The sequence below is a fragment of the Gorilla gorilla genome, chromosome 2 (assembly GCF_029281585.2).
Source record: "Gorilla gorilla gorilla isolate KB3781 chromosome 2, NHGRI_mGorGor1-v2.1_pri, whole genome shotgun sequence".
NCBI lineage: Eukaryota > Metazoa > Chordata > Mammalia > Primates > Hominidae > Gorilla > Gorilla gorilla.
The window spans coordinates 25,472,766-25,761,123 of record NC_086017.1 but is presented as its reverse complement, the minus strand read 5'-3'; the positions used below and the strand labels follow the sequence as shown (position 1 = coordinate 25,761,123).

The 288,358-nt window shown below is 38.5% G+C and overlaps 1 protein-coding gene and 1 pseudogene across 13 annotated transcripts; one reads left to right on the top strand and one right to left on the bottom strand.

Annotated features, from left to right (window-relative positions):
* Positions 1-53,065: 53,065 nt before the first annotated feature.
* Positions 53,066-56,479, bottom strand: LOC101138294 (inosine-5'-monophosphate dehydrogenase 1-like; annotated as a pseudogene).
* A 17,720-nt stretch (positions 56,480-74,199) lies between these two features.
* Positions 74,200-269,210, top strand: ANKRD28 (ankyrin repeat domain 28). 13 transcript variants are annotated; one of them, XR_008677968.2, is made up of 30 exons: positions 74,492-74,622; positions 123,110-123,179; positions 142,422-142,505; positions 171,483-171,561; positions 186,204-186,274; positions 199,036-199,236; positions 200,771-200,858; positions 211,746-211,888; positions 215,126-215,338; positions 221,609-221,687; positions 222,611-222,725; positions 224,030-224,112; positions 224,984-225,047; positions 226,524-226,592; positions 228,201-228,341; positions 240,018-240,129; positions 241,050-241,076; positions 241,452-241,526; positions 246,049-246,250; positions 249,964-250,051; positions 250,154-250,271; positions 250,828-251,047; positions 256,701-256,788; positions 256,880-256,963; positions 257,911-258,056; positions 258,703-258,785; positions 259,209-259,291; positions 260,271-260,362; positions 265,704-266,150; positions 267,974-269,210. XR_008677968.2 is itself a non-coding variant. In XM_019023464.4 (29 exons), the coding sequence occupies exons 2-29, from the start codon at positions 123,162-123,164 to the stop codon at positions 265,988-265,990; spliced, it is 3,153 nt and encodes a 1,050-aa protein (XP_018879009.1). In that variant the 5' UTR covers positions 74,200-74,622; positions 123,110-123,161; the 3' UTR covers positions 265,991-267,671. The 13 variants fall into 13 exon arrangements, 10 of the variants coding, with proteins under 10 accessions (XP_018879009.1, XP_004033742.1, XP_055237073.1 ...); XM_019023464.4 differs by lacking the exon at positions 267,974-269,210 and having other exon boundaries at positions 74,200-74,622; positions 265,704-267,671; XR_008677970.2 differs by lacking the exon at positions 123,110-123,179 and having other exon boundaries at positions 74,480-74,622.
* The last annotated feature ends 19,148 nt before the right edge of the window (positions 269,211-288,358 follow it).

Genomic DNA, 288,358 nt, shown 5'->3' with positions numbered 1-288,358 from the left:
CCAATACTTGTTGTAACAGAGAATTTCTTTACAATTACTTAAACTTATGATAAAAATTTTTAGATGTCAGCATAAAAACTGTGAGCAGTGCATAGCTATTTCAGATTTCCTTTAGAAGTCCACGAGCAAAACATAAACGTTTGAAGACCTCAGGTCTGAAAGCTTTTTCTCTGTCTTTCAAGACACATCAGGGCACAGAGTCATCTGGTCAGTGATGAAGCCCTCTGTTACCTCTCAGCAGGCAGAGCTAACCCCCTGTGACCTCATGCCCCCAACTCTGCTGGAGACCTGACTCCAATCTCACACCATCATCCTGCAGGGTAATTAGCTCTGCCTTTTCTTTTTGTCATCTCTAGCACCTCCTTATCCCTGCCATAAAGGGCAAACTCAATGAATGCTGGAGGAAAGATAAAGGATGGATAAATGGATGAACGCATAGGTATCTGCATGCTGCACAGAGAGACTCCAGACTTTGTAGCCAGCTATTCCAAGTTATTCTGAGCAAAAACACTCTGAGGGTTAAACAACAAGCTCTTCAAGACTCTTACTCCAAGGTTTCTCTCTATATAACTACATTTCACCAGATTATCACTGCCTGATGTTCATATCATACAGTACAGGGTATACCTGTGATATAGTTTGGATATTTGTCCCCACCAAAATCTCATGTTGGACTGTAATCCCAGTGCTGAAGTTGGGGCCTGGTGGGAGGTGTCTGGGTCATGGGGGCAGATCCCTCATGGCTTAGTGCTGTCCTGGGATCATGAGTGAGTTCTCATGAGACCTTGTTGTAAAGTATGGCATCTCCCCTCCCTGCCACTCTCTCTCTTGCTCCTGCCTTTACCATGTGAAGTGCCTGTTCCCGCTTCACCTTCTGCCATGAGTAAAAGCTCCCTGAGGCCTTCCCAGAAGCCGAGCAGATGCCAGTGCCAAGCTTATTATACAGCCTGAGAACCATGAGCCAATTAAACTTTTTTTTTGAGGGGGCAGGTAGGGGGAAGACAGAGTCTCGCTCTGTCACCCAGGCTGGAATGCGGTGGTGTGATCTCGGCTCACTGCAACCTCTGCCTCCCAGGTTCAAGTGATTCTCCTGCCTCAGCATCCCAAGTAGCTAGGATTACAGCATGCTCCACTATGCCCAGCTAATTTTTGTATTTTTAGTAGAGACAGGGTTTCACCATGTTGGCCAGGCTAGTCTCAAACTCCTGGCCTCAAGCGATCCACCCGCCTCAGCCTCCCAAAGTGCTGGGATTACAGGCCTGAGCCACTGCACCCAGCCATAAACCTTGTTTCTTTATAAATTACCTAGCCCAAGTATTTATTTATAGTAACACAAGAATGGCCTAATACAACCTGGCTATGAAGAGTCAATGTCACAGCAGAACATTTCCCTCAGCCTTCAGAAGGGCATCTTCTATTTGGTTATCTTGATTTTATAGATCAGAATTTTATTTGCTTTTTAAATAATTGATTCTACCCTTATTATATGTTATTTATGTATTTGATTTCCTTTTTTGTTTTTGTTTTTGGTAGAGGAAAGCAGAAGGAATGAGAAAGGGTTATAGAGAAGATAAAAGTGAATATTTGGCTGGTATCTTCAAAAGATATTGCTTCTTTGGGTTATTACCTATATAGCCATTCATTCTAGTCATCTTCTCATCTCTTATCTCCATTTTTCTTCCTCATTTCATACTTACAACAGTGTATAAAGTGTATAAAATGTATAAAGTATTAACAATAACAATATGAACCCCCCAGATATAAGCAAGAACGATAATGATATCAGTTCTTTTGAAATCCCCTCTATGCCCCTCCTCTGTGCCATTCTCCTGCCTTCTCTTCTCCCAAAAGTAATTTTGTTTTATCATCCCATTACTTTTGCCACACATCTTAAACAATAAATGGTTCCATTTTACCTGTTTTTACACTTTATATAAATGTTACATTGTATATATTTTCTGTAAGGATTTTTTCACCTGGCATTTTGTTTGAAAGACTCATTCATATTGATACACATAGCTGAAGTTCATTCACTTTCAGTGAAGCAAGGTATTCATTGAATAAGTATAGCAAAAATAATCCATTCTCCTATCAATAGCCTTCTAAATTGTTTCTTATTGTTTTGTTACTACAAAAAAAAAGTTATTATGAACATTTTTGCCCATGGCTCATGTTACACATGGGCAAGAGTTGGTCTAAGGGGTCTGTGTGTGTGCATGCATGCATTTGTGCATGTACACACACATCCCTAGGAATTGCTGGCTCATGGAACATTTTATGCCTATACTCAACTTGATTACACAATACCAAATTACTTTCAAAAGTGGTTGAAATAATTTATACTCCCACCAACAGTGTATAAGAGTTTCTGTTATTCCACAGCTTCACCAACATTTTTTTTTTTTTAATATCTTATCAGCTTGGTGTGTGGCTCACGATTGTAATCCCAACACTTTGGGAGGTCAAGGCCAATGGATTACCTGAAGTCAGGGATTCGAGACCAGCCTGGCCAATATGGTGAAAACCCGTCTCTACTAAAAACACAAAAATTAGCTGGGTGTGGTGGCACACACCTGTAATCTCAGCTACTCAGGAGGCTGAAACAGGAGAATCGCTTGAACCCAGGAGATGGAGGTTGCAGTGAGCTGAGATCGCACCACTGCACTCCAGCCTGGGTGACAGAGTGAGACTCCATCTCAAGAAAGGAAAAAAAAATTATCAATTTTAGGGATATAAAGTAGTCTCTCATTCTGGTTTAATATGCATTGTCCTAATTATAAATGAGCTTCAGCATATTTGCCTTTTGTTTATTGGACATCCTTGGTTCTCTTCTGTGCAATGCCCTTTGTGTATTTTTTCTACTGACTTTTTCTTATTGACTTTTAATATATTTATTGTATATGATACATGCACGTGTTATAAAATGTATCTATGTATCATGTATAAAAAAATATATATAAGCCAGGTGCGGTGGCTCACGCCTGTAATTCCAACACTTTGGGAGGCAGAGGTGGGTGGAGCACCTGAGGTCAGGAGTTCGAGACCAGCCTGGCCAACATAGTGAAACCCAGCCTCTACTAAAAATACAAAAAAAATTAGCTGGGCAAGGTGGTGTGTGCCTGTAATCCCAGCTACTTGGGAGGCTGAGACAGGAGAATCGCTTGAACCCAGGAGGTGGAGGATGCAGTGAGCCAAGATCTCGCCACTGCACTCCAGCCTGGGTGACAGAGTGAGACTTTATCTCAAAAAAAAGAAAAAAATATATATATATAATAAAATATAATTTTTTTCTGGGTAAAATTCCTTTGTTATATGTTTTGCATATTTCTTCTCCCAGATCATAGCCTGACTTTCACATTCTTTCTGCCAGCTTTCAATAAGCACAAGTTCTTGATTTTAATAGAGCTAAATTTGACAATACTTTCCTTCATGTTTTGCACTTTTTGTTCTTTGTTTAGGAAATTATTTCCTACACTGACGTCAGACACATATTCTCTTATATTTTCTTCTAAAATTCTGAAGTTTTGTTTTTCACACTCAGGTTATTTGATTTACCTAGAATTGATTATTGGTAAGGTGTAAGATAGGACCAATTTTTTTCATATGGACATCTGATTTTCTTAACATCAATTATTTAATGGGCCCTCTTTTTCCACCAATCTACAATGCCAGATCTATTGCATATAAAGTTCCCATTTCATGTATGGGGCTGCTTCTGGGAATCTATTCTGCTCCACTGGTTTAATTTTTTTTCATCCCTCTTTCCTACAGTTTCTTTCCAGGTGTGCTTCAATCAATGTATGGAAGTCATACCTTTATTCCTATGTTGGCCTAGAGTTTTTAGGGATATCTGATAACTCTTTATATACTTCATACAATTGAAGTAAAGTAATCAAACAGGATATATAAAGTGCTCAGTAAAGTGCCCGGCACAGCCTCAATAAACTGTAATTATCATTATCATGACACCTTATAGTGTTCATAATTTACTTGCTTTAACATTACAGAGGCCAGATTCCTCAAAATAAATTATTTGAGCATCTTCAGGAAGGAGCCAGCCATGTAGCATAAATTGCCTGCTTTATTCAGCAAAACTAATTAAAAGAAAAGAGGAGTTAGGTCATAAAAAATGTGTGTGCATTATCGGGAAGAATATGAAATGGCCAGGAAGAGTAGAGGTTTCTATGTTCACATGGTATTTGCTTGAAAGGAGAAGTATTCTCTCACTTGTTTATCTTGCTTATTTTTATGAGGAAGGAGGAGCAATGACTTAGAATTGACAGGAGACTGATTTTTATAAAATGCTTCTAGACTCCATGGCAAATATGAAAAGGGAAAATGAGCAAATTGTACTCCCAAGTGCTACAAGTTAGTGTGTACTGAAAGGGAGACCTGCCTGAATTTCAATTAAGGTGAAGAATGTTTTACATGTACCAGACACATTTTAAAGCATTTTAGGTGCATCATGTCAATTCATCTTTGTCAACAAATATCTTTAATTTACAGATGAAGAAAATAAAACATAGAGTTACACAACCAGTAAGTGGGAGTCTGCCAGACTCCAAGCCCACACGCTTAAGTTTATATTATACTGGAAGCTTATATGATAGCACAGATAATTGGTCTTATCATAGAATAACTAATTTCTACTATCTAATTTCAAGAACACTTATTGAATGGCCACAATGTAAGCACCTCACTACTCATTGTGACCCCAAATTAAATCGGAGTCAGTTCCTGCCCTTGAGTTGTGCACAGTCTTAAAATGTGCCTGAGAGTTATCCACTGCTCCACCTCTGCGGGTCACTCTAGTCCAAGGCACCATCATTCCTCACTCACAACTCTACAGAGCAGAGTTTCAGAGTAAAATCCTATCCTCTCACTATGGCCTGCAAAGCCCCACAAGATCTAGTCCCTGTCTCCAACTTTCCTTTCTGCTCTGTTACGCTCCTCCTCCCTCCACACAGACCACTTCTCCAGTCCTCAGGACTCCGGGCTGCCTTCTTCCTGGGAAGCTTATCCCACGCTTCCCATCCTTTGGATATCAGCTTAAATGTTACCTCCTCAGGGGAGGCTTTTCCAACCACTTATTTCAGTTGGGTCCACTTACCCAACCCACTTTCCCAAGTCAGCACATCCTGGGTTTCCTTACAACACTGTCAACATTTTATATATTAATACATTTTTTATTTTCTGTCTTCCTCAATGGAAGGTAAACTCCTTGAGGACAAAAACATGTTTAGCTAATCACACTATTTTATGTCCCACTTAACCTCTGTGCCTGCATACAGTGGGTGGTGAATAAATATTTGTTGAATGAATGAATCAATCAATCAAGTGAGGGAAAAAGTCAACAAACAATTACAACACAGGTGTCAACCATAATGGTTACCATTTCTCAAATGCCCCCAATGAGCCATGCAATGTATCACACATTTAAAATGTTCATTTATTTATTTATTTAAGACAGAGTCTCACTCCATCACTCAGGCTTGAGTGCAGAGGCATGACCTCGGCTCACTGCAACCTCTGCCTCTCAGGTTCAAGCGATTCTTGTGCCTCAGCCTCCCCAGTAGGTGGAATTACAAGCACATACCACCACGCCCAGCTAATTTTTGTATCTTTAGTAGAGATGGGGTTTTGCCATGTTGGCCAGGCTGGTCTTGAACTCCTGACCTTAAATGATCCATCCACCCCGGCCTCCCAAAGTGTTGGGATTACAGGTGTGAGCCACTGTGCCTGGCTGAAATTTTCATTTATTGAGTTCCTATAATGATCCAAAAGCTTCACTAGACCTTAGAAGTATCATCTTTTGTTTCCACAAGAACTCTGCAAAGTAAATACCATCATACTCATTATTACAGATGAGAGCTCTGAGGCCCAGAGAAGTAACATGATTTATAAAGGCTACTTCACCAGAAAGTGGCAAAGCCAAGATGCAAACAGAGCAGTCTTACTACAAAGACCACATTTTTGCCCTATATCACATTGTCTCTCTAAAATTTGGTAACTTACAAAATACATTGGCTAAGATCAAATCCTTGCATCTCCATCATGCTATTCTAACCAACGAATAAAGAATCAGCTGTAACCAAGAGATATTCAAAGTGTTCTAGAACACCCTATACGCACTTAATGAAATATAATCACGTGTTAGTGTGTTTAAGTATATGAAGCATTTAGTGTTGTGCCAAATACAAGACAAGTGGCTACTACATTCAACAGGTGGTTACTATAACTGAGAGATACATGCTCAAGGTGGTCAATGGCAAGGACTTTGGAGCCAGGCTAAATCTGAATTTGAATTCTGGTCTCTCCAACTTACTAGTTATATGACCTTGGGTAAATTGCCTCACATCTTCAAGCCTCAATTTCTTTATAAGTTTGCTGTAAAAATTAAATGCATTTTAAATGCATTCAATTAATTAAACTCATACATGATAAACACCAATAATCAATAATTTTCATTGCTGTTAGCTGTTGAAGTATCATAGAAGGCATGCTTAACTCCCCTTGGCGCAGCTGCCTACTGTGCTACCTGATGTTAGTACCTCTGTATTTCAGGGTTCACACAAAACATTGTGGCCAATGACATCAATGGCATGACGTCATTGAACTCAAACAACCACACCTTCCACTAGAGAGAGCTCCAAGGGACAGTTATTCAAGTCAGCACTGGAGAACACCACCAACTTTTTATTCTCTTGAAGCCTTGTCTCTTATTTATCTAAGATCCATGCAGACATAGTTCAGTACAAGTCCTCTTGTTTAGCAAAGTGGAGAAATGTAGTTTGTCAGAAGAATTTTTTTTTTTTTTGAGACAGAGTCTCACTCTGTCGCTCAGGCTGGAGTGCGGTGGCGTGATCTCAGCTCACTGCAACCTCCGCCTCCCGGGTTCAAGCAATTTTCCTGCCTCAGCCTTTTGAGTAGCTGGGCTTACAGATGCATGCCACCACACCTGGCTAATTTTTGTATTTTTAGTAAAGACGGAGTTTCACCATGTTGGTCAGGCTGGTCTGGAACACCTGACCTCAGGATCTGCCCCTCTCAGCCTCCCAAAGTGCTGGGATTACAGGAGTGAGCCACTGCGCCCAGCCGTCAACAGACCTTTTAAAACTAAATTCAAAAAAAGTTAATTGGAAAAAATGAGGAAATCGTAAAAAAGAATATGTTTAATATTTTAGTCTGCAGCATTTAACTATACCTTAATTTCCTTTTTTTTTTTTTGAGACAGAGTTTTGCTCTTGTTGCCCAGGCTGGAGTGCAATGGTGTGATCTCAGCTCACCGCAACCTCCACCTCTTGGGTTCAAGCAATTCTCCTGTCGCAGCCTCCCGAGTAGCTGGGATTACAGGCATGTGCCACCATACGTGGCTAATTTTGTATTTTTAGTAGAGACAGGGTTTCTCCATGTTGGTCAGGCTGGTCTCGAACTTCTGACCTCAGGTGATCTCCCCCCTTGGCCTCCCAAAGTGCTGGGATTATAGGCGTAAGCCACCACGCCTGGTCTTAATTGACAATTTTTAAATATAGGGCTAAGGCCTTTTCTTTAAAATTGACCTCATTTCTCTTACATAAAGCCCACCAATAAGGTATCATCTAAAATTTCCAGTTATTGAAATTCTTTAAAGTGGATCAAGAATATAAAGACCCTTGTGAAACAACTTCAGAGCAGAATTCCTCCAGATTTTTACAATTCTTACCACAATCACCATTGTCTCACTTACATATTATTCAATAGCAACTTCATTTTATATATATATTTACTTTTTGAGGCAGGGTCTCGCTCTGTCACCCAGGCTGGAGTGCAGTACCACAATCTCGGCTCACTGCAACCTCCATCTCCTGGGCTCAAGCAGTCCTCCCACCTCAGCCTCCCAAGTAGCTGGGACCACAGGCGCAAGCCACCATGCCCAGCTAATTTTCATATTTTTTTTATAGAGATGGAGTTTTGCCATGTTGCCCAGGCTGGTCTCAAACTCCTGAGCTCAAGTGATCCTCCTGCCTCAGCCTCTCAAAGTGCTAGGATTATAAGCATGAGCCAAGGCACCCAGGCTGCAACTTCATTTAAATCAAAACACTTTTGTCAAGTCTTTTCATAGCATCCAATTTAATTTTCATAAAAGCAAGAACTCATTTTTTGCACCTATTATTTAATTGGTTGGCCTAGTATTTTATTTAGCTGTATAATTATAAAATAGTACAACCGGCATAAGCAGGTTTGGGAACAAACTCAACTGACTCTAGGAAGAAAGCACATAACGTAATCGGTCAGAGCAGAAGTGCTGAGCATAGAAGAGACTGGACTATCAGAAGATTTTAGGGATGTGGATATTCATCAGTATATTTTACAGAGAAAACAGCACATCTGCTAAACTGGCTAGTCTTCTTTCAGAATGTCTTCTTCTTCATTATCAATTCTAGAGTATGGGTTGCAAATTGGTGGTTTCATTTGGACAATGTGGTATATTAAAACTTTTTGAGTCTGTTGCCAACACTCGAAAATTGGCAGATATACTAACACTGTTAGATCCCTTCCACCCTCTTTGACGTATGCTTTCACTAGAAGCATTGGAAGAGGCAGTAAATATTGTCTCCTATAAATTAAACACTATTGTAATAATTCCCCAAGTGGGGGTCAGTTAAAAGGACACATTGCATAAACATTCTTTTTTTCCCCCTTCAAATCATGTCTTGTGTAACTGATTGGATTAAGCTCTCTTAGATATAGTCACAATCCTCTCTTGCCTTCCTGAGACTACACTCACCTCTTTAGCCACCCAATGAACAATCATAAGTCAGGAAGAGTTCCTTTTAGATTATTACAAGCTCATTCTATAGATCGAAGTTTGGGACTTACCTTGCTGCAGCCATCATGTGCTGCTCCCAGGAACTGCTCTAAGGATCAAATGAAACTGTATGTGAAAATACTGTGTAAACTCGAAAAGCCCTGATCTTACAGTGAAGTCAATTTTGTATGTATTTATCACACCATCCCAGTAGATTTTGGGTTCCTTGAGGATATGAATAAAATCACAACTATATATGTATGCTGGTATAAAGCCAGCCTCAGTATTGACCACATAGTGAGGATCCAGGTTACATGGGGATTGATTCTGTATGGATATACACAAATATTCTTTGTTGTCCTTATCTGCCAGGTACAAGCATGCACAGGGCAGAGGATCCCATCAATTCTGACTGTCCCATAGGTCTGGGAGCATTGTGAGTGCCCAAGAAAATAATGAATTTTACAAGATTCTCCACTCCAGAAAGAAACATTCTGGTGGCGGCTTCTGGGAATTATCAGTGATGACAATGGAGATTGACAAGGAGAATGAGCATGTGGTTTTGTCTGGGAGGAGTAACACTTTCACATAAAACCAAAGTGCTTTTTTAATATACATATAAATTTTTATTTGCTCTCTTCCTATTCTATAAAAAGTCTTTTTAAAATAATTGAATATATTTTTTACAGGCAAAGTTTCTGTTTTTTTCAGGAAGGAAAGCAACTTGCCATTACTTACTTATTTTCCCTGGTCACTGGCAATACCTTTATGATATTTTTTTTCATTTCTCCTTCTATCACTTTTCTTTTGTTAAGGGGCAGGGGATAAAAGAAGAAAATAAGGATGTGTCTGTTATAAGATAAAAAGAAGCTTAGTTCTTGAAGTCCCAAAGGAGGCCAGAGCAAGTCTTAGTCTAGGCTCAAATATCCTAAAGCAATGATTCTCAAACTTTAACCTGCATCAGAATCTCCTGGAGGGCTTGTTAAAACACAGGCTGCTGGACTCTGTCTCCATAATTTCTAATTCAGTAGGTCTGGGATGAGGCCCCATGAATTTGCATTTCCACCAAGTTCCCAGCTCATGCCATAGGTCCAAGGATCATACTTCCAGAATCACTGCCTTAAGCTCTAGAATGCTATTTCAGCTACCAAATATGAACACTTACAATATACCACACTCTATGCTGAGTGTACTGAGATGGGTGAGACTCAGTTCATGCCCTTGTGGAGCTCATAGTCTAGGTGGGGAAACAAACATACACACACATGAATATATTTATTTGTTGAGAACAGATAAGTAAACACAGCATCAGTGTTCTTTCTCTGGACCTCAGTTTCCCTCCTCATATCCCAGGCCTCTACTAGTGCCATTCATTCTACTCACTGTTTCAGCAGGAGAGCTGTTCCCAGATTATAGTTGATAAGGAACCTTGAGGGATATGTGGATGGAGAAGCCTGCAGCCATTTTTATTAAAATACCAATGCAGCTAGCTGCCTTTGCGGCCAGGAAAGCACTAAGGAAAGATCCAAGAGGGCATGGATACAAGTCAGCAGCACCTTGATGGGGAAGACTGAGTGGGTTGGCCAGGGATTACTTCCTTACTCCATCTCAAAACCCCCAATCTTTATCTCTTCATGTGTAAATGTCACTCTTTATTTAAGGTTTGGCTTGATGCCCACCATTTCTGTGAAGCTTTTCACAACCTTCTACCCTCCACTGTCCTCAGTGACACCCCAACTCTGAACAGTTATAGCATTTGATTCTTGCCTTGTCTGTGGCACTGCTTCTTCCAGCTTTACCTCTGGCTATGAGTTCCACTTTTTCGCAGAATTCTTCACTGCACATAGCACTGCATCTGACACACCACTCAATACATGTCAAAGAGTTAAAGAGTAAGTAAACAGAGAGTTGATACTACAGAAACTATTCCAACTCCCAAATTCACAATGTGATAGTGGGAAAAAACAAGCAAAAGGGAAGTTGGGATAGAAAGAGATCAGAAATGGCCAGTTCCAGAATTTGTCTGGAGGCTAGATAGAAGTAATTCCAGGTTTGCCAGGGGTTATGATTAGCCAGTGGAAGGTTATAGGAATTCTAGGATCCATTTATCCATCCATTCATTATTTAGTTTTTCCTTTGTTCGCTAGTATGCCAAGTGTGGCTCCCTTGGGCAGTATCTGTTCTCATCCCAAACCTTCCTGAAAACAGAACTCAGCATTTGATGGATCCCTCAAAACAGATCCACAATGTGTTAACAAAATAGCAATTTACTGAAGATTTTCGTGAAGGGAAGGGAAAGGGGATTGACTTCATACACCACAAAGCAAAGACTTCTCAGATTCCTCATTAGTCATCTTGGTTCCCTTCAGAATCCTCTTCTGTCAGCCCTCTCAGCTCTTATCATGTCTTCCCTAATAGCCTCTGAAATCCTGTCTGCTGTCCCAGGTACTTCAGCTCTTTTCAAATTGCGGCAATCCACTCTGCAAAATGGAAGGCTAAGAGTTGGCCCAACTGTTACAGGTAGGCATGAGCCAGGCAGGAGCGGGCTCTCCCCTGATCTACTAGAAATGTCAGGTAATGGTTCGGCCATTATCACATTGCCTCTCTAAAAGTGATAAATTGGCAGCCAGTGCCAGGGAGGGGCCATTTCTTGATGGTTCACACCTGTTAACATTAAAGGGTTAATTAAAGGCAGACCCCAGGGAGAAGAAATTTCCTGTGTATGCACATTAACAGGCACAAATAGCAAAGTATGATTGTCTGGGTACACTCCACAGGAAAAAGGAAGAAAGCCTCAGATGGGCACATGTACAGCCTCCTAAACTCATTGCACATGCTCACTTCCCAAGGGTAAGGAGGGCTCTGCACATGTGAGCAGCCCACCGTGAGGGAAGAATCATGGGAAAGAGGCAAGCCTATAAAAGTCCTAGGACCATGGTTAAACGGGGCACTTGACCTTCTCTCTCTCTTTAACCTTTACATGCCCTCTTAGATCTCTTCCAAGTGAACTTTCCTTTCTTTCCTGTTCTAAGGCCTTTTAAATAAACTTCCACTTTTGCTCTGGAACTTGTCTCAGTCTCTTTTTCCGTCTTACGCCCCTCAGTCGAATTCTTTCTTCTGAGTAGGCAAGAATTGAAGTTGCTGCAGACCCATACGGATTCGCCGCCGGGGTAAATCAGATCTCTCCCACAGGGGTAATACAACCACGATCATCTTTGTTTCTCTGAGCATGTCCCTTTGGGAGCCCCACATTCAGTGTATACAAATGTAGAAACTCTTGTTAGCCAGCTTACAAGCTGCTGTCAATGATCATGTCCTGAGGTGGTCCCTTTCCATAAAGAATTAGAGCTGGCCCCATGTGACAAATAGAATCAGGTAGAAGTAGACTGTGTAACTCTAGAGTTAGATCCAAATGTCCTTGAAACGTCCACTGGGTTCTGTGGGAGCACCTGCTTTTGCAGCTCTGAATTGTGACATGAGACGTCCAACTCACGTGAGGCTATCGTCCTGGAAAGACTACACAAGAAACCTCACAGAGTGGCCCTGAGACTACACGAAGAGAGAGTGAGAGGCCCAACTAGCCCTCGGCTGTGCCAGCCTCAGCCATTTCCATCATCCCAGCTGAGGCCCCAGATGTGGCATGGAGCAGGGACAAATCATCCCTTCAGGTCCAAATTGCAGATTCCTGAGAAATGTCTATGGCATTAAGCCACTAAATTTTGGGATGGTCTGTTACACAACAACAAATTACAAGAATATCCTCCTACTTAACCAGCTTCTGGGGCACTGGGCAAGTCAGGGAGACCCCATCTCTTGAGGCTGCTGACACAGGGTGACCTTGGAAGATCCCACTGCTATCTCATGAGTCCTCGAGGGAGCTCCAGGGCCTTAATGGCCCTCTTCCCCTGCTCCTTCAAGCTCTCTCTTTCAGGCCAACCTTCCTCAAACTTCCATTCCACTCCTGTGGCAAGTCAAGCTCCTTTCTTAGAATCCCCAGTGGATTTCATAGGTCCTAGGATAAAATCCAGGCTCCTCACTGTGGCCTAAAAGGTGATGCATGATTTAGCCCCTACCTAGGTCTCTCACCTCATCTCAGATATTTTACTTCATGTTTCCTCAGGTCATCACACCTCAGCCGTACTGGCTTTCTTCAGTTCCTCTGACAAACCAAACTCCCAATCAGTTCGTCCAGTTTCCTCACTTGAATACTCTCTCTACACTGCCCCCAGGACTGGCTCTTTTATCTCATCTTGTAGGTGTCTCTCCGCTTAAATGACACTCCTGTGGAAAGGTTTTTCTTTTCAGCCCCCATCTAAACGAGCCTATCTCAGTCCTTGTCAGTGGTATAACACTTATGATAACTCAAAAATATTTTTAAAATCTATCAGCTTACTTGCTTTTAGTCAATCAGCTCTGCTAGACTTTAGGCCCTGAGAGGTCAAGGACTGTGTCCATCTTGTTGGTAGCACCAGGAATATACCTCACTGTGGTAGATGCTTAATAAACATTTATTGAATGCTAATGTCAAGAGCTCTTCTTGGATGTGCTTTCATGGAAGCTTTTATATATCCAGCAAACCTTCCTAGCAAGGTCTCCCTTGCTTGTAAAATCCTTTTATTGTCAATAAATCATAAATAAGTGGTATTTCTAGATATTTCTGAGTTTGAGAGAAAATAATTTTCTAGTTCTTATAAAATCATTTTTAAACTTTTTATTATGGATAATTTAAACATGTACCAAAGTAGAGAAAATGTACAATGAACCCACATGAACCCATTACCAGCTTTAACAACTATCAATTCACAGCCAATCTTGTTTCATTTATTCTATCACCTGCTACATGATATTTTTAAACATTTTATTATTTTTAACTGACACACAATAATTATACATATTTATGAGGTACAGTGTGATATTTCAATACACGGGTGGAATCTGTAATGGGCAAATCAGGGTGATTAGCAAATCTATCACCTCAAACATTTATTTGTGTTGGGAACATTCAAAATCCTCTCTTCTAGCTATTCGAAAATACACAAAAAATTGTTAACTATAATCACCCTACAATGCTATAGAACACTAGAACTTACTTCTATCTAGCTGTATCTTTTAGACAACATCTCCCTATCTCTTCTCTTCTCTACTCTTCCCCACCTCTAGTAACCACTATTCTACTCTCCATTCTATGAGATCAACTTTTTAAATTTCCACATCCCCCTATATTTTTAAAGCCAGTTCCAGACATCATATTATCTGTAAAACTTTCAGTGTGTACCTGAATAAACTTGATTATGCTTAAAAGAAATAAAAAATTCCTTCTTAATATTATAACATATCCAGTGCTCAAATTTACAATTGTCTCACAAATGTCATAGTGTAGTTATCTCTTTCCATCTTTCTCTCTTTTTCTTCCTTCCAGTTTGTTTGCATCAGTACCCAAATAAGGCCCACACATTGCTACTGGTGGTTGTAACTTTTAAGTGTCTTTAATCTGTAAGGTCCCCCTTAATCTAGCTCTCTCTCTCGCTCTCTCTCCCTCACACACACACACACACACACACACACACACGCACTTTCTTGTTGCAAATTACTTGGTTTTTTGTTTTTGTTTGTTTGTTTGTTTTTTTGAGACGGAGTCTTGCTCTGTCGCCCAGGCTAGAGTGCAGTGGCGCCATCTCCGCTTACTGCAAGCTCCGCCTCCCGGGTTCAAGCCATTCTCCTGCCTCAGCCTCCAGAGTAGCTGTAGCTGGGACTACAGGCGCCCGCCACCAAGCCCGGCTAATTTTTTTGTATTTTTAGTAGAGATGTGGTTTCACTGTGGTAGCCAGGATTGTCTCGATCTCCTGACCTCCTGATCCGCCCACCTGGGCCTCCCAAAGTGCTGGGATTACAGGTGTGAGCCACCGCGCTAGGTGCAACTTACTTGTTAAAGAAGCTAGATAGTCCTGTAAAGTTTCCTACTGTATTAGTTTGCTTGGGCAGCCATAACAAAACACAGGAGTCTCTCCTTATTCACAAGGGATTGGTTCCAGGACCTCTCTTGAATACAAAAATCTGCAGATGCTCAAGTCCCTTATATAAAATAATGTAGTATTTTCCTATAAGCTACACACATCCACCTGTACACTTTAAATCATCTCTAGATTACTTGGAGTAATCTAGTCTAGTAATCTCTATAGTACATAATACAATTTAAATATTATAAATAGTTGTTATACTGTATTATTTACCATATGACAAGAAAAAAAATCTGTGCAAGCCCAGTACAGATGCAATTTTTTTTTCTTTTTAGAGTCAGGGTCTCGCTCTGTCACCCAGGCTGGAGTGCTGTGACACAATCATAGCTCACTGTAGCCTTCATCCCCTGGGCTCAAGCAATCCTCTGTCCTCAGCCTCCTAACTGGGATTACAGGTGTGTGCCACCACCCCCAGCTAATTAAAAAAAAAATTTTTTTTTTTTTTTTGAGACGGAGTTTTGCTCTGTCACCCAGGCTGGAGTACAGTGGCACGATCTTGGCTCAATGCAACCTCTGCCTCTCAGGTTCAAGTGATTCTCCTGCCTCAGCCTCCCCAGTAGCTGGGATTATAGGCATGCACTACTGCACCCAGCTAATTTTTGTGTTTTTAGTAGAGACGGGATTTTATCATGTTGGCCAGACTGGTCTCAAACTCCTGACCTCAGGTGATCCACCTGCCACAGCCTCCCAAAGTGCTGGGATTACAGGTGTGAGCCCCCACGCCCAGCCTAAAAAATTCTTTTTTACAGAGACTGGGGTCTCACTGTTACCCAGGCTGGTCTCGAACTCCTGGCCTGAAGCAACCCTCCCACCTTGGCCTCCCAACATGCTGGGATTACAGGCATCAGCCACCATGCTTGACCCCCAGATGCAATTTTCTTTTTCAAATATTTTTCAATCTTTTGTTGGTTGAATCCACAGAAACAGAACCCATGGATATGGAGGGCCCACCATACCACCTAATGGGTAGTCTAAACTGCAGATATGTATTTTCCCACAGCTCTGGAGGCTGAAAGTCCAAGATCAAGGTGCCAGCAGGGTTGTTTCTCCTGAGGCCTCTCTTCCTGACTTATAGACAGCCCCTCCTTACTGTGTTCTCACATGGCCTTCTCTTTGTGGGTGCATGGTAGAAGGGGGATTGGTCAGGCAAGGGGGAGGTGGCTGGTGCAAGCTCTGATATCTCTCCCTCTTCTTACAAAGACAATAGTCCTATTGGATTTAGGGCTCCATCCTTATGATGCCATTTAACCTTAATTACCTTCTTAAAAGATGATATGGTTTGGCTCTGTGTCTCCATCCAAATCTCATCTCGAATTGTAATCCCCACATGTTGGGGCAGGGGCCCAGTGGGAAGTAATTGAATCATGGGGACGGACCTCACCCTTGCTGTTCTCCTGATAGTGAGTGAGTTCTCATGAAATCTGGTTGTTTGAAGGTGTGTGGCACATCCCCCTTCACACTCTCACTCTCACTCTCTCTCTCCTGCTCCACTATGGTAAGACGTGCCTGCTTCCCCTTGGCCTTCCACCATGATCGTAAGTTTCCTGGGGCTTCCCAGTCATGCTTCCTGTTAAGCCTACAGAACTGTGAGTCAATCAAACCTCTTTCTTCATAAATTACCCAGTCTTGGTAGTTCTTTATAAAATCGCAGTGTGAAAACAGACCAATACAAAACGCCTATCACCAAACACAGTCACATTTGAGGTTAGGGCTTTAATATATGAATTTTGAGGGATGTAATTCAGTTCATAAAATCTACAGTCTGGATTTGTTGATTGCATCCCCATGGTGTTGTTTAATATGTTCTTATCTCCTCTATATTTTGTTTATCTTGGTAGTGGGAGCTAGTGACTTGATAAAATTAAGACTTAATGTTTTGATAAAATGATTTCATAGTAATACTGTATACCTCCATCTGTAATACTGATTTATATACATAAACCCCAGGCCAGGTGAGGTGGCTCATGCCTGTAATCCCAGCACTTTGGGAAGCTGTGACAGGCGGATCACTTGAACCAGGAGTTCCAGACCAGCCTAGGCAACATAGCAAAACCCCATCTCTACTAAAAATAAAAAAATTAGCTGCACTTGGTGGCACATGCCTGTAATCTAAGCTACTCAGGAGGATGAGGCACAAGAATCACTTGAACTCAGGAGGCGGAGGTTGCAGTGAGCCAAGGTCATGCCACTGCACTCCAGCCTGGGGGACAGAGCAAGAGTCTGTATCAAAACTAAATAAAAAAGTAAAAGGGGGTGGAGCCAAGACAGCCAAATAGGAACAGCTCCAGTCTACAGCTCCCAGCGTGAGCAACTCAGAAGACGGGTGATTTCTGCATTTCCAACTGAGGTACTGGGTTCATCTCACTGGGGAGTGCCAGACAGGGGGTGCAGGACAGTGGGTGCAGCACACCGTGCGTGAGCCAAAGCAGGGTGAGGCACCGCCTCACCCGGGGAGCACAAGGGGTCAGGGAATTCTCTTTCTTAGTCAAAGAAAGGGGTGGCAGACAGCACCTGGAAAATCGGGTCACTCCCACCGTAATACTGTGCTTTTCCAACGGGCTTATCAAACAGCACAACAGGGGATCATATCCCTCACCTGGCTAGGAGGGTCCTACGCCCATGGAGCTTCGCTCATTGCTAGCGCAGAGGTCAGATCAAACTGCAAGGCAGCAGCAAGTCTGGGGGAGGGGCACCCACCATTTCTCAGGCCTGAGTAGGTAAACAAAGTGGCCAGGAAGCTCAAACTGGGTGGAGCCCACGACAGCTCAAGGAGGCCTGCCTGCCTCTGTAGGCTCCACTGCTGGGGGCAGGGCACAGACAAAAGACAGCAATAATCTCTGCAGACTTAAATGTCCCTCTCTGACAGCTTTGAAGAGAGTAGTGGTTCTCCCAGCACGCAGCTTGAGCACCTCTCCTCCTCCAAAGGAACGCAGTTCCTCACCAGCAACGGAACAAAGCTGGATGGAGAATGATTTTGACGAGCTGAGAGAAGAAGGCTTCAGACGATCAAATTACTCTGAGCTACGGGAGGACATTCAAACCAAAGGCAAAGAAGTTGAAAACTTTGAAAAAAATTTAGAAGAATGTATAACTAGAATAACCAATACAGAGAAGTGCTTAAAGGAGCTGATGGAGCTGAAAACCAAGGCTCGAGAACTACGTGAAGAATGCAGAAGCCTCAGGAGCCGATGCGATCAACTGGAAGAAAGGGTATCAGCAATGGAAGATGAAATGAATGAAATGAAGCGAGAAGGGAAGTCTAGAGAAAAAAGAATAAAAAGAAATGAGCAAAGCCTCCAAGAAATATGGGACTATGTGAAAAGACCAAATCTACGTCTGATTGGTGTACCTGAAAGTGATGCGGAGAATGGAACCAAGTTGGAAAACACTCTACAGGATATTATCCAGGAGAACTTCCCCAATCTAGCAAGGCAGGCCAACATTCAGATTCAGGAAATACAGAGAACGCCACAAAGATACTCCTCGAGAAGAGCAACTCCAAGACACATAATTGTCAGATTCACCAAAGTTGAAATGAAGGAAAAAATGTTAAGGGCAGCCAGAGAGAAAGGTCGGGTTACCCTCAAAGGGAAGCCCATCAGACTAACAGCGGATAACAGCGGATTTCTCGGCAGAAACCCTACAAGCCAGAAGAGAGTGGGGGCCAATATTCAACAGTCTTAAAGAAAAGAATTTTCAACCCAGAATTTCATATCCAGCCAAACTAAGCTTCATAAGTGAAGGAGGAATAAAATACTTTACAGACAAGCAAATGCTGAGAGATTTTGTCACCACCAGGCCTGCCCTAAAAGAGCTCCTGAAGGAAGCGCTAAACGTGGAAAGGAACAACCGGTACCAGCCGCTGCAAAATCATGCCAAAATGTAAAGACCATCGAGACTAGGAAGAAATTGCATCAACTAATGAGCAAAATCACCAGCTAACATCATAATGACAGGATCAAATTCACACATAACAATATTAACTTTAAATGTAAATGGACTAAATTCTCCAATTAAAAGACACAGACTGGCAAGTTGGATAAACAGTCAAGACCCATCAGTGTGCTGTATTCAGGAAACCCATCTCACGTGCAGAGACACATATAGGCTCAAAATAAAAGGATGGAGGAAGATCTACCAAGCAAATGGAAAACAAACAAAGGCAGGGGTTGCAATCCTAGTCTCTGATAAAACAGACTTTAAACCAACAAAGATCAAAAGAGACAAAGAAGGCCATTACATAATGGTAAAGGGATCAATTCAACAAGAGGAGCTAACTATCCTAAATATATATGCACCCAAAACAGGAGCACCCAGATTCATAAAGCAAGTCCTGAGTGACCTACAAAGAGACTTCGACTCCCACACAATAATAATGGGAGACTTTAACACCCCACTGTCAACATTAGACAGATCAACGAGACAGAAAGTCAACAAGGATACCCAGGAATTGAACTCAGCTCTGCACCAAGCGGACCTAATAGACATCTACAGAACTCTCCACCCCAAATCAACAGAATATACATTTTTTCAGCACCACACCACACCTATTCCAAAATTGACCACATAGTTGGAAGTAAAGCACTCCTCAGCAAATGTAAAAGAACAGAAATTATAACAAACTATCTCTCAGACCACAATGCAATCAAACTAGAACTCAGGATTAAAAATCTCACTCAAAGCCGCTCAACTACATGGAAACTGAACAACCTGCTCCTGAATGACTACTGGGTACATAACGAAATGAAGGCAGAAATAAAGATGTTCTTTGAAACCAACGAGAACAAAGACACAACATACCAGAATCTCTGGGACGCATTCAAAGCGTGTGTAGAGGGAAATTTATAGCACTAAATGCCCACAAGAGAAAGCAGGAAAGATCCAAAATTGACACCCTAACATCACAATTAAAAGAACTAGAAAAGCAACAGCAAACACATTCAAAAGCTAGCAGAAGGCAAGAAATAACTAAAATCAGAGCAGAACTGAAGGAAATAGAGACACAAAAAACCCTTCAAAAAATCAATGAATCCAGGAGCTGGTTTTTGGAAAGGATCAACAAAATTGATAGACCGCTAGCAAGACTAATAAAGAAAAAAAGAGAGAAGAATCAAATAGACACAATAAAAAATGATAAAGGGGATATCACCACCGATCCCACAGAAATACAAACTACCATCAGAGAATACTACAAACACCTCTATGCAAATAAACTAGAAAATCTAGAAGAAATGGATACATTCCTCGACACATACACTCTCCCAAGACTAAACCAGGAAGAAGTTGAATCTCTGAATAGACCAATAACAGGAGCTGAAATTGTGGCAATAATCAATAGTTTACCAACCAAAAAGAGTCCAGGACCAGATGGATTCACAGCCGAATTCTACCAGAGGTACAAGGAGGAACTGGTACCATTCCTTCTGAAACTATTCCAATCAATAGAAAAAGAGGGAATCCTGCCTAACTCATTTTATGAGGCCAGCATCATTCTGATACCAAAGCCGGGCAGAGACACAACAAAAAAAGAGAATTTTAGACCAATATCCTTGATGAACATTGATGCAAAAATCCTCAATAAAATACTGGCAAACCAAATCCAGCAGCACATCAAAAAGCTTATCCACCATGATCAAGTGGGCTTCATCCCTGGGATGCAAGGCTGGTTCAATATATGCAAATCAATAAATGTAATCCAGCATATAAACAGAGCCAAAGACAAAAACCACATGATTATCTCAATAGATGCAGAAAAAGCCTTTGACAAAATTCAACAACCCTTCATGCTAAAAACTCTCAATAAATTAGGTATTGATGGGACGTATTTCAAAATAATAAGAGCTATCTATGACAAACCCACAGCCAATATCATACTGAATGGGCAAAAACTGGAAGCATTCCCTTTGAAAACTGGCACAAGACAGGGATGCCCTCTCTCACCGCTCCTATTCACCATAGTGTTGGAAGTTCTGGCCAGGGCAATCAGGCAGGAGAAGGAAATAAAGGGTATTCAATTAGGAAAAGAGGAAGTCAAATTGTCCCTGTTTGCAGATGACATGATTGTATATCTAGAAAACCCCATTGTCTCAGCCCAAAATCTCCTTAAGCTGATAAGCAACTTCAGCAAAGTCTCAGGATACAAAATCAATGTACAAAAATCACAAGCATTCTTATACACCAACAACAGACAAACAGAGAGCCAAATCATGAGTGAACTCCCATTCACAATTGCTTCAAAGAGAATAAAATACCTAGGAATCCAACTTACAAGGGATGTGAAGGACCTCTTCAAGGAGATCTACAAACCACTGCTCAAGGAAATAAAAGAGGATACAAACAAATGGAAGAACATTCCATGCTCATGGGTAGGAAGAATCAATATCGTGAAAATGGCCATACTGCCCAAGGTCATTTACAGATTCAATGCCATCCCCATCAAGCTACCAATGACTTTCTTCACAGAATTGGAAAAAACTACTTTAAAGTTCATATGGAACCAAAAAAGAGCCCGCATCGCCAAGTCAATCCTAAGCCAAAAGAACAAAGCTGGAGGCATCACACTACCTGACTTCAAACTATACTACAAGGCTACAGTAACCAAAACAGCATGGTACTGGTACCAAAACAGAGATATAGATCAATGGAACAGAACAGAGCCCTCAGAAATAACGCCGCATACCTACAACTATCTGATCTTTGACAAACCTGAGAAAAACAAGCAATGGGGAAAGGATTCCCTATTTAATAAATGGTGCTGGGAAAACTGGCTAGCCATATGTAGAAAGCTGAAACTGGATCCCTTCCTTACACCTCATACAAAAATCAATTCAAGATGGATTAAAGATTTAAATGTTAGACCTAAAACCATAAAAACCCTAGAAGAAAACCTAGGCATTACCATTCAGGACATAGGCATGGGCAAGGACTTCATGTCTAAAACACCAAAAGCAATGGCAACAAAAGACAAAATTGACAAATGGGATCTAATTAAACTAAAGAGCTTCTGCACAGCAAAAGAAACTACCATCAGAGTGAACAGGCAACCTACAACATGGGAGAAAATTTTCGCAACCTACTCATCTGACAAAGGGCTAATATCCAGAATCTACAATGAACTCAAACAAATTTACAAGAAAAAAACAAACAACCCCATCAAAAAGTGGGCGAAGGACATGAAGAGACACTTCTCAAAAGAAGACATTTATGCAGCCAAAAAACACATGAAAAAATGCTCATCATCACTGGCCATCAGAGAAATGCAAATCAAAACCACTATGAGATATCATCTCACACCAGTTAGAATGGCAATCATTAAAAAGTCAGGAAACAACAGGTGCTGGAGAGGATGTGGAGAAATAGGAACACTTTCACACTGTTGGTGGGACTGTAAACTAGTTCAACCATTGTGGAAGTCAGTGTGGCGATTCCTCGGGGATCTAGAACTAGAAATACCATTTGACCCAGCCATCCCATTACTGGGTATATACCCAAAGGACTATAAATCATGCTGCTACAAAGACACATGCACACGTATGTTTATTGCGGCATTATTCACAATAGCAAAGACTTGGAACCAACCCAAATGTCCAACAATGATAGACTGGATTAAGAAAATGTGGCACATATACACCATGGAATACTATGCAGCCATAAAAAATGATGAGTTCATGTCCTTTGTAGGGACATGGATGAAATTGGAAACCATCATTCTCAGTAAACTATCGCAAGAGCAAAAAACCAAACACCGCATATTCTCACTCATAGGTGGGAATTGAACAACGAGATCACATGGACACAGGAAGGGGAATATCACACTCTGGGGACCGTTGTGGGGTGGGGGAAGGGGGGAGGGATAGCATTGGGAGATATACCTAATGCTAGATGACGAGTTAGTGGGTGCAGCGCACCAGCATGGCACATGTATACATATGTAACTAACCTGCACAATGTGCACATGTACCCTAAAACTTAAAGTATAATAAAAAAAAATTAAAAAAAATAAAAAAATAAATGTAAATGGGCTAAATGCTCCAATTAAAAGGCACAGACTGGCAAATTGGATAAAGAGTCAAGACCCATCATTGTGCTGTATTCAGGAAACCCATCTCATGTGCAGAGACACACATAGGCTCAAAATAAAGGGATGGAGGAAGATCTACCAGGCAAACTGAAAACAAAAAAAGGCAAGGGTTGCAATCCTAGTCTCTGATAAAACAGACTTTAAACCAACAAAGATCAAAAGAGACAAAGAAGGCCATTACATAATGGTAAAGGGATCAATTCAACAAGAAGACTAACTATCCTAAATATATATGCACCCAAAACAGGAGCACCCAGATTCATAAAGCAAGTCCTCAGTGACCTACAAAGTGACTTAGACCTCCACACAATAATAATGGGAGACTTTAACACCCCACTGTCAACATTAGGCAGAGCGACGAGACAGAAAGTTAACAAGGATATCCAGGAATTGAACTCAGCTCTGCACCAAGCGGACCTAATAGACATCTACAGAACTCTCCACCCCTAATCAACAGAATATACATTCTTTTCAGCACCACACCACACCTATTCCAAAATTGACCACATAGTTGGAAGTAAAGCACTCCTCAGCAAATGCAAAAGAACAGAAATTATAACAAACTATCTCTCAGACCACAGTGCAATCAAACTAGAACTCAGGATTAAGAAACTCACTCAAAACCGCTCAACTATATGGAAACTCAACAACCTGCTCCTGAGTGACTACTGGGTACATAACGAAATGAAGGCAGAAATAAAGATGTTCTTTGAAACCAACGAGAACAAAGACACAACATACCAGAATCTCTGGGACACATTCAAAGCCGTGTGTAGAGGGAAATTTATAGCACTAAATGCCCACAAGAGAAAGCAGGAAAGATCTAAAATTGACACCCTAATATCACAATTAAAAGAACTAGAGAAGCAAGAGCAAACACATTCAAAAGCTAGCAGAAGGCAAGAAATAACTAAAATCAGAGCAGAACTGAAGGAAATAGAGACACAAAAAACCCTTCAAAAAAATCAATGAATCCAGGAGCTGGTTTTCTGAAAAGATCAACAAAATTGATAGACCTGTAGCAAGACTAATAAAGAAGAAAAGAGAGAAGAATCAAATAGACGCAATAAAAATGACAAAGGGGATATCACCACCGATCCCACAGAAATACAAACTACCTTCAGAGAATACTATAAACACCTCTATGCAAATAAACTAGAAAATCTAGAAGAAATGGATAAATTCCTCAACACGTACACTCTCCCAAGACTAAACCAGGGAGAAGTTGAATCTCTGAATAGACCAATAACAGGACCTGAAATTGAGGCAATAATTAATAGCTTACCAACCGAAAGAAGTCCAGGACCAGATGGATTCACAGCTGAATTCTACCAGAGGTACAAGGAGGAGCTGGTACCATTCCTTCTGAAATTATTCCAATCAAGAGAAAAAGAGGGAGTCCTCCATAACTCATTTTATGAGGCCAGCATCATCCTGATACCAAAGCCTGGCAGAGACACAACAAAAAAAGAGAATTTTAGACCAATATCCTTGATGAACATTGATGCAAAAATCCTCAATAAAATACTGGCAAACCGAATCCAGCAACACATCAAAAAGCTTATCCACCATGATCAAGTGGGCTTCATCCCTGGGATGCAAGGCTGGTTCAACATACGAAAATCAATAAACGTAATCCAGCATATAAACAGAACCAAAGACAAAAACCACGTGATTATCTCAATAGATGCAGAAAAGTCCTTTGACAAAATTCAACAACCCTTCATGCTAAAAACTCTCAATAAATTAGGTATTGATGGGACGTATCTCAAAATAATAAGAGCTATCTATGACAAACCCACAGCCAATATCATACTGAATGGACAAAAACTGGAAGCATTCCCTTTGAAAACTGGCACAAGACAGGGATGCCCTCTCTCACCGCTCCTATTCAACATAGTGTTGGAAGTTCTGGCCAGGGCAATCAGGCAGGAGAAGGAAATAAAGGGCATTCAATTAGGAAAAGAGGAGGTTAAATTGTCCCTGTTTGCAGATGACATGATTGTATATCTAGAAAATCCCATCGTCTCAGCCCAAAATCTCCTTAAGCTGATAAGCAACTTCAGCAAAGTCTCAGGATACAAAATCGATGTGCAAAAATCACAAGCATTCTTATACACCAATAACAGACAGAGAGCCAAATCATGAGTGAACTCCCATTCACAATTGCTTCAAAGAGAATGAAATACCTAGGAATCCAACTTACAAGGGATGTGAAGGACCTCTTCAAGGAGAACTACAACCACTGCTCAATGTAATAGAAGAGGACACAAACAAATGGAAGAACATTCCATGTTCATGGGTAGGAAGAATCAATATCGTGAAAATGGCCATACTGCCCAAGGTAATTTATAGATTCAATGCCATCCCCATCAAGCTACCAATGACTTTCTTCACAGAATTGGAAAAAACTGCTTTAAAGTTCATATGGAACCAAAAAAGAGCCTGCATTGCCAAGTCAATCCTAAGCCAAAAGAAGAAAGCTGGAGACATCACGCTACCTGACTTCAAACTATACTACAAGGCTACAGTAACCAAAACAGCATGGTTCTGGTACCAAAACAGAGATATAGACCAATGGAACAGAACAGAGCCCTCAGAAATAATGCCGCATATCTACAACTATGGATCTTTGACAAACCTGACAAAAACAAGAAATGGGGAAAGGATTCCCTATTTAATAAATGGTGCTGGGAAAACTGGCTAGCCATATGTAGAAACCTGAAACTGGATCCCTTGTTTACACCTTATACAAAAATTAATTGAAGATGGATTAAAGACTTAAATGTTAGACCTAAAACCATAAAATCCCTAGAAGAAAACCTAGGCAATACCATTCAGGACATAGGCATGGGCAAGGACTTCATGTCTAAAACACCAAAAGCAATGGCAACAAAAGCCAAAATTGACAAATGGGATCCAATTAATCTAAAGAGCTTCTGCACAGCAAAAGAAACCACCATCAGAGTGAACAGGCAACCTACAGAATGGGAGAAAATTTTTGCAACCTACTCATCTGACAAAGGGCTAATATCCAGAATCTACAATGAACTCAAACAAATTTACAAGAAAAAAACAAACAACCCCATCAAAAAGTGGGCGAAGGATATGAACAGACACTTCTCAAAAGAAGACATTTATGCAGCCAAAACACACATGAAAAAATGCTCATCATCACTGGCCATTAGAGAAATGCAAATCAAAACCACAATGAGATACCATCTCACACCAGTTAGAATGGCGATCATTATAATGTCAGGACAACAGGTGCTGGAGAGGATGTGGAGAAATAGGAACACTTTTACACTGTTGGTGGGACTGTAAACTAGTTCAGCCATTGTGGAAGTCGGTGTGGGGATTCCTCAGGGATCTATAACTAGAAATACCGTTTGACCCAGCAATCCCATTACTGGGTATATACCCAGAGGATTATAGATCATGCTGCTATAAAGACACATGCACACATATGTTTATTGCAGCACTATTCACAATAGCAAAGACTTGGAACCAACCCAAATGTCCAACAATGATAGACTGGATTAAGAAAATGTGGCATATATACACCATAGAATACAGCCATAAAAAAGGATGAGTTCATGTCCTTTGTAGGACATGGATGAAGCTGGAAACCATCATGCTCAGCAAACTATCGCAATGACAAAAAACGAAACACCGCATGTTCTCACTCATAGTTGGGAATTGAACAATAAGAACACGTGGACACAGGAAGGGGAACATCACACACAGGGGACTGTTGGGGGGTGGGGGGAGGGATAGCATTAGGAGATATACCTAATGCTAAATGACGAGTTAATGGGTGCAGCACACCATGGCACACGTATACATATGTAACAAACCTGCAAGTTGTGCACATGTACCCTAAAACTTGAAGTATAATAATAACAAAAAAAGAAAAAAAAAGTAAATAAACCCCATTTTTATTTACAGACTTACAGTTTAATTATCCAAAACTAGAACCCAATTCCTCAAAGCAACCGAAATACTAAATATATATTTTTATATAACCCTGTCAAAATTTTCAAAGGTAAAATCATAGGTAACAATAATGATAGCTGATATTTATTGAGCACCATGTGCCAGACACTTTGGGTTTGTTTTTCAGAATAATCTTGTCATTCAGGAATATTATTTCCTAATTTTTCCAATGGAGAAAATAATATTTTAGGAAATTTTCTTAAACTGGTTTTTTTAAAACATCTTCTCAAATATTTAGTCAAACACCAAGTCAATTGAATTCTCTTTTGGAAAAGCTTTAGATATGAATTTGGTGGGACATTAAATCATTAGAGATTCTCCCTGAGAGAGCTAGATCAGGTGGTCAATAAATCTTCACCAATTTAAAGATATCAAGTTTGACCACAGCTGACTGATTCTTGGTGAAACTGAAATGCAAGGTGCAGATGGATATACCAGATATTGATTCATTATATTTCCTGTTATTTGAGTTTCCACCATATGCCTACATTTTTTTCCAGGGGGCCATGATGCCACTGGCACCACAGGCATGCTGGTACAACATCTGCTTCACCACTGCCTCTCTCAGTCTGTAACTTCTGGTCCTCCATCACTCAGGCATGGCTCACACTCAGCTTCCTACTGGAGCAATGCAAGTCTTGAAAACTGGCTTACACATCCAGAAAGTTGACGTGCAAGCAAACCAGGACCCTCCTGTTGGCCAGTCTTCCATTTTCCTTATAGCAAGGAAGCCTCATTAGAAAAAGAACTTTAGGTCAGAAAACCCAGAGCCAAGGAAATAAATTAGGCAAGTTACACTGGATCAGGAATTGTGGCCCCGCAAAGGGAATTACAGTGGGCTGGAGAGAAGGGTGTGCCTAGTACCGCTGGAATGGAAGGAAAGAACCAAGATCCTGTGCTGTACTCTCTGCGTGCCCCCTGCCCTCTTCCATGCCCTCTCTACATGTCTCTGCCCTTTTCTGTGTTCAGGGGGCTGACCTCAGTAGACTGCATCACCCAGGCTTGCTAATCAGTTTGGCTTCTGATTGGACACAGCAATGAGAGGTCCTGGCAGGCACATGGAAGGTAGGAAGAGAGAGAATTCGGGGTATTTCTTCCCTCTCTCTCCCTCTTTGCACCACATCTCTGGCCTTGTCTGTGTCCTTCCTGGGGTTACTTGAGCCCAGGAAGTCAAGCTACAGTTCCTCCATGGCTCTAGCTCACAAAAGCTCTAGTGACACTCTCCCTTCCCTTTGCACTTTCCAAGCTGCTGGTCTTTGGATGCCTCAAATCCCGCTTGTTCCTTTAACTTGGATTATATCTCTATATAAGCAGTTCCTTCATTAAGGAGTTTTCATTTGTACCATCTGGGGTGAACTTGGTTTCATGCTGCGATTGTAGGCACCCAAATGATGCACATGTACTTGAAGAGGCTGGGCAAGGGTGTGTCAGAAGACCTAGTACAAGGAAAACTGGGGTGGGATTATTTGGGAGCTGGCTCTGCACCAAAATATAAGTGCCAGATATTTTCCAATTGTGGTGCTGGCTGAGCCCAACAGATGATTTTAGGAGGTCTTACATATCATCCACCTATTTTAGTAGCCTCTTCCTCCCATATAAGAATAACAAAACCCTCCTTTTATATGAGAATGAAAAGTCCAAGCCTCTTAATGTCCTTGCTGTGGCCAGTGAGGGCACCATTATTCTGGAACAGGACTGGAAAAATTCTCACAAGTGTTTTTGCTTTTGCTATGGCCCCAAACATTGCTGCCTGCCCTTTCTAGTGTAGTAGTTAGAAGTATCAGTGCTAGAACTACAGTGCCTTGGTTCAGACCATGGCTCCATGCCTGGCTAGCCCTGTGACTTTGAATAAGTAGGTAATTCCTCTAGGCCTCAGTGTTTTCATCTATAAAATGGGGATAATAATGAAATTGGGGCAAGAAGTAAATGTCCTGTTACATATAAAGCTCTTAGCACAGTGTATGATGCCAGCAAATACTTTAAAGATGTTATCTCCACTACTTACATAGCCACATGACCCTGGGCAATTTACTTAACTTTCTATGCCTCCATTTCCTTCTCTATAAACTGGAATAATAACACTGACGTCCTGGGTTGCATGAAAATCAAAAGGAAGAAAATGTCAATGAAAGTATTCTAGAAACAATAAAGCATCTTATCAATGCAATATCTTTTTAAAAAATATACAATCATAATTATCTTAATTTAAAAACTAGCCAGGGCCCCAAAGCAATGTCTCAATAAGCCTTAGCACCAATATCCATAATAAGATAGAGGAGAAAATTTAATAATAAGGTCATGAGAAGGTCTTAAAGAACAGACCATTTAAAAAAAAAAAAAGGTCAAGAGAACTACTGAGAAAGGGTATTGGTTTCATTCTGAGGCTAAGTAGTTGCTGGAATGTTATTTCCACCACAATATATTATCCAAATCAACTGATCATTAAGCCAAGTATGAACGACGACTATAAAATACAATGGATCAGATGCACTGAAATAGGTATAGTCACCCCAGAAGAACTCTTTCCAGAGGTCCCCACTCCTACCTTCCAAGCATCCAGAGGGGGCCACTCCACCCTTCAGAGCAGCATACCTCCCTGCCCACAACTGCCCACACCTGCCTTCATTCATGAGTGCAGACAGTCACAGTCCAGGGCCTATTGCCATGACTTTGTTTGGAAGACTAGTCTCTCAAACTAGACTACTTTTGTCTTCTTGCCCTTCATTCTCTCCCTTTTCCTTCCTAATAAAAGCATTGATGTCATGGTCAGGGTTTTAACCTCTTACTACTCCAAGTACGATTTGTGGACCAGCAGTATCAGTATTACCTGGGAGCCTGTCAGAAATGTACAATCTTGGGCCCCACCCTAGACCTGTTGCATCAGAATCTGCATTTTAACATGATCCACGGCTGATTCATATGCTCATTAAAGTTTGAGAAGCACTGTTTTCTTCTTTCTGAAACTCATACTTACCTTGCAAGGTTATTGTGAGGATTAAATGTATTCAAAGTGCCTGGCAAATAGTAGGTGCCAAATACGTTATCATCTTCCTTCAGCCAGCACCTGGCACTGCCCATGCCTCTGCCTGAGCCCTTCGTCCTGGCCTAGGCTCTGAATGCTGACCTTAACTTGCTTTCTCAGACTTGGCCAGTGCCCCAGATTCTGACCTCAGCTTTTCCCTTAGAGTCCCTGGCAGGCTGGCTGTGCCCTGTTGCTATACTTTCCACTACTCTCCACTGACCTACAGCTTCCCCAAGCCCCACCTTTTTTGGCCTGTCCCTTCTTGTGGATACCTAAGACCCCACAGCAGCACTTATTTTAGTCATGTTGCCATTGCTCAAAATGGCCTTGGAACTGCTCCTTGGAATTTGTCTTCACAGCCTCACACAGTGCCCAGCCCAGCATAGGCACTCAACTAAATATTCCTTAGTGGAATGAATGAAGAACAAGGATTTGCTTCATAGTGGGCCATGTTGTTAGGGTTTAGTATCTCCCTTTGGGGATTCTCTTTGCTTTTCCTTATTTTCACTTTTCTTTGGCATCCAAAAAGTGTGATACAGAAGTCTGAGATTTAATGTTTACCTAGGAAAAAAGAGCCAAGGAGAATGCCTGACCTGTTTAGATTCTAGGCCTGAAGCCTCTATGCCAGGGAGCCTTGTGTTCCCACAGGGTCCAGCCCTGCTCACTATGATTCCACACTGAGGCTTGAGAACATATTGCCAGGAAGTAATAAAATGTTCTGGTCCTGGCCTGTTCCTCTATGCTTAGGTCACTGTAGGCCATTGATGTCCTGCCAAAATCTCCTCACTAGCCAATACACACTGTGCTACGACTAAAAGCTTCTACCTGTGACCTTCTTTGGACAACTGCTCTTGAATGAGCTGTCTTACGTAGAAAAGCTTGGTATGCAGCCAATGACTGATGGATATAGGGGCACAAAAGCCTGGTCCCCCTGCCTCAAGGTGGGACAACTCCATAGTACAATTTGCATTTGCACTCCAGCGTCCCCATGGATCAAGTCAAGGCTAGAATTTACCTGGGAACACATCCCTGCTAGGCTCCTTCCCCTGTCTCACCTGCTTCTCTCACTCCCTTAGAGCTTCTTTCCAGAGCATCCCTCAATACATTTGGTGTGCCTGAAATTTGTGTCAGGCTCTATTTCTAATCTGAGACAGTGCTCTTGGGATATATGAATGAGCAGCAGGACAAAATTCCTATTTTCAGGATCCCAAGCACCATGTCAACACCAGCTCAACATGACTTACACGGGGGTCTCCTCTCCACTTTCATCAGCCTACAGGGCACCAGAGCCAAGTCCAAAGGTGAGGGATGAGGATTAGAGCTACACTGTCTAAAATGGTACCCACCAGCCTAAGCAACATAATGAGACCCTGCCTCTTCAAAAAAATGTTTAAAAATTAGACAGGCGCCAGGTGCGGTGGCTCACGCCTATAATCCCAGCACATTGGGAGGCCAAGGCAGGTGGATCACTTGAGGTCAGGAGTTCATGACCAGCCTGGCCAACATGGCAAAACCCCATCTCTACTAAAAATACAAAAATTAGCTAGACATAGTGGTGTACACCTGAATCCCCAACTACTTGGGAGGCTGAGGCAGGAGAATGGTTTCAACCCAGGAGGTGGAGGTTGCAGTGAGCTGACATCATGCCACTGCACTCCAGCCTGGGCAACAGCAAGACACCATCCCAAAAAAACAAAAATTAGCTACACATGGTGGCAAGCACCTGTGCACCTGTAGTCCTAGCTACTTAGGAGGCTAAGGCTGGAGGGTCACTTGAGCCCAGGAAGTCCAGGTTACAATGATCTATGATTGCACCACTGTACTCCAGCCTGAGCTACAGAGCAAGACCCTGTCTCTCTTAAATAAATAAATAAAATTGTACCCACTAGTGACAGGTGGCTGCTGAGCACCTGAAATGTGGCTAGTGCAAATAATTTCATTTAATTATAATTTTTTAAAACTGATACTCAAGTTATTGGAAAACTTTTTTTTTTTTTTGAGACTCGCTTTTTTTTGAGCCTCGCTGTCGCCCAGGCTGGAGTGCAGTGACACGATCTTGGCTCACTGCAACCTCAGCCTCCTGGGTTCAAGTGATTCTCCTGCCTCAGCCTCCCGAGTAGCTGGGATTACAGGCGTGTGCCACCATGGCTGGCTAATTTTTGTAGTTTTTACTAGAGATGGAGTTTCACCATGTTGGTCAGGCTGGTCTCGAACTCCTGACCTCAGGTGATCTGCCTGCCTCAGCCTCCCAAAGTGCTGGGATTACAGGCATGAGCCACTGTGTCTGGCTTGGAAAACTTTTAAACATGTTTGGAACTATGTGGGTGTGTAATCTATTTTTCAATTGTAAATTTTATAAGACCTAATACAGATCAAATATTTCTGGTGAAAATTTAGTGTCTACATTGATATATGCTGTAAGTATATAAAACATACACTGAAATCCAAAGATATAGTATTTTGAAATAATGTAGGCTGGGCACCGTGGCTCATGCCTGTAATCCTAGCACTTTGGGAGGCCAAGGCGGGCAGATCACTTGAGCCCAGGAGTTTCAGAGTAGCCTGGGCAACACAGTGAAACCCTGTCTCCACACACAAAAAAATTAATACAAAAATTAGCTGGGTATGGTGGCATGTGCCTTCAGTCCCAGCTACTTGGGAGACTAAGGTGAAAGGATCACCTCAGCCTGGGGGACTGCAGTGAGCCAAGATCATGCCACAGCACTCCTGGGCAACAGAGCAAGACCCTGTCTCAAAAAAATAAATAAATACTGGCCAGGCACTGTGGTTCACGCCTGTAATCGCAGCACTTTGGGAGGCCAAGGCAGGTGAATCACTTGAGGCCAGGAATTCAAGACCAACCTGGCCAATGTGGCAAAAACCCATCTCCACTAAAAATACAAAAATTAGCCAGGCATGGTGGCACGTGCCTGTAGTCCCAGCTACTTGGGAGGCTGAGGCAGGAGAATTTCTTTAACCTGGGAGGCAGAGGTTGCAGTGAGCCCAGATTGTGCCACTGTACTCCAGCCTGGGTGACAGAGCGAGACTCTGTCTCATAAATAAACACATAAACGATGTAAAAGATATCATTAACATTTTCAATGTTGGTTTCTTATGAAATTATTTTGCTAAATAAAATGTTATTAAAATTAACTTGGCTGGGCGCAGTGGCTCACACCTGTAATTTCAGCACTTTGGGAGGCCAAGGTGGGAGGATCATTCGAGCCCAGGAGTTCAAGACCAGCCTGGGCAACACAGTGAGACTGTGTCTCTACAAAAAATTAACAAATTAGCTGAGTGTGGTGGCACCTGTGCACCCAGCTACTTGAGAGCGTGAGGTGGGAGGATCGCTTGAGCCCAGGAGGTTGAGGCTGCAGTGACCTGTGATTGTGCCACTGCACTCCAGCTTGAGCAACAGAGCAAGATCCTATCTCAGAAAAAGCTAAAATTAAAATAAAAAATTAATTTAATAACTTTAAAAAATTATTTTTAAAAATATGGCTACCAGAAAATTTTAAATTATATATGTGGCTCATATTATATTTCTTTCTTTCTTTCTTTTTTTTTTTTGAGACAAAGTCTCCCTCTGTCACCCAGGCTGGAGTGCAATGGCATGCTCTTTGCTAACTGCAACCTCCGCCTCCCAGGCTCAAGTGATTCTCCTGCTGCAGTCTTCTGAGTAGCTGGGACTACAAGCACACACCACCACGCCTGGTTAAGTTTTTGTATTTTTAGTGGAGATGGGGTTTTACCATGTTGGCCAGGCTGGTCTCAATCTCCTGACCTTAGGTGATCCACCTGCCTCAGCCTCCCAAAGTGCTGGGATTATAGGTGTGAGCCACTGCACCTGGTCATTATTTCCATTGACAACCCTTGTCAAAAACTTCAGCCTGGGATGGGTGCAGTGGCTCACGCCTATCAACCCAGCATTTTGGGAGGCCAAGGCAGGTGGATCACTTGAGCCCAGGAGTTTAAGAACAGCCTGGGCAACATAGTGAAACCCCATCTCTACAAAAAATACAAAAGAATTAGCCAGGTGTGCTGGCGCATGCCTGTAGCCCCAGCTAACTCCAGTGGCTGAGGTGGGAAGATGGGTTAAGTCCAGGAAGTCGAGGCTGCAGTGAGCCATAATCAGGCTATTGCACTCCAGCCTGGGCAACAGAGCCAAAGTCTGTCTCAAAAAAAAAAAAAAAAAAAAGAACCTCAGCCTGAACAGGCAGATATAAAGAAAAAATAAGCTTCCATTTACCTCCAAGTACATGACACATGCCTTCCAGTACCCTCCACGCCAGTGAGCTGTTGAGGGCCTTTAAGATTCCCTAGCCACTAAGTCATTAAGGACTAACACTTTATCTAAATTTAGATGAGTCTTTATCTACATTTAACTTTTTAGCTATTTCTCTTCAGTTAGTGGTTAGACTGAATAAACAAAAGCAATGTCTTTGCAGCATTGTCAAATGTGATAGACTATTATGTTGGTAGCCCCCAATCACTCATGCCTCCCTATATAGTCATACCCTTGTAATCTATTCCCCATGAAGCTGAGCTGGTCATGTGACCTACTTCAGCCAATTGAAGTGATGCTGAGTCAGATGCTTAAGAAGGCCTGGCAGCTTCTGCTTTTGTGTTAAGCCAGCAACCATGTAAGAATTTGGAATTAATATTCCTAGCCATCAGCCCCCACTGAGTTCTCTCAATAGCCGCACCAAACTGCCAGGCATATGATTGAGGCCGTCTTAGAAGTGGATCCTTCAGCCTCAGTCAAGCTACCGCATCTGACACCGCATGGAGCAAAGATGAGCCTCCCCCGCTGAGTCCTGCCTAAGTTACAGAATCACAAACGGGAAATAAAATAGCTGTTACTTGAGCCACTAAATTTTGGTGTAGTTGGATACATGGCAGTAGATTAACTGAAACATTAAGGGTTCTGAGGGCAAATTTCTATATACGTTTCTGAAGACTTTTGCCTATCCTTTTAAAACCTAATGGACTGCCGGGCACGGTGGCTCATGCCTGTAATCCCAGCAGTTTGGGAGGCTGAGGTAGGCAGATCACTTGAGGCCGGAGTTCGAGACTAACCTGGCCAACATGACGAAACCCTGTCTCTACTAAAAATACAAAAATTAGCCAGGTGTGGTCGTGCACACCTGTAATTCCAGCTACTTGGGAGGCTGAGGCAGAAGACCTGCTTGAACCTGGGAGGCAAGGTTGCAGTGAAATGAAATCGTGCCACTGCACTCCAACCTGGGTGGCAGAGCAAGACTTTGTCTCAAAAAACAAAACAAAACAAAACCTAAAAACCTAATGGACTAATTGACTCATGCTCTTGAATTTACATCATCTTTGATAAGCTTCTTTTTAGCATATTAGGTAGCCCATTTATATAAATACAGTATTTGAAATTATTTCTGTGTCCTCAGAACAGATCCAGTTTTATACCAACCACTTCTATTTACCATATCCTCAATCTTGCGGGAACAAGATTGAGACTGGTTGCACTGTGTCCTTGCCTTGTTCACTCTTTCTCTGCTTCCACAAGCCACCCTGAATGATAATTGAGTGTCACACCTCTTTGGAGTTATAAAAGCTGTGTGCCCTGAAGAGGACTCTCCAGGGAGTCGACAAGAAAGTACCTGCCTCACCTACCACTCTCTTCTGAAGAAAATGTCCCCAAGGTGTTCTTTCAGCAAAACGCTCCTGTGGCTCCTGCCATGTGATTTGAATGACCCCACATGGATATCCTGACTCCACTTTGATAGGAACGGGGGTCAATGGCTGAGCTAAAGACAACTAAGTGGAAATGGGTCAACTGCCTTTGAGGTGGCCTGGAGTAAAGCTCTACCCGTTAGAGGATTTTTGTTGTGCATGGTGGCATCAGGCAAATCAAATTATACTTTGGAAAGGATAAATGCCAGAACCACAAGGGCAGGTAGGGCACTGGAGCCCAAACTGAATGTGACCAATGAGGGACTTGGAAACGCTGGGCACCAGAAATGGTGAGATGTCTCAGGTGTCCACGTATCTTCCCAGGAAATCTCTATGCTTCAGGTTGGGTTCTTTGAAATAGGCACTGAAATGAGGAGTAATGTGCAAAGCAATAATTAAAGAAGTGTTCCCAGAAGCTGGGTTGGAAGTGGGGGAAAGAAGACAGGGAAGGGAGAAAACCAAGTATGGTGTGATTTCAGGCAGTCCAACAGAGAGAGGCTGGGGTGGTTTCCACCAGATATGGCTAGAAGGGAGTATAAGTTACACACCAGAGGTAGTCCCAACTCTAGGTAAGGGAGGTCATACAGCAGTTACTGTAACTATAGTAGTTACCTATAGTAGGTAAAACAGTTCCAGTAACCCAAGGAGAGTTCTCATAAGAAGAGTTACAGGTACAGACCTGTAACTCTTGAAGGCAAAAAAGCACACTGCAGCTGGGGAGGAGTAACCAGAAACTGTAAAGAGATTTGAGAATTCTCAAAGTGCATCAACATTATCCACTGTGCTCCATCACGGAAGGACACTTGAGTGTGTCTCTTCCCTGCAGCCTGAAATGTGTGTCTGGGTCAGCATGTTCTAGTCCTTCTTCAATTTATTTAAGTTTTCAGACTGTTCACAGAGTTTCCTCTTGTGGCCCTATAAGTTCAGGAGAACCCAGGTGGGAAGGGATCCATTCCTTCTACCCAGCTGTAAATGGAGACATTCTACCTTCCTTTGTTTACATATTGTGCTTCCATGTGTGCTTTTGCTTAAAAACAGGTCTCCACAACTAAAGAAAGCCTTGAAAACTACCGTGATTGACCATGGAAAATGGACATAATAGTTTTTTATTGCTGCATAACAAATTACCAAAAACTTAGAGGCTCAAAACAATACTCATTATCTCACAGTTTCCATAGTTCAGAAGTCCAGATTCAGCTTAGCTGTGCCCTCTGCTCTGGGTCTCAAAAGGCTGCAATCCAGATGTTGGTCAAGGCTGTGGGCTCATCAGAGGCTAGACTGGGGAAAGAACTTCCAAGCTTCTTCATGTCATTGGCAGAATTCATCTCCTTGTGGTTGTAGGACTGAGGCCCTGTTTTGTTGCTGGATGTCAGTTGGGGGCCACTCTCAGCAAATATAGGCCACCTGCAGTTCCTTGCCATTGGCCCCCTCCATAGGCCCTCTCATGATGTGGCAGCTTACTTCTTCAAGGCAGCAATGTAAAGAGTCTTTCTAATGCATGCTAGCTACAGAGAGTTATATATCAATACAATAATGTAACGATGAGAATGACTTTCCATCACTTTCCCACCACATTTTATATTGGTTAGAAGCAAGTTCTTGGTCCCACCCACACTAAGAGGAAGGGATTATAGAGTCATGAAAATGAAACCACACTAGGGTCTAGTCTGTCTACCACAATGATTATGGAGGGAGGACTTTTAACAGGAGACATCGTGGCCTCCGAATTCTTTCATTCATACCATGCTGGTCTTAAGCAAGCAAGGTCTTTCCTGTGCCTACACTGAACCCTTTTGATCTATTGCCTTGCTTTCTGACTTGTCACGTTGTGTGAATTTTGACACCTTCTCATTTGTCTCCTAACCACTGGTTCAGGCTGGGCTCTCTCTGGCTAATTATGTAATTTTGCCCTACCTCAGCATTCTTATAGCTGTTGCCTATGGTCCCAAACTGATAACTTTTGTTTCAGTTAATTTCCTGCCTCAGTTTTCCTATATCTGTGTTTGATCATAATTTTCATTTATTTGAAATCAATTTAAATAGCCATATGTAGCAAGTGACTACCACAGCAGACAGTATAAATCAAGGCCTTTCCAGTTTAAAAATAAGCAAACGGAGCTTCTAGATTGCACAGCTAGTTAATAACACAACTGCAACTGAAAGCTTTGTCTCTTCTCTTTTTCATTTTCCATTCTGTTAATTCAAATTGAAGAAATCTGCATAAGTGATTTTCCCAGATATTTCAAATTTGCCACTTTGTTTGTTTGTTTGTTTGTTTATTTATTTATTTATTTATTTATTTATTTATTTATTGAGATGGAGTCTAGCTCTGTCGCCCAGGCTGGAGTGCAGTGGCGTGATCTTGGCTCACTGTAACCTCCACCTCCTGGGTTCAAGCAATTCTCTTGTCTCAGCCTCCCGAGCAGTTGGGATTACAGGCGCCTGCACCACACCCAGCTAATTTTTTTGCATTTTTAGGAGAGACGGGGTTTCATTGTGTTGGCCAGGCTTGTCTCGAACTCCTGACCTCATGATCTGCCCGCCTCGGCCTCTCAAAGTGCTGGGATTACAAGTGTGAGCCATCGCGTCTGGACAAATTTGCCACTTTAAATGTCCATACCTGGCTAGATGCAGTAGCTCATGCCTGTAATCCCAACACTTTAGGAGACAAAGGCAGGAAGACCACTTGAGGCCTGCAGTTTGAGACCAGCCTGGGCAACATAGTGAGACCCCATCCATAAACAATTTTTAAAAATAGCTAGGCATGGAGGTGCACATCTGTAGTCCCAACTACTCAGGAGGTGGAGGTGGGAGGATTGCCTGAGCCCAGGAAGTAGAGGCTGCACTGAGCTATGATCGTGCCACTGTACTCCAGCCTGGGTGACAGAGCAAGGCCATATCTCTAAAATAAAAAGTAAAAATAAGTAAATAAATAAATAATAAATGCCCATACTTAATCATTAAAGAATGTAAAGTTTTCTAAAAGATATTACACACTTCTCTACCTTAGAAAAAAGCCACGTGGGCATCACTGTAGACTTCTCTTAACGGCACAAGGTTGCAATTGTGAACTTTGTCATTCTGGGTTACAATAATGATGCCCTTAAAACAGGACCTGGTGGGCTCATGGGGCAATCTTCCCCATACTGGCATCTCTACAGCTGGCATGTGATTTGGCTGCTGCTTCTCTCTCACATCTTGATGTGGTAGCTTCTGACACCATCCCTGGTCCCTTCACTACCTCAGCAATGAAACAAATACAGGAATTTGACCCATCATTGGCCTTTGCTTCACCCACTATTTCAAACCATTAGGCCTAAAGGATTCGGTGTTCACAATGAGTCAGGTACACAGAGTTTTGTGCAAATTTTTCCATAATGCACAGGCTTTTTTCTTATAGGTTTATAATGATGCAAGTCTCATAAAAGCTGATTGCTGGATACATGGTATGGTATCTTATGTTACTTTGTGCCACTCTTTGTGATGTCCAGGGTACCAGGGCAGGGTAGGATTGTGTGCAAAATATTTTCAGAAATGAGACCGCAATTAGGTATGAATTATTTTAAATTAGTTTTCTGAGCTGTTTCTCCTTAGTATAGTCGCAGGTCATGAAATATGAACAGTCTCATGAGTCTTTTAAAAATATTCAAAAACCAAAGTGAATTTTAAGAGCACTAAAAAATAAGATAAAATAAAATACATTCACTTCAGTAACTCTCATAAACAGAGGCCAGACTCACAGTGACTATATCTATCCAAAACATATCTGAGTGCATGGGAGCCAGAAAAGGGCTCAAAACAAGGGGAGATAGTTGTCACAAAGCCCATGCATTAGAGCCCATCACCTGTAACCAAGCGAAAGGAAACATTGATGGCTTTAAGCCTATGTCTCATGCTCCATGCCTGGAGCTGAAACTGAGGGTGAGTGAAAAGGGTGGTGAAGAAGGAAATCCAGGTTCTGCTACCAAATCCTGAACCACCAAAAGCCAGTAAATGAAATGTACTCTGTTCGCCACCTCTGGAGAAAATATAACCCATTTTAGAAAAATTTCCCTTACACAACTAAAATGTTCAGGGTTTTGGCATTTACAAGGTAGCTTTCAGTTATCTGGAAAAATTATTTATGTAAAATCACCACTGCCAGACAGGTGTTTCTGTATTTTTACTCACCCTTCTGGAACAGCTTGAGGATTTGCTCCAGGAAAGCACTCATTTTGCCTGTACGCTGCTTTAGAAAATAACTTCACTAAACACGTTCGTCGTTCCATTAGTTATTTATAGTTGAGTTTTGATTATCCACTAGGCAGGTTCCTGGCTCAGTTTTCAGCCCTCTGTTTGCCTTTCTCACCTCCCACTGACACACACTTGCTGCAGCTTGTAGCAACTTAGAATTTCCCCTGAGTCACAGCTCCCCTTCCCCCAGTTCCAGCACAGCTGCTCCCCCATCCCCACCAAAAGATGTCTACAAACCAAAACAACATTTACCTTTCGCTCCCCCAACCTTTCCCAAGAATGGTATAAGGTTGCCAGAAAGAACTCGGCAGTGGAATAAATAAGGCCACCACTGGGTATCAGGCAGAGAGCCCCAGAGCTCAGGTGTTCCTGCAGCCTGAATGCTGGGGAGGGGTCACTAGCCAGGGCAGGACAGGGATATTCAATAGCTTCCCATCTCTTTTCACAGTGTGGCATCATTTTGTTGTTTGAAGTGTTATGTATTCCTAGACATGTGACACACCTTCCAGTCCTCAAGTTCCAGATGAGCACAAAAACACATTCCTGGCCAAGCACGGTGGCTCATGCCTGTAATCCCAGCACTTTGGGAGGCCGAGGCTGGCAGATTTCCCGAGGTCAGGAGTTCGAGACCAGCCTGACCAACATGGTGAAACCCCAACTCTACTAAAAATTCAAAAATTAGCCAGGCATGGTGGCCCACGCCTGTAATCCCAGCTACTCAGGAGGCTGAGTCAGGAGAATGGCTTGAACCTAGGAAGCGGAGGCTGCAGTGAGCCAAGATCACGCCACTGCACTCCAGCCTGGGTGAAAGAGCAAGATTCCATCTCAAAAAAAAATACAATACAATAAATAAATAAAACATTTCTAACTCCCATCAGAATTTTTTCCCCAACTTTTCTGCACTTTGAACATCAGTGAAAGTGGCACTAGCACTTTTTTGTGCTGTGGGATTTCTTCTAGGTCTCCTAATTCCACAGATATGGCAGTTTCTATGCTAGCTTATAGTGGTACTCAGCCTTGGAATTCTGATGCCTGCGCCTCAGCTCAGAGATTGTTTTTCTAGTCTGAGATGAAGCCTGAGCACTGGAATTGTGAAATGCCCCCTAAGTCATTGTAACATGTAGCCAATGTTGAGAACCACTGGCTTGGAGCCTCACTTCGTTAATAATGACTGTAAGTATGACTCTTAACTTGGACAGCTGTGGCTCCACTGATTTAGAATAAATGTTTAAATAGGAAGGGGAGGAAATGTGCATACACATAGACCAATTCAGAAGTTATTGTGCATTGCCAAGGTCAACATTTCATTCACTCCTTCACTTAACAAATATTTATTGAGGGTTGCTGCTAGGATGGGAGAATGCAAAAATGCATAATGAATTTACTGCCCTCAAGGACATACATTCCCTGGAAGAGCATTCAGACATGTTCTCTAGACTCCTACAGTCCCCCACAGGCACGGTCAACTCTAGCCCTTCCTTCTTCCTCATTCATCCCTAGTTAGTATCTCATAATTCCCCTACATTTGCATATAATTTGACTGAACATGCATAATCCTGATGCCTGTAGTCTCTGGTTGCTCTATAGAGTGCAACTTCTTGAATTATGACAGTTATCTCTGTTAATAAAGTTCACATTTTTCCTGCAGAGTTATAAATATATATGCAGCTTGCATATTCAAGAAAGCATGTGGGAGGAAATGCTGAGCTGTGGGGCCCTTCTAGAACAGAAGCCACTCCCTGGCACCTGCACATACATAACTATCCTGATACCCTCCAAAAAGGCTTGTCCTTGTGGCTTTCTTATACAAAGGATTTAGTCTAAGCAGTCCTGGTGAGAAAATCAGATATTAGCACCTTTGACATCTGCATTCTTTTTTTGGGCCCCCAAATGGACTCACAGTCATCAGCTTTCCTTTTCCCAGGGAAAAACTGGTCCTGCAGTCTCTGAGGAAACTGAAATGGAATTAACTAGGATGTAAAGTGGCAGCCAAATGAGATGAGGAAGATCAGCAGCAGAGAGAAGGGATGTCTGATCGTGTAAACTTGAGTCACGCAAATAAATTCATTAAATCTAGGATCTGCTGGGGTGCTGGCAAGGCATATATAAAAGCAGCAGACCAATAAATCTGTTCTGTTATCTGAAGAAGAGCTAATAGAGGAATTTTCTAAAAGAAGCCTTTTTACAGAATACAATAATACCATAAATTATCAATCAGCTGACTTTAGTTTTACAGTTTAGCCTGAAACCTGAACAACTTGTAGGAGTTTGTACCTTGTGGGTAATAATAGGTATGCATGGTCAATGTAATACAGCATATTTCTTTCTTTCTTTTTTTTTTTTTTTTTTTGAGATGGATTCTTGCTCCATCGCCAGGTGGAGTACAATGGCACAATCTTGGCTCACTGCAACCTCTACCTCCCGGATTCAAGCAATTCTCCTGCCTCAGCCTCCCGAGTAGCTGGGATTACAGGCACATGCCACCACACCCAGCTAATTTTTGTAATTTTAGTAGAGACGGGGTTTCACCATGTTGGCCAGGATGGTCCCGATCTATTGATCTCATGATCCACTCGCCTTGGCCTCCCAAAGTGCTAGGATTACAGGGGTGAGCCACCACGCCCAGCCATATACAGCATATTTCTTTAAACTATATAGCTAGCTACTTTGGTAACATATATATTTATTTACAAATAAAATTATGATTATATTGTTATATAGTATGTAGTAGGCTCTGCTGCTTGTTTAACCAACAGCTTTTTCTTTGTTTTCCTTACTAGTCAAGCCCTGAATTGGGTGGGTTTCAACCCTTCCCCGTGTGACACAAGTGAGAGTGCCACACTCTACCTTCAGGATCAAAGGTAAATTGTGATGGGCCTAAGGTAATCCCAGTGGCCTGTTCCCCTTGCTGGGGCTGGTTTAGAGGTGAGTATGCTGAATTTTTCTGCTGCCAGCAAAGTACTACCACCAGGCATCCTAGAATCACCATTTCTGTCTCGTTCCAGGTTATTTCTCATGAGAACAGAGGCAAGATTTGGAAAGAGAAGGACATTATTCCTCTGGATATGGTTATAGCTGTATAGCAGGGCAAATGAGAAATTTCTAGTAGTTTCCTGGCACAAACTTCAGGAAATATTAATATGCACCTAGGTGTTCCAGGCTAAGATCTTTGAGGGTCAGCAACTCTGACATTCAAGAATAGAGCTTTTGAACCTTATCCTCATATTCTACTCTCTGAGCAGTAGTGTATGTCATTAATTCTATATAAAGAATTAGGGGCCCTTTTACATCCAGAATGCATAGAGTCATTTTAGTTTTTCGTCCTGAACTCTGACTGCTACAGTGGCCACGTGGAGTGGAAATTGGCTGGAGGGCTTTGTCTTGGTCCATTTTGCATTGATATAAAGGAATACTCCAGCCCGAGTAAGAAAAAAAGGTTTATTTGGCTCATGATTCTGACAGCTGAAAAGTTCAAGATTGGGCATCTGCATCTGTTGAGGACCTCAAGCTCCTTCCACTCATAGTAGAAGGCAAAGGGGAACCAGTGTGTGTAGAGATCACAAGGCAAGACACTAAGCAAAACTGATGTGTGTTGAGGGGCGTGCCAAGCTCTTTGTTTTAGAGATGGGGTCTGTGTTGACCAGGATGGAGTGCAGTGGCTATTCACAGGTGCGATCATAGTGCACTATAGCCTCCAACTCCTGGGCTCAAATGATCTTCTTGCCTCAGCCTTCTGAGTAGTTCGGACTACAGGTACACCACAACACCCAGCTAACAACCAGCTCTCATGGGAACTAAGAGAGTGAGAACTCACTCACCCTTAAAGGAGAGCATGATTCTATTCATGAGAGATCTGCTCCCATGACTCAAGCACCTCCCATTAGGCCCCACCTCCAACACTGGGGGTCAATTTTCAACATGAGGTTTGGAGTGGACAAATATCAAAACCATAGCAGGCTTCTCCTTACTCCTGAAGAGACTCTGGAAAAAAGACAGTCCCTAACACCATTGGGATGTAATACCTGGTACAGCTGTCATGATGAGCTGCCAGCCTGAAATTGAGCCAATATGCAAGTAGATGGCAGGGCCAAGAGAAATGACCAGCAAGAGGAGCTGGTGTCCTAAGGTACCTGCACCCAATGGCCTTCTAATTGGTACAGACTCATGACTCAAGGGAGCAAATGTTTAAGAGAGGTTGACATTAGCTGCCATGTTTTCCAAGGATGAGACATAATATGGTCATTCACACCTGTCCTCTCTCTCCAGACAAATGAATACCCAGATAATCTCTGTCTCAAATGTGTCATACACCACCGAATAGCTATGTGAGTTACTGGTATGCATTGACAGGTGTGTCTACAATATTATTGTACCTTTTATCATTTTCCAAACTCCCATTATACTTTAAAATACACTTACAATGCTAAAACATAAGTATGATTCCATCATTTTGAATTTCTTGTTTTACCCATAACCAGGCAGTCCTCACTTTGCATGATAGTGCAGAGTCATACAGATGACCATGCAAGCAGACACTGTGCAAAGCGATTTTAATAATCATAGGAAAAATTATAACTGGTCCAAAAAATTCTGGCCCAAACATTAAAAATTCTCTTACTTTCAGTTGTAATTGTATAGGGATATTTCTAAAATAGCAAAACTAACATTTATTTAATAGATTATGATTTAAAACATTAGAAACATTGATAATTAAAGTGCTTTGTTTGTAAAAATCTTGTCAAGAGTAGTTTGAATAGTGCCTACCTTCAGAGCATCTTTTCTATGCCTTGGCAAATTGTCATATCCTTTCTATATTTGTACTAGCGTCCAACATTTTATCCTTTGCACTTTCAATAACATCCTTGAAGTATCCTTGAGAGTTCCTTTAATGTGATGCTTTTGCCAGTGTTACTTCCTCTTGGACATCATCTTTTTTGTCACAACCACTAATACATGTTGATAAATTTGCCTTCTAATGCACACTTAAAAGTTTCTTGAATGGCAGCGGTGTCAATAGCATGTCCACTATAGAAACACATACACCATACACACACACACACACACACACACACACACACACAGCAGAGAGAGTGTGAGAAAGTGAAAGAGTAAGAGAGAGAAAGAGAGAGAGAGCAAGAGAGAGAAAGAAGAGAGCATGTATGAGTGCACAGGAACTTGCACTTTGGAGTCAGATCTGGGATAAAATATTGGCATTTAGAATTTCATATCCAATCAACATTCATTGTGTCCCTACTATAAAATGGTTGCTGGTCTTAAAAAGTAAAACAGTAACACAGTCATTGTTCTCCAACAGTAAATAATCTAGTGAGCTCACTACGTAATTCCCTCTAAATGTCTTTTTTAGAGACATTTTCCACACAATGGTGGGACAGGCACAGTCATTAGTAAAATAAAGAAAACCTCTATCCACCTAGGATGATGAATAAATAATAGAATGTATGCAAAATGCTCAGCAAAGTACTGGGCTCATATTAAGTGTTCCCTAAGCAATAACTGGTGGAAGTTTCTAGTTGTCCACTGACCATCCATTATTCCCTTCCTTCTCACTAACTTACTGTCATATTGGAGTTCTCAATATGCCTAGGTGAAGATTATACTTTCTAGGTTCTTTTGCAGCCATTTGTGGGCATTTGACTTAATTCTAGCCAATGAGATAAATTCTAGTCAATTCTCAATGGGAATTATTAAGAGGGACTTCTGGAAAGAATCCTGTATTCGTTTCTTATTGCTGTTGTAATGAATTGCCAAATTTATTGGCTTACTAAAACACAAACTTATTATTTTACAATTCTGGTGGTCAGAAGTTGTCTTAGCCCATTTGGGCTACTATAACAAAATACTTTAGTCTGGGAAACTTATAAACAACGGAAATTCATTGCTCATAGTTCTGGAGGCTAAGAAGTCCAAGATCAAGGCACCAGGTGATTCAGTATTTGGTGAGGCTCCATTCTTCATCAATAGTATCTTTTCACTGTGTTCTCACATGGTAGAAGGGGTGAGCAAGCTCCCTTGACTTCTAAGGGCACTAATCCCATTCATGAGGGCTAAGTCCTCATGACCTAATCACCTCCAAAAGTCCCCACCTCCTATTACTATCACATTGGGGATTAAGTTTCAACATACGAATTTTAGAGAAACACAAACATTCAGACTATAGCATTCCACCCCTTCCTCCCCACCCGATTCATGTTCTCTCAAATACAAAATACATTTTTTCATCCCAATAGCCCCAAAAGTTGTAAGTCATTCCAGCATCAACTCATAAGTCTAAAGTCCAGAGTCTCATCCAAATATGTAAACCAGAAATGAGTGAGACGCAAGGTACAGTTTATCCTGAGGCAAATTCCCCTCCAGCTGTGAGTCTGTGAAACCAAACAAGTTATGTGCTTCCAAAATACAATGGTGGGACAGGCACAGGATAGACATTCCCATTCTAAAAGGGAGAAATAGGGAGGAAGAAAGGGGTAACTGGTCCCAAGTTAGTCCAAAATCCAACATGGCAAATAATAAATCTTAAGGCTTGAAAAATACTCTTCTTTGACTTGATGTCTCACCTTCTAGAGACATGGGAGTGGGAGTTGGATCCCCAAGGCTCCAAGTGGCCCTGTTCTCATGTATTTCCTGCTCAAGTGACAGACAGCTCTCATGGATTGGAGTCTGATGTATGCGGCTCTTCCAGGCTGGAGATGCACATTGGTGGCTCCAATTTCAAGAAGGATAGCCTTGAAATTGTTCTGCCCTCAAGGACCTGGTATTCTGGGCTTATGATGGGTAGGGCAGCCCCAAAGATCGCTGAAATGTTTTCAGGATCAGTCATCATTGTCTTGATGAATATCATCTGTCTTCCTTCTATCCATACCAATCTCCTTATCAAATGTTTGTTTGGCTACACCCTTGGTGTTTTCTCCTGAATACATTTTCTCATTTTTTTATAGAAAGAGAATTTTCCAAATCTTTAATTTTCACTTCCTTTTTGATAGCAAATTCCATCTTAAAATTTTTTCTCTCTTCTTGCATTTACTATAAGCAGTCAAGAGGAAGTTTGTCAAGTCTGTAGGAAGTTCTACTTCCTACAAAACACCAGGACACATACAATTCAGCCAAGTTATTTGTCACTTCATAATTAAGGATTGCCTTTCCTGAAGTTTCCAATTATATATTCCTCATTTCTGTCTGAGCCCTCACCAGAATGACCTTTATCAGCCATATTTCTACCAACAGTCTGATCATGAGCACTTAGGTAACCTCTGAGAAAACTGAGGCTTCCTCTACAGCTCTCCTCATCTTCAGAGCCCCCACAAGAATCACCTTTTCAGTTTATTCATGGCTATATAGGCTTTCTCTAGCATGCTCTTCAAAACTCTTCCAGCCTCTACCTATTGCCCAGTTCCAAAGCCACTCCACATTTGTAGGTATTTGCTATAGCAACACCTCACTCCTGGTACCAAAATCAGTATTAGTCAGGGTTCTGCAGAGAAACAAAGCCAATAGGATGATGAATGGATGGATGGATGGATGGGTGGATGGATGGATGGACAGATAGGTAGATAGGACAGATTTATTATGGGAATTGGCTCATGTGATTATGGAGATTGAGATGATAAATAGATAGATAGATAGATAGATAGATAGATAGATAGATAGATAGATAGATAGATAGAAAATTTATTATGGGAATTGGCTCATGTGATTATGGAGGTTGAGATGATAGATAGGTAGGTAGCTAGCTAGCTAGCTAGATATAGGAGAAAAGATTATGGGAATTGGCCCATGTGATTATGGAGGTTGAGATGATAGGTAGTTAGGTAGATAGACAGATAGATAGATACATAGATAGATAGATAGATAGATAGATAGATAGATATAGGAGAAGCGATTTATTATGGGAATTGGCTCATGTGATTATGGAGGTTGAGATGTCCCATAATATGTCATCTGCAAGCTGGATACCCAGGGAAACTGGTGGTATAGTTCAATCCAAGTCAGAAGGCCTGAGAACCAGGGAAGCCAATGGTATAACTCTCAGTTTCAGGCAGAACACTTGAGAAACTGAGGAACCATTGGTACAATTCCTGGAGTCTGAAGGCCAGGGAATCTGGAGTTCTGATATCCAAGGGCAGGAGAAGATGAGTGTACCAGCTCCAGAAAAGAGAGTGAATTCACCCTTCGTCTGTCTTTTTGTTCGATTTGAGTCCTCAACAGATTGGATAGTGTCCACTCAAATTGGGTGAGGGCAGATCTTCCTTAATTAGTCTATTGATTCCAATGCTAATCTTTTCCAGAACTACCCTCACAGACATATATAGAAATAATGCTTTGCCAACTAACTGGGTATCCCTTAACCCAGTCAAGTTGGCAAAGTTGACACCTACAGTTAACCAACAGAGAAGTCTAAAATATCAGGGCTATATTCCTTCTGTAACTTTAGGGAGAATTTGTTTTCTTGTCTTTTCAGCTTCTAAAGGTTGCCTGCATTACTCGGCTGCAGCCCCACATCACTCCAACTTCTGCTTCTGTCTTTACATCTTCTCTGACTCTTTCATGCCCCTCTCTGATAAGGGCCTTTATGATTATATTGGACCTACCCAAATAATGCAGGATAATCTCCCCATCTCAGGATCTCTAACTTAATCAAACCTGCAAAGTCCCTTTTGTCACTGATATGGTTTGGCTCTGTGTCCCCACCCAAATCTCATCTTAAATCATACTCCCATAATTCTCCAGGGTGGGAGATAATTGAATCATGGGGGTGGTTCCCCCATACTGTTCTCGTGGTAGTGAATAAGTCTCATGAGGACCGATGGTTTTATAAGGGGTTTCCGCTTTTGTGTCTTTCTAATTCTCTCTTGCCGCCACCATGTCAGAAGTGCCTTTCACCTTCTACAATGATTGTGAGGCCTCCCCAGCCACATGGAACTGTGAGTCCATTAAACCTTTTTCTTCCCAGCCTTGGGTATGTCTTTATCGGCAGTGTGAAAAAGGACTAATAAGTCACATAAGGTAACATATTTATAGGTTCTGGGAATTAGAATGGACATATTTGGGGTAGCCATTATTCAGCCTACCACAACTTCTTAGGACAGAACTGGATAAATCCTCTTGTCCTTCCTCTTTCTTCCTTCCCAGAGCGAATGTACTTCCGCAGCCACATTTGCCCATAAGGTGACGTACAAATGGAAGGTTGGCCATTCTACATACTTTAAAATGACAAAATGATAGAAGGGATCTGTGTTCTCAATGGTTTGAGAGTCACCATTCAAGTCTGGGTTTACCTTCCTCTGGAGTTACTTACATGTAAGAAAAATAAACTATCTTGTTTAAGCTACTGTTTGGGGGGCAATTTCTATTATTTGCAGCCAAAATAATCCTAACTGATACAGGAATTATTATTACTATTATTGTGGTAAATTCCATACTCCTGTTGAGTTCAAAATCACAGATCGTAATAGAATTTAAACAGACCTGTGTAGAAACCTGTTTAGAGCTTGCTTCTGGAAAACCCAAAAAACATGTTATAGGAATTTTCCCATCCTATTGAGTCTAGACTTCCTAAAATGCCATTTTTCTTCCTCAGGTTCCCAAACTTTCCTCAGGTACACAAACCTTCTGGATTGGTTTTAGAACCTATCTACTCTTCTGGGAAGTAGCAAGAAGGGAATAAGGACAGGGATTCACCAGAGGAAAGCCAGCTGGATGTTGAGAAAAGCAGTTTGTTAGGTCACTGTCATCCACACCAGCACATCAATAGGGTCTCACAGGTCAACTGGCAGTAGCTTTCTAGAGCACTGTGTTAAAAAGTATTTTGAGGCTATGTCTAGGCTCAACACAAAAGAGCAACAGAAATTGATTTTCCATGTCTACTGTAGTTAAGGGAGAAGAGAGTGAGCATGTGTGCTCTGCACAGACTATTCCTGGACTAGAGTCCTGCTCTCAGTTGTCAGGGTCAGATATTCAAGTTTGCCAGCATATCAAAAGGTATTTGATCTCTCAGGGATAAAATCTATCAACCAAATTAATAAGACACTGGCTTATAAATCAGAAGGTCAGTTTATTTATCTGAATTAGAAATAAAACTATAAATGTGCACCTGTTATTAAGTGGAAATCTGCATGGTGTAGGGAAGAAATGCAGTCTCTGGAGTCAAACAGACCTAGTTTTGTATCATGACTGCATCCCTCAATAGCTACATAGCTTCTTAGAGCAGAGATGATAAGGGCATTGATGCTATGTCTGAGATCTGTAGAAAAAAAGGCCTGATTATGGATAACCCATTTACCATGTGATTATTACACATTGCATGCCAGTACCAAAGCATCTCATATACTCCATAAATATATACACCTTCTATATACTCACAAAATTAAAAAAATAAAAATAAAAAATGTTCTGATTAACTATGTCTGACCTAGTGAAGGTAGGAGAAGTGGGAGTGGCTATTGTTGGTATGTATTAGTATATGTTCTAGTTTTTACCAATCAATTCATGCTCCCGTGATGGAAAGTCTAATTTCTAGGATTGAAAAACTGCTTTGTGAACATGGATATAAAAGATGTTTGCTGTATAATTTTTATGGCTCATATTACTGAGTTATCTTCACAATATAAATACAAATGACACAGAAATAAGAAATGATGATTTGTGGTTCTGAACACCCACTGCCCTGCTCAGACCTGGAGGAAAAATGGTCAGTTTTTTTCTCCTACCCACCCTCCATTTTATATGTGCCTTACAGATCAGTGTGAAAAGAAATATAATACAGGTCACGAATGTGAGCTACATAGGTTACATTTTCTAGTAGCCACATTTTAAAAAGTTAAAAGAAATAGACACAAGTTTTTGCAAAAATTGTATCATACAGATTTTTTTTTTTTTTTTGAGATGGAGTCTGGTTCTGTCTCCCAGGCTGGAGTGCAGTAGGGCGATCTCGGCTCACTGCAACCTCCACCTCCCCGATTCAAGGGACTCTCCTGTCTCAGCCTCCTGAGTAGCTGGGACTACAGTCACGCACCATGCCTGGATAATTTCTGCATTTTGAGTAGGAACGGTTTCACCTTCTTAGCCAGGCTGGTCTCAAAACTCCTGACCTCAGGTGATCTGCCCACCTTGGCCTCCCAAAGTGCTAGGATTACAGGCATGAGCCACTATGCCCGCCACCACGCCTGGCCTCATACAGCTTTATTATCCATTATCCCTAATCTAGGTATTCTCACTCTCAGAGAATAACTTTTATACTTAGCTATTGGCCTTGGGTTTCTTTGGTTAAGGATTGGTATCTCTGAGAAGGATACTGGAGACCTGGTCCCCATAAGTCTCTAGTCTGCACTTGCTCCTGAGTGGCAGACAGCAGCTATCCAGTTTAGTGTTTGTGGTTCTCTCTGTGAAGCACTGGTTTCTCCACAACTACTGTTCTGCCAGGCCTCCAGCCAAGCTAAACTTTTTTTTTTTTTAACCTTAGATGCTCTCAAAATTTCCTCTGTAATCAGCCTTTTTTTTTTTTAAACTTGGCTAAAGGACAGGCTTCTTTCTCCTTCTTTAAACTAAATTTATGGAACAATTACTAGTTTTCTCTAAACCAGTGATTCTCTAACACGAGCAAGTATTAACATTACCTGAAAGGCTTATTAAAACATAGGTCACTGGTTCAGCTCCACAGTTGCAGACTCAGTAGGTCTGGAGTGGAGCTCGAGCAGTTGCATTAGCCAGTTTCCTGGGAATGGTGATGCTGCTGATCCAGGGATCACACTTTGAGAACCACTGATATAGGTCATTCATTTTGGTTCAGAGAAGAGATAACAGGTATTTGAAAATGAAAGAAGTTTGTAACCTAAAAAGCATCAGATTACATCTTCCCTCCAAAATAAGCTATACCCAGTCTGCTGGTATTCTTTCCCCAGAACCAGCATCTTAACAGGCTCTAACACCCCCTTTCAAGATTTCTCCTCCCATCTCCTGCTAGGGGAAGAGCAACCAGGCCCTTTCTATGTCCTTTCAAAGACCTCAATTATAGCCCTGTTATTCCATGGTACTGTAAGCATCTGGGCTTGCATGTTGACAGTTGTGTGCTGCAGGGCTGCAGACTCCTGTTAGCTTGCAGCACCATTTCCTAATACCAGCAGCTCTAAAAGTAGTCACTCAAAAAACAAGTCTTAAGGCTGGGCATGGTGTCTCACGCCTATAATTCTAGCACTTTGGAGGCCAAAACAGAAGGATGGTTTGAGCCTAGGAGTTTGAGACCAGGCTGGGTAAGATAGTGAGACCCTGTCTCTACAAAAACATAATAAAATTAGCTGGACATGGTGGCACATGTCTGTAGTCCTAGCTACTTGGAAGGCTGAGGTGTAAGGACTGCTTGAGCCAAGAAGCTGGAAGGTCAAGGCTGCAGTGAGCTGTGACTGTACCACTGCACTCCAACCTGGGTGACAGAGTGAGACCCTGTCTCAAAAAAAAAAAAAAAAGAACATGTTAATTGAGTGAATGAATGATGATACATGTTTGGAAGAGGAGAAAGACTATTCATGGTAATTAAAACTGTAAAACTTTTACTAAGACAAAAGTGACACTGGAAATTATTTTTTTTTAAAAGCCCAAAACAAAGCAAAATAACGAAAACGCTTCGTCTTCTGAAAATTCATTATAACTTCAAAATCACTGACATGATGTCAATCACAGACAGTTCTAAATACTCATCGTGGTTTTACAGATATAACTTCCATTTTATATAGATGGGGTTTACTTGGAGTAATAGATGTACGTATGATATTATGAAGAAAATGAATTCAGTGCCCTTAAAATGCTGGGTCTCAGAGGCTTTCCTTTTTACTTTAACTTTTCGTTTTGAAAAATTTCAAATACACTTGGCCCTCTGTATCCATGGATTCTGCTTTTGTGTAGATTCAACCATGAATGGAAAATATTTGATCCTAATACAAAGAAATAACAAATGTTTGAGGTGATGGATATGCTAATTATCCTGATTTGATCATTACACATTGTATACATGTATCAAGATATCACACTGTATCCCATAAATATGTATGATTCTTATGTGTCAATTAAAATAATAAAAACAAAAAAAGAAATGGAAACTTTTTAAAATATTCAAAAAACAATAAAAATAATATAACAAAAACAATACAAATTAAAAAACAATGCAGTATAACAACTACTTATATAGCATTTACATTGTATAAGGTATTATAAGTAATCTAGAGATAACTGAGTATACCAGAGGATGTGCATAGGTTAAATAATACTAGTTTATATAAGAGACTTGAGCATCCACAAATTATGGTATCAGCAGGGGGTCCTGGAACCAATCCCCCACGGACACCAAGGGATGACTCTATATACAAAAGTAAAGAAGACAATAGAATGAACTTTAATGAACCAATCATCCAGATTCATTAATTACCAACTCATGGCCAATCCTGTTTTATCTGTAACTTCACTAATTCATCTAATTATTTTTTAGCAATTCCTAGTGTGATATCATTTCATCCATTAAAAACTTCACTGTGTGTCTAATATATAAAGCTTCTTTTAAAAATATAACCATACTATCATTATCATACCTAAATAATAATTCCTTAATAGCATTGTATATCTAACCAGTGTTTAAATTTCCCTGTCTCAAACTTTTTCAGTTTATTTATTCAAATTGGAAAACAAATTGGTTCATAAATTGCAATTGGTTAGAATGCCCCTTAAGTTCCTCTTTTTAATCACAAGGTTCCCATTCCATCCCTTTTTGTTTTCTTTAAATTTTACTTGTAGGAGAAACTAGGTTATTTGTGCTATAGTTTCCCACAGTCTAGAGTTCTAGAGTTTTTGTTTTTTGTTTGTTTGTTTGTTTTTGTTTTTGGTAGAGGCGTTGAGACCTGCTTGATTTATTCCAATTATTTAATACACAATGACACAACTGTGATCCCAAAGTATGCAAAGTTAAAGCCTTCAACAGCGGCTGAGGAGAAGGCAGGAATGGTACACCTGGGGATGGTGGTGAGTCAGGAATGACAGGCAGGTGGCCATGACCAGGGCAGCCTCCTCCCCAGGGCCAGGGACAGGGGAGCTGCCTGAGGAGCAGGACCCAAGGGTAGCCCAGGGCCAGGGAAGGGGGCAGAGACCACTCCTTGGTCTAGGTCAGGAGCTAAGAAGTGCCACATGGCTGAGGGGGCAGCGGCCCGGGAAGGGCCAGAGGCAGGGCCAGGAGAGCACCATTTCTTGGGGGGCTGGGGGCAGGGAGGTGCTCTACAGGAGAAGCCAGGAGGGGCTGCCTGCCCCCGGGGTGGGGGCCGGGCTGGAGCAGGCTGCAGCAAGAAAGACCTGAGGCAGGCACCTGAGACCCCGGCTGGCTGGGCTCAGGGGGCTCCCAGGGCAGCCTGGCCCAGGGAAAAGTCCTGACTGCAGGGGATGCTGAGCGAGGGGCTGCAGACCCCTCAGGACCTCCCCTCCTCTCTCGCTGGAAAGGAGCTGGGGAACCTGTAGTGCAAATCTGTGGACCACTCAGTTATGGAGGGAGGCGGTGCCCGAAGGTGGACACTGGGGTGCACCCCCTCCACCACCTCGACCTCCACCGCTGTCCTTAGTACAGCCGCTTCTCCTAAGAATGCAGGCCATGGACGCCACCCTTGATCTGGGCCAATATGGTCCACTTCTCAAACTTGAGCTCTCCTGAGTACATCATGGACCAAAGGGCAGACAGGCTGTGGGCCCTGCTATCCTGGCAGCCTTGCTGGATGTCCGCTATGAGGTAGGACACGAAGTTCTGAATGGACCCTTTGTCTTGGATGGAGTTTGAGACACCCTGCGCGATCTTCACCTTATCCCCCTCGCTGAAGTATCGTTTCTGGCTGCTGCTGCTCTTCCCCATGGCATCCAGCAAGCCCATGCCATGGTACTTCTTGAGCCGCACCCCATCTGAGAAGAAGTACTCGCTGGGGGCCTCCATGGTGGCAGCCAACAGGGAGCCCAACATCACTGTGGAGGCTCCAAGGGCCAGGGCCTTGACCATGTGCTCCACGATCTGGATGCCACCATTGGCTATGATGGGCACACCAAAGTGCCGGGCATACTCGGCCACCTTGTACACAGCAGTGCCCTGGGGCCGACCGCAGGCCATCACTTCCTGGGTGATGCAGATGGAGCCGCAGCCCATGCCCACAAGCAGCCCGTCCACACCAGCGTCAGGTTCTTGGCCTGGGCTGCTGTCACCATGTTCCCCCCAGTCACCTGGAGGTGGGGGTACTTTTGTTTGATGTAATGCACCATGGTGATCTGATGTGCTGAGTTCCCTGGGACGAGTCCAAGACTATACGTTGACACCCACCTGGAAGAGCAGGTCCAGGCAGTATTTGTCATCCTCACGGGTGCCCACAGCTGCCCTGCACAGCAGCTGCTTGTGGGAATCCTTGGAGGCCAGAGAGTAGTCTCGGTTCTTCCTCAGGTCGGAGTGGGTGATGATGGCCACCAGTTAATCGCGATCATTGACGATAGGCAGCTTCCCTTTCTCGCTACACTTAGGATCTCTTTTGCCTCTTTCAACGTCACACCTGCTGGAGCCACCACCAGCTCAATCCTTGGCGTCATCACCTCACTGAGGAGGGTGGTGTTGTCCTTCTCAGCAAGAAAGTCAGTGTCTCGGGAGGTGACGATGCCCACCAGCTTGGTGCCCGTCTAGTGATGGGGATGCCAGAGAAGCCATGCTGCATCTTGGCCTCCAGCACATCACCCACAGTGTGCGAGGGGCTCAGCACCACGGGGTCCGTGATGAAGCCCTGTTCAAACTTCTTGATCTTCTGTACCTCCTTGGCCTGGAACTCTGCGGTACAGTTGTGGTGAATGAAACCAATACCTCCCATCAGAGCCATCGCGATGGCCATGTCAGCCTCTGTCACAGTGTCCATAGGGGAGGAGATCAGCGGCGTCTTCAGCGTGACCTTCCGGGTCAGGGCTGAGGTCAGGTCCACCTCATCAGCTATGAAGTCTATGAATCCTGGAAGAATCAGGAAGTCGTTGTGGGTGAGGCCGTCAGCGCCGGCGAAGAGCTGGGGCACAGTGAGCCCATCCTTGGGCACGTAGCCGGTGCTGCCGCTGATCAGGTAGTCAGCCATGCTGCTGCCAGACCCCGAGACCCGACAAAAACACCCACGCGGCCGCCCGCTGCTGCTGCTGCTGCTGATGCTGCACCGCGGCCACGCTGCTGCCGCGGGCTGGGCAGGCCAGGGGCGGGGGCAGTCTAGAGTTTTAAGATTATATTTCTGTGTTATCATTTACCCCATCCACTCCCTCCCCTTAAGGTAATACCTTCTTTTAAAGCTTTTTGTGTGTGTGTGTGTGTTTTTTGAGACAGAGTCTCGCGGTCACCCAGTCTGGAGTGCAATGGTACAATCTCAGCTCACTGCAACTTCCACCTCCCGCGTTCAAGCGATTCTCCTTACCTCAGCCTGCCAAGTAGCTAGGATTACAGGCGCCCGCCACCACGCCTGGCTAATTTTTGTATTTTTAGTGGAGATGGGGTTTCACCATGTTGGCCAGGCTGGTCTCAAACTCCTGACCTCAGGTGATCCATCCGCCTCAGCCTCCCAAAGTGCTGGGATTACAGGTGTGGGTCACCACGCCCAGCCTAAAGTTTTTATATTTTATCTTTTCTTTAAAAAATAAGTTACACGGCCAGGTAAGGTAGCTCACGTCTGTAATCACAGCACTTTGGGAGGCCGAGGCGGGCGGGTCACGCTATCAGGAAATCCAGACCATCCTGGCCAACATGGTGAAACCCCGTCTCTATTAAAAATACAAAAAATTAGCCAGGAGTGGTGGTGCGTGCCTGTAGTCCCAACTACTCAGGAGGCTGAGGCAGGGGAATCGCTTGAACCCAGAAGGTGGAGATTGCAATGAGCCGAGATCGCACCACTGCACTCCAGCCTGGTGACAGAGCCAGATTCAGTCTCAAAAAAAAAAAAAAAAAAAAAAAGTTAAACAATGGCGTATCATACCATACATAATTTTCTGTGCCTGCTTTTTTTCATTCAACTTTATACCTTGGTGATTACTCTACGGCAGTTTACAGAGGTGTTCCTCATTCCTTTTCTATAGCTGCATATTACTTCATCATGTAGATGTTACATAACATATTCAACGAGTCCCCTGCTGATATACATTTGAATTGTTTGAAGTTTGTTGCCATTTTAGGTAGTGTTGCAATGAATAGCCAATATGTCTCTTTGTGCTTTTGCCAGAGTATCTTTGGGATAGAATCCTAGAAGGAAGACTGCTGGGACAAAATATAATTGCATCATAATTTTGCTACAAATTGCAGAAGCGCTTCTTTTAAATACAATGTATTTCTGGAAGTTTTATCATAAAAGAAATCCTGAAACAGATCCTATTTCAGTTATCTACTGCTATATAACAAATCACCCCCAAAAGTATGGCTTAAAACAAGTCACCCCCAAAAGTATTATTTGTCATGATTGTGCAACTAAGGTGGGACTCCTCAAGAATGGCTTGTCTGTGCTTCATGGGGTGGCTGCTTCGTGACTCCTGAGGAAGCTGGGATAGTTTGGCTAGAGCTAGAGAATACAAGATGGCTTTATTCACATGTTTTGCACCTCACTTGCAGTGGCTGGAATAGTTGGGTGCTAGCTAGGCTTCTCTCTCTCCATGTGGTCTTACATCATCCAGAAGGCCAAGCTTCTTAAACATGGTGCCCAGATCTCAAGACAGCAAAACTGGAAGTTGGAAGGCCTCTTAAGGTCCAGGCCCCAAAGTTAGATTAACATCACTTCTACTGAAATCTATTAGCCAAAGCTAGTCACATGGCCATCTATATTCAAGTGGGGAGGAAACAGACTCCATCTCTTGTTGGGAAGAGCAATGTACATATACAAAGATGAAAGAAATTGTTGATGGTCATCTTTGCAGACAATCTACCACAGATCCCAACTACATATATGCATTATACAGACCATAAATATATGTCCTATTCTTACCTACTTGAGCATCAGCAGAACCTGTGGGAAGATTCCATAAAGGTGATATGAAGTGAAACACTTCTGCATATGGTGGTGTTAAAAGGGGACCAAAAGTGGAGGTTATGTCTACCAAGGAAAAGGGTAAAAGTCTTGCTTTTAGGCAGGGCACTTAATCATCTATCTAGACAACCATAAACAGCTTTTATATTCCTTCATTCTATTTGTGTTTATTCAAGAATACTGTTTCAGACTGAAAGAGTACAGTGATGAACGTAACAGACAAAATCCTAGCTCTTGTGGTATTTACATTCCAAATGGGGAAATACAGAACATGATAAGGGATAGAAAGACATGTAAGAATATCCTGTCCTTGAGGAAATTATAATGTTGTTGAAAGTGGGGGTGATAGGCAATCATTGCCTAGTTAGAGATAACAAGAAGACAAATACAAACTTTGTATAAATAGAGATAAACAAACACATATTAGAGCATCTGCTCTGCATAAGTAGCTACACCACCAGAAGGAAAGTCTGCAAAGGTCCAGAAAGTAATGAGGAAGAAGAGTTAGGAGAAGGAGGGATCACTGTGGCCTGGGAGAGTCAGGGAAGACTTAGGATGAGAGAGAGGCATAGTGGAACCAGAATCTTTCTTTGTGTATCTGATGACATACTGCCAAGTCCCAGGGGCTGCTGTGTGATTAGAGCTTCCCACCAGGATAGCTTCCTTCTAAGATGGCCTCCCACTACTTGCTGAGAGAGGAAGACAAAGTGGGTTTTTAAAACTGGCTGATTTACCTGGTAAATAATGTACTTCTAGTCTATAGAATACTGTATTTTTCAAAGGCAAAAATGTTCAAGGCTTAGTCCTTGCTGCTCATATCAACATGCTCTCCCTTGATGAGCTCACTCAGTCTTGTAGCTTTACATAGCATCTAAATGCCAATGACTCACAGGAGGATAATATCTTCAGTTCTGACATCCTGCCATACTCATATATCAACCATTTTATCTACATATCCATTTGGAGATCTAACAGGCACTGTAAGCTTCACATGGACAAAACCAACTGCTTGATTTTCCCTAGAAAAACTCTGCTCCTCTCCCAGTTTCCCTGTTAGTGGCACTACTACCACCACATTACTCAGATCAAAGCAATGGAGTCTTTCTTGTTTTTTCTCTCACTCCATATCCAATCAATCAGCTGTCGAACAACAGTTGAAGAACAACAGCTGAACGATCCTGTTTGTTCTATCTTTTGAATGTATCTCTCAAACTCCTAGCCTCAAGTTATCCTCCCACCTGGGCCTCCCAAAGCACCACCACACACAGCCTACTAGAATATATCTCAAACTCAATTACTGCTCAATACTTCTTCCCCTGCACCAGCCCATCATCAACACTCATCTCCTAACTGATCTCTTGCTTCTTCTCATGCTATTCTCACTCTATTCCCTACAAAACTGTCTGGGTAAACTTTTTAAGATAAAAATAAGGTCATTTAAAATCCCTGACTAAAATTCTTTAGAGAAAAAAGGAAATAAAATTAGAGGAAGAAAACATGACCAGAAAAGAAAGAAAGGAAAAAAAAACCTATAGTGGCTTATCACAGTAATTAAATTAAAATTCATACTTCTACCCTTACAACTTTCCAGCCACACTGACCTTCCGTATGTTTCTTAAACATGCTGAATTTGTTGCTTCCTTGGGAATTTTACATTGCTCTTCCCCAGATCTTTGGCTGAAAACTCCTTATTTTCTACTTCTCAGCTCTCAGGGCACCTTACAGATACCTTTTCTGACTGTCCTACCTAAAGAAGTCCACAACCAAAACTCACTAACCAAGGCACAGTGGATACATTCATAAATATAACAGACAAGGTCCTAACTCTTGTGGTACTTATTTTCTAAATGGGGGGAATGCAAAACATGGTAAGAGACATCTTGTTACTCTGTTTTATATTCTTCATAATGTTGATCATGCTCTGAAAAAATATCTTATTTATTCATTTTCTTGTTTATGTCTATCTTTGCCATTCAGTATATATTAACAAAAGGAGATAGGACGCATACCTTAGCTCTCTTGCTCTCCACAAAGCCACTAGTCCTTACAGTAGTACCCAGCATATAGTTGGGTCTCAAAGCATCACTGAATATGCTTGTACATATTCAAAAATATAGGAGTAACATCACAGCTATAAAGGAAAAATTCATTATAGTGGAAAAACTGTTAATGAACCCCTTTACCCAAATAATATCCTTCCCAACCTTGACATCTAATCCAACCCCAAAATTTTCTGATATCAAGGGTTAGTGGACCCACTCCTTATATTGGCTACCAGGGAAATGTATGTCAACCTAATTACATCAGAGCAACACACATTTCCTGGAGGGCAACACACTTCTTTGCTTCCTGTAAAAATGTATTCAAAGTTGTGTTAAACAACATTGTTACAGTTACAGATTCTTGTCGTATTTTCTTTGTTTCTTTGACATAAGCAATCATGACCTAGCTAGAACCAAATAGAGATAACGGAAAGACAAAAATTTAGGAAAGTGGACAAAAACAAATACAGATTAGGCCATCTGCTCTGCATTATATGATCTAACACAAACAACAATGAACCTGACTTTACATTCTAATGCTGGACAAATTATGTAGTCCTTTGTGGTTCATGTTCTTCTGTCTGTAAAATCTGGACAGTCTTGCTTATTTATTCTCCCCAATTTCCGTGTGAAATAGCTATTATTTTATTTCATAGAATTATGAAATGTTATGCCCTGCAGAAGCTTGAGAATCATCTCATCTGTATCCAAATGTGGAAACTGAGGCCTAATGAGGTTAATTGATTTACCCAGGCTCACAGCTAATTACTGACAAAGCTGGAACTCATAATAGAAATCGGATTTTCTGACCCTTAGGCAAGTGGTATTTCTGCCTCACCATACTGCAATGTTTGCCTTACTGTTTCGTTTTTGATGGAGGAGTATATTATCTTCCAATTAGCATGTAATCCTTGAGGATGTGGTAAGTTGTTCTTCCCACAGTAATTAGTTGGCCATATGTAAATAAATATTTATTAAATAAAGGAACAGTTTGCCATCAGTCCGTGGCACCTGCCACCCCTCTATGTTGCAGTCATCTACTGACCTTTCAGTCATTTCCTCTCATTCATTCAAAATTTTAGCATATAGGTCCCTGTCTCTCCACTGTGACTTGTTATTCTTGGTGACTTCAACAAGCACTAAATGATACTTCTGACACCCTGGTCATTCAGTTTCTTGACTCCTCACCTCTCATGATCTTTTTCTTTACCCCACCTTAGCTACCCACTCCCATGCTCATGTACTATTACTCTAAAACCTTGATTTTAGGCATTCCATTATTTGACTACCTCCTTCTATCTTCCTAGTTCACTTATTCTAATACACTCTAACTCTTCTTTAATCCTATCAGGAACTCTGATCCTTTGGCCTCATCAATTTTTCATGGGGTTTCCTTTCCTCACTGTCCTTTTTATCCAGCCTAGATTCCATGGTCCATGACTGTATTCATACTAATTAAGGGTTTGTCAGTGTACAACCCCTAAGGCCCTTACCACATTCTTTCTCCATCATACTGTCCTAAAAAAAAACCTCCAATCTTGGTTAAAGCCATCTCTCTGTGTGATCTTTCCCTGCACTTAAGCATGAAATGAACCTGGATAAAACAATCGCAATTGTGTTGACTGGTTAAATTTATGATCACACACTATAGGAGTGTCTTCAGCAGTACCCAATAATTCTACATTTCCTTGGCCAACCCTCTCCTTCTCTTCTAGGCAGCTTTATCTCTCTTTAAACCATACACTCTTGATGCCCACTCCTAAATTTTACCTGATACCTTCATCTATTGATTTGCTAGGGAAAAAAATAAAAGTAAGCAAAAAAGAGGTACTAGAATCTTTTCCAATAATCTATCTTCCCCACCCCTCACCCTCTACCATTTAAAATGGATGAGGTGTCCAAGCTCTTACTAAAGGCTAAACTCTGTTGAGAGACAATTCTCTAAGAGTCTCTTAAATTTCCTTGTTCCAGACTATGTAATCAAGGATTGAATGTTTCATAGCCTTGGAAGATAGAGACAGTGTCTCCCTCTGGAACAAACAGCAAGAATGTTTACTGCTCAATATAATAAAAACAATGTCTCTGGAGCAAAGGGCACACACCTTTATTGCCCAATATAAAAGATTCAGGTTCCCTAAGTTCAGAGTTCCTCACTTGTAATGCAACTCAATGCATATGCAGGTGTCATCTGGCCCTCTTCACATTGATCTGGGGAATTGGGGTATAGGGAACTGGTGGTGTGAGAAATCAAAGCCTTTGTCTTTGACCCAGGAGTTTCCCATTTGCTGAGCCTCCATGAAATAGTGGCAGGCTAACTTGTTAGCTTACAAATACAGTAAAATCTCAGACCCTTCAGAGTTCCTGACATACTTTACTTCTGAACTATATCTCATTCCCTCCTGCCTTCTCAAGGACTTTGTGCCTGCAGGTATCTACTCTCTCTTGCATCACCAACTTTCCCCCCTTTTACCTTTCAATTACTCCTCAGTCTATACATATAATATCTCCCATCTTAAAAGACAAAAACAACTTCCCTTAGGCTTTTCATCTCTCTCCCTACTACTCCAAATCACTGCTGTCCTTAATTTTAACAAAACCCCTTGGAAGAGTTGTCTGTATTCATTTTTTCCACTTCTTCACTTCTTATAATGAGTTCTGTTCCAAGTCATTCCAATTAGATTTTTATTTATGCTATTTTCCCAAAATCCTTCCTAAGGTTGTCAACAAACTCCACATGGCCTAATCCAATGGTCAATTCTCATTTTCTTTTATAGGAATTAGCAGCACTCAACCAGTTGACCACTCTGTCTCTACTGAAATACATTCTCTCTTGGTTTCTGGTTTCTCTTATCCCAGTCTCCTTTGCTGGCTCTTCTTACTCTATTGAGAAGATCACGTGGAGTTTTTTTGGTGCTTTATTCCTCCTTCGTTCTTGATTTTGGTAATTAGTAATGTTTCTCTTGTTTCCTTGGTCAGTCTAGTTAAGGGTTTGTCAATTTTGTTGATCTTTTGAAATAAAAAACTTTTAGGGATTTAAATTTTTTATCTATTGCTTTTCTACTCTAATATTTATTATTTTATTCCTTCTGCTTGTCTTGGGCTTAGCTTGCTCTTTGTTTTCTAGTTTCTTAAGGTGGAAGCTTACATTTTTTATTTGTCTTTTATTATTTCCTGATATAGGAATCGAAGTTATATTTATTTCTAAGTACTATTTTAGATATATCCCATAGATTTTGATGTTGTGTTTTTGTTTTCATTCAGTAAAACTTAATTTCCCTTGTGATTTCTTCAACTCATGGGTTATTTAGAAGTGTGTTGTTTAATTTCCAAATATTTGATGTTTTCTCAGGTTTCTTTCTCTTATAGAGCTCTAAATTCCATTGTGGTCAGAGCACATGCTTTGTACAATTACAATCTTTTTAAAAATTTTATTGAGACTTGTTTTGGGCTCTATTACATAGTCTATCCTGGAGAATGTTACATGTGCACTTGAAAAGAATGAGTACTCTGAAGTCATTCAGTGGAGTGTTTTATAAATATCAGTTAATGATAGTGTTGTTAAAGTCTTCATTTTATCAATTATTGAAAGTGGGGTACCGAAATCTTTTAAAAACACTTCTTATTGTGTATATTTAAAGCATATGATTTGTGAAATACATATAGATAGTAAAATGGTTCCTATAGTGAAGTAAATTAACATATCCATCATCTCACATCGTGTGTGGCACTCACATTTTGTGTGGCAAGAGCAGCTACAGTCTACTCATTTAGCAAACATCTCCAAAGCAATACACAATTATCAACTATAGTCCTCATTTTGTACATTAGATCTCTAGACTTATTCATCCTACATTGTATCATTTGAACTACATCTTCCATTTTCTCTACTTCCCACCTTCCTCCTAATAACCACTGTTTAGTCTGTATCTCTGTATACTTGAATTTTTTTAAAGATTCTGTATATTAATGAGATCAGGCAATATTTTTCTTTCTGTGTCTGGTTTATTTCTCTTAGCATAATATCTTCCTATCTTCCAGGTTCATCCATACTGTGGCAAACAGCAGGATCCCTCCTTTATTTTATTTTATTTATTTATTTATTTTAAGACAGTCTCGCTGTGTCACCCAGGCTGGAGTACAGTGGCATGACCTTGACTCACTACAACCTCTGCCTCTCAGGTTCAAGCGATTCTCCTGCCTCGGCCTCCCAAGTAGTTGGGTCTACAGATGCCCAGCACCACGCCTGGCTAATTTTTTTTTTTATTTTTAGTAGAGACAGGAGTTTCACTATGTTGGCTGGGCTGGTCTTGAACTCCTGACCTTGTGATCTGCCCAGCTCAGCCGCCCAAAGTGCTGAGATTACAGGCATGAGCCACTGCGTCCGGCCAGGATTCCTCCTTTTTTAAGGCTGAATAATATTCCACTGTGTAAGTATATGTAACACATTTTCTTTATTCATTCATCCATTGACAGACACTTAGGTTGTTTCCAAATCTTGGCTGTTGTGAATAATGCCACAAAGAACATGGGAATGCAGATATCTTTGTGGGGATTTCATTTGAGTATACACCCAGAAAGGGGATTTCTGGGTCATATGGTACTTCTATTTGTGTTTATGAACTTCTATACTGTTTTCCATAATGGCTGCACCAATCTACATTCCCACCAAAAGTGTACAAGGGTTCCCTTTTCTCCACACTCTTGCCAACACTTATCTCTTGTCTTTTTGATAACAGCTGTTCTAATTGACGTGAGGTGGTAACTCGTAGTAGCTTTGATTTGATTTCCCTGATTAGTGGTATTGAACATCTTTTCATATACCTGTTAGCCATGTTTGTCATCTTTGGAGAAACAGGTCCTTTGCCCATTTTTATATCAGCTTATATGTTTTCTTGCTATTGAATTGTGTAAGTTCTTTATAAAGTTTAGATATTAGCCCCTTGGCAGAGATATGGTTTGTACATTTTTTTTTCCATCTGTAGGTTGCCTTTTCATTTTGTTAGTGGTTTCCTTTGCTGTACAGAAGCATTTTAGCTTGATATAGCTCCATGTATTTATTTTTGCTTTTGTACCCCAAGCTTTTGGTGTGATGTCCAAAAAATTATTGCCAAGGCCATGTCAAGAAGCTTTTTCCTTATGTTTTCTTCTAGGATTTTTATGGTTTCAGGTCTTATGTTCAGATCATTTACCCATTTTAAGCTGATTTTTGTGCATGGTACAAGGGTCCAATTTCATTTTTTTGCATGTGAAAATCCAGTTTCCCCAGCACCATTTATTGAAGAGATCATCCCTTCCCCATTATGTCCTCTTGGTGCCCTTGTTGAAAATTAGTTAATCATGTATGTTTGGATTTGTTTCTGGACTATTCTGTTCTACTGGTCTATGTATCTATCTTTATGCCAGTACTATACTATTTTCATTACTATAGCTTTGTAATATAATTTTAAATCAGGAAGTGTGATGCCTCCAGCTTTTTCTCTTTTTCTTTTAGGATTTTTTTCTATTTTAGGATTGTTTTCTATTTCTATAAACAAATATATTTGTTTTATATATATTTCTATAAAACAAATTTTAGGATTGTTTTCTATTTCTATGAAGAATGCCATCAGGATTTTGATAGAGATTGCATTAAATATGTATATTGCTTTGAATAGTATGAACATTTTAACAATATTCATTCTTCTGATTCACATGCATAAGATATCTTTCCTTTTATTTGTGTCTTCTTCAGTTTCTTTCATGCTGTTTTATAGTTTTCGGTGTATAAGTCTTTCACCTCTTTGGTTAAATTTATTCCTAAGTACTTTTTAATGATATTATAAATGACATTTTTAAAATGAAATCTCTACTACTGTTGAATTTGCTTCATCCATTTATTTTGGAGGTCAGTTCTTATATAACATTTATTATTCTAGATGTATTGACCCCTTATCAAAATGTCTCCGGTAATATTTCTTAAGTTTAGTTTACTATTTTGATATTAATGTAGCCACTCCAGATCTCTTATGGTTACTGTTTGCATAATGTATCTTTTCCATCTTTCACTTTCAACCTACTTATGTCCTTGAATCTCAGGTGTATATCTTGTTTTATTCAGTCTGATAATATCTGCCTTTTAGTGGAGATGTCTAGTTCATTCATAACCAATGCACTTATTGATAAAGTTAGAATTTCTTTTACCATTCTGAGTTATTTTCATTGTGTCATGTCTTTTTTTATTCCAATGTGGCAATATAATTATTAAAATTTAAGTTTATATAAAATGCCAACATATTTGGAGACTAATGATTTCTCACTAAACATGCAAAATACAGATAAATAAAGAAATGACTAATACTTCTGTCATTCAAACATAATTTCATTTAATACTATGGTATACTGTCTTCTGGTCTTTAGTTTTTTTCTATTCGTAGATGTTTGCTTATTTCTGTTTATTTTTTACAGAGTTTATATTATACTATGTATACAACTGTTGCATATTTTTCTTATGTAGTCTATTATTTATATTTTTCATCTACTTCAACCACAGAAAGGATGTCAGCAGCAGAGAGATACTTGTAGTAGTTAAGCAGAGATCCTCTTGAAAAAGCTTTTGAATAAATGAAATGGTTCTGAATGGCCCTATTTTTAAAATAACTGTACTTGGATGTCAGAGGGTTGGGCTGAAATAAAAGGTATCTGAGAAGCATTTGCTGCATCAGGAATCTCGGTGTTAATACACTTGATGTTAGCCTCTATTTATGAAACAAAACGAAGAAAGGTCATGTTTGGTAAAATTCACCTCTAAAATGGCTGGACTTCGTGTCTTGGGGGAGTGGTGTGAACTATTGATTATATATGTGTGTGTGCATATATTCTCACATAATATCAAGCTTATTGATTTTATGGCATTCAACCCTTTTGTCTGTTTCTCTCACGGCTCACTGCAACCTCCACCTCCTGGGTTCAAATTATTCTTCTTCCTCAGCCTCCAGCTGGGATCACAGGCATGTGCCACTACACCCAGCTAATTTTTACACTTTTAGTAGAGATGGGGTTTTGCCATGTCAGTCAGGCTGGTCTTGAACTCCTGACCTCAAGTGATCTGCTAGCCTTGGCTTCCCAAAGTGCTAGGATTACAGGCATAAGCCACCGCGTCTGGTCTGTTTTTAAAGGGGCATTTGCCAATTACTCTATGTAGTTTCAGCAAATTTTGCTTAATGTGGTTAAATGCACACAAGTTCATGACTACATGGTGGCTGTTTATCTTTTTGGTGGACAGTTCCTTTTATGATGACTACACATTACTTGTTAATTCCTATCAATCCTTCTTTCCTTAAATTCTTATGCCTGATATGTTATTAGATGAATATTTTGATTAATATTTTCTTGGTATACAGTTCTTTTTAAATCCTTTCCCTAAACTTTTGCAATATGTTTTAACCATATATCTTGCAAATAGCTGGTTTTTAAAAAAACTCAGTCTGAATGTGTTTGTTGTTTTTTTATAGACAGATCAAATCCATTTATATTTATTGTGATTAACAATATCCTTGGACTTCTTTGTACAATCTCATTTGAGTTTCCTATTTATCATACCGTTAATTTGCCTCTCTTTATCTCTTTTGCCTACTATTTCATTAACTAAGTTTTCTCTAGGCCATTTTTTTTCTCTATAGGTTTGGAAGTTCCACATACTAGTTCTCTTATTTTGGTGAATACCTTTAAATGTTTAACATGTGTATCAGTAATGGATTGTGTTATAGTCATGGTTGCCATAATCTTTTAAATAACCTTTCTATATTTGGGATACTTTTCTGATTACAGGTCCTACCTACCCAGGATAGAATTGAGAACTCAAATCTCCTGCCTCTCTTGCGGTTAGAATGCAGGCCTGTGACATAGGCTCTACTTACTAGGTGTACCCATGGAAATGTAAGGAGTGTGAGGATACAAGCTCTGCAGACAGCTACTACTCTTCTGGCTACAAGACCAAGTTCCAGACACAGAATTGACACTGATCCTGGGAGCAGGAGCAAATGAAGAAAAGTCGAGCTCCTGATATTTGGAGCTTGATGGGAACAGCACGCCAGTTAGTTCTGGCATGGTTTCAGGCATTTTTCTAGAAGTTTAGCCCAGGATTGCTTTTCCAGCTCTCTCAATAATTTTGTTATAAATTTTAAAAATTCCTGCATGGATTCTGTTGTTTACAACAAAGAACTTTAACCAGTATAACTTGTCAAAGTCTAAGGTGAAGGAATATTTCATTGCCTTTGAATAAAATAACTCCAGAATATTTTAGCTCAGAACTCCCTCCTACCATCATCTACCATATTTTAATAGATATTTTAATTTCACCTGGTTTTAAAATTCTAAAATACTAGCACTTAAAAACATACTACTGATTCATATTAACCAAGATACTTGCTAATTTGTTTATTTTTTTCTTCAGGTTTCAGCTTTTTTCTTGTTGGAGTATATTTCCTAGGACTTCTTTCAATGAGTATGTGTGCATCCTAAATTTTGAAAATGTGTTTATTTTGTCCTTTCTCTTGAAAGATGGTTTAGCTAGGTATAGAATTCTAGTTTCTCAGTTTTGGTCTCTTAATACTTTGAAAATATTTTCCATCATCTTCTGTCACAACTGTTGGTGATAAATCTGCTGACAGGATGATAGTCATTTCTCTTAGGGTAATTTGACTTTTCTCAGTGGTAACTTTTAACATAATTTTGTTATGTTTGGTATTCTTTAATTTCACTACTATGTACAGGTCTCAATTTCTAAAATTTATTCTGCTTGAGACAATGTACTCCTTTGATCTGACAACTCACATTTTTCAAGTCTGAAAATTTCTCAGACATCATCTCTGGAGATCACCTCTCCTTCCTTCTCTCCTCCTGAAACTCTTTTAAATATATGTTGGACCTTCTACTTCCAGCCTCTGGGTCTCTGAACTTACCTTTGCTGACTTTTCTTTTTCTTTCTTTCTTTCTTTCTTTTTTTTGAGAGGCAGTCTTGCTCTGTCATCCTGGCTGGAATGCACTGGCATAATCAGAGCTCACTGCTCAGCCTTGAAGTTCTGGGCTCAAGGGATCCTCCCACTTCAGCCTCCCAAGCAGCTAGGATTATGGATATATGCCACCATGCCCAGGTAACTTTTATTCTTAGTAGAGATGAGGTCTTGCTACGCTGCTCAGGCTGTTCTTGAACTCCTCACTTTAAGCAGTCCTCCTTCCTTGGCCTCCCAAAGTGCTGGGATTACAGGTGTGAGCCACTGTGCTTCGCCCTTTTGCTGCTTTGTTAGTCTGTTATATGCATTTTCATAAGATAGGGATTATCTGGCTAAAAAGCCTTAAATATTTATCTATTTCCTACCACACAAGCTGCTCTTCTGGCTTTCAAGGTCCTTATGCATCCAGGCTCTGCCATTGATTAGTTGGGTAACTTTGGGAACACACAATTTCTTTGGGCTCCAGTTCCCAACATAAAAAGGTTAATAAAAAATTTAAATGAAGCAAGCATATAAGGTGCTGTGCAAGTGCCCAACAGTAAAAATAGTAGTAGAACAGTAAATAAAACGTGGTGTGGCTGCCTAGCTCACAGCAAATACCCTGGCGGTCACATCTGTATAACATCTTTCCTTCTATCATTTTGGACATGAATTCTGAATGGACACTGTCATCAGCCCCAAGACCTTGCAGTAGTGATTGGCTGAGGCATGAGCACATGAGTCTAGTCCAGCCAATTAGTCATTACTTCAGATGTCTCAGGAATATTGACTCTTTTCTTTTTATCACTGCAGAGTACTTAAAATGTGTCAGTGGAGCTACTGGCTGTAGTAATAGAGAAAAAGAAAGAGACGTGGAAAACAAGAGAGAAAAATTGATTACTGGCAACAATTAAGTTCCTGGCCCCATTGGCTTCGATGATACGGTTTTTTTGGTGTTAAGAATTTCCCTAATATGTAAATATTTCATTATAAGCAGGAATAGCCTTATAATGAAGATTTTAAAAATATTAGAATGTGAATATGCACCTTATTTTTGCTCAATTGCATAGTTTTTTTTTTGTTTTTTTTTTTTTTTTGAGACAGAGTCTCACTGTGTCACACAGGCTGGAGTGCAGTGGCACGATCTCAGCTCACTGCAGCCTCTGCCTCCCAGGTTCAAGCAATTCTCGTGCCTCAGCCTCCTGAGTAGCTGGGATTACAGGCATGCGCCACCACACCCAGCTCATTTTTGTATTTTTAGTAGAGACAGGGTTTCGCCATGTTGGCCAGGCTGGTCTCAAACTCCTGGCCTCAAGTTATCTGCCCACCTTGGCCTCCGCTGGAATCACAGACATGAGCTACTGCACCTGGCCGTATAGACTTTTTTTTCCTATTTTTTTCAGCAGCTATGAAAATGTACAAGGCATCTTCAAAAAGTTCATGGAAAATGCATATTATGAAAAAATATGCATGGATTTTAATTTTTCCTTTTTTTTTTCTTTTTGAGACAGAGTCTTGCTCCATTGCCCAGGCTGGAGTGCAGTGATGCCATCTTGGCTCACTGCAACTTCTGCCTCCCAGACTTAAGTGATTCTTGTGCCTCAGCCACCCAAATTATTGGTATTACAGGCACGCACCACCACATCTGGCTAATTTTTGTATTTTTAGTAGAAACAGGCTTTGGCCACATTGGCCAGGCTGGTCTCAAATTCCTGGGCTCAAGTGATCCACCTGTCTTGGCCTCCCGAAGTGCTGGGATTACAGCCATGAGCCACTGTGTCTCGCTGGATTTCAATTTTTTTTCACCAACATAAACTTATATTAACTTGTTATAATGTATCTGAACAGGATACAGTTTGCAGCACTAAGAAGGATAAGACGTCAGTTTGAAAAGAGCCTGTATCAGAACAACATGAATTCTGTTAAAATTGAGGCAAGAACAAACCTCAAGTTTATGGTGAAGCTTGGGTGGAAGAATGGTGAAATCATTGATGCTTTATGAATAGTTCATGGGGACAATGCCCCCTGCCCCCCAAAATAAGCAGTTTACAAATGGATAACTCATTTGAAGAAGGGACAAGACGATGTCAAACATAAAGCCCACAGTGGCAGACCATCCACATCAATTTGTGAGGAAAATATCTTGTTTGTATCCTAATTGAAGAAGACTGACGATTAACCGCACAAACAAGAGCCAACACCACAGACATCTCAATTGGTTAAGCTTACATAATTCTGACTGAAAAATTAAAGTTGAGCAAACTTTCAACTCAACGGGTGCCCAAACCATTGGGCCCAGATCAGTTTCAGGCAAGAGAAAGGCTGTCAATAGAAATTTTAAACAAGTAGGGTCAAGACCCTAAAACACTCGTACACTTCTTCAAAGAATTCTAACAGATGAAACATGGCCTTACTATTATGATCCTGAAGACAAAGCACAATCAAAGCAATGGCTACCAACAGGTGGAAGGGTCCAGCCAAAGCAAAAGCAGATCAGTCAAGAACAAAGGTCTTGGCAACAGTCTTTTGGGATGTTCAAGAGATTTTGCTTGACTTTCTGGAGGGACAATGAATGATAACATCTGCTTATTATGAAAGTGTTTTTGAGAAAGTTAGTAAAAGCTTTAGCAGGAAAATGCTCAATAAAGCTTCACTAGAGAGTCCTTCTCCAACATAATGCTCCTGCTCATTCCTCTCATCAAACAAGGGCAATTTTGTTAGGATTTTGATGGAAAACCACTAGGCATCCACCTCATACTCCTAATTTGGCTCCTTCTGACTTATTTTTGTTTCCTAATCTTAACAATTCTTTAAAAGGCACGCATTTTTCTTCTGTTATTAACATTACATTATTACTGTAAAAAAGACTGCATTGACATGAATTCCCAGGACCCTCGGTTCTTTAAGGATGAACTAAATGGCTGGTATCATTGCTTATCATCTTGAACTTGACAAATCGTATGTTGAGAAATAAAGTTTATATTTTAATTTTAACCTTTAATTCTATTTCCCACAAACATTTGAAGTACCCTGTAATTGCTGTCATAATAATAATAGTGTAATGGTCCTTCAGAGTTTTCCACAGCCTTTCATATCACTATCTTATCTGATGGTGTGAGATGAGTAGACCAGGAAATGTTAAGCTTAGTTTTTTTATGAATGTTGAAACTGAGACACAGAGAAGTTAAATGGTGTTCATGGTGCAGAAGGGTGAGAACCCAGCTAGGTGTGAAGCATCATCTATAAGGAGAGCTCCATGCCTACTATAATGCAGATGGTACATCATAAAACATTTTCATTAATTACTGTTAATTAGAAAATTTCAAAAGAGTCCTGGAAAGTTTCGTTAGCTTCAATCACAAAATCTATTAAAATGCATATTTAGTCCATAAATTCATACTCTCAAACACTCTTACATTCTCCCAAAAAATCACCTTTGCCATGTTCCTAATCAGGTTCTCATTGTGTTTTTAAATTCTAGAAATTTAACCTAGAGGAGAGATTATTTGGCGGGAAGAGGAGGGCTATATTAATTCCTGGCTCAACATCCATAGTGCTTAACAGGCTTACTTATAAATGAGGGTAAATCCTAACACTCCTAGGCCAAGATAGAACACGATTGGATATGGCACATTGGTAATTATTTACAAAGCTAACTTGTAATCACAAAGTACTGTAGTAATATTATCACAACATCTTTGTTTTGGAGAACTCAAATGCTTTCACGACATTAACTCATTCACCCTCACTGAACTGATAAGGAGGGGTTGGGTGACAAATAGTATCTCTATTTTATCTGCTGGAGTTGAAATAAAGGGTAAAGGAGCTACTGAAGAGAATGCAAAGCAAGAGCAGTTTGATTTCTTTTTTAGCCTCATTATGACGGTTAGATCACAGTTATGAGAATTCCTCCATTTTAAGTAGAAAATATCATGACGAGGGACATAATTTTAGGTAAGAAATTGTTTCAATGGAACCATGGCATGGATATGTCAAAGAATATTGGAAGGGTCGTACTATCAGTTAATCAGGTGTGTTTTTTTATCTTGCACTCTATTTTCATTTTTTTGTGTGTGTGGCTAAAGCTAAGTTTTTTGTTATAAGTGCAGCATTACAATAATCTGATAGTCCTGACGAAGATCTCCACTTCTCTAGACTGCCATTAGGCTCGAATCGATTCTCTAAAGTCCATCCCAAGAGACACAACTGATGTAGTGGGTAGAAAAGACTTTTAAAAACCGACCCTGACGTCACACGTTTGTGTTTTAACCATCTGCACCTTTTATAAACCAGAGGCTGGAGCCGCCCGGGCGGACAGACCCAGGCGCACAACAATCTTCTCCCACACGAGCCTGGAATGGCAACAGTGCGCGGCTGGCTAAGAAAGAAAAGCCGTTTCAGAGCTGCGGGGTGGCGTGGGGGTGTGTGTGGCAGGATGAGGGAGTCATTCCTCTTCTCCTCCATCCAAGGATGCTATTTATTAGAAATCCTGCACATCTTTTTTTGTTTGTTTGTTTAAGAAAATTGATTTCTCTCGAGCGGGAGGCAAAATGCTTCAGATGCGAAAGAAGGGGTGGAGGCAGCAAGCCTGGCTGGGGAGCTTTCAAGGGAAAAACCACACAGCTTAGCTTCGGATTGGGACTACGGGCAGAAAAAGGATTGGGCGTCCACAACCTGTTCGGCTGCGAAGACGACGCCCTTCCGTCCAGAGTGCCAGCATCACCCCCGCCCCTCACCCGGTCTCGGCCTGCAGCCCCCGGGGAGGACAGCAGCGCCCCCCATTCCGTGACCACCTCTCATCCCACTCCTTGGCTCCCCACCCTCCCCAAACCCAGGGGCGCATTCTCACGCTTTCTCCACGTGCAAGTCCGGCTCGCCCATCGCCACTCGCCGCAGCCCCCAGGTGCCCACCCCTTCCAGCCCTTCCGGTCCCTCACCCAGCTCCTTAGTGTTGCCCTGGCTGAGGGAGGCGTCCGCGCTCCACCTCCACGTGCGAGTCCCGGGCCATTCCCCACCTCCCCCCGCCACCTCCGCCCCGGGCCCCGCCTACCACGCCTGAGGCGCGCGCCTGGGAGCCGGGACACCTGGCCGCCCTCCCCCGGCCCGCACCCCTGCCGACTCCCCCGCCCCGCCCGCGCCACGGCCCCGCGCCCACCCTTGCGGCTTCCTCCGCCCGCCCCTCCCGTCGCGGGAGGCGGGGGGGCACCAGCGAGCGCGGCGGCGTGGCCAATGGGCGCTCGGCTTACTCTGGCCTCTCCCCCGTGCGGCCGCCAATCGCGGCGGGCGGTGGTGGTAATATTGTGGAGTTTGGATGCCGCCGCTGCCGCGGGCTGGAACGGCGCGGCCGCGGGGGCTGCCAGGGTATTTCGGGAAGGGGGCGTGAGGAGGCGGCGGCGGCAGCGGCGGGTAGGGCAGGCAGCAGAGGGAAGGAGAAAGAAAGGAAGGAAGAGGGCGGGGAGTCCTCAGAGGAGGAGGCGGGACCGGCCGGGCACCTCACCTCTCGGCGGCGGCGGCGGCGGGCGGCCGGGGAGGCGGCGCCGCCCCCTGCCCGCGGTCTTCTCAGCGCAGTCGGCCGCGGACCCGCTGGTCCCGGGCAGCGGCCAAGGCTACTGGGGCGGGAGCAGTGGGCCGGGCGGCGGCGGCGGCAGCGGCGGAGGAGGAGGAGGCTGGAGTGGGCGCGGAGGCGACCGCCATGGCGTTCCTCAAACTCCGTGACCAGGTAGGTGAGGGGCTGCAGGGCGGGATCGCGCCGTCCGGGAAGGAAGGGAAGCAGGGCGGACCGGCGGTGTGGGCCGCTGGGGCGCCCGCTCGGCGGGGTGGTTGCGAGGGAAACGGGGGTCCTGCCCCGGGGACCTGCGCGAGACGGCGGGCCGGGGTCCGCGGGCGACCCGCCTGTCAGAGCTGCCGGGGCCTGGGTGAAGCCCACGTGCCGATGGGGGTCTAGCCGCTGCAGCAAGAGGGGCGGGTTCCACGCTCACCGCCCTCGCGTCGGGCGAGCTGCCGGGCAGTCGCTTCCTCTTTCCTGCCAGGTGAGGCTCGGGCCTAACAGGTGGCTTCCCCGCTGCCGGGCGGGAGCGGTACTGGCGGCCGTGACCCAGGGTCACGACCTTGTTCTGTTTGCTTGGCTGGGTAGTGCGAGGGACTCCCTCTCCGGGTTAAAGGCAATTGATTCCGCTTAGCGACTAGTTACTCAATGCAAGTTTCCAGACTTGTTTTCTTTTGACATTTTGTGCACCATCTTGTTACTTTTCTTGACTTATGAAGAGCTGGTCAAAGAATACAAGTCAAAATGACTTGTAATTCTCTGGAACTGAAAAACTACTTTGTATCTAGGAACGAAATCGCAACTGTATCTGAATGTTTTGCACACCTAAACATTTGGAAAGATGGGTAATAAGGCTTTTGAAGGATCCGGACGCTGCCAAACATTTTCCCCCTCTTTTAAGGAAAAGGAAAATTAATGTGTGACATTTACACATTAATTTGTCGCAGGACACTTAGTAGTGTTGACAACTTATTTTTGCCATTGTTTTCCTGAACAGAAGATGTTGAACAGATTTGAAGGGAAAATAACTTGGATGTTTTGGGAAACTATTTTGAAAGTGAGCACCCCGTTTGCGAAAACAATGGGGAAGAACCTGAGACTATTTTTTATATTACTTAATAAAGATTGCACCTTAAATTCTGAATCTAATATCAAGAATTCTCATTTCATAAGTGAATTTTATGTTTAGGCTGATCGCAGACCTTGTGTATCATTAGGTATCAGAATGGTCTTGCCTGGTGTTAACATCAGGTCATGATACTTTGAAAAACTACAGTTTAGTCAATACAGTTTATACCTTGTATTTCAAATTATACAACTGTTCTGTCCTATAAGAGAGCCACTAGCCACATGTAGCAATTTAATTGAAATTAAACCAAGTTCCATAGTTTTGCTAGCCACATTTTAAGTGCTCAGTAGACATATGTAGCTATTGGCTATTGTATGGAATAGGACAGACATAGAACATTTATCTCATTTCAGATAGTTCTACTGGACAGCAGTGTTAGAGAATAGCAGGTAAAGCACAGTTATAGCAGGAACCATTTCTGCTAATTCCAGTACAGTCCGTGCATCTTATACTCTTAACAGTGTGAAACTCGAGATCTGGGTTTTCCAGTAACCTTTACCAGTCAAATGGCACTTTGTGCTTCCATTGTTAATGGTTGAAGTAATGACTGATCGATGTTTTCCTTTGTTTCTAGTCCTGCATTTTTGAAAAAGTTGTTTTTGTGATTTAGATTACTATGTGCATTAGAAATTTGGTGAACTTTTAGGAGAGACTCATATTTGATTCACCATTAGGTTTTAACAGAAACAGGATTGTGTTTTTCAGGATTGTGTTAAGCAAAAGTGCAACTGGATTTTATTTTGGAATTGCAATTGTGAGAAAATTGTGATGCCACTCCAGTCTTGTATATCCATTAATATTCAGTGGTAATATTGAGCTTTAAAATGCCACTTGCGGCCAGGCGCGGTGGCTCACGCCTGTAATCCCAACACTTTGAGAGGCCGAGGCGGGCGGATCAGTTGAGGTTAGGAGTTCAAGACCAGCCTGGCCAACATGGTGAAACCCCGTTTCTCTTAAAAATACAAAAATTAGTCTGGTGTGGTGGCACGCACCTGTAATCCCAGCTACTCTGGAGGCTGCGACAGGAGAATCGATTGAACCCGGGAGACAGAGGTTGCAGTGAGCGGAGGTTGCACCACTGCACACCAGCCTGGGCGGCAGAGCGAGACTCCATCCCAAAAATAAATAAATAAATGTCACTTGTAAACCTAATGGCTCGGGGAGAAAGAACATTGAGGTTTACCTCTAAACTACTGAGTAATTGGCTCATCTGGTCTCTCTTGGAAGACTTTGAGAAATAAGTTTGGTTTTGCCTAGTTTAAAGGGAATAGCTGTTTTTAGGGGGCATCTTATATGTTGTTTTATTAGTCATTGGAAATGATGGTAAAAATGAAATAGAAAGCAAATACTCTTAAACTTTCCCATCTACAGGAAAAGCAGGTCAGCTGGATTATTTTGTTTGGAGTAATGGAGAAGATACGGGTAAGGACATACAGACTTCTAAAGCTGGGTGGTACTTGCCATAGCTTTTAGCTCAAAAGCCTTATATACCGTTGACATAGGAAGTAGTAGAATGTACTTTTCTAGGTCTGTTTCCCTGTTCACCTTGTATTTTGTTTTCTTTTGGCTTTGTAAACTACAGTTTAATACATATAAGCTACAAATGCAAAAGGGTTGTTTTTCTTTGTGCATTTAAGCATCAGGAGGGTTCTAGATGGTTTAAACATAAAATCAGTAAGTAAAGCAATTTGTTCTCATAGCCAGTCAATTTGAATAAGATAATTTTCTCTCATTTTGTGCCACCACCTAATTATGGGGGTAAGAAGTTATTACTGCATTGCTTTCTGACTATGAGTAGATGAAAATGATTTTTAATTGTAAACTGAAAATAATTTGTTTTCTGTTTATAGGAATGGACACATTTTTTCCTTGAATTTTCACTTTAGTTTGAATAAATTTGTGACAATTGCAGGGTTTTTTCTAACAGATATCAGTGTTGCGGTTTTTATTCTTGCAGTTGGTATGTTAAAATGTAATCATCCACAATTACATTTTAATTTATCAGCAGTACACCCTAATAAGAAGGGTAGAAGATCATTGTTTAGGGATCACAGACTCACAACCAGTAAGCTAAATGGTAATTGACATTGGGCTTCAGTGTTTAGAAGACAACAGGGAGTAGTGGACATCATGGCAAATAAGAACAACAAGTATGTTAGTGGCTGCCTAGCTTCAAGCCATTGTTGCAGTGCTGGTGTGCCTAGCATTTTTAGAACTTTTTTTTTTTTTTGGAAGCCAGAAATCCAGATTGCTAGACAAAACCTCTCTCTACAGGTATTTGTAAACGTTGGCAAGTCGGTAGCTACCGTTGACAACAATCAATGCTTTGGTTTTAAAAAGGGACTAGTAAGGAACCAGTTTATAACTGCTGGTTTAGATCAGTTTGAAAAAACAAAACTACAAAATAAGATTCCCATTAAATACAGTTTTCTTCTAGATAAAACAGCCAGTGTGGTCAAAACACTTTTTAAAAATTGCGATAAAGCCCACGTACCATAAAGTTCACCCTCTTAAAGGGTACAGTTGAGTGGTTTTTAGTATGTTCACCAAATTGTGCAAACCATTGTCACCATCCAATTCCGAAATATTTTTATCATTTCCAAAAAGAAACCCCATACCCATTAGCTGTTCCTTTCATTTCCCCCTTCTCCCAGCCCTGGCAGCCACTAATCTACTTTCTGTCTCTGAATTTGCCTATTCTGGATATCTCAGATAAATGGAATCATACAATATATGGCCTTTTGTGTCTCATTCACTTAGCATATTTTTAAGGTTCTTCCATGTTGTGCACGAATCTGTTGGTCATAAATTTTTGTATCATGTTCCTAAAAGAAGTTCCTGTACTCAGGTCATCTCACTGCCTTCCGTGGTATGCATATGTGTAATCTGGGATAGTATTTATTTCTGTTTTTGGAATTTGTTTTATGAACTTTGTTTGCAGCAGTACTAAAGGGTTAATAGCTTTTACATTTGGATCATTTTTGTGTAGGGGCCATCTTTGTGTGCTCCCTTATGGGTTAATGGTGAGGACTGATATGTTTACGGTGTTGGGTTTTTTTTTGTTTTGTTTTGTTTTTTTTAAACAGGGTTGGCATATATCAGTGAGAAAGGTGTTGGATGGATGTGAGTAACTTAACCACTATTTTGGATAGTTAATAAGTTCTTATTTGATCAAGTACACACTAAGAGTGGAGCATTGTTTGATCTTTGAGGGGAAAAAAACACACAAAAAATGACGGTTCTTGGGAAATCTTACAATAGGGGATACTGAATGCATGAAATACTTGAAGAAGAACACTGATGCCCAGATATTCAGGTACTCTATGTAGGAGGTGTCTTCCTGTTTGGTTTTTGTTTTTGTTTTTTGAGACGGAGTTTTGCTCTGTCACCAGGCTGGAGTGCAGCGGCACGATCTTGGCGCATTGCAACCTCTGCCTCCCTAGTTCAAGCAATTCTCCTGCCTCAGCCTCACTAGTAGCTGGGACTACAGGCGCCCACCACCACACCCAGCTAATTTTTGTAATTTTAGTAGAGACGGGGTTTCACCATGTTGGCCAGGATAGTCTCAATCTCGTGACCTTGTGATCCACCCACCTTGGCCTCCCAAAGTGCTGGGATACAGGCGTGAGCCACCATACCTGGCGTGTCTTCCTGTTTTGTGCTGGAGATGACAGGGGACACAAGGGTGAAGTAGCTACCATCTCTACCCTTACAGATCTTAGAAGAGGGCAAAAAAAAAAAAAAAAAAACATAGATGTAGGGTAAGTGAGATACATCACATGAAGAGGCTTATAGACGCTGAAGGAAAACATGTGGAGCATATTAATTGAAAATGTAACATACAGTTCAAAAACAAGTTCTGTGTTTCCTCACTTTTTGGATACCTTTTGCAATACAAAATAGAACCTGGTGAGCTCTGTAAGAGGTGCAGATAACATGTTTCAGAATTTAAAAGGATCAGATAATCTGATTGTAAGTGGAGGGAAACCCTCATGGCAGGGGAGGTATTTTAGGTTCACCAGAAGTATATGTGGATGTTGAAAGCAAGCAGTTGTCAATGAAAGCAACAAGAGGGAACTGTGAAGGCAAGCCAGGAAGGATGGTTGGGATAATCAGGAGATAGTCTTGATTGGGGTGTGTAGTTGGAAAAGAGAAGATAAATTAGTTAACAGTGACTACATTAAGTACTTTGAATCCCAGGCTGAGAAGTTTGGACTTCATTGATAAGTGATGGGACGTTTGAGCTGGGCCTCCTTAAAATAGGGCCTGCGAAGGTTTTGGCAAGAATGTGCAGGTATGGATCCTCAGAGGGGTCCATGATCACTGAAAGTTAGATAACCATTACAGGTTTTGGAAGAGTAGATTACAAAAGGCAGACAAACAGGGACACCCAGGACCAGTTAGGTAGCTACTGCTGTAAATCAGAACATACGTAAAATATTTTAGTACAGATTGAGAACATTAAGTACTAGGCAAAAGTTTGAATGAGAGTGAGTATATCTTAAAATATTTCTCATAGCTATATTAATGACCTGTTTGTATCTACAATTGAGAGTGTCTTGGATTCGTATGATAATTGGTAATTTTTTGGATACATAGTTCCAGTAGGGTAAATTCAACATTATGAAAATACAATTAAACATTGATTTTAGGGCCGGGCGCGGTGGCTCATGCCTGTAATCCCAGCACTTTGGGAGACCAAGGCGGGCGGATCATGAGGTCAGGAGATCGAGACCATCCTGGCTAACACGGTGAAACCCCGTCTCTACTAAAAATACAAAAAATTAGCCAGGCGTGGTGGCGGGCGCCTGTAGTCCCAGCTACTTGAGAGGCTGAGGCAGGAGAATGGCATGAACCCAGGAGGCGGAGCTTGCAGTGAGCCAGAATCCTACTACTGCACTCCAGCCTGGGTGGCAGAACGAGACTCCATCTCAAAAACAAAAAAACAAAAAAAGCCAAAAAACATTGATTATGGTAGTTAAAGAGCAGATAACCCAAATAGTTAGATTTTGGATACATTTTTTCAGCATTTTGTCTTATTTCCTTTTTAATTTTCTAGTCTAATGTAAAATTTATATTCAGTGAATGTACTCATTCTGGACTGGGGTGAGATGCCCATGGAAAATACCCTGTACCTGGAGGAAAAAGTTCAGGATTAGGTCTTTTGTTTTGAATAATGTATCCTATGGGCGGTTCACATCATATCAAATCAGTAACAAAGTAATACCTTAAATTTAAAGCCAAAATTAATGAAATTATTAGTTACTTAAAACAGTAATGTTTTAAACTGTTACTGGGATATTGTATACAATGTAAAGTTGAAGTGGTTTAATTTTTCAAATATTTTAGGTTTAATTTCCATTCCCATCCCTCATCCCCAGTTCTTAGTTATGCTATTAAATTATTCATCCACCCTCCTTAAGCGATACTGATTTTAAAAAAAGTTACCAGGATTCTTCTATGTGTATGCTGATTGGCTTACATAGTAGAGTCTGGATAGAATTATTACGCCTATTAGCTTTTGTGAGAAGGCTACTTTTGCCTAGTCAATTTAAGTTGACATTCTTTTTTTTTTTTTTTTTTTTGAGACGGAGTCTCACACTGTCGCCCAGGCTGGAGTGCAGTGGCGCAATTTCGGCTCACTGCAAGCTCCACCTCCCAGGTTCACACCATTCTCCTCTCTCAGCCTCCCAAATAGCTGGGATTACAGGCCACCATGCCTGGCTAATTTTTTGTATTTTTAGTAGAGACGGGGTTTCACCGTGTTAGCCAGGATGGTCTCGATCTCCTGACCTCATGATCTGCCCGCCTCGGCCTCCCAAAGTGCTGGGATTACAGGCGTGAGCCACCATGCCTGGCGTAAGTTGACATTCTTATTGGTAAGGGTTTACTCGTCTAGATTTATCTATTTATAAATTTAAAGGTATGTATTTTCTGTTCCTCAGGATTTAAGGCCAAAGATAATATTAAAACATCTAGCACAAGACAGTTAAAATACTTTAAAAAGGCAATTGAGTAGAGAAATACTTATTTCAGAAACTTAGAATAAGAGTTGTTATAGATGAGAATTACATTTATTTCCTGTTACCAAAAATACTACAGAAATACAGGTTTTATAATAAGGAAGCATAAATTAGTGTAGAGAGGCAGCCTTTTCTCTTGAACAATTTCTGTATTAAAAAGTTTGATCGTTTTTATATTTTAACCAGCATTATTGAGATGTAATTCACACACAAACTTAAATTGTACAATTCAGTGTTTTTTAATATATTCACAAAACTGTGCAAGTACCACCAAAATCCATTTTAGAACATTTTATGACAAAAACCTTTTACCCCTAAACTATCAACCCCCAAACCTCCATTCTTGCCAGCTTCTTGACAACTACTATTCTGTCTCTGTAGACTTTTCCTGTTTCACTTGGTGTGTTTTCAGGGTTCATCCACTTTGTAGCAAGTATTTGTATTTATTTTTAATTGCTGAATAATATTCCATTATATGGATATACCATATTTTCTTTATCCATTCATCACTTCATGGACATTTGTGTTTACATTTTTTGGTTGTTATGCTGATACAAACATTTGTGTACAAGATTTTATGTAGACATAAGTTTTCATTTCTCTGGGGTATAGGAATGGAATCATTGGGTAGTATGGTAACTCTGTATTTAGCCTTTTGAGGAACTGTTCTGTTTTCTAGAGTGGCTGCACCATTTTTCATTCCCAGCAGTGTATGAGCATTCCAGTTTCTCCACATCCTCAATACTACTCGTTATTGTCTGTCTTAAATTATAGCCATCCTAGTGTGTCTGAAGTTGTATCTCTTTTATTTATTTATTTATTTATTTATTTATTTTTTGACACAGAGTCTCACTTTGTCACTCAGGTTGGAGTGCAGTGGCATGATCACGGCTCACTGCAGCTTCAACCTCCTGGGCTCAAGTTATCCTCCTGCCTCAGCCCCCCAAGTAGCTGGGACTACAGGTACATGCCACTATTCGCAGCTAATTTTTTTTTATTTTTGGCAGAGATGGGTTTTTGCCATGTTGCCCAGGCTGGCCTTGAACTTACGAGTTGAAGCCATGTGCAGCCCTCCCCCTCCCCAGCCTACCAAAGTGCTAAGATTACAGGTGTGAGCCACTGCACCCAGTCATGAAGTAGTATCTTACTGCAGTTTTGATGCCTAATGATGTTGAGCATCTTTTCATGTGCATATTGGCCATTTGTGTGTCTTTTTTGGAGAAGTATTTATTTGTGATAAGGATATAGGAAAAAACAAACCCAGTTTCTCTTACTATAATCTGACAACATAGAATGCTTTTGTGAGCAAATGTGTCACATTTCAGTTTTCCCCCACATACCAAAGAAGCAACCAGTTCTTCAGCAAATTCTCCAGTGTACACCAGCTAGATGTCCTCTCATTCAGTTTAGTTCTGACACTGTCTACCTGTAGATATTGTCAGATCCACAAGTGCAGTCCCACAAGACTGCCTCCACTTCAGATGCCAGTTGCAAGCCCCGAGTTGTTTTACTTGGGCTTCTGATGACTGGCTATAAATTGGAGTTCCCATGACCCCCTCCTTGGGTTTGATTAATTTGGTGGAGCAGTTCACAGAACTCAGGGAAAACCTTATTTTTACTTATTTATTCTAAAGGATGTTACAAAAGGATAGAGATGGAAGAAATACATAGGGTGAAGTATGGCAGAAAGAGTAGAAGCTTCCATGCCCTCTCTGGGGATGCCACTGTCCAGGAATCTCCGTGTGTTCAGCCCAGAAGCCTCCTGAACCCAACAGAAGAGAAGACAGAGACAGTAGGTGAGAAGGCCATGTAAAGATGGAGGCAAAGGTTGGAGTCATACAGTTCCAAGCCAGTGAACTCCAGGAGCCCAGATGCTGGAAAAGGCAAGGAAGGACTTCCCCTTAGTCTTCAGAAGGTCACCTTGATTTCGGGCTAGTACTCTCCACAACTGTGAGAGAATACATTTCTGTTTTTTAAGCTACCAAATTTATGGTCATCTGTTATGGTCATTTGTTAGCCCTAGGGAGCTAATATAAGGAAAAGTTTTTAGCTCTTACATTTAGGGCTGTGATCCATATTGAGTTGTTTTTTATATGCTATGAGGTAGGATTTCAACTTCTCTCTCTCTCTCTCTCTCTCTCTCTCTCTCTCTCTCTCTCTATATATATATATATATATATATATTTTTTTTTTTTTATTGCATGTAGATACCCAGTTGTCCCAGTGCCATTTGTTGAAAAAGGTAATCTTTCCCCCATTGAATTGTCTTGGCATCTGTATCATAAATCAGTTGACTCTAAATGTGGGAGTTTATTTCTGGGCTCTCAGTTCTATTCCATTGGTCTATATGTCTGTCCCCATGCCAGTACCATGCTGTCTTGATAACTGTAGGTTTGTAGTGTACAGAGTCAGAGATCGCTTCCAACCCTGCTTTAACCTCTTACTTGGCTCTTCAGCTGAGTCTAGAAACCACATTGACACCAGGCAGATTAACAAGAGAAAAATATACAAATTTAATAAGTTTTCCGTATACATGGTGATCTTCACAAGAGATTGAATTCTGAAGAAGTGACCAAAGCAAGATGCTTTTATACTTTTTAGACAAAGAATGATAAATTTGAGGAAAAATGATAGAACAAAGAAAATCTGGCTGGGGCAGAAAATTTTCTATGGGAGTTAACTAGGAGATATTGGGGAGGGGTGTGAAACAGGTAGAAGATAAGGATTACTTCCTTAAGAATATTTATTCAGGTCCATTGTAGCTTCCAATTCCAAGTCTCTGGAAGTAAGGGTTATTTTTCTCTCCCTGGTATGGTGAGGGTACCCCTCCTACAGGAATCTTTATGTCTTGGCTGCGTGTAGGAAGAGACAGGTTAGCTCACCCTGTCTTTGTAGAAAACTACAATTTCTCTAATGTTTTCAACTCAAAATAATCATTATACCAATCTGACTTATATCTTGGAATGACAGATCCTTCACTCCTTCAGTAGTAAGTTTGAAATTGGGAAGTGCAAGTCTTCCAATTTTGTTTTTGTTTTTTAAGATTTTGGCTTTTATGGGTCACTTGCATTCCCATATTTTAGCATCCATGGGTCAATTTCTGCCAGAAAGACAGTTGTAATTTCGATAGGTATTGCATTGAATCAATAGATCAATTTGGGAAATACTGCCATCTTAATGGTAATAGTCTTTCCATGAACATGGGATGCTTTCCATTTATTAAGGTTCTTTAATCTCATCGTATCTTGTAGTTTCAAGAGTACAAGTTTGGGACTTTGTTAAATTTCTAAGGTTTTCAAATGCTATTGTGTATGGAATTTTCTTATTTTTAGATTGTTTATTGGTAATATATAGAAATACAAGTGATTTTATATATTGCTCTTGAATCCTCCAACTTTGTTGAACTTTCTTATTAGCACTAATACTTTTTTAGTGGCTAGAGATAATTTTCCGTGACTAGAGATAATTTTGCTTTTTTCTCTCCAGTCTGGATGCTTTTTATTTCTTGCTTACTTGCCCAGACTAGAACCTCCAGTACAATGTTCAGTAGAAGTGGTGAGAGTAGACATCTTTGTCTTGTTCATGATCTTTCATCATTAAGTATGATGTAGCTGTTGGTTTTTCATAGATGGTTTTTATTAGGTTGAGGAAGTTCCTTCCTATTTCTAATTTATTGATTGTTAGCTGCTGCTATTTTTTTTTTTTTTTTTTTAAGATAAAGTCTCACTTTGTCACCCAGGCTGTAGTGCAGTGGTGTGATCATGGCTTACTTGCAGCCTAGACCTCCTGGGCTCAAGCAATTCTCCCACCTCAGCCTCCTGAGTAGGTGGGACCACAGGCATGCACCACTATGCCTGGCTAATTTTTTTAATTTTTTTGTAGAGATGGGTCTCACCCTGTTGCCCAGGCTGGTCTTCAGCTTTTGGGCTCAAGTGATCCTCCTACCTTGGCTTCCCAAAGCACTGGGATTACAGGTGTGAGCCACTGCATTCAGCCATTGTTAGCTTCTTAAACATGGATTAAATAGCCCCTGTCTTGCACAAGGTAGCTATTTGGGTATAATGAAAGTTTAGGAAAGAAAAATCCCCTGGTTTTAACCAAGATCACATTATTGTCAGAGTTTCTTCATTCTTAAGACTTCCAAATACTGTTTCTTTCCCAAATTTGTGGTTCTGGTTTTGAGTTTTCACCTAAGTTTGAATCTCTCTAACATCTGCCTATTTGATAATTCCAGTTAGCTACATTTGTGTTGCCCCAAATTCAGCATGACTGTTTGTAAATTTATTTGACTCTGATTTTATTGTGCTTCAAGTGCTATACCAGACTCCAAAGGACACAAGAGTGTGTTTGGAGAACTGTCAAGAAGTAAATATGGTTGCAACACAGAGGACTTGAAGTGAGAAGAAATGACCCTGTTGGAGATAAGGGCCAAATCATGAAGATCCTGTTTGCTGAGTTCTAAGTTGGAACTTTATTCTGAAAGCAATGATGAGCCACTGGAAGAGGCAAAGCAGGGAATCGGTGCAGGATTTTGTTTTGAATCAATTCTGGAAGATAGTATAGAATATAGGTTTGTGTTGAAGGTGAAGCTGGAGGCAGGTGGAACTGGTAGGAAGTGCTATCCATTTGAAAAGTGGTTTTTACCTAAGACACTGGCAAAAGGGATGGATTCCTGAGATACTTAGGATGTAAAATTGATAGGACTTGATAACTGGATAGTAGGGGCTGAAGGAGAAGGATGACTCTTCAGTAACTCCTGGGGATTTGACTAGAGGGCCTAAGTGGATAGAGCATGCTTGAAGAGCTGGTTTGAAGGTGAGGTGAATTCAGTTTTGGATATATTGAGTTCCTTGTAGGACATCTAAATGGAGAAGTGTTGTTACAGTAGGCAGTTAAATGTGAGGCTGGGCTTTTAGGTGATAATTAAAGTGAATGAGGTCACTCAAGGAATGAGAAAAAGCTCATGGCCCAGCAGAGTATCATGGAAAATATGGAATGAATGGAGGAAAGAAAATCTAAGAAGCTACTAGAGTTAGGAAGAAAGCCATAAGAGATTGCTATCACAAGCAATCCCAGTTGCACCCTATATTCTCTTAGGCATGAAGTCTTAATTTTTTCATCACTTTTTAGTTTTTCTTTATTTAGTACATTCTTTTAAATTTTTCATGGAAAAGTTTCTTGTTTGCTCCAAGTTCTTTACTTTCTAAGCCACTGTTTCCTAACTTTGGAGCATACATCAGAGTCACTTGGCAAGCTTAAATACATATTCTTTGGGATCCTATTAGACCTGCTGAATGATGATCTTCTGGGGGTAATGCCCCAGAATCTGTGTCTTAAAACCTCTTGTGGTAAAGACTAGCTTGCTGTTTTCCAAACTTGTTTTCTTTTCTCCCAGGCCCCAGCTAACTTATATTTACTACCCCTTTTGTGTTTGGGGATGGCCATATGATTGAAATCTGGCCATAGGAAATAAAGCAGAAGTGTTGAGTGTTACTTTAGTCCTGGCAAATAGAAACCTCCCTTGAAAGATTGTCTTTCTTTTCCACCTGCTGGCTGGGTGGTGGTTGCCAGAGCAACTTTGGAAATGAGGGGTCAAAGAGAACTGAACTTCTTTCAGCCTGGGTTGTCTCCAACCTCCTCAGGCACACCCAGCTGATCATTAACATAGATTTTTTGACTTTATGTGAGCATGAAATAAAAATAACCTATTCTGTTATGTGATAATTTGGGATTTATCCATTACAGCATCCACTATTATTTTAATCAGTGGAGCTCCTTCGATTGTTATAAAATGGTCAGAATTTAGGAACTGTTGCCCTTGGTTTATACTGTTTGTATTTTTTAACTCGTTTATATTGTAGGTAAGCTTTCAGCTGTTGACTTCCAGACCCTGTATATATTGTGTTTGTGAAAGCAGCCTCAGGGGCTTTACCCTGCAGAGCCACAGGGGCAGAGCTGCCCAAGGCCTTGAGAGCTCACCTCTTGCATCAGTGTGCCCTGGATGTGAGACATGGAGTCAAAGGAGATTATTTTGGAGCTTTAAGATTTAATGACTGCCCTGCTGGGTTTCAGACTTGCATGGGGCCAGTAGCCTCTTTGTTTTGGCCAGTGTCTCCCATTGGAACAGGAACGTTTACCCAATGCCTGTACCTCCATTGTATCTTTCAAGTAACTAACTTGTTTTTTATTTTACAGACTCATAGATGGAAGAGACTTGCCTTGTCTCAGATGAGACTTTGGGCTTGGATTTCTGAGTTAACGCTGGGATGAGTTAAGATTTTGGGAGACTATTGGAAAGGCATGGTTGGTTTTGAAATGTGAAAAGGACATGAGATTTGGGAGTGGCCAGGTGTGGAATGATATGGTTTGGCTCTGTGTCCCCACCCAAATTTCTTCTCAAATTGTAATCTCCACGTGTCAGAGGAGGGGGCTGGTGAGAGGCTATTGGATTGTTGGGGCAGATTTCCCCTTTGCTGTTCTCTTGATAGTGAGCGAGTTTTCACGAGATGCAATGGTTTAAAGTGTGTGGCACATACCCCTACCTCCTGCTCCACCATATTAAGACGTGCTTGCTTCCCCTTCGCCCTCCACTGTGATTCTAAGTTTCTTGAGTCATACTTCTTATTAAGCCTGTGGAACTGTGAGTCAATTAAACCTCTTTTCTTTGTAAATTACCCAGTCTCAGGTAGTTATTTATAGCAGTGTGAGAGTGGACTAATACGTGAAGGTTAACAACAGCTGGCTTTTAAGGGATGTATAAGCAGACTTCAGCATCAGAGTGAGCAGTGGAGTTGAAACCAGATAGAATAGCAAGTGTGGTATTAGTCAAGTAGATCTAATAAGTAGCCTAATCCAAGGCATAGGCAGGTAGTTAGAAACTAGCATGTCTGTAAGAGCCTGAATGATTGAAATAGAGATGTCTGGAATCAAGAAACTTCAACAGATAATGCCAAGGAGCTGTAACCTTTTAGACATTCTCAGGACAAAGAGGGAACCTAGTTGAAGTATTTCTCAATTGAGAAGCTAGTCAAGAGGGATAAATGTAATATGGAATATATATATACACTTTAGAAATGTTCTGGAAGATTGTGTATATGTTATGTAACAGTTAATCCACTCATTTAATAATAGGTGCCTTGCTATTTTGAAGAAATGCATTGTAAGTTATTTTTAAAATAGTGATATGGTTTGGATTTGTGTCCCTGCCTAAATCTCATTTCTAGTTATAATCCCCAATGTTGGAGGTGGGACCTGGTGGGAGGTGATTGGATCATGGGGGATTTCCCCCTTGGTATTGTTCTACATTCTCGTGAGATCTGGTTGTTTAAAAGTGCCTAGCACCCCGCTGTCCCCATTTTGCTCCTGCTCCAGCCATGTAAGATATGCCTGCTTCTCCTTTGCCTTCTGCCATGATTATAAGTTTCCTGAGGCTTCCCCAGAAGCAGAAACCACTATGCTTCCTATACAACCTGCCAAACTGTGAGCCAATTAAACCTCTTTTCTTTATAAATTACCCAGTTTCAGGTATTTTATAGCAGTGTGAGAACTGACTAATACAAATAGAGTCCCTTAATAAAACAAATTCTCATTCAGTTAATCTTTTATTATAAAACTGAATTTCTGTATATCATCTTCACTTAAATTTAAGTGCAGTGACTGTTTAACTATTACAGATTATCAATATGGAGATTATTTTACATGTCTTGGTGTATTATTGGTTTTAGAACCTCCTATGTTTTAACTATTAAAGTATCGCTTTTAATGTCACTAATCAACCTGTTCGTATTTTTGTCTCCTTACTAACAATATTCTGCCTTACAAGCCTTCCAGATCCATTACAAAATCACATGAACCCTTTACCTGCTCACCTTCTTGTTCTGTTACCTCCTTGGAGCCTTAGTTTTGAAATTGAGGTGTTTTGTTTTTTTTTTCTCTGACCACAACTTTTTTCACTGTCAGTTCTCCCACTTCTTTACCTACAGTGAATCTGAACTCTGCTGTATTGGAACCTACTTCATCTAATCTGTTTGGTTCCCTTTCGCCACAAACTGACCTCTTGAGAAGTCTTGACCTTGTGATTTGAGCAATATTATGTATAATAGTGTTTTCTGAAGTATGGGACAGTTTTTACTACCGGTATATTTCTTGAGATTTTGTTTGGGTGACCAGTCTACTTTAATTACTAGATATTGATTGATACTTCTTTGCTCACAGTCCAGAATCAGTCCAGACTGGGTGTTGTAGGCATAATTATCCCATGCCTGCATTATTCTGGGCTATTTGAGGGTCTCCCAGCTCACTTCATATCAACTGTTATGGAGCTTTATTCTTCATTTTGTTCTCTACAGCACCCATCCCCTTTTTCTTCAACTATCACCTACCCTACCCAGCTTTCATTCCTGCATTTCCACCTCAACCTCCCTTCCTTTAGCCCTTTTGGCCCAACTTTTTAAGCCTTAACTCCTAATTTACACCCGCTTTCAGTCTTCTCCTTTTCATCTCCATCTTCTGCCTCTTGCAACTTGCCCATTGCTTTCGTATTGATACCCTTGCTTATTGTAAATTTTTATTTCTACATTTTGATTTCTGCCTTTTTTTTTTCTTATTTTTGGCTCAAACTGGCCTACTGTACTCTTAATTCTATCTTTATCTGAAATTTAGATGTATTGTTTATCTCTTATTTGTATTCATTTTTTTTACCCATTGCTTTTCTTATTGATACCTTTCCTTATTGTAAATTGTTTTATTTCTACGCTTTAATTTCTGCCTCTCTCTCTTTTTTTTTCTTTATTTTTGGCTCAAACTATTCTGCTGTACTCCTAATTCTATCCTTATTTGAAATTGAGGTGTATTGTTTATCTCTTATTTTTCATTTTTTTTGTACTTCTCCTCCTGCCACTACATATTGTTGTATATTGGTGTCCGGATGGACGCTATTAAGATTCTGATGCTCAGATGGGGCAAAACCAGGTGATAAGAGTTTGGATATGTGTTCTTGCCCACATCTCATGTTGACATGTAATCTTTAGTGTTGGGATTGGGGTCTGGTGAGAGGTGATTGGATCATGGGGGCAGATTTCTCATGAATGGCTTAGCACCATCCCCTTGATGATGTGCCTGTGATAGTGAGTTCTCATGAGATCTGGTCATTTAAAAGTGTGTGGCACCTCGCCACTTGATCTCTCTTGCTCCTACTTTCACCATGTGATGTGCCTGCTACCTCTTTGTCTTCCACCATGATTGAAAGCTTCTTGAGGCCTCCCTGGAAGCAGATACCACTATGATTCCTGTATAGCCTGCAAAAGCATGAGCCAGTTAAACCTCTTTTCTTATAAATTACCCAGTCTTGGATATTTCTTTATAGCAAGGCGAGAACAGTCTAATATACCAGATAAGCAACACTCATTACATAATTTAGCCTTAACAAGGCTTGTTTCTGTCCGGGTGTGCTGTATATAACAGTATAACTTTAAAAATCTTGTTTTCTTCGGTATAAAGCAGTAAATCAAAGTTGTTTGAGTTGAATTTCTTTGGTTAGTGAAAACATTCATTCCCATCAGCATATGTCAAGTTTAAATATTAATATATGTAATATTCCAAAAAAACCAAACTTTTATTTATGTTTTAAAAAATTTTTGTTTTTAACTTTTGTGGGTACACAGTAGGTGTATATATTTATGGGTTACAGGAGCTATTTTGATACAGGCATGCAGTGCATATACTAACCACATCTGGGTAAATGGGGTATCCATCACCTCAAGCATTTGTGCTTTGTGTTATAGACAACCCAGTTATGCTCTTTTGTTATTTTAAAATGTTCATTTAAATTATTTTTGACTATAGTCACTCTGATGTGCTGCCAAATGCTAGGTCATATTCATTCTTTCTATTTTTTTCTACCCATTAACTCTCCCCACCCCTCCATCCCCCAACTACCCTTCCCAGCCTCTGAGAAAGGATGGGTCTCAGAGGATGGTCTTCCCAACCATCCTTCTACTGTCTGTCTCCATGAGTTCAATTGTTTTAATTTTTAGCTTCCACAAATAAGTGAGAACATGCAAACTTTGTCTTTTTGTGCCTGGCTTATTTCACTGAACATAATTACCTCCAGTTCCATGTTGTTGCAAATGACAGGCTGTGATTCTTTTTTATAGCTGAATAGTATGTGTGTATGGACCATATATTCTTTGTTAATGGACATTTAAGTTGCTTCCAAATCTTGGTTGTTGTGAATAATAACCAAGGTTTTTATATATAATGTGCATATTATATATCAATTATTATAAAATAATATAAAAATTATAAAATAAAATTATATATAAATTATGTTATATATAAAAATTATACACAATATATAACATTATACATATAAATTGTGCCTATATAATAACATGGGAGTGCAGACATCTCTTCAATATACTGATTTCCTTTCTTTGGGTTATACCAAGCAGATGAATTACTGGATCATATGGTAGTGCTAGTGCTATTTTTAGTTTTTTGAGGAACCTCCAAACTGTTCTCCCTAGTGGTTGTACTAGTTTGCATTCCTACCAACAGTGTACAAGGGTTCCCTTTTCTCCACATCCTCTCCAGCACTTGTTATTGTCTGACTTTTGGATAAAAGCCATTTTAACTGTGGTGAGATGATTGTAGTTTTGATTTGCATTTCTCTGATGCTCAGTGATGCTGAGCCCCTTTTCATATACCTGTTTGCCATTTACATGTTTTCTTCTGAGAAATGCCTATTCAGATATTTTGCCCATTTTTTTTGATTGGGTTTTTAGGTTTTTTTTCTGTACATTTGTTTGAGCTCCTTATATTCTCTGGTTATGAATCCCTTGTCAGAGAAGTAGTTTGCAAATATTTTCTCCCTTTCTATGGGTTGTCTCTTCACTTTGTTGATTATTTCCTTTGCTGTGCAGAAGCTTTTTAACTTGATGTGAAAATATTTTCTCCCATTCTGTGGGTTGTGTCTTCACTTTGTTGATTATTTCCTTTGCTGTGCAGAAGCTTTTTAACTTGATGTGACCCCATTTGTCCATATTTGCTTTGATTGCCTGTGCTTGTGGAGTATTAGCCAAGAAATCTTTGCCCAGTCAGTGTCCTGAAGAGTGTCCCAGATGTTTTCTTTCAGTAGTTTCATAGTTTGAGGTCTTGGATTTAAGTCTTTAATCCATTTTGATTTGATTTTTGCATATGGCAAGAGGTAGGGGTCTTCATTCTTTTTTTCTTTTTTTGAGACACAGTCTTGCTCTGTTGCCTAGGCTGGAGTGCAGTGGCGCGATCTCGGCTTACTGCAACCTCTGCCTCCCAGGTTCAAGCAGTTCTGCCTCAGCCTCCTGAGTAGCTGGGATTACAAGCGTGCACCATCATGCCTGGCTAATTTTTGTATTTGTAGTGGAGATGGTGTTTTGCCATTTTGGCCAGGCTTGTCTCAAACTCCTGACCTCAAGTGATCCACCTACCTCGGCCTCCCAAAGTGCTGGGATTACAGGCGTGAGCCACCACACCTGGCCAGGAGTCTTCATTCTTTTGCATGTAGAGATCCAGTTTTCCTAACACCATTTATTGAAGAGACTACCCTTTCCCTAATGTGTGTTCTTGGCACATTTGTCAAAAATGAGTTCATTGTAGGTATGTGGATTTATCCCTGGGTTCTCTATTGTGTTCCACTGATCTATGTGTCTTTTTATGCTAATACCATGCTGTTTTGGTTAGGATAGTTCAGTTGCATAATTTGAAGTCAGGTAGTGTGATTCCTCCAGTTTGTTCTTTTTGCTTAGGCTAGATTTGGCTATTCTGGGTCTTTTGTGGTTCCATATAAATGTTAGGATTGTTTTTTTTTTTTCTATTTCTGTGAAGAATGTCATTGGTATTTTGTCATTGGCATTGCATTAAATCTATAGATTGCTGTTGGCAGTGTGAACATTTTAATGATATTGATTCTTCCAATCCATGAACATGGAGTATCTTTCCATTTTTTGTGTGTCTTCATCAATTTTTTTGCATCAATGTTTTATAATTTTCATTGTAGAGGTCTTTCATTTCTTTGGTTAATTCCTGGTATTTTATTTGTAGCTGTTATAGATGGAATTACTTTCTTGATTTCTTTTTCAGATTGTTTGCTGTTAGCATATAGAAATGCTACTGAGTATTGTATGTTGATTTTTGTATCTTGCAACTTTACTGAATTTATCAGTTCTAATAGTTTTTTGTGTGTGTGGAGTCTTTAGGATTTTTCAAATATAAGATCATATCATCTGCAAACAAGGATAATTGGACTTCCTTTCCAGTTTGGATGCTCTTTATTTCTTTCTCTTGTCTGATTTCTCTAGGACTTCCAGTACTATGTTGAATAACAGTGGTGACAGTGGGCATCCTAGTTGTGGTCCAGATCTTAGAGGATAGACTTTCCATTTTTCCCCATTCAGAGTGATACTAGCTATGTGTCTGTGGTATATGGCTTTCATTATGTTGAGGTATGTTTCTTCTGTATCTAGTTTTGTGAGAGTTTTTATTATGAAGGGATGTTGAATTTTATCAAATGCGTTTTCAGCATCAGTTGACATGATTATATGGTTTTTGTCCTTCATTTTGTTGATATGATGTATCATATTAATTGATTGCATGTGTTGAACCATCCTTGCATCCCTCAGGGGATAAGTCCCACTTGGTCATGATGAATGATTTTTTTTAGTGTGTTGTTGAATTTGGTTTGCTAGTATTTTGTTGAGGATTTTTTGAGTCAATATTACTCAGTGATCTTGGCCTATCGTTTTCTTTTTTTTTTAATGTGTCTTTGTCTGGTTCATGTGTCATGTTATTATTTACCCTGCAGATGGAAATATGACCCACTCTTCAAGTAGCCCTCTATCTGAGCCACATTGATTCTGAAATGTGATTATAGTTTTCATTGGTTTGGTGTTCCTGTGTGCTAAATCAACATGTCAGAAAATCTTCCCTTTTACCCACTTTAGTTCTCTCCAGCTGTAATTCAGTTGTTTTTTGTTATGTTTTCTACAGCTAAGGTCCTGAACAGCTGATCAGCCTTTTAAGTTGGATTAAAAGAGCTGGTGATTGGTTAGATCAGTGTTTTTTTTTTTTAACAGTTTATTGAGGTATAATTTATATACCATAAAATTCATAAAATGTCTTGAGTGCAATTTGTTTTCAGTAAATTTAAAGAATTTTGCACTCATCATTACAAACCAGTTTTAGAGTATTTTCATTACCCCAAAAAGATACCTTGTACCTACTTTGCAGTTACTCCTAGTCTCACCTCCAGCCCCAGGCCACCATTGAATAATGGTTTTATTTTATAAACTTTTATGGACATTTTATGTAAGTGGAGTCATATGATACGTGATCATTTTTTGTCTGGCTTTTAAAAATTTGGTATAAATGTTGTTGAGGTTCATTCATGTTGTAACGTATTAATTGGTTCTTCATTGCTGAATAGTATTCCATTGTATGGATATATCACATATTGTTTATCCATTCACAAGTTGATGGAAATTTGAATTGTTTCCCATTTTTGGCAACTATGAATAATACTGCTATGAATATTCATGTATGAGTCTGTGTATGGACACGTCTTAACTTCTCTTGTGAAGATTTTTTTTTTTTTTTTTTTTGAGACGGAGTTTCGTTCTTGTTGCCCAGGCTGGAGTGCAGTGGCGTGGTCCCGGCTCACTGCAACCTCTACCTCCTGGGTTCAAGTAGTTCTCCTGCCTCAGCCTCCCAAGTAGCTGGGATTACAGGCATGTGCCACCATGCCCGACTAAGTTTTTTGTATTTTTAGTAGAAATGGGGTTTCACCATGTTGGCCAGGCTGGTCTCAAACTCCTGACCTCAGGTGATCTGCCCGCCTCGGCCTCCCAAAGTGCTGGGATTATAGGTGTGAGCCCACCACGCCTGGCCACAAAGATTCTTGAGTAGAATTGCTGGGTCGTATAATAAGCTTATGTTTAATGTTTTAAGAATAGCCAATTTGTATGATTCCTATTGTATGCTGCTGGATTTGGTTTGCTGATATTTTGTTAGGATTAAAAAAAATCTCTATTCGTGTGATATCTTTGTCTGGCTTTGGTATTAAGGTAATGTTAGCCTCATAGAGGGAATTAGAAAGTGTTTTCTATTGAAGTATCTAGATGAGTTTGTAAAGGATTAATATTATTTCTTTAGTGTTTGGTAAAATTCACCAGTGAAAGAAACTGTGTGGGCCAAGGCTTTTCTTTGTGGGAAGATTTTAATTACTAATTTCTTTAGTTGATAGAGTTCTATTCATATTTTCTATATCTTCTTCAGAGTCAGTAATTTGTGTCTTAGAATTTATTTTTTTCTAAGTTGTTTACATTTGTTTGTATACAGTTATTCATAATATTCCCTTAAAATTCTTTTAATTCCTCTAAGTTCGGTAGTGATACCCTCTCTTTCATTCCTGATTTTGGTAATTAGTATCTTCATTTTTTTTTTTCTGGTTAGCTTAGTTAAAGGTTTGTCAGTTTTCTTGGTCTTTTTAAAAAACCAAATTTTGGTTTTCATTTTCTTCTTTTTCTTTTTTCTGTTTCATTGATTCTTCCTCTAATATTGATCGTTTTTTCCCCTGCTACTTGTGTTGGGTTTGGTTTGCTCCTCTTTTTCTAATTTCTTAAGGTTGAAGCTCACTTGAGAATTTTCTTTTTTAACATCGCTGTGCCCAGCTATAATTTTCCCTCTAAACACTGCATTGTCTGTATCCTATGAGTTTTGATGTGTTTTGTTTACATTTTCATTCTGCTCAGAATGTATTCTAAATTCCTTTGTGATTTTTCTCTCTAGTCCATTGGTTATTTACAGGTGTCTTGTTTAATTTTCAAACATGTTTGGATTTCTGAAATTTCTTTTTATCTTTGATTTCTAATTTACTTATACAGTGATTGAAAAACTTTTTTGTATCAGTTCAGTTCTTTTAAATTTGAGACTTGTTTTATGATCTAGCATGTGATCTGTTTTGGAGATTGTTTTATATGTGCTTGAGAATAAGTTATACTGCTGTTGGGCAGAGTCTTCTATAGATGTCAGTTAGGTCAAATTTATAGTGTTGTTCAGATCTTCATTGCTAATTCCCTGCTTTCTTGTTTATTTATTGTTAGGGTGGAACATAGAAGTCTCTAATCATTATTGTTAAATTGCCTGTTGCCCCTTCATTTCTGTCATTTTTTTGATTTCCCTATTTTGGGACTGTTTTGTTAGCTCCGTATGGTTTTTATGTTTTTTGTTTTTTTTTTTTTTTGAGACGGAGTCTTGCTCTGTTGCCCAGGCTGGAGTGCAGTGGCGCGACCTCGGCTCACTGCAAGCTCTGCCTCCTGGGTTTGGGCCATTCTCCTGCCTCAGCCTCCCAAGTAGCAGGGACTACAGGCGCCCACCACCATGCCCGGCTAATTTTTTGTATTTTTAGTAGAGCCTGGGTTTCACCATGTTAGCCAGGATGGTGTCGATCTCCTGACCTTGTGATCTCCTGACCTTGTGATCTGCCCGCCTCGGCCTGTTATTACAGGTGTGAGCTGGGATTACAGGCGTGAGCCACCACGCCTGGCCTGTTAGCTCCATATGTTTATGTTTATCTTCCTGTTGAATTAATACTATTAATGTTAAAAAAATGTTCCTCTTTGTCTCCAGTAACTTTTTTTGACTTAAAGTCTATTTTGTCAGATACAAATATAACTCCTTCAGCTCTCTTATGGGTATTCTTTGTGTGGTATATGTTTTTCCATCGTTTCAGCCTGCTTGTGTCTTTGAATCTAAAGTGTTAGGTAGACAGCATACAATTAGGTATTGCTTTTTAAATCCAATCCAACAATCTCTCTTTTTAATGGAGTGTTTAATCCTTTTATATTTAATATTACTTTTGAAATGGTTGGATTTGTATCTCAGTTGCTATTTGTTTTCTATACATCTCATGTCTTTTATGTTCCTCTTTTATCACCTTTTCTATTTTCTATTTTTTATTTGATTTTTAAAACTTATATTTTTAGCGTTTGTTCCATCACAGTCTACCTCAGATTAATAATGATTGTTACATACTAATAGTCCTCTGGTATAACTATTTTCTCTCGTCTCTTTTACTGTTGTCATATATATTATGTTAATTTATGTAATAAACCCACCAGTAATGTTTTAATTATTGCTTTGTATAGAGTTTATCTTTTAAAGAAGAAAGAGAAAAACATTTATAGTCTTTTATATTAATGTATATATTTACCACTTTCAGTATTCTTTTTTATTGTGGATTTCAGTCACCATCTAGTGTCATCTCTTTTTTTCAATATAATTCACTCCCTCCCGTTTTTGTGCTTCATTTTCATATGTTTATATGGGATAAACTTGACAATACAGTTTTATAGTTGTTCTATGCAGTTACCTCTTAAGAGAAGAAAAAAGTAGAAGTTATATTTATACAGCGTTTTATACTGTCATTTTTCCTTTACCTGTAATTACCATTACCAGTGCTCTTTATTTCTTCATGTGGATTCATTACTGTCTAGTGTCACTTTTGTCCTGGAGAACTTCCTTTAGTATCTGTCTTTCATCTATATCCCCTGAATAATACATTTTAGAGTTAGCCAGTTTACTCCCATCTTCTCAATTGGGGATCATATTCCTCATGATCTTAAGTGTGGTATTAGTCGACTAAGGATTGCGAAGGGATGGCACAAGATGAGTCTGGGAGAGAAGTTACGTAGACGTCAATTTCTAAGTATCTTACGTTCTAAGCTGTGAGACTTGAACCTTATTCTTATAGCTGTGGGGGCAACCATTGGAAACTTTTATACAGAGTTCTGTCCTCAGATGTGAGGAAAGGACTTTTCAAAGATGGGTTCTAAATGTTTGTTTAGAGATGGCAGCAACAAGCCACAGGCTGTAAGAGGAACGTGAATCTACCTTTTTTTTTTTTTTTTTTTTTTGTTGATTCCTCCTTCTCTGTTGTTTCAGGCAATTAAAAGCTATTTATATCCAAATAGCTATTTTCTTGTAGGCATAAAATATTTGCCTATTTGTGGCAGAATGCGATATAGTTTGTAGAATGGGAACCATGATAGCATTTTGTGAGATTTGCAAAGCCACTATTATAGGATGAACAGATTGCTTACTGTTTGTGTATATGGAATGAGGTGTGTATTGAAAAATTAGATAAAACATCCTCTGGCATCTGACCTTTGTTTTTAATTCTCTCTTTCTTTTTCTTTTTTCTTTTTTTTGATACAGAGTCTTGCTCTTTTGCCCAGGCTGGAGCGCAGTGGTGCGATCTCAGCTCACTGCAACCTCCATCTCCCAAGTTAAAGAGATTCTCATGCCTCAGCCTCCCGAGTAGCTGGAATTACAGGTGTGCGCCAACACACATGGCTAATTTTTGTATTTTTAGTAGAGATAGCATTTTGCCGTGTTGGCCAGGCTGGTCTCGGACTTCTGGCCTCAAGTGATTTGCCCACCCCTGTTTTTAATTCTTAAAGGAAGGTTGGGTATTATCAGCAGTTCTTTTTATTACTTGTGACATAACAGGGAAGTGTTTGATCTTTACTTTTAAAAAATATATTTGGTACCCACAACTTTAGTATTTTTAACCGTAGAAATATCCTGTCTATAAATGTATAAATAGCTTTGTTTTTGCTTCTTAGAAAAAACTGAAGAGCAGAAAATTTTTATATTCCTGGGTTTTGCTACCAGTTTTTCATAGAAGTATGAAACGAAAGGAGAAAAATGCCCCCTTCTCCAGTCTTGCCAGATTCTGTTGTAAACAATCCTTATGATGATGAGCTTTTCAGTGGATTTTTTTTCCCTTTGAATGACTTCTTCAGGAGCTCTTTTTATTCTTATTAATAAAATCATTAAACTCTCCCATGTTCAAGAGCACGTGGAGGCATCACATTATCTGACTTCAAAATATACTGCAAGACTATAGTAACCAACACAACATGGTACTGGCATAAAAATAGATATATATATTACTGGAACAAAATAGGGAACCCAGAAATAAAGCCACATACCTACAACCAGCTAATCGTCAACAAAAATATACACTGGGGAAAGGACACTCGATTCAGTAAATGGGTCTGGGAAAATTGGATAGCTGTATGTAGAAGAATGAAACTGGACCCATGCCTCTCACCATCTACAAAGATTAACTCAAGATGGATTAAAGACCTAAACATAAGACCTGAAACTATAAAAATACTGAAGAAAACCTGAGAAAAATTCTGGACATTGGTCTAGGCAAATAATTTATAACCAAGTCCTCAAAAACAAAAATACACAAATGAGACAATTTTAAAAAAGCTTCCGCACAGTAAAAGAAACAGTGAACAGAGTAAACATACAACCTACAGAAAGGGGAAAAAATATGTGCAAAATATGAAAACTGCATCTGACAAAAGGCTAATATCCAGAATCTACAAGGAACTTAAGGAAAAAACAAACATTAAAAAATGGGCAAATAACACAAACAGACATTTTCCAAAAGAAGACATACAAGTGGCCAAAAAACATGAAAAAATCCTCAACATCATTAGTCATAAAAGAAATACAAATTAATCCACTTATGCCTAGTGTTCCATTATTGGAACACTAAGCATGTGGGAGTTATTTATATTCTACTGCTCAAGGTCATTGCCAAGTTCTGATTTTTCACTCATAATTGCAGCTTCCAGCATAAATGGGTTAAAACCATCTTATATGAGTCAGAATGGTTAGTTACTATTAAAAGGTCAAAAAAACAACAGATGTTGCCAAGGGTGCTGTATTAGGGTTCTCTAGAGGGACAGAACTAATAGGAGATATATATATATATATATATATATATATATATATATATATATATACACATTATATATAAAATATATATAATGTATATATTTTATATATAATATATAGTACATAATATATAGTATATTTTTATATATTATATATATATGAAGGGGAGTTTATTAAGTATTAACTCACATGATCACAAGGTCCCACAATAGGGCATCTGCCAGCTGAGGAGCAAGGAGAGCCAGTCCGAGTCCCAAAACTGAAGAACTTGGAGTCCAATGCTTGAGGGCAGGAAGTATCCAGCACAGGAGAAAGATGTAGTATGGGAGGCTACGCCAGTCTAGTCTTTTCACGTTTTTCTGCCTACTTCATATTCCAGCTGTGCTGACAGCTGATTAGATGGTGCCTACTCAGATTAAGGGTGGATCTGCCTTTCCCAGCCCACTGACTTAAATGTTAATCTCCTTTGGCAGCACCCTCACAGACACACCCTGGATCAATACTTTGCATCCTTCAATCCAATCAAGTTGACACTCAGTTTTAACCATCACAGGTGTGAAGAAAAGGGAATGCTTATACACTATACACTATTGGTGGGAATGTAAGTTAGTAAAATCCTTATGGAAAATAGTATGGAGATTTCTCAAAGAACTAAAAATAGTGATACCATTTGATTCTGCAGTCCCACTACTGTGAATATACCCTAAGGGAAAGAAATCATGTCAAAAAGGTATCTACACTGGTATGTTTATTGCAGCGCTATTCACGGTAGCATATACGTGGAATCAGCCTAAATATCCATCAACAGAAGATTGGATAAAGAAAATATGGTGTATATGTATAAAGAATGAAATCATGTCTTTTGCAGCAAACATGGGTGGAATTGGAGCCCATTATTCTCCGTGAAATAACTTGGAAACATAGTCAAATACTGCATGTTCTCACTTCTAAATGGGAGCTAAACAAGGGTATATGGGACATACCAAGGGGATAACAGATATTAGAAACTACAAAAGGTGGGAGGTGGGCAAGGGTTGAAAAATCACCTGTTGGATACAGTGGTCACTATTTAGGTGATCTCTACACTAAAAGCGCACTTCATCACAATGCAGTAAGTGCATGTAAGAAATCTGCAGTGTATCCACTAAATTTATTTTTAAAATTTAGCGTAATGTTTTCATTGAACTGATGGAAATTAGAATTGAAACTGGGAGGGAATTTACCTAATCTTGAGCTTAAAGATTCCCAAAGAGTAGGGAGAGACACTTTTGCTCAGCACCCCTACACATAAGGAATTTTAAATGTAGGTATATAATTATGTCACAGGCTTTCTAAATAATAAAATGCAAAATAATATTTTCACTTACCACATTTAACTTTGAATGTATTTCTACAGATATTGCTGAGAATGCAGAGAAATTGCTTTCTTTATTCTATTTATTTCCCTGTAGCACTATCTGAAGTGATCTTATTTGTCTGTATGTTTATGAAATGTCTCACTCTACTGGAATGTGAGTTCTTCAAGGGCAAATACGATGTCTTTTATTTACTGCTGTGTCTCCAGCACCTGTAACAATGCTTTGGCATATAGTGGACACTCAATTGCTGGATAAATAATGAATTCTGATTAAGTGTGTCTGAGATAGGACCCTCGCACCTATATTTTTAAAAACTACTGGGGTTATTTTGATGTATACTTCCAAGGTTGAAGAAAACTAGTCTATCTTCCCTCTGTGGTGTGCATAAGATACAGAAAATATATATGTATCCTTATTTAAAGATCATTGTTAGAGGCTTCTCCTTCTCTTGAAATTGGTAATCTGACTGAGTTCCCCAGAAGGAAGAGTTTTTAGTTCACCACTTCTATCCAGATATTTTTTGAAGGTAGAACTCAGAATGCGCAATTGCTTTCCATCGTCAAATAATTAACATTAGGAAAGGCAGGAAGGTAGAGCTAAAAGTGAATTTATTCCCTTTTTTTGTAAAAGATAAGGCAAGGTCAGACTACCTAGGTGAGTTTCCTGAAACAGTGATTTTCAATATTGAGGGGAGAGCGATTTTTCTCCTCAGGGGAATTTGACAGTGTCTGGAGACATTTTTTGTTGTTACCACTGGGAAGGAGGGAAGGATACTATTGGCACCTATTGGACAGAGGCCAGGGATGCTGCTAAACATCCTACTGTGGACAGGACGTTCCTCTATAACAATCATTTGGTGAGAATCCCTGCTCTAAAACAAGCTGCTTGGAGAAGAGGCTGGTAGTTATGTGGAGTTTGGCAGTGCAATTTGGATCTGTGCACATATGCACAATAGTTTTTGGTCTTGGGCAAAACAGTGTCTTGTGTAGAGAAACATGTAGGTGGGGATTGGCTTTTGTTATATATACTCAGGAGTTTGATCTTGACCAACTTGTTTAGTTTGTGGGAGATTGTGCACTCTCAGATTTGATAATTTGCTTAGAAAGACTCACAGAACTCAGCAAAGCAGTTAAATTAATGGTATGGTTTATTACATCAAAAGAATACAGATTAAAACCAACAGTGGGTAAAGGTGCATAGGACAGAGGTCCAGGAGAGTTTCAGGCGTGAACTTCCAGATGTCCTCTCCTAATGGGGTTGTGCAGACAGTGCTTACTTTTCCCAGCAACAATATATGGTGACACACAAGGAGTATTGCCAACCAAGGCCACCCACGTGAGGTTTGCTGTCCAGAGTTTTTATTGAGAAGTCAGTCACATAGGTATGGTTGACCACACCTGTGGCTAATGTTAGTCTCCATCCCCTCCAGAGGTCAAGCTGATACTCCGTGACTTAAAGGTCCCACCAAGAATCATATTGTTAGACTATCTGTCATGGACCAAAGCCCCCAGGTAAACAACGACTCTTTATCAAGCAGGACATTCCAAGGGGTTAGCAGTTACCTCCTAGGAGCTGAGCAAGGGCCAAACCTTTCTTTGGCCAAAATTAATCCATTACTGCAGCAGTCCCCAATGTTTTTGGCACCAGGGACCAGTTTCATGGAAGACAATTTTTCCATGGATGGGGCTGCGGTGGGGGGTGGGATGGTTTTGAGATGAAACTGTTCCACCTCAGATCATCAGGCATTAGTTAGAGTGTTGTAAAAAGCACATAACCTAGATCCCTCAGATGTGCAATTCAAAATAGGATTGGCAGTCCTATGAGAATCTAATGCTGCGCTACTCTGACAGGAATCAGAGTTCAGGTGGTAATGCTTGCTTGCCCACTGCTCACCTCCTGCTATCCAGCCCAGTTTCTGACAGGCCATGAATGGCTAGTAGTCCTCAGTCCAGGGGTTAGGGACCCTGGTCTAAGAGACTTCTCATAGTGTGGTCCATGAACCCCTGGGAGTCCCTAAAGTCAAAACTGTTATCATAATAATAAAATGTTATATGCGTTTTTTACTTTGACATTCGCATTAATGGTACAAAAGTAATAGTACTTAACTGCTGATGTATTAGGAATCAAGTTAGTGGCACCAGACTGTGTTTTTCACTGCCTTGCTTACAGTTAAGGGGAGGGAAAAGCCTATTTCCCTTAAGATTGTTTTTCAAAGTATAAATTACTTACATTACACTTCACCCTGGGGTGTCTGTATGATAAAATGAGTATATGCTGCACAGGAAAAATGCTTATGTGATTGAGTTGCTAGCTGGACTAGACTTTTTTTTTTTTAATAGAATACCTTTTTACTTGAAAAAACAACTAACATTATGGTTATTCAGATTTGGCTCTTTGGCAAACCTTTTATTGAAAATATTCCTTGAAAAGGAACAAAGTGAACTTGTCACTTCAAGGAAAGCCACTGTCAATATTTGTTACAGATGATGAAATTTGAGCTTCCAAGCAAAATTAGAATTTGAGTAAATCTGTATCGGCCACCTTGAGCTTGCTACCTTTACAGAGCTTAAAGATGTTTTCTGGTGGCTTTGGTAGTAATATTAATAAATATGACTTTTGATATTGTATATCATGAAACGTGTCAGTAATTGAAGACCTTCGTAAACCAGTGAACCAGCATTTTCCAAATTACCGATATATGATATTGTAAAATCACACATGGGTAAAAAAGATCCATTCAAAGTGCAGTTAGACCAATGGATTTTAATGTGAAAAAAGTACTAAAAGCTCATTGATATGGCTTCATAATTCACATTATAGTTAACTTCTAAGAGATATCACTTGTCAAGCTTTGATGTAATATCAAAGATTGTCCACAAGTATCTAAAAATATGCTACCATGAGTATAGATTTTCTTTATATACTTGAACCATGATAACTTATTGCAGCAAATTGAATGCAAAAGCAGCTGTGAGATTCCACCTATTTTCTGTTAAGCCAGACATGAACAGTGCTACTTAATTTTTTTTAAAAATAATTATTTTAATAAAGTTATTTATATTGGCATGTAGTAGATATATTAGTAAATAAATTAAAAATAATACTTTTAAGCAATTTGGTAGTTTTGATTTTGAATACAGTAGACATCAGTAGAAATAATCCTCATAAGCTAAACTTTTTGGGCTCTTCAATAATTTAAAAATGTGAAGAGGTCTTAAGACCAAAAATTTTAAAAACAGCCTTCTAATATTGGTCCTGCAGATATCTAAGTTTGTCTGTCTTGCTGGGTATGGTTACTACAGGCTAGGAGATTTAAATTCCTTGGGCTTTGTTGGAAAGTTCTGGCTATATATTTCAGACGTGAATGTACTTTTAATGTATAAAATATATGGCAGAATTTAATATGGTTAAATTTTGACTTCATATGGCTAAAAAAGCATCACTTACAGATCTGATGAATGGAGAATTAGATCTGAAAGAATGACAAAGAATTGCAGGGAATGGTAAATAAGTTATTTTCTAGAGGTCAAAATAGGCGAATGATTTTGGAAAAATTATTACCTTCTGAAAGTCTCAGAGAAACATGAAGTTAGGGCTGGATGCGGTGGCTCATGCCTGTAATCCCAGCACTTTGGGAGGTGGGCAGATCACTTGAGGTCAGGAGTTCAAGACCAGCCTGGCCAACATGGTGAAACCCCATCTCTACTGAAAATACAAAAATTAGCCAGTTGTGGTGGTGAGCGCCTATAATCCCAGCTACTTGGGAGCCTGAGGCAGGATAATCTCTTGAGTCCAGGAGGCGGAGGTTGCAGTGAGCTGAGATAGCACCACTGCACTGCTGCCTGGGTGACGCAGAGTGAGACTCCATCCCAAAAAAAAAAGAGAAAATGCAGTTAACAAACACTTTACACGGAAGAGACTGCATACCTATAAAAAGGGGATATGATAGGAGCATTTTAGTAATCAACACAGTGAGCCAAGATAGCACCACTGCACTGCAGCCGAGGTGATACAGAGTGAGACTTCATCCCCTCCTGCACCCTAAAAAAAGAGAAACATGAAGTTAAACACCTTACATGTAAGAGATTGCATACCCATAAAAAGGTGACATGATAGGAGTATTTTAGTAGTCAGTACACTACAGCTTTATTCTAAATATGTTTTCTGTTTCTCTAAACCATGAAGATAAACTGTGGGCTTGAATGAATTGTTAGTAGGTACTACAGAAGTGATCCTGAAAGTTATTTAGAGTTTAAGAGACTTTCTGCAGATGTTTTCTTATCTATATAAAATTAAGCAGAGTTACCTTGATTTAGAGTCTTGGCCTTGATTACACATTTATAAAGGGTAAGTTTGGTTTGTGCTTTGGTAAGGTTTCAAGAAATATCTGTGAAGTCAGTGAACAAGTGCAGCGTGGTGCAAACCTGTGGAGGATACAGAGGAAATCAGAAAAATCTGTCAGAGATTAGGTTAAAAATGTGAAGGCAATAATCCCCCCTGCACCCCCGCAGATACTAATATTTTTGTTAAGCTGGTGTTATAGAAAGAATTTTTTATATGCAGTACTTTAATCCATGAGAGGCTTATAACTTATAGTCACTTCATGGTGAGTGTTAAGAACTAAAATGTTAAAAAAAAAACATAATTTTTTTAAGCACTAGTGCAAATAATACTTAGCATTGATATTTGTATACTTGAATGTTTTTCACTAAATATGAGGAAGTTCTGTCTTTAAAAGCTTGCCTTGAAAATATTTTTTTCAAATAACCTATGTACTTTTTGAAACATTTAAGTAGATACAGGTATTAGTTTAAGTTTCATGTTTTTTTTTTTTCTTTTACCTTCTGCTTTCCTGGAGATCAAATGATTTCTACCTACATTCCTATTCTATCTAAACAGTGACATTCCCTTTTTAGGGGCATAGGTCTTCATAAATGTTTTTGTTTGTGTGTATATAGAATCCATCAGAATACTATTTAGCTTTAGTCACCAAAAAAATTCTCAGTCTAAAATTAAAAATATTCTAAACTCTTAATTATTCATTTATGTAACAGGAAAATATTTTGCTATAGTTTTTTTTTTTATTGTGGCAAAACATATGTAACATTAAATTGATTTTAACCATCTTTTTTTGAGATGGAGCTTTTCTCTGTTGCCCAGGCTGGAGTGCAGTGGAGTGATCTCGGCTCACTGCAATCTTTGCCTCCCAGGTTCCAGTGATTCTCTTGACTCAGCCTCCTGAGTAGCTGGGATTACAGGTGCATGCCACCACACCCGGCTAATTTTTGTATTTTTAATGGAAATGGGGTTTCACCATGTTGGCCAGGCTAGTCTCAAACTCCTGACCTCAAGTGATCCGCCTACCTCGGCCCCCCAAAGTATTGGGATTACAGGTGTGAACCACCGTGCCTGGCCTATTTTAACTATCTTAAGTATATAGTTTAGTGGCACTAAGCACATTCACTTCGTTGTGCAAACATACCACCATCCATCTCCAGAACTTTATCTTCCACAAATGAAAATCCATACCCATTAAACAATAACTTTCCCTGTCTCCTTTCCCAACCCCTGGCAACCACCATTCAGCCTCATATAAGTGGAGTCATACAATATTTGTTCTTTTGTAACTGGCTCATTTCACTGAGCAAAATGTCGTCGAGGCCCATCCATGTTGTATTATAGCATATATAAGAGTTATTTCCTTTTTAAGGCTGAATGATACTCCACTATATGTATAAACCACATTTTGTTTATCCATTCATTCATTGATGGACACTTGGGTTGCTTCCCAAGTATCTTTTTGGCTACTATGAATAATTCTATGAACATGAGTGTACAAATATCTATTTAAGTCTCTGCTTTCAGTTCTTTGGGGTATATACCTGGAGTGGAGTTGCTGGATCATACAGTAATTCTGTGTTTAATTTTTTGAGGAATCACTATACTGTAATGTATGCATTAATGATTGTACCATTTCACATTCCCACCAGAATCTGTATATACACCAATCTGTATATACCTTGCCAACATCTGTTATATTGTGGATGCTTTAATTTTTTTTAATAATAGCTATTCTCGTGTATGAAGTGGTATTTCATGACTTTGGTTTGCATATCCCTAATGATTTGTGATGTTGAACATCTTTTCATGTTGTTGATTGGCCATTTGTATACCTTTTGATAAATGTCTATTCAAGTCCCTTGTCCATTTAAAAATTTGTTGTTTAATTGTAGGATTTCTTTATATATTCTGGATATTAATCCCTTGTCAGATTTGTAGTTTGCTAATATTTTCTCCTGTTCTCTGCATTGCCTTTTCACTCTGTTGATAGTATCCTTCTCTGCATAAAAGTTTTAAACTTTGACAAAGTCCAATTTAACTTTTTTCTTTTGTTGCCTGTGGTTCTGGTGCCATAGCCAAGGAATCACTGCCAAATCCAATGTCATGAAGCTTTTCCCCTGTGTTTTCTTCTAAGAGTTTTACAGTTTTAGCTCTTACTTTGAGGTCCATTAATTTTAGCCCTTACTTTGATGCATTTTGAGTTAATTTTTGTGAGGTAAGGGATCACATTTATTCTTTTGCATGTGGGGAAATCTAGTTTCCCCAACATTATTTGTTGAAAAGACTGTCTTTTGCCCCCATTGAATGGCCCTGGGACCCTTGTCTAATGTATGTAAGGGATTATTTCTGGGCTCTCTTTCATGCCATTGGTCCTATGTCCATCTTTATGCCAGTTTCACTCATTTGATTGTCATAGCTTTGTAATAAGTTTTGAAATGTGGAAGTATGAGACCTTCAAGTTTGTTCTTCTGTTTCAGAATTGTGGCTATTCAGAGTCCCTTGAAATTTCATATTAATTTTATGTTAGATTTTTCTATTTCTGTAAAAAGCATCGTTGGGATTGTGATAGGAATTGTATTGAATCTGTAGATTGCTTGGGACAGTATTGACCTCTTAAAAATATTAGGTGTTCCAATCCATGAACATGGGATATCTTTCCATTTATTTGCGTCTTTCTTTCAGCAACATTTTGTAGTTTTCATGTACAAATCTTTTGCCTCTGTGGTTAAGTTTATTCCCACATATTTTCTTTTTGATACTGTTGTAAGTGGAATTGTTTCATTTTCTGTTTGGAAATTAAGCATATGGAAATGCAGCTGATTTTTCTATGTTTATTTTTGTATCTGGTAACTTGGCTGAATTTGTTTATTAATTCTGATGCAGGGTCTCTCTCTGTCACCCAGGTTGGAGTGCAGTGGCATGATCATGGCTCATTGCAGCCTTGACCTCCCAGGCTCAGGTGATTCACTTCAACCTTCCCAGTAGCTGGGACTACAGGCACGCACCACCATGCCCAGCTAATCTTTAATTTTTATGTAGAGACAAGGTCTCCCTACATTGCCCAGGTAGTCTTGAACTCCTGGTCTCAAGCAGCCCTCCTGCCTGTGCCTCCCAAAATGCTGTGATTACAGGAGTGAGCCACTGTGCCCGGACTTTTTGTGGAATCTTTAGGATTTTCTACATAGATGATAATGCGGTCTGCAAACAACTAATTTTACTTCTTTCCCAACTTACTTTTTTTTTCTTGCCTATTAGTTTTAATTCATGGAGAAATAAGAGATGCTATTAAATGGTTTTAACTTTAAAATTTGTTTATCCAAAGATTTACTATGGAAAATATATCTTGAAACTTTTTCATGTTACTCTCTGGAAAGCTGTGGGGTTTTTATTTACAAAGTGAAAAAGATGGTCTACGCTGTAATGAATATTTACCTCACGACTTCAGATTTATAACAGGATTTTGTCTTTTGTTTCTTTTCCTTTCTCAGAATCATAGATGCAATTTTCTTGTAGTCCTTGACACTGTGCATGCCTTTTGTGTTTTCATTTGCTTTTAAAGGTAATTGTTAGCATTTAATTGTGGAGTTTTTATTGTTTAAAATATTTGTATAAGATGCCTATAACTGGTATTACAGCTGTATAAAATATGAAGTCATTTTAAAAAGATGATATACTGGAAATAAACTTTCTATCATTTAGCCTGCCTTCCTTACTATTCCCCAGCCCCTAGTAACCACCATTCGCCTCTCTGCTTCTATGCTTTTGACTTTTTTAGATTCCACTAATAAGTGAGATCATGTGATCTTCGACTTTCTGTGCCTGGCTTATTTTGCCAACATAACTCTAGGTTCACCTATGTTGTTGCAGTGACAGGATTTCCTCCTCCTTTAAGGCTGAATAGTATCCCAGGGTGTACATATACCACTTTTTTTTCATTTATTGATGGACACTTAGATTGATTCTATGTTTTGGCTATTTTGAATAATGCTGTAATGAAAGTGTGAGTGCACATATCTCTTTGACATACTGCTTTCATTTCTTTTGGTTATATACCCTGTAGTGGGATTACTGGATCATATGGCAATTTTATTTTTAATTTTTTGAGGAACCTTCATACTGTTTTCCATAATGGCTGTACTAATTTACATTCCTCCCCAACAGTGGGTAGGGGTTCTCTTTTCTCCACATCTTTGCCAGCACTTACCTTTCATCTTTTTGATAGGAGCTGTTCTAACAGGTGTGAGATGATATCTCATGGTTTTAATTTGCCTTTCCCTGGTGATGAGTGAACTTTTTAAAAAATATATACTTGGCCATTTGTGTCTTCATTTGAGAAATGTCTAATATAGGAGATTTTAAAGAAAGGAGAATGACCTACAGGCATACCATACTTGCATAACTGTATGAAGAACTCTGTAGTCCTAATTTGTATGTATATGTAATATTGATCTCTCCCTTGCACTTTCATGGCTTTAGTTCCTGCTGCTGTCATTTCTTATTGGACTAATGCAGTAGTTCTCTGGCCAGTCTACTCTTCTCCAGTTTTGCTGCCATTTCAGTTCATCTTCTACACTCAGACCAATCAGTGATCTTTCTTGAAAAATGGTTTTAATCAAATAGAAATGTTCAGACACACAGGATAAAATAAAATATAAACCTAACTACCTATCACTAGGAATAAACAGCTGTGAATACTTTGCCATATTTGCTTTGTGTCTCTTAAAGAATGAAATATTTACATGTATAACTAGAGCTCTGCTCCCCTTTTTTCCTAGGTAACCACCTTGGAAGTTAGCTTTTATCATCTAGGCTTTTTTCACTTTTACTGTGTTTACATATCCATAAACAGTATAATATTACTGTTATGTTTTCTAAAATTTTAAATTAATGGTATGCTTTATGTATCTGTTTATCACTGCTTTTAAAATTTATCCATGATAATACATTTGTTGTAATTTCTACATATCTGTATCTTTGGGGATACCCCAAAAGCCCTGATTTGACCACTACACAATCTGTGCATGTAACAAAATTGCACTTGTGCCTGATAAATCTATACAAATAAAAATAATAGTTGCTGTATATCTGATACAAATAACCTGCTGTTTATCTATTTTCTTAACATTCTATAGTTAGGTATCTTCTAGTTTTAGTTATTACAAATAGTGTTGTAGAAATTCTAGTACAATGTGTATCTTTTTTGTACAGTTTCTCTGAGATTGATATGTGGAGGTAAAATTGCTGGGTCATAGGATATAGACATGTTCACCTTTATTATGTAATTATTATTTTCTTCAAAGGGGCTGTACTGATTATATTGCCACAAGCAATTGAGTAAGAGTCATTCTTTACTCTCAAACTTGCCGATAATTATTTTAGTTTGACTTTCATTTTGGCATTCTGATGTATATGAGTGATACTTTGTTTTAATTTGCATTTCCCGGATTTCTAAAGAGATAAAATATATTTTTATGTATTTTTGACAAGTTAGATGTTTTTTGTGAATTGCCTATTTTTTCTTTGCTTTGTAGTGGTAAGTATATATCTCTATTATCTATCTATCTGTAGGTAGGCTATGAATCTTTTATTGGTTTTGTTATACCTCTCAATCTGTGGCTAGTCTACTTTGTTTTAGGGGTCACTCATTCAGAACTTTTAAATTATAGTATGATCATTCTTATCAATCTTTTATGGGTTTTTCCCCCTGTTTGTGTTGTGTAAGAAACAAGGTCTTAAAAAATATTCTGTTTCTTCTAAAAATTTGCAATTTTTTTTTCCATTTAGTTTTCTGAATGACCTAGAATTTTATTCTTGTATACGATGTGCAGTTCAACCTTCCTCCCCCACCGCCGCTAATTGGCTCTTTACTCTTTGGTCTTCCATATAAATTTTTAAAACATTTTGAAGTGCCATGAAAACTGTTGAGCATCACTGATATTCCATTGAGATTATGGATTTAATTTGAAAAATTAGCGTTGTACAGTATTGAATCCAGAAAAGGCAGATGTTTCTTAATGCAACAGCTGCTTCCAACCTCATGCCTATCGTCTGCCCATGAATTTACTCCCAGTTGCCATCAGACAAGAATTGCTTTTCTTTCTGTTCATTTAATCTTGGATGCGTGTGCCTCATTGGCAGACACTATCCTTAAATCATTCCGTAAAAAGAGATTCTGGGAAATGTAGTTTAAGATTTCTGCCCTGTGATGCGGAGAGTACTGGTAACGCAAATTTTACAACAGATAAGCCAAGCATATCAAATCTATTCTTGATTTTCTCCCCCTTTTAACACACAAGTTGGCTTATTTGATTGTTTTGTACTACCCCTCACCCCCAATATATCTTGGAGATCTTTTTCAGTGGGATGTGCATTGAAAATTTTGCTAGTGATTGCCAGTTGCACAGAGGCTGTATCAATGTATATTTCTACCAGTCTGTCCTCCTGCATCCTGGTCAACTTTGCATCCTGCCCTCTTTATTAGGAATGCCTTTTACCAATGAGTTTAAACCAACTCCTTGTTCTGTAAAAGTAAGTCGTTTTGACATAAGTGATACCTGATAGCAAGTGTGCACATGCACACACTCAGCACACCAATAGTGTGTTTTATTATTTGTAAATATTTTCCTTGTGTCCATTTTTAGGCCTGGGCCTTCTTAGTCATCAAACTATCAGAGCTAATTTTTTCCTAAGTTTTATTCTTTCTGATGCTAAATAGAATTGCTTTCTTAATTTCTTATTTTTGGATTGTTCATTGCTGGTATATAGAAAAGCAACAGATTTTGTGACTTTATCTTATATTCTGCAACTTTGCTGAATTTGTTCATTAGCTCTGATAGTTTGTTTTTTTTAATTCTTGGCCAAACATAGTAGCTCACACCTATAATCCCAGCACTATGGGAGGCCGAGGCAGGCAGATCGCTGAAGCTCAGGAGTTCAAGACCAGCCTGGGCAACGTGGTGAAACGCCGTCACTATCAAAAATACAAAAAACTAGCCGGCTGTGGTGGCACATGCCTATGGTCCCAGCTACTCAGGAGGCTGAAGTGGGAGGATCGCTTGAGCCCAGGAGGCGGAGGTTGTAGTGAGCTGAGATGGCGCCACTGCACTCCAGCCTGCATGACAGAATGAGACCCCATCTCAAAGAAAACAAAACAAAACATTCTGTAGGATTTTCTATGTATAACATCATATCTGCAAATAGAGATGATTTTTTGGTTTGTTTTATGACTTTCCAATTTGAATGGCTTTTATTTCTTACCTAGTTGATCTAGTTAGAACTTGTAGAACAGTGTTGAATAAAAGTGGTGAAAAGTGGCATCTTTATCTCTCTCCTGATCTTTGAAAGAAAGCATTGAGTTTTTCACCCTTAACTGTGATATTAGCTGTGGGTTTTTAAATAAATGTTCTTTATCATGGTAAAGAAGTTCTCTTCTATGATGTTGAGTGTTTTTTATCATGAAAACATACTGGATTTTATAAATGCTTTTTCTTTGCATCAGTTGAGATTATAATGTTTTTATTCCTTTCATTTTATTAATGTGATATATTAAATATTTTAAAGTGTACAACCACCCTTACATTCCTGGTTTAAGTCCCACTTGGACATGGTCTACAATTCTTTCAATATGCTGCTGAATTTGGTTTGCTAGTATTTTGTTGAAAATTTTTACATAATCATAAGGGATGTTAGTTTATTGTTTCCTCATGATGTCTTTTTCTAGTTTTGGTATGAAGTGTCTAGTTTTGGCCTCAAGAAATGTGAATATCCACTTGTCCTAGCGCTATTTGTTGAAGAGTATTCAAGTGCTCCCTCTTCTTTTATTTTGAGAAGAATTTATGTTGATTCTTTAAATTTTTGGTAGACTTCATCAGCAAAGCCATATAGTCCTAGGCATTTCTTTGTTGGGAGGTTTTAATTCTTGATTCAATCTCTTTATTTGTTATAGCAGGGATCCGCGACTGCCAGGCCACAAATGGTCCACGGCCCATTAGGAACTGGCTGCACAGCAGGAGGTGAGCAGCCTTCAAGGGAGCATTACTGCCTGAGCTCTGCCTCCTGTCAGATCAGTGGCAGCATTAGATTCTCATAGGAAGCCTGTTGTAAACTGTGCATGCAAGGGATCTAGGTTGTGCACTCCTTAGGAGAATCTAATGCCTGATGATTTGAGGTGAAACGATTTCAGCCCAACGCCCCCCGCTCCATGGAAAAATTGTCTTTCACAACACCAGTCCCTGGTGCAAAACAAGGTGGGGGACCACTGTGTTATAGGACTGTTCAGTTTTCTATTTCTTGGGTCAGTTTTGATAGTTTGTATGTTTCTAGGAATTTGTCCATTTTGTATAAATAGGCTAATTTGTTGGCTTACAATTATAACCTTAACAATAGTACTCTTTTATAAGGTCAGTAGTAATGTGCCTACGTTTGTTTTTTATTTTAGTAATGTGGGTCTTCTTTTTGTCAGTCTAGCTAAAAGCTTATCAGTTTTGTTGATGTTTTCAAAGAACTAGCTATTTTCTATTTTAATTATTTTATTCTTTAGCTCCAGAATTTCTATTTAGTTCCTTTCTGTGACTTCTATTTTTTTTAACATCAGTATTCTCTAATTGGTGAGATGACATTCTGGTTCCCTTTAGTTCATTGTCCAGGGTTTTTTTTTTTAGTTCTGTGAGCATATTTAAGGCAGTTGATTTAAAGTCTTTGTCTAGTAAATTCAGTGTCTGGCCTTCCTCTGGAACAATTTCTGTTAATTTCTTTTTCTCTTGTGACCAGGATATAGTTTGATCTTTATTTGCATGCCTCAAATGTTTTTGTTGGAAATTGGATATTTTGAATATTGTAGCTGGAGAGCCAATGTTTCCCCCTCCCTGGGGATTGTTGTTGCTGCTTGTTCTGGTGGTTGTTTAATGAGTCTTTTAAAACTATTTTTGTAAAGTCTGTGTTCTTCATTGTGTTTGTCCACTGAATTCTCTGTTCATTCTCTTGGCAATCGGCTATAATTTGGCAGAGGTTTTCCTAAATGCCTCGATCTCCCCCCAACAACTCCCCAAAAAAGCCCAAACAAAAACAAACTCTCCTAGATTTTAGAAATTGCTTCTGTGTTGGGGTACATAATGCTCAGCCAAGCTTCTTACAGTTCTGTCCTAGTCTTCACTTTTTGCTTGCGCAGAGCTGAAAGATCAGCCAGAGGTGAAAGTTTAGGGTCTTCATGAGTCTTCTCTGAGCATATGGCCAGTCCTGGACACGCATGTGGCCTCTAGGTTTTCTATTATATATGGGAGCTTTCAAAACCTTTATTTTCATATGCATGTCCTTCTCCAGCTTCTTCCTTCCTGGGTCTTTAGATGTTTATTGTTTGCCCCAGTTGTTACCTGTTACACACAGATGAGAGAGAAATGCTTTTCACAGACACCACTGGGAAAGACGCTTCAGTACTAGGAATCTCCAAGCATGGTGGAACAAAGACAAGCCCTTGACCCAATCCTTCAGGGAGCCACTACATAGTTCAAAACATACAACCACAATTTTTTGAGAATAAGGTCCATATTAGTTTATCTGGTACCCACAACAGGCACCAGATGTGGGCTGCTATCATGGATGCTGCCATGTAGGGGGAGTTGGGAGTGGTGTGCAGTAAATTAAAATTCCACAGCGTTTTCCTATGAAAACCTAGCAGCATCTTTCTTCATTATATGTTCCTCTGGTTGTTATAAGGTTTTAATTGAATTCTAGAATTATGAAAATGTTGATTCTGGCTGTTTTGCCACCTATTCATTGCTTTGTGAAGGGATGGAGATTTGGAGTTCTTATTCTGCCATATATTGTGATGTTATTCCCACTTTTTTGAGTGAGCTGAATATAAGTAGATATAATGTTCATTATCTTGAGCCATGAAAAAGCCTAATTTGTTTAATATATTGAGTTTAAAAGTAAGGATTGTCCATCTTTACATTTTCTAAAAAGTTAAGCCTTTCTTCAGATACTTGAATATTCCTGTTAACATAGAGAAAAATACCATTTGTCTGTTGCTAGCTAGTCATTTTATTGAAGTTGTTTTTGCCAGATTTTAAGGAACATAACTGCTGAGTTCCTTTTGCTTTTTGTAGTAAGCTCACCATTCTAAGAAATCATTAATTTGAATCAGTCTTTCTCAAATGAGGGGTGTTATTGTTCTCCGGGGGACATTTGGCAATATCTGGAAATATTTCTGGTCATCACAATTTAAGGGAATGAGTTATGCTACTGGCATCTAGTGGGTAGAGACCAGAGATGCTACTAAACATCCGGCAATGGATAGGAGTGGACCCCATGACAAAGAATTATATGTCCTAACATTGAGAAACCCTGATGTGGATTTACCAGATCTAGATTTCCTTAAATTGGTTCATAATGTATTGCTATAAAGTTTAGTGACTAAATTTGGACCTAACCAGTTTAACTTTTTCAGAATGAAGTGTCAAAAAAGGAAAACAGTATTATCTGTGAATAGGGTAATAGGGAGATGTCAATCTAAAATTGCATTATTTTTTTTGTGATATCGTCATATAATTGAATTTCTTTAATGTTAATAATTTAATTATTAAACTTTGTCATGCAGAAAAGACATTAATGAACCCCTGTGAATTAAGACCAATTACCAATTTTACCATTCCTCAATGTCTTTGGAGTATTTTGAAGCAAAATTAATTTGCATTTCATTTTGTGTGTGTGTCAGATGTCTTGAAGGTTAGTTTGTTAGAATAGATCTAAACAGGATTTAAACATTGCATATGATTAGTTTCCTAAGTCTCTTTCTCTACTAGGTTCCCCTTCCCTTTTAAAAAATGAATGTATTTATTGAAGAACTTGTGTCATTTGTTCTGTAGGATTTCCCACATTCTACTTTAGCTGATTGTATCTTCACAGTGTTGTTTAACATATTCCTCTTTTTTTTTTGGTAAATCAGTAGCTTTAAAGATTTTATTAGATTCCACTGTTGTTTGTTTTTAAGAAAGACTGTCAGGTATAATAAAGCAATTGTCAATATGCATATAGCCACCTATCACTTTATCCTGTATGTCATGTGTATTATAGGTTGATATATATGCATATATATACACACATACAGACATGTAGATAAACGTACGTACATTATTGCACAAGTGGGTGCATAACAAGTTGCTCTATTCCTAGTGATAATACCAGTCTGTACAAATGTTGTCAACTTGATTCATCATGTTTCCTACCAACCCTTTACCTAATGTTTTCATTGGGGTTTAGCAAAAATTATTTTTCTTAAATTATTTCCTTTGTAGTACCATGTGACCAAATTAATATTCTATGTACATTCATTATATCTTGGTCATTTGCTTTTGCCTTTGAGGGAAGGGAATATTTTATTAACTCAGCTTGGTCAGTACAGTGCATTGTATATGATAACCATGCCCTATGATTGGTTCTGAACCTTAGCTCTGAATTAGAATCACTTGTTTGAAATTATAAATTCCCAGGCTCCACCCCTAATGATTTCTGATTGGTTTAACAGCCTTTGTGCTGGAAGAAAACAGACTGGCAGAGTAAAATATATCTGTTTCACACATTTTAGTAATTTATTGAGGAAAGCATTGTTTTTTGTAATTCTTAGTACATTGGTATGCATCTGATTCATCTGTGTAACTTGTAACAGGCAATCATAGTTCATGATTTACAAGGAATACAAACAGTATAATGTAAAAATTGTCTCTTCCATCTCTATTCACATCAATCCCAAGTCATCTGGTTTCCTGTACTGTAGCCAACCAATATTATTTTGTTTATACTTAGAGATTTTATGACTATATAAGCAAGTATCAGTTACCCTCATTTTCCAAATGAATTATCCAGTTGTTTCAGGATGATTTGTTGGAAAGATAATATTTTACTGTCTTGAACTGCCTTTGTACCTTTGTCAGAAATCAGTTGACTATATATGTGTAGCTCTATTTATGGACTCTTCTGTCGCATTCCATTGGATCTATATGTTTATTCTTACTCCAATATCACTATCTTTGCTTTCTTTCTTTCTTTTTTTTTGAGAAAGGGTCTTGCTCTATTGCCCAGTCTGGAGTGCGGTGACATGCTCTCAGCTCACTACAGCTTTGACCTCCCAGGCTCAAGCAATCCTCCCACCTCAGCCTCCCAAGTAGCTGGGACTACATGTGGACGCCATCATGCCTGCTTAATTTTTAATTTTTTTGTAGAGACAGGGTCTTGCCATGTTGCCTAGGCTGGTCTTGAACTCTTGGGCTCAAGCAGTCCTCCCACCTTGTCCTCCCAAAGCACTGGAATTATAGGCATGAGCCAATGTGCCTGGCCTTACTGGAGCACTCTAGTAGTATGAATCCCTCAATTTTATTGATTTTCAAAATTGCTTTGGTTTTTCTAATTTCTTTTCCTTTCCATATGAATTTCACATCAGTTTATTGATTTCTACAAAAAAGCCCACTGAGATTTTGACTGTGATTACTTTTCACCTATAAATTGAATGAGGAAAAATTGAAATTATAAGAATATTGAGACTTCCCAACCATGAGCATGGTACAGTAGTTTCCCATTACCCACTGTTTTGGTTTCTATAGCTTGAAACACCTGCAGTCAATTATGGTCCAAAAATATTAAAGTATCTTGTGAGAGACCACATTCATCTCACTTTCATTTTACAGTGTGTTGTTAAAATTGTTCTATTTTATTATTAGTTGTTGCTAATCTCTTACTTTACCTAATTGATCAGTTAAACTTTATCATAGAGTATGTATGTACAGGCTGAGTATTCCTAGTCTGAAATGCTTGGGACTAGATGTGTTTGTAATTTTGGAATATTTGCATAAATGTAATGAGAGATCTTGGGGATGGGACCCAAGTCTAAACACGAAATTCATTTGTTTCATATACATCTTATACGTGTAACCCAAAGGTAATTTTGTAAACTATTTTAAATTTGTGCATGAAACAAAGTTTCTGTTAAGTACTTATTTGTGGAATTTTCCACTTGTGGCATCATATAAGCACTCAAAAAGTTTCAGAGTTTAGAGCATTTCAAATTTTGAATTGCCAGATTAAGGATGTTCAACCTGTGTCGGACAAAACGTAGTATATATAGGGTTCAGCACTACCTGAGATTTTTGGGCTTCCGTGGAGTGAGGGAGGGGTGGCATATATCCTCTGTGGATAAGTGGGGAGCTCCTGTATCTATTTTCTTTATGTTGTCTCTGATGTCTTTCATCAGTATTTTGTGATTTTCAGCATACAGAATCTGTACGTATTTTGTTGAATTTATACCTTAGTATTTTTGAGTTTTGGGGTATTATTATAAATGGTACTGCTTTTTGTTTTGATTTCCAGTTGTTCATTGGTAGTATGTAGAAACAGCAATGGTAATCTATGACTTTGCTAAACTTATTAATTCTAGGCACTTTTTAATAGATTCCATGGAATTTTCTATAAAGACAATCATGTTGTCTGTGAATACAAGCACTTTTATTTCTTCCCTTCCAAACTATATATCCCTTATTCCTTATACCCTTATGGCAGTGCTCTTTCTTTCAATATGATATTAAGTAAGAGTGATGAAGAGCAGGCATTCTTGCTTGTATCTCATCTTAGGAAGAAATTAGTGGTTTCCTGGTAATTTTATATTTATTTAAATATATAAATCTCAGTATAGCGATCACTTAGCAAAGGAATCTTGGTTAATTTTATTTACTAGGTTGCCCTCCAGTTTTCCTCATAGGATTCATCAACTGGTATATCTTGTGATTCCTAAGGAACTGTATGTCTGTCTGTCTCCCTCTGTCACAGATACACACAACAAACTTTTAGGAGAGCACTTATTGCACTGCTTTGTAGTTTACTTTTTATTTCTCTTTCTCCCTTATTAGAAGGTGAGTACTTAGAGCAATAAGAAATGGTGCCTACCGGTAGCTCTAGGAACTTAATGTTGTGAGCAATTGATATTAGGTTGGACCATATGAAATTGCTGATGTTAGTTTATAACCTATGAAATTTTCTATCTAGTTGGGACAAAAACAAAATAACAAGGAAAAAAAAACCATGGTACTTCTGCTGACAAGATAAAATCATCAGTATGTGAAATGTGTGCATGAGAAATTGTTCATCACTGTTACATGTTAAGGAAAATCGTAGAGGTGGACATACTGATGAAATGAGTGAGACACAGCCTCTACCTTAAACGATGCTCACTCTGTGGAAGACTGGGCCTTTACAGTATTCAGATGTGTGCTTTTGTTTGGGTTTCTTTTGGTTTTGGTTTTGTTTTCTTACAGAGACAGGGTTTTGCTGTGTTGTCCAGGCTGGTCTCCAACTCCTGAGCTGAAGTGATCCTCTCACTTTGGCCTCCCAAAGTGCTGGGATTACAGGCATGAGCCACTGTGCCTACCTCCCTCCTCTTTTTTAATAGAGATGGGTTTTCAGATGTGTTTTAACTCTATGATTAATCTATGCACAACCTATGCACATATTTACTCTCAGTTTGGATTTACTCATTATCCTAGCTTCCTATCTCTCAGTGTCTTGGATTATAAGACACTTTGGCAATAACTTCTATATATAAATTGAGAAGATTGACATACTTTGATAATTTTATATGAAAAGATGCTCTTATACATTTTTCAGTTGTTTCATGTAACTTAAATGTTTGTTAGTTAGCATCTAGTGGGTTAAATAGTGTAGTAAAATAAAGTGCACCAAACACTTTTCCTTTTGAAGCAACTTTATAGAACAGAAAGACTTTAAAGCAGTCATAGTCATAGCAGGAAAAATAAAACTTTCTTACTTGAATATTTCTGTGTAGTGTTTTTTAAATTGTAAATTATAGGTGAAGAGACACTGTAGTATTTTTTATCCTTAGGCTGTTAACTTAAGCTGGTCTTAATAACCCCATATTACAAATCAGGGAAAAGGAAATACATGAGAGATTTTGTGTAAGTTTCATGAAACCCGAAACTATTCTTGTGTTTACTGCTATATTCCGTGCATTTAGCATATAAATAGTTATTAACAAACAATTATTGAGTAAATATTTCTGGAGGTAGGAGGCTAGGCTAGGTGGATTTGGTTAAAGTAAGAAAATTTAATTTTTGTATAATATATGTAAATTTTAGTTAATACAATGAAAATCATTGCAATTACATGTTGCCTGATAAGCATCAAGAGCCACACAGTTTTTGAGGCGGTTTGATTTGGTAAATGCCATAGTAACAGAAGGCGGTTTTCAATCAGTCAGAAATATGCTCGTGATATTGTTTTGAGCTTGACTATTAATATAACAAGATTAAAACATAATTATGAAAACCTGTAAAGCCTCTTCTATTTGAAACCTTTGTTTAAAATACATGACTCAGGGAAGACATTAACTTTGTAAATGGACGTACTGAAGAAATTAATTTTCTTTGGTATTTGCTGCCACCATATGGCAGACTAATTCTATTACCATATCTGTTACATGCTGTAGAACCTAAAATAATGTACCTTTAATATTTTCTGATGAGGTTGATTTGTTCATAAGTAATTTTGACAAGAGAAGAAATAACAGATTCTTATGTTTAGAACTATAGCTGACCTTCCTCCAGCTATCCAAGGATAGTTTATGTCTTCTAACATTTTAGAAGGCATTAATTACTACAATAGTAATTACTATAACAAAGATGATTCTTTGTCATAGCATTGATGACGATTCTTTCAGAACAATAAGAAGTGTGTGGGTGGTGCAATGGCTCACTCATGTAACTCCAGCACTTTGGGAGGCCAAGGCAGGAGGATCGCTTGAGCCCAGGAGTTTGAGACCAGCCTGGGCAACATAATGAGACCCCATCTCTACAAACAAATTAAAAAATTAACTGGGTGAGGTGATGCACGCCTGTGGTCCCAGCTACTCAGGAGGCTGAGGTGGGAGGATCATTTGAACCCAGGAGGTTGAAACTACATTTGGGCCACTGTACTCCAACCTGGGTGACAGGGCAAGATTTTGTCTCAAAAGAAAAACAAAAGAAATGTGGTTGGCCCCACACTTTAATGTAGGGAATGTAATTCTGACATTTGTTCTTTCTAGGTCATTGCACTTGAGAATTATGGCTCCATAATTTTTTAGGCCTAATTTTATTTATGTGAAGACAAGCCATTTCACTAAAATTAACTTGTGGGAATTTTATTTTTTATCTTGGGAAAAGTATTATATAAGAATATGTAATATTCTTAGAAAAATTATTATATATGAATTTTAAAATAGAAGCAACCCAAATATTTACTCTTAGGAAATTAAATACAGTATTTTTGAATGGAATGTCATATTCAGGGTGTTGCGGAATATTTAAGGTCCACATTGTTAAATGAGGAGTGATGGAGACAAGCAAGTTACTAAATAATATGTATGTATTATCCTAACCTTTAAAAAAGTATATATATATATATACTTTTTATATAATATATGTATAAAATTACCAGTTTTCTTTGAGAGATATTGCAGTGATTTCTTAAATTTATGTATTACTGAAATGAGTATGTTCTACATATTCAAAAAGCGTATAGATTGAATATTTTAAACTTTTCATGGGCAGTTTCTTAAATCAACACATCCCCATGGGTAAATAATTGCTGATTAGTAAGTAACTGAATATATTATTAGTGAATGCATTTGAAAAGTTTGTGTGTGTATATGTGTGTGTGTGTGTGTTTGTGTTTAAGATTTATGAGAATGACTTGTTGCTAGGAATTCTAAGAAACAAGCACCACTTTTTAAGTCTCTTCTGGGAAGCCAATTCTGTTTAATATATAAAGAAAGCCTTTAAAAAATGTTTTGTTGCCCAGATTAGTATTTTTTTTCTTGATAGAAGGATAAAAGTAAATTCTGAATTAATAAAATCCAAAGTAAGTTTTTGAATATTATCCAATAATTCAATGTTTTGTTAAGGTACTAGTTATTTATAAATAACATAGCCCTTAATTTCTAGGATCAGCGTATTCTTTCTTTTGATATCTGTTTTCTGCTACAGGCCTGTGATTGGAATTGAAACAGTACAACTGCCTCCACCAGAGGAAAATAGTATGGGAATTCCTATTATGGTAGGTTATTTTCTAGTAGTCTCTTGCAGTAATATAGGCAGCTCTTGTAATTTGTTAGTTTGTTGCTGTTTAAGCCTCCTTGTAACTTAGCTTTCATACATAACTGTATATGAGTAAATACTTAGTGTCAGCCAAAAAGTCCTTTATTGTAGAAACATTTATAGTAGTGGACCCTGTGTTAGTGGAAGACTTAGTATAGCAGTTTTATAATTCAAATAAATTTTCAGTGGAGGGGGCTTATAAATCTAAGATCTCTGTCTTGGAGAAGAAAATGTTAAACAGCTGAAAATAATGGTATCGCAACTAGTTTTATTTTGTTCTGAAATACTAATAAATTACTAAAGGTTTTCAAACTTTGGTTTAGATGTATGCATCCTTTTGCTCATAGCTCATTCTCTTACATGTTAAATGATTGTGGTGCACACTTTAAACATTAACAGTCATTCAGTAATCACTGGGGAACCTCAATTATTTGAGTGACTCCTATGTTTTCATGAAAGTAGTTTTTAAAAAATCTCACAACCTCCAGGTGTGTTGGACTGCAGGCACTAGTGAAGATAGGATAAGCTTGTTTGATATCATTGGTAGTATTTGTTAGGCTTCTTATTTCAGATTCAAACATATTGCAATATTTTTTAGAGTATAAAAGGAGAAAATTATGGCCCAGTAATTGATTTTTTTGTCATTACCAAGGTGCAGTATGCTGTACTTTTTGTTAAATATCTTATGATCCCAAACAGTAATACCATTTGATATCAAGTAGACTTGATGTAAAGTTGTTTCAGAACAAAGAATCATCCTTACTGGGTTTCTGTAATAATTTGTTTTTAGTTTCACTAAAGTTTTGGGGTTTTGGTTTTTGTTTTTTCCTTTGCAACAAGGTCTCACTGTTGCCCAGACTGGAGTGCAGCGGCATGTGATCAGGGCTGACTGCAGCCTCAACCTGCCGGGCTCAAGCGATCATCCCACCTCAGCCTCCCGAGTAGCTGGGACTACAGGTGTATGCCACCATGCCCGGTTGATTTTTGTATTTTTAGTAGAGATGGGGTTGTACCATGTTGCCCAGACTGGTCTTGAACACCTGGCCTCAAAAGTGAACTGCTCACCTCAGCCTCCCAAAGTGCTAGGATTACAGGCCTGAGCCATTGTATTAAACTTTTTAATTTTTTCTCTAAAAAAAAAAAAAAAAGGAGGTGATTAAAAAGCTGTTATGTTGGAAACTGCAGATTTTATTCATCTGTTTTCTGATAGGATAGCGGTAGATTATTGGGAACACACCGTTTACCTGATTGTTTTCTTCAAATTGGAGTGAATCGGGTCACATTCAGGATTCATGTTCCTTTTAGAAATTCTGAATTCTTTATGAAATCTCTGATTGTGAATCTTTACCTGGCCTTTTCAGGAGGGTCTAGATTACCTACCCATGATCCTTTTAAAAAAGTACATAGAATGACTTATTTGTTGTTCTGTGGGGGTGGCTGTTGGTAACTAGAGTTCCATTGGAAATTCACCCCCTCACACACTTTTTAAACCATTTTCTAGCCTGTGGCTTAATAAAGGCTTTAGATGAATTTTAACAATGCCCCTATCCTAATTCTGTTCCCAAATGAGCATTTGGATAATTGGTAAGCAAGACAGAAAAACAACAACGAAATGCCAACTTAATATAGTAAGATTTGATTAAGAAAATGGTAACAAATAGCAGATACCCTCAATATTATATAGCCAGTTTACCTTTTCTTTCCTGGAATGTGTGTTGGAGAAAAGGCAGAGTCACAAATCATTTAGCTCATTTTGCTTTTAATAACTGTATAAATTGTAATTGTCATCTTTTACCACTGGATGGTGCTTTTCCATTGGTTACTGCAAACCCTTTCTAAATTTACCTAAGGGCACCATTTGAAAATTCATTTAAAAAACAGTGAAATTAAGATAATGGTATAGTTTCCCATCTCAGCCTCCTGAGTAGCTGGGACTATAGGTGTACACCGCTGTGCCCAGCTCTATGATGCCATCTTTGATTATCATCTTAGAAACATTTTATTGTTGTTTTGGGGTTTTTTTGCTTGTTTGTTTGTTTGTTTTTTGCCAGAGTCTCACTCTGTTGCCCAGGCTGGAGTGCAGTGCCTCAATCTCAGCTCACTGCAACCTCAGCCTCCTGGGTTCAAGCGATTCTCCCACCTCAGCCTCCTGAGTAGCTGGGACTACAGGTGCGCACCACCACACCTGGCTAATTTTTCTATTTTTAGTAAAGATAGGGTTTTGCTGTGTTGGCAAGACTCGTCTTGAACTCCTAACTGAAGTGATCCACCCACCTTGACCTCCCAAAGTGCTGGGATTACAGGCGTGAGCCACTGTGCCTGGCTTAGAAACATTTTAAATGTATTAACTTTTTAGGTGGTACTATCATTTACATGGCATCTATAGAAAACCACAATTTCTTAATTTATAAGGTTAAAATAAAGGTTTTAAAAAAATTGTCCCTGGCCAGGCGCAGTGGCTCATGCCTGTAATCCCAGCACTTTGGGAGGCCAAGGTGGGCGGATCACGAGGTCAAGAGATCAAGACCATCCTGGCCAACGTGGTGAAACCCCGTCTCTACCAAAAATACAAAAATTAGCTGGGCATGGTGGCGTGCACCTGCAGTCCCAGCTCCTCTGGAGGCTGAGGCAGGAGAATCGCTTGAACCCAGGAGACGGAGGTTGCAGTGACCTGAGATTGTGCCACTGCACTCCAGCCTGGGCAACAGAGCAAGACTCTATCTCAAAATAAAGAAAAATTGTCCCTGGTAATTATTTTGTCTTTTCTCCTATCCCGTAGCTGTTCAAACTCCTTTCACTGAAGCCCTTTCATTTCACAAATACTATTTTCAAATTCTGCTTTTTTAGCTACCAAATGACTTTTTGTTAGCTACCCTACTTAAATGAGTTGAGTACTTAAGTCTGTAGAGTCTATTTGTGATTGTAACAGATTATGGAGATCTTAATTCAGGGAAATAATTTCTTCTAATGAAGCATTCTCTTATTCTTTTAAAGATCAAAATAAAACAGACTCTAGAATAACAGTGTCCCTTAACAACTTACTCTGAGGCCTTGTTTCTCCAGTCTGGTGTGCTGTTATTTCCTTTTCTGTTCTTTGTAGGGTTATTTAGATAAAAAATAAAGTCATAAAAACAAGCATCTTAAACTACGCTGTTCTGTAGTCTGCTCTTCATTTGCTATTTTATAGCTTTCGAGTTATGAATTTAGAGGGGATTGTAGGTCAGCAAGTTTAAAGTCACTCACAGTAGGCTTGGTTTGCCTTTGAGTCTCAGGCTCACAGGAGTTATGGGTTAAATGACTTTGGCTTTGCAGGTTTGCTTCTTGGCAGTGAGTCTTCACATAGGCAGTGTTCAAGTTGTGGTCTTAACTCTTTTTTTTTTATTTATTTTTTTTATTTTTTTTTTTTGAGACGGAGTCTCGCTCTGTCGCCCAGGCTGGAGTGCAGTGGCGCGATCTCGGCTCACTGCAAGCTCCGCCTCCTGAGTTCACGCCATTCTCCTGCCTCAGCCTCCCGAGTAGCTGGGACTACAGGCGCCCGCCACCACGCCCGGCTAATTTTTAGTATTTTTAGTAGAGACGGGGTTTCACTGTGTTAGCCAGGATGGTCTCGATCTCCTGACCTCGTGATCCACCCGCCTCGGCCTCCCAAAGTGGTCTTAACTCTTAGAATGTGAACTTTGTCATGTAACCACTCTAGGCCTTATTTTTCTTACCTATAAAGTTGTGATTTTGTTTAGCAAATAAGGATCATGGCTAAGGACAATGTTACTTAGGGGAAAAAAAAAAAGGAGAGAACAAATTACTCATAATCCTGCCACTGACCTAACTCATCTAGTGTTGATGCTAAAAATGAAAAAGAAAAAAACCTCTTCTATTTAACGTAATTAAGATTATTTTGTATGTACTGCAGTGTTGTATTCCATATAATATTTTTTAGTATATCCCATGTTTTAGAAATTCTTTAAAGATTTTATTTTTAAATATTAGATATAGTTTCACTGTGTGATATATACTATATTTTAAATCATTTTATTGTTCAGCATTTAAATTTTCAATCTTTTGTTGTAAATAATGCTTCACTGAAATCTTGATATGTAAATTTTTATAGGCCTCACATTATTTTCTTATGTCTCAATTCCTGCAAGTAGAAATGCTAGCTTAAAGTTTGAAATACTTATCAATGGTATTGATAGCTGTTGGCAAGTTTTTTTTTTTCTCCCAGAGAAGTTGTCCCAGTTTACTGTTTCACCATCCTACATGGCCTCTGGTTTAAACTAATTGTGATAGCCTACTAACTGTTTTCTCTGCCTTTAGTATCACCTTATTTTTAGGTCATCCTGACACTGTATGCACAGTGAGTTCTTTAAGATACAAGTCTTATTTTATAACTTTTTGCCTTAAAATTCTGTAGGTTAAAGTGTATTTACTCTGTGTCATTCAACACCCTTCATGATCTTGCTGCTGTTTAATTTTCCACCTTATTTTATGCAAACCTATACATTTTGTGGATGAGGAGGTGGGAGGGGGATGTGCTAAGCAGAGGAAACAGCATCTGCAAGGGCATAGCTGCATGAAGTGGCATGGTATACTTGAATTGCAACAAGCACATTGATATGTGTGAAACTTAAAGGCAGGCTGCTGGAAGTCTTTAGTATAGCATACTCAAACAAAATAGTTGACTAAAAGTAGACAACATTTTATCTATGATTTAGAAAAGTAATTGGTGGTGTAGATAATTGTTAATCAGGACTTTTGGTTACAAATGACAGAAATCCAACTCAAATTGGCTTAAATGCAAAAGTATATTTACTGGCCAGGCAAGCAGAGCTAGATCCAGGACATGGTGACAGTGGGTTTCCCATCCTCCCCCGTTCTTTCATTCCTCCTATGAGCAGTTTTTGCTTACTGGGATTGTGTCCTCACAATCCCGAAAGAAAAGAGTATTTTTCTCTGATAGCCTTGGCAGGAAAGTGAAGTCCTGAGGAAGACATTGTCTAGTTTCAGTCATGTGCTCTTTCCTGAACGAGACATGTTGCTAGGGGTGGGTAGTACTCTGGTCAGGCTTGGGTTTCTTGTATGTCTCAGGACCAGAGACTCTCCTTAAAGGAAAGGATCTGTGTGAAAGTACCTGTGTCTGTTACAAGGATGTATAGAACTAGGAGAGTCAACAGTTGAGAGGCTAGTTAGGAGGTAGTTATGATAGCTTAGGTAGGACTGAAGTAGGTTTGAATTAGGTCACTGTGAAGACAGAGTTTAGGAAAACTTTATGTAAAATGCATAGAACTTGGTGACTGACTAAAAGTGGGAGATGAAGTAAGGGAAGGCTACTGTGTGTTGGGCTACTTTGTACATGGTGATGCCATTACTATTAACCAACATGGGAATTCAGAGAAAGAACACTTTGGGGAAGTGGACTGCAGATGATAAGTAGAATTTTGACATGAGATTGTCCAAAAAGAGATTAAAAGGAGCTAGAAAAAAAAAGGGGGGGTGGGTGTAGAAGAAAAACCAAGTGAAAAGGACCAGAAAAGGGACCAGAAAAATAGGTAAAAATATTATGGACACAACAAGAAGAGAGGTTATTGCCCAATATTGTAGAGTAGTTGAGAATAATGATGATTTTGTAATAAATTATCATTGGTGACCTTGGAGCAATTTCATTTGATTGGTGGAAAGCTAGATTGCAGTGGGTCGAAACAATTAAAAACAAACAAACAAAAAAAGGAGTGGTAGCTTGGTGAGGAGGCAGGAAAGCTTTCTATAGGCCAAAATAAAGGAACAGAAGGTTAAACCAAAGCTGTAAGAAAGGAATCAGAATTGAAAAAGTAAGGTCTGTTAGAAGATAGATACAGTCTTGAATGAACCTTTTCCTCTGCAACTACAAGGTCTTCCCATTAGACTGCGAAGTCTTGAAGATTTGATGCCTGAGATGTAAGAAGTACTTAATAAATGAAAGATGGCTATTGAATAAATGAAAGATCATAGAGAAAAAGTTGAAAATACAAATATGTTTGGAAACAAAGCAGAGGGAAGTTGATAGGATTCATCTTTGTTTTTCTTTTTTCCTCTCTGAGGTAGAAAGCCAGGGGATAAGGCCTTTCTCCAACTTACCTTAAAGCATTGCTGTGAGGAACCAGTGGGAAGATCGATGTGAAACATTCTTAAACTAGAAGGTATTGGTCAAATGGAAGGAAGTAATACTTCATTTCTGGCATCTTAATTTTGAATAGGACTTCAAATCCATTGATATTTGGTTCTCACCAGCTCAAAAACCCCATTTGCTTCCTTAACAACTGCTAATTTAACTTCTCTTAGGTGTCTGGTGTGTGGGAAGAGCCAAGCTTCGGAGACAGATGGGTCTGGGTTAGAATCCAGTTTTCCCTACTGCTTAGCCTTGTGATTTTCAGTATTTAATTTGTCCAACTCAGATTTTTTGTCCGTGAAATTGGGATTTAAAAACTAGTTTACAGGCATGTTGTTAGAATTAAGTGAATGTACATAAAGTGCCTACAACCATAGTAGCTATTCAAGTTACCTGGGATGTTTATCCCTGCCCCATATGAGTAGCCAACCTTGTTATGCCTTCAGACTGAAAAATGCCAGATAAAAGTATTATCTTATATTGAAACATTTCATCTTCCTGTTTATTATTCATCGATTTAGCTTTTTATCTCTAAAACTGTGTAATTGTCTTCACAGTGACAGTACTTCAAATATTTTAAAGTTTTCATGTTCTCCCTGATTCCTTTTCAGACAGTATCTTCAGCTTTATCAACCCTTTATGACATGGTTTCTAGATTATGCATTATACTGGCTGCCCTTCTTGAAGGTATTCTAGTTTCATTACTCTAGTGGTAGTCTGCCCAGTGTCTAGTAATTAGCCTTGCTTTTCATAGAGAAGGAAGATGAGATTAATAGGAAACATTTTGGAGATAAAACTCTCATTTTAACAGGTCAAAATTAAGGTGTATTTTACTATTTCATCCTAAAGTATTCTGTTTCTTATGTTTGACATTTTTCTTGTATGTCCATGGCATTTATAAAATGATTTCCTTGCAATTACCCTCTTCCTTCTTGCATGCTTACCCCCAATTTTGTTCGTATGTCCACGTCTGTCCCACATCACTTGGGGAAATCCCGAATATTATAAGCTAATCAGGGTAATCCTATTCTGCCTAGTAGTGATTCGTTTGGGAAGGGACATGTGATCAAAGCCTGGCCCTTTGCATTTCAGGGAAAGTCAGCTTGTGGGGCTTCTAGGAGTCTTCCTCATACCTGAAAAGGAAGACATGGAAGGATATTCCCACTTCTACTGCATGACAATATGTGTTTAATAGGATCCCATGAAGTATAACAATTAACATGTGGCTATGAAGGGAATTATCCTAAGGTTCTTGCTGAGTCTGACAGAGGGAAAAGCTGAAAGGAGCGTAGGTCATATATGATGGCGTTGGATAACTGAATCAGTCACCCTAAAGCCACCTTATTTTAATTCTTGATGTTTGTGATGATAATCCCTTTGTTTAAGCCAGTTGAGAGTAACATCTTATTTTATAAATTATTTTTGGCTTAGGATAGCCCTAATATTAACAAATGTGTTTAATATTCTATTACATAGAAAGTAGACACTAGTGGAAGGCCCATTAAGATGTCATGATGGGCCAGACATGGTGGCTTATGCCTGTAATCCTAACACTTTGGGAGTCCAAGGTGGGCGAATCACCTGAGGTCAGGAGTTCAAGAGCAGCCTGGCCAAAATGGTAAAACGCTGTCTTTACTAAAAATACAAAAATTAGTTGGGTGTGGTGGCGTGCGCCTGTAATCCCAGCTACTCGGGAGGCTGAGGCAGGAGAATCACTTGAACCCAGGAGGTGGAGGTTGCAGTGAGCCGGGATCGTGCCACTGCACTCCAGCCTGGGCTACAGAGTGAGACTCTGTCTCAAAAAAAAAAAAAGATGTGATGATGGCAGCAGTGCTGGTATAGTGGTGAGCATAGCTGCCTTCTAAGAGGTAATGATGAGCGTCTAATTTTAAGATCAGCTATATTGGGTTGAAAGTTTTATAAGTAGTCTTACAAAACTGAATGTTCTAAATGTAAAACACAGACACACAAAAAATTTCTACAATACAGTAACTGATAGCGGATTTAACAACCTAGTTAGGAATGGGCTAATTATCAATTCTTATAGGGGCCTCTTCTTCCCATTTAAGAAGTTCAAAATTGTCTACAGCTAAAGGAGTTGACATTGTTTTACTCTGAATTAACATTGTTACAAGCATGGCTTTTTAAAAGTTTATCGAAGGCGTGAAAATTTATGTGTAAAAGAAACTCCACACCTGAGACACATTACAAACATACCTTCCTTCTTTCAACAATAGAAGTTGCTATGTAAAATTACAGCACTCTTTGATAAAAGGAACTAAAACTCTCTGAGTCATTACTTGAATTTAAAAATAGCTATGGTCAGTATTTTTGTCTCCACTCCAATATGGTTCAGAAAGACATGAATCATTTTTTTTTAGTATTTCCCAAACGATAGCCACTTTGAAACGGAAGTGATGTATGCAGTTGGGTTCAGTTTGTTTGTGAAATAACGAACGTACACTTCAGATACTGATCTTACTGTACTTTTGGGAATTCCTTGGACATCTCACATAATTATTGCTTATAAAGGTAAACATTTTGTAACCATAGCAACTTATTTTAAAACTGAAAATTTTCTCCCTTCAGCTTTTAAAGTGCATTAACTTCATACTACATTTACTCTGGCATCACCACATTGTAAAAGCCAGAATGAATTGCACATAATCTTTCCTCAATCTTTTTTTAAGAAGGGCAAAATTCAGCCTGTTTAAAATAAAAATTTTGCACTCAACTGATTTTAATATGAGGGCTAAATTGTCTTTGATATAGTTGCTGAACAATAATTAACTTTGCAAATAATAATGTAGATTTCAGAGAATGTGTTTATCCTTGGCCTGATAGAACATAAGTCATATGTCAGAGATACTACTCATCACATATCTTAGCTAAAAATTTTACTAATCAGATTGACTAGGATATTTTAAAAAGTATCACAACTTTAAAAAAAAGACCTCTAAAATGATGAGTCCTTTTCCTTAATTTCAAACTGCTTCTCAAGGTAATCAAAATTATGAAGAAAATAACCTAACTTTTAAAGACATTACTTAAATGCAGTACTACATACTTGCTAACAGAGTAGTTTTTCTCCCTTTCTTCCTTAGTTTTGGCATATTAGGTGTATTCTAGAAAACTAACCTGTGTTAGATTGGCCTGTTGAATTTTTTACTTATATTCTTTTGGAAGGAAGTAATTCTCTTAAGGCTGAAATCTAAAAATAGTCATCTAAATATTGATTTAAACCTTAAGTTCATATGTGTAACTATTGAATCTACACTTACTTGGAAAAGTCAGTGAAACTCTGTTTTCGTAAGTACCTGCTACGTGAATACATGTGTGTTGGGAGGAGGAAAGAGAGCAAAGTCAGCGTTCTTCTAGTCCCCCATTATAGTGTTAAAATGTTACTAGTCTGCCTGTCTATAAAAACCTTCCTTCCTTTGAGGCACATACCATTTGGCTAGGTGATCCTTCTATTTCTTGTTGCTATCATCTGTCACGTCTCATTCCCCAGTTCCACATCTGGATCATGTTTGTCTGTCATCTAGGTGATTTCATTTCTTTGTAGATGACATTTTGAACATACTTAACTATTTAACAACCTCCACACCAGCAGTCATCTGTACTTGGCTGTAACCACCTCCACTTGGCTGTAACCACCGCAATGACCACATCCTACAACTTGTCTCATTTGCTGTAATTACCTTTGCTTCTGTATGTTTGTTCTTATCTATCCTAGACACCGTGAGCCATTGCTTTTAACTGCTCAACAGTCACTCATACTCATTTTTAACAATTATATATTATAAATGATAGTTTTGAATCTTCAACCATTTTCTGAAAAATGTGATAGAGTTTTTACATGGAATGTTCTAACTAGCAGACCATTGATTTCTTTGACAAAGCACCCTTCCTATAAATTAAAGGAGGAGCAAAATAATGAGGTTTATGGAGAGTTTTATTAAAATATCCATTTTTTTAGAGAATGGACAGTTAGAAGGTATCTGTATATGTCAGTTACAATTAATAACTTCATATGCTACACTCTTTCCTATGATGGACTTGGTAGCAGGTATAGTCTATATCTCGGCCTTCAGTATATACTGTCTTTTACTGTCTTTTATCTTGTACTGGTTAGATTTTTACATGTATGACATAATACCCTATTTAAGTTGCATAAGGAGTTTGAAGGTGATATATGATACCTTATAATTCCTTGGCATGGTATGTATAGTAGAGATATGAATGTCTAATAATTGTTTAATCAGTGCTGTGGTATTTTTGGTGAGTGTTTTAAAAAGTAAGGTATTCTTGCCAAAAGATTTTTAGATAATTTCAGTGTACTGGATTGAGTAGAATTGAGCCAGATCTCACCATTCTTTATGAATTTTTTTAATATTCACCTAGATGTAGGCAACTTTGGTAGTTAACATTTCATTTAGAAGTCATGAGGGTAGATGCTAAGATAATGGGCTCTGTATTAAGTTTAAAACAGAGTTTGAGAACATGAAATGCACCTTAGATATTGATGTAACAAGTAACATTCTTCATTGTATAAATTTGGAAACTAAAAAAGTCCCAAATTTCTTAAACTCCAATAAGCACTGGTTGCTTAAGTCAAAAACCTGGGAGGTTTCTGATTATCATCTTCTCCATCACTCTTGTAGCCAGTCTATTAACATGTCCTATAAATCCTATTTCTAAAATATATTTCTTTTTTTTTTTTTTTTTAAATGGAGTCTTGCTCTGTCGCCAGGCTGGAGTGCCGTGGTGTGATCTCAGCTCATTACAGCCTCCACCTCCCAGGTTCAAGCGATTCTCCTGTCTCAGCCTCCTGAGTAGCTGGGATTACAGGCATGTGCCACCATGCCCTGCTAGTTTTTGTATTTTTAATAGAGACGGGGTTTCACCATGTTGGTCAGGCTGGTCTCAAACTCCTGACCTCATGATCCGCCCACGTTGGCCTCCCAAAGTGCTGGGATTACAGGTGTGAGCCACCGTGCCCGGCCTCTAAAATATATTTCTGTCTCTCCATCTATATGATCATGTCCTAATTCAGATCACCCACTCTGTTGGATTACTGCAGTGGTCTCCTAACTAGTCCTTTGACTTCTATTCTTCTACCCCTTTAATCCGTTCTTCGTATCAAAGCCACATAATGTTTTTAAAGCAAAAGCAAATCATGACTTCCTTAATTAAAAATTTTTAATGAGTTCTCAATTAATGAAAAATACAAACTTTATAACTTGGTTTAACAAGGCCTCTCTATCACATGACCATACCCACTTCTCCAACTGCATATGATATTGTCCCTCATGATTGCTTGCCCAGCCACATGGGCCACCCATTAGTTCCTTGTCTTTCAGACATTTTTTTTTATTCGAGAATTTATCACAGTTGCAGTCATATAGTATTTATTTGTGTGTATGGTTCATTAGAACAAGGATTGACTATTCATAATTTTGTTTTCTCAGCTTGGCAGAAAGACTGGCACATAGTAGATGAATATAAACTAGGTGAATGGATGGGGCAGATAAGTGATCGGCTGACTAGATGTTACTGAGCCTCTGTTTCTCATTTAGAGATTTGATAACAGTACCCACCAAAATGGTGGCTGAAGATGGTTGAGAATATTTGTGGTAACTGTTTCCATCTCTTTCTCTCTCCTCTGATTGTCCTTAGCTTATCCAGGAAAATATGAATTATTTTCCAGCAGATTTCTGATTATTGTTTCTAGTATAATATGTTATAGCTCAAGTTTCTAACTCATTTTATTTATTGAAGATTTAAGTAGCCACATTGTACTGGAGTATGGATGTTGGAAGAACAGGGCTCGAAGGATATATGTCCACTCATAGATAATTAAAGGAAGAGTAAGATTATCATTTAGAGTTAGGCTCAGCTCCAAGTACCAGAGATGCAAAATTACAGTTTCTTAAACAAGGCAGGACTTTTTATTTCTCTCTAACATAAAAGTCAGAAAGTAGACAGTCCAAGGCTTGTATGACAGTTCTGTTTGGCAAAGTCCTCAAAGACCCAGCTCCCTTCTAGCGTAGTTTCACTACCCTAGACTATGGTCCTTGTTTGGTTTAAGATAGTGGCCAATCATCTTTGTTCCGGGAAGCAAGCTGAATATGCTAGTTGGTCTTTAAGAAAGTTTTCTGAAAGGCACACAACATCTACTTAAAATTTTGGTCAAACTTTTTCATGTGGCTCCTAGCTACAAGAGAGCTGAGAAATGTAGTCTTTATTGTGTGAGGCTCTGTACTTACCTAAAGCTGAAATGGAAGCCTGGAGGAATGGACACAAAATACAGATCTTTGCAGAAAACACATGTAATATTAGAATGTGCTAACAATCTGCAGTATACAGTACTATTAATATTGGAAGGGTTAACAATTTATTATTACGAATGTAACGTACCAGTGGGATCACACCACTTGAGATCGTCAAACGATATTGGTTAATGACCATTTTGGCATTATGACTGCATAAAAAATAAGTGTCCTGGATCATAAATATATTACCTGCAGAGAGTTAAGTCTGATCTATTATTAGGATTTTGAGTTGTGTTTTAAATATTTAGTGACTTTCTTGCAGTGGCTCTAATAATCACATAGATAATTGCATGGATTCTGGCCTGTGTAGCCTAGAAAGCAGCTATTCCTTGATTTCTCCCCCCCTCACCCTCTACCTCATTTTCTTTTAATTCTGTTCATAAGACTTTTTTTTCCTAAAGTATATGGATAGATGAGGCATAGCTCAAGAAGATTGGTGAGGATTCTTGATCTGTCAGAAATGTTTTCTATAACATTGTTTGAACCCACTTCCTTACCGTCTTTCACCACAAGCTTTTTATTTTCAAATACTCAGAGACCAGCTTGTTTACTTGGCACAGAGTAGCCACTTAATATACCCTGAGTATTCTATTCTGTGATAATACGGAGTTCACAGATGTGTAAGACAAAAGGTGAGGTTTAGGTTGGATCTTGTTGCAGAAAGGAAAAATCGTTTGTGTCAAAAAAAGAAGTTCAGGTGTAACAATTAGGAACCCAAAAATTATCTTCCAGTGACTTAATGTTTTTATAATCAGTAAAAAGGTTTAAGCCAGCTTTACCATTATGTGATTCTATTAATAGTAGGAGTAAGCTCTTAATAGGATACATTTTAGTATAAAGAATAGAAGGATTATAAAGCTGTCAGAGTTGAACTTGTTAGCTTATTAAAAACTTAATCTAATATGGCCTAAAAAATAAGTACCAAAGAAAATAACCACATCCCCTTGATATTTCTCTAAGTGGAAAAAAATGTTGAACTTACAGTTTGCACAATCTTTATCAGCAGTTTTTTATCAGAAGTACTTTCTCTGTTTCTAAGTTCTGAAATATTCACTTGTCTCCTTTTAAGATGTGAGTTCCTTGAGGGTAGGAGCCTGTCTTATTCAATAGAAGAAGATACAAAACAGTGCTGCTAATTTAAATAATTTGAAAACTGACATATTTCTCTTAGTATTTTTTATCTGCTTTTGATTTTATAATATACCATGGGCTAGTACTTTCTATCCTTTTTCCCAAAGGAATTTTACAGTCCCTAAACTGTAAAATCTAGTGAAGGTAGAAGAATGGAAGAACCTGTAGTCTTTCTTGCCTAAGTTTACTGCTCCCTCTCCCCAATTAACACTTAGTATGTGCTTGTCTAGTTACTAGAGTCTAAAATGAGCTTTTAGCAGACTCTCCAGAGACCACTGAAAAGTTTGGGGACTTGGCAACTGAATGGGATCTCCAGACATTAATCGGAATTACCTCACTTGTACTGGGTCAAGGGGAGGAGGAGTTTAATAGCCTTTGATCCACTCACTGGCTTCACAAGGGATATCATTCAGCTATCCCAAATATCCATAACAATAAGGTTATCTTGTTTAGATTTCACAACACTATGAAGTAAATTCTGTTAATGTCATTTAATAGATGTTAAAATGAGCACAGAGAGGTTACTAAATAAGTGAGTAGCCCAGGATCCCAGAATTACGTTAGTGGGAAGCCTGGATTAGAACTTCAGGCAATTTGACCACAAAATAGCCTACATTCTCAAGCACTGTACTGTTACTCTATTTCTCTTAGACAAAAATCTTTGCAGGTTATTTTTTTCTTATATAAGTGTCAAGAAATTTAGGCTTAGGGAATTTAAGTGGTTTGTCCAAGAACACAGCTAGGAAATGATGGAATCAGAATTGAACTTCAGGTGGGCTGACTCCTGAGCCATTAGTTTTAACCATCACCCCATACCTTTGTTTTATATCCTGTCACTTCTGAAATTTTAATTGTTAACTTATTAGAGATATGAAACTCACTTTGTTGCACCTTAATGCCACCTATATTTTCTGGTTAAAATATATGTATACCAACACACCCCCACTATTCTTGTTTATAAATCTCCACCCTTCCAGAGTCTCGTGACGACAGAATTCATTTCAATGAAATTATTTATAGGTGGAAGAAAGTGGAAGGAAACAATATGTATGTAACACAGTCCCTACCTTCAAGGAGTTTGTTTTCTGGTTGGGAAAGACCTAAGTGTGGAGGTTGACTTAGAACAAGAAACGGGATGTACCTGCTTAAGTCTAAGTAGGTGAACTTAGGTACTAGATACTTTGGAACAAGTTAAGATTGTTAAGATAAAAAGAGATTTTGCTTTGGGGGCTTGGGAACCCTGAAGATGAAATATAGGATATTGTTACTATAGTTGTTTCACTTTTAGATATTTCAAATATCAAGATATTTTTGATTCAGCTATGTGGAGATGGATAACATAATTGATGTATGTTCAATATTTACATACCTTTAATTTGGCATAAAAGTATTTTATATATTTTAAAATATAACTAATGAATTGTTAGCATGTTTTAATTGGTACAAATATGTTAGAGTTATTGCTTCTTCCATAGATTGATACATTTTATATATAGCTTTCAATGGTTCTTGTTTTAAATTCTGACATTCTTATATTTGTATCATGCTGGGATTTTTTGTTTTTTTTTTTTCTTTTTATGGTTTTAAGACTTGCTTTGAAGTACCCATTTAAAAATAACTCGTTTTAGAATATAGCAATAAATAGTATATTCCTTTGTTACCTAAACTTTTCACAACCTTTATAGGTTACCTGTTTGTTAAGATCACTTTTATAAGCTAGTATTATAGGTTGCAAAGATCTGGAGATGAGTGGGGAGAAGAGAGTGTGTCTGTACGTGTGTGTACTCAGTGATAGCAGAATAGATTAGAAAGAGTATGTGTTTGAAATAACACACAACTTTATTAATTTATACAACTTTGGGTAAAATACATCATTTCTGAGTCTGTTTTTCTCTCTATAATGGGAATATAGCAAGGTTATTGTATTAAATGAGAATGTACAGCACATAGCATATCACAGATGTTCAAAAGTAACTATTATGTTTATTATTATTGTTTATTAATAAAAATACTAGTTAATATGAAGAACACAGATTGAAGGGGGACCATGGTATTTTCTTTGTAAGTTTTCTCTTGAGAAATATCCCCCATGTTGGGTAAACAGAGAAAGAAGAAAAAAAAACGATGAAATGATTGGTTTTGACATTTATTTGTGGCTTTGGGAAATTTATAGGGAGGGAGATTATTTGTATTACCCTGTGCCCTTTTGACATAGGTAATTCAGGACGAAGGACATTTTTTTTTTCATGTACCTCTTTAACAGATTTTTAAGGCTTTATTCCCTATCCAAATGGGAAGGTAGGATTATTTTATTTCTTCAGTGAAAAATCAAATGATTTATATAATTTTAGAGTTAGGATTTCTACATTATGAAATTTTTGCTTTTCCCTTTGAAATATGAATCAATGATTGATTAAATTCACCAATTTAGAAATTGTTAGACAATCTTAAATTTCATTTGTTTAAGCTTTGCATTCTAGAAAATAAAATACACCTGGCAGATTAAAACTGATCTTAGTAAAAATATGAATAAAACAATTTCATGGTTTTTATAATCTCATAAAATATTTCTCCATCTTTAAACCTTTTTTATGAGTCCATTGCAGGCATATTCTTACTGCAACTGTCATTATAGGGTTAAACATTTGCTTTATTGTAACACACGAAAGCAGTTAAGCCGTTTGGAATTGTTTACTTGCTAAAACCACTGTTAGTCAGCAGAGGCAGTACACCAGATTTCCTTGTGGCTTTTAGTGGAAAATGTTAAAAGCGCACTCATTTTTCAGTTATAGAATTTTTTAGTTTGATTTGGATTAGTCACAGAACTGGCATGAACCTTCTAATTGTGAAGGCTGTCCAAATGCACTATTTTTTTCTCCTGCTAGAGGAAGTTACATCCCGAGAAGTAGCTCAGATCTCTGGTAAGTGTAACATGTGAGCATTACTAGGCATTTCATCCTGCGGGTCTGCAGTCTTTGCTCTTCAGACTGTTGCTCCGTTGGAATGCTTCTGTGGGACCGATACTGAGGTTCTATAGATATTTTTTAAGGACCTACTCATTTGGGGATGTCAGTGGTGTTTTGCAAGATCATCTGAGGAACAGGAAAGCATTTGAAATCTGAAAAGGATAACTGTGGCGGTTTTCACAGTGGAAGGAAACTATATTGGCAAAGAGGCAGATGATTGAATAAAGTAGTTGGCTCAAAGAAGATGCACAGTCTGCTATTTTTTTCTCTGAATGAAGACTGTTTAATGGAAGCTGTATTCATGTGGAGATCAAAGGAAACACTGGAATGATAAACTACTATGTTTTTTTCCCCCTTTTTCTTTTTTTTTTTTTTAAAGAAAACAAAAAGCCTGAAGCAGTAATTTGAGCTCAAATGCCTTCTAATTCCTTCACAGCCTGCTTGTTCTACTAGGATTCTCCACTAACACCATTTCTGCCTGGTGCCTGTGCCCTTTTGCTGGAGCAGCCACAGACAACTGCCTGATGGAGAAAGAATGAACACTCTGCCTTGCTTATGCTATCGATGGGAATAAAGCTAACTGTGTTTCTTCTATTATATGGGAAATCTGGATTAATCAAGCTGTATTCTAGTACCAAGAGTCGTATTGTCTCTTGTGGTCTGACTCATCACATGTAAATGTACTGCAGCTTTGCTATTAATGCAGAGTGTTTTTTTTTTTTTTTTTTTTTTTTTTTTTGCCCCTTTCCCAAACACTGAAAGAATTGTTAACCTCTGAGCTTCATTTTCAGGATTTGTGCTGAGCTCTAGATCTTTTTTCTGTGAATAGTATCTGCATTAAACCAGTGATGAAGAAATGAAGACAAATTAGAAGTGGAAGCAGAATAGTGAGATTTTATTTTTTATTTTCAGTTATAAGCAAAACAGCTACTGGTAACTATATGACCTTGCAGGCAAGAGTGGGTATCGCTGTGATCATCTCTGTCACAGCAGTTGTTTCTCATTTCATTCTATATTGTGTGGTGTTGTGTCACCAAAAACAATGATTGTTTTGTGCAAGTAAATTTCGGAGATAGAGCAATAAGACTATTTTGGTAGAGGAAAAATATTTTTAAATGAGCTTGGACTCAGTTTTAGTTATTGACATGTTGGTGTGAAATTTCTTCTTAAGTATTGCAGTAATCCAACAGAAATAATAGAATTTCGTTATATTTAGGAAGTTACAAATTATGTAGTCATAATTTTAAACTTGTTTTTCCAGTAGTACTTATTAACTTTAAAAAAAAAAAACCCAGCTGTGCTGTTCAGAGAATGTTTGTAAGTGTTGCACAGAAGAGGAGAAAAAACTACTTGTGCTCTTCCAACTGTGACTTTTATCACATAGCTTGGAATTTAGTGTTTTAAAAGATCGAATGAGTCGAGTGTGTATTGTTGTTTTGGAGGAGGTAGAAGATGAATCTCCTGCATTCATTTCTAAATTGCCACAGGAAAATAAATCCCTACATTCTCCACCTTCTGGAAATGTATTGGTAAGATATGTAAGTTTATATGTTTACTATATTCTACTGAACTGGTAGTATAAATCTTGTTTTTTAAGAATAGATGTAAATTTCCAATAGTTTCTTTACAAACCCAAATTAAAGCAATAGGTGTGTAAATATGATGCAGTTATTTTTGTATAAAATGCACATTTTTCATTTTTACTTTTTCGAATGCTGAGATAACATTTTAGTCTTTACTATGTCTTAATCTCTTTAAAAGACTGTTTAAAAATAATTTGAGAATTAGTAGTTATGGCAACCACGTTTCTGTTTTCATTTTGTGGTTTCAGAAACTGATGTAACAAGAATCAGGAACTCTGCATATTTTAGGAAAGGTTGACTACCCCCAGCAACACTAAGGCATGGCCTTTTCTGTAATGAATTTTATGTATTTACATATAAGACTTTATATGAGATTCAGTCTTCATCTTTAACCTTGGTTTTAGTGCTACTGTCAGCTGGCTCCTTGACTAGTATAGTATACCTTATCAAGAGGCTGTATCGTTGATTAAGAAATTATTATATTTAGTTATGCATGTGTTTGTCTTTTCAAGTTATTTAAGTATCCAGTATTTTTTGGTCTTTGATTAGTGGCTATTTTCATCAACTGCCAGAGTTGCTTTCTTGGGATTTGTATCTTTATACATGTAATGCTAATCCGTGTAAGATAATTTGATGCCCCAAACAGACATTTTCAAAAGAGCCTTCCTTCATGGGCTGGAAATTGCTTAAAAAGTTCTGCCCCACAAGTAGATGTTGAGATCACACATTTGTATTTGGAAGAGTCTTTCTTTTTGTCATATACAGAAACAAAAGGCTTCTACTTACAAGAAATAAAATCTGATTTTGTTTATTATACTACCTAAATTGGGTCAAACTGAATTGATTTTTTTTTTAATTAGGCCTTTTTTTTCCAAGTAGGAATCCTGTACTTTGACATGATTTGGTTTTATGAAACTTCTGGCTAATGTCAAAAGTGATTATTGCTACAGGGAAGAAAACTTGTAGATTCCAGAACTATGTAAAATATCCTTAGTCACCCCACATGGATGATTCTAATGTTTTTATTACTCTCTTCTATTTTAGCCATCACTGGTGCAAGCTATATTTAACGGAGATCCTGATGAAGTTCGAGCACTAATATTTAAGAAAGAAGATGTTAACTTTCAGGTAAAACAGTTAATTCACTGATGCCAGCCTTTAAAACTGCTTTTTAAAATTCTTTCCTAGAATTGTGATTTTTGTTTACAAGACATAATATAACTCTGTAACAGTTGTTTTAAATGAGGGCAGGAAGGTATTGAGGCAAAAGGGAAAACACTGGACATATACTCAGGGCAGTAGCAGCTGGTAGGGGTCTTTTGTTCTCCCAGCTTTTTACTTTGAAATTTTTCAAACACAGGAAAGTTAAAAAAACATGCTGACTACCCATATACCTTTCACTTACTTTTGGCATTGATAACATTTTGCCACATTTGCTTTCTGTATTTATTAATATACAACTTTTACGTGTATATGTAGTAAGTTGCAGAAATCATGATACTTCACCATTAAATACTTAACTGTGCATTTCAAATGAGGATTCTTTTAAGTGTATATCTAAATATAAGATCAGATTTGCTTTTTGTAAATAATCATGGTGAGTGTTTTACAATGGTGCTTGATTAATTTTTGTCAGATTAGGTTTTCAGTAAAGTCATTGTTGGAAAAGTTTTCAGACTTAACGATACAGTAGTATATTCAGTGCTGACATGATGGACAGTTTTAGAGAGGTGGATATATGGATAATTTTCTCTCTCTGTATGTTTTTTCAGTGGCCAGTATTTAGTTTACTAAATTGTGGCTGAAAGTACATTATGTACTCTAACAAAATTACATCCACTAATGTATATATTTTTACCAGAAACAAATGTACCCCTGAGTTATGGAGGGGGTGAAAAGTCATATGATTCACAAAGTCGCTGTGGCAACACCAAAACAGATGACCTAGAAATGATGTGGTTTTAAGAAAGCACCCATTGCAAGCTCATTTTTAACTCTCATCTTTCCTCCTTTTTTTTTAAAATATAATACTGCTGTGACCACTTAATGTTAGGTAGATACAAAAAAGTTTTACCTTATTTTTAAAATAATGAATTATCTGAATAGATTTGAATCATTGGCTAAAACTGTTGTTAATTTTAACATTGGGTAATGAACAGAATGCTATCATTATATATTTTTTAAAACTTTTTCTAAGTGAATTGCCTTCAAGTTTATATGTAGTTGGAAACATGCACCTAATTCAGGATTTATGTATGTATGTATGTATGTATGTATGTATTTATTTAGAGACAAGAGTCTGGCTCTGTTGCCCAGGCTGGAGTGTAGTGGCATGATCTCCGCTCACTGCAACCTCTGCCTCCCGGGTTCAAGCGATTCTCCTGCCTCAACCTCCCAAGTAGCTGGGATTACAGGCACCTGCCACCACGCCCGATTAATTTTTGTGTTTTTAGTAGTGACAGGGTTTCATTCACCATGTTGGCCAGGCTGGTCTCAAACTCCTGATCTCAGGTGATCGGCCTGCCTTGGCCTCCCAAAGTGCTGGGATTACATGCATGAGGCACTGTGCCGGACCATGATTTATTTGTTTTAAATGAAGTGTCTGGTTACTTTACCCAGGGTATACTGAAGAGTATGCGTTTCTTAGAAAATAGCTCAAGGGGTATAGACGCATGAAAAGGTGGAAAACATGTTTTCCATTCAACTCCTAAGGTTTTCTTGTTATTTTGGTTTTATTTTAATAGTACTGACAAATACTACCTTGATTAGAAAGTTTGAACTATAATTCCATTTACCAGGGCTAATTTCTCCATCATTACAAAGTTTATTGTAGCTGACATTACTTTTATGTTATATTTAATCAATTTATCCTAAATTAAAAAAATATTCAGAGTCATTGAGAGCATCAGCTCACTCATCAGTAGGCCTTTCTTGAGAGTAACTCTTTGACAATTGTCTTCAGTGATACAAAGGTTTTTGACAACAACTTTTATGATTGCTTTTAGGCCTTTTCTCTTGTGACCCTTTCTTAGTAGTTGAGAGTGTTGCCTTAAAGTCAAGATTTGTTAACTTTTTGGCCATTATTTGAATTTAAGATGGTAAATATCATCTGATTTTGTTTGATAAGGAATCGTATGGGGTTTTAAAAGGCAATGGGTGTTAAATGCACTGACTTTTAATAGGTAATAAAATATTTTTAAGCTTTATGTCAGTGTGACAGTGGTGTTTTTCCAAAGTAAATTTATTTAAATGAGTATTTGGAGAATAACGTTGGACTTTTTGAAACTCAGGTTTCTCTTAAGTTTTTTGAAGTTGTTTTTATTCATTTTTAGAATGGATATAAGTTCAGATTTATTTCTCTACCATTAAATAGTCATTGTATAATTTTAGATTAGTTTCTTTAGTCACACCCTGAAGTTTTGAATATTGTAGACCACTAAACAGCACTTTTCTTAGTAACACACCTAGTAGATTTTTCTTTTTATTTTAGTGGGTTTTAAAAAAAATTTGTGGGTACATAATAGGTGTCTATATTTATGGGGTACATGGGATGTTTTGGTACAGGCATGTAATGTGAAATAATCATATCATGAAGAATGAGGTATTCATCCCCTCAAGCATTTATCCTTTGAGTTACAAACATTCCAATTACATTATTTAAGTTATTTTAAAATATACAATTAAGTTATTATTGACTATAGTCACCCTATTGTGCTATCAAATAGTAGGTCTTATTCTATTTTTTTGTACCCATTAACCATCCCCACGTCCCACTCAACCCCCCATTACCCTTCCCAGCCTCTGGTAACCATCCTTCTGTTATGTCCCTGAGTTCAGTTGATTTGATGTTCAGATCCCACAAGTAAGTGAGAACATGTGATGTTTGTTTTGCTGTGCCTGCCTTATTTCAGTTAACATAATGATCTCCAATTCTATCCCTGTTGTTGCAAATGACTGGGTCTCTTTTTTTATGGCTGATGAGTACTCCACTGTGTGTATATACCACATTTTCATTATCCATTCATCTGTTGATGGACACTTAGGTTGCCTCCAAATGTTAGCTATTGTAAACAGTGCTGCAACAAACATAGGAGTGCAGATATCTCTTCGATATACTGATTTCCTTTATTTTGGATATATACCCAGCAGTGGGATTGCTCGATCATATGGTAGCTCTATTTTTAGTTTTTTGGGGGACCTCCAAACTGTTCTCCATAGTGGTTGTACATTCCCACCAATGGTGAACAAGGGTTCCCTTTTCTTTACATCCTCACCAGCATTTGTTACTGCCTGACTTTTGGATAAAAGGCATTTTAACTGGGACAAGATGATATCTCATTGAGTTTTGGATATCTGATGATTAGTGATGTTGAGAACCTTTTCACCATTTGTGTGTCTTCTTTTGAGGAATGTCTATTCAGATCTTTTGCCCATTTTTTATCAGATTATTAGGTTTTTTCCTGTAGAGTTGTTTGAGTTCCTTATATTCTGGTTATTAGTCCCCTGTCAGAGGGGTAGTTTGCAAATGTTTTCTCTCATTCTGTGGGTTGTCTCTTCACTTTGTTGATTACTTCCTTTGCTGTGCAGAAGCTTTTTAACTTGATGTGATCCCATTTGTCCGTTTTTGCTTTGGTTGCCTGTGCTTGTGGGCTATTGCTCAAGAAATATTTGCCCAGACTAATGTCCTGGAGATTTTCCCCAGTGTTTTCTTTTATTAGATTCAGTTTGAAGTATTTAATGCATTTTGATTTGAATTTTGTATATGGCAAGAGATAGGGGTCTGGTTTCATGATTTTGCATGTGGTTATCTGGTTTCCCAGCACCATTTATTAAAGAGACTTGTCTTTTCCCAGTGTATGTTCTTGGCACCTTTGTCAAAAATGAGTTTGCTGTAGGTGTTTGGATTTGGTTTTGGGTTCTCTATTCTGTTCTATTGGTACACATGTCTGTTTTTGTGACAGTACCATGCTGTTTTGGTTACGATAGGTCTGTAGCATAATTTGAAGTTAAATAATGGGATTCCACCAGTTTTGTTCTTTTTGCTTAGGGTAGCTTTGGCTATTCTGGGTCTTTTCTGGTTCCATATAAATTTTAGTATTTTTTCTATTCCTGTGAAGAATTCCATTGGTATTTTGATTGGGATTGCATTGAATCTATAGATTGCCAGGACATTTTAACAGTATTGATTCATCCCAATCCATGAACATGGAATATTTTTCCATTTTTTGGTGTCCTCTTCAATTTTCTTCATTCGTGTTTTATTGTTTCCATTATAGAGATCTTTTACTTCTTTGGTTAATTCCTAAGTATTTAATTTTATGTATGGCTATTGGAAACAGGATTACTTTTTAGTTTCTTTTTCACATTGTTCACTGTTGGCATATAGAAATGCTAGTGATGTTTGTACATTGATTTTGTATTCTGGAACTTTACTGAATTTATCAGTTCTAGTTTTCTTGTGGAATGTTTAGGTTTTTCCAAATATAAGATTATATCACCAGCAAACAGGTATAATTTGACTTCTTCCTTCCCAATTTGTATGCCTTTGATATCTTTCTCTTGTCTGATTGAGCTAGATAGGACTTCCAGTACTATGTTAAATAACAGTGGTGACAGTGGGCATCCTTGTGTTGCAGGTCTTAGAGGAAAGATTTTCAGTTTTTCCTCATTCAGTATGATACTAGCTGTGGGTCTTTCATATATGGCTTTTATTATGTTGAGATATGTTCCTTCCATATCCAGTTTTTTGAGGGTTTGTATCATGAAGGGATATTGAATTTTTTAATCAAATGTTTTTTCAACATCAGTTGAAATGATCATATGGTTATTCTTTATTTTTTTGATATGATATATCATGTTAATTGATTTTGTGTTTTGAACCATCCTTGCATCCCACAGATAAATCCCACTTGATCATGATGAATGATCTTTCTAATATATTGTTGAATTCAGTTGTGCTAGTATTTTGTTGAGTATTTCTGCATTAATACTCATCAGCGATACTGGCCTGTAGTTTTCTTTTTTTGATGTGTCTTTGTCTGGTTTTGGTATCAGGGTAATACTGGTCTTGAATGAATTTGGAAGTATTCCCTCCTCTATTTTTTAGAATATTTTGAGTAGGATTGGTATTAGTTCTTCTTTAAATGTTTGGTAGAATTCAGCAGTGAAGCCATTATGTCCTGGCCTTTTCATTACTAGAAGACTTTTTATTACAGCTTTGATCTCATTACTTGTTACTGGTCTGTTCTGGTTTTGGATTTCCTCTTGTTTCAATCTTGGTAGGTTGTATATGTCTAGGAATGTGTCCATTTCTTCTACATTTTCCAGTTTATCAGCATATATAGTTGTTTACAATAACCACTAACAAGCCTTTGGATTTCTGCATAAGTCATAATGTCTGTGTAAGTTGTAATGTCTCCTTTTTCATTTCTGATTTTATTTGGATCTTCTTCTCTTTTTTTCTCAGTCTGGCTAAAGGTTTGTCAATTGTATTTTTTTAAGTCAACTTTTTGTTTCCCTAATAGATTTTTAGCAAACTTTAATTTTAAAAAATTATATATTCATATTATTTGGTATGACATGAAGTCTTCTAGAAGTCATGTAACATAGTTTCACTAGCAAATACTAGAGTTTTATGTTTGGCAGATTTTGGCCACAGATATAATAATTGACTACCTGAATAAATAGAGGTTTTTTGCTTGTGTAATAATTTAATCTAGAGCATGGTAATTTGGGGTTGTTTAAAACAGCAATGTCAGAGCTCTGGGTGAGCTTCTCTGTGAAACTCTTGGCTTTCTCATAATAAAGAGATGACTGCTGCATCATGTACTTATGGGAGACAACCAAAGACATTGGAAAAGAGACTCTCCTGTACATTTTCTTTTCTTTTCTTTTCTTTTTTTTTTAAAAAAAGGAGAAAACATCTCTTCGAAAGTCCCCACAAAATTCCTTCCTAAGGTTCCATTGGTTACAAGACTACTCTAAACTAATTCACCAGCAAAGCACAATGGGATTCGCTTTTCGCTAGATCAGTCTTGGTTCATCACCTGGTTCATCCCCTGGAGCAGGAATAGGGCTTCAGTGGATTTCACTGAATATATTGCCATATTCAGGAGTAAATCAGGATTTTCATAGGAAGGAAGAAAGGGAAAATAGTTGTTTGGATAGGAACCTAACTGGTTATTAGTTGCCTAAAAACTGTTGAAATAGCAAAATTTTGGAAAAATAAGTCACCTGGATGTGGAAGAAGCACTGTAAACCATAAAAGGGCAAATGCAATCAAAATGTTTTAAAAGCAGAGTGGTACATAGAATGTGAAGAACAGTTGGACTCTAAGTTGAAAGACCTAGATTTTCATATCTTCTTAGCCTTACTGGCTATACAAGTTGAGTGAATCCTGTTAACTTCAGCCCTCACTCTTCTTTTTTTTTTTTTTTGGGTAAATGTGTAGGGTTACATTAATGATCTTCACAATCTTTCCCCACTCCAAATTCAGGACACTCTAAAAATTCTAAATGACTTTCAGTGACCTCCAGCTTTTGCCCAAAAGCTTTCATTTGTGTTTCTAGATTTTCGTGACCAAAATAATAAATGCCTTTCCCTAAGATTTACTAGAACTTAATGCCATGTTGTAGAACCCAAATAAGTTAATCTGAAATATTAATGATACCACATTTTAGAGGAAAACTTTGATTCTTCTTTATAAGAAAATTATTTTCTACAAATATAAATTTTTTATTAAGAGTATTAAAATTGGTGTTAATTGTAGAACTTTACTTTTGAGACAGACATAGGCATAAGCCATTTTGTATTACTCAATTTAACTTACACAACAGTTTTGTAAAATTGACAGGTTAACATTTCTACTAAAATTCACAAAAATTAACCTTCTGCAGAATCAGTATAGCAGAATGGGAATTTGAACCCATGTCTGACTTAATAGTAACTGGAGAAATAAAGCATATTGTTGAGAGAGAAATATTTTTTCTTCTGCCAAGTAGTACTATAAAGCAATAATAGTTGGAAAATGGATGTTTCTCCCTAAAATAGTTATGTCTGTGCCCTATGAACTCCTGCCCTTTAAGTTGTGATACAAAGATAATCCTAATTTTTATAATACCAAGTGCTGTTACATTTTATCATTGCAAACAAGTGATGAGACAAATAAGACACAAGCCTTCTTTAGTGCCATATTTTTTTGGTAGATAAAAATGTCAAAGTAGTATTACACAAGGATCCAGCCAAACTGTTTTTAGTGTTTAAACATAGGAAGGCTGAGATTATGAGCAACCCTTTTTAAACTCTAAAGAGCTGATTTAGGAGCTAAGCGGTAGATCTTAGATGTAGCATATAACTTAATATTTTTGAAAGTGTTACCTTGTATATTCTGCTTATTGGCTTCTGAATTTAGATATACTTTATTATTCAAAAATGAATTGCAAAAGTAGTCCTCCAAATTTTTATTATCCCTTGTTTTCAAAACTGCTTTCTGAGATCATTGAAATGATGTTCATTTTACATTTTTCACATGAAGTGCTCAGCAAATACCGTCTTCTGAAAATTAGCAAGAAGCAGTCTAATCTTGAACAAGTCTTTCTTAGTGGCCACATGTTGCTTCTGCTGACTGTCAGTACACTAAGCTGTTGATGTTTCTGAGCTCTTAAAAAATCTCTTCACTCATTACTTGAGGCTGTGTGCACTCTCTATCCTAAAACCATATGTGTGTACATGGTCTTTTCTTATAGCTATTCACAGTAACTAGTGTTGGAGCCCACAACCCTCCATCCCTATCTCAGATGTATCTACCCAGCTTTCAGCTGGCTTGTATGGAACGTGGAGTGAAGGTGGGGGCAGGCATGGGAGAAGAACCAACTCAGCTTTCTCCCAGGAGAGAAATGACACCTCCCTCCAGCTCTGTGTGGCCAGTGCCTCTAGATTCCAGTTTCAAATTTGTAAATTATCTTCGTCAATGTTGAGGTTTCTCCCAAGATTCATAACCAAGTATATGTCCTATGTCACTATGACTAAATGATTACTATGATGGTCCTGAAACAGAGAAGGTATTATCCACTGGAACCAGCAGTTTTTGGAGGTTCAAAATACAGAAATTTGTATTCCACTCAGGTATTTATTTTTAGTAAGCGTGTTATACATGAGTTCTGCATTTTCCTTTTTCATTCCCAGTGTATTTTAGGAGTCAGTCCATATTAGTCTATAGAGACTTTCCTCATTCTTTATAACTGTATTTCATAGCATAATTTATTTAACTAGCAGAACTAGTTCCCTCTTAGAGGGCATTTGGGTTATTATTAACCCTCTTCATTGGTAATAAATGGGATCTTTTCATCAAGTTAACAAAAATTCTACTTAAATGGACAAGCAAAAAATTTTAAATGTATTTATTATCTGTTATTAAATATATTATTAACTTCATAGACTACCTTTCCTCTAGGTTCAGTATTTAAAGCAATTTTAGTGCATATGTTTATATGAATTGGTGGACCGTAAATACTGGCATTTTCTATAAAGCTCAAGTATCAATACTTGCATACTCAGAAGTAATGCTGATGGTTACTTATACAGATATTGATAGTTATATGGTATAGCAAAAATATGATAAATTATGTCCTAAATTTCATACTGAAATGAAGTAACTTTGGTCTGAAAGTTCTCAGCTAGTGCCTCAGACTATTTTTTAAAACTTTTATTGAGATACAATCGATGTATAATAAACTGCATATATATAAAGTGTAAAATTTCATAAGTTTTGATACATGCATACACCTATGAAACCATCACCACAGTCAAGATAGTTAACATTTCTATGGCTCCCAAAGGACTCCATTTGCCCCTTGGAAATCCCTTCCTCCCTCCTCTCCCCTGGTAATTACTAACCTGGTTTATACATTTTGTTTTTTCCTAGAGTGTTATATAAATGGAATTACACAATATGTCATTTTTTTGGTCTGGCTTTTTTTTTGTAATAGATTTTATGTTGTAGAGCAGTTTTAAATTCACAACAGTGTTGAGAGGAAGATACAGACATTTCTCATACACTTTACTGCCACCACAAATGAATAGCCTTCCCATTATCAACATTTCCCATTAGAGTGGTACATTTGTTAAAATTGATGTACCTACATTAATACATATCATTATGGCTCAAAAACCAGAGTTTACATTAGGGTTCACTCCTGGTATTATACATTGAATGAGTTTGGACAAATATATAATGACATGTATCCACCATTATAGTTTCATACAGAGTAGTTTCACTGCCGTATCCTCTGTGCACCCTCTATTCATTCTTCCCCCCAGTACCTGGTAATTTTTTTTACATTGTCTCCATAGTTTTGCCTTTTCCAAAATGTCATATAGTTGGAATCATGTAGTATGTACCCTTTTCAGGTTGGCGTCTTTCACTTAGCAGTATGCATTTACGTTTCTTCTATGTTTTTTTAATGGCTTGGTAGCTCATTGCTTTTTAATCCATTATCTGAATGTACCACAGTTTATCCATTCACCTACTATCCATTCTACTTAAGGGCATCTTGGTTGCTTCCAGGTTTTGGCAGTTATGAATAAAGCTACTATAAACTTCCATGTGCAAGTTTTTGTTGGGACATATATTTTCAGCTTCTTTGGGTAAAATCAAATAACATGATTGCAGGATCATAAGGTAAGAGTATGTTTAGTTTTGTTAAAAAACCTGTCAAAGTGGCTGTTTACCAGTGTGCACTCATAGCAGGTATAAATGAGAGTCTCTATTGTTTCATATCCTTGCCAGCATTTGGTGTTATCAGTGTTCTGGATTTTGACCATTCTAATAGGTGCGTAGTGGTGTCTTATTGTTGTTTTGATTTGCAATTCCCTGGTGACATGATGTGGAGTATCTTTTCATATGCTTATTTGCCATCTGTATATCTTCTTTGGTGAAATGTCTGTTAAAGTCCTTGGTCCGTTTTTTAAACAGGTTTGTGTTCTTCTGGTTAGGTTTTGAGATTTCTTTGTAGATTTTGGATAACAGTTCTTTATCTGATGGGTCTTTTGGAAATATTTTCTCCCAGGCTGCCTTTTCATTCTTAGGCAATGTCTTTTGCGGAGCAGAACTTTTGAATTTTAACGAAGTCACAGCTTATCGATTCTTCTTCATTGAACATGCCTTTGGTATTGTATCTAAAAGGTCATCCCCAAACCCAAGGTCATCTGGATTTTCTATTTTATCTTCCAGGAGTTTTATAGTTTTGCATTTTTATAGTTTCATAGTTTGGGCACAGGTACCTGCCGTGGGGCTGAGATGTGGGTTATGGGTAGCTGCTACTGTGCTTAGAACTGAAATTGACCAAAATTAATTGCAATTTACCATGACCACAATAAATCATAATTTACCCCTCTGAGTCTTTCCTTGAAAGTAGCAAGGCTTCATTATACGACAGAGTTCCAAAATAGTTATATTGGACAGATTCTACCAGTGGAATTGTTTTCTAGTTGGGGAGACAGATTCCTGGTGCTTCCTACTCTGCCGTATTCTCAGAATCCTCTCCATTCATTTACTTTTAGCCTACTATTTGCATCTTTATATTTTAAAAGGTTTTTTACAGACAATATATACTTGGATACTGTTTTTTGATCGAGTCTGACAATTTTTGTCTTTTAATTGGTGTTTTTAGACCATTGACATTCAGAGTCATTCTTGTTATAGGTGGATTACTGTTTATCATTTTTGTTACTGTTTTGTATTTGTTACCATTGGTTTTTGTTCCTATTGGTCGTCCATTCTTCTTCTGCCTTCTGTGGTTTTAACTGAGCATTTTATGTGATTATATTTTCTCTCCTTTCTTGGGATATCAGTTATACCTCTTTTTTTTTTTAAGTAAATGTCTTACAGTCTACAATATGCATATTAATCTAATGGACATCTAGCTGTCAAATAACACTATACCACTTGACAGGTGGTATGAGGATCTAACAACAAAAGAATCCTAATTCCTCCTTATCATTCCTTGTATCACTGCTGTCATTCCTTACACTTACATATAAGCATACATGAGCACATATATGTGAGCATTTGTCATTATATTGCTGCCATTATTTTGAACAAACTATTGTCTGTTAGATCAATTCAAAATAAAATGTTTTTATTTAACTTACTCCTTCTTTGATGCTCTTCCTTTTTTATGTAGATCTGAGTTTCTGACTATAACATTTTTCTTCTGAGAGAGAAGTTCAGCTGACAAATTCTCTCAATTTTTGTTTGTCTGAGAAAGTATTTGTTCTTTACTTTTGAGGCAATTCCCAGGGTACCAGAATTCTAGGTTGGTGGTATTTTTTTTTCTGTCAATGCTTTAAATATTTCTCCGCACTCTTTTCTTGCTTTCATGGCTCCTGAGGCGTAGTCAGACATAATTATTATCTTAGCCCCTGTGTGGGTAAAGTTTTTTCCTCTGGCTACTTTCAGAGTTGTATTTATCTTTGATTTTCTGCAATTTAAATATGATATGCCTTGATATATTTGGGGGGATATTTTTCCTGTTAGTGTTCTCCTGGATCTGTGGTTTGTTATCTGACGTTCATTTGGGGGAAACTCTGAGTCATTATTACTTCAAATATTTCTTCTGCTTTTTTCATTCAGCATAATTATTTTGAGATTCATCTAGGTTGTGGCATGCATTAATAGCTTATTCCTTCCTTTCTGTTGCTGAGTAGTATTCCATTGTAATGATATACAGAATTTGTTTATCCACTCCTCTCGTAAACATTTAGGTGCTTCTCTGTTTCATCTGTTACAATTAAATGTACTGTGAACATGTGTGTACAAGTCCTTGTATGAATGTGTGCTTTTTTTTCTCTTGTGTAAATGTTTAGTGGTGGAATGGTTGAATGTGCTTGTTTAACTTTTTAAGAAACTGACCAGCTGTTTCCCAAACTGATTGTATCATTTTACGTTCTCACCAGCAGGATATGAGAATCCTAAATTTTCAGCATTCTCACAAATATTTCGTATAATCAGTCTTTTAAAATCTTAAATATTTTAATAATAGTAATATCTCAATTTGGTCTTAATTTGTATTTCTGTAATCTTTTCGTGATCTTGTCAGTCCATTTATCTTTGGTGAAATGTCTTTTCAAATGTTCTTGTGAGTTTTTTTAATTGGATTGTTTTCTTACTCTTGAGTTTTCAGAGTTCTTATTTATATGTTCTGGAAACAAATCCTCCATCTGTGGCTGTATTTTCATTCTCTTAAGAGTGTTTTTGAAAAGCTCAAGTTTTATTTTGATGACATCCACATTTATCAATTCTTTTATGGATCTCGGTTTTGGTGTTGTATCTTAAAAAAAACTGTCCCATTGTCATGTTGTTTTGCTCATATCTTCTAGAAGTTTTATAGTTTTAAGTTTCACATTTATCAACAAACCCACTGAAAAGGATTTTCTTCCAAAAAGAAAAGAGGCTTTATGCCAGCTAACAGTTTGTACACCAGGAAAATGCAGCCTTCTGTACAAAACAAAGGTGTGTTCTAAGAGAATGAAGAGAAAGTTTGTCTTTTATGGCAAAAGTTCTCGCCCAGGTTCCCACTCTGATCTGCTTGTACAAATGAGGGATGCAAACTCATTTAGTTCTGATTGTTTGAAACTTGTTGAGTTCTGATGGTTCGGCACAGATCACAATCTATTGATTGATTCAGATAGCATACACAGGAACAGACAACTATGAAAGTCCCAAAGTTTAGTGAGTATGGCATTTTTCCCTGAACACTCAGTATGTGTGTAACCTCTAATTACCAAATGGCTGCTTGACTCTATTTCAAATTTAGTTCCACTTAGCCACTCAGGATTCCTCTTGAAGGATTGACCCTTTCAGAGTTCACACATTTAAATGTGCTATTTTGACTTAATATTTGTGTATTTGTGTATGATGCAGAGTATATGACAAAGCTTATTAATTTCTCTCACCAGTATTTTGTAATTTCATTATAAATGTCTTTTGTCAGATTTATCTGTATTTTATAATTTTTTATCCTAATGTAAATGGCATTTTATTTAATTTTAAAATAGCCTAATAATTCTGCGCTACTGAAACAAGTTTCTCCTGAGTATTCTACTCCATGCTCCAGGAATTATTAGTTTTCCCTCACTGGCTAGTTGGAACAGAACACTCTGTTCTCTGTGATCCGTCATTCTCGTTGGAGGTGATATCACTCCTAATTGAGAGGAAATAGATTCTTTGTGGGTATGTATGTATATGAAAAATCTTACATATTCCAATGATTTGTGGCCCTCTAAAGGGCCAAAATGCATAACTTAGAAATACAGTGGTATTAAGATTTCATGGGGAACGATTAGGAAAAACTGTCAGAAAAGAGTAGTAAGGAAGAAAAGGTTGAAAAACACTGCTGTTTCTTTCACCAGCTTCAGGTAGTATTCTTACACTCCTTTCCCACTCAGTACTCAGTTGAGTACTAAGGCGAGATTCTGCAGATCTTTGGGAGTCTCTCCATGTACTACTTTCTCCTCTGTTGCTCTGTCCTGAGAATTCCAGCCCCTTTGTTCGCTGCAGACTGTCTCCTAAACTCACAGGGAATTAAAAACAACAACAACAAAACTTTGTGTACAGCATTAAGAATTTTATTGATTGAAGCAGCTGACATTCCACTGAATGTTTTCAGACTTAGACATTACATATTTTGTGAAATGGTAATTTTCTTTTATATTCCAGCAGTACTTTTGGAATAGAAATTCTAAACATTAGCCTACCGAACAACTGGATTGCATTTGATGATTACAATTGTCCAGTCACAGATGGCATCACCTCTACTTTTTATTATTAATATTAGTTTTAATTGCCAAATCATAATTGTATGTATTTGTAGAGTACAATGTAATATTTTGGTATATGTATACAATGTGGGATGATTAAATCAAGCTAATATATCCATCACTTCACTTATTGTTTGTGATTTTTTTTTTCCTTCACCTTTTTGTTCCATCCAGACCTGCCCACAATGGGGGCAGATCTTCCCCACTCAGTCCACTGACTCACATGCCAGTCTCCTCCAGAAACATCCTCATGGATTTCTACAGAAATAATGCCATACCACCTATCTAAGAATCCTTTAATTCAGTCAGATGGACACCTAAAATTAATCATGACAGGTCCTTTGCCTCTTTTAATCAGGTTGTTTTCTTGCTTTTGAGTTGAGTTTATTATATACTTTGAATATAAATTCTTTATCAAATATATGGTTTGCTAATATATACATGTGATTTTTTTTTTTTTTTCTGTGCAAAAGCTTTTTCATTTAATGCAGTCCCATTTGCCAGTTTTTGTTTTTGTTGCTTGTGCTTTCAGGTCATATCCAAAAAAATATTGCCCAGACCAGTATTGTGGTGCTTCCCCGCCTTGTTTGTAGTTTTATAATTTCAGGTCTTATATTTAAGTCTTTAATGTATTTTGAGCTGATTTTTATATATGGTATGAGATAAGGATCCAGTTTCATTCTTCTGCGTCTGGATATCCAGTTTTCCTAACATCTTTTATTGAAGAGGCTGTTCTTTCCACATTGTGTGTTCTTGGCACCTTTGTCAAAAATCAAGTGACTATAAATGAGTGGATTTATTTATGGGCTTTGTCCTGTTCCATTGGTCACTGTGTCTGTTTTTATGCCAATACTATGCTGTCTTGATTACAGTAGCTTTATAATATATTTTGAAATCAGCAGTGTGATGCCTCCAGCTTTGTTCTTTTCGCTGGTTATTGTTTTTAACTATTCATGGTCTTTTATTGTTTCATATCAATTTAAGGGTTGTTTTTTCTATTTTCTGTGAAAAATTACATTGGAATTTTGATAGGGATTGCACTGAATTTGTGGATTGCTTTGGATAATATGGACATTTTAACAATATTAATTTTTTAGTTCATGAACACAGTATATCTTCTCATTTATTTGTGTTTTCTTCAATTTGTTTTCATTAATGTTTTATAGTTTTTAGTATACAGATCTTTTACCTGTTTGGTTAAATTTTCACCTAAATATGTTACTTTTTTTTGTTGTTGCTATTATAAATGGGATTGTTTTCTTAATTTCCTTTTTAGATAGTTTGTTGTTAGTATACAGAAAGGCTACTGATTTTTTTTGTATGTTGATTTTGTATCTTGCAACTTAATTCATTTGTCAGTTTCAATCGTTTTTTGGTGTCTCTTTAGGGATTTCTCTGTGTAAGATCATGTCTGCAAATAAAATTTCATTTCTTTCTTTTTTATTAGGATGCCTTTTACTTCTTTCTCTTGCCTAATTGTTCTGGCTAGGACTTGCAGCACTATGGTGGATAGGAGTGGTGAGGGTGGGCAGCATTCTTGTCCCTCGTCTTAGAAGAAAGCTTTCAACTTTGTACGTTAAGTGTGATGTTAGCTGTGGGCCTGCCATTTTTGGCCTTTACAGGACCTGTTATTGATGTGTAATTTTAGTGTTTTATTCTATAAAAAGCAAGTAAGCCTTAGAAATATCTGATTACTGCTAAATTTGTAGAATGGAATAAATTCAGTACTTAGAATAGGATGCTGTCTGTATTTTTATATATTATTATAGAGCAGTGTCTGGATTACAACATGAATTAATAACTAGATTCTAAAATACCTACAGGGAATTTGTCCTGGGGCAAGAACCATGCCTTCCATATTGTAGGATAGTCAGCACTGGAAAGGGATCTTAAAGATTAAGTAGTTAAATCAACTCCGTTACAGATGAGGCAAAACTAAGGCCCTTGGAATTATTTGATTTGGTCGCTTCCATTTGGTCGCTTTCCAAGATCTCAAAGATATCTTAACCCAGTTTTCTTTATGTCAAATTTAGTTTTTTGTCCATATTGTCTGCCCTGGTATGTCACCTCTCAATTCTACCTAGTGGCTTAGCATTATAAGTAATTTCTTATCTTTTCTCTTGTAGCTATAAGCATATAAGCTCTTTAGTAAATACTTGCTTGTTTAATTTGATAATATTTGGTATGTTGGTTTATTCACTTGTCTAGTAATATGTGCCAGTTACTATGCTGGCTCCTGTGAAGGCAAGTCCAATCATGCATAATTTCTTCTCCCTGCTTTTTAATGTTATTTCCTTATATCAGATTATCAGTTGTACCTGCATTCTCTCCCTCTTCCTTTGCCTCGTCTTAAGCTTTCAGGCTGCAGTTTATGGTAGGCAGACTTTTAAGATGGTCCCCTGTATTATTTCTGGTATTGTAAGCATGATAGGGTATTGTATGAGTTTGTTCTCCCTCTGCTATGAAGAACTACCGGAGACTGGGTAATTTATTAAAAAAGAGGTTTAATTGACTCACAGTTCTGCATGGCTGTGGGGGCCTCAGGAAACTTACAATCATGGCAGAAGGCACCTCTTCACAGGGTGACAGGAGAGAGAATGACTGCCAGCAGGGCAAATGCTACATACTTATACAACCATCAGATCTCCTGAGACTCACTTATTATCATGCGAATAGCATGGGGGAACTGCCCCCCCATGATTCATTTACCTCCACCTAGTCCCATCCTTGACACGTAGGGATTATTACAATTTAAGATTAAATTTGGGTAGGGGTACAGAGCCAAACCGTATCAGGTCTCATTCCTGATTAGTTTATGTCATCTGGCAGAGCACAAAGCTGACTCTAGGTAAGTGAGATTATCTAGATGGGTCTGCCCTAATCACATGAACTCTAAATCTGGGTCTAGAGTTAGGAACAAAGGGAGTAGGAGATTAGAAGTATGAGAGGGATTTGATGTGAAGGATATTCTCTCTTGCTGGCTTTGAAGATGGAGGGAGCCATATGGTAAGAACTCAGGCATTCTCTGCTAGTGGAGGGTGACCTCTGGCTGACAACCGGGAAAGGAAAATGGAGGTCGTAGAAGGACAAAGAACTGACCATTGCCTGAATGAGCCAAAAAACAGATTTTTTTTCCTTTAGTCAGGTCTCTAGGTGAGAACACAGCCCATCAACACCTTGATTTCAACTTTGTGTAACCCTCAGCAGAGAACCCAGTCACACCATGCCTGAATTACTGCCCTTAAAACTGTGAACTAAAAGATTATTTGTTTTAAGCTGTTGCACTTTTTTTAAATAGCTACTATTTATCATACTCTGGGTATAAAAACAGGGAATAAACAAGATTCCTATCTCCAGAGTTAGAGCCATTGAACATGAAACAAGTCAATTAATATGATGATTGTTACAAGGGAGACGTTCAGAGTGCTATGGACACCTATTAGGCTGATGTAATACCAGCTGGGAGACCACGAAAGGAGCTCTGGAAAAAGATACTTATGTATGATATACATTTTTTATTGCTGCATAACAAATTACTAAGTGTTAGAAGCGAATGAATATAAAGAAAACATAGCCCCTGACTTCAGCAAGTTTATGATCTAAAGGTATTTGGTTATATTATGTGTGGGTATTGACGGGGCTAGGGTGGAGAGGGTGTGTGTGTGTGTGTGTGTGTGTGTGTAGTTTGGTTTTGGTGATGGGAGCAGTCAACTGTCCAGGTGTGTGTGTGTGTGTGTGTGTGTGTGTGTGTGTGTGTGTAGTTTGGTTTTGGTGATGGGAGCAGTCAACTGTCCAGGTTGCCCCTCTGAAGTCACTGCTCTGACAGACCATAAACAGAAAACTGCAAATGATAACAAACTTACTATTTCATAAGAGAATACTACCATTCTCCATATTTCGGGTACACATGTGTTTTGTTTTGCCCTTTCTGTTTCAAGTTTATTGAAAAGAAGCCTGTTTAGCTTAATTGTACTTGGGCAGCTGACACTTGACTAGCTCAAAAGATAATAAACTCATCATTTAGAACACATGTGTCTTTGTATATGAGAAATAAATAACAGTTACAAATACTGTAGATCAAGGTTTCATCATTGGTTTGGAAGATAAATATGTACAGTGAGGGTTTGGGGTTTTATTTACACAGAAACTAGATTACTTCCCCCACACCCTAATATTGTGTTGCACAGATCTCTGGTAATAAAATTTCTACTTTTATTCCTGATTCCGTGTAGAACCAAATTGATGCTTTGGGGAGGGGGGCATGGGTAGATAAAGGATGAGTAGTTTTTTCAGTTTTCAGGTGACTTTTTTCTTTTTTTTTTTTTTTTGAGACGGAGTCTCGCTCTGTCACCTAGGCTGGTACAGTGGCGCAGTCTCGGCTCACTGCAAGCTCCACCTCCCAGGTTCATGCCATTCTCCTGCCTCAATCTCCCGAGTAGCTGGGGCTACAGATGCCCACCGCTAAGCCCAGCTAATTTTTTGTATTTTTAGTAGAGATGGGGTTTCACCACTTTAACCAGGATGGTCTCGATCTCCTGACCTCGTGATCCACCCACCTTGGCCTCCCAAAGTGCTGGGATTACAGGTGTGAGCCTCCGCTCCTGGCCCAGGTGACTTTTTTCATTTTGAACATTAGTTCAGGAGAACAAAACTTCCTAAACCAACAAAAGCAACGACTGTTCTTAGGCTGGAAATATCATTTCAGAGCTTTTGTTTTCTGTCAGTTCTTTGATATATTTTACCTCTTAATTCAGATGTGTTTTAATTGATATTTTGGAAGAATGGTTACACTTTCATAACCAACTTTTTCCTCCTCCTTTTAACTTTTTTAAAATTAGGAAATATAATAAACTTATGTAAAACAAATGTACAATTTAATGAATATGTGAATGTCACCACGACCCAGATCAGAAAACAGAACATCGTTAGCACCTCAGAAGTGCCCTTGTTGGTGACCACTTTATGATCAAAACTTTCCACCCCACCCCTCAGTGTAACCAGTAAATTTTTATAATAGTCTCTTTTGGTTTTCTTTATAATTTTGCCACCTACTTATTCTTCCCCAAGCAATATAATTTAGTTTTGCATATTTTGAATCAAATGGATCATACAGTATATTTTCTTTGAGTCTGGGTTCTTTTGTGCAATGCTATTTTGTTTTAAAAATTGACCTGATTCCACTGAATGCATCCAACACAGTTTATCCATTCTGCTATTGATGGATAATTGGGTTGTTTCACATTTTTTTTCTATTTTGAATGATGCAGCTATTTGTAAACTTGTCTTCTGATGCACATAAGCGTGCATTTATATAGTATAAATACTTGGCTATACATATATTCAGCTTTACTTGATAATGTCGTATTATTAAATAACTTAAACTTCCATGAGCACTGTGTGAGAATTCTTATTCATCCACATCTTTGGACCACATTCTTGGTTTTTGAAGTATGTAGTGTACGATATGGTAAAGTGTTTATTTGGACATAGTCCAGTTTCCTAGCATATAGCTTCTAAAAAACCCTTGGAATTTCTGGGGTGATAAGTGTCTTTTTTATGCTTATGAGGTGCTATCTGAGCTATTTGAGGCCCCTCAGATAGCTTCAAGATGAGGGCTTGTCACCTGAAAGACCAAAGCATGATTAGAGGGCTTGAACTTTTCAAGCCCCCCACCCCCCAGTCTCTGGAGAAAGAAGAGGGACTGAATGTTGAGTTGGTCACCAGTAGCCAGTTATTTAATCAGTCATGCTTATGTAATGAATCCTCTATAAAAGCCCAAAAGGACTGGGTTCAGGGATTTTCCAGTAGCTGAACATGTGGCAGTTCCTGGAGGGTGGTGCACCCAGAGAGGGAATGGATGTTGCACGCTCTTCCGTGGAAGCTGTGTGCCTTATACGTCTCTTTCATCTGGCTGTTCATCTGTACCCTTTTTTGTGTTATTAATACATCAGTAAATATAAATAAAGTGTTCCCAGAATTATTTGAGCTCCTCTAGCAAACTAATCAAACCTGAGAAGGAGGTAGTGGGAACCTCAATTTATAGCCAGTTGGTGAGAAGTATAGGTGAAAACCTACTAGTAGGGACTGGCATCTGAAGTAAGGGGCAGTCTTTTGGGACTGAGCACTCACTTTGAGATCTGATGCTATCTTCAGGTAGATAGTGTCAGGATTAAATGGAATTAGAGTACACCCAGCTGGTGTCCTCCGGGGAATTGCTTTATGAGGAAACAACCTCCACACATCAGGTATCAGTTTTGTATTGAGTGATGTGTGAGTACAAGGGGAAAAACTGATTTTTTCCTCCTACATAGTTGTATGTTGTTATTTTAGCTTGCTTTTTTATGACAGTTTCAGGCACATTTTATATGTTAATTAAGCATGCATATAGCCAGCCTCTTTTATGAAGTACCTGTTAAATCTCCTGGGCCGGGCACGGTGGCTCACGCCTGTAATCCCACCACTTTGGGAGGCCAAGGTGGGTGGATCATTTGAGGTCAGGAGTTCAAGACCAGCCTGGCCAACATGGTGAAACTCCGTCTCTACTAAAGATACAAAAGTTAGCCAGGCGTGGTGGCGGGCACCTGTAGTCCCAGCTACTGGGGAGGCTGAGGCAGGAGAATCGCTTGAATCCTGGAGGCAGAGGTTGCAGTGAGCCGAGATTGTGCTGCTGCACTCCAGCCTGGTCAACAGAGTGAGACTCTGTCTGAAAAATAAATACATACATACATAAATAAATCTCCTGCCTACTTTTCTTTTGAGTTGTCTCTTATTAATTTGCAGCGGGTCTTTTTATATTCTGGATATGAGCCCTTTTTGACTTGCGTGTGTTGCAGATATCTTCTCCCATTCAAACTTGTCTTTTCAGAATTCTTTATGGTATAATTAAACATGAGGTCTTAATTTTTTATGCCTTGTTTTTCAGTTTTTTAAAAATAGTTAATGCTTTTGATATCTTGTTTCAGAAGTCTTTCCCTAACTTGAGTTGTAAAGATAATATTCTATATTCATATATGAGTGCTTTTAACATTTTGCTGTTTACATTTAGTTTTATAATATATTTGCAGTTAAATTATACATATAATGTGAGGTAGTGGTTTGGGTTTGGTTTTCGTTTTCATTCTTTTCCAAATAGGTACCACATTGTCCCAGCATAATTTAAATGCCCATATTTTGTTGGGTGGTTTTCTTATTTTTGAGTTTTGAGAGTTCTTTATGTATTCCGAATTCAAGTTCTCTGTCAGATCTGTGATTTGCAAGTACTTTTTCCCAATGCATGCTTTGTCTTTTTATCCTCTTAACTATGTCTTTCTCAGTACAAAAGTCTCATTTTGATGAAGTTTAATTCATTAACTTCATGGATTTTGCTTTTGGTATTGCATCTAAGAGCTCTTTACACAACCCACAATTTTCTAAGTTTAATAATTTTAGATTTGGGAAATAGGTCTATGATTCCTTTTAAGTTAATATTCATATTAGGTGTTAGGTATAGATGGAGGTTAATTTTGTGGCATATGGTTATCCAGGACTATTTGTTGAAAAGATTATTTCTACATTGACTTGCCTTTGTACTTTAGTCAAAAATCAGTCATATTTGTGTGGGTTTATTTCTAGACTCTGCTCTGGTCATGTCTGCCTTTTTTCTCATACCACCCTCCCTTGATTACTTCACTTTTATAGTAATTATTGCAGTCAAACAGTGTGAGGCCCCCAATTTTGCTGTTCCTCCTAAATTGTTTCTGCCTTTTTAATTTGTCTTTCTACGTAAATTTTAGCTTTTTAATATCTACAAGAAATCCTGTGAGGATTTTTATTGTGATTGCGTTGAATCTATAGATCAAATTGAGGAAAACTGGCATTTTAGCAATAGTGAGTCTTCCAATTCATGAACATGGCATCTCTCATCATTTACTTAGGTGTTCTTTGATTTTTTTCTTGCGTGTTTCATAGTTTTCCGCATACAAATCTTGAAATTTCTTTTTTCTTTTTTGACATGGAGTCTTACTCTGTTGCCCAGGCAGGAGTGCAGTCTTGGCTCACTGCAACCTCCGTGTCCTGGGTTCAAGCAATTCTCCTGCCTCAGCCTCTCAAGTAACTGGGATTACAGGCGCACACCACCACACCCAGCTAATTTTTGTATTTTTAGTAGAGGCAGGGTTTTGCCATGTTGGCCAGGCTGGTCTTGAATTCTTGACCTCAGGTGATCCGCCCACCTTAGCCTCCCATAGTACTGGGTTTACAGGAGTGAGCCACTGCATCTGGCCCAAATCTTGCAAATTTTTATTAGATTTGTACTTAAGCATTTATTTTCCTTCTTTCTCTTTTTACCTTTTGATGCTATTCTAAATGATACCTTTTTTTTAGTATAACTTTCACTTATTAATTGCTAGTAAGAAATATAGTTGGTTTTGTATATTGACCTTGCATTCAACAACTTTTCTAAACTTAGTCTAGGAATTTTTTTTTTTAGATTCCTTGAGATTTTCTTTATAAATAATATGCCATCTATGACTAGAGATACTTTTCTTTCTTCCCTCTCAATTGATAAGATTTTTTGCTTTTCCTTATTTTACTGACAAGTACTTGGGTAGGAGTGGTGAGAGTAGACATTTTTGCCTCATTCCTATCTCAGAAAAAAAGCATTCACTCTTTCACCATTAAATTACCTGTCAGCTGTAGATTTTTGTTGTACCCTTTATCGGGTTAAGAAAGTTCCCCTCTAAGTTTGCTGAGAGTTTTAAAAATTATGAGCTAGCTGGGCGTGGTGGTATGTGCCTGTAATCTCAGCTACTTAGGAGGCTGAGGCAGGAGAATCGCTTGAACCCGGGAGGTGGAGGTTGCAGTGAGCCGAGATCGCGCCACTGCACGCTAGCCTGGGCAACAGAGGGAGACTCTGCCTCAAAAATAAATAAATAAATAAATAATTTTTTAAAAAATCATGAGTACGTGTTGGATTTTGTTAAATGCAATGATTATATGACCTTTCTTTTTATTAGTCTGCTAATATGTTGAATTACACCGGTTGGTTTTAGTTGAATGATACTTGTGATCCCAGAATAAACTCCAGTTGGTCGTGATGTAGTACCCTTTTCAAATATTGCTGAATTCAATTTGCTGATATTTAGTTGAAGATATCTGTTGATGGGGGATATTCATCTCTGGGTTTTTTTTTTTTTTTTTTTGTAATTGTCTGGTTTTGGTATCAGGATAATAATGTTGGCTTCATCTTTTTATGTTTTGGAGATTTTATTGATAATCCCCTCTTAGTTATGATACAGACTATTTTTTCCTTTGATCATTCTGACTAGAAGATTACTAATTATATTGATCTTTTCAAAGAATCAGCTTTTGAGTTCACTGATACTCTGTTTTTGTTTTGTTTTAATCTTTATCATTTTCATCCTTCTGCTTTTTTTGCTGGTTATTTTGCCCTTTTTTCTAGTTTAAGTGAAAGCTTAAATTATTGATTTAAGACCTTTTCTGATACAAACATTTAATACATAAATTGCTCTCTATTGCTTTAACTTTATCCCCCAAATTTTAATGTGTTGTATTCATTTTCATTCCATTCAAAATACTTTTCTAATGTTCTTGGAGACTTCCTCTTTACATGGGTTATTTAGAAGTAGTTTTCTACATTTATTCTACTTTACTTCTGAAATATGCTTTGAATCCCAAATACTTGGCAATTTTCAAATTGTCAGGTTATCTTTCTGTTATTTATTTCCAATTTAATTTTGTTATGGCCAAAGAACATACTTAGTATGATTTTGCTTTATTTTAATATGTTAAGGTTTGGTTTTGGCTCAGAATATGGTTTATCTTAATGTTTCAAGTGCTTTTGAAAATAAATGATATCGTTTGGATGTTTGTCCCCTCCAAATCTCATGTTGAAATGTGATCTTCAATCTTGGAGGTGGAGCCTAATGGGAAGTGTTTGGATCATGGGGGCAGATCCTTTATAAATGGATTGGTGCCTTCCCAGCAGTAAATGTGAGTGAGTTCTAGCTCTCCTACTTCATGCAACAGCTGGTTGTTTAAAGAGCTTGGCACCCCCTCTTCTCTCCCTTGATCACTCTCTTCACCTTGTGACACCCCTGCTCTCCTTTCGCCTTCTGCCACCATTGTAAGCTTCCTGAGGCCCTCATCAGAAGCAGATGCTGGTGCCATGCCTTTTTTTTTTTTTTTTGAGACAGAGTTTTGCTCTGTCACCCAGGCTGCAGTGCAGTGGCGGGATCTCGGGTCACTGCAACCTCCACCTCCCAGGTTCAAGCGATTCTGCTGCCTCAGCCTCCCAAGTAGCTGGGATTACAGGTGCCCGCCACCACGCCTGGCTAATTTTTGTATTTTTAGTAGAGATAGTGTTTCACCATGTTGGCCGGGCTGGTCTCCAACTCCTGTCCTCAGGTGATCCGCCCGCCTGGGCTTCCCAAAGTGCTGGGATTACAGGCACGAGCCACTGCGCCCTGCCTAGTGCCATGCTTATACAGCCTGTACAACCATAAACCAAATAAACCTCTTTTCTTTATAAATAACCCACCCTCAGATATTCCTTTGTAGCAATGCAAAACAGACTGATACAATGTTCATCCTTTTGTTGCATGCTATAAATTGTACAATAATTTTACACAGTAAATAAGATGTGTTAAGTGCTTTATACAATGGCTTCCACTAATAAAAATCTTCAAGTTTGCTCTCCTTCTCTAAGACGCTCTCACCATTCTACATAGTTACTACAGGAACTGCCATGTTAATCTTCCCCTACTTTCAGTTAATATAGAAGTAAGCATTAAATTTATGAGCAAATTTGGTGAGCACCAAATTAAGCCAATCAGATATTCTTCTGGGAGATTGAATTAAGAGACTTCTCCTTGGGCTGCTGAAGTTCTAAGAGTAAATATCAGGAGTTGGGATGGCTTATTCCCTACCATGAAAAAAAGTGTTCTGTGAAGACAGAAAAAGCAGCTCATGTGCATAGAAGAAACAGAGACAAAAGTGTTTCAAGTGTTTGATTTCAATTGTTCTTACAACCTAGCCACATGCCTGCCTTTCCTCAATTTTGGTTGTTCAGTGCTCAATTCCATTAGATGCTTCAGTGTCCTTCCTTTAAATCGATTTTGCCTAAACTGGTTTAAGTTAGATTTCTGTACCCAGTAATGCTATCTAATATATATATATATGTATATATATATGTATTCAATACATAGTAATTATTAAGGATGATAATAGAAATGTGGACTATTTATGATTTTTCTTTAAAGTTACATTGCTCTGATAAATGCTAATGATATTTCATATTATAATCTGAAACTTTAAGGTTCCACAGAGGTTTTCAAAGTATTCCTTGGAGGAAAAGGATCATAGCGTGCATCTTGGAACTGGTTTTAACAGTTGTTTTACAGTTGTCTGTCAGAGGTAGTTCTAAAATGTGCTTCATTCTTATACCCAAAGTCAATATGGAAGTCTTCTACAATCTATAACACATTAGCATATCATTGAATCATGGCAAGTGTTCTCCACTAACATAATTTGTTAAATCCTTTCTAGTGCCTATAAGGTACATAACTTTTTTTTTTTTTTTTTTTTTTAAGTTAGACCAAGGCTTTTTCAATGGATGTGGAGTCCACTGACAGGTGTTCAGTGTACTCTTCCTTGCTCAGACCATACTCACAGTGCATTATCTATAACTTCCATTTTGAGTTTCTGTAGCTGATGTGAGAAATTAGACCCTTAAGAAATAATCTGAGGGCAAAACCCCTAAGGTTTTTACTGTTCACTGTTTGCCTTAGTGTTTCCAATTGTCTCAGCCATACCCAATTCAATAGCACTTCCCTTTTTTCAGTAGTTTGCTTTTATTGATTCTTCAGTTGTGGTAACAAACACAGCTTACCCTTGATAAACATACCCCATCATGGGAGCAAAACTGTGTAGGCTTGTTAGTGGTAAACTACTAGTCAGAATATTTAATGTGCCAAAGTCATCTATTAATTTTACTCAGGAAGCCGAGGATATTGGTTAATCTTGTGAGTCAGTTAAATAAAGATTCAGAGTTTTTTGTGTTTTATAATTTTAGGTAACCATTTAGTGGGCATTTAAGTTGTTACTAGCATTTTGCCTCCTACAGTGATTCAATAAATATACTTAATCATTTTATCTGGATATGTAGGCTTTTTTTAAAAAAGCCTTAAAATGGAATTACTGTGTCTAAGGGGATCGTCACTTTTTAATTTTGCTGAAAGAAATCTTAAACATTTTATTACGTAATTTTCAATGTTTAACTGTAGTAAAATATGATATATAAATTCTTTCTTTCAAAATTAGCCAGTTGTATTTCTCCCTTTTCTTCAAATTGATTTGCAGAGAGGAAAAACTGTGTTCATATGAATCATAAAACACATTAATGGGATTCGAGAGGCATTGAGTCATAGAATTCCAGACATCCCTCACACACAGATGACTCACTTTCTGTGTTGTTGTGCTATGTGTGTGGTTTATCTGGTGCAATAGATGTTTCTCAATTTGACTAAATCTGATCATATTTAAACACTCTAGGAAGTTTGCTGTGTTAATGAGTAACACTGAAAAGCCTAGGCAAAGTATCCTTTCTTTAAAAAAAAAATGACTAAATTAGGACACATCTTTGCATGTATTCTGTTACTTTAGTGGTTCTGCGTTAGCTCTTTCAACAATTGTTTGTTGAATAATTTCTGTGTAGAGCATTCTGTTTCCTGGGGTGGTATATGTTGGAATAGAAAACAAGGTCTTGTGCTAATTGTGGTGAGAGAAAGAACCCTTACGTTACTGAACAATTTAACATTATTGGCACTATATCAACCTCCCTTTACTGGAACACCTGTTACTATTTTAAGGACAAAAGCAGTATTAAAATTATAGGAAGAAATGTTTGAAGAGACCAGTGATAATTATATGTTACACACATTTGCCTCCCTGCCCCACCACCGCCCCCCGCCAGAGAAGATCTTGCTCTGTTGCCCAGGCTGGAGTGCAATGGCATGGTCATAGCTCACAGCAGCCTCAAGCTCCTGGACTCAAGCCATCCTCCTACCTCAGCCTGCCGAGTACCTAGGACTACAGGTGCATGCCGCCAGCCCAGCTAATTTGTTTACTTATTTATTTTTTGTAGAGATGAGGTCTCACTATATTGCCCAGGCTGATGTAGAACTCCTGGCCTCAAGTGATCCTCCCACCACAGCCTCCCAAATGTTAAGATACGTCTGTATAATAACATCACATACTACAGCTAAGCCTTTTTTGGATTGCCTGTAGATATTTAATCCTTCTTTTGCCTAGCAAGCAGGTTTTTACTTTAATTCTCAATGGCCCAACTATTTTTTCTTAAAGTAATTAAGGGATTCCTAAACAAGAAAATTATTACAAAATGAAGTATAATTTTTCATTTGTTTAAATCTTGAAAACTGTATTAGTATTCTAATATGGTAAGAGGCCCCCCAAATATACTACCTACTTTAAATAAGTTTATTTATCTTAATAGCATAAAAGTCAGTGATCCAAGCTAGTAAGGCAGCTCTTTTCTGTAGGATTATTTATTCCAGATCTTGTTGCTTGACAGTATGCTAGTATATTGGCCTGCATTTCCATGGTCAAAGGGGCTCAGTTTCACATGTGCCTTCCAGCCTGTGGGAAGCAGGAAACAATTAGCCCCTTTCTAGAGTAGTTTTGTTTTTGTTTTTTTGTTTTGTTTTGTTTTGGTGACAGAGTCTCTCTCTGTCACCCAGGCTGGAGTGCAGTGGCGCCATCTCAGCTCACTGCAAGCTCTGCCTCCTGGCTTCATGCCATTCTCCTGCCTCGGCCTCCCAAGTAGCCAGGACTACAGGCACCCGCCACCACGTGCGGCAATTTTTTTTTTTTTTTTTTTTTTTTAATAGAGACTAGTTTTCACTGTGTTAGCCAGGATGGTCTCGATCTCCTGACCCATCAGGTGATCCACCCACCGCCTCAGCCTCCCAAAGTGCTGGGATTACAGGCGTGAGCCACTGTGCCCAGCCTAGAGTAGTTGTCTTTTAAGTTGAAGATGACCTGGAAGTTGTGCCCATTATTAATTTCCACTCACATACCATTGGTCCACACCAAGCAACAACTTCAAGGGAGGCCAGGAATGTATTCTCTCACTGGGTGGCTAAGTGACCAGCTAAAATTTTATTCCTGTGGACAAAAGGAAGAACATAGTGGAAAACAACTAACAATCTGTCACAAAAGCCTTTATCAAAAATGAGGGATGTAAGTTTCAATGTGAGTATTTCTGAATAGTTTTTTTCAAATGCAGCCAAGTCAGTAATACTCTGTTGTAACTTTAGATAGGGTATCTGTGAATTAAAAATCCCTGAATGTGACATTACTCTAAAATCTTGCATCTTGAACTGGGGAGCACTGTTGTTTTCTGGTAGGAGGTCCATGAAGCATGCATTAGAGGTAGCTTCTTTTCCTGGAGGAAGATTTGGATGAGTATGTATTTTTTATATTGAAACAGACATGAATATATTTTGGAGATGAAAGTAAAACTAGCAGGAATGTTAAGAAAAAACTAAAAATTGCTTTAAAGTATAATGTCGAATCCCCCGAAATATTTTCCCTTTTTGCCCCTAAGGGTACTGTTGTGAAAACATTTTGATAAGCAAATCTTTTGGTTTGTTTAGGTTAACAGTTCTAAACTGTAAAACTGTGGAAATATACTGACGAAAAAATTAGTATGAAGTAAAATTTTCCTATATATATCAGCAGCACAAGCATCTTTATTCAAAGAAAGTGTTGCTATTTCTTTGTCATTTTAGGTTTTTATTTTTATTCTTTGCCGGACTTTATACCACTATTTTAAGGTCAAGTATTTTTTTAGGCTTTTGCCTTAGCAAGGAAATACCCTGTGTTTTTGTTTTGTTGTTTTTTTGTTTTTAATAGAGACAGGGTCCTGCTCTGTTACCCAGGGTGGAGTACAGTGGTGCAGTCATGGCTCACTGCAGCCTCATTCACTTGCAGGCTCAAGTGATTCTCCTAGCTGGAACTATATGTGCATGCTACCATGCCTGGCTAATTGTTAAAAAAATTTTGTAGAGACAAGGTCTTGCTGTGTTGCCCAGGCTTGTCACATCTTTTTATTTTATTGGGACTTGCAGACTAGGCTAGAGTTATAGAAGTAATAAGTTGATAGTTAATAATGGTTTGGTGGGGGGAGGGGTTGTTGTTGTGGTTATTAAAACTATTATTAAAATTAATCTTATTTTAAAACTTATTTCCCACCTTTCCTTATTATCACAGGACAATGAAAAGCGAACCCCATTGCACGCTGCAGCTTATCTTGGAGATGCAGAAATCATTGAACTTCTTATTTTATCTGGTATGGTAACCTCTGAGTAATGAGAACACAATATGTATATTTTTGTTATTCTTAATGTTTCTCAATCATAATTGACTATTTACTGCATGGCCTGTTGTTCATATTTGTTTTATCAGCTGAAACTTATTTTTATATTCATTCCACAAATACTGATCACATATCTTTTTCTGGGTGCTTAGAGTACATTAAAGAACAAAACAAAGATTGCTGCCCTCTTGTAGCTTATACTCTGTTAAGGAAAAACAAGCGATAAATACAAGTGAATTTTATAGTATATTAAATGATGATGAGTGCTTTGAAAAAATGAAAAGGTAGATCAGGATAATCGGGGTGGGATAAGCATTATATATAGCGGGTTTTTTTGGTTGGTTTTTTTTTTTTTTTTTTGGTTTTTGGTTTTTGTTTTTTGAGATGGAGTCTTGCTCTGTTGCCAGGGTGTAGTGGCACGATCTCAGCTCACTGCAACCTCCAGCTCCCTGGTTCAAGTGATTATCCTGCCTCAGCCTCCCGAGTAGCTGGGATTACAGGCACATGCCTCCATACCCAGCTAATTTTTGTATTTTTAGTAGAGACGGGGTTTCACCATGTTGGCCAGGATGATCTCAATCTCCTGACCTTGTGATCTGCCTGCCTTGGCCTCCCAAAGTGCTGGGATTACAGGAGTGAGCCACCATGCCCGCCTATATAAGATATTATATGGAACAGTTATAGTAGGCCTCATTGAGCACAGAATTATAGGAGATGGTTGCAGTTCTCCTAGGTGGAGGTAACGGTGGTTTATACCAAATACAACAGTGGAGACAGTAAGAAATAGTCTGATAGTAGATATATTTTGAAGGCAATGCCAGCAAGATTTCTGTGTTTAAATATTAGCTTTTATCTAACCCTACTTGAGGGCTTGTAAAATGCTTTTAGTCAATTATACTCCTTTATTATTTTTTCTAAACTATTTAAGTCTTTATAATATGAAGTAATACTAGAACTGTCTATGATAGAATAGCTCCTATTGTGGTCAGACTACCTGCAGTCCCAAAAAAGGCAAGGAGACAGACAGAGTTTAGAAATACTTTTGTTATAGCCAGATGATTGTAATGATATTTATTGGGAAAGGATATATGTCATTGATTTGAGCTTGTCTTGCCAAATTGCATACATACATGCATAATGAAATTGGATTAGTAGTAGTATTCCTTTGATAGTTTGTGGAAAGGAGGGCTCAGAGGGAGAAATTTTGTGTGAGGATTTCGTTAAATAATAGCCCAAACAGAGTTTTGCCATTACAAATTCATAAAAATTTAAGAATCAGTTTGATTTTTTAAAAATACCTTATTTCTATATCAGATTTCATGATCATATAAAATTAAATATGGTTAAACATGGACCTGGCTAATATTTTGTTAGCTTCTTTATGAATAATTTCACTGCTGATGTACTTCCCTGAAGATGCCTGTTCCTTATTAATTTTCAGCTAAAATTTACTCAAGATAAGAACTGAGGAGGTTGACAAAATTATTTCTTTTAATAATATAAATTAATTGGACACAAGTTTATGGAATTTTCTACACAAACATCATCCAAGAAACAGTTTAAGACTTTGGATAAGAAGCCTACTGCTGCATTTTTTATTTTAACACAGAATTCTGATTATTTTTGTTTTGTCATAAAGATTATTTTATATGATTCCACGTGGAGGGTTTTTTTTGTTTGTTTGTTTTTCATTTTTTATTTTTACACCCAGGAGAAACTTTTCAAATGCTCAAAGTTGACTTAATCCCTTCCTTTTAAAAGTGAATGTTTGCAACAAGGATTTTTAGTTACTTGTAGAAGGTTGACTTCCTGGTTTCTGTAAGTATGATGGTCAAATGAGTCTTATCATGAGCATGATAGTATCTAGATGTCAGCTGTGAAATAAGCATTTGAGAGAATGCTTAGTTTCTTCTGAATAATCCAAGTACAAATCATGTGTAAAATTAACCATGATACTTGTATAAAAAGCTATTTGAACTTACCTTTAAAAAATACTTTTTTTATTTTTCTTTGAGACAGAATCTCGCTCTGTCGCCCAGGCTGGAGTGCAGAGTGGCACAATCTCAGCTCAGTGCAACTTCCCGGGTTCAAGTGACTCACCTGCCTCAGCCTCCCAAGTAGCTGGGACTACAGGTGTGTGGCACCAGGCCTGGCTAATTTTTGTATTTTTAGTAAGAGATGGGGTTTCACCATGTTGGCCAGGCTGGTCTTGAACTCCTGGTCTCAGGTGATTTGCCTGCCTCAGCCTCCGAAAGTGCTGAGATTACAAGTGTGAGGCACTGTGCCCAGCCAAAAAATACTTTTAATGTTTTATCAGTTTAAAGAGGTAATATAGCTCATGTAGCTATTTTTCAAAGGAAAAATACAATTTTGGATGAATTCAGTTGTTCTCAGTTCTCAATAAAAAAAAAATTAAGTTTTTACATTGGCGTTAGAGCTGTACATTATCTCCCCACCCCAGATTTCTTCTGACTTGAATTCCTGTTACTCTCTTTTTGTTTGCTCTGCTCTAACCCCACTGGCTGCCTTCTACCTCTGGTTCTTCGCGCTGCTGTTTCCTTAGCCTTAAACCTTCCTCAGCCGCTTACACCATGAACCTTTTCATGTCCTTGCTCAGATGTCGCATCATCAATAAGGTCTTCCTTGGTCACTACCACTACCACCTAATCCCCCTCGCCCGTGTTATCTTTTCTCCTAGTGTTTATTGTTACCTGACATCCTTTTTAAATTACTTGTTTACTGTCATTTTATCTCCTCCAGAATGTAAACTCCAAGAAGGCAGGCAGTTAGTCTATTTTGCCTTCCTAGCATATTTATTTAAAGTGCCTGGGATGGTGATTATAGCAATATGAGCTTAGACTGTGTCTTCTTTTCAGAAATTTGTTTACAGTTTGGTTTGTTTCTCAAGTCTTTAATGGAAATGAGAATGGGAGAGGTGGGGATGGGTAGAAGTTAAGGGTTGAAGGGTATCAGGTAAGTGGAAAGGGAAAGAAGGCGAATGATTTGTCTTTGAGTGCAACTCAGGGTCTTAGACTTTTTTCTCTTTAGACTTACCAGTTAGGCTCTAATTTAGGAAAAATAAAACAAAAACTTACTTGGGTTTGGAGTAAAATTAGCTGGAGTAAAATCCAAGGCTAGATTTCTATTGAACTAGAACCTCAGCTTTCTACTTATAAACAAAAAAAAATAAAGAAATAAACCAGGCTTTGTGTTGCCATGAGAGACACTACAGATAGTGTGAATGTCACAAGCTCTTTTGCCAGACAGATTTGGATACAGTCCTGGCCTTACCTCTTACCATCTCCATGATCTTTTGAAGTTTATTTGCTCTCTGAGCCTCAACTTCCTCATCTAAAAAAATGGGAATAATATAAAATTTATAGGCTTAAAGAAGCAAATGAGATTATGTCATTAAGATACCTAGAAAAGTCCCTGGCATATAGTATTCAAAATTATGGCTATTTTTTTTTAAGCAGCATTTCTATTGTTTTCCTTCACTTTTTTGGTTCTGCCAAGTAAATAAATTCCTTGATATCAGGAATTATCTTCTCTGTGACTTTTAGATATGCTTTCTTAAAAATTCTCCACTGTCAGTTTTGAAGTCCAGTTATTACATTCTGAAATGATAAAGAGGAAGGAATGACTTACCTACTGGGGGAAAATGAAAAATAATTTATTTCCACAATCTAGAAAGACAAAGGTTGAAAAAAAATAGACTCTGTATACTCTGGAGAAGTGTATTTATATGTTTTAAATTCTACAATCAAGAAACAGCCTTTAAAGCTTTATATGATATAAGTACCTTCCTGAACAGGGTAGGTATTTGCTCCCCTGAGGAAATAGTAAGGGCTCCTGTAATTTATGGATAACAGAGCTCTAACAAAAAGATAGGTAGTAATCAGGATGTGTATTTAACTTATAAAAGTTGACACTATAGAGGATAACTCCCATAGCCTTTTATAAAAATATCCTTTCACATAAATGAGGAAGGAACCAGTAGAGTTTTTTTTTTGTTTGTTTGTTTGTTTGTTTTTAAAGACATAGTCTTGCTCTGTTACCCAGGCTGGAGGGCAGTGGCACCATCTCGGTTCACTGCAACCTCCACCTACCAGGTTCAAATGATTCTCCTGCCTCAGCCTCCCGAGTAGCTGGGATTACAGGCATGCATCACCAGGCCCAACTAATTTTTGTATTTTTAGTAGAGATGGGGTTTCACCATGTTGGCCAGGCTGGTCTCGAGCTCCTGACCTCAGGTGATCCACCCACCACGGCCTCGCAAAGTGCTGGAATTACAGCTGTGAGCCACCATGCCTAGCCCAGGAGAGATTTTGAAATCTGAACCAGAAACCTGATCAGGAAGGAATTTTGACTGGTGGATATTTCTTCAGTTCATTCATGTTATATCCATTTTAAATTCCTATTAACTCTTTAAATTGAAAGTTGATTAGGACAGTTTTACAGAAGATATACTACACATTTTAGAAGTCAAGTATAAGCTAACCAGTGAATTCTTACTTTTATATTGGAAATAGATTTCCAGAATAGCAGGGTAGTAAAAGACTAATCGTATCCAGATTTTAGTTCAGAATAAATATCAGAAGAATAGTCTTCAGACAATATATAGTATATAGACTTATAAGGTTCTATATAGATGCTCCAGGAGTTCTGCTTAAATTTGGTTTGAATGCCATGGTTGCTGAGGCCCAAGTTAAACTGACTGATTTCCATAACCCTTATTTTAAATTCTGGATCCATCAAAACAGCCTTTTAATGAATTATGGTAAGTTGAGTTATAAATTAGAATTGAAACTAGATATTTGATCTGATCAATTCTCTAGGTAAAGATGAGAAAAAAATACATGAAGAGAAATATAGGCAACAAAATTAGGCTAATTTGTTTATAGTTAGTAATGAAAATTTAGTGTAGGTGTTTACACTTCATGTTAATTACCAACACCACATTGTAATAGCAGGTAGGTATAATCTTAAGTAAATTAAGCAATATGAAATAATGCTTATTTGTATAAAAGTCATGTAAGATTGCATTATATAAAAGTCATATGTTTTCATAAGAACATACAATAGTTACTGTAATTTTGTATTTTAAAAATTACTGTGATATCCATAGCAAGAGTTCTATATTCTCTAAATATATTTCTCTAACATAAAAAAAATACAAAGATTGAGATTATTTTAGAGTCATTTCCTTCTGTGTTCATATTTCAGGTTTTTATTATGTCTGACTTGTGATTAAAAATTAGGAATTAAGGATATTTATATTTTCTCCAATTGGTTTCACTCTTTTGTGTTGCCTTGGCCCTTTAAGTGATGTGGAAAACCAGTGGAGAGTTCTGTTTGGAGTGGAATAACATGCTCTGACTTATGTTTTTAAAGATTGATTCTCTGGCTTTGGCTTCAAATTCTTGACCATTTTAAGTCATGTTTATCCTACTTTTTGTTATTTCTAGGTTTTTATCTTTAATAGTTTTCCTTTTTTCCCCCAAACTCAGCTAGCTCTCTTAGTCTCTCTACATTGTCTTATCTCTTTCTTGTAATTTTTCTTTGAGGTCTCCTCTTCAGAACTTAAATTCAGTGAAGTTGAGTATATAGAGTAGCTCATGAATTCATCCTCTTATTTTCTGGGATGGTTTTTTCCAACGGCATTTCTCCTAGTTTACTCTACTCTGTATATTTTTATCCTAGTCCTGTGCTGGATGCTTTCAGATTCTTACGTATCTTCGAGGAATATGCCTCTTTGCAGAACAGAAAGGAAGGGGCAAAAAGTGAACATCTGTTAGGTTTGTTTCTTCAGATAACTCTCAAACCAAATTTTAAGTTCAGGAGTACATGCACAGGTGAGTTATATAGGTAAACTTAAGTAACCAAATTTTAAGTTCAGGAGTACATGCGCAGGTGTGTTATATAGGTAAAGTTAAGTCATGTGGGTTTGTTGTACAGATTATTTCATCATCCATATATTAAGCCTAGTTCCCATTATTTTTCCTGAACCTCTCTCTCCTCTTATCGTCCACCCTCTGATAGGCCCCAGTGTGTGTTGTGTCCCTCTGTGTGTCCATATGTTCTCATCATTTAGTTTCCTTTTTTTGTTGATATACCACAGGTAGTTGGGCTGGCTCAGCAGCTTCTTAGATCAATGAGTTCTTAGGTAGTAATCTGCTGGTGATTGGCTGTTACTGTCCCTCATCTCCAGCTGAGTAAAAAATTAATAAAGATGCCTTCTTGGTCTGTTTTTTAGCACTGCCCCACTTTATTCTTATGCAGTGTGAGGTTAAGAGTTCTGTAGGTGCTTTTCCTGTGAATTACCCAGACAGTTCTAGATCATCTGAAAGATTTTTAGGGATTTTAGGACACAGCAGAGAGAAAGGAGCAAATGGGACACACATGCAAACATGACTTTTTAGAGGACTCGGTAACCTTCCCAAGATCTGAAGAAGCTTCACTTGACTCAGTGTCCTTCAGTTTGGTACACATTTCACTGTTATTGATAGAAATAATTCATAGTTTGGTTTGTGGTTGTAACTGTTTCCTTATTGTATTGAAGATGGTATCTCTTCTCATTCTCTTTTATATTTTGGTGACTTGTTTTAGAGTAAAACTACTCACTTTCTTTAACTTGCAGTCCAGAATTCTTCAGAAACCAAGTATTTGTACATGATGCAACTCTAAGATTTGTGGATGAGAGGTATAATTTTTGGCGTGGCACCTGTAATCAAACAAGTGAATACATCCATAGAATCTATAGTAATACTAGAGTCCACTGGAATTAATGTTAATAATTATTATGGAATGGGGTGAAATAATAGCAAACAGTGAGCTTATTACATTTAAAATACTGTTAAATTTAGCCATTTCACTAATCTCATTTTAGCCTAAATTTGTGAAGGTATTATTATAAGGAAACTAAGGCATTTAGCTTTTAAACTTTCAAAGTTTTTATACTGCTAGTAAAAGCTAGAGGCAGAATTCAGATCCAGGCAGTTTGACTACAGAATCCGTGTTCTTAATCCTGCCGTAATCAGAATCTTCCTCTTTTCTTCCCACCATAATTTCCACCCTCCTCCCCCAACCACCTATTTAGCTTTTAGTAAAATTTACATGTGAAGTCACTTTTATTGAAGAACTTTTAAAGACTATTTGCTGGCCACTGAGGTATAGATATTTTGTTTGGGAGCTTATTCACTTAATGCTTGCATTCAAAACTATATGGTTAGCAGTACCTCAGACCTTAGACTGCCTCCAGTAAGTATTAAGTCCTTAAATGACTGCATTGTGGAAGGCATTTGTCAAAAATTCATTCGATTGGCCTTTTATAAAAAATACTCTCCTTAATAGAAAACACCATTCTGATGTTTCTGGCATTAAGAATGAAACCTAAAGTATGTGTCTCTTCTTTTTACTTCAGTGCTGGTACATTAGTTTGCTGGGGCTGCTGTAACAAAGTACTACAAACTGGGCGGCTTAAACAATAGAAATTTATTTACTCAAAGTTCTGGAGGCTGTAAGTCTGAGATCAAGGTGCTGTCAGGATTGATTCCTTTGGAAGGCTGTGAGGGAAGGATCTGTTCAGGGTATCTCTCTCTGGCTTGTAAAATCGCTGTCTTCTCCCTTTATTTTCCCTCTGTCCATGTCTTTTTGCAAATTTCTTCTTGTAAGGACACCAGTCATACTGTATTAGGGCCCATCCTAATGACCTCATTTTAATTACCTCTGTAAAGAGTCTATCTCCAGTTAAAGTCATATTCTGAGTTGCCAGGGGTTGGGAGTTGAGCAAACCCACAATAGCTGGTATCCACAACACTCTTAAAAGATACGGTGCAGCAGCTATTTTTTTCAGCATTATAGTTGGAAAAGTGGAAATGTCATTGGTTTTTGCTCATTCTACTCTGAGCCTGAAAACCGAATCTGAACCTTTTGCCACTGCACTGTTAGGTAGCCAAAGAAAAGCATTATTTCCAGTTTGGGAAGCGGGATAAAAGTACTTAGCTTCTGGCCCAGCTCACAGGTTATGGACTATCTCCTCTGTGATTCAGGAGCAAAGAAGAAAACAATTCTCTGCAAATAGAAGTTTTGGAAAATGATTTGTGAGACTATTTATAATTATTACAAACATGTATGAAGTTAGCAATAACTTTAATAGTACCTACTATCAAGTTCTTAGCCTAGATCAGAGGTTGGCTAACGTTTTCTGTAAAGGGCCAGATACTAGTTACAGGCCATACAGACTCTGGCAAGATACAAGTTACAGGCCATTCAACTCTGTAGTCATAGTGAAAGCTACATATTTAATATTTAAATTGAATAGATGTGGCTCTGTTCCAGTAAAACTTTACAAATTAGGTGGCTTGAAGCATAGTTACAGGCCATACAGACTCTGGCAAGATACAAGTTACAGGCCATTCAACTCCGTAGTCGTAGTGAAAGCTACATATTTAATATTTAAATTGAATAGATGTGGCTCTGTTCCAGTAAAACTTTACAAATTAGGTGGCTTGAAGCCTGTGGATAGTAGTTTGAAGACCCCTAACATAGATTATAAAGATACTACCTCATCTTTTTAATGTTAGAGTGAGGTGTCTTAGTCCTTTCGGGCTGCCATAACAGAATATCACAGACTGAGTGACTTACAAATTTTTCTCAGTTCTGGGGCCTGGGAAGATCGTGATGCCAGAAGATTTGGTATCTGGTGAGGGCCCACTTCTTATTTATAGCCAGCAGTCTTTTTAGTATAACCTCATATGGTGGAAAGGGTGAGGGAGCGCTCTTGGGCCACTTTTATAAGGGCATTAATCCCATTCACTGCCCTCATGACCTAATTACCTCACAAAAGACCTCGCCTGCTAATACCATGACATTGGAGTTGGGATTTTAACATAAATTTTGGGGGAACGCAAACATTCAGACCGTTTGACAAGGTTTAATAAGTATGACATAATTTATTCTGAATATTCCAAAATAGGATAGAATGTTATAACTGGAAATGGATCATAAGGATGATTTAGCACAGTGCTTTATTTTACAGGTATAGTTGACCCTTGAACAATGTGGAGGTTAGGGGCACTGACTCCCCCAACCCCAACACAATAGGAACTTTGAATATAACCTTTGGCTCCCTAAAAACTACTAATAGCCTAATGTTGACCAAAAGCCTTACTAATAACATAAACAGTTAACACATATTTTACATGTTATATGTATTATATACTGTATTCTTACAATAAAATAAGCAATAAAATGAAAATACTAAGAAAATCATAAAGAGAAAACACTGTGTATTGAATGGACGCAGATCATCATAAACATCTTCATCCTTGTCATCTTCACATTGAATAAGGTGAAGAGGAAGTGGAGGGCTTGCTGTCTTGGGTTGCAGAGATGGAAGAAAATCTACATATAAGTGGACTCATGCAGTTTGAACCAGTGTTGTTTAAGGGTCAGCTGTAATTGAGGTTCAAAAATCAAAGAATTGGAAGAATTTAGTGACCAATTAGATTAGGAGAAAATAAGTCAATCAGTTGTCTTGCAGAATGAAATCTGGAGTCAAATGGGATACTCTTAATGGAATTGCTGACTGTAGAACTTCGCAGAAAGAGTGCCCTTTGTTGTTTAAATCTGGGGCCCATCCTCACCCCCTCCCGTCCATACATATTCATATCCACCTCCCCCTCACCTCACCACACACACAGCCTAGGAGCAGGGATTATGATTTGCAAAATGAAGACCCAGGCCCCAGGAAACACTTCCAGGTCACATAGCCAACTAGTTACACAGCCATTATGAGATCACGTATCTCTCCTGCTCCAGTGTTCCTTCCACTAACCCGTGACTGTGTCTTCACAACGTTAGACCTCTCTTCAACTGCATTGCTGCCTAGAGCCCTAGACTAATGTAAGTAAGTAAATGAAGTATTTGTTTTTGAATTTATGTTTTATCTCCGAATAGCTAGACATTTAATTCTAGATTTAGGTAACCTTTTCTTTTACAAAACTATTGTTTCAGAGTGCACTTTTATATGGGTGAAATATTACGTGAAAAGATTGGGTGAGAGGAAACTGATTAGCTGGGTTTTCCTATATAATCTATAACTGTGGTATGAAATGGATACAACCTGTTTAGGTGATCCTGCAGTTGATTTTTAGTTGTGTTATTTATTGCATGTAATATCAGAAACTCGATCACATCTCTACTCTAGAAAGGTGAATCTAAATTCAGATATATGTGTGAGGATAGGCTCTGGCCGTTTATCTTAAGGGAAAGTTCAGTTGGTATGCGTAGATTTGTGGGGGACAAGGAAAGACTTGTTAAAGAAAATATTGATTATACAGTTGGACATAATCATTTTGAATTTAATGAGGTGCTTCTGGCATGTAAGTTTTCTGTAAATATTGGTTTATAGTACTCACTGATGGTATCTTTCTTAAATTGCTATGTGTGTTGTCTTTTGTTTCTTAGCAGTGCTTTTTCGCACCACAGGCTATGCCAGTAACCTAACTTCAACAAATGACATGGGACTGCTGTTTTATATTCTTTTCTGTCTTAATGAGTAGGAAATAGTAAAGAAATTAATCTTCTCTTGGTTACTTAAGGTCATCCTTATAAACCACAAATACTATCTTCTACCATGTAGAGGGCATGTGATTATGCCACCAGAGGCGGTTAACGACATTTGGTTTTATTTCTCTCTACAAAGACTGTTTTTTGTTTTAAGTGGGTATGATTTCTCCCTGCCTCCCCTGTATCTCCATCCTCATTATTAGCTGTTGTGGCTGGTGTTTAATACTCCAACTAGCTATTGAACTAGTTAACTATATTCTGGAAATGTCTTTTCCATTTCTAGAATGAATTTGTCGTTTAAAGTATATATGAATATATAGATAACTTTGGAGTATTCTGTGTGGAACAGAACTCTGTTTACCTTTAGACAGCCCACTGACATGAGCTCTGGGAATCTGAACCATCTGAAATGTGCTGCTATGTTTGTTGCTTTTACACTCTTTTTCATTTTACAGGAACACAGCCAACTGCTGCTCTTGTAGTGTACATTACTGTGTCATATTTATCTGTTTATATTGTAAATCACATGTTAGTTAACTAATGTTGGTGGGGGAATATTGTTTCATTGTTGCCCTCAGATATAGCCCTGATTTCTCATATAGTTGACCTTTATTTTCCAAGGAATTAAAAACATTTGATTAGGCTCTTAGAAGAAATGCATGATTTTTTTTTTATTTTTTATTATTTTTTTTCTTTTTGAGACGGAGTTTTGCTCTTGTTGCCCAGGCTGGAGTGCAATGGCACGGTCTAGGCTCACTGCAACCTCCACCTCCCAGGTTCAAGTGATTCTCCTGCCTCAGCCTCCCGAGTAGCTTGGAAGCTTGGATTACAGGCGCCCACCACTGTGCCTAGCTAATTTTTTTTTTTGTAATTTTAGTAGGGCCGGGGTTTCACCATGTTGGCCAGACTGGTCTTGAACTCCTGACCTCAGGTGATTCGCCCACCTTGGCCTCCCAAAGTACTGGGATTACAGGCGTGAGCCACTGCACCCGGCCAATATATACATATTTAAAGGTACAATATAAAGTTGCATTACTACCCTAGTACCTGCCATATGCCCAGTTTTCAATGTGCCTCCCACCACCAACACAAACGTATAAGCACCCCCTCTCATTAATATCTTAGCATTCCTGTAGGGTTTCTTTATGCATATTAAGCAAATACTGTAGTTCCCCCTTTTGAAGAGGTATGTTCCAAGACCCCCAAGTAGATGCCTGAAACCTCAGTTAGTACTGAACCCTATATACTATGCACAAGTTTCTTTTTCCCTCTTCAGAATTTCAGGTAGAAGATTTGTTCTTACTGTAGATCTTAGCAACCTCAGCATGATTTCTTTTTTATTGAGAACTTACACCTTTTCACTTAAAGGAAGCATTTTACTGCTTCTTTTGGCATACTCAAATTTCCAGCATCACTACTCTTGCACCTTGGGGCCATTATTAAGTAACGTAAGGGTTACTTGAACACAAGCATTATGATACCATGATAGTCAATCTGATAATCAAGAGGGTCCCATAAGGAAAGGGTGAATGGCATATGCAAGATAACGATGGACAAAGGGATGATTCACATCCTGGGTGGATGGAGCAGGATGGTGCCATATTTCATCATGTTACTCAGAACAGTGAGCAATTTAAAATTTATGAATTATTTATTTCTGGAATTTTCCATTTAATATTTTCAGACCATGGTTGACTGGGTAACAAGCTGTGAAAAGTGAAACAAGGGGGGACCATTGTGTGATAAGATAAAAATAATTATCTCTTCCTTTTTCTACATAAAAGTAAAGCGTATTAGTCATACAATTACTGCTTTTTTACTTTTTGTTTTCAGATCTTTATTAGCACAGAGTCTCCTCAGTTTTTTGTGCCAGCCACCTTCTGTTTTTTGAGACGGAGTCTCACTATCTTGCCCAGGCTGGAGTGTGTGGCGCAATCTCGGCTCACTGCAACCTCTTCCTCCCGAGTTCAAGCGATTCCTGCCTCAGCCTCCAAGTAATTAGACTTACAGGTGCACGTGGGCCACCACATCTGGCTAATTTTTGTATTTTTAATAGAGGCAGGGTTTCACCATGTTGGCCAGGCTGGTCTTGAACTCCTGTCTTCAAGCAATCTGCCCACCTCAGCCTCCCAAAAGTGCTAGGATTACAGTCATGAGCCCCTGTGCCCTTCTATTCTCCTGCTAATTAATACTTTGAATCAGACTTCTCAGCATCCCTCATGAGACCTCATTTCTTATTTGCCTTTGTTGATTCAGGATACTGTCTGTACTAGGTGTCTGTGTTGATACCCTTTGGGCCTTACTGCCAGAGCTTTCCGTTCTACTGTGTATAGATGTGCATGTGCACATAAATATAAACCTGTAGAAAGAGGCACAGGGCTTAAAGAGAACCATTGAAGTCCTAAGCAGATAAGTGGGAAAACGAAAGACGCTAGCTTCTGTGTCACTCCTTCACTATCTCTAGGGTTCCAGCTTCCAGCTGGCAAACATTTCAAATGTGTGTACTTTCTACATTCCGTCTTCTACCCAAAACAAACGTTGGCATTACTGTGATTAGGCAGTTTGTGTTTTAACCATCTAGGGTTCCACAGTGCCTGGCAGATAGTTGCCCAAATATTTATTACATGGGTATGTCATGCTCTCTGACTGGTTCTTTATTTGCTGTCTTCCTTTCCTTCTTCCATAGCCTAACTGTGAGCATTGTTCAAAGCTCTCTAATTAGCTCTTGATTCTTTGTGTCCTCACTGTCACTGCCCACAGAGAACTCAGCTACTCTCAGCATCTCAACTACTACATTTGTGGATGTTTCTTACACCTCCATTTCATTTATTTTCTCTCATTTTTCAAGGCTTTAAAGTCTACCTCTAACATATTTGCTATTATGTACTAGGCACATTTATTATATGTTAATCTTTGTAACAAAGTACTATTAAATCTGTTTTATAGTTGAAGAAACTTGGGTTCAGAGGGATCACACAACTACTTAGGGACCCAGAGCTACTAATTGAAGGCATTACTTGAAGTCACTGCACTTGATTATTCCCTGACTCCTCACACTCAAAACCTAGAAATAATGTAAGCGTTAGGAAGTATGAAGCTTTGTTTCTGTTATGTAGTTGACCCCAACGTTAGGTTATTTTGTATACCTGTATTTCATCATTTAGAAAATGAGTGATTTAGGATTTGGGATATAAATCTAGGATTGCTTATAGGATAGGATCTGTCAGCCAGTTCTATACTTCCAAGAACCAGGGCTGTTTCTTCTCTACTTAGATATATTAATAGAATTATCCTACCATGCATGTGCTGCTTTTATTTGATTTGGATTTAATATGGGAGATAAATTATTCCCTCCTCAAATAATGTAAATTTTTTTGTCTTAATGTGTTTGCATTCTATTAAGGTTAATTTTTGTCCATTGACTTAATGATTTTTAAACAACTATACAAAATTGATTTGTTTAAAAAAATTTCTTTCTTAAGCTTTAGGTATAACCTAGAAAGACATGAGTTGGTTCATTTCTTTCTCAGTTATTTTTTAAGTCTGTAACCATTGTTTCTATCTTATACAATGTGTTTTAAATCATGGCTGGAGAACTATTTTGATTTTATCATATTACCTTATGGCGTGATATATTCATTAGTAAAGAAATGTAATGAAGACTTTAAAATAGTCTGCATTTTATCTCCAAGTATATTCTTATATTCATTTATTTGATTTTTTTAACACACATTCTAAAATGGGGTCTGATTTCTACCTTGGATATGCTCTGTATAAAGGTGGCTTTTCTAACCTATATATAAAATGATGTTTATTTTGTTTTAAATAAAAAAACTAAGACTTTATTGGACAATTATATCAATTTAAAAGGCTAATTTTGTTTTATATTCTAAGGGTAATTTTATCAGCAGAAAGTGTAAGAAATAAGTTTTTTTTCAATTGTCATTTATCCAATTTGGATTATATATAACTACTATTTCAGGAGATTTATTAAAAATATTTTATGTACAATATTTCAATTTATTTTTTTCTTCTTGTTGCAGGAGCTAGAGTTAATGCCAAAGACAGCAAATGGTTGACACCTTTACACAGAGCAGTTGCATCTTGTAGTGAGGTATGAAATTTCTCTTAGTAAATATGTTTTATATGAAAACATTAAATAGGCGTACCCCTGAATCCATATTCAAATTCTATGTTTTCAAAAGAAGGAAAAGCTACTGAGATACCTTGACTGGTCATTTTACTTTAGAATTTGTACAAACCAAGTTAATTGTTTCATTTCTTCTTTTGTTTATAAGGCCTCTTGCAGTCTGAAGTAGCAGAGAATAGAAAACCCTATCTCTGTCCCTTCTACAAGAGAAATCATTTTTCTGTCCTACATATTCTTCCTCAGGGCTTTTCTCTACCTGTTTACAATAGTCTCTTACAAAGGTTTCACTGATTGTGATCAAGAAAGAATCTCATCAGTGTATAATAATTAATTGAAATGTTACTTAGCTAAATACTGAAATTAGCTTCAAAACCATTACTTGGTTGCACATTTTACTGGTTATAAATATATAACTTTAAAATGTTTGAGAGGGATTGCAAGGAAGAATAGTTCCTTCTTGTGTACAGCCTTGTATATTGTTTGCTTGTCGAGATAACTGACATTTTTAGAAAATGTTCATTATTTGCACAGTATTTTTATATTTCTCATATCTTTCAGTCCTGAGGACATCTTTGTAGGATAGACGTCTTGAGGAAACTATATAGTTAATGATTCATGAAAAACTACTCAGCTGTTAAATGATAGAGATGAGACAAAAACCTGAATCATCTTTTTTTTTTTTTCTGTTATTTTACTTTATAATGTGTATTCGGTGCTTTTCTAAAATGCATTGTGTCCAAAGTACCCCTTTTACCTACTTTACAGTAGTTGTAACTTGTTGCAAAGCTTAAAGAATAATTTAAAATACAAAAGTATGTGATAGTGTAAGTTTATGTTCATCTAGTATTTCTTTAGTTATTCAAATTGTGAGGTTAAGAAAGGAACTCCTAAGTGTAGCTACTGCTTCTTCTGTCCATCATGGGACTATGTAGATTGGGAGAAGGAAAGGGAACTCTAACTAGTGCCTCATGAGAAACTACGGAGCTTCTGTCTCTTTGTCCTTTGTATTCCTCATTGTGAACTATATCTTGAACCTAGAGCAATAGCTGGGCAAGTGAAGAGTCATAAAGGTGAAATGTGACTGAGAAGGTTTACAAACCCTGTAATTAACAGAGGCAATCTATTAGCTGTAGCCTCCTAGTTAGGAGAAGGATGGGGACAGTGGGTGCAGTTGAACACACAACCTAACTCTGAACTGGGTCCTTGATGTGCTATAGCTTATGAACTTATGGAACTTAGATTTGGAGACACTGGCTTCAATTATTACGTGCAACTTTTCAGCTGTGTGATGTTGGACAAGTCTAGGAATTATAAAAACTAAGACATACTAGCCAAAATACTTTGAATTCTGAAATTCCATTGTAATGTTATTAATTTTGTGGTTAGCTCTCCATAAAGATGTTTCTTTAAATAAAAACAGTTAAGATAAACATTACTGTTATTGGAACATATTAATGTTAGCCATACCTACGCATTTTGTTTTAAGACTCTTGGGATTATGGCTATTAAAATAATGGATTTTTACCAGATTAAGTCGTAAGAAGGTACAATTTATATATTTGCAGAAGTTGTAAAACAGACCAAAAATTACTAAAGAAAAATTAACATTAAAGGAAGACAGCAAATTCTGCCAGAGACTTAATTCCTAATTTTTAAAAACTATGTGCTCAGCCTGAATTTAAGGGCAAGTTGTAGGTTAGAAAGCAAATAATCCTAGTAAGTTTCTTAATTCTACTCTTCAGTCTAAAAATTACAAGGCAGATGACTAAACAGAAACACAACCAAGAACCCTCAGAGTCCGCTTCACTCCCCTGCTACCTCCACTGGAGCAAGTGCTAGTATCCACAGCTGTAGGACCTGAAGACAGATCACATCACAGGACTCTTTACAGACATTCCCCAGTACCAGCCCGGAGCCTAGTAGCTCCACTGGGTTACTAGACCCAGAAGAGCAAAAACAATCACTACAGTTTGGCTCTCAGGAATACCCATTCCTAGGGGAAGTGGGAGAACACCACATCAAGGGAACACCCAGTGGGACAAAATAATTTAAACAGTAGTCCTTGAATCCCAGATCTTCCCTCTGACATAGCCTACCCAAGTGAGAAAGAACCAGAAAAACAATTCTGGTAATATGACAAAACAAGGTTATTTAACACCCCCAAAAAATACCAGCTCACCAGCAATGGATGCAAACCAAGATGAAGTCTATGAATTGCCAGGAAAAGAAGTCAGAAGATTGATTATTAAGCTAATTAAGGAGGCACCAGAGAAAAGTGAAGTCCAACTTAAATTAAAAACATAATATAGAATATGAAAGGAAAATTCTTTAGTGAAATAGGTAAAAACAATCACAACTTCTAGAAATCAAGGTCACACTTAGAGACATGCAAAATGCACTGGAAAGTCTCAGCAATAGAATCGAACAAACAGAAGAACTTTAGCGCTTTAAGACAAGGCTTTTGAATTAACCCAATCCATCAAAGACAAAGAAAAAAAAACTTTTTTTAAATGAACGAAGTCTCCAAGAAGTTTGGGACTATGTTAATTTTCCAAAGCTGAGAATAGTTGGTGTTCCTGAGGAAGAAGAGAACTCTAAAAGTTTGGAAACTATATTTGAGGGAATAATTGAGGGAAACTTTCCCAGCCTTGCAAGAGATCTGGACATCCAAATACAAGAAGCTCAGAGAACACCTGGCAAATTCATCACAGAAAGATTATCACCTAGGCACATAGTCATCAAGTTATCTAAAGTCAAGATGCAGGAAAGAATCTTCAGAGCTGTGAGGCAAAAGCATCAGGTAACCTATAAAGGAACACCTATCAGATTAACAGCAGATTTCTCAGTGAAGCCCTACAAAGCTAGAAGGGATTGGGGTTCTATTTTTAGCCTCCTTAAACAAAACAATTATCTGCCAAAAATTTTGTACCCAGTGAAACTAAGCTTCATAAATGAAGGAGGGTATACAGTCTTTTCCAGACAAAAATTCTGAGAGAATTCACCACTACCAAGCCAGCGCTACAAGAACTGCTAAAAGGAGCTCTAAACCTTGAAAGAAATTCTTGAAATACTCCAAAATAGAACCTCCTTAAACCGTAAATCTTACAAGACCTATGTAACAATAATACGATTTTAAAAAAAAGGTATTCAGGCAACAAACAGCATGAGGAATAGAATAGTACCTCACATCTCAATACTAACATTGAATGTAAATGGCCTAAATGCTCTACTTAAAGGATACAGAATGGAAGAATGGATAAGAATTCACCAACCAAGTTTCTTCTGTCTTCAGTAGACTCACCTAACAGTAAGGACTCACAGAAACTTAAGTAAAGGAGTAGAAAAAGATACTCCATGCAAATGGACACCAAATGTGAGCAGGGATCACTATTTTTATATCAGACAAAACAGACCTTAAAGCAACAGCAGTTAGGAAAAAACAAAGAGGGACATTATATAATGATAAAAGGACTAGTCCAACAGGAAAATGTCACAATTCTAAATATGTGCACTCCTAACACTGGAGCTCCCAAATTTATAAAACAGTGACTACTAGACCTAAGAAATGAGATAGCAACACAATAATAGTGGGGGACTTTAATACTCCATTGACAGCACTAGACAGATCATCAAAACAGAAAGTCAACAAAGAAACAATGCCCTACAACAAATGGACTTGACAGATATTTACAGAACAGTCTACCAAACAACTGCAGAATATACATTCTATTCATCAGCACATGAAATGTTCTCCAAAATAGACCATATGATAGGCCACACAACAAGTCTCAGTAAATTTAAGAAAACCTAAATTATATCAAGTACTGTCTCAGACCACAGTGGAATAAAGTTGGAAATGAACTCCAAAAGGAAGCCACAAAACCATGCAAATATGGAAATTAAATAACCTGCTCCTGAGTGATCGTTGGGTCAACAAGGAAGTCAAGATAGAAACTGAAAAATTCTTTGAACTAAACAATAATAGTGGCACAACCTATCAAAACCTCTGGGATACAGCAAAAGTAGTGCTAAGTGGAAAGTTCATAGCATTAAATGCCTATATCAAAAAGTCTGAAAGAGCACAAATAGACAATCTAAGGCCATACCTCACAGAACTGGAGAAACAAGAACCACCCAAACCCAAACCCAGCAGAAGAAAAGAAATAATGAAGATCAGAGCAGAACTAAATGAAATTGAAACCAAAAAAAAAAAAAAAAAAAAAAAGGAAAGATAAATGAAACAAAAAGCTGCTTCTTTGAAAAGGTAAATAACACTGATAGACCATTAGCAAGATTAACCAAGAAGAGACAAGATCCAAATAAGCTCAATTAGAAATGAAATGGGAGATATTACAAATGATACTACAGAAATACAAAAGATTATCCAAGGCTAATGTGAACACCTTTACGCACATAAACTAGAAAACCTAGAGGAGATGGATAAACTCCTGGAAATATCCAACCCTCCTAGATTAAACTAGGAAGGTATAGAATCTCTGAACAGACCATTAACAAGCAGCAAGATTGAAATGATAATTTTAAAAATTGCCAGCAAATAAAAAGTCCAGGACTGGATAGATTCAGAGCTGAATTCTATCAAACATCTGAGGAAGAATTGGTACCAGTCCTATTGATACTTTTCCAAAAGAGGCAATCCTTCCTAAATCATCCTATGAAGCCAATGTCACCCTAATACCAAAACCAGGGAAGGACGTAACAAAGAAAACCACAGACCAATATCCCTGATGAGCATAGATGCATAAGTCCTCAACAAAATACTGGCAAACCAAATCCAACAGCATATCAAAAAGATAATCCACCATGATCAGGTGGGTTTCATACCAGGGGTGCATGGATGGTGTTATTAACATACCTAAGTCAGTAAATGTGATACACCACATAAACAGAATTAAAAACAAATATCACATGATCATCCCAATAGATGCAGAAAAAGCATTTGACAAAATCCAGCATCCTTTTATGATTAAAACTCTCAGCAACATCAGCATAGAAGGGACATATCTTAAGGTAATAGAAGCTATCTATGACAAACTCACATCCAACATTTTACTGAATGGGGAAAAGTTTAAAGCAATCCCCCTGAGAACCAGAACAAGACAGGGATGCCTACTTTCACCACTTCTATTCAAAATAGTACTGGAAGTCCTAGCCAGAGACATCAGACAAGAGAATGAAATAAAGGGCATCCAAATCAGTAAAGAGGAAGTCAAACTGTCACTGTTTGCTGATGATATGATCGCGTACCTAGAAAACCCTAAAGACTCATTCCAAAACCTCCTAGAACTGGTAAATGAATTTAGCAAAGTTTCAGGATACAAAATTAATGTACACAAATCAGTAGTTCTGCTATACACTAATGGCGACCAAGTTGAGCATCAAATCAAGAACTCATTCCCTTTCACAATGGCTGCAGAAAAACAGTAAAATAGCTAGGAGTATACCTAACCAAGGAGGTGAAAGACCCCTACAAGGAAAACTACAAAACAGGGCTGAAAAAAGTCATAGACAGCACAAATAGAAACATATCCCATGCTCATGGATGGGTAGAATCAATGGTGCAAAAATGACCATACTGCCAAAAGCAATCTACAAATTCAATGCATTTCTCATCAAAATACCACCATCATTCTTCACAGAATTAGAAAAAAAAAATTCTGAAATTCGTATGGAACCAAAAAGGAGCCTGCATAGCCAAAGCAAGACTAAGCAAAAAGACCAAATCTGGAGGCATCACATTACCTGACTTCAAACTATGCTATAAGGCCATCGTCACCAAAACAGCATGGTACTGGTATAAAAATAGGCATATAGAGCAATGGAACAGAAATAGAACCCAGAAATAAGGCCAAATACTTACAGCCAACTGATCTTCGACAAAGCAAACAAAAACAGTGGGGAAAGGACACCCTGTTCAACAAATGATGCTGGGATAATTGGCAAGCCACATTAGAAGAATGAAACTGTATCATCATCTCTCACCTTATACAAAAATCAACTCAAGGTGGATCAAAGACTTAAATCTAAGACCTGAAACCATAGAGATTCTAGAAGATAACATCAGAAAAAACCCTTCTAGACATTGGTTTAGGCAAAGACGTCATGACCAAGAATCCAAAAGCAAATGCAACAAAAACAAAGATAAATAGATGGGACTTAATTAAACTGAAAAGCTTCTGCACAGCAAAAGAAAACAATCAGCAGCATTAACAACTCACAGAGTAGGAGAAAATCTTTGCAATCTATACACCTAACAAAGGAGTAATATCCAGAATCTACAAGGAACTCAAGCAAATCAGCAAGAAAAAAACAATCCCATCAAAAAGTGGGCTAAGGACATGAATAGACAATTGTCAAAAGAAGATGTACAGAGGGCCAACAAACATGGAAAAATAACATAACTAATTATCAGGGAAATGTAAATCAAAACCACAAAGCGATACCACCTTACTCCTGCAAGAATGGCCATAGTCAAAAAAATGAAAAAATAATAGATGTTGGTGTGGATGCAGTGAAAATGGAACACTTTTACACTGTCAGTGGGAATGTCAACTAGTACAACCACTATGGAAAACAGTGTGGAAATTCCTTAAAGAACTAAATCTACCATTTGATCCAGCAATCCCACCGCTTAGATATCAATCCAGAGAAAAAGAGGTCATTATAAGAAAAAGATACTGGTATACACATGTTTATAGCAGCACAATTTGCAATTGTAAAAATATGGAACCAGCCCAAATATGCATCAGTCAATGACTGGATAAAGAAAATATTGTATTGGCCAGGCGCAGTGGCTCACGCCTGGAATCCCAGCAGTTTGGGAGGCTGAGGTGGGCAGATCACCTGAGGTCAGGAGTTCGAGACCAGCCTGGCCAACATGGTGAAACCCCATCTCTATGAAAAGTACAAAAAAAAAAAAAAAAAAAAAGCCAGGTTTGGTGGTGCCCGCCTATAGTTCCAGCTACTCTGGAGGCTGAGGAGGATCACTTGAACCTGGGAGGCAGACGTGGCTGTGAGCCAAGATCGTGCCATTGCGCTCCAGCCTGGGTGACAAAAGTGAAACTCCATCTAAAAAAAAAAGAAAAAGATAACTAAAAATTACAAGGCTATGTAGTATTGATACTCTTTTGCAGGATTATGAGAAACAGCTATAAAATGTGGCCATTCCAAAAAGATATAACTTCTGTAAACACTGAGTATCATTTTTCTTTTGAAAAGAAGGTCTCCTAAGTAGTAAAACTGCTAGAAAACCTAGTCATTAGTGTCAAGAGTATCACTTACGCCATTGTTACTTATTTTCATTAAGTCCTGAGAGCAAAAGTAGCTATACTTATTACATTTAACAGAAAATATAGCTATGGCCACAGAGAGATGGGTTTTTCACCTGTAGGTGGCTTTTGGTTTATATTTTTGAGATACCGTGGGAGAACTAAATCCTGTGCAAGCTGATTGGAGTGACTGTTTTCTAAATTCTCCTAAGGACAGAATAGCTAGCACAGTGATAGATGCATAGAAGAGAACTTAACTTAGCACATACCGTACTACCTTAGTGCTTAATTACCTCACTGAAACTAGGTTAAGAAAGACTGCTTCAGGTTAAATATTCCTAGACTCCCCAACTCTCCTTCAGTGACATAGTTTCCACACCACCTCCTACTAGCTGGCTATCTCAATCTGTCTCTACTACTATGATTTATGACTGTCATTCTTTAAGAGTAGCATATAGTTCAGCTCTGTGTAAGTACTGCATATTTTTCTGAATAAATGGATATCCAAGTATTAGGAGTTGGGTTTTGTTTTTGGTGTGTGTGTGTCTGTGTGTCTGTGTGTGTGTGTGTGTGTGTGTGTGTGTGTGTGTGTGTGTGTGTGTGTGTGTGTGTGTTAAAAAACCACACTGCACTGCTGGAGAGCATACGACTTATATTTTAACCTAATCAGGAATTACATTTTAGGTCTGTCAAGATAACTGAGTTTAAATTCCATTATCACATGAGATATTGTGTGGTCTCTCCAAGCTTTGTGTTTATTTGCAAATATGTTAAGCCCTTGTTTTTCCTGTGCTTTCCTTCAAATCAATGGTAAGAACTGCGAAAAAAAAAAAAAAGATAGAACCAAAGGGGAAAACTGGTACTGTGGAGCCTCTTCTATACTGACCCCATGGTAATAATAAATACTCTCTGAGTACAGTTGTTTAACCTTCAGTCATTATCCCATATTTCATAATCTCATTTGAATTAATGTCATGGAATGTTTACTTAGCTTTTAAAAAAAATCAAGACACACCAGCAGCATTTCTAACACATTCCCTCTAATAACTGAAAATTTAGAATTTAGATTACTATAATAATGTTTTTTGTTAATAAAATCATCTGTGCCCTTAGTTATCCCCACATTATTTTCTGTGTGCTTATGATGATACACTGATAATATGATGTAGAATTATCCTAGGGTATGACATCAGGCTCTTTGATTTGTAGTTCTAGAAATTCACCTCTTCTTTTTTAATGTCTCCAACCTTTAGGGATTTTCTTCAGTTTTCTCTGAATTTTCAAAGGTCACTGCTATTGTGATCTGACACATTTTTTGTTTTTTGTTTTTTGTTTTGAGATGGAGTCTCGCTCTGTCGCCCAAGCTGGAGTGCAGTGGCACGATCTTGGCTCACTGCAAGCTCCACCTCCCAGGTTCATGCCATTCTCCTGCCTCAGCCTCCCAGGTAGCTGGGACTACAGGCGCCCGCCACCCCGCCTGGCTAATTTTTGTATATTTAGTAGAGACGGGGTTTCACCGTGTTAGCCAGGATGGTCTTGATCTCCTGACCTTGTGATCTGCCTGCCTCGGCCTCCCAAAGTGCTGGGATTACAGAAGTGAGCCACCGCACCAGGCCTGTGATCTGACATGTATTACTCTGAGTAGGAAATAATGGACTCAGGGTTCACACCTTGATCTGTCTTGATACTCTAGTGTCTTAATTGCTATGTTTATTGCCTTATTTAGGTGCCCACTTACCTACGCTTACCTACTGTGAACCAGATTTGTTCTTGCTTTTTAGTGAAACAAAAAAGTAGAATTGATTTTCCTGTTTTTACTAATGGAACATAAGTATTTCCCAAACTTTCCAGAAGCTTTAATGTTTGTATTGTGAATTCCAAAATGGGAGTGGATAAGGCAAGGCTGACATCTCTAGTATTCTGTGTTTGCCCAGTTTATCCAATTACAAATTGTTCATTTTATTTTAAATTATTTATTATATCCACTAACATACCTACTAACATTTCCCAATATAGTGTTAGTTTTAGATCCCCCAAGTCACAATGTACTGTTCTCAGAGGTGAGGATCAGGAATCCTGATAGTGTTTATACCTTGTTTTCCATAATTTTTGTGAGTATTCATATATGTATTCTTTCCATATTCCTTTTTAAATTGAAATATAACTTACAATTAAAATGCATGAATTTTTTAGTGTACACCCTTAAGTTTTGCCAAATGTATACACCTGTGTAACCTTTATCCCAGTCAAGATATAGAAGATTTCTGTTACCCCAGCAAGTTCCCTCATGTCCGTTTTCAGTCTTCCCTGTCCCCAGAGGCAACCACTGTTCTGATTTCTCTTAGCATAATTTCCCTATTCTAGAACTTTATAAAAATGAAATCATACAGTATGTATTCTTGTGTCACGACTTCTCTTGTTCAACGTTTTTGAGATTTATCCATGTTTCATGCGTTATTGGTTCATTTTCATTGCTGAGTAATAGTACAGATATACTGTTTGTTTATCCATTTTTCTGTTGATGGACATTTGCATTTCTGGTTTTTGGTGGTTAGGAATAAAACTGCTATGAGCATTCTTGGATGGATTTTTTAAATCTTTTGGATAAATCACTGTTGTGGAATTGTGGAGTGATAGGCCTCCATATATCTTTGATTAGCTGGCTGACTTCCTTAGCAATTTGATAGATAACTGGGCATTTCTTCAGTCTTTTGCCATCCCTATTAAGTACTGGTGCTATTTCCCATGTTTCAAACTGTTCTGACTACTTTTTATTTCAGAGGTCTAAAGTGGTATGGGTGATTCATGGCTAATAGTATTTTGTTCAGTCTTCCTTGATGCTCTAACTATTTTCACTTTCTAACACTTTTCATGTACATTAGTATGCTTTATAGCATACTTGAAAAGAGTGGTAGGCAGATGTTATTTCCCCCACCCCCATCTCCTTTACAGATAAGAACATTTAGGGTTAGTTTTATAGGACTTGTATAGTATGCCTTGTAAATAATAGAATTGACATGAGAACCCAGATTCTCTTTCGGTTTTGGTCGTTTTCATTTTCATATGTAGTTTGGCATTCATTTACTGTTGCGGGAAGTCAGGGACCCCAAATGGAGGGACTGGCTGAAGCCATGGCAGAAGAGCATAAACTGTGAAGATTTCATGGACATTTATTAGTTCCCCAAATTAATACTTTTATGATTTCTTATGCCTGTCTTTACTGCAGTCTCTGAACATAAATGGTGAAGATTTCATGGACACATCACTTCCCCAGTCAATATTCTTGTGATTTCCTATGCCTGTCTTTACTTTAATCTCTTAATCCCATCATCTTTGTAAGTTGAGGATGTACGTCACCTCAGGACCCTGTGATGATTGTGTTAACTGCACAAATTGTTTAAACAATATGAAATCTGGGCACCTTGAAAAAAGAACAGGATAACAGCGATGTTCAGGGAACAAGGGAGATAACCATTAGTTAAGACTGCCTGAGAGCCGGGCAGAACAGAGCCATATTTCTCTTCTTTCAAAAGCAAATAGGAGAAATATCGCTGAATTCTTTTTCTCAGCAAGGAACTTCCCTGAGAAAGAGAATGCGTTCCTCGGGGGAGGTCTCTAAAATGGCCGCTCTGGGAACATCTGTCTTTTTACATTTGCAGATAAAGGATGAAATAGGCTCCAGTCTCCCATAGCGCTCCCAGGCCTATTAGGAAGAGGAAATTCCCACCTCATAAATTTTGGTCAGACCAGTTGTCTGCTCACAAACCCTGTCTCCTGATCAGCACAGGAGTTTTGACCTGCTCCGTTTCCGACCTGGGCCGGTTCACCCCTCCTTAGGCAACCTGCTGGTCCCCCGCTCCTGGGAGGTCACCATATTGATGCCGAACTTAGTGCGGACACCTGATCGGCATAGCGCACTACAGCCCAGAACTCCTGGGCTCAAGCGATCCTCCCACCTCAGCCTCCCGAGTAGCTGGGACTACAGGCACGCGCCACCGTGCCCGGCCCCTGTCTCCTGATAAGATGTTATCAATGACATTGTGTGCCCAAAACTTCATTAGCAATGTTAATTTCACCTGGTCCTGTGATCTCGCCCTGCCTCCATTTGCCTTGTAATATTTTATTACCTTGTGAAGCATGTGATCTCTGTGACCCATACCCTATTCGTACACTCCCTCCCCTTTTGAAAATCACTAATGAAAACTTGCTGGTTTTGCGGCTTGGGCACGTGATGTCTCCCCAGACACCCAACTTTAAAATTTCTCTCTTTTGTACTCTTTCCCTTTATTTCTCAGACCAGCCGACACTTAGGGAAAATAGAAAAGGACTCACTTTGAATTATCGGGGGCAGGTTCCCCAATAATTTACCAAAAATTAGGATTATCACTGAAAGGAGAAAAATTTTGCTGAGTTTAGTTCTGATTATATTGCTTAATGTTGATGGCATACTGAATTCCTAGGAATCCTGCCATGAGTCCAATTTATAGAGGTAGTGTTGTGATGTTTTCCATGCGCTTCTGGGAGATAAATCCCTTGGACAGTAGACTCTTAAATTGCCTTAACTTTCTCTCTAAGCAGCACTGCAAAAACAACCTTGTATATGTTGTGTCTTTTTTTTTTTTTAATGAAATCGATCCTAGTGATTTTTCATTTTGTCAAATATAGCATGTATAATATATTGAGAAATAGTATGTTTTTAATTTTTATATATGCAATGTAAAAAAATCTATTACTTAAAATTGTTCAAAGAGCCAGGTGTGGCTCTATGACTGGCTCATGTTTGTAACCCCAACACTTCAGGAGGCCAAGGAAGGAGGATCACTTGAGGCCAGGAGTTTGAGACCAGCCTGGGCAACATAGCAAGACCTTGTCTCTACAAAAAAATTAAAAAATTAGCCAGGGGTGGCGGCATGCACCTGTAGTCCTAGCTACTCAGGAAGCGAAGGTGGGAGGATCACTTAAGCCAAGGAATTTGAAGTTACGGTGAGCTACGATTGCTCTACTGCACTCCAGCCTGGGCAACAGAGCAAGACCAAAAAACAAAACCAAAAAACTATTTATTCAAAGTATAAATTGTATCTTGTTACCTAGAAAAATAAGATATAAGAAATGAATGTTTTTGGATAATAGTTGTCAGTATTTCTTCTTGCACATTTTGATAGGAATGTTTATGCATTTAATGGTAGGGTGGGGAAAGGGAATGTTTGATCTTGATGCATCTTATATGGCTCTGAGTACTCTCAGTATCGCTTTACATTCAAAATATTTTCTTTCCTTGGGTAAATTCCTACTTGTTTATAGTGAGTTCTATGAGAGCTTTTTTATTTTCTTCATATGTAGATACATATTTATACACACACACGCACACTATATATAGAAATAATTTCTCAAACTCTTAACTCATTTGTCTTTTATAACTTTTATCTTCATATGTTTTAGGAAGCAGTTCAGGTACTTTTGAAGCATTCTGCAGATGTTAATGCTCGAGACAAAAATTGGCAAACCCCTTTACATATAGCTGCTGCTAATAAAGCTGTAAAGTGTGCTGAAGCTTTGGTACCTCTTCTGAGTAATGTAAACGTGTCTGATCGAGCAGGGAGGACTGCATTACATCATGCAGCTTTCAGTGGACATGGTGAGGTAGGTGGCATTCAATTAGACCATGATCTTTCTCTCCTCCTGTCCACCCCCCAGTTATTAAAGAACTTGCATTTTTGCATAGTAAAGGCATACAGAACTATTTATCTTTCTCATTTTTGTCTAATTTTGCCTCCTTTTATAACTTTCTCAAATTTAGAAATGTATGTAGTAGATACTACTTGTGCACAGTTAACCTGTGGTGACCAAGGAAAACAATACCAACTCTTAACACAACAGGAAAAGTATGTTCTATTATTGTGGGAGGAAAAATATGTGAAGACAGAGATATGTTATTGTTTTTCCAGAAGTAAATAGCAAAGGAAGGCAGAATTTAGAAAACATGCTTTTTAGTAGTTTATTAACATTTAGTCAAGATAATACTTTAGTGACAGAACCATCAAAACAATTTAAGAAAATTGCTGTTTAGTTATCTTACACAACAAACGTTGTCTGTGCTAGGTGTCATAGCAAAGATTGGGGTTTATGTGTACACCGAAGATTTAGAGAAGGTAACAGAAGAACCTTTGAAGCCAATTTGTCTAGTCTTTCATTTTTGTTGCAGGGATAGGAACTTATAGGTAAAGTAACATTCCCAAGATTCTGTGGCTGGGAGCTAGTGGCTGCCATGTCTTTTTCAAAGTAGTTCCCACTTATCTACAGAGGATATGTTCCTGGACCCCCTATGGATGCCTGAAACATTGGATAGTACCAAACCCTATACATACTGTGTTTTTTTCCTATACATACCGATGATAAAATTTAATTTATAATTAAGGCACAGTAAGAGATAATAATAAAATGGAACAATTTTAATACAAGTTACATGAATGTAGTCTATCTCTCAAAATATCCCACTGTAACTGTAGTGTAGTCACCTGTTTTCAGACTATGGTTGAGGGCAGGTAATTGAATGCAGAAAGTGGAACTGCAGATAAGGGGAGACTACTGTACTTCTCTGATTTTCCAGTGTAAAGAATCCTTGCCTCTACTGCAGTTAAGGTTACAGATGTATCCCTATTTGAGATCTGCGGTAGCCTTCCAGTGGAGAAATTATTGTAAATATGGTTAGTTGCAATTATTATTTTTGGTACATTGTGAGGTAAGCAGACTATGCAGTGACCTTCAGGTATAATTATACTGTAGGCACTATGTTTGTGTTTGAATTAAGTTTAAGACATTTCTAGAATGAGAATGCACTTTTAACATTTTGGACTATGAATAGGAACAAAACCTCTTATTAAATATTTTAGTCTTAGACTTTCCAGATTTGTACTTAGTTCATAAAATACCAAGGCACAAAGTGGCATCCTAAAAAGGTACTGATGCCTGACTTCAGTAGCACCCACAGTTAACCTTTTTTTCAAGTTTTGTCCTGTTATGTTAAATAACCTTCAGTATTTAGTCTAGCTCCTTCTGTTTAGCAACTGCAGAAATTTAGTGCCAGAGAAATTGAGATAAGTAACTGTCACAAATGTACATTCATAGACAATTGTGCTTCACAATTTTGATGACACTGTGTTTACTTCTATTCCAGATGGTCAAACTACTCTTGTCTAGAGGTGCCAATATTAATGCTTTTGACAAGAAAGATAGGCGTGCTATCCATTGGGCAGCATATATGGGTATGTACTTTTTAAATTTAGTTTTTGATATTATATATTTAGAAAAGTTGTACATTTTAAGTTCTTGCTGTTTGTATAACATTTGTCTTTAAGGGTACTGAAAAGCTACACAGTATCTGAGTTTGATGCCCAGGTAGAACAACCCTGGTAATGGCGGAGGTTTGGAGTACACTGGGTCCAGTTCTTCTAAAAGCTGTTTGAAATTAATTCCATTTACCCTTAAAGAAAGAGACGTCCCAGACACAGGCCTGGAATACATAATTTAGGATTGATGTTTACTAAAGCCCATTCTCATACCCATTTTTGTTTGTATGAGAATATTAAGGTAAAAGTAACAAAGATGCATTAAGAAGCCTATTATTTTGGGCCAACCAGTGGGTTAAATGTGTATTCTCATGTTTGATTTCTATAATAGTAAATTTATAGAAAGAAACTGGGGCTTGGAATACAGACTTTTTTGCTGTAACATAATATATATGTTCTTGAAAAATCTTACAGTCTGCAAAATTGTACTCTAAAACTAATAGAGCTCATGGGAATAATAGGCCTGGGGTAGACCACCCAAAACCTATGCAACCGTGTGACCACAGCACTAACAGAAACATTAATTGGTTCTTGCAGAGCCGGGGAGACAAATCAGCCTATTACAGGATATTTTTAAATGCACAAAAACAGCAGAATAGAAATGCTCGCTTCTGGATGCTAAAACTGCCGAGGAAGGTAGATCTCTAAGTATAGAGAAAGTACACCTTGCCATAAATCCTTAAAGTCCTATAAGGCTGGGGTTGTGCCTCTGGTAAGAAGCCATGGTTGTAGACATTCATTTTTCAAGGTTCTTAAAACAGCTGAAAGAACTCACTTTGCAGCCATAGAGCTCAGGGCTTTTTTTCTTCCTGCCAGAGGTTATAATCCTGTGCTTCTGCTATTTTAACTCCTGGGCAGGAAAAAGCACATATGAACTGACATGTTTTCTGTGTAATACTTGTATCATTCCCTGATTTACCAGTCACATTACCTGATTACAAAGACATCTAGTTAACCACTTTTCTAAGAGCCGTAGCTTATCCTCATTACTTTCTGTTCTTGGTTTTGTCTTTTCTTGACTCTCATTTAAAAATAAAAGATTAACAGAAGATTCAATGGAGGAATATTAACTCAAGAACTATATAGTCCATCCCTCATATATGTGGAGGATTGGTTCCAGGACCACCTGCTTATACCCAAATCCTTGCATATGGAAGTCCCATAGTCGACCATGGGGAACCCCTATGTACAAAAAGTTGGCTCTCCGTGTATGAGCGTTTCACATCCCCTGAATACTGTATTTTTGAACCACATGTGGTAGAAAAAAATCCATATATAAGTGGACCCACACAGTTCAAACCTTTGTTATTCCAGGGTCAACTGTATAATATGTAAAATAGATACAAACCAGTTATAATACACTCTTTCTAGATAAATAAGTCTATACATAACATGTCTGTATATTTCAAACCAGTTATAGATACCCACAAGGCCCAGGGAAATCGTGTGCCTATAATGAAAACAACCAAAAGCAGTAGAATCCTTTTTCTTTTTTAAGAAAAGTTTTGAAAATCTTTATTCAATTCCAGTATAGTTACTCTGAAAAAAAAATTCTACATAGGTATACTAAATTGAAGATTGTGATGTACAAAACCCACTCTCATTACCAATAAAACATTTAAAATAAGGTGTCAACAGTGATTTTTTACAAAAGCAACAGCATTCATGCGTCAGAGACCTTACCTTATCTCTCTCCTTTGTATCAGAAAATTACTACATTTTGAGAAATGATATCAATTGAATAGATGAAATATTATCACCGAAGAATAGTCACATAAAGCATGATTAATTTTAAGAAATGATATTTGAAGAAAATATTAAAGTGCCTTCAGTATTTCTAACAGTATGTCCACAGAAAAGAAAAACATAGTCAGAATTAAGCAGATAAATGATGAAGTTGGGAATAGACGGTAATATGTCATTTTTCGTTCCCTTTTCAATAAGCCTCAGAAGGCAATCCCAGATCAGCTCACCACAACCAAAGTGAGCATGCTGATTTCCCACTCTTGCTTATCCCCATATGACAGTATTTCTCCTTCGAAAAGGTTCTTCAGTAGTTCGTAAGAGTATTTCAGAGGTCCATGGTGAGCAAGAAGCTGAAGTAATCTGTAGTTAGCAAACATGTAATACTGGAGATGTGTTTTTGTTTTTGTTTTTGTTTTTGTTTTTGTTTGAGACAGAGTCTTGCTCTGTCACCCAGGCTGGAGTGCAGCGGCACGATCTCAGCTCACTCAAGTCCACCTCCCAGGTTCAAGCGATTCTCATGCCTCAGCCTCCCGAGTAGCTGGGATTACAGGCACCTGCTACCACACCTGGCTAACTTTTTTGTATTTTTAGTAGAGACACGGTTTCACCATGTTGTCCAGGCTGGTCTCAAACTCCTGACCTCAGGTGATCGGTCTGCCTCTGCCTCCCAAAGTGCTGGGATTACAGGTGTAAGCCACTATGCCTGGTCTGGAGATGTCTTAAAGCAGCCATCTCCTTTTTCTTCTAATACTTTCCACATATCTGTTACAAGGATTTGGGCTTGTTTGTAAAAATAAACTTTCTTCCCCTCAAATGGGAAAAAACGTGCCTCCAGACGTTTTCAACAGAATTTTCCTGGCTTCATCGAGAATCCAGTGCCTCTCTTCTGTCAAAGGCATGAGAGGAAACGTTTGTTTCAGAATGAAGTATATGCCAAACTTGATCTAGGGTTGTTAACTGTGGCATAGTATGAGGTAATAGTAGTTGGTGTCCCTTTGCTGAAGGATCTGTTGACTGCCGTGACCGCAGGGACCAATACCATATGTTCTCCCCCATACCTCACAACACACTTTTGCTTGTCCTGCTCTGACCAAATAGCAGATAAGGTTAAGTGTGTCTGTCATGAACACTGAATTGACCATGGTCTTACCAGCTCCCCTGGGATTGGGATTTAGCTCATGAAGCATCTTCCACCTCTCCACATACAGCTCTGGCCCCTTCACCTTGGCCAGCAGCGGTTCTGCCACCCTGTGTATGTATGCCTCTGCTTTCAGTGAACACATCCCAACTGTGTTCTGCAGTGAATTTAATTTAATTCCCTGGGTGATAGAAGACTGTGCATTCTCCCCCTCCCCTTTCAGACTGTGGAGTGATGCTTTTGACCTCCATTGGGGCAAATTCTTTCCTTTCTAAGCGGGCAACATCCAGAGTCCCTCTGTACTTCAGAGTTTCTACCCACTATGGGGTCATCACCCTAAACAGGGTCCTGCTGTCTCCGGGAGTGGCACTGAGAACTGAGTGCAGCTAAAGTATAGCCTTTCTCCCATCACACTTGCATGACTAGGAAACTGTAGAGACCATGTAGCCATGCACTGGGCAGAAGCCCAAGAATCCGTATTGCGTTGCAGCTCTGACCTTCAGTGTGAGTGTAAAGGAAGATTAAAAAAAATATATAACATCCTTTTCAAATGTCCCCTCCCCACACTTCCCCCCCCCCTTTTTTTTTTTTTTTTTTTTTTTTTTTTTGAGACAGTTTCACCCTTGTTGTCCAGGCTGGAGTGCAATGGCGTGATCTCGGCTCACTGCAACCTCCGCCTCCCAGGTTCAAGCGATTCTTCTGCCTCCACCTCCCGAGTAGCTGGGACTACAGGCGCCTGCCACCACGCCCAGCTAATTTTTGTATATTTAGTAGAGATGAGGTTTCACCATGTTGACCAGACTGGTCTTGAACTTCTGCAAATGTCCCTATTTTTAAAGCTGAAAGCTTGGTGTATGGTGGTTTACACCAAAGATATGTGCCGTTAGTTATGTACTGGGCCATTTTCTTGTGTTAATTGAAGGTAATAGCCAGAAGCAAGTTCCGTATTGCATCTTAAGGTCCCTTTCTCACAGCCTGTAGTTTTTCATCTTGGTCTTTCTGAATATTCTGGTGTGGCTTACTCTTCAAGACAGGAACAACTAGGTTATGTGATGTAAAACTGTACATCTTACGTTAAGAGGCTTATATGGTAAGCAGAGTGCATCAGTGTTTTTACCTACAAAGAATTAAGCTTGACTAAACAACTGTTTTCATACAACTGAAGGCCAGGGGGATTTTGCAGGTTGCCTGTAGTTGAGCTCCCAGAATAGTTGAATGTGTGTATTTCAAGGGGGCCAGAATGGCTCTGTTGTTTCTCACCCGCTAAGTGTCACTTTTTAGGCATCTCAGTTGAGGTTGAAAAAGATATTCTGTGTTTCTTGGACCTCACCACAAGTTTTAGTCTATTTTGTGCTACTAAAATTAAATGTCATAGACTGGGTAATTTATAAAGAACAGAAATTTTATTTCCTTACAGTTCTGTAGGCTGGGAAGTCCAGGATCAAGGCACTACCATCTAGTGAGGGCCCTCTTGAAGCACCACATTGTGGGGAGTCAAACTCATCTTTTTTAAGGAGCTCACTCCCAAGATAGCATTGATATGTTCATGAGGACAGAGCCCTTATTGCCTAATCACCTCTTAAAGTTCCCACCTCTTAACACTGTTGCCTTGGGGATTACACTTCCAACATATGAACTTTGGAGGACACATTTAAACCATAGTACCATATAGCACTGCCCATTTAATTTATGAGCATAACTAGGCAGAGATTTATAATTATCCTTTTTCTGTCTCTTCCTTCCCTGAAGCACAGAATAAGATGAATATCAACATATAGCTTCTAAAACTGTTCAGCCATTCTAGGTATGCAGGATTAAAGAGTTAAATATGTGAAAGTAAGAAGCTATTGACTGGTCACCTCTCTTACAGACAAACCTAAAGTACGAGCATTGTCACCTCTAGGTTATATTCAGAGAATTCATCAATGTTAGTGTAAGAGACATTGGGGATTATGTGTAGTCTTGTAATTTATTTATCCCAGTTTTCCTTATTAGCCCTGGCCTTCCATTTCCTGGTTGAGGCTCCGTTAATTTCCTTTTAGGCCCTAACTCTTATACTTATGCTATTGAATTATTTGTCATTGTTCCCTAGTGCCCCACCTCATCTCCAAATGAATTGATCATTTTCTTCTTCCCACCTTGTGCTTGCTCCTGCCATCAACCTTTGTCAAGGTCCCTTTACACATTCATCTTTCCTGTTGCTTTCAGTACTTTTATAAATATTCAGCCAAGTTTAGCTTCAAATTACTTTATTGTGATGACTTTGACACAGAAGGTACTGAATAAATATTTTTTACCTTGGGCTGGGCATGGTCACTTTTGCCTGTAATCCCAACACCTTGGGAGGCTGAGGTGGGAAGATCCTTGAGCCCAGGAGTTGAAGACCAGCCTGGGCAACATAGTGAGACCCTCTCTCTACAAAAAAAAAAAAAAATTAATATTAGCTGGGTGTGGTGGCACACACCTCACTTGAGCCCAGCAGGTCGAGGCTGCAGTGAGCTGTGATCACACCACTGCATTCCAGCCAAGGTGACAGAGCCAAAACCGTCTCAAAAATTTTTTAATTGATTTTTAAAAATTACCTTAACACCTCGTTGCATTATTTCTTTTCTAGAAACATAATAGTAGATATTTCTTTTTCATATTAAAATGGGGGGAAAGAGGCTGTAAATATCTACTTTAATTGATAATTTACATATAAACAACTGAATCTGCCTGATTCTTTATGCATCTTGCAGTATCTTGGCTTAATTTTTTTGAGGGAGGGGTGCCTCTGTTTGAAAGCCTCATTTATTAACTTTTTATAGACTCATTCTCTGTGAAGGGATTTTTAAAATGACATCACGAGCAATTTCTTCAGTGTAACTAATATATTTTGGATGCTTGTTTTCTATGCTGCTCTTGGCCTTGTGGAACATATCAAGAAGTAGAACAGCCTTCTGAAAGTATATATTTGGGGATTCATGCACAAAAAGTAATTAAAGAGTTAGTAATTAATGATTCCGTTTAAGAAACATCACAAGGCTTATAGGGCTTCTAGGGAAGAGAGTTGATTGGGTTGGTCAGGAAAGGTTGGATCTGACATGTTTCTTCAAGGACTAGTATAATAGCAATGATTGGGAGGAGACATCCAAGCAGAACGTTCCACATAAAGAAGGTGTTTCATGAACAAAGACACAGAGGTGGGAAGGATTGTGGGAGAAGGAGAAAACACTGTATAATCTAATCTGACAAAAAGTGACAAGTTATGAAAGGAGAATAGTGGTCCTCTCACCTTCCAGATACATGGCCCCCTTCCTGGCCTTTTTATGTAGTTGGGTGGGGCCTAGGACTAGTTTTGGCTAATGGATGAAAGCAACATCTGTCTGAGCTGGAGCATTTAATTACTGATAGGAAACTGCAGTCTGTTTCCCTTTCTGGCACAGTGACCAGCCACATTCAAGATGATGTCAGTTACATGAGCCTGGGTCCTTGAGTAACTGAGCAGAGCCCTCTTGCCAACCTGTTAATGGTTGAGAGAGAAATAAAAACATTGATTGTTTAAGCCACTGAGATTTGGGAGTTGATTGTTAACCATCACACAGTATAACCAACCCTTTCCTCATGGTTAAAATGGCGAGTAAACTAAGTTGGTTAAGATCTGGTGGAAATTATAAGGAAAAAGAGTTTTTTGGCTGCATGTTCTAAAGAGCTAACATTCTGAAGAAACAAGCCCAAGAAACCCCCAGATTGAAACGATTCCAGTAAGGCAGAGATCAGAGAGATTGTGGGTTTGGTGCTAAACTACCACAACAAAGTAAATATAGCAATAGGCAAATCACAAAAATTTTTTGGTTTCCCAGTGCATATAAAAGATATGTTTAGTCTCCCTGCAGTGGCTCACACCTGTAATCCTAACATCTTGGGAGCCCAGCGTGTGAGGACTGCTTCAGGCCAGGAGTTCAAGATCAGCCTGGGCAACAGAGCAAGACCCTGTCTCTACAAAAAAATTTAAAAATTAGCCCAGTGTGGTGGTATGCATCTGTAGTCCTAGCTACTCAGAAGGCTGAGGTGGGAGGATCACCTGAATCTAGGAGTTTGAGGTTACAGTGAGATTGATCACACCACTGCACTTCAGCCAGGGTGACAGAGCAAGACCCCGTTTCTAAAAATAATTAATTAGTTACAAAATATGTTTATGCTATACTATAGTCTATTAAGTGTGCAATAGCAATACATCTAAAACAATATACATGTCTTTGTTTTTTCTTTTTTATTAATTTTCAGTGTTCTTAATTTAAAAATATGTTATTGCTAAAAAAAATGCTAACTATCACATGAGCCTTTAGCAAGTCATAATCTCTGATAATGGAGAGTTTTGCCTCAATGTGAATGGTTGCTGAAGGTTAGGATGGCTGTGGCAATTCCTTCAAATGAGACAAAGATGTGCTGCATCGATGGACTCTTCCCTTCACAAAAGATTTCTCTGTAGCATGTGAAGCTGTTTGATAGCATTTTACCCACAGTAGAATTTCCTTCAAAATTGGAGTCATTTCTCTAAAAGCTTTGTTGTCATTTCAGCAACATTCGCAGCATCTTTGGGAGTAGATTCCATCTCACAAAACCACTGTATTTACTCATCCATAAGAAGCAACCCCTCATCTGTTCACATTTTATCGTGAGATTATAGCAATTCAGGCACATCTTCAGACTCCACTTCTTATTCTAGTTCTCTCACTATTTCTACCACATCTGTAGTTATTTCCTTTGCTGAAGTCTTGAATCCCTCAGTCATCCATGAGGGTTGGAATCAACTTCTTCCAAACTCCTGTTAATAATAATACTTTGACCTCCTCCCATGAATCAGAAATGTTCTTTCTTTATTTCTTTCTTTCTTTTTGACAGAGTTTCACTTTGTTGCCCAGGCTGGAGTGCAGTGGTGTGATCTTGGCTCACTGCAGCCTCTGCCTCCTGTGTTCAAGTGATTCTCCTGCCTCAGCCTCCCAAGTAGGTGGGATTACAGGCACCCGCCACCACGCCTGGCTAATTTTTGTATTTTTAGTAGAGACAGGGTTTCACCATGTTGGCCAGGCTGGTCTCGAACTGCTGACCTCAGGTGATTGGCCTCCTAAAGTGCTGGGATTACAGGCGTGAGCCACCGCACCTGGCCAGGAATGTTCTTAATGGCATCTAGAATGATGAATCCTTTCCAGAAGGTTTTCAGTTTACTTTGAGGAATCACTATTTATGGCAGTTATATCCACGTCAAATGTTATTTCTTAAACAATAAGACTTTGAAAGTTGAAATTACTCTTGATTCAGGGACAACAGAGTGACTGTTGTGTTAGCAGGCACGAAAACAACAGTAATGTCCTTGTCTGTAAGAGCTCTTGGGTGGCCAAGTACATTGTGAATAAGCAGTAATATTTTGAAAGGAATCTTCTTTTTTCTGAGCAGTATGTCTCAACAGTGGGCTTAAAATATTCAGTAAACCATGTTATAAACAGATGTGTTGTCATCCAGGCTTTGTTCCATTTTAGAGCATAGGCAAAGTGGATTTAGCATAATTCATGTGGGCTGTAGAATTTTCAGAATGGTAAATGAGCATTGACTTAAAGTCATTAGCTGCGTTAGCCTCTAAGAAGAGAGTCAGCCTGTCCTTTGAAGTTTTGATGGCAGGCATAGATTTCTCTCTAGCAATGAAAGTCCTTGACGGCATCTTCCAATAGAAGGCCGTTTCATCTACATTGAAAATCTACTGTTTAATGTAGCCACCTTCATTAATAATCTTAGATCTTTTAGATAACTTTTTTACAGCTTCTATTAATACATCAGCACTTGCTGCTTCACATTGCACTTTTGTTACAGGGACATCTTTTTTCGTTAAACCTCATGAATCAACCTTTGCTGGATTAAACTTTTCCTCTATAGCTTCCTCACCTTTCTCAGCCTTCATAGAATTGAAGAAAGTTAAGGCCTTGCTCTCAATTAGGCTTTGGCATAAGCGAATTTTGTAGCTGTTTTGGTCGTCTATCCAGACCACTAGTACTTTCTATGTATCATCAGTAAGGCTACTCATCTTTCTTATCATTAGTCCATTCACTGGTAGCACATTTAATTTTCTTGAAGAATTTTTCTTTTGCATTCACTACTTTGGTAACTTTGTCACAGGAGGCCTAGCTTTCAGCCTGTCTCACCTGTCAACATGCCTTTCTCACTAAGCTTAGTCATTTCTAGCTTTTGATTTAAAGTGAGAGGTGTGCAACTGTCTTTCACTTGAACACTTAGGGGCTGCTATAGGGTTATTATTTGGCCTAATTTTAATACTGTTGTGTCTGAGTGAAGAGGAAGGTCTGAAGAGGAGATAGATGGGGGAATGGAGTAGTTGGAATATACAACATTTATGAAGTTAACCACGTTTTGGGAGACAGAGTCTCACTCTGTCATCCAGGCTGAAGTGCAGTGACATGATTTTGGCTCACTGCAACCTCCACTTCCAGGGATCAAGAGATTTTCGGGCCTCAGCCTCCCGAGTAGCTGGAACTACAGGTGTGTGCCAGCATGCCCAGCTAATTTTTGTATTTTTAGTAGAGACAGGGTTTCACTATTTTGGCCAGGCTGGTCTCGACTTCTGACCTCAGGTGATCTGCCTGCCTCAGCCTCACAAATTGTTGGGATTGCAGGCGTGAGCCACCGTGCCTGATCAGTTCACCACTTTATATGAGTGCAGTTTGTGATGCCCCAAAACAATTACAGTAGGAATGTCAAAGATCAGTGATCACAGATCACCAAAACAGATAAAATAACATTGAAAAAGTTTGAAATATTGGCAAGAATAACCAAAACATGACACAGACACATGAAATGAACACATGCTGATGGAAAAAATGATGCCAATAGACTTGCTTTACACCGGGTTGCCACAGACTTTCAATTTTTAAGAAACAAGATGCAATATTTGCAAAGCACAATAAAGCAAAGTACATACAATATGGTATGCCAGCATTAGAAATGAAAAGCTAACTTTAGAATTTATGAAGGTATTAAACTAACCTTAGACCAAAAACAAGATCTAGGCAAAAGGAAGATGATAGATTGCAGGGTTATCACTGAATAACATAATCAAAGGAATTATAGTTGTCCCTTGTTATCCTTAGGGTATTAGTTTCAGACTCCTTTGGATACCAAAATCAGAAGATACTCAAGTTCCTTATATAAAATGCCATAGTATGTATGTATAACCTGTTCTTTAATTCATCTCTAGATTACTTATAATACCTAATACAATGTAAATAGTTGTTGTACTGCATTTTTAATTTTTTTTAACTGTTTTTATGTTTTCAAATATTTTCAATCTGCAGTTGGTTGAATCTGCAGATATGGAACTAGTGTATACAGAGGGCCAACATTCTTTTTAATTACTAATTGTCTCTGCCAACACTTACCAAAATTATCCTGAATTCTATTTTTTTGTCTTGTTTTGTTTCGAGATAAGGCCTGGCTCCATTGCCCACCCTGGAGTGCAGTGGCATGATCACAGCTCACTGCAGCCTTAACCTCCCAGGCTCAAGTAATTCTATCTCAGCCTCCCAAGTAACTGAGACTACAGGTGCATGCCACCATACCCAGCTAATTTTTTTTTATTTTTGGTGGAGACAGGGTCTCACTGTGTTGCCTAGGCTGGTCTCAAATTCCTGGGCTCAAGTGATCCTCCCACTTCAGCCTCCCAAAGTGCTGAGATTATAGGCATGAGCCATTATGCCGACCCCTGAAGTCTTAAAATTTTCCTTCTGTCCTCTCTCAAGTTAACATGATTCATTGATGACTTGTCATGCATCATCTATTTTGCATTTTTTAAATTTGCTTAAAGATATTTGGGATTATATTTAATAGTTTTCATATGCTCATCTCTATTTTTTTCTTCAAAAACACATTTTTAGGTCACATTGAAGTAGTGAAATTGCTTGTGTCGCATGGAGCTGAAGTGACATGCAAGGATAAAAAGTCTTACACACCTCTTCATGCAGCAGCCTCTAGTGGAATGATCAGCGTAGTCAAGTACCTTCTAGATCTTGGTGTTGATGTAGGTATATTAATTGAACAGTATAAAATTATGGAACCCTTTTATACTTACATTATTGACAAGTTATTTCAGGTTTAAGAAATTATTTTATACAATGTTTTCATGTTTTAATTGGATATTTATAGTCCTTTACATAATATCTAGTGCACTGATTTATGATCAAGGCATGTAAATAGTCAAAGCATGTTAAGAGGTAAAATACACTTCAAAGGTGTTTTATTGCCAGTTTTTCTTCTGTATCACGTTCCAGGCCCTGTAGTTCCATTTCATTTATGGGAATCAGCAGATCAGACACACTTGTATTATTAGATAGCTGGGTTATTGTTAGTCTTCTTTGCCTAGTCTGATACTCTCTTAAAATGACGTAGCAGTTTGCATTACAGAATATTGGCAAGAGCTAGGCAGGAAAACAAGAGGTTTTTTGCCCACCAAGTGTAAGTATTCCTTACTATATAATTCTGTTTGGTTAAAAGGGGATGCTGCTTTATTTGGATATATTTGATTCCTGAATTGAGATAACTTAGAATACCTGTAGCTTTTCACAAGCCATCCTTTAAACATAAGTACTTTACTCCCTTGTTTATTTATTTATTTTATTACTATTTTTTTAAACAGGGTCTCTGTCTCCCAGGCTGTATAGTATAGTGGCACAATCACAGCTGACCGCAACCTTGAACTCTGGGCTCAAGTGATCCTGCCACCTAAGCCTCCTGAATAGCTAGAACTACAGGCTAATTTTTTTTTATTTTGTAGAGATGAGGTCTTGCTGTTACCCAGGCTGGTGTCTAACTCTTGACCTCAAGTGACCCTCCTGCCTTGGTCTCCCAAAGTGCTGGAATTACAGGCATGAGCCACCACGCCCAGCCCACTCAGCGTATTTATTCTTACTTCAGGGAGAGTTCTGACAAAGTCACTGATTCTTCAAAACACACATTTTGAAGAACTCATTGGTTCTTTAATAAAACAGTAAATTAGAAGATGTAGCATAAGGATCTGCTAGAGGGATACAGTTTAGATCAGCTACAAAAAAGAAAAGTAGGTGATAGCCTGGGTTGGACAAAGAATACATGACAGAACTGTAGGGCTAAATAGGCTCTTAACTGATGGACCATGTGAAACACTTTGCCTGAAACAAGCTAATAAATACTGAAAGTGTGAGGATCACAAGAAGACGTTGCAAAAATCTCAATTCCTGTACCTCTGTTTCAGCAGAGTGAAATTATATCTTAAAAGACCCTTGATCTAGATAAATGAGGCAACTTTGTTTCTGATTACTGTTTCAAGTCCATTCTGGTGCAATTTTTAAAACTGACTTTATTGACAGTCAGTTACATTTGTAAACTCTGGTGACTATGTGTTCATCAAAATAAGTGGCCAGACTTAGAGCCTTTTAGTAACATCTGGCCCCCAATTGTGTGGTTTTTTTTTTTTTTTTTTTTTTTTAAGTTTCCTAGAGAATTACCACAAACTGGAGGGCTAATAGAAATTTAACTTCTCAGAGTTTTAGAGTATGGAAGTTCTAAATCAAGGTGTCAGCAAGGTTGGTTCCTTATGGAGGCTCTGAGGGAGAATCTGTTCCTTGTCTGTGTTCTACCTTCTTGTGAAAAAATCTAGGTACTTTGATTAAAATTAAGTGTTAACTTTTCTTCTTCCTCTAATTTCTATTACCAGTGATCCCAGAAAAGAAAATGTTAATTAAAGCTGCATTATGTTGGGGCCAACTACAAGATTAGGGTCCAGAGTCTCCACACAAGGCCACCCTTTACTTATGACAACTATAAGTTTAGAGGGCTTTCAAAACCACTTTCAGGTTTGATAATTCACCAGAAAGTCTCACAAAATTCATTAAAAGCTTTGTGCTCATGGTTGTGGTTTATTACAGGGACAAGATACAAACTGAGATCAGCCAAAGGAAGAGACACATAGGATAGAGTGCAGGAGTATTCTAAAGGCAAAATTTCCCTTGTCCGCTCTTCACGGAGTCAGGACACAGTACTGTTCTTCCCTGGCATCAGTGTGTGACAGTATGAATGAAGTATTTCCAACAAGGAATGCTCACCTGAGCTTCATTTTCGGTTTTATTGGGTCTCCATTACATGGCTTGATTGGTTGTCCATGTGGTTGATTTCAGTCTCCAAATACATGATACCTGGTGACCCAAAGCTCCCACTCTAAATAGAGACTCTTTTATCAGGAATATCTTAGATTACCTCCCTGAAGCCAGGGGCAAAGGACAGACCTCTCTTTGGGAGAGGTCAGATTCTTTACTACACACTAATCATATAAAGTATTCCCTTATTTATTAGAAATAGAAAAACAAGGCTGGGCACAGGGTCTCACGCCTGTAATCCCAGCACTTTGGGAGGCCGAGGCCGGTGGATCATTTGAGGTCAAGAGTTCAGGACCAGCCTGGCCAACATGGTGACACCCCGTCTCTACTAAAATACAAATATTAGCCAGTTGGTAGTGGTGTGTGCATGTAATCCCAGTTACTCAGGAGGCTGAGGCAGGAGAATCACTTGAGCCTAGGAGGCAGAGGTTTCGGTGAGCTGAGATCGTGCCACTCAACTCCAGTCTGGGCGACAGAATGAGACCCTGTCTCAAAAAAAAAAAAAGAAAAGAAAAGCAAAACGCTTAATTACATGAATTGTTTCTCATTTTTGAGCATACTGTTTTTACTTGTGATAAAATACCTGCATATGACACTGGAAGATATTTAGAGCCCAAGCAAAAAATGAATTAAATAAATAGAACATGCCGTTCATTTTTTTTAAAATCTTGATCTGTACTTTATTACTAAGGTTAGCCTTTGTCACTGCAAAATGAAAAAGTTGAAAATGTGCATGTTACTGAATATACCTCAGAATCTTCAGTTTGTGTTCATTTTTTATGATTACAATTAATTCTATGGTAAATCCTTTACCTAGAACGCCTTTAAAAATACATTAGTTTACATTTTCCTAAGATACCTTTGTATTATTCAGTTTTGTCATGAAGTAGACATTGTATATGTGAATTATGTTCCCTGAATGTATAAAATCAATGTAATACCAAAATGCTTGTCAAGGGTTTATTATTTTAAACCAACTTTAGAATTATAAGCCTCATCTCTGTATTTATCTTGTCTCCGTTTCTCACTTTAGTAATGTGATTGCAACCACAGGTTGCTAAAATAGCTCACAACATTGATAATTAGCAAAACTACTTTAACATTCACATTTTTTTCCCTTCTAATAGATGAATGAACCAAATGCCTATGGAAATACACCTCTTCATGTAGCCTGCTATAATGGACAAGATGTTGTAGTGAATGAACTTATAGACTGTGGTGCTATTGTAAATCAAAAGAATGAAAAAGGATTTACTCCTTTGCACTTTGCTGCTGCATCAACACATGGAGCATTGTGTTTAGAGCTTCTAGTTGGCAATGGGGCCGATGTCAATATGAAGGTAAGGAACAAAATCAGAATCTATAAGTATTTCATATGTCACTGTTAAAACAACATCAATGGTGAATACCATTGAGCAATAAAAAGAAATATTGATAAACTCAAGAACATAGATAAATCTTTAAAATATTATGCTGAGTGAAAGCCTTACTCAAGAGTATGTACATTCTTTCCATTTATGTAAGGTTCTAGAACCAATAAAATTCCATTTATATGGGGTTCCAGAATCTATAATTGAAAAAAATCACAACAATTATTGCCATTGCGAGGAGGGATCAACTGGGAAAGGGGCATGAAGGGACTTTATGTGATGATGGTAATGTTTTGTATTTTGGCAGGGGTTTATGTTATATACATTTGTCAAAACTGATAAGGTGGTTCATTTGTATGCTTTCATAGCATATAAATTTTCTCTTAGAAGGAAAATACTAAACAGATGTTTAACCCTAGTTAATGTTGTGTTTAGAGGTGACATGTATGATGTCTGTATCTAATTTTAAAAAGCATCAAATAACTGGGTGGATGGAAGGATAGATGAATCTACAATAAAAGACATAGAGTAAAATACTAGTGGTACAATTTAGATGTTATGTATATGGATGTTCACTCTACAGATCTTTTCAGATTTTACAGTGTTAGGGAAAAAAACTGTCAGTGTGTTGCACATAAGGAATAGTTGCTTTTTGTTTTTTTTTTTGTTAGAATCACTTTCAAGAGTAAGCATTTGGATTTTAGAATTATGTGAAAATCCTGGGCTGGCACAGTGGCTCCTACCTGTAATCCCACCACTTTGGGAGGCCAGGGTAGGAGGATCACTTGAGCCTAGGAATTCAGGACTAGCCTGGACAGCATAACCTGGCTCCACAAAAATATAGAAAATGAGCTTGGCATGGTGGCTCATGCTTGTAGTCCCAGCTACTTAGGAGGTTGAAGTGGGAGGATTTTTGAGCCTTGGAGGTCAAGGCTGCAGTGAGCTGAGATCATGCTACTGCCCTCCAGCCTGGGTGACAGAGTGAGACCCTGTCTCAAAAAATAAATAAAGGAATGAATGAAAATTTTGGCTGGATACAGTCTGGCTCACGCTTGTAATCCCAGTGCTTTAGGAGGCCAAGGCGAGAAGATCACTTGAGGCCAGGAGTTCAAGACCAGCCTGGGCAACATAGCAAGACCTCTATCTCTACCAAAAAAAAAATTAAAAATTATCCTGTAGTCCTAGGTACTCAGGAGGCTGAGGCTGGAGGATCACTTGAGCCCAGAAGTTCAAAGTTACAGTGAACTATGATCACACCACTGTACTCTAGCCTGGGCGACAGGTGAGATCTTGCCTCAAATGAATGAATATTCTGTACCCAAATAAATATGCTTTCACTATATAATTTTATAAGAGAGCACATGCAATCCAGATTTTGAGCATTGCTATTTTATAATATGTAATCATTTTAGATTTTTTAGAATTCTTTAGTTGTTTCTGTATTAATTTTATCAATTCATCCTTTGAGCACTTGCCAAACTGTATCTGGTGGTATGAAGAAAACCAGACACAAAATTGAGCCATTTAGGATTAGTAAAAATGTTTAAGCTTAAAATGTGATTTTCAGAGCATTTTGATTATGTGAGATTTTCTTACCTAACTTCAGTGAAGCCTTTAATGATGCCACGGGTCAATTCTGACAGCTGTAACAGCAACAAATCCATCTGTAATTAGGTCATTGCTTTAAATTGCCCTCTCAACTACAGGACAAAATGTATACATAACTACACCCAAGGAAGAAAAGACATGAGATGTCACAAAGTGCCCTAATATGATTAGAGCTAAACCATCTTTTTAAAAGTTTTTAGGTCTCGGTCAAATCACCTAGTAACATTTTTTATAGTTTAAGTAATTACTAGAAAGTTTATTTTTTACAGGTTTGAACTGCTTATTTTAATTTGAAGAATTCTTGCACTTTGGATAATCAGGGCCCAGAAAAATATCTAAACAGTTGTGAGGAGAAAAGTTAGTTTTTTCCTCAAAGGCGCAGTAATGTTTCTTTAATGAAAGTTAGGCTATTTCAAAAATAAAAAATTTGGAATTAATCTTAACATTTTCAAAAGCAAACGTCACAACCAAGTTTTCTCAGTCTCTGTGAGATCTGTTTACGATAGTGAATGTAGATAAAATCATCTTTGTGTGTTAGTATTATGGAAATTACGGAACTTTACCTGTGTCATCAGCTACTATGCATTTTTTGGTTCACATGATGCTGTCTTTAAAAGGTAGAGATTGGGCTTCCTGTTTTATGCACTGCCATTTTGGCATGAATATTTAATATAATTTGATGATAATCACTTGATTCTGTTAGTGTCTACTTAGGTGACTATAGTACCTGTGATTGTTTTTAAGTCTGTATTTTCTTTTGAAATGTAGAATTGAGAATCAGTCCTCTAAGAGGCCCACTTAGAGTAAAATGCTCAAACCAGTGGTCCTATTTGAAGTTACCTCCTTAATAATTTAGAAAACTCAGTGGTGAATTTCATATATGACAAGTGAATTTTTTAGCAAAGGGATTAAGATATATTTAAGTAGATTTGACAGCAACAGCCTGTGATGTTGGTTTCAAAACAGATTTCATGAAAGTCATCTTAACTTCACCTAAGGGTGTATGACATCTCATTTATATGCAATTGTCCAATTATTTTATTGTCAAATTTTGTTGAAACACATTTCCCGTGTTGATTTCTCAGATCCCTTCTAGCTCTTACACACAATATGTTGATAGCTGTGAGTTTTCATCCAGCAAGAATATATATTCATTCCTGACAACTGTATCTTTTATAATTTGTAAAATCGGTGTTATTAAGTTATTGATTAACTTAATCAATAAGTGTCAAGTGGGGACACTTGACACTTGCCCTTTATTATAAAAATTTGATTTACTAACCCTCATATTCTTACCATATTATCTCTTTTTTCCTGCTTAATCTTTTCCTCCTACTACATTCTCCATTTTGTTGTTTCTGACCTTGATCAAGTTATAGATGACTAGAAATTGGAATGTGAATTTAAGTTTGTAATAACTCAGTTTCTAAGGTTTTAAATTCATTTTCCTGCAAAGTGGTAGAGGTAAAATGAATCAGGTTTATAAAGCAGTATAGGTCTGTTTTTTAGAACTGCTTGACATGAGCCTTACTGCACTGATTGCTTCATTTATATGCACACGTTTTCCCACCCACATTGTTCTTTAAGAATAGATTTTGGTCAGCTAAGCAAAATACACCAAATGCTTGTTTTGAAATTTAAACCTAAAAAAATACTGTGAAATGTTTGGCTTGTAGTTACTGTTTTTGGTTGCCTGTGAGATCAACTGTTAGGATTTTTGTAGCTCTAGTTTTTGGTTTTTGTTATTTTTCTTTTTTTTTTTTCTTAATACTCCTAGTTTTCTGCTAAAATGATTTGAGGTGATTAAGAAAAAGAAAACTCCACATTGTTTCTCCAGTTCAGAAAGAAATAACTGTGCCTTCTCCCTGCTAACGTGTCTTATGGCAAACTTTTTAGTTAGTAATCTGAATCTCTTTTTCCTTTGTATACTTAGAATAGGTTTTATTATCAGTATGTAGAAAGTAAAAATGTTGATCCAGTGCCACATATAGGCTTTATTAAGGATTCTAACCAGGCCCAGTTGTGTGTGCCTTTAGTCCCAGCTACCCTCGGAAGGCTGAGGTGAGGGAATCGCTTGAGCCAGGTGTGCAAGTCTAGTCTGAGCAATATAGCAAGACCTTGTCTCTAAAACAAAATAAATAAATAAATAAATAAAGGACTCATCACTTATTAGCTATGAGACCTAGTAAAATCACTTAACCCTGGGGCCTACATTTCCTCATCGATAAAACAAGATTAATGGTATCAATCTGATAGGGTTGTGAGAATTAAATAATATATATGAAGTAAATTTGTTTTTGGCTTTTTAGGAGGAAGGGAGATGGGGAGACAGAATCTCACTCTGTTGACCAGCCCAGAGTGCAGTGGCACCATCATAGCTCACTGCAGCCTCAAACTCCTGAGTTCAAGCAGTCATCCCGCTTTGGCCTCCCCAGGCGCTGGAATTATAGATATGAGCTACCGTGCCTGACCATATGAAGTGTTTTAAAACTGTGCGTGAAACGTGCTATGTATACATAAATGTTAACTATAGTTATATCTTCCAAATTTCATCATTTTGTTAATCAAATTATTATTACAAGTTTTTATTTGTTTTGTTTTGAGTTGTGGGGGTTGTTTAGTTAGTTTTCCTCTTGTTTTTCTTATCCTTCTTATCAATGGAATCTATGTTTTTCCTTATGTCTGTAAAAATTGGCTATAGCTGGCCAGGCATGGTGGCTCACACCTGTAAACCCAGCACTTTGGGAAGCCAAGACCGGAGAATCACATGAGCCCAAGAGTTCAAAACCAGCCTGGGCAACTTAGACACCATCTCTACAAAAAATAAATTAGGCAGGTGTAATGTTACGTGCCAGTAGTCCCAGCTACTCCAGAGGCTGTTGCTAGAAGATCACTTGAACCCTAGAGTTCAAGGTTGCAGTGAACTATGATTACACCACTGCATTCCAGCCTGGCTGACAGACCAAGACCCCCATCTCTTTAAGGGAAAAAAAAAAAAAAAAAAGGCCAGGTGCGGTGGCTCATGCCTGTAATCCCAGCACTTTGGGAGGCCGAGGCGGGTGGATTACTTGAGGTCTTGAGTTCGAGACAAGCCTGGCCAACATGGTGAAACCCCATCTCTACTAAAATACAAAAATTAGCTGGGCATGGTGGTGCATGCCTGTAATCCCAGCTACTCAGGAGGCTGAGGCAGGAGAATCACTTGAATCCGGGAGGCGGAGGTTGCTGAGAGCTGAGATCACACCACTGTACTCCAGCCTGGGCAACAAAGCAAGTCTCAAAAAAAAAAAAGAAAAAGAGAAAAAAAAGGCCATAGCTAAAATATTAACATTAAAAATTAGGATATATCCTATCTGGAACATTTTGGAAAGACAGAATCCTTTTGCCAAAATGCTTTTTTGCCCTTTTTTTTTCTGGTTGAACAAATAACAACTGGTACATGAAAAATAATGGTAAAACAAATATATCCTGAGAAGCACTGATGTTTTATCTGAGTGTTTTACAAAGGATCATTGTATTTACTCTGTACAACAGACCAGTGAGATGTAGATGGTATTATCCTCATTTTCAGTTGAGGAACTGAAGGCACAAAGAAGTTAGGCAACTTGTCCAAAAATCTTGCTTGTGGTAAGTAGGAGATCTGAGATTCATGCTTAGATTATTCTGACTCCAGAGCCTGTGCATGCATGCATCCTCTCTCCTCCTCCCCTTCCTTTCTCGTACTGCCTCCAAAAGATTAGAACTTCTGTAAAATTACTTGTCAATTGGATGGCTTGTTTACTTGAAAAATTCATATTATGGAATCAAACACTTAAGTAGATACTTATGATGTTCTAATTATTATTATAAAGACATGAGGATTTTTAAAGAATATCTGCGTTGTACAGTGTTAGCATAAACTTAGAATGCTTGTGACATTTCCATTTTAGTACCTACGCAGAAGGCATGCTGAATGTTGCTGTGAGATTAGGAAGCTGCTAAGTAGTTTATTTCCTTTGCGTTGGTAACGTGTATGTTTTGGTTAACTGAAAGATTTTAGAAAAGAAAAGACACTACCTAATCAGAAGAAAAGATAACCTAAATCAGGGATTGTTTTTCTTCATATTTGGAACTCCTTTAGAACTTCTACATGAAATATATATGTGTGCAGCCAGTCTGATTTATTATTTTAAGTGATTTGAGAAAATATTTAGTACACGTAACTATAAACAAATATATGTAGTTTTAATTATTTGTATTTTTTTTTTAATGTATCCACACAAAATTCACGAAGTTAATTCTAATACTCACTTTTACTTGGTCAAGGAAGGATTCAGAATTTCTTAGCATGGAAATGTTGGAGCAGTGTGAAATTTTGAATCTGAAACTTGGGAGACACATCCTTACTGTCCCACTCCCAATTTTTATAAATTGTAAGCATGGAATTTTTGTATATTTGTGTTTTATGATACACGTGCTAAAAAAATTAATTCCTAATTTTAAACAGCTGTTTTACCTCCATAGGCCTCAGTTAAACTTAATTCATGTATACTAGTTATAAAAATAAAGATGCAAGAGGGTATTCAAAGTAAAACTAAGGATTACACATTATGGATATAGTAGAGTGAGTAATTTTTTTCTTCCCCCCCCCAGAGTAAAGATGGGAAAACCCCACTACACATGACTGCTCTCCACGGTAGATTCTCCCGATCACAAACCATTATCCAGAGTGGTAAAAAGTATTTCTGTTTTTTTGGGGGGTTTTTTTTTTTTTCCTTAAATGTAGTAAAAACATCCACCAAATGAATGGTATTGAGGAATTGTCATCGCATTTTGTGTATTTTTAATACATGATTTCAGAGCTCATGAAAATAAAATATTAAAGAGTATAAAATACCATGTAGCTGCATCTTTCATACTTTTGTTTTTTATGTTTTGTTTCCCTGAACTGTGTTATTTCTTCAGCAGTTAGTATTCAATATCGCTAAATAGAAAATTACTTTCTACCATAATTTGTATTATATATTAATGTGTGTACTCTATATACATTATACGTGTATCAATTTCCCCTGTTGAGTATCTGCAACTATTTTCAGGATTTTAATTTCTTGAGTTTGTATTCTTTTGTGTTTAAATTAATATCAGGCAAGCTAAACTTTTAAATCAAAAGAACTTTTAGGTGTATTACTTTAAATCAGTGTTTTCCAAGGCATATTCCAAGAAACTTATCCTCAAGATAATAGGTGCTATGGTTTTGCAGGGGAAAAGTTGAAATAGGTTCATGATCCAATACTTTTTGAAGCATTGCATGCAGTCTTGATGACAGAGTATGCACATTAAAGCTCTGAAGTCTTGCTCTAAAGAAACGTGTTTAATTTTGTTTTAATACAGTAGTTTCCAAACTTATTGGACCCCAGAACCCTCTTGTCAATTTAAAAATCTACTAAAATCTTATGCTTAATTCACACAATTGCTTTAAGTATAAAAGCTATAAATCCATTGCCTGGCCCAATAAATGAGCTATGAATGAAATCTAGTTAAAATTGCTGTATCTATTAGTTTGTATGTGAACAGCATTTTTTATTACTTTTCATGTAGTAGGTTTGACCTGATCTTTATATGGTCCAGTGTCTGACAGTAAGTCCTATATTGCAGGAGCTGTAATCGACTGTGAGGATAAGAATGGAAATACCCCTTTGCACATAGCAGCACGGTATGGCCATGAGCTGCTGATCAACACTCTTATTACAAGTGGTGCTGACACTGCAAAGTAAGTACTTACCGAGGTGTTGATAACTGATACAGGCAAGCACAAAGGGAAGTGAACTGCAGTTTTCTAGACATTTCACGTGGAAATGTGGATTTTATCCTCAATGTTGTATTAATTGCTTGAACTTTCTTTTGTATTGACAAAGTGGTAGGTTAAAATGTTTAAATACAATTTTATTTGGTAAGCCAGTGTATTTTTATGTATGTTACCCCAGTTCTTTCTCACTTTGAGTAATAACGCAGTTTTGATCAGAGCTGTTAATTTTTGTGATCTCTTTATTTTTAACCTAGAAGTACTTAAAAGTCCCAGAAAGCTGTATGTGCCAGATGCTTTTTTTTCATCCAAATACTATCTGTAGATAATACTTTTCAGGCTGTGCTGTGCCAAGCTCAGGGATTCCTTGGAATCCTACGAAGGAGTTCTTACCCCCACCCCCATTTTGGTCTCAACAGTTTGCTTGTATTTATTTTATAAATTAAAGTTCCCATTGTAATATTTTGTTTGAAAGATGAGTCCTCCTGCTAATGCTCTGCAAGAAACACCATACTTAAATTTATGTTTATCATTCTTTGTATCACATTTACATGTGTTCATTAACAAGTTTTAAATCTTTTTTACTTTCTGTAATGGTATGGTACTGCACCTATCTGTTTTGTAACTTTTTCCAAAAAAATTACATGAGCTTGTTAATTTAGCCATCTAGATACAAATTTAGGCCTTCTTTAACATCTGTACAAGTTGCTCTAGTTCATTTATTTTATAGAATTATTGTATAAAGATTTCACAATATATTCATTCTCCTTATTTGCAAATACAAGTTGCTTACAGTTTTTCACTATTACAGAATTACTACAATAAATATTCTTGAACATGTTGCATTATGGAAATGTTTCAATGGTGGGGTGACAGGGTAGTGAATTTTGCTCCCTAGGCAAATGTCCAGATACATTTTTGGTTGTCACAATTTGGGGAGGAAGGTGTTAATGTTAATGACATCCATTGGGTAGAGCCCAGGGATGCTGCTGAACAGCCTGTAAGCCTGTATGCACAGAATGGCTTCTCACGTTTCCCCAGCAAAGTCCATAATGACAGTAGTGCTGAAGGTGAGAAACCTGACTTTTGGAGAAAAATAGCTGGCTAATAAGTTATGCCTACCATCAAACTTTAACCAAATTACTCTCCAAAGTGTTAGACATTTTGACTCTTAGTTATCTTTCACTTAAGTGGTCTCTTTGTAATGTATTTAACTGATTGTATTTTTCTTGTGTTAAAATGAAGATACTGTCCTGTTCTGTTAACTTTAGGCGTGGCATACATGGAATGTTCCCCCTCCATTTGGCAGCCTTAAGCGGCTTTTCAGATTGCTGCAGAAAACTTCTTTCTTCAGGTAAGTGTAACCTTTGCAGCCTTTTGTATGTCTCCTCAAACCCCTCAAAATTTTTAGATGGTCTCTATCCTGCTTTTTAAAAATTAATGCAGATGGGTCCAGTATGGATAATTTAATAACCCCTTTTAGAACGTGTTGGGTTCAGGTCTGGCGTGGTGGCTCATGCCTGTAATCCCAGCACTTTGGGAGGCCGAGACAGGCAGATCACTTGAGGTCAGGAGTTCAAGACCAGCATGGCCAACATGGTGAAAGCCCATCTCTACTAAAAAAAAATACAAAAAAAAATTAGCTGGGCGTGGTGGTGAGCACCTGTAATCCCAGCTACTTGGGAGGCTGAGGCAGGAGAATCGCTTGAACCCAGGAGGCAGAGGTTGCAACCAGTAAGCCGAGATTGTGCCACTGCACACTAGCCTAGGAGACAGAGCGAGACTCTGTCTCAAAAAAAAAAAAAAATACAAAAAACCTCTTCATCCCCTGTTAAAGAAAGACCATTAGCAGTTAATCTCCATTTCTTTCTTCCCTCAGCCCTAGGCAACCACTAATCTACTTTTCATCTCTATAAAATTTGGCTGTTCTGAACAGTTCCTATAAATGGACTCACCCAACATGTGATCTTCTGTGACTGGCTTGTTTCACTTAATATAATGTCCTCAAGGGTTATTCATGGATCAGTATCAGTACTTTATTTCTTTTTATTGCTAAATAATACTCCATTGTATCCTATTGCCTTTTAAACAGACACTCTAGCACTTAAGAACCCATAGTTTTGTTTGGGATTGGAGGGGAGGATGTGATTCTTGATGTTTCATGACACAATTCTTTAGTGTAAAATAATATGTCTGTTATAAATAAGATGTATTCATTCTTGTAGGATTTGATATAGATACCCCAGATGATTTTGGCAGGACTTGTCTACATGCAGCTGCAGCTGGAGGGTATGTTAATAGTATTTTTATTTCTTTAAGAAAAAGATAGCTGGTCATGGCAGGTTTTCTCTTATCTTTGTTCTCTTTTATTAATTCTGGGCTGCCAGAAAATAGAAAACAAAACAGGAGTTGTTTGGGAAAAAAAAAGTCCAGGGTGGCAGAATATTTTTTTTCATCTTATTCCAGCCAAGTTGTAGGTTATGAGTGAGAGAGAGAGAGAGAATAAACCTACAAAAGGAAATACTGCCTTCTGTAAAAGAACATAATTTCTGGATAAGTAAAACTATTTCTTTAAAAAGTATGTTCTCAAATGAGAACATCAAAATACTGGGAATATTCTGAACAATACAAGTACTCTTTAAGTAGATTTGTTAATTTTTTTTTTCCCCAGGAAAAAAATGTTCATTTTGTGCTGTGTCTTACCTCTACTAGGAAGAGGAAAGTTTGAGATTGGAAGATTTTGGACTAAGTTTTAAATAGTACCACCAGGGAAAATTAGGCAGTTGGTTCATACGAGCAACAAACTTCAGCTAAAACTCATGGCCTCTGGAACATGCTTCTTATCTAATGCTTCTGATAATTTAGATCTGTGATAAGCCATTTAATTCATGATTTCTCAAAAGGACATTTTGCAAAAACTTTATTCTCAATGATAATTTCTTAAAAATTTTCAGTGATTTTAGAGGACGACTACGTTGAACCAAGAGTACACCAGCACAGTCTAAGTTGTAGAGATGGATTGTGAGCATGTGACTGGTTTCCTTGTTCTTCCAAGGTCGCCAGAGAACCTTCCAGTTAAAACCTAACTTCCATGTAACTTGCCTACAAAGAGAGGGACAACAGACTTGAGTGTCTGATCACTTGACAATTACAGTTTTCATTGTAACATAGTAATTTGATGTTGAGGTTTATACAATTAAATTACAGAAATACTTGTTATATCCTTTCCTCCAGTATTAACTAAAGATACATATATGTAAACAGTCATAGTATAGGAGAAGATAAGGGAAAGCTGGCAGGACTCATGCAGGGGCTCACAGCTGTAAGCTTAACTACTCAGGAGGCTGAGACTTGGAGGATCGCTTATATCCAGGAGTTGGAGGCTGCCATTAGCTATGGTTGCACCACTGGACTCTAGCCTGAACTATAGAGTGAGGCTCTGTTTCAAGAAAAAAAAAAAAAAACCTATAAGCAAGTTGTTTCCTAAAGCCTCCTCAGAATCTCTTTTGCAAATGTGATCTTCCTTTTAAACAATGACAACATGAATCGTGTGTTATTTCCTCAGTGTGCCAATATGTAAGTATATAACTTTCTAAATTCTAGATAAGATGAATTTTAATGTTTTATTCTTCATAGAATGTAATCATGTCATTTTTGTCACATTTATCTTCATATAAAAACATGCTTTCATGCTTCTTTAAACCTACCAATTTCATTATAAAATCACTGTCAATTAAGTTTTCTAACTGTATTTTCTCTCAATAGGAATTTGGAGTGCCTAAACCTTCTGCTGAATACTGGTGCAGACTTTAATAAAAAGGACAAATTTGGGAGGTAGGGTATGATACAGTTTCTTTATGGAGCCTATTTTTACTTAATAACTTGATTGACCTTCTAACTGGCTTCTGAAAATTAACTGAACAATTTAGCATCTTGTACACTGATCATGATTCATTGAGAGTCCCAGCTAAAGTCAGTAACTTCCAAATATTCGTTCTCACCCACAGTTTTCTTCTTGAGTCCCTACCACAGCCCTAGCCTACCAACCACAGCCTTGGCCTTATGAATGCCTCTATACTTGCTATCACTCCCCCCCCCCAATAATTATGACTATGGAAATGTAAAGCCCCATAGAACCTATGTTTTTTCAAGAAACTCACAATACCTAGAAAATAATGATACAGTTCTCCTTTCTCCAAGTCATTTCTTTGTGAGGGATTCTACTGCCCATATCTTGTTCCAGAGCAGTAGTAAGAGGGAGGAAATAGGTTATAAATATATATGTGTAATTTTTCTTTCTCCTCTTCTATATAAATCTCTCACACACATATATCCACACATCCCACCAAGTATTTCACAACAGGAAGGCAGCTGTGAAATGACAGTCTTTGTAGTCATTCAGCAGGCCTCATTGTTGAGCATTTGTGGTAGCAGTATTTAAAACTACTGTTAAGTTACTTAGAGTAGGAATTGACACAGAGTGCATTAGAACCATACAGGAAAGAATTGAAGGCAGTTGGAATTGGTTTGAAAGAGATGACAGTATAAGCAGAACTGTGTGTGTCAACAGTTTGAGAATTATACATAGCAAAGTGTATGAGAGGGAAGGGTGTGTGTCAGAAGAAAATGTGTAAATATATGTCAATGCATGTGATAGAACCAGTGCAGAAGAGAAGTAAAAAGAATTATGCATGGTAGGAAATCAGAAATGAATAGAAGAAAATAAAAACTATTTGACACCATAATTACTTTGAAGAACAGATTGCTCTCATAAGCCTACTTAATGGAAAGAACTAATGACCCACAAAAATAAAAAAATCACTTTGTTTGGCTTTGGAATGCAATATTTTTATAGCTAATTTGCTTTTATAATTATACTTTAATCCAGTTTATATTAATTTTTAGTACTTCAGGCATTCTATACTACAAATAACAGAGAGGGCTTCTGAAAAATGTTTTGAGTTTAGAGGGTTGAAAGTAATTCAGGGTTAATTGCATTTTTTTTAATGTTTCTTCTATTTTTTTCTCTTACCTTTTGTTCTTCTGAGACATGAATAGAAATTGCTACCTCTGTACTGTGGAACATTTTTATTAATGTAGGGGAAACTTTCCTAAAATGAAAGTTTTCACATTTCTGAGCAGAATATGAAGGTTATTTGAAAGTCACTCAAAGGACTGGGACTGGGATTGCTGCTACTGCCTGGAGGCGATGAAATAACTTAACTGCATTTTCATCTTATTTCATATACTTAAAGGTTCTCTGCCACCTTGCTTTCTTCTTCTAGCTTTATGTCCAGTCCTCTGCAAGACTTAGTATATGGTAGTCTAAGTCTCACTGTAAATAAAGTATTTGTAATGGGGAGGAGTAAGAGTCAACTATGCTTTTGTTTACTAGTTATGTCTCTGGCTTTTATCTTTCTTGTATTAACTTGGACCCAAAAGATCTCCACTGCACTACGCTGCTGCCAACTGCAATTACCAGTGCCTGTTTGCTCTTGTGGGATCAGGAGCAAGTGTGAATGACCTTGATGAAAGAGGCTGCACACCCCTGCACTATGCAGCTACATCAGACACAGATGGCAAGTAAGTACCATAGGAGTGAGAGTGGAGGATCAATATTTCTATAAACTGGCATCTTCCATATGGATGTTTTTGTTGCAAATTTGTGTTTCCTCTTTGTATTTTTTGTTGATTATCTTTGCCCTAAATCTATTTTGGGAAATAAATTGGTTTCGTAGTTATTGATAAATCATAGTTATTGCTACCTATTCTCAGCACCAGCCTTACTAGCTGATCTGGTGGAAGAAAGATAAAGGTCCCTTCTTGTCCTGTCTGCCAAAAGAGCATCTTAATATCACTTTTATGTTTTTTTCCACCTGACTTCTTAGAGGCTACAGCCGTGACTATATCATGGGGAAAGGGAGAGAGGAGATACGTGAGTAATGTCATCAGAAGATTGGGTAGAGGTTGGAATACAAGTATCCTTCAGAGGTAGACAGTTCAGATTTGCAAGGAACCCTTGTAAATTGGTGTCCAAAAGGTAGTAATTGAACTGGCAGAATCTGGCACGTAGTAGGTACTACATGTTGCTTACATAGGTAAATTAGATGGCAGAATAAGTAAATGTTGGCCAAGAATGAATAAGTGAAAACAAGAATAAATGATGAATAAACTGTTTCATAAGTATAATAATATTCATCTAAAGTTATCAGACCTATCTATAATACCTTGATACATATTTTTTTTTCTTCTTGCACGAAAATAAACTCATTGAAAACAGAAAAGATTTTCAGTGTCTGGTAATTCCCTATGGTGTGGGTCAGTGAAAAGTAAAAATACCATTGGCAGAAATAAGTAACGGTTTCTGGGGAAAGATGTTATAAAATGTACTTCATAGAACAGAATTATTTATTCGGTTTTTAACATTTACTTTTCGCCCTCAAAATAAGAAGCATAATTTGATTCTTCACAAATGTTAATTTAGTATAAACTCTTTAATTTCAAAACCATTTTTATAAGTAACTTTTTTTATGTTGGATTGTGGCTAAAATTCTAGGGGTTTTTCAGACAACCCCATCAAAAAGTGGGCAAAGGATATGAGCAGGCACTTCTCAAAAGAAGACATTTATGCAGCCAACAGACACATGAAAAAATGCTCATCATCACTGGCCATCAGAGAAATGCAAATCAAAACCACAGTGAGATACCATCTCACACCAGTTAGAATGGCAATCATTAAAAAGTCAGGAAACAACAGGTGCTGGAGAGGATGTGGAGAAATAGGAACACTTTTACACTGTTGGTGGGACTGTAAACTAGTTCAACCATTGTGGAAGACAGTGTGGCGATTCCTCAAGGATCTAGAACTAGAAATACCATTTGACCCAGCCACCCCATTACTGGGTATATACCCAAAGGATTATAAATCATGCTGCTATAAAGACACATGCACACATATGTTTATTGTGGCACTATTCACAATAGCAAAGACTTGGGACCACCCCAAATGTCCATCAATGATAGACTGGATTAAGAAAATGTGGCACATATACATCATGGAATACTATGCAGCCATAAAAAAGGAGGAGTTTATGTCCTTTGTAGGAACATGGATGAAGCTGGAAACCATCATTCTGAGCAAACTATCGCAAGGACAAAAAACCAACCACCACATGTTCTCACTCATAGGTGAGAATTGAACAATAAGAACACTTGGACACAGGAAGGGGAACATCACACACTGGGGCCTGTCGTGGGGTGGGGAGGAGGGGGAGGGATGGCATTAGGAGATATACCTAATGTAAATGACGAGTTAATGGGTGCAGCACACCAACGTGGCACATGTATATGTATGTGCCAAACCTGCATATTGTGCACATGTACCCTAGAACAAAGTATAATAAAAAAAAAAGATTTCAGAATCACACACACACACAAAAAAAAATTCTAGGTGTTTTTTTGTTTGTTTTTGTGGGTTTTTTTGTTGTTTGTTGTTTTGTTTTGTTTTGAGATGGAATCTTGCTTTGTCGCCCAGGGTGGAGTGCAGTGCTGCAGTCTCAGTTTACTGCAGCTTCCACCTCCCAGGTTCACAAGCAATTCTCCTGCCTCAGCCTCCCGAGTAGCTGGGACTACAGGTGCCTGCCACCATGCCTGGCTAATTTTTGTATTTTTAGTAGAGACAGATTCACCATGTTGGCCAGGCTGGTCTCAAACTCCTGACCTAAGTGATCCGCCCACCTTGGCCTTCCAAAATGCTGGGATTACAGGAGTGAGCCACTGCGCCCAGCCTAAAATTCTAATCTTAAAGGCAATAGTAATGTGTATTTTATTTCCAAGAATATAAAGTATGTTTTTAGATAGCAACTATTTAAATAAAATCTATGATAAAGACTATAAATCAGAAAATATTTTGGTAAACTTGGATAAGTAGCTTATCCCTAATTTATCAGTTTTATAATTTCATGGTTTGATTTATTGATTTGCTTAAAATAAGTTATACCTTTTATCACCATCTGTAGTCCTTTACCACTACTTTCACAGACTGGTTATTGGGTACAGCTCAGCATGATCCAGATTCCACTGAGAGATTGTCTCCCACATTCCCTCCCCCAAAAAAAGATTACACTTTGATCCTTCTGCCCTTAGACAAATGCACTAAACCTGAATTCACACACACACAAAACCACAAAGGAATAACATAATTCAACCCATAGTGTTGGAGATGTGTGGTTTCATTGTAAGCCAATCTACTTTTCCTATAGAAGGGTACTAGTACTAAAATCACTAGTTTTCTTACTGAATATAAATGGTTTTGAGCAAGTAAGCAATGACTTCTATTATTTAAATATTTAATCCTCAGTATGTACACTAAACAGCCTGATACACTGGAAAGTATCAGGCTTGATACTTGGGATCAGAAAGACCCAATTTAAATCTTGCAGTTTCCATACTGTACCCATTTGAGTATGAGCAAGTAATTGCTAAGCCAAAATATTCTTTATTTGTAAAAGGAAAATGAAACCTCCCTGTTAGAGTTGCTGGGAAAACTAAATGAGACTGTGCATAATCTAGCACTGTTAATGGGAGCCTCTGTTTCCTATCTTTATTAAGTATCAAAATCCCAGAGAGCCTGTCGAGTGTCATCATTTATTGATTCAATGATTTGTTCCATGGGAGCCTTGTGAAAAATATAAGCCACGGTAATTATTCTGGGATTCCAGAGGCATCCTTTTAATAAGTGATTGTTTTGGAGGCTTAAACAGTGGCATTAAAGGATTTATTTTTCTTAAATTGTAAAAAAGATTTTTCTTAAATTGGGTACAATTGTACCCAATTGTAATTGTATTCCCAGGAATAGCTTGAGTAATAAGAGAATCAGGCATAATTCATTCTGCCAAAGTAACAATGAAATATTTTCTAAAAGAAGAGACAAATTCCTCAGAGCTTCCAATTGCTATTATTCAGTAATGTACATTTGCTTATTTGTTTTTTAAATGGTTTTTTTAAAATCCCCTGTCAGCATCACAGTTTCTTACCTTTAAAGCTCCCCAGGAAAAGTTGTTGTTTATACTTTGGAATTTTTAACAATCTGACATTGGTTTTCTTTTGTTTAGGACCGACATACAGTAATTATAATTCTGCTCTGCCTTTTATCCCTTCGTCCTCACTTTGAGTAAATAATTGGAAAAATACATGAAATCTTCCGTGACTCATTCTAGTCATTCTGCTTGTTACCCCCATTGTCCTGATGCCTGCGTTCTTGGTAGACAGTCATTCAGCAAGTCCTCTGAAGTGTCTTTATTTTACATCATGTAAGAATCCAGCAAACAAATACATGGCTGCTATCGCAATGAACATATTAAATATGTGAAATATTAATAAATAAAATTATATTTGCCTGTTGCAGATACGTATAGGGCTGTCTTTGAGCAGGATGTCATGTGGGTCTTCTCCACACCTGTGTGTATTATGTATATAAGAGAAGGAAAGGTTGAGGGCTGTTTTTCCTGATGATAAGGAAGAAATTCCCCTCATACCAGCTCTCCTGAGATAACCATCATCAACAGTTATATTGCTCTGTGTGTATGTAGATTATTTTATGTCCCTCACAGCCTTAATCAAAGTTGAAGTCCTGGTATATGTTATAAAGCCTTTTCTATATCATATATAATTTTAAAAAATATTTTATGAGTTGTTATCTCTAGCCTGCACCTCATAACTCTTCCATCCTCTATCCATTACCCAGTTCCAAAACCTCTTCCACATTTTAGATATTTGTTTCAGCAACATGGTAACTTCGCAATAACAATTCTCTTAGTCTGTTTGGACTGGTATAACAAAATACCAAAAACTGGGTGGCTTATAAACAACAGAAATCTTATTTCTCACAGTTCTGGAAGCTGAGAAGTCAAGAATATCAAGGCACTGGCACATTCAGTGTCTGGAGAAGGCCCACTTCCTCTTTGAGGGCATATTCTTGCCATATCCTCACATGATAGAAGGAATGAGAGCTCTTTTGGGCCTTATTTATAAGGACACTAATCCCATTCATGAGGGAGGGCTCTGCCCTCTTGACCTAATCACCTCCTAAAGGCCCCACCTCCTAATAACATCACCTTGAGGTTGGAATTTCACCATGTGAATGGGTGTGGGGGGACATAAACATTTAGACCATAGCAACACTCTTAGGAAATGAGGCTACATTTTGACTTCTAATGGCAGTTTATTTTTGTCTGTTTTCAAACTTCATAAAAATGGGATCATGCAGTTTTTTGTGTGTAGAGGTTTTGTAATGCTGAGATTTATTCCTGTGTATCTGGTATTTTTTATTACCAAAATCAATCTTTAAATTTTTTTGTGTTGGTATATAGAAGATATATTTGCCTTTTGTATGTAACTTATATTCAACAACCTTGTTAAGCTTATTGTGTATATATATGTAAGAGCAGTGTTTGATACTAGCTCTGCCTTTTACTATGGGGACCTTCAGCAAATTACTTAACCTCTCTGTGCCTATTTAATCTGTGAAATGGAGATACTAGTCTAAACTCTGTCACGACTATGTAGAGTTTAAAATGGTTTAGTATATATGAATTGTTTGGAACAGTTCTGATGTATCCTAATCTTCCTATAAAGGTTAGTTGTATTTTTTAAAACTGATTTTTTGGGCCAGGGGTGGGGTGGTGGGGGGTGGTAAGAACTGTTGTATGCCATGATGGGAAGAGTAGAGAGGAGGGAGGGCCTCTTGGAGTGACAATACCACATCTGTTTTCCTGGCTGAGTGGTCCTTACCCAGGGCTCTGACTAGCCATGGGACACATGAATTTGAATCAGTCTGAACTTGCCTCAGAACTCAAAATAGTAGGGTTCATGAGTGGTAGGGTAAGAGTAGGAGAAATTTAAATAGTTTGAAATGCATTCCGATTTTAACCTATGTGGTTAGTGGGGATGAAGATATTTAATTTGCCTAACATTGAGGAAAAAATTGTAACAGAGTATTGTTTAGCCTTAAATATTTTTTCAGATTTTGTGTATATATTTTATTTCAGAGGACAGACAGATTATGGAGAATCTTCATTTCTTAATTGTCTGCGTTTCATAAAATGAACATGTGTTAATGTACAAACAGAAAAAAGAGTAGACAGACTCTCCTGCCCCCACCCTCTAATGAAGTCCACATTTTCAAGATCAAGCAATTTTGTGATTCAGTATTTTATAAGCAACCCTAGTTAACTTATCACTGTAACTGATTAACCACTGTTCTAAAGCTTTGTGGGAACATAGAACAATGGATAAAGAGAAGACCTGAGGTGGTTTAGTCCTTGGTTTGCCATATTCTAGCCAAAAGGATTTGGGAAAAGTCATTTAACTTAGTGTCAGTAATCTTTTTCATTTGTTAGAGATAATGCTTACCCAGAGTAATTATGAAAATTTATGTTGTTTAGCAAAATCTGAAAGGTATGCCAATAAAAGAAATTGTATTAGAATAAGTTTTGTATTCAGGTCTCAGTAAGGAAGACCCATTTCTGTTTTATCACTAACATCTAGAGAACTTGATTAAAGATTTTTTTTAAATGCCCTTGGGTAAAATGTTTTTGCCTGTAAAGTATTCCTACAGACTTGCAGGCTTTTTCTGCATCCCAGTGAGCACTGTCCTCTGAATTCGGCACCAAGGAAGGCTGTGTACAGAGTTTACACACTGACTGAAACACCTCCTTTTCCTGACATGTCCTCAGAACTAGTTTGTGAAACAAAACAAAACACCAGTCTTATTACCTTAGAGCCAGATGTGGGTTTTATTTTATTTCTTTATCATAGTGATACCCACTTTAACCTTTTTATTTTATTTCTTTATTTATTTTTTTGAGACGGAGTTTCGATCTTCTTGCCCAGGCTGGAGTGCAATGGTGCAATCTCAGCGTACTGCAACCTCCGCCTCCTGGGTTCAAGTGATTCTCCTGCCTCAGCCTCCCGAGTAGCTGGGATTACAGGCGTGTGCCACCATGCCTGGCTAATTTTGTATTTTTAGTAGAGATGGGGTTTCTCCATGTTGGTCAGGCAGGCCTTGAACTCCCGACCTCAGGTGATCCGCCCGCCTCCGCTTCCCAAAGTGCTGGGATTACAGGCATGAGCCACTGCACCCAGCTTAATCTTCTTTTTTTTATTATGCTTGACTCCAAAGAATTTTAGCTGTGCATAAATATCAAAATTGCACTTAAATGGATGAATATTTGCTGCCATTGAAGATATTACAATGAAGATTCTGAAAGTAATTTCTAAGAGGTCTAAAGCATTTTAAGAAATTCAGCATTTAAAGAAATAAGTGTTAGCATTGAAATAATGGCTCTCATATATTTGTGAGCTAGAGTTACTGAAAGATCAGTTACATTGCTTTAGAATTTCTTTTCATTTGTTTTTTTTTATATGACTTCAGTGTGATTTTGGAAACTTTTAATAAGAAGTATTTGATTAAAGAATTTTTTCCCCAGGTAGTTTAATATTTGGGTAGACGTATTTGAATACCAAACAAATTATCACTGAATAATTATAGACTTGGAATTTGAACATGAATAGACTTTAGATTATTTAGCTGGCTTCTCCATGTATCAAATGAATAAACAGAGGCTATTTCACTTTTATGGCCCAAGATCACTGGTACCAGTGCTATTTCAGTGCTTTTTTTTCTGCAGTAATAAAATGTATTAAAATTGTAAATTATGGCCTATATACTGTTGTGTTTCTTTTGCAGTCTCGCTCTGTCGCCAGGCTGGAGTGCAGTGGCGCGATCTCTGCTCACTGCAACCTCCACCTCCTGAGTTCAAGCAATTCTCCTGCCTCAGCCTCCCGAGTAGCTGGGACTACAGGCGCCCGCCACCACACCCAGCTAATTTTTGTACTCTTGGTAGAGACAAGATTTCACCATGTTGGCCAGGATGGTCTTGATCTCTTGGCCTCATGATCTGCCCGCCTCAGCCTCTCAAAGTGCTGGGATTACAGGCATGAGCCACTGCGCCTGGCCCTATATAGTGTTTTTTAATTCATTTTTTTTTTTGGTCATTGTACTTTTAAGTTCTAGGGTACATGTGCACAACGTGCAGGTTTGTTACATAGGTATACATGTGCCATGTTGGTTTGCTGCACCCATCAACTCATCATTTACATTAGATATTTCTCCTAATGCTATCCCTCCCCCAGGCCCCCACCCCCGACAGGCCCCGGTGTACGATGTTCCCCTCCCTGTGTCCACATGTTCTCATTGCTCAACTTCCACTTAAGAGTGAGAGTGGTGTGTGTAATGTTCCCCTCCATGTGTTCTCCTTGTTCAGCTCCCACATATGAGTGAGAACATGCAGTGTTTGGTTTTCTGATCTTGCGATAGTTTGCTGAGAATGATGGTTTCCAGCTTCATCTGTGTCCCTGCAAAGGACATGAACTCATCCTTTTTTATGGTGGCATAGTATTCCATGGTGTATATGTGCCACATTTTCTTAATCCAGTCTATCATTGATGGACATTTGGGTTGGTTCCAAGTCTTTGCAATTGCAAATAGTGCCGCAGTAAACATACGTGTGCATGTGTCTTTAGAGCAGCATGATTTATAATCCTTTGGGTATATACCCAGTAATGGGATGGCTGGGTCAAATGGTATTTCTAGTTCTAGATCCTTGAGGAATCACCACACTGTCTTCCACAATGGTTGAACTAATTTACACTCCCACTGACAGTGTAAAAGCATGCCTATTTCTCCACATCCTCTCCAGCATCTGTTGTTTCCTGACTTTTTAATGATGGCCATTCTAACTGGCGTGAGATAGTGTCTCACTGTGGTTTTTATTTGCATTTCTCTGATGACCAGTGATGATGAGCATTTTTTTGTATGTCTATTGGCTGCATAAATGTCATCTTTTGAGAAGTGTCTGTTCATATCCTTTGTCCACTTTTTCATGGGGTTGTTTTTTTCTTGTGAATTTATGTTCTTTGTAGATTCTGGATATTAGCCCTTTGTCAGATGGGTAAATTGCAAAAATTTTCTCCCATTCTGTAGATTGCCTGTTCACTCTGATGATAGTTTCTTTTGCTGTGCAGAAGCTCTTTAGTTTAGTTAGATCCCATTTGTCTATTTTGGCTTCTGTTGCTATTGCTTTTGGTGTTTTAGTCATGAAGTCTTTGCCCATGCCTATGACCTGAATGGTATGCCCTAGGTTTTCTAATAGTGTTTTTTTATGGTTTTAGGTCTAATATTTAAGTCTTTAATCCATCTTGAGTTAATTTTTGTATATAGTGTAAGGAAGGGATCCAGTTTCAGCTTTCTACATATGGCTAGCCAGTTTTCCCAGCACCATTTATTAAATAAGAAATCCTTTCCCCATTGCTAGTTTTTGTCAGGTTTGTCAAAAATCAGATGGTTTTAGATGTGTGGTGTTATTTCTGAGGCCTCTGTTCTGTTCCATTGTTCTATATACCTCTTTTGCTACCAGTACCATGCTGTTTTGGTTACTGTAGCCTTGTAGTATAGTTTGAAGTCAGGTAGCATGATGCCTCCAGCTTTGTTCTTTTGGCTTAGGATTGTCTTGGCAATGCGGGCTCTTTTTTGGTTCCATATGAACTTTAAAGTAGTTTTTTCCAATTCTGTGAAGAAAGTCATTGGTAGCTTGATGGGGATGGCATTCACTCTGTAAATTACCTTGGGCAGTATGGCCATTTTCACAATATTGATTCTTCCTGTCCATGAGCATGGAATGTTCTTCCATTTGTTTATGTCCTCTTTTATTTCATTGAGCAGTGGTTTGTAGTTCTGCCTGAAGAGGTCCTTCACATCCCTTGTAAGTTGGATTCCTAGGTATTTTACTCTCTTTGTAGCAATTGTGAATGGGAGTTCACTCATGATTTGGCTCTCTGTTTGTCTGTTATTGGTGTATGGGAATCTTTGTGATTTTCACACATTGATTTTGTATCCTGACACTTTGCTGAAGTTGCTTATCAGCTTAAGGAGATTTTGAGCTGAGACGATGGGGTTTTCTAAATATACATTCATGTCATCTGCAAACAGAGACAATTTGACTTCCTCTTTTCCTAATTGAATACCCTTTATTTCTTTCTCTTGCCTGATTGCCCTAGCCAGAACTTCCAACACTATGTTGAATAGGAGTGGTGAGAGAGGGCATCGCTGTCTTGTGCCAGTTTTCAAAGGGAATGCTTCCAGTTTTTGCCCATTCAGTATGATATTGGCTGTGGGTTTGTCATAACTAGCCCTTACTATTTTGAGATACGTTCCATCAATACCTAGTTTATTGAGAGTTTTTAGCATGAAGTGTTGTTGAATTTTGTCAAAGGCCTTTTCTGCATCTATTGAGATAATCAGACAGACCGCTAGCAAGACTAATGAAGAAGAAAAGAGAGAAGATTCAAATAGACACATAAAGGGAATATCACCACCGATCTCAAAGAAATACAGACTACAATCAGAGAATACTATAAACACCTCTACGCAAATAAACTAGAAAATCTAGAAGAAAGGGATAAATTCCTGGACATATACACCCTCCCAAGACTAAACCAGGAAGAAGCTGAATCTCTGAATAGACCAATAACAGGTTCTGAAATTGAGGCAATAATTAATAGCCTACCAAACAAAAAAAAGTCCAGGACCAGATGGATTCACAGCCGAATTCTGCCAGAGGTACAAAGAGGAGCTGGTACCATTCCTTCTGAAACTATTCCAAACAATAGAAAAAGAGGGAATCCTCCCTAACTCATTTTATGAGGCCAGCATCATCCTGATACCAAAGCCCTGAGAATTTTAGGCCAATATCCCTGATGAACATCGATGCAAAAATCCTCAATAAAATACTGGCAAACTGAATCCAGCAGCATATCAAAAAGCTTACCCACCACAATCAACTCGGCTTCATCCCTGGGATGCAAGGCTGGTTCAGCATACGCAAATCAATAAACGTAATCCATCACATAAACAGAACCAATGGCAAAAAAAAAAAAAACATGATTAAATTTATTTTTATTGTATTTTATTTCAATAGTTCCTGGGGAACAGGTGGTTTTTGGTTACATAGATAAGTTCTTTATTGATGATTTCTGAGATTTTGGTGCACTGGTCCCCTGAGCAATGTACACTGTATCCAATGTGTAGTCTTTTATCCCTCACATGGAGTAAAATATGATGGATAAAAGACTACATATTGGGTACAATTTGGGAACTTCCCCCTGAGTCCCCAAAGTCCATTCTATCATTTTTGTGCCTTCGCGTCTCCTCATAGCTCCCACTTATGAGCGAGAACATACGATATTCGTTTTCCATCCCTGAATTGCTTCACTTAGAATAATGATCTCCAACTCCAGGTTGCTGCAAATGCTATTATTTTGTTCCTTTCTATGTCTGAATAGTATTCCATGGTGTATATATACCACATTTTCTTTACGCACTTGTTCGTTGATAGATAGCCTAAATAGACTTGTTTCGTATTTTTGCAATTGCGAATTGTACTGCTATAAACATGCATGTGCAAGTGCCTTTTTCAAATAATGACTTCCTTTCCTCTGGGTAGATACTTAGTAATGGGATTGCTGGATCAAATGGTAGTGTTACTTTTTGTTCCTTAAGGAATCTCCATACAGTTTTCCATAGTGGTTTTACATATAGTGTTTTTTAAAATTATTTTCCTCATATTTTATTATCACAGAAATGAAATGAAGTATCTCTTATGGATACCTTCTTACCACTTTACTCTGTTTATATACCTCTTCTTAGTCCTCTAATTCAGATTCATTGAGTTCTGACCTTGGTTTCTTGAGGTTTTGTTTTGTTTAACATCCTTTCTTGAGCTTCATGATGAAAAATTTACTCATTCTGTGTTCTAGATAGATAAATAGTAATATTGCCAATATTATGTGCTCACCACCACGAAAAGTTTAATCCTATCCAACATTGTTTAGTAGAATAGGTGGTGGTATAGATAGAGACTGTGTAAAAGAGAGCCTTCACATATGAAAAAAAAAGCTGTCTGACAGACTTTTGAGATATCCACTTTGAATCAAGAAGATTCTCATGAATGTTTCATTTGCATTTTTATGATACTTTAGTCAATGTCATTTAAATGACAGATTTTTATAGTGTAATACATTTATGATTTTTATATTACTCAAGTATAAGAAAAATTGTCAGTTTTTAATTTCAGTCTCTTTTTATCATTGGTTAATATGCAGGATTTAGGATTTTCAGTATGTTGTTGTTTTTGTATATAGGTGCCTGGAATACTTATTAAGAAACGATGCAAATCCAGGGATCCGTGATAAGCAAGGATACAATGCAGTTCATTATTCAGCTGCTTATGGTCACCGTCTATGTCTTCAGCTGGTAAGATTCCTGAATTCTTGTGAAAGACCTAATGGGAGTTTATAGTCTAATAATATAACAAAAATGAGAATAAATGGATCAAGGAACAAATTCCATTTTGTTTTTTAACATTTTCAGAATTTATATACCTCTTAAATTCACACTTGCTTTAATAAGATATATCTCATTCTCTTTTCCTTTTAAAAAAGGAGAAAATTAGATCTCTGAAGAGGGCTACTGATTACCCCATGTTCCGTGTTCATGTCTACAGTATTTACTTCTCCTGCCCCTTTAAATTAATATTCCTCATAAGTTTCTAAAAAACTATAACTGTGTCTTTTGTGAGAAATAAAAGTCCCTGTGAAAGGAATATCTCCCCCGTATATTTAGGGAATTCCAAAAGGCACATTTATTTCACAACCCCTCCTAACAAGAGACTCCACTTCTGCAGAGGAAGTTTTTATTTCTACTGTGGTCTGATTCTGGAATAGAATACCACCATTCACCCAAATTTACCAAACCAGAGGGAAAGTCAAGGAAAAGATATTCATGTGTGTAACAGATACTTTAGGTTAAAGATGCTCTTATTTAGACTTACCTTATAAATTACATTAAACTTTGCTTCCCTTCAAGGGGAAATAAAATTCAACGAGCGTAGATATAAAACAAGAAAAGGGAGGTTGACAATTTAATATAGCACTTAGAGCCCTGCTACAAAACTATTTTCCTACATTATGGATATTCACACCAAAATTTTAGACCTATGTATATAGATTTGACGTCTATTGTGATATAAAGTTGTTTATTCAAAACACCTAATTTTTTGGAGCCAAAGGAAGCACGGGTTTAGGGTAAAAGTTAGCAAAGCTCTGTATAAGTTGAGACTTAATATAGATGAATACTTCCCAAGCTAAATATTTTTGTTTTGACTTTTATTTCAGATTGCAAGTGAAACTCCTCTAGATGTTGTAAGTATTAGTCAATTCCCTCCCACCAATTAGTATTGGTCAGTTCCCTCCTACCAGTTATGTTTATCTGTTTGCTCTCATTAGAGCTGAAAGTGTTTTTACATATTAGGCACAAAGACGGTGACAGAAATCGTGTGTACAGAGGGAAGGAAGATGTTTGCTTGGTGGCAATTAAGTAGCATTTCCCCCAAACTCTTATAGCCTGTCTTCAAAGCTCTTAGTCTGTGGTCCTTAGTATACTTTCATAATAATCATGTTTTATAAGTTTGCTGAGTTGCCAAATAATACTCTAAAGTGGATTTGAACTGGGAGGGTGGGAGAGAATAATTGCTGTAGTATGTCTTTCTGACATTTAAAATGCCTCTTCTTTTTCAGTTAATGGAAACCTCAGGAACAGACATGCTGAGTGATTCAGATAATAGAGCAACAATAAGCCCTTTACACTTGGCTGTGAGTACTGCCTTCATAGCCGACTTGATGGCTGCTGGTTTACTGAAAATATCTAATAACCTATTTGTGTTGACTCAAACTAGTACCATAAACTTTTGGTCCATGTAATAGTTATCATGGAATTAAAACTTTGAGAACTTTCTTTAATTCAGAGAGTTACTTAATGTGCTGGGTTTTTGTTTTTGTTTTTTCTGTTTCTTGCTTTAGAAAAAAAAAAAAGACAGACAGTGATCCTTAGGCTTCCCCCAGGGCCTTCTGGGGACAGAAAGGGAGAAAATATGGAGAATATGCCTGTGATGGTGAATTTTAAAATGTGCTGCCCTAGTGGAATGCCTTATAAGTTGGCTAAGCAGATGGTATACACACACATTCTGTGGTATTTCTACAATTTTTTGCTTACTTTGTGATCTTGGGGTGCTAACTTGTTGTGTGTTCACTGGTCCTTTAGTTGCTCACACTATAGGATTTGGCTACATTGTCTGTTATGTCCCTTCCACTTTAAGATTCCTCTAAATTTTTTTTCAGTGTCAATCACTAAATGGAGAAGGTTAGGGAAGAATGTGACAATTTTTTAAGTCAAATGAGAATTTATTACCTTAAATTTCAAGTAGATCCTAATCTAGCTTTCTGTACAGAAAGAATTTATTTTTGAGACAAAGCATGTTAGAGTTGTAGGGAAGGGGGTACTTTGAGAATCAGGAGACCAGGGTACTGTCACCAGGTGTTTGTGAGATCCATGATTTTTAGTAAAATGCTTATAAGGATGTATCCTTAATTTAATGTGGAACACTACAAGTTCAGTTATTCATTTGATTGTTTCTTTTCATATGTACTATTATTTTTTATCTTAATATTCTCCTTGCGGGTGTTTTAACACTGACATATATGCATTAAATTTTCTGCCATTTCTCCCCACTGATACTTCCTATCGTGTTCTAAATAACTAAGAAAGCATTCTTGAAGCTTTCTACTTCTTTGCCCTTTGAGTCCTTGGAAACACCATCACCTCTCCCAGACATGCATAGTAAATAAGTCTGAAAAGGCAAAGCCAGCATGGAAGAAATAGCCATTTTACTATTGATGAAAAGAAGTGAAGACTGAGCAGCATTAGCAGCAGCAGCAGCATCATTCTCATTATAATAATTTCACTGTCATTTCTTGAGCACTTTCTAGGTGCCAGACTATTTCCCCCTTGCGGAGATTCAACTAGTAGCATATTAAAGACTCCCAAAAGCCCTGCAGTCTTTAGGACTTAGTTATCAGTTTAATGATGTTGTTTCCTTAGAAATTCTCGTTTGTATTCTCCCCACCCTTCAATTTGGCAAGTTTCTCTTTTTGTGCTTGCAAGTTAACCATGTGTTATACATTGATTAATGGGTCGGTCTCTCTCTCTCTCTCTCTGCGCCCCCCATTACTATTTTTTTGTCAGAGATTTTGTATGTGTATATGGTGGTAATGGTAGAAAAAAGAAAACATAGCATAAAACGTACCTTCTTAACCATTTCTAATTGTACAGTTCAGCAGTGTTAAGTATATTTACATTACTATACAACCAATCTCCAGAATCTTTTTATCTTGTAAAGGTTAAAACTAAAACTCTGTACCCATTAAACATCTCCCTATTTCTCCTTTCCCCAGTCCCTGGTAATACTAGCCTACCTTCTGTTCCTATGAATTTGACTAATCAAGACACCTCATTTAAGTGGAATCATAACAGTATTTTTTTGTGTTGTGTGACTGGCTTATTTCATCTAGCAGGTTTCATCCATGTTGTAGCGTGTGGCTGAATTTCCTTATTTTTAAGCTGAATAATTATTGTTATGTATATAGCACATTTTTCTTTATCCATTCATCTGACAATAGATGCTGGGTTGCTTTCATCTCTTGGCTATTATGAATAAGTGCTGCTATGCCATAGGTATACTAAATAGTGTTTTTAAACTAAAAATTGAAATAATTTAGTGATTAGGCTCAATGAAATATGATTATACCACCACTTTTGCATTTCATATCTATCTCTAGGAGGTTTTCAGAAGTTACTTTAATTTCTTACACGAAACTCTCCCATTCGGGACAACTTGGTACAGTGAAAACATACTGATCTGAGGCTTAAGGAGACTGGCCTTGATTCCTAATTTTACTCATACTGGACATTTGGACTTCTTCTCTCAGTCCCATACAAGGATATCATGGGGGGAAAAGCCCTGTGGCAAATCATCATGGCTCCCATTTATTCTCTTGTCTTTTCATTTTTATTTTTTATTTAGTTTTGCTGTTGTTTTTTAATGTCTCACTCTGTCATCCAGGCTGGAGTGTAGTGGCACAATCACGGCTCACTGCAGTCTTGAATTCCTGAGCTCAAGTGAGCCTCCCTCCCTCAGCCTTCTGAGTAGCTAGGACTATAGGTGCACACCACCATTCCCGACTAATTCTTTATTTTTTTGTAGAGACAAGGTCTCACTGTTGCCCAAGCTAGTCTCAAACTCCTGGCCTCAAGTAATCCTCCTGTGTTGGCCTCCCAAAGTGCTGAGATTATAGGTGTGAGTGACCATGCCCAACTTCATTTATTTTTTTTTTATTTATTTATTTAGAGATACAATCTCATTCTGTCACCCAGGCTGGGGTGCAGTGGTACAATCCCAGCTCACTGCAGCCTGTACCTCCTAGACTCAAGTGATACTTCTGCCTCAGCCTCCTGCATAGCTGGGACCACAGGCATGTGCCACCAGGTCCAGCTTATTTATTTGTTTGTTTGTTTGTTTATTTATTTATTTTTGGCAGAGATGAGATCTCACTATGTTGCTCAGGCTGGTCCCAAACTCCTGTTCAAATGATCCTTCCACCTCAGCCTCCCCAAAGTGCTGGGATTATAGGTGTGAGCCACCACAACTGGCTAAATTCTTCTTTTTATATTGTCTTTTATATATAATGTATGGTTCCTCAGAGTTCATTCTTTCAGTAGCATAATTTTCATTGACCTAGTATTGAGGAACAAAGTTAGATGTAATCCTAAAACAGTAGAATTCCGTGACCTACGGTCACTTTAATCTTTGAGATAGTCAAGCTTAAGTAGTCAAGTTTCTACACAGATTCATTATAAAGAGATCAGTGAGGCCCAGAGCAAGTTTATCTCTTGCTGCTACTTTCTGACATTTTCTACAAGAAATGGCATTATAGTCCTTTGAAGTTTATTTATTTCTTTATGTCCTGCTCAGCATTTAGTCCAGTGTAAATAATATATGTTCAGTTGCCATGTTGGATTTTGAAAAGACTTTTCTGGAAAGCCCTTTTATTAAACTGTATGAAGAAGGCAACTCGGGGCCGGGCGCAGTGGCTCACGCCTGTAATCCCAGCATTTTGGGAGGCCGAGGCGGGCGGGTCACAAGGTCAAGAGATCGAGACCATCCTGGCCAACATGGTGAAACCCCGTCTCTACTAAAAATACAAAAATTAGCTGGGGCATGGTGGCATGCGCCCGTAATCCCAGCTACTCGGGAGACTGAGACAGGAGAATCGCTTGAACCCAGGGAGGCGGAGGTTGCAGTGAGCTGAGATTGTGCCACTGCACTCCAGCCTGGTGACAGAGCGAGACTCCGTCTCAAAAAAAAAAAAAAGAAGACAACTTCAGTCTGACAAATCTTCAGTCTTACTTTTGTACAGCTAGGACAATGCCTGGTATGTGGTGATATTCAAGCAGGGCTCAGTTATGTATTTCTTTGCTAAAAGAATTACTTCTTTTTTAGCTATGGCACATTATGGGATGGGTATGGTCAGTTTAATTTGAGAAATCTGAATATTCAAGCACTGACTCAAGTTGCTAGCTGTCTTTGCAGTTGATGTGGAGCACTGAACTGTGATTAAGAACACAGGCTTGGCTGGGCACAGTGGCTCATGCCTGTAATCCTAGCACTTTGAGAGACCAAGGTAGGAGGATGACTTGAGGCCAGGAATTTTGAGACCAGCCTGGATAGCATAGCGAGACCCTCATCACTACGAAAATTAAAAGAAAAATTAGCTGGGCATGGTGACGTGTACCTCTGGTCCCTGCTACTCAGGAGGCTGAGGTGGGAGGATCACTTAAGCCCAGAAGGTCAAGGCTGCAGTGAGCTATGATCACGCCACTGCACTCCAGCTGGGGCAACAGAGCAAGACCCTGTCTCAAAACAAAACAAAAAAAACACAGGCTTTTTAGAATCAGACTTGAAATCAAGACTTTAAATGAATCCCTGTCACACATCCATTGAATGTCTGCCATGAGCCAAGCATTGTATACTCATGAAAACATGACCTGTCATTTGAACTTGTATTATTTTTAGAATGCCTGTTCCCTAACACAGTAGCCTACTATGTTGATTATTAGAAAGATCTGTAGTTAACTTCCTGAATTCTCGATGTAGAAGTTTGGATTATCTCAAATAGGATAATAATATGAAGACAAGTTTGCTTATTTACATTTATTCAAGTATTTAGGAAGTCAGTCTAAATATGTATGTTTTAAATTTACATTTTTATTTATTTCTAGGCCTATCATGGTCACCATCAAGCACTGGAAGTGTTGGTACAGTCTTTGTTAGATCTTGATGTCAGAAATAGTAGTGGAAGAACACCCCTAGATCTTGCAGCTTTTAAGGGCCATGTTGAATGTGTGGATGTACTCATTAATCAGGGAGCCTCAATCTTAGTAAAAGATTACATTTTGAAGAGGACACCTATACATGCAGCAGGTATGCCAGATATTATGCTTGATTTATTTATAACTTCTATCCAATACTTTTTTTCAATTTCTGATATATAATATTTCCGGTTAATTGTCTTTAAAATTTTGACCTTTTTTTTTTCTCAAATCATATATGGATTATTTGACCTCACCAAATAACTTTATTCACACAAATGAATTTACAAAGCCTCCATCATTCATAAACATTAGGAGTATCCACAGTGTTCAGGGAACTTAAATACAGTGTATTATACCAACCCAAGTAAACCAAGTACAAAAAATATTCATATAAAGTTGTTTACATGTAGGTCCTAGACTACCAGCTTCTGTGTGAAAAAGGAAATAAAAATAGATTTATTAACTAGTATTTGAAACTAACTTTGTGCCTGGCTTAAAACCTCCCTCATGCTCCAGCCTGTCCCACACAAGTGTTTAAGAAGTCATTAAAACTGTCCTGCTCTCATGAAAAGAAGCTCCTCTGCACAAAAGATTTAAGTGCCCCCAAGTAGCTCCCTTCCTCCTGTGGCCTCTCTTGGAAAACAACCTTGGCAGCCTCCTTGCTGATACCTTCTGCGATTTTAGGGGCCCCTCAGGGGGCAGTGGCAGTGGCAGTGGATTCATCTTTTGATGATGGCTGCAGATGCTAACATTGGCCAATTCTATGTCACACCTACTGGTTACTCTTTGAGGGCATTTCTCCAGACAGAAGCCCCACTACCGTCAAAGTTTAGGTAGGGCAGGATCAGAGAGGCGCCTGTGTTGTTTTGAAGGTTGTGCTACAGCCTGGACTTATCTCTGGACTTTCCCTCTAAAACCCAGTGGCCCAAAGAGCTGAAAAATGTCAGCTTGGCTCTTCAAAAGTTTCCAGACCCAAGGAGATTACCAAGAGCTACAACTGTCTGGGGAAATTTTTGACTTTAGGTAGTAAAATGATTGTATTCTCAGGGAATACCAACAACAAGACTATCATCACTTAAAACATTATCTGCCTTAGAAGTTGGGTTTATGTAATAATCTAACTTCTGAAACACTTTATCAACAAAACAATGCAGTATTTATTTCTTTCTGGTAGAAGTTATTTTGGATTGGTATAATCTTTCATTTAACAAGTGATACACGTTTTGACTTATTTTACCAGTGTACTGCATTAAACATTTATGCAGACAGACTTTACAGAGCACTTTATGCAAGAACTATTCCATATTGTGATATTATGATGTAGCAGATACGTTAAAATACGAAGGTCTATAACCGAGTCAATTAAATGACTTGCTACCCACTGCGTATCACTGGCAGATGCAGATTCACAACTCTCTATTTTTATAGAGTGATCCTTAAGAATACATTTGAATATATGCCTTGGATTTTTTTTCTAGTCCTTTGGGAAGCTTACATTTTAGAAGACTATTGATAACACCCACTCTTACTCCCAGAGCCGCCCTTCAAAGCTATCAGATGTTCAAGTGGGGCTGAGAAAAATATTTTAATAATACATTAGAACCTCTAATAAACATATATACACTACTATATGGTTTGAACAAGAGGTTAAAATGCATTACTTGCTGTTACCTTCTTCTGAAACAGAGTGAAGTTATATATCACTTTGCAAAGCCAAACTTGGTGGCGCATGCCTGTATTCCCACCTAACTTGGGAGGCTGAGGCAAGAGGGTCACTTGAGTTCAGTTTGATTGCACTCTAGGCAACATGATGAAACCCTGTTCCCAAAATATAAAATAAAAATCAATTTTGTACACTGGATGGGATCTGTGAAAAATAAGTACATTTTAAAAATATTAATCTATAGCTAGAAAAATTATAATTGCAGATCATATGCAGAACTAATTTAAAGCTTGCATGGAGTGGTTGCACTCTCAATAGGTAAATATTGAACTGAGACATTAGCCAGTCCCTTAGAAGTAGTTAACCAATGCCATATAGTTCAGCATAAATCCTACCCACAAAAAGAACCACAGGTTACTCTTAGTGCCTATCTATTCAATAAATGCAAGCCTTGTATCTATAGATGCCTTTCAAATTTGGAGGTCTATAGAGAGCATCTATAAGCCATGAAAAGAACACTGAGGGGTTTTTTTCCTGGAGGTTTACCAGTCATTTCCCACAGAGATGCTGTGCTTGCTGTTTGGGTATTGAACTTAGATGACACAAACATTCATCAGTAGCGACTGTGAACTGAGTGTAAATGAACTGATTTGAAAAATGATGGGCCAAACAAGTTCTTCTTGAACATCCCCAAGTGTTACGACCCTGTTTTTTATTGCTAAGCTGTGAGAGCTGCTGGCAGAGTGCAGCATACAGATTGGACTAGGGTAGGAGAGGTGATTTAAGCCACAAGTTTAATAATTATTAGTATTTAATATAACTGTGGGAACATACTGTGGAATATTCAGCACCTAGCTTGCTTTTGCTAGTTTTGTCATCTTTTAATTAGAAGAAATAGTGATAGACGTTCTTTTCTGTATCATATGCAAGTTACATTTTTTTCTAATGTATTTCTTTAAACTTCAGACTTCGTATACATGAACAGGACCTGAATTTTGCAGAGGATTTAACTTACTTCAAAAGCTCTTTTCTTTGGACTACTTCTACTTGTACCCTTGCCCATTTTATGCATTTGGACTTAACACATGCATTCTTTAGATGGATCATTTTTCTTGTACTGTATATATATATAATTTGAAATTATTTCAGTCATAAATAACAGAGTACCCTACTGAAAATAGCTTAAGGGGTTTAGTGTCTCACATACAATGTCCAAAGGCAGGCTGGGCATGGTGGCTCACGCCTGTAATCCCAGCACTTTGGGAGGCCGAGGCGGGTGGATCGTGAGGTCAGGAGTTCAAGACCAGCCATGCCTAGATGATGAAACCTCATCTCTCCTAAAAATACAAAAAAAATTGCTGGGTGTGGTGGCAGGCGCCTGTAATCCCAGCTACTCGGAAGGCTGAGGCGGAGAATTGCTTGAACCCAGGAGGCGGAAGTTGCAGTGAGCCAAGATCACACCACTACACTCCAGCCTGGGCAACAGAGCGAGATTCTGTCTCAAAAAGAAAAAAAGAAAAAAGCAATATCAGGCAGATGCAGTTCCAGGGTTGGTTGATTCTACAACGGTGTCAGAGCTCTGGATTAAATTCTGTTATTCTCTTACATTTGCATTCATGTTGCGGGATTATTGCTGCTGCTTTTAAGGATTGCATCTAAAATCAGGAAGGAATGGGGTCTTTTCATTATTAAAGATAAAAGTATTTCCCAGCAGCCTCTAGACTTATTGGCATCTCAGTAGTCAGACCTGGTTCCTGTGCTGCTCACCTTAAAACTGATCACTGTCAGAGGAGAATGGGGTTCTTGTGATTGACTTGGTCTAATCATGGTATCATCCGTTTGCTGGAGGCAAGGCACTCTTCCTGACCACATTGCCAGAGAGCTAAATAAAATGAGCATTCTTTTAGAGGCAGATGATAGGGGATGGGTGCTGGGTAGGCGGTCTGCCTGTCATGTTTTACTGTGAGGAATTCACATTTATTCCAGCTTTAACAGTCAAAGGCCGTAGAAACCTTCTTTGTACCTATAGTTTTCATTCTTGCATATTAAATTCAGTGAAACTATCCCAAAAGTAAATTCTAGAAGATGTGCTTTAAGATGGACATTTTCTATTTTATCATTATATGTAATTACTGAAATGTTTAAATTTCACTTTACAGCAACAAATGGTCATTCAGAATGCTTACGGCTATTAATAGGAAATGCAGAACCACAGAATGCAGTGGATATTCAAGATGGAAATGGACAGTAAGTTTCGATAAATAATTGTTGCATCACAGAAGGGCGTATTTCGAAAACCAGAGTACAGTGTTAAGTGACAGCACTGAACCTATTCCTGTTGTTGCTCAGGACGCCTCTGATGCTATCTGTTCTCAACGGGCACACAGACTGTGTTTACTCATTGCTGAACAAAGGAGCAAATGTAGATGCCAAAGATAAGTGGGGAAGGACAGCGTTGCATAGAGGGGTAAGCAGAAATATGCTCTTTCCTTTCAAAAAGCTTTTATGACCTCATATTACCTAGAACTGAACTAGGTTATGTTTATTTTTTCTTCATTAAATGTTCGTCAAATAGTCTTTACCATTTCTTTCAGTATCTTAGTTTTTAAATGCTAATTTTGAACAATTACAGAGTACAACTTAATCTAGAGAACAATGTTAGAACAAAATTTTAAAACTCTAAAACTTTGAGTAGAATTAATGTCAATTTGACTTTTTCCATTATCTCACTTATTTTCTTATACACTTTAATCTTTTTTCACCTTTGAAATATCATTATTTTCATTGAATATCAAGTTTCTCTCTTCGTGTTTTCATACTATTTGCATTTTAGAAGGGTTGTTGCTTTAACTGAATTTTTAAACCACTTCCAATAAAAATACAGAATTACTCATTAAATGATAAATGGCTTTAATTGATGGAAGGATATGGAGAGTGTGGTCTTTAAAGTTTTTAATTAGCTGAAATTGGCATGTAATGTTTAGCATAATATGTTTGACTACCTGTAAATTATTTTCTTTCAGGCAGTTACAGGCCATGAAGAATGTGTAGATGCATTACTTCAACATGGTGCTAAGTGCTTACTTCAGGATAGCAGGGGCCGGACGCCTATACACCTGTCTGCTGCCTGTGGACACATTGGTGTTCTCGGAGCCCTTTTGCAGTCAGCAGCATCTATGGATGCAAATCCAGCCACAACAGACAATCATGGATATACGGCACTTCACTGGGCTTGCTACAATGGTTAAGTATACAAACACAAATGCATATCATTGTGTAGTGAACAGAGATAAAAGAATGACATACTTATAAGGCAAATTTTAAGTTTAAAATTAGCAAAAACCTTGGGAATAATCTACTGTATAGGCTCACGTACTAATAATACTTAGTACGTAGGTTCACTCCTGTCCTTTGTCATGCTAAAGCCAAGACACTAGTTGTCAAAGGTGTTCTGAAATAAGCCATGAAGTATTTTTGAGGTTTTTCTTTTCTTTTCTTTTCTTTTTTAGTTTTGGTAGGATCTTGCTATGTTGCCCATGCTGGTCTTGAACTCCTGGCATCAAGTGATCCTCCCACCTCAGCCTCCCAAAGTGTTGGGATTACAGGCATGAGCCACCATGTAGCTTGAAGTTTTTCTTAGATCCTTATTTCAACAAATATTTTGCATTTTTAGGAGGTTTTTAGAATGTTTCCATTGCTTTTATATAGTGTGCTTGTATTTTGATTGTGTTATTTTACTTTTTTTTTTTTTTTTAAGAGTCCCATTATGTTGCCCAGGCTGGTCTTGAACAACTGGGCTTAAGCAATCCTCCCACATCAGACTTCCCAAGTGCTAGGATTACAGGCATGAGCCATTGCACCCAGCCATGTTCTTTTACTTTCTAAATACAATCATATTAGGGGAAAAATAACCAAAAGTAGGAGAAACAGTGAGATGTATCACATTCTAAACTGAAATCTATGTATGTTTTCTGAGCACATTGCAAGATAACATTCTTATATTACCAGTAATATCCATGTTCAGTGTTTTAAAGGAGTAAATCCCTAGCAGGTCTTAGAATTAGAAACTTTGATGGGTTAACTCTGCTACATGGTTAAGAGAGATTTTCTTTGGCCTCCTACAGGCTCACAGTCACAGTCATCGCTTTTATAGGTAGACTCACAAAAGGTCACGTAGGGAAGCATAAAGCTACTTTGAAGGTATAGATGTTAAAGATGCAGTTTGGCTTATGAAATGCCACTAATTAAAATAATTTATGTAATGAAGCATGTTGAGATATTTTTAGATTTGATCATCTTAGAAAACTCAAGTACATTATATACAGTGCAAGCATCATTGTTGTCAAAGTTCAAGCTTCAGGCTTTAGCAGAGAAATTAGAGGTTTTTAAAATTTGTTTTCAATTTCAGTGTAGCTTCAAGATTAATGTTAATTATGACAGCAGATCTACAAAGCTGTAGTTCACAATTCTAATAACCTTCCCTCAAAATGCAGAGAAAATATAAATTGTCTCTTTATATAAATACCCATTTGCTAAAAATAAATAAGTATAATATCTGTTGTAAAATCAGACTGCCTTACCAGGAAGTTGAGATTTGCTATCTTTCTATAATATGCTGTTTCATAGTTCTTTTACTGGGAGCTGTTCTGACAAAGTTATCAAGTTAAAGCAAAAGAGGAAAAAGCTGAATCTTGTAAAATTATAACTTCATTAAATGTTTCCACAAGTATTTCTGAGATAACAATATTTTGATTTTCATATTAGTCCTTATGCCAAAGTTGGGAGTTGCATTCTTTTGCCGTTAGAACATTTTGGGCTCTTGAGGTTTGTCCTGTTATACTGTTGGTTATCCTTCAGCTGAGTACTGATAGCACCATAAAAACTTGAATAGTTAAATCTGTTGCTCATTGAACAAGCTAGTTTAGTCTCTTTGTTTTTTACTACCTTAAATCCTTAACCAAAACAGTTTTGAAAACTATAAAACCTTTGGGGTTTAACTTCTCTTTTTCCCATTTCTACTCGCTAAGGCAAGTAGAAATGAGTGTAGTGAAGTGGCCAGAGACTAGTACTCATACTAGTACAAAGAAGATACTGTATTTTGCCATTGATATCTGATTTGTTTCTGTAATGTGACTTGACATTTTACAAGTATAAGGAAAACCCAAAATATCTAATATAGTGGGAAAATACCTACAAATGTGAGTTGTGTTTCTGTAAAAAAGTCAGTGAGATAAAACTGTTCAGAAGCAAAGACTTACTACTTGGTTTTTAAAAAAAATATATCCCTGAAGATTAACCATTGGAAAAATCACACAGTGAGATATTTTTCCTCAGGAAGAGCATTTAGTTGTAAATGTACTGCTGTAACTGTCCTTTGGAGATTTGCTTTCTATTACAGTGTTTCTTATCAGATCTGTATGTAGAACATTTTCCCTAAAGTGAGTTCCTACTCTATCACTGCTAAATTTAGACTCTAAGCACGTTTTGTGCAAGAGACAGAGTTTTGCAAGAACTGCATGCCTGGTTGCCATTTAAAGATCATAACAAATGTGTCTGATTTTCAGCCTGTAGCAAAATTGTGGTGATGCTGAATTTGAGCTGGAAGGAATTAAATGTGTGTTGGCTATATGCAATAAGCGACTATATAGACAGCCTAAAATTAATACCATATTTATAGCCAAAAGCCCATTTTATAATTTGGCATTCTGAAAGTAGAATATGTAAAATGGTTTTTACTTTAACTAGTAATTATTGTACAGCTGGAAAGAAAAGTGGAAGCACGCCAACAGAACAGAAAACAACCTCTTAAAATTGAAATGATGGCCAAGTTTTAGAAAAACACTGGCTGTAGATACTAAAAGTTCACAATTTCAGTTTATATAGTCATTCAATCACAGAACTTAAGAATACTTATTATTCCTTTAAAAAATGTGTTCATTTTTATGAAGCTCTAAACATCCTCAGAATAGCCTCTGAAACTCAGGAGGACCCAGTTTACCATCCTATCTATCTTTCATAAATGATGATAGAAAGTTATGAGATTGTCTGCTTGATATCACCCAGTAATGATTTCTGGAGGTCACAAAGGGGCCCCACTGTTCCCTTTTCTCAGTCTGTACTCAGATAGTGAGTGGTTCTCAAACCCTTTGGTCTCAGGAACTATGGATTGATACTGACTGTATTAGAAATTGTAATTGAGAAATTTTTAAATACTTACTGATTTATTTAAAAATAATGTCTATTACATGTTAACATAAATAATCTTTTTTTATGAAAACTATTTTCCAAAAGTATTTTCTTTTTAGTGAGAAGAGTAGTACATCTCTTCATAGCTAATTTAAGAGAATAGTTGGGTTCTCATCTGTATTTTTATTCATATTTTTTTTGCGTCACCCCAGGGTTCCCTAGGCCACACCTTAAGAACCCATATACCTGGAGAATGGGGGGCTCTTAAGTCAACAATGGACAACTTTCCATTGCTGTATCTTAGTAATGAGTTAACATTCAGAACGATGGCATTAAAAGAGTTTCTCAACCTCAGCACTATGACGTTTTGGGCCAGATGATTGTTGCAAGGGACTCTCCAGTGCATTGCAAGATGTTTAGCAGCATCATTGGTTTCTACCCACTAGATGCCAGTTGCACTGCCCCACCTTCAGTTGTGATAAACAAAAATGTCTGTAGGCATTGCCACACACAATATCTGCTGATGGGCAAAATCCACTTGAAAACTACTAGATTAGAGAAAAGAACTGACAAAAGATGGAACACAATTACAGGTTTTTCTAAAAATTACTTTTCCACAATTATAGGGTAAAGTTTAAGCTGATTAAGTTTGAGTAATTTAAAAAGAAAAGAAAATATAACATCACTTTGGTAGGCAAATATTAAACCATGAAAATGTATAAAGAGGCCATGTAAGAATCTTATTCCTAAAGTAGATCCCAAATGACTAATGAAATAAAATAAGCAACATTTTATTTGTAGTAATTAGGGTATTAAATTAAAACCCTGGCTCTGGAATTAGGGTAAGAAAATTTGAAATTTGGATTTTTCTGTTTTTGAAGTTACTGTTAAAAACTATGGACCAGATACTGATCAACAGTCAATACAGTCAGCCCTCCATATCCATGGGTCCCCCATTGGTGAATTCAACTGAATGTCGATCAGAAATATAGTTAGGCTGAACATGTACAGACTTTTTTTTTCGTCATTATTCCCTAAACAATACAACAACTATTTATATAGCATTTACATTGAATTAAGTTGTAAGTAATCTAGAGATGACTTAAAGTATATGAGAAGATGTGCATAGGTTATACACAAATAAACCATTTTGTACAAGGGACCTGTATAAGGGACTATGGAGTTTTGCTGTCAGTGGGGGGTCCTGGACCCAGTCCCCCAAGAATACCAAGGCTGGATACTTCTCCTTTACCACAGCAATATCACTTTGGTAGGAAATTGTCCTACAAAAATACTTCCTAAAATAAAAACAAAATGTTGGCCATGGTGGCTTACGCCTGTAATCCCAGCATTTTAGGAGGCTGAGGCAGGCAGATCACTTGAGCTCTGGGATTCAAGACCAGCCTGAGCAACATGGCAAAACTTCATCTCTACAAAATATCAAAAAATTAGCCAGGTGTGGTAGCCTTGCACCTGTTGCCTTAGCAACTCAGGAGGCTGAGGTGGGAGGATCACTTGATCCCAGGAGGTTGAGGCTGCAGAGAGTCATGATCATGCCACTGCACTTCAACTTGGGCAACAGAGCAAGACCCTGTCTCAAAAAATTGTTTTAATAAAATAAAAAAATACCAGAATGTTTCATTACAGCATTGTTGATAATATCATGAAGAATTTTTTTAAACTAGCAATCACTTTAAAATCCATAATTAGATTAAATAATTTATGATATACTTTGATACTGTGAAGCTCTTCAGAACATTAAAGAATAAGATTTTAGCCGGGCATGGTGGCTCACACCTGTAATCCCAGCATTTTGGGAGACTGAGGCGGGTGGATCACCTGAGATCAGGAGTTTGAGATCAGCCTGACCAACATGGTGAAACCCCGTGTCTACTAAAAATACGAAAAAAGTTAGCTGGGCATGGTGGTGGGCGCCTGTAGTCCAGCTACTTGGGAGGCTGAGACAGGAGAATCACTTGAACCCAGGAGGCAGAGGTTGCAGTGAGCCAAGATCGTGCCACTGCACTCCAGGCTGGGCAACAGAGCGAGACTCCATCTAAAATAATAATAATAATATTTCATATATGCTATTATGGAAGGATATGTGTAGTTAATATTAAGTAAAAGGCAAATTGCGGAATTAAACATCCCATTGCCATTAAGAAAAAAAAATAGCAGTCATCTCTCGTTTGCTGTTGAGGATTGGTTTCCAGGACCCCTTGTGAATACCAAAACCAACAGGCGCTCAAGTCTCTTATAGAAAATGGGATAGTATTTGCATATAACCTATGCACATTCTCTGCTATACTTTAAATCATCTCTGGATTACTTATAATAGCCAATGTAACGTAAATGGTATGTAAATAATTGGTATGCTGTATTTAGGGTATATGACAAGAAAAAAAGTCTGCTCTGTTTTTTTTTCCCCCAAATATTTTTAATTTGGGGTTGGTTGAATTGATGGATGCAGAACCCACGGATACAGAGAGCCAACTGTATGTATTTGTGTGCGTGCAGTTGTATATGCCTAGAAATTTTCTGGAACTACTGGTGGCTTAACAGCTACCAGTGGTTATATTCCAGAGAGGGGATCTGGGAGATGGAATGAGGGAGAGACTTTTACATTTTTCCTTTAAACACTTACATGTGTCTGTGATTTTTGCCAGTATCTCCTTTGAATTTTAATACCTGGTTCTTTACACCTATTTAGGTCACGAGACATGTGTAGAACTGCTTTTAGAACAGGAAGTTTTCCAGAAAACGGAAGGAAATGCTTTTAGTCCATTGCATTGTGCCGTGTAAGTAAAGCCAGAATGAATCAGATTTGGTTTGAGTGTTTTAAGAAATACACCATTGCTGTGAGAATGATCACCTTGTTACCTTACACAGGATAAATGACAACGAAGGTGCTGCTGAGATGTTAATTGATACATTAGGTGCCAGCATTGTGAACGCCACAGATTCAAAAGGAAGGTAGGAATTCAACTATGTATTAAATAGTTTTAGCCAGGCACAGTGGCTCATGCCTATAATCCTAACAATCTGGGAGGCCGAGGTGGGAGGATAACTTGAAGCCAGGAGTTTAAAACCAGCCTGGTCAACATAGCAAGACCTGCATCTCTACCAAAAAAAAAAAAAAATGCATGATGATGCATGCCTGTGATCCCAGCTATTCAGGAGGCTGAGGCAGGAGGATCACTTGAGCCCAGGAGTTTGAGGCAGCAGTGAGCTATGATTGCACCACTGCATTCCAGCCTGGGTGACAGAGTGAGATCCCGTCTCTGCCCTATCCCCCAAAAAAGTTTTATTTTCAATAAGAAATAAATTTTAACTACTGGCTGGTGTGAGAGAATTTACAGAAAACCCATTATTAAAAGTTGATTTTTATATTTGCGAGTATAAATTGTTACAAGATCTCAATTATTTTTACATTATAAAAGGTTTTTCTATTTATAGATTTTAGGAAGTTTTCCTCCTTTAAACTATTTTAAAATGTAAATATTTTTCCCTTTCTTTCGAATTTGTTTCCCAAAGATTATTGTTAACAAAGTTAACAGTTTTCTAAATAGGAATAAAGCCTGGAAAAAAGTCCAGCAGTTGTAATAAGTGCTGGTATTCAGATCAGGATTTATTTCTTTCAAAATTTCCTTTAATGATGTAATGTTATTTTAGCAATTTTGTAATTAATCTTTACTTCATACTAGTTCTAGTTTAATTAAGGCCTTCTGTATTATTGAAAGTACAAATTTCTATGAGAGAAATTAGTAAGCTCCATTGAGCCTATTTGTTTGTGTACAGGCAGTGCTTTTGTAGCCTAATATGTAAACCCTTAAAAACAGCATGTCACAAATTAAAGAATATTTTTCCAGCATATATAACATTCAAATTTAGTCATATATTTCAATTTTTCTTTATCACAGAACTCCTCTCCATGCAGCCGCCTTCACAGACCATGTAGAGTGTTTACAGCTGCTGCTCAGCCATAATGCTCAAGTCAATTCTGTGGACTCTACAGGGAAAACACCTCTTATGATGGCTGCAGAAAATGGACAAACAAATACAGTTGGTAAAGAAACTTCTTTAAAATTGTATTTTCCTAAGTATGTGTATCACTTATGTATAACTTAGATCCCAAGACTTCTGACTTCAACTAGTTATCTTACCACTCCTAAGACTTAAAACCTTTTACCTGTTTGCAATCCACATTTTCATTTAGGGATACAATGTTTTAGTTTGCCCTGACTATTGAGGAGTCTACTTTACCATGGCCTTATAACATAGTGGTTAAGAACACTGGCTCTGGAGTTGGATTGCCTGAATGTGAGTCCTAGATCTTTCAGCTAAATGACCTTATGCCTCAGTTTTCTCATTTATAAAATGAGAAAAATAACAGTATCTACTTGGTGGGTTGTTGTGAGGGTTAAATAAATTACTTTAAATCCGGAGCATATAAAACAGTATTTAAAATTTAGTGCACAGTCACAAAATAAATGTTAATTGCCATTGTTAGAGTGTGTGACTTATACAACAATATAATTGTCTCATACAATTATATGAAGATATATATGTTATATAGTACAATATTTTTCTTGTACTTAAGTTTTTGCGAGAGGGACTTTTTTGCTTTGTATCTTCATTTCTCTACAGTGAGTTATTGGTAATCTAAGAAACATGTTCATAAACATAAGAATTGATGCAATTTTTCCTCCCAGAGATGCTGGTTAGCAGTGCTAGTGCAGAACTGACTTTACAAGATAACAGTAAAAATACTGCCCTCCATTTGGCTTGTAGCAAGGTATGTATACATTTTAAGAATATGTTTCCATTGTTAATATTAACAGTGACATTAAAAGTTTTTTGACTTCACTAAAATGAACAACTCAGGACCAAACCTCTCTAATGATCACTGGTATTAGATTTCTTGAACAAAATTGATTTATAAGGCACCATGGAGTATCAAAGTCTCCAGTAAGCCAAATAAATTTTGGAACACAAGTCTAAGCATAATTATCCTCTTTCCTTAATCTTAATTTTGTCCTCTTCTCCTACCCTCACTCCCAAGATGTGTTTGGGCAAATATTAAGATATTAGCCAGGAAAATTCATGGTATATGTATGGTGTTGTACATATTATATGGACTAGGATTGCAGATTGTTGGGTGTATAAATGTATCTTTAATGGTGCTCAAGTTTTTATAACTTATCTGCCATAATTATAGGGTCATGAAACTAGTGCCTTGTTAATACTGGAAAAGATAACAGATAGAAACCTCATCAATGCAACCAACGCAGCCTTGCAAACGTGAGTACTGTCAGTATCTAGTATAAACTTTGTGACCTATAATTATAAAAATGATAAATGGATTTTTTTAAACATGTGACTATTGGAATAGGTTTCATTAGTCATAGAAGCAATTTTAATAGTTTTACAACTGTCAAAACTCATTTCTAAAATGATCACAACTAAAAGCCATATTATTTAAAATGCTTTTGAACTGAAATTTTATTACAACATTGACAATAATGTATTTTTTTCCTTAATCCACCTACCTAATTTTCTGAAGGAAAGTAGTACTATTTTGTGTATTCTGTGGAAATCAACTGTAATAATATGTTACTTGAAACTAACAATAAATGAGGTAAGAAGCTTTATATGTGTCTGTAAGCCAATAAGGTTTCTTAAAGAATCAAAATTTTTAATAATGTGAGCAGCCAACCTCCAGATAGACTGACAGAGATCTTACATCAGTGTCTCTCATTGTCCCTTGCTATTCCATTTTGAGGTTTAGTAAAGATAAAAATCTTAGAATATTGTTGCCCGTTCTGGGATTAGTCAGATCCCTTGAAGGTCCAAAAATTAGTCATGATGCTTGTAAGCTGTTTTCAAAGCCTATTAGAATTTATGCTACTGCGGTTTACAGTTTTTAATGTATAGTCTGTATCTTTACCAGCGTCATTCCTTAACAACGGAGGAATGCAATTTCAATGGTAAAATTTTTTTAAACATTGAAAAGTAACAAAAGGATTGGGTGAAGGTAGGGACCTGTCGATGGGACTTATGGCTGAGCTTGATGCCGAGCTACACGTTGACAAGGTGTGACAGTGCACTGCACAGAGGTTCTGCTCTCCCTGCCCCCATCTTTGTTATTAGGACTAGGTGCCTCGAGTTTGTACCTCTTGGTCTTCACAAGTTGACAAAAATACTCTTTGACAGCCAGGTGTGTATGTGTATGTGCATGCACATGCACATATATGTACATGTATCATGTTTTTTCCCCTAGACCTCTGCATGTTGCTGCCCGAAATGGGCTAACAATGGTGGTTCAGGAACTTTTGGGAAAAGGAGCAAGTGTGCTTGCAGTAGATGAAAATGGTAAGTTGGTTCTATATTCTCTTCCCTTAACCTAGAGCTTTTATCTTTTGATCCATATTTGAAGAGAAATAAACTTGGATATTTTTTATTGGTCAAAGAGGAGAGCTAAAGTTAATATTGAAGAGTAGTTTGTGGCAAAGGAATAAGGGCAAAAGAAATAGGAAAAGTTATCTAACAGATGTACTTCCGAATTCCTGTATCATCTGTTACAGCAAAGTTAGTATTTACTGTTTATACTTGCCACTTTCTGTTGTTTTAGTAGCCAAAGATTTTGTTCTTTCAGCAAATATGTATCAAGATCCTACTTAAGTACTAATATTCTTATTTAAAGCCAGTGTTTCTACTCATGCACTAGATCCTGTCCCCTTTTGCCTACTTCATAATGTCAGTTTGACAGTTCTCTTTTGTGTCCTGGAGTAGTAACATTTTTCGCTCTCTTCCTGTATTATTCCTCTCAGTATATAAACATTAGTTCCCTCATCCTTAAAAAATAATTTATAAATCTCACTGCTCCTGCCAGCTACTGCCATATTTCTCTGTCCCCTTTTGCAGCAAAACTACTCTCTTGCTGTCCGCAGTTATTCCTCTCATTCTTCCATTCTTTTGTTGTTGTTGTTATTGTTGTTGTTTGTTTTTGAGACGGAGTCTAGCTCTGTTGCCCAGGCTGGAGTGCAGTGGCATGATCTCGGCTTACTGCAACCTCCACCTCCTGGGTTCAAGCGATTCTCATGCCTCAGCCTGCCCAGGTAGCTGGGATTACAGACACCTGCCACTACGCCTGGCTAAATTTTGTATTTTTAGTAGAGACGGAGTTTCACCATGTTGGCCAGGCTGGTCTCAAACCCCTGACCTCAGGTGATCTGCCTGCCTTGGCCTCCCAAATTGCTGGGATTACAGGTGTGAGCCACAGCGTCCAGCCTCATTCTTCCATTCTCTCTTAATTTCCGTATAGTCAGGCCTTCTCCCCCTCACCCCTACACATAGCAAAACTGTTCCCATCAAAACCACCAATGACTTCTACTGTGTTAACTACTACTTAGCTCTCATTTTACTTGATAGATCAGCTTTTGGCACAGCTGAATGTTTCCTTTGATAAATTTTTTTACTCTGCTTTTTGAACCCCACACTTCCTTGGTTTTCCTTCTACATTACTAGTTATTCCTTCTTAATTTCTTTTACAAAATTTCTCCCTCTTCTTCTAGGACTCAATCCTTTGTTCTTTTTGCTTTCTCTATCTACATTGACTCCCTAGTGCTCTCATCAGTTCCTTTGGTTTTAAATACTACCTATAATGCTGAGGATTCCCAGATTTATCTCTCCAGCCCAGACTTCTCACAGTCTCTATATATCCACGTGCCTAATTGACACATCCATGTGGATGTCTGATAAACAGCTTAAACCTAGAATGTGCAGAACTGAACTGTTGATCCTTTCCCACTCCCCTTGCCAGACCTACTCTCCCCACAGCATCATGCTCTCCATTGAAGACAATTCTCATTCTTACAGTGGCTCAGGGCAAAACCCTTAGAGTCATCCTTGATTCCTCTCACTCATACTCAATGTATAGTCCATCAGCATATACTATTGACTCCACCTCTAAAGTAGATCTAAAATATGCCCACTTTTTTCTTTACTGCTACCAGCCTGACCTGGATCCTTTTAAAGTATATGAGAACATGTTACTCTTGAATTTCGGTTCTTCTTTTTTTTTTTTTTTTTTTTTTAAGAGGCGGGGTCTCACTCTGTTGCCCACACTAGAGTACAGTGGTGAGATCATAGCTGATTGTAACCTTGAACTCCTGGGCTCAAGAGAACCTCTCACCTCAGCCTCCCAAGTAGCTAGCACTATAAGTATGCATCACCAGGCCTAGCTAATTTATTTTTTGTGCTGACAGACTCTCACTATATTGTCCAGGCCAGTCTTGAACTCCTGGCCTCAAGCAATCCCTCCACCTCAGCTTCCCAGAGTGCTCCACCTGGCCCCACTCATAGTTCTTAAAATGACCTTACTAGGCCCTACATGATGTGTCCTCCACCTCGTTACCTTTCTGATATTATTTCCTACTCTTCTCCTTTCTCTGCTTCATGCTGCCATGCCAGCCCCTCCATAGCAGGGTTATACATGCATTGTGATCTTCATTCTGGCTGTTTACTCTGCCTGAACACTCTGTCCCCAAACATCCCATGACTAAATTTGTCACCTGTTTCAAATCTTAGCTCCAGTTTCATCTTCTCAATGAAGCATATTCTAACTACTCTTTACTACAACTTGCTAGATACCCCTACCATAGCATTCTCAGTCCTTGTTAAACTGCTCCACTCTTTCCTCTTTTTTTACATAAAGCTTTTAACATGTTGTATGTAATGTACTTTTTTGTTATGTTGATTTTGTGTCTTCTCCACTAAAGTGAATGTAAGCTCCACAAGAACAGTGAAATCTTTGTCAGTTGCATTCACTGATATATTCTTAGTGTTCTAAATAGTGCCTGAGCAAGTGGAGGCTCAGTGAATATTTGCTGCATGAGTGATTATGCCAAGCACTGTACTAACTTCTGATGATACAGTGTAAAATAAGACATAGTCTACTCCCTTGAATGGAGATAAGAGTGTAAACAGGCTATTAACGATACACTTAAAATAGTTTAATTGGAATAAGCATAGAATGCTATGAGAGTACTTAAGAGGGTCTTCAAATCCTTTCTTGCAGGATCAGAGAAGGCATCCCAAAAAATGTGACTGCTAAGCCAAAATCCAAAGGATAAGGAGAAAGTGGGGGAGGAACTTTCTAAGCAAAGAGTGGCATGTTAAGAGATAAAACTGGCCGGGCACGGTGGCCCATGCCTATGGTCCTAGCACTTTGGGAGGCCAAGGCGAGTGGATCACCTGAGGTCAGGAGTTCGAGACCAGCCCCGCCAACATGGCAAAACCCCGTCTCTACTAAAATTACAAAAATTAGCCAGGTGTGGTGGCATGTGCCTGTAATCCTAGCTACTTGGGAGGCTGAGGCAAGAGAATCGCTTGAACCCAGGAGGCAGAGGTTGCAGTGAGCCGAGATCATGCCAGTGCACTCTAGCCTGGGTGACAGAGCCAGATTTCGTCTCAAAAAATAACCCCCATGCAGAGGAGAGGAGGAGCCTGTTTTTAGTCATATTCTGACTAGAAAACACACCTGAAACAAGCTTCTTTCCCCACTCCCACTCTCATCCAAGGCATCCTGGCCTATGTAATGGGTTGTTCTGCCTGCCAGCAGCAGGAACAGCAGCAGGCACCTTTAGAAGAACCCTTGAAAGAAGTGTGGGCAGTGAAGCACTCCCCCAGCTACTTTGGACAAATAAAATTTAATTAAAAATACGGACAGCCTTCAGCCACTGCTGCCAAACTTGGAAGGACATCAGTTGTTCTCTTTGACCCTTGACAAAATGGGAACTTTACAAAGGGGGAAAAAATTACTTTTTGGGGCTGGGCACAGTGGCTTACTCCTATAATCCCAGCACTTTGGGAGGCAGAGGCGGGAAGATCACTTAAAGCCAGCAGTTTGAGACCAGCCTGGGGAACAAAGCGAGACCCTGTATCTACAAAAAAATTTAAAAATTAGCCAGGCATGGTGTGTGCCTATAGTCAGAGCTAGTCAGGGGGCTGAGGTGGGAGGATCACTTGAGCCCAGAGGTTGAGGGTGCAGTGAGCATGATCATTATACTGCACTCCAGCCTGGGTGACAGAACAAGACCGTGTCTCAAAAAAAAAAAAAAAATCCTTTTTGTATCAAGGCCAATATAGCATAGATGAAAATATGTGGGAGAACTGGAAGCAACCAGATGCCCAGTAGTTGAAATGTATAACTAAACCATAGTATAATCACACAATGAAATACTGTATAACAGTGAAAATGAACCAACTACAGTTACATACAACATTGATAAATCTCATATAATGCTACACAAAAATGCCAGATATGAAATAATACATACTATATGATTCCATTTATATTAAGTTTTTTAAAAACTCTAAACTGTAGGCTGGGTAAGGTAGTTCACATCTGTAATCCCAGCATTTGGGAGGCCGAGGCAGGCAGATCACTTGAGGCCAGGAATTTGAGACCAGCCTGGCCAACATAGCGAAATCCCATCTCTACTAAAAATATAAAAAATTAGCTGGTCATGGTGGCACACACGTGTAATCCCAGCTACTCAGGAGGCTGAGGCAGGTGAATCACTTGAACCCAGGAGGCAAAGGTTGCAGTGAGCCAAGTTTGCACCACTGAACTTCAGCTTGGGTGACCGAGCAAGACTCTGTCTCAAAAAAAAAAAAAAAGAAAAAACTATAGTGTTTATGACTCCAGGTTGAAAGCAAGGAAATTACTACCCCATAAGTCAGGATAGTAGTTACCATTGTGGAAGAAGAAAGGTGTAACGATTGGGTAGAGGATATATGGAGGCTTCTGGTATGCTGGTAATGTTCTCTTTCTTAATCTGTATGGTGGTTATACAAATGTATGTTATGTGATAAAACTATTAAAGTTCCATATGGTATAATTGAAGCTTGGCATCACACTATTATCACTTCTCTCCTGCTCCGTTCTCAAGACTGAGTCTTGTACCAACTGAGGTACCAAATGTTTCCTCCTTGGTTTGCTGTGTTGACACTTTGTGGTAACTTACGACTAAGGTCAGTTGTCTTCCGCTTAAAAAAAGAGAATATTTACAAAGGAAATATTTGTTTTGATTTAGTAGTTTTTAAAGTTCATCTGCTTAGTTTGTCTACTGTTTTTCTTCAAGAGACTATGACCCCAAGAGAAAAGTTAAATTGACAACTAAGTGTCATTCATTCAACACATATCTTTTGAGCACCTGCCCTGTGGCTGATTCATGAAGCTGTACACATTTAAGATTTCTTAGCATCAAAAAGTTTCCTTACATAACTACAAATTAAATTTTTTTATTTTTTCTTATCTTGACACTGATATAACTGCAAATTAACAGTAAATCTCTGCTTACCATCCTGAAAGAATATTCACTGATATGTGGTGTTTTTCTTACTCTAGCCCAGTTTTTTCTGTGAATTCAGATGGATACGGATAAGTTGTGAGACCTTGGGGAATCATTCTTCTCTGGGCCTGCTTCCTCTTCTGTTGTCTAGTCTAACGTCTCCTTCCACCCTAGGTTTCTATGGCTATTCTTTTTCTACTTATTAGAAACTTGCGAATCATGCTGGTTACAGCGATTTATTATAAGCTAAGTAATGTAAAATATGTCTAAAGTTGAAGTACTTTAGGCTTATTTCCTTGTCTTTGGTGAAATACATCTCAGGATGCTTAATTTTTAAATTTTATCTTTAATTCTAGGCTATACCCCAGCTTTGGCCTGTGCTCCCAATAAGGATGTGGCTGATTGCCTGGCTCTCATTTTGGCCACCATGATGCCTGTCTCATCAAGTAGTCCTTTATCATCCTTAACATTCAATGCCATTAACCGTTATACCAACACCTCAAAAACAGTCAGCTTTGAAGCTTTGCCCATCATGAGGAATGAACCTAGCTCCTATTGCAGTTTCAATAACATTGGAGGGGAACAGGAGTACTTATACACTGACGTGGATGAGCTCAACGACTCCGATTCTGAGACCTACTGAGAGGCTGAGGAGGAGGGAGTTCTCACAGTAAAGCTTCAAACTGTGCTTTTTCAGGAAAAAGGCACTTTGATATTCACGTAGAAATTCAACCTAAGAGGAAAGATCGCACAGTGAGCCAATGTTAAGAGATCTGATGACATTAGGAGGAAGAGTTTTAAAGGCAAGTTTTACAAAAGGAACTTCTAGAATCTTGAAATAGACTTGACTGAGGAAAACACATTGATGTCAGAATTCTTTGTGGAATTGTTTAATTTGGTTTTGCAGTGCCAGGAACAATTGGGGACACTGTGCACTCTAACCTGCTTACACAAGCAACACTATTGTAACACAAGAAATAAAGACACTAGATTTAAATTTTATCAATAAAATTACAACTAAATTTAAAGGCAATAAAAGTTTGGTACAGTAGGCATTATGTGCACAGCAAATTGCAAAAGGACCAAATAACTGAAAGGTTTTTTTAATAAAATGCCATTTTGTGGAAACTGGAGTAGATTAAATGAAACATTACCTAAACCAAACTGCAATATTTCTGGAAATGAAGCTGAGATTTGGTTTTAAATGTTGAGTTTTTTTGGTTTTTTTTTTTTGTTTTTTGGTTTTTTTTTAAGAAAACATCTGAAAGCCTTCCAATGCTGTATTAAACCATGAGAGAAAGCAGATGTATTTTTACATTTTTTTTTCTTTTACAGAACTATTTCAAATTTCCAATTTTTATACTATTAGAATTAAAAACCAGCTGACTGGGTGCAATACGGGTGAAAATACTTGTGACATAGACATTGAGATGGATTGGGGTCAGGCTGTTGCCCTGTTTTGAATGGTTTGGGTTTAAAATAGTACTATTTTTGTTTGAAAATGTAAAGAATTTCCTAGAAAAAAATTCATGAAATTAAAAAGTAGACTATTTCACCCTATTGCAGCTAAGTGGTCCTGGGGCATGGAGTCTTCAACCTCTCTACTTTGAATGGCACACCTTAGTCACTTATGTTACTTTTGTGTCCCCACCATGGGTTGGGGGATTTTTTGTTTATTCTGATCTATGAGTTTTGAAAAAGTGAATAATCAAAAGGAAAATAATTCCTTGTTGTTCATAAATTAAACATCACTAAAGTCTCTTGAAAGGCATTTCTGTATTGGGCAAGATTTAAAATACTAAAGCCTTAGGTCCTATTCATATTTAAAGTAGCACGTTTGTAACCTGTTACTATTTGGAGAGAGAAGCAGTTGCCTGCCAAATTGAAGACTACCTTTCAAATAGCAAAAGAGAGAGAGAAGGCTGATATTTCGGCTTTTAAATAAAGATTTGTGTGGTTCTGCTTTTACTGTAACTGTCACTTTCCCAGTGAAAATGATTTCATATACATTGAGGGTCTTACAGGTATGGGTAAAGTTCTATAAATTGCAACAAAATGATACCCAATTTCATTTTATCCTTTTTGTATTGTGAAACTGGAAACTTTATGACATTGTAAATTATCAGCTGGTTTTTCTGAATATAAAGTGTGAAAACACAGAACAGTATTTTGATCTATTTGATAATTTTGTGGGTTTTTTGAAGAATTAATGAGCATGTACATAGAAATAGTGACTGCTTGAATACTGTATTTACTTGCACTCTTTCAGTACATCAAGATTCCTGTATATTTTAGAGTATAATAAAACACAGATGTGAGTTGTATTTAATGAATAATGTATTTGTATCTGTGCATATTATCTACAAATCTATAAAGTTTCTAGGGCATTGACTACTAGATTTTAAGCATTTTTTCTAAAATATTTACAGAAATTATAAATCTAATCCCCCATCTTTTCTTTATAATATAAAGAAGTCATAATGAACCCTTCCTAATTATTAGTAGTAGGAAGGTGAATATGCATTTTAATGACAGTGGACTACATTTTCTATTGTACCTTTTGAAAAAAAAAAAAATCAAGCAGATTCTAAAAGTATACATATGTGTGCTTTCTCTTTCCTTTTAGGAATTCTCTTCTGAATTCCCTGAGGGAATTTTCTAGAATCTCAGAATTGAAAGAGACCTGAGGTTCATCCAGTCTCTAACCTCTTAACAAATGCAGGAGTCCCTTCTACAAGGGTGATCTTTCCACCTTGAACACTTCCAAGTGACTCTACCTCACCAAGCAGTCCATTCAGTTGTTGAGCAGCTCTAACTGTTAGAAAGGTCTTCCTTAGATGGAATTGAAGCCTCCCTCCCGGTAACTTCTGTCTTTGGGCCTGGGTCTGTCCTCCAAGAGAACCCTGAGAATGTTGGAAGGATGAATCTCGCACATTCTGCCATGTCTTCTCCTTTACAGGCTGTTTGACTTCTCTGCTGAAGTGATTTCCAGAAGGACTCATTTGACACACTATTAGATTTACCACATCTAATGAAATCCAAGGTGTAGCTATAAAGTGACAAGCTGTTTTTAATTTATCACATATGCCAGAACTTCTATCCTGCATCACTTATATGTAAATGATGCTGTTACCAAAAACATTAAGGTAGTTCTTGCAAATGCCACCCCACTAAGAAAACTATTTCATTACTTTTGTAATCCATCTGTGAGAGTCTGCCCCCCAGCTTAACCACTTCCTTTGGTCTGCACCCAATGAAGGGAAACCCCAAAGTGCTGTCTCAAATGGTATTTGAACTACGCCAGTATTGTTGGAATAAGTACATTAATTACTTGAATGAATGAACACAGCACCGTAGAAATTTCCTTTATGGTTACACCTTGTATGTCTAAAGCATTCAGGCCCTGTTCTGTAGTGTTTCTTATCCTCACACAGAGTAGAAAAGCCTGTTTGCTTTATTTAACTTATACATAAAAGATGACATCTGAAATATCTGATGTGTATTATAATACCAGCTTCTGCTCTAGAACTACTTTGGGTGAAATGGTGGTAATAGCAAATGACCTCCTTTAACAAGACACTCATCTCAAACAGTGCCATTTAGTTCAGGAGATCTCTAAGTGTAGCTGTAAATTTTGGGGTTAATTTGGCTTATATTGGACCTTTTAAAAGAAATAAAGTTTTTTAATGCAGTAAATCAAGTGTCTGTCTCCTTTACATGCAAACTTCTTTTCCCTTAAACTGTCTAGCATTGAATTGACAAGTTTTCCTTTTCTAATAAATAAATGACTTTTTAGCAAAGCTGTTTTAGACTTAAATGAACCTATCTATATGGGATTTTCAAATATATTTATTCAACAAATACTGCTTGCCTGCTGTATACTTGGGAGTGGGAATGGGCAGAAAACCAAGAAATTGTGATCTTGTCCTTTAGGAGCTTACAATTAATTTCATTGTGGAAAGGTATAAGTAGAAAGTAATAAAAGTGTAATTGAGGTAGAGATTAATTGATAAAAGGTACAGAATAAGATCACATTGGGAGGGAAGATCAGAACAGGCGTCATGGAAGACTAGGTGTGGACATTGAGAATCAGATTTGAACAGATGGAGAAGGGGGCAAATGATACCCTATGTGAAAAGAACAAAATCAGCAGCTCTTTAAATGGTTGGTGGAGTTGGTGGAGGGGCGCTCTGGGATAGAGTAGATACTGGCACTTAGCAATCCTGAGCATAGAAAGATGATGAAAATATACAAGAGAGCTAATTGGAAACATGTACAAGATTAGATGATAGAACTGAGAACAAGTAGATACAAATAGGCGATGGGAGGAACAGGTGAAGAGGGCTTTAATAACCTTTCTCAAAGTGGTCTTTATGCAGGTAATAATAATAGAAAATGCCTATGCAGCATTTATCATGTACCAGGCAAGGTTGTAAGTACTTGAAATAAATTATCTCTTAACCCACACAACTGTTCTAAGTGGTAGGTACTATTTATAGCACCATTTAACAGATGAGGAAAGAGGTGGAGATGAAGTAGTGTTTGCCCAAGGTCACCTGGCTGGTAATTTGTGAAGCCTAGATTCAAATCCAGGCAGTCATGTCCATTGTCGGTGCTCTTAACCCCCTAATGACTGCTGACATGCAATCTGGTCTTTGTTGAAATTGTTGATTTTGAAGTTGAGACACACACTGAATACTAAATTATGTAAGTTCCCCTCATTTTATTCTCCTAGGTTATTTTTAGGAGAAACACGTAAATCTGACTGCAACAGGTGTTTATTGAACACCTGCTATGTGCCAGGAACTGTGCTAGGCTCTTGGCATACAGCAGTAAAGGGGTAGGTAACATAGTTTGCCCTCAGGAGTGGATCCTAAAAGAATGATGTCTTCTTACATTTCAGTTGCTGTTGCCACCTAACCACCCCAAATCTAAGTTGTTTAATCACTCTTACTCATGCCTCTGCAGATTGGCTGACATCAGCTTGTGTGGGTGACTGCTTCAAGCTGGATCTCTGGCTGGGCTTTACTACCTGCTGTGAGTTGTGCTTCCAGTTGCTCCCATCTATGTTCATTCTTGGGCCTGGGCTAAAATAGAAAAGTTATACAGAAGTTTCCACACTGATGGTAGAAGCACAAGAAGGCAAGCCCAACCACACAAGTATGGTTTGTGCCTTCTGCGTGCATCACATCTGCCAACACTCCACTGGCCATAACAAATCGTGGCCACGCCCTGCCTCAGTGGGATGGGGCAGTATTCTCTGCCATTTTGGGGAGTATAGTTTGGGTTCCATTTCCACAGTTAGGCCAAAGTGATGCCAACCGATTTGTTGCTGTTTCAACTTTTCCATGGGAATGCTTGGTAGCCTTTCCTTTATTCCTGTTCCTTCTCTTTTTGTGGTACCCTTACAGTGTGGGTAGTCCAGATATAAAACTGGGCAACAAACATGTATTTTGAGTTGGAAAGTTCTTGCTTGGCAGTACTACTGATTGGTTGGTTGGTGGATCTGCCCTTTTTCAAAGGTAGAAAACCAACCTCTTCCCTACTTCAGTGTCCAGAAGAATGTAGCACCAGTCCCCTCTCTGGTGTGTTAACTGTGTTCATCCCTTTCAAAGCACAACCTAATCTGAAAGAAGATAGGAAAGCTTGGCTAGTGACTACTTTTAAGACAAAAAATGCTGATATCTAGTGCTCTCCCTTCTAGATCAGTTCTCCATCTCTCCCTCTCCAGCACTTAAAAAATGTCTCCATCTCTCTGCTTCATTCCTCTTTTTGTGTTACTTCTCATTTCCTTGTGGTTGTCTCATTCCCCTTTCCCCTATGACTCTTACTTGTCTACTATCTTAATTAGAATTGAAATACCTGTCTACTAGCTTAATTAGAAAAGAAATATTTCCTTAATTTGAAACTAATTTTTTAAAACATTTTATGATCAAGGGAACATGTGCAGGTTTGTTATATAGGTAAACTGCATGCCGTGGGGGGTTAGTGTACAGATTATTTCATCACCCAGGTAATAGGTGTCGTACCTAATAGATAGTTTTTTGAACATCTTCCTCTTGCCACCTTTCACCCTCAAGTGGGCCCTAGTGTCTGTTCCCCTCTTTGTGTCCATGTGTTTTTATTGAAAAAAATAGTAATTTAATCTTATCTTTCTCTTTACCCTTCTTTAAGAAAAATTAAATTTTCATCTTTTTTTAATCCCTTCATGGAAGCCAACATAAATTTTCATCTTTAAAGCCCAAATGGTCAAAAAGCTTTTGCTAAATGATGTCAGTGAAAATGGCAAGAGGAATGACCTCCGAAAATTAGCTTCTTCATAAGAGCCGTGATAAAACTGGCAAAATTTCTCAGAATCGACTGTTTAGAAGTCTGAAAATTAAAGGCTGCCAGCAATCTCAGGAGCATTTAGTTCAAGAAAAACTACTGAATCTACCTAAGACCAACAGCCTTGGTCATGTTTTAACTTGGATTAGTTGCCTTTTTCACTGTTCAGCTGTAGAAGCCCTGAAAACTAACAGCCCACATTCCTGTTGCAGCCTAGCAGCCACCAGAAGGAACAAAACAAAGCTAGAGCTCTTTCAAAACCTCATTCTCCATTATTTGACCAATGCACTTAACAACAGAGTATCAAAGTATGTGAGGCAAAAACCGGTAGAACTGCAATGAGAAATAGATGAATCCACTATCATAGTTGGAGACTTCAACACCCCTCTATCACCTAATGGACAGAACTAGCAGGCAGAAAATCAGTAAGGACATAGTTGTGCTTAACACCATCAACCAGCTGGATCTAGTGAACATCGAGACCAGCCTGGCCAACATGGCAAAACCCCGTTTCTACTAAAAATACAAAAATTAGCCAGGCGTGGTGGCAGGCACCTGTAATTCCAGCTACTTGGGAGGCTGAAGCAGGAGAATTGCTTGAACCTGGGAGGTGGAGGTTGCCATGAGCTGAGATCGCGCCATTGCACTCCAGCCTGGGCAACAAGAGTGAAACTCTGTCTCAAAAGAAATGTTCTAAAATCAATCATGTATGTGTTCACCTTAGGAAACTAGAGAAAGAAAAGCAAAATAAATCCAAAGTAAGCAGAAGACAAGAATTAAGAGTAGAAATCAATGAAATTGAAAAAATATTTCAGTAGAGAAACAACAAAATCAAGACTTGGTTTTTTTTAAAGATTAATAACATCAGTAAAACTCTAGCCAAGCTAAAGGGGAAAAAAAAAGGACACAACTAATATCAGAAATGAGAAGAGACTTCAATACAGAGCAGAGCCCATAGATGTTTAAAGGATAATAAAGGAATATCATGAACAACTTCATGCCAACAAATTTGATAACCTAGATGGATCTTAAAAGACAATTTGCCAAAATGTACACAAGAAGAAATAGGCCTATATCTGAATGGACCTATATCTATTAGAGAAATGGAATCAATAATAACCTTCCAAAACAGCACCAGACCCAGATGGATTCACTGATGAATTCTACTGAACACGCAGGGTGAAATTATACCAATTCTCTACAGTGTTTTCCAGAGATAGAAGCAGAAAGAATATATCCTAACTCGGTCAAGGAGGCCAGCATTACCTCAATTTCAAAACCAAAGATTATAAGAAGACTGTAGGCCAGGCGCAGTGGCTCACGCCTGTAATCCCAGCACTTTGGGAAGCCGAGACGGGCGGATCACCTGAGGTCAGGAGTTCGAGACCAGCCTGACCAACATGGAGAAACCCTGTTTCTAATAATAATAAAAATTAGCCGGGCATGGCGGCGCATGCCTATAATCCCAGCTACTTGGGAGGCTGAGGCATGAGAATCACTTGAACCCGGGAGGTGGAGGTTTCAGTAAGCCAAGATCACGCCATTGCACTCCAGCCTGGATGACAAGAGCGAAACTCCATCTCAAAAAAAAGAAAAAAAAAAGGCAATATTTCTCATGAACATAGATGCAGTAATTTTCAGCAAATCAAGATACTAGCTAGATACAACACAATCATGATAAAAATTCTCAGTAAACTAGGAAAATGGGAACTTCCTCAACTAGATAAAGAACATCTATTAAAAAAAAAAAAAAAACCTCCAGCCTGGGCAATATGATGAAACCCTGTATCTACAAAAAATACAAAAATTAGCCAGGCATGGTGGCACACACCTGTAGTTCCAGCTGCTCAGGCGGGTGAGGTGGGAGGATTGCTTGAGCACAGGTGGTCATGGCTGCAGTGAGCCATGATCATGCCACTGCACTCTAAGATCAGGAACAAGACATGGATGGCCCCCTTCACCACTGCTTTTCAACATCATACTGGAAGTTTTAGCTAATGCAATATAAGACAAGAAAAGGAAATAAAAAGTATGCAGGTTAGAAAGGAAGAAGTAAAACATTTTCACAAATGACATGATCATTTATGTAGAAAATCAGAATGAATTTTAAAAGTTGGAACTAATAAGTAATTATACCAGTATTGCAAGATACAAGGTTCATATACAAAAATCAATTACTTTCTCATATGCCAGCAGTGAACAGTGAATTTGACATTTGAAACACAATACTATTTACATTTGTACCCAACATACAAAGTACTTAGGTATAAAACTTGTAAAAATGTATAAGGTCTATATGAAGAAAACTCCAAAACTCTATTGGTAGAAATCAAAGAAAAAATAAAGGCAGAGATAGTCTGTTCACGAATAAAAAGACTATTTTTAAGATGTCAGTTCTTGCCAACTTTATAGATTCAGTGCAATCTCAATTAAAATCCCAGCAAGTTATTCTGTGGGTATCAACAAACTGATTTTAAAGCTTATATGGAGAGGCAAAAGCCAAGAATAGCCAACACAATATTGAAGGAGACGAATAAAATGAGAGGACTTACACTACCCAACTTACACTACCCATACTATAAAACTACAGTAATCAAGACAGTGTGGTATTGGTCAAAGAATGGACAGATCAGTGGAACAGATAGAGAACCCAGAAACAGACCCACATAAATATAGTTAACTGATCTTTGACAAAGGAGCAAAGGCAATGTGACAGAGTGAAGACAGTATTTTCAACAAATGGTGCTGGAATAATTAAGACAACTACATGCAAAAAGTGAATCTAGACACAGATCTTACATCCTTCCCAATAATTAATAAAATGGATCACAGACCTAAATGTAAAATGCAAAACTATAAAACTCTTAGGAGAAAATCTACCTGACCTTGGGCTTCCCGATGACTTTTTAGATATAACACCAAAGGCACCACTCATGAAAAATGATAAGCTAGACTTCATTACAATTTTTAAATTTCTGCTCTGTGAGACACTGTCAGAGAATGAAAAGGCAAGCCATAGACTGGGAGGAAAAAATTGCAAAAGACGGATAAAGAACTATTATCCAAAATATACAAAGAACCCTTAAAACTCACAAATAAGAACACAACCAACTTTTAAAATTGGACCAAAAACCTTAACAGGCATCTCACCAAAGAAGATACAGGTGGCAAATAAGCATATGAAAAAATGTTCCACACATCTCATCAGGGAAACAAAATGAGATACCACAACACACCAATTAGAATGGTGGAAATTCAGAACACTGACAACACCAAACGCTAGTGTGGATGTGGAGGAGCTCTTTTTCTTTTTCTTTTCTTTTTTTTTTTTTTTTTTTTGAGACAGTCTAGCTCTGTTGCCCAGCCTGGAGTGCAGTGGCATGATCTCAACCCACTGCAGTCTCCAACTCCCGGGTTCAAGTGATTCTCCTGCCTCAGCCTCCCAAGTAGCTGGGATTACAGGCATGCGCCACCACGCCCGGCTAATTTTTGTATTTTTAGTAGAGACGGGATTTCACCATGTTGGCCAGGCTTGTCTTGAACTCCTGACCTCAAGTGATCTGTCCTCCTTGGCCTCCCAAAGTGCTGGGATTACAGGCATGACCCACCATGCCCAGCTTGGAGGAACTCATTCATTACTGGTGGGAACGCAAAATGGCTCAGCCACTTTGGAAAACATTTTGGTAGTTTCTTACAAAACTAAACACACTTAAACCATATGATCCAGCAATCCTACTCCTGGGAATTTAATATGGCATGCTGGAAAAGGCAAAACTATGGGGGCAGTAAAAAGATCAGCGGTTGCCAGGGGATATGAGGGAGGAAAGGAATAGGCAGAGAACAGAGGATTTTTAGAAGAGCACAGTTACTCTGTCAGATACTTTAAACAAAACCACCTGTAAACTTGCCACTAAGAGATCATAAACACATAAATTGGTTTTATATTTTCCAAATCTATAACTATGAATATGAGTCATTTTTAAATGGAGTCATATGTCCCGTTTGTAACTTTTTTATTTGCTGTAAATTTCTGTGTCAACACATTGTATATAAACACAATAAATATGATCCTTGGTGGCTTCTTAGTGTTCAATTGTAAGACACTGGATATGTAGGCTATTGTGTTTTAACATGGATTCAAATGAAATGAAAAGCAGAGGGTTCTGAAAAAAAACTAGACCTGTGTCTGGAGTCGAATCAGAAGTGGAAAAGGTCAGTTTTCCTGAGTTGTAATTCCCTTCATGGGTAGCAATGGATGCAAAGAAAACCACATGAATAGCAGCTAAGGTAAAGCACCTCTCCGTATGGCTGGGACAGTATTGCCATGAGTGGGAGGCAAGAAGGAGGGAGCACATGGGCTCTTGGAGCCAGTTGGTCCCACAGGAATTCTGGCTCTGCCACTTCCTAGCTGGGTGACCCTGGGCAAATCTCCTAATTTCTCCCCACCACAGTTTCCTTGTCTGTGAAATGAGGACCATAGTACCTCCCTCATGGGGTTGTGGTAGGAATTAAATGAAAAAATACATCGGAAGTGCCTGACACCTAAGCGTCCAGTGAGTGTTAGCTTTTCTTATTCTTGCTTATATTTTCCAATGGGTTTATGGGAAGAATTAAATGAAATAATAAACAGTCTAGAATCTGAACGCTGTCACTTTTTGGCTGTGTGACCTTTGGGCAAATAATTTAACCTCCCTGAACCTCAGATGTCCTATCTATGAAATGATAGGACAGTCATCAGTAGGACGACCTATCATAGGATAATAGGAAAGTCATCGTACTGATCTCACAGCACTGTTGGAGATTGAAGGGAAGACTGCATATAAAGGACTTGGCACACTGCCTAGTATGTGGGACACACTCCTGAAAGGCATCTTAGAAAAGAGGGATTTGCTGCTCTGACATTCAGTTCCCTAATCTACATGGTCATCTTAGAGTGAATAGAAGTCGTTAATGATAAGGAAACGAATAAAAAATTGAAATATTAACTCTGTTAGTCTGGGTCCTCCAAAAAGCAGATGTCAAGACAGTTTTAAACATGCAAGAATTTTACTAGAGAAAGCGCCTATGTGAAAGGAAATAGAGATGATGGAGCCAGGGGTGGCTGGAAAGCTGTCAAACCGCAATGCAAGTCTAACCCCAGTGAAGGAGATTAAGATCAAAGGTTGAGTGGGAACATCCTACCTGCCATGTGTCTCTAATGAACATTTGGCAAAGCACTTGGGAGTCTTTGAACTGAAGTGAGCCACTGACCTAGAGTGCCCTCCTTCCCAGGCATGGATCTGCCTTATTATCCCCCCCACACTCAGTCATGGATGAGAAGCCATGTGTGGAAGCATGACCTTCATTATAAGCACAGCAATGGATTTCAAACTGCACCAGGAACCCTAGGTCATTATGCTTCCTAGAGTAGAAGGTGTGTGAGATATACTAATTTTGAGTTAGGATTCTTGGGCCCATAGAGCCCTGGAGATGCTCTCAACCTTTATAAACTTGATTCAAGCATTTACTGAGAATGTACTAGGTCCTGGGAGCCTTGCTCAGCACCAGCCTCAGGCCTAATGGAGTTTACAACCTGATGGGGAACTGGACATGGGGACAGATACATACAGCCCCCTGTGATCAGTGGGAGGCAGCAGGGCTGTGTGGTCAAATTTGTGGACTTTTGAGGAAGACAGGACAACCTGTGTGATTTTTGGCAAGTTACATAAACTTCCTGAGTTTTCATCGACTCTGTCAAATGTGAATGGGAAGACTCCATGGTTCTGGTATAAATGAGATGAGTTGATTCCCAAAAGTATTCTGCGGAAAGGGAGTGACATAGTAAGTACGCAATAAGCTATTCTAGAGGAATGCATTGAATACAGATTGGAGAGCAGTTCGTTTTCCCAGAAAAGTCAGGGAAAACTAAAGGGATAAGGTAGCATTGAAGGTGTGCCTTGCCTGGGAGGACTGAGCTCAGTTCCTCAAAGCGTCAAGCAGCCTTGCTATTGGGCAGGGTAGCTTCCGCTCTGTGTTGTTAGGGGATCTTGGATTAAAGGGGTTTGACTCACTCTGAATATCCGGTTTAAAAAAAAATCGGTCTGAAGTTTGGGCAAGATAAAAGTGGGCTACATGTACAAAGGCTATACCCAAATGCCTGGCAAGATTGCCTTGGTACTAATTTCCATGGCACCCAAACGTTCCATTGTTCCTGTGGGGCAGCATGGCGTCACTCAATTAACAGGTGCTGGAAAGAGATATTCTCTCACTAACCAGGTAATAGCCATCAGGGGGCTGAAACACATGTTCCACGCAGAACAGGGCTTTATTAGCTGTGCCATCTGTAACTTGTCCATAGGACACTGTGGACAGGAGCACCAGTGTAACTTGTATTCTCTCTCTGAACTCTGAAATTCCCTCCATTTTCTTTTTCTTTCTTTTTTTTTTTTTTTTAAATGGAGTCTCACTCTGTCACCTCAGGCTGGAGTGCAGTGGCGCAATCTTGGCTCAATGCAACCTCCACCTCCCCGGTTCAAGCGATTCTCCTGCGTCAGCCTCCCAAGGAGCTGGGATTACAGGTGTGCACCACCATGCCCAGCTAACTTTCATATTTTTAGTAGAGATGGGTTTTCACAACGTTGGCCAGGCTGGTCTCCAACTCCTGACCTCAAGTGATCCGCCCACCTCGGCCTCCCAAAGTGCTGGGATTACAGGGGTGAGCCACCACGCCCGGCCCCCCCCAACTGTTTTGTCAACCTGTTATATCTTGGGTTTCTGGTATTCTTTTTTTTTCTTTTCAGTGTTGCTTGAAGACTTTTATATTGTTTGCAAGATTCATGCCTAGAGAAACTGACAAAGATTCCTGTGGAAGGTGCCCTCGAACAGTCCATCACTCACCCGTAGGCACAATCTTCTGAGCCCACAGCAAAAAAGCAGCTGGGACCATCCCCACCCAAGAAGGGTGCTTACCTGGAATATGGAAAGGCTACTTACTTGCATAGTGCTTGTAATGTGCCTTACCATTGCTGTAATAATTACATGAAGTTATGATAATAAATAGCCTAATTAGCTCATTAATTTCCCATGTACAAACTGCTTATGTTCAAAACCTAGCTCACATACAGCTCTGGGGGGGATTGAGCCAGTTGTTCAGCCTCTCTGTGTCTCAGTTTCTTCATCTGTAAAATGGGATTAATAAAGATATCTATCTTACAGAGTTATTGGAAAGATTAAAGGAGCTACTATGCCTGCTAAGCACTGAATAAATAAAAGCTGACATCAGTACAGCAGCCTACTTTGAGGTAGACTTTAAATAGCCACAAATTCTTTTACACTCCTCCCACTGATGAGTGGGCTCTGTATTTCCTCTCCTTGAATCTAGAAGGGTGCTGTAGCAACTTTACTGATAGAATATGGCAGAAGTGCCACTGTGCCTGCTTCTGGCCACAGCTTTAAGAAATTGGCAGCTTCCTCTTCCTGTCTCTTATAATACCCTCTCTGGGAAACCTGAGATGTCTTGTTAGAAGTCTGACTATCCTCAGACCAGCATGCTGAAAGGCCACATGGAGAGGCCCAGAGGAGCCTTCCAGCTGCCCTGTCAATGTGCCAGGGACCTGAGTGGAGAAACTACCCTGGAAGTGGGTTCTCCATCCCCCACCACTCTGGCCAGAAAGAGGTGGGCTGCATAACTGAGTCCTTCCCAAATTCATGAGCAAAATACAATGGCTGTTCAAGCCATTAAGTTTCATAGTTGAAACTTAGAAACTAAGTGGAACTTAGTGAAACTTAAGTTAGTGGAACTTAATGAAATGAAGTGACACTTATGCACTTAGCAACAGATAATCACAACACTGATTAAGAAAATCTAAACATATTAAACAAATGAATGAGTTGGGAGGGGGTGGCTAGCCTCCAGCCTGGAGGGAGAGGATTCATATTACAAATTCTTTGTTTTTGTTTTATAAAATATTCTATGTTGGATATAAAAATGCTCTAGGAATAAGTGCTCAGTGCCGCAAAGTAAAACCAGCACTCAGGCAAAAGTTTTCTCAGCAAGGCAATTTACTTCTGCAGAAGGGTGCCACTTGAGTCAATCAAGATTGCAAGAGCACAAAGAACAAAGGAGACCAGGCAGTTTTTATATCTTTAATGCAATCCCTACCTCTGTGTCCCTCCTGCATGAGCTGGGGTCAGACTGCACAATCTGAGCTGACCTGACTGGCTACTTGGAAATATTTTTCTAAATATGGAGGGGAAGGGGACGTGAGGTACAGTGGTGAAGTGTGTGAGACATGCAGTTTGAGGGGAACAATGGGTGCAGGTAACCAAGGGAACAGATGTGAGGTATTGATTAGAACTGATGGGAAGGGGGTAGGCTATTTTACAATAACTAGTGGCAAGGAGGAACAGAAAAGTTGAGGTTTGAAAACAAAGGTCAAGGAAGTTAGCAGGCTAAATCTTTAAAGAGAAACTCAGAGAAATTCATTGTATCTTACATCTCTAATAATAACAAAGTAGGCTGGGTGCAGTGGCTCATGCCTGTAATCCCAGCACTTTGGGAGGCCGAGGTGGGTGGATCACTTGAGGTCAGGAGTTTCAGACCAGCCTGGCCAACATGGTGAAACCTTGTCTCTACTAAAAATACAAAAATTAGCCAGACATGGTGGCAGGAGCCTGTAATCCCAGCTACATGGGAGGCTGAGGCAGGAGAATTGCTTGAACCCGGGACGCAGAGGTTGCAGTGAGCCGAGATCATGCCACTGCATTCCAGCCTGGGCAACAGAGTGAGACTCTGTCTCAAAAACAAAACAAAGTAAAAACAACAAAGTATTCTCTGTCATACATGAATACTGTTTCGTTTCTTATTTACTATTAGAAAAAGCATAATTTACAACTAGAAAACAATGAGAGTCTCCAAGGATATTTGAGCCGAAATCATCTCATGTAGCCCCCTCTTTTACAGAGGGAGGACCTTAGGCCTTGAGAGGCACAGGTACATGGCTGAGGTCACACAACAATTTAAAAGCAAGCCAGGCCTGGTCTCTGGGCTCCCAAGCCAGCGCATTCAAAATCTGGGTTTATTTTTTCACTTCTTATTTTTTATGTAAATTTGTAGGAATAAATCTGTTTTGTGACATATGATATGTCCCTTTTACTATTCAATATACACTGCACCAAGGAAAGATCTGAAACAATTTTCAGGGGCCAGTAGAACACAAGGGCCATATTTTGCGGTATTAATTGCAAAACAATGAAATTCTTCACCCTTTTCAGATTCATTTATAAATGCCAAAATACTGGCTTTTATTATAAGTATCTTTATATTCCATCAACCTAATAATTTTCCTTACATACGTCAAACTCCCAGCATACTTCAACCCCTAATATGCAGCAATTTAGATGATATGCACATTATAATTCAGAGGACACAGCCTTCTTTGTTCTTCTAATAGTTACTAAACAATTTGGATTGCAACCATTATTTGAAGATGTGCGTGTTTACTGAAAACAAAGCCTTTCTGTTGTGCATGAATGTAGGGGCTTTTCCTCCTGTGGCTTTGACGTGTCTGATGTCTTTTAAAAACTGATGCAGGCCGGGCGCGGTGGCTCCTGCCTATAATCCCAGCACTTTGGGAGGCCAAGGCGGGCAGATCATCTGAGGTCAGGGGTTTGAGACCAGCCTGACCAATATGGAGAAACCCCGTCTCTACTAAAATACAAAATTAGCCGGGTATGGTGGCGCATGCCTGTAATCCCAGCTACATGGGAGGCTGAAGCAGGAGAATTGCTTGAACCCGGGACGCAGAGGTTGCAGTGAGCCAAGATCATGCCATTGTACTCCAGCTTGGGCAACAAGTGCAAAATTACATCTAAAAAAAAAAAAAAAATTAGCCAAGTGTGGTGGCAGATGCCTGTAATCCCAGTTATTCAGGAGGCTGAGGAAGGAGAATCACTTGAACCCGGGTGGCAGAGGGTGCAGTGAGCCAAGATTGCCACAGAGTGAGACTTCATCTCAAAAACAAAAAAATAGAAAAACGGATGCAGGACTATATTAGAAAATGTTAAGCTTAACATGAATAATTCCAAAGAAATGTTTTGGTTTTTGTCCCTTAAACTGCTATCATAGATTTTTTAATTGTTATTTTTCCCTTAAATAGCTATTTATTACATTCCCCTCAGTGAGTCCTCATGGCTTGGACATGAGGTGTGACTGACTTAGGAGGAGGTGAAGCATCTGAAAACCTGTCATCAGCCAGAAGAATCATTTTAAATGACCATGTTATTCCCCTGCCTAATCCCCTGCAATGCTGTCTGCCCACATAAACCCTAACTCTTCCCCCAGCCTGCAGAGCCTGCAGAACCAGCCACTGCCCTCTCCCCTGACTTCATGCTCCTTCCCTCCCCTTCACTTGCCCCAGTGCCCGATGTTGCCTTACTGGCCTTTTACATTTTTAAACTTGTTAGTTCTTCAAATACTGTTGTAGCCATTTGGAAAAATAAAATCTGCACAAATATCTTTTAGCAATTTGTTTTGGGGGTTGTATGTGTATTTAAATCCTATGTTTATATGAACACTAGGTGATAATAAGCTCTCGCTAAAGGTAACAGTCTTGGCCGGGCACAGTGGCTCACGCCTGTAATCCCAACACTTTCGGAGGCCAAAGCAGGCAGATCACTTGAGATCCAGCCTGGCCAATATGGAGAAACCCTGTCTCTATTTTAAAAAATAAATTTTAAAAAACAGTAACAGTCTTATGTGACTTTGCATCCTCCACAATTTCTAGCACAGTATTTTACACGGAACTAATGCTTAACTTTCACACATGATTTTTTGAGAGTTGCAAGACATCCATAGTCAGATCAACAATTTTTAAATAATTAGAACACCCCCAAAGTTATACCTTATCTTACAAATCACATTATACATAATTATATCTTTCTTTAATTATCAAAGAATCACTTTAGAACATTAGAGCTCTTCCAGATCACTGAATAGGAATTTCAACCATTACATTCCAGTACTTAGAGAAAATGTAAATATAATTGCCTTTAGTCAAACAAAACAAAAATAATATATTTGGATGACGAACAAGTCACCCAGAAAGGGCTGAAAATTAGCATGACAGGGAGAGAAAACATTTCTGGGTTGGCGATGTGGAAACACTGGCTGTGCATTAGTCCAGGTGTGGGAATTCCAGGCTCGTCCTATGTTGCTGGGATTCTGTTTAGTCTCAGGCAAGGACTTGCCTTCCAGGCCTTAGTTCCTTCTTCTGTAAAATGGACACACTTGCCTGTTTCAGAGGACTGAGGTGATGATTAAGACCCGTGCACCTGCTTTGGTATGCACCGCATTAGACAGTGGGCTCACACTTGATTAGGATTGGAATCACCTGGAGGACTTGTTAAACACAGATTGATGGGCCCTACTCCCAGAGAGTCCGATTAAGTTGATCTGGGGTGGAGCCCAAGAATTTGCATTTCCAACAATTTCCCAGGTGCTACTGGTGCTGCTGCCTGGAGCCCACCTTTTGAGACCCCCTGGTCTGCACCATACCAGGCTGTTGGATAACTCTGTCTGGGGTGGATTCGACAAAATTCTGCGGGCAGGAGGTTTTCCTGGCCGCTGTCAGAATACCTCCTCTAGAACTTCCGATTTCAAAGCAATCAAGTTCTGTTCAGCACGGACCCTTCTTTTTGTTGTTCTCCCTCTATCTGAGAACATCTCCCTGTTGCATTTTGCTATTCAAAACCAGAAGAAAAGAGAGTAGATGTAGATGATTTCTGGCTTTGTGTAACCCAACAAATAATAGCCACTAATAGCACTTGATATATATATAGTGGGAGAGATACCTGTATAGGAGCAGTCAGGATAGCTGGGAGATTGAGTGTTGGACGAATTTTAACTTGGATGTGGGAGATTAAGGTGCTGGTAGCAAGATTATTGTATTAGTTTTCTATTGCTGTATAATAAATTACCTCAAAACCTAGGATTTTAAAACAACACACATTTATATTTTATAGTTTCTGAGACTTAGGAAATCAAGAGTGACTTCGTGGGGTCGTTCTGGCTCAGGGTCTCTCATGAGGTTGCAGTCGTTTCCCAGGGCAGTGGTCATCTGGAAGCTTGACTGCAGCTGGAGGACCCACTTCCAACATGGCTCGCTCATGCAGCTAGCTGGTGGCTGTTCCTTGCCAAATGGGCCTGTCCATAGGGATCCTTGGGAGATGGCAACTGGCTTTCCCCAGAGGGAGGGACCCAAGATAGCAAGTGAGCAACCAAGATAGAAGCTGCAGTATCTTTTTTTTTTGGAGACGGAGTGTCGCTCTGTTGCCCAGACTGGAGTGCAGTGGTGCTATCTCAGCTCATTGTAACCTCCGCCTCCCGGGTTCAAGCGATTCTTCTGCCTCAGCCTCCCGACTAGCTGGGACTACAGGCGTGTGCCACCACGCTGGCTAATTTTTGTATTTTCAGTAGAGACAGGGTTTCACCATATTGGCCAGACTGGTCTTGAACTCCTAACCTTGTGATCCGCCAGGCTTGGCCTCCCAAAGTGCTGGGATTACAGGCATAAGCCACCGTGCCCGGTCTGCAGTACCTTTTATAACCCAATTTCAGAAGTAACATGCCATCGCATCTGCCATATTTTATTGGTTACACAAAACGACCCCAGAAAAATGTGGGAAGTGTTGCACAACGGATACCAGCAGGTGGGGAGCACTGGGGGCTAATCTTGAGACTAGCTACCAAGGTTATTTTCATTAAGAAGCTTCTCTCTCCCCTAACTCCTCTATTTCTTCTCAAATGAACTGGTCCATGAGCTTGCAGAATGTTCTGGAAGAACCATGCCAGGGCTGCATTTATCTTCCCTGCATACTCTACCCCTCTCCATTCTGTTCTGTGACCCCCCCCAACACTGACTTCTAGATAGCACCAACCAGATTCTCTTGTCCTCTGCTTTCCTGTTGGGTCCAGCCAGTGGGAAGCCGCAGCAGGAGTCAGGAGCGGAGAAGAGAGAGGAGACAGGATATGGATCGCCTTGCTCTCTGCCTGTCACACCACTACGGTCTGGCTGTCTCTCTCACAGCCCCTGCTCCCGCCAGCCTGCTCTCTCCATAAGCTTCCCTCTCCCGCTTCTGGTAACCATTTCAGCCCTTCACACCTTCAGGCCTGGGGTGCTCATAGCTCCTGCTGTCGCTGGCCCCTGGGTAGTGCATTATCCTTTCTGGGTTCCCCTACATCCTGCCCACACCTGTGTAAATCACTCTGTTCTTAAGCTCTCCTCAATTAATCAAGATTTGCACTCTCCCTCCTGCTATGGCCCTTACGGCAGTAATACCTGACTGGCATCACAGTGAAATTTCTGCTCAGAGGAAAAAAGCCTCGTGGACATTTACTGTTTTGGCCCAACTATATCCCACTCCCCTTCCCCTGGTAACGCTGTCCCAGTGTTCCCCTGGGAAACAGTCCCCACCCCTCAATCCACGAATTTCAGGTCAGAGCTAAGCCTATCATCCCTCACCCTAATAGTGGCCATGTGACTCAGTGCTGGCTGATCAGAATATCACAGCCCTGGCCGGGTACGGTGGCTCACGCCTGTAATCCCAGCACTTTGGGAGGCTGAGGCAGGCGGATCACAAGGTCAGGAGATCGAGGCCATCCTGGCTAACATGGTGAAACCCTGTCTCTATAAAAATACAAAAAATTAGCTGGGTGTGGTGGCACGTGCCTGTAGTCCCAGCTACTCAGAAGGCTGAAGCAGGAGAATCGCTTGAATCTGGGAGGCAGAGCTTGCAGTGAGCCGAGATCATGCCATTGCACTCCTGCCTGGGCGACAGAGCAAGACTCGATCTCAAAAAAAAAAAAAAAAAAAAAAAAAAGAATATCACAGCTCTCTGGCCGATCATTGATTCAGGATGGGCATGTGCCCTAAGCAAGAGCCCAGGTTGTTCATCTCTGAGACTTTAATTAGGGACTGTGTAAAAAGAGGAGCTTCTTCTCTAGAGCTGCTGAGAGGGACAGATGAAGCCTAGAACTGTCATGGCCATTGTTGCAACTACACGAGAGTCTGTCTGTGGGAGAAAATGATAAAGAAGAGTGCAGAGTAGAGTGTGATACTGTGTCCAGAGACACCATTTGAGCCCCTAGATTCATCAATGCCTGAAGAGAATTTATTCTTAGACTCCCCAGTTACGAGTTAATATATTCTCTTTTTTTTTTGCTCAAACAAAAAGAAAAAGATGAAGAGGAGAAGGAGAAGGAAAATGAGAAGAAAAGTTATCTACAAAAAAATTATATATGCATGATGGCTAGAGTTCATATATTGGTAATTTCATTTTTAACAGTGCAGCTGTTATTCAGATTTTTGTTTTACTTCAGTACTGAACACAAAAATAAAAAAACTTTCCAAACGGAAATAATGTTTTGTTGGTTTTTTTCTCAGCCTGTCTGAGAAACATTCTAAACATTCTTTGTGACTACCTATTCATTCATTCATTCATTCAGCAGTCAGCAAGCATAGAGCAGATTTTGTAAGCCAAGACAGCGCCATGCTGAACGCGGCAGAGACAAAAGATGAATAGGACACTGGCTCTGGTCTTAGAGGGTGGGTCTCCGTGGAGTCACGATAAAGAAGATGCAAATCCAAGACTCAGCACATATTTGCATGTGGGCAATTCATTAATATCTCTCTGTCAGTTTTCCCCATCTGTAAAATAGCTGTAGCAAACCTTCTTTAGGGCTCACGGAAGTTAAGGGAGACCATTTATGTGCATCCAGCACAGAGCTGTCACTCACTACTAGGTGGCTACTCTAGGCATGGCTCATGTTCCGGCAGAGAGAACTCAGATAAATAGTTCAATGAGAAAGGGCTCTGTGAACTGGGAATGGGAAACACCAGTTCAAAAAGTGGAAGAGTTACAAGCTGTGATGAGAGAGTAGACCTTGAAGGATGGATGAGTGTTCATCAGAAGACGCCATTTCAAGCAGACAACAGTACAGGGGCCAGACTGTGCTCAGCACACTGGAGGAGCTTAAAGAAGTAGCTACGGCTGGACCAGAAACCCAGGTTCACAGTAAGGGCCATCATGTGAGCTCAGAGGTCAGGCGGAGCTGAAGCTGTGCAGAATGTGAACTTTGGCCTGAGGAACAGGAACTGTTGGGAGGTGAGAAACGGGAGAGCTGTGATTTGGATTGAGCAGAGTGGTAGCCCATCTGCAGGATGGTACCCAATGAGGTTCACCTCTGGGCATCTAACACCCTCTGTCTCTTTCCATAGGGAGCAGGGCTGACCTGTGTAACTCAATAAGATGGTGCCAAATGATGCAGTGTGACTTCTGAGACTAGTTAATAAAAGACATCATGGCTCCACCTGTGCTCTCTTGGATCATTTGCTTCAGGGGAAGCCAGGGGCCACATCATGAGGACACTCAGCTATCCCTATGGAAAGACCCAAGTGGTGAGGAACTGAGACCTTTTGCTAGCAGCCAGCACCAACGTGCCAGCTGTGTGAATGGGCCATTTTGCAAGTGATCCTCTGTATTTGTTTCCTAGGTCTGCCATATCAAAGTACCCTGAACTGGGTGGCTTCAAACAACAGAAACTTATTGTCTCATAGTTGTGGAAGCTGGAAATCCAAAATCAAGGTGCTGGCAGAGCCATGCTTCTTCTGAAACCTGCAGGGGTGGATTGTGTGTGGGGAGTTGTTTCTCGCCTCTTCTAATTTCTGGTGTTTGTTGGCAAGCAATTTCTGGTGTGCCTTGTCTGGTAGAGGCATCCCTGTGATCTCTGCCCCTGTTGTCACATGGTCATCTTCTCCCTGTGTGTGTGTCTTCTCCTCTTCTGATAAGGACATGTCATATTGGATTAAGGGCCCAGTTACTCTAGTGTGATCTCATTTTAACTTATATCTTCATTGCATCTGCAAAGACTCTATTTCCAAATAAGGCCACATTCTGAGCTATTAGGGGTTAGGACTACAACGTATCTTTTTTGGGGAAGACGCAATTCAATCAATAATATTCTCCAAATCCAGTGAGGCCTTCAACCAGCTGCAGCCTTGGTTGATATCTTGACTGTCACCTCGGCTGACATCTTGACTGTAGCCTCATGAGAGACCCACTTTCCTGCCCCACAGAACTGGGTGAATTAACAATGTCCATGCTTGTTTTACGCCATTAAGTTTTGGGGCACTTTGTTATGTGGGAATAGGTAACTAACATTCAAAGGGAGGTTAGGGAATGAAAGACTGAAGCCAGGAGACCAGGACCTTTCTCTGGCCTGAGAAGCAACATGGCCTCCCAAGCAGTCCTACTCACAGATCTTCAGGCCACATCAGCTCTTGTCTCAAATCTAGGCCTTTGTGCACAAAACATTTCATACTTTCATGCCTTTCTATTTTGTCCTATATAAATCCACTTTGTTGAGAAATTGTTCTTTGAGTGGTCATTTCGCTTGAGCGGTTCTGAGTTTCATTGAGAATCAGAGCGGCCGACTCACCATTGGTCCTCTCTGAGGAGATCTTCTGTGCAGGGACACCTGCCAGTGCTCTGATTGGCCGGCCTTGGGCTGGGTGCCTCCTCCTGGTTCAATATGCCATGGCTGGGGGGTGGGGGCACAGGTACCAAGCAGGGCCACCTGTGGGGAAAAGTGGCCTGGGTGGGTTTCCCTCAGCAGGGGCTCTGGACAGGCCTGTGTCTTGAGAGCAGA

Bases quoted from the DNA above. Each gene is read 5' to 3' on its own strand.
- ANKRD28 (XM_055381096.2), top strand. From the start codon at position 141,207: ATGAGTCGAGTGTGTATTGTTGTTTTGGAGGAGGTAGAAGATGAATCT. The intron at 222,726-224,029 runs GTAAGTACTTAC...TGTTAACTTTAG, and splicing joins AGTGGTGCTGACACTGCAAA to GCGTGGCATACATGGAATGT. The intron at 258,057-258,702 runs GTAAAGAAACTT...TTTTCCTCCCAG, and splicing joins TGGACAAACAAATACAGTTG to AGATGCTGGTTAGCAGTGCT.